The 288,358-nt window shown below is 40.0% G+C and overlaps 11 protein-coding genes across 15 annotated transcripts; 6 read left to right on the forward strand and 5 right to left on the reverse strand.

The window, feature by feature from the left end:
• The first annotated feature begins 1,834 nt into the window (after window positions 1-1,834).
• Window positions 1,835-6,843, forward strand: syt1b (synaptotagmin Ib). Its single transcript, XM_084734479.1, has 8 exons — window positions 1,835-2,057; window positions 3,426-3,607; window positions 4,042-4,155; window positions 4,287-4,454; window positions 4,998-5,165; window positions 5,641-5,758; window positions 6,108-6,241; window positions 6,336-6,843. The coding sequence occupies exons 1-8, from the start codon at window positions 1,910-1,912 to the stop codon at window positions 6,540-6,542; spliced, it is 1,239 nt and encodes a 412-aa protein (XP_084590605.1). The 5' UTR covers window positions 1,835-1,909; the 3' UTR covers window positions 6,543-6,843.
• A 1,000-nt stretch (window positions 6,844-7,843) lies between these two features.
• On the forward strand, window positions 7,844-42,731 carry otogl (otogelin-like). The gene is made up of 57 exons (XM_084734477.1): window positions 7,844-8,035; window positions 8,955-8,997; window positions 9,332-9,377; window positions 9,627-9,705; window positions 9,818-9,910; window positions 11,504-11,658; window positions 13,738-13,859; window positions 14,023-14,228; window positions 14,740-14,864; window positions 15,305-15,411; window positions 15,530-15,636; window positions 15,797-15,922; window positions 16,015-16,123; window positions 16,211-16,257; window positions 16,340-16,485; window positions 16,593-16,719; window positions 16,864-17,041; window positions 17,114-17,238; window positions 17,763-17,972; window positions 18,185-18,353; window positions 18,499-18,573; window positions 18,793-18,836; window positions 19,068-19,233; window positions 20,154-20,261; window positions 20,917-21,055; window positions 21,823-21,957; window positions 22,092-22,238; window positions 23,785-23,904; window positions 24,121-24,237; window positions 27,053-27,209; window positions 27,396-27,422; window positions 27,535-27,714; window positions 28,290-28,568; window positions 28,665-28,782; window positions 28,879-28,958; window positions 29,349-30,331; window positions 31,115-31,292; window positions 32,044-32,186; window positions 32,265-32,288; window positions 32,399-32,491; window positions 32,587-32,776; window positions 33,064-33,281; window positions 34,328-34,469; window positions 34,564-34,749; window positions 34,887-35,099; window positions 36,102-36,206; window positions 36,328-36,435; window positions 36,589-36,690; window positions 36,792-36,896; window positions 37,936-37,976; window positions 38,084-38,147; window positions 38,367-38,545; window positions 38,695-38,799; window positions 38,875-38,994; window positions 39,636-39,681; window positions 41,775-41,854; window positions 41,956-42,731. Exons 1-57 carry the CDS (start codon window positions 7,963-7,965, stop codon window positions 42,154-42,156), a joined length of 7,911 nt encoding a protein of 2,636 aa, XP_084590603.1. The 5' UTR covers window positions 7,844-7,962; the 3' UTR covers window positions 42,157-42,731.
• Window positions 42,732-44,833: 2,102 nt separating this feature from the next.
• On the forward strand, window positions 44,834-100,333 carry ptprq (protein tyrosine phosphatase receptor type Q). The gene is made up of 63 exons (XM_084734113.1): window positions 44,834-44,878; window positions 44,996-45,121; window positions 45,716-45,860; window positions 45,992-46,276; window positions 46,380-46,597; window positions 48,688-48,868; window positions 49,117-49,491; window positions 49,582-49,893; window positions 50,873-51,166; window positions 51,689-51,988; window positions 53,311-53,441; window positions 53,839-53,968; window positions 54,073-54,226; window positions 55,014-55,120; window positions 55,838-55,935; window positions 56,388-56,556; window positions 57,619-57,879; window positions 58,019-58,179; window positions 61,281-61,392; window positions 61,965-62,073; window positions 63,000-63,114; window positions 64,911-64,980; window positions 65,076-65,275; window positions 65,445-65,673; window positions 65,787-65,915; window positions 66,016-66,162; window positions 66,402-66,565; window positions 67,447-67,945; window positions 68,060-68,221; window positions 68,765-68,944; window positions 69,037-69,144; window positions 70,010-70,291; window positions 70,392-70,673; window positions 71,092-71,212; window positions 71,296-71,450; window positions 71,581-71,726; window positions 72,582-72,753; window positions 74,662-74,982; window positions 76,256-76,531; window positions 77,226-77,377; window positions 77,676-77,817; window positions 79,367-79,642; window positions 79,955-80,326; window positions 80,598-80,707; window positions 81,306-81,492; window positions 81,592-81,830; window positions 82,973-83,042; window positions 83,413-83,571; window positions 83,803-84,094; window positions 84,183-84,256; window positions 84,369-84,468; window positions 84,908-85,036; window positions 86,172-86,216; window positions 87,841-87,867; window positions 88,048-88,129; window positions 89,720-89,810; window positions 89,956-90,032; window positions 91,909-92,043; window positions 92,218-92,343; window positions 93,394-93,539; window positions 93,849-93,984; window positions 98,050-98,173; window positions 98,261-100,333. Exons 1-63 carry the CDS (start codon window positions 44,834-44,836, stop codon window positions 98,296-98,298), a joined length of 10,800 nt encoding a protein of 3,599 aa, XP_084590239.1. The 3' UTR covers window positions 98,299-100,333.
• Window positions 100,334-100,347: 14 nt separating this feature from the next.
• iqsec3b (IQ motif and Sec7 domain ArfGEF 3b) lies at window positions 100,348-148,216 on the reverse strand. 2 transcript variants are annotated; one of them, XM_084735004.1, is made up of 15 exons: window positions 147,438-148,216; window positions 138,468-138,542; window positions 129,064-129,181; window positions 127,691-128,092; window positions 125,845-126,572; window positions 124,276-124,437; window positions 121,081-121,203; window positions 113,436-113,602; window positions 109,748-109,887; window positions 109,448-109,579; window positions 109,247-109,346; window positions 107,597-107,755; window positions 107,406-107,498; window positions 106,316-106,362; window positions 100,348-104,176 (listed from the first exon to the last, which is right to left on the reverse strand). In XM_084735004.1, the coding sequence occupies exons 1-15, from the start codon at window positions 147,956-147,958 to the stop codon at window positions 103,757-103,759; spliced, it is 3,387 nt and encodes a 1,128-aa protein (XP_084591130.1). In that variant the 5' UTR covers window positions 147,959-148,216; the 3' UTR covers window positions 100,348-103,756. The 2 variants fall into 2 exon arrangements, with proteins under 2 accessions (XP_084591130.1, XP_084591131.1); XM_084735005.1 differs by having other exon boundaries at window positions 103,988-104,159; window positions 147,438-148,104.
• Window positions 148,217-148,984: 768 nt separating this feature from the next.
• Window positions 148,985-158,894, forward strand: washc1 (WASH complex subunit 1). Of its 2 annotated transcripts, none has more exons than XM_084734948.1 (11): window positions 148,985-149,104; window positions 149,678-149,818; window positions 151,381-151,492; window positions 151,633-151,779; window positions 154,217-154,353; window positions 154,449-154,584; window positions 155,451-155,646; window positions 155,944-156,114; window positions 156,349-156,507; window positions 158,067-158,138; window positions 158,404-158,894. In XM_084734948.1, exons 1-11 carry the CDS (start codon window positions 149,097-149,099, stop codon window positions 158,544-158,546), a joined length of 1,422 nt encoding a protein of 473 aa, XP_084591074.1. In that variant the 5' UTR covers window positions 148,985-149,096; the 3' UTR covers window positions 158,547-158,894. The 2 variants fall into 2 exon arrangements, with proteins under 2 accessions (XP_084591074.1, XP_084591075.1); XM_084734949.1 differs by having other exon boundaries at window positions 158,070-158,138.
• On the reverse strand, window positions 158,746-170,144 carry ddx11 (DEAD/H (Asp-Glu-Ala-Asp/His) box helicase 11). The gene is made up of 27 exons (XM_084734951.1): window positions 169,907-170,144; window positions 168,724-168,866; window positions 168,426-168,641; window positions 168,253-168,339; window positions 168,002-168,138; window positions 167,841-167,898; window positions 167,617-167,724; window positions 166,579-166,666; window positions 166,236-166,438; window positions 165,980-166,054; window positions 165,063-165,140; window positions 164,928-164,974; window positions 164,748-164,827; window positions 164,578-164,619; window positions 164,425-164,492; window positions 164,282-164,320; window positions 164,034-164,172; window positions 163,139-163,273; window positions 162,943-163,055; window positions 162,790-162,862; window positions 161,453-161,556; window positions 161,222-161,371; window positions 160,954-161,022; window positions 160,666-160,851; window positions 160,466-160,541; window positions 160,215-160,369; window positions 158,746-159,459 (listed from the first exon to the last, which is right to left on the reverse strand). Exons 2-27 carry the CDS (start codon window positions 168,850-168,852, stop codon window positions 159,427-159,429), a joined length of 2,688 nt encoding a protein of 895 aa, XP_084591077.1. The 5' UTR covers window positions 168,853-168,866; window positions 169,907-170,144; the 3' UTR covers window positions 158,746-159,426.
• A 146-nt stretch (window positions 170,145-170,290) lies between these two features.
• fkbp4 (FKBP prolyl isomerase 4) lies at window positions 170,291-178,671 on the forward strand. Its single transcript, XM_084734950.1, has 11 exons — window positions 170,291-170,523; window positions 171,091-171,235; window positions 171,322-171,464; window positions 171,552-171,672; window positions 173,760-173,916; window positions 174,301-174,391; window positions 174,493-174,576; window positions 175,445-175,630; window positions 175,819-175,962; window positions 177,179-177,274; window positions 177,405-178,671. The coding sequence occupies exons 1-11, from the start codon at window positions 170,422-170,424 to the stop codon at window positions 177,504-177,506; spliced, it is 1,371 nt and encodes a 456-aa protein (XP_084591076.1). The 5' UTR covers window positions 170,291-170,421; the 3' UTR covers window positions 177,507-178,671.
• Window positions 178,672-182,810: 4,139 nt separating this feature from the next.
• On the forward strand, window positions 182,811-211,110 carry b4galnt3b (beta-1,4-N-acetyl-galactosaminyl transferase 3b). 2 transcript variants are annotated; one of them, XM_084734242.1, is made up of 21 exons: window positions 182,811-183,295; window positions 191,199-191,257; window positions 191,393-191,476; window positions 195,878-195,973; window positions 198,077-198,167; window positions 198,272-198,372; window positions 198,470-198,537; window positions 201,585-201,663; window positions 201,811-201,877; window positions 202,096-202,233; window positions 202,321-202,430; window positions 203,451-203,551; window positions 203,776-203,843; window positions 203,942-204,474; window positions 204,517-205,130; window positions 206,038-206,297; window positions 207,269-207,422; window positions 207,506-207,578; window positions 207,663-207,816; window positions 208,604-208,730; window positions 210,162-211,110. In XM_084734242.1, exons 1-21 carry the CDS (start codon window positions 183,160-183,162, stop codon window positions 210,271-210,273), a joined length of 3,225 nt encoding a protein of 1,074 aa, XP_084590368.1. In that variant the 5' UTR covers window positions 182,811-183,159; the 3' UTR covers window positions 210,274-211,110. The 2 variants fall into 2 exon arrangements, with proteins under 2 accessions (XP_084590368.1, XP_084590367.1); XM_084734241.1 differs by having other exon boundaries at window positions 203,942-205,130.
• A 4,858-nt stretch (window positions 211,111-215,968) lies between these two features.
• Window positions 215,969-218,708, reverse strand: tnni1c (troponin I, skeletal, slow c). The gene is given in 8 exon segments (XM_084733790.1): window positions 215,969-216,378; window positions 216,380-216,456; window positions 216,548-216,730; window positions 216,845-216,934; window positions 217,272-217,403; window positions 217,528-217,569; window positions 218,532-218,570; window positions 218,690-218,708. Coding segments are annotated over 7 exon segments (570 nt in total). The 5' UTR covers window positions 218,556-218,570; window positions 218,690-218,708; the 3' UTR covers window positions 215,969-216,356.
• Window positions 218,709-226,507: 7,799 nt separating this feature from the next.
• Window positions 226,508-240,684, reverse strand: LOC146316772 (ceramide kinase-like). 2 transcript variants are annotated; one of them, XM_084734835.1, is made up of 13 exons: window positions 240,345-240,684; window positions 237,578-237,616; window positions 234,824-234,964; window positions 234,033-234,155; window positions 233,643-233,934; window positions 233,236-233,381; window positions 231,763-231,837; window positions 229,842-229,994; window positions 229,363-229,468; window positions 229,004-229,068; window positions 228,373-228,578; window positions 227,977-228,203; window positions 226,508-227,585 (listed from the first exon to the last, which is right to left on the reverse strand). In XM_084734835.1, exons 1-13 carry the CDS (start codon window positions 240,478-240,480, stop codon window positions 227,498-227,500), a joined length of 1,797 nt encoding a protein of 598 aa, XP_084590961.1. In that variant the 5' UTR covers window positions 240,481-240,684; the 3' UTR covers window positions 226,508-227,497. The 2 variants fall into 2 exon arrangements, with proteins under 2 accessions (XP_084590961.1, XP_084590962.1); XM_084734836.1 differs by lacking the exon at window positions 237,578-237,616 and having other exon boundaries at window positions 240,345-240,683.
• A 5,925-nt stretch (window positions 240,685-246,609) lies between these two features.
• On the reverse strand, window positions 246,610-251,574 carry LOC146316773 (zona pellucida sperm-binding protein 3-like). Its single transcript, XM_084733791.1, is given in 9 exon segments — window positions 246,610-246,683; window positions 247,358-247,446; window positions 247,998-248,080; window positions 248,224-248,341; window positions 248,717-248,894; window positions 249,140-249,243; window positions 249,340-249,458; window positions 250,221-250,528; window positions 251,331-251,574. Coding segments are annotated over 9 exon segments (1,233 nt in total). The 5' UTR covers window positions 251,491-251,574.
• Between the last annotated feature and the right edge of the window lie 36,784 nt (window positions 251,575-288,358).

Raw genomic sequence — 288,358 nt, forward strand, 5'->3', positions numbered from 1 at the left:
GCCTCTCTGGTCCTGTCATCTCTTTTCCTCTTCCTCCACCTTGCTGTAAGGAATAAGACTACCTGTGAGTCTGAACACTGCTGCTGGGACAACTGAGTACAGGTATGTCTCCGGGTCCTTTTGTGTGTCTCTTTGTTCCATTGATCAAAGACACTTTGATTTATTTCTCTCTTTTTTGTGCTAAGTGAACAGTCACATGCATAAATGATAAATAATATTAATCACGTCTGTGCAGGTCAGTCTGTTGTTTGCTGGATACAGGCTGTGGTGCAAGATGCATGGGTGATTTATTTGTTTATAACTCCAGATTCAGTGATTTTCTTTCGCTTCTTCTGAAGGTTGAGAAAATTTCCCAGATCAAGCTAGAACTCAGGCTGTTTTTTGTCCTGAACTTGTAATTTTTGAGTATCATCTTGCAGTGACATTTCATTATTCTGTAATGAATCCTCCACCTTGTTAGACCAGGCGTAAAAGAGTTTGAGCTGCATTAACAACTGAGGTTGGGGGGTCCATATGGTGTGAATACTGAGTCAATCATTATCACCTCTGCAGTGACAATTAGAAAAGGACAACATTTTATACATTTACTCAGCTATACTCTCACAAAAGCACACCAAAATCAGACTATATGGTAATAAATATGAACATGATTAGTATCAGAGAACTGTAACATATGTGGCATACTGTTCTGTTTGCCATCACTATCATTTCCTTTGTTTGTACCTTGAATTCTTCTGTTTGCAGCTGTTAGTGTATCAGTGGTGGCTTCTTTTTGTTTGGGAAAAACTGGTCAATAATCCTGAATATGGCTGCAACTAAATTATTTTCACTGTCAATTTATCTGCCAGTTATTTACTTGATTAATTGACTAGCTGTTTGGTCCATAAAATTACAGAGCCAAACAAAGCCAAAAGTGATGTCCTGAATTGTATTGTTTTGCATACAAACAAAAAGATATTCCATCATAAAGGAGAAAAGAAAGCAGAAAATATTCACATTTAAGAATGTGGAATTAGAGAATTTTGACTTTTGTTAAAAAACTATACAAATTAATTGATCATCAAAATAATGATGTAATGATGCAATGACATAATGCTTAAAATACAGTGTAATATATTATATTTGCAGCATACAGTAATAAAAATGAATATGATTAAAGTCAGAGAACTAAAACATATGGGACGTACTGGTCTGCTTGTCATCACCACTGGTCCCTTTGTTTGTATCTTGAATTCTTCTGTTTACAGCTGTTTGTCTTTTCAGGAAAAACTCGTGAATAATCCTGAGAAAAACATACATAAACTGAGATCAATGTTCGCTTGGGTGTGAGATTGCATCTGCTGACTCAACTCCAGACACTCAATACCCGTGATGTCTGCAGAATAGAAAATAACATATCAAAACATTTTCGCACTCGGGAGTCAAGTCCTGGCGGTGGGACCTTTCTCTCATATATGCTGTGATAACCTGCACTGAGCGTGACCTTGGCACATGATTCTCACCTCTGGCAGCTCGCTGTGGAACAGCAGTGCTCCACGCGTGAAGCCTCAACTTCACTGGTCCCCCTTCCTCTCCTTCACCCTTCTCCCACCTTCATGTCAGCAGGTTTGGCAAAGACAGCAGCAGCTTGCATATCCTGTGTTCAAATGTTAGTGCCAGGCCAGCAGAAACAGGAGAAGTCATTTGACACTGATGGTCATACACTGACTATAAGCATATTATTATAGCTTTAAATTCATCTGATCAATACCATTATGGAAACTCTGCTGTGTGTTTATATGGTTTGTTTTCGCACTTTCTGTGATTGCTTCTGTTTTGTTGAAGTGTAATGTTCTGTTAGGGCCAAGCCATCTTTTTCTGTATCTCTGTTTTGTCTGCCAGTTTTTACTCTGCTGTCATTCCCCAAATAATGACTGGGAACCGCCGAGCTGCCCCGTCTGCACCGGGCACCCACTCTACCCCAACCCACTTGCCAAATGCGACAACCACCCCAGACCAGAAACAATCCGGAGGCCACAATCCCAAAAAGTTCATGAGTGAACTACGCAGCCTTCACAGTGAGTTAGATACCCAAAGAAATGTGGGTCGATTATCCAAGTAGAGATGACAGTATGAAAATATCATATCACAAGTTTGTTTTAAACTGAAAACCTCTTAACCATTGACAATGGCATCATGTTCTTCACGGTGTCAATGTTTTCATGGATGCAAAACAAACCAAAGTTTCAAGCTGCGCCTGTGTTAAGCAGACAGTTGGTAACTTTGGTTGATGCTGGACAATATTTAGCTTGAGTTTTTCAAATCCCAGTAGTCAAACACAGTCATTACAATAATTAAAATTTCAAATGGTAACAATAATCATCAGGAATATTGTCACGGTTTATTACGAAACCAATTATTGTCTCATTCCTGTATCCAGGCACGTGTGTCAGGTGTAACCCTTGAGATTTTTGTGAAGCATCTGAGGCATCAAAGTATTATCATGTTTAAAGAATGAATATGAGATCAAAGTTTTTGACTACAACTACAGTAAAATGCAAAGAGACTTGAATTCAAATCTCTAAAGATGATTTGAACAAAAGATATAAAGTAATAATACCATGGTGGAAACAATGGGATTAAGGTAGTCAAGTGAATGTAGTGCGTGCATGAACCAAAACCTAAAACTTTTTGAAGATTTACAGCACGACTGCAGAGTATTATCTGTACTTTCTTTATCTTATCCCATTTTAATTGGAGCACTGGGTCTTTTACAAGGAAGTAAAAGGTGCTGACTGCCGAGAGTATAGAGTACATTTTCAGGAATGTGTGACTGAATGATGGTCACACTGCGTATGAAAAGGCTATATGAGAAAGACTTACAACATTTGGTAGGTTACGTTTAAAAGGGACGGGGCAGTTATCTCTCTGGCAGATGTGCATTATCTTGAAGTGGCTACCTGCTTTGTGGAAGAAAAGTTCGTTTTCATTACTTCAGATGTTCCAGACTTGTATATGCATACTGCTTGTAATGCTATGTGCATATATCAGTGAATCAAAATTGCAAGTCATATGGCATCCTGTGACTTGATATCAGAGTCATATATCACTTAAATGATGCTTTAGAACAAGCGGAACACATAGGAGACGGACAAATGATAGCACCTACAATATACTGTAATCCAGTACAATGTCACCACAAAATATGGCCCAAAAAATGACCACAGATTTGAATCATCACCTTTCTGACAATAGCATTTATTACAGGTGCATTGGATTGGATTGCATTGCACTCATATTTTATTCACTCCCTACATGATATGGGAAAAAAAGTTTAATCTCAAAGGTAAATGAAAAAGTGTATTCAAGTGTCTAACTGAGAGTGTATGTAAATTAATTATGCATCATCTACTGTATGTGTGTGTGTGTTTCATGCGGTTTTGCAGTGCCATCATGGGCTGTTGCAGCCCTCTGCATCGTGGGTTTGTGCCTGGTCCTGTCGTGTGCTCTGTGTGTGTGGAAGAAGTGCCTGAAAAAGAAGGACAAGGACAAAGAAAAGGACAAGAAAAAGGGAAAAGAGAAGAGCAAGGGAGACTTTGACACCGAAATGGATGGAGGTTACCATAAGGTACACACACAAGACACAAGGCTACACACACACACAGCCTGCAGACGTCCTTGCAATGTATCAGAGTTGTGACATCGCGGTCACCCAGGTGTAGTAAAACTGTCAGTGTCTGTTAAGACTAATGGATGTTCTGCACATTGCTTGTGTTGTATTAAAGCTTTGAGGTCTGAGATGAGTTGTTTCACTGACTTCAACGATTCAGGTCACATTTAAACACACCAACGGTGTAAAATTTCCCCTTTAAACAATAAATAAACGTTAGATTGTAACATCATCTTTGTTTAATCACTTCTGGCTGTGTAATCCTATACAATAAACTGCAGGAACACAGCAAAAGCTGCTCCACAGGTTGACAGAAGGTGCTCACTCATTACTTGTGAAGCTATATCTTTCACCTGCGTGTGATGTGTGTGTGTGTCTGTGTGTGTATACAGCCGCTGAAAGATGAAGGCAACAAAGAAACACAGCTGTCAGATAATGAACCCAAGGAGGAGGAGAAGCTGGGCAGGCTGCATTTCACATTAGACTACAACTTCACAGATAATACGGTGAGATGCTGACATGTTTTTGCCCACCATCTGCCAACTCTAAAATGTCACATTTTAATACATTTCTTCTCTCTGTCAATTAGCCAGATTCTCATCTCTTCTTATTACCTTCCCTCGCTATCACATTCTAGCTGGTAGTCGGCATCTTGCAGGCTGCTGAGCTTCCTGCGATGGATGTGGGAGGCAGTTCTGACCCCTACGTTAAACTCTACCTTCTCCCAGATAAAAAGAAAAAGTTTGAAACCAAAGTTCACAGGAAAACGCTCGAACCAAACTTCAATGAGACTTTTACATTTAAGGTAAATTAAGACTCCAAGATAAATAGAAATGTTATGAGTTATTTTTCCAGACTCTGTATTAACTATTAACACTTGGCACATGAGTTATTATATTTTGGTATTTTTCATTTGTTCTTTATTTATTTATTTGTTTGTTTTCAACTCTGTTTCTTTCCAGTTAGTTTCCAGAGTGTGTTTACTTGTTTCAGTCTAGTTTTTGTTTGAAAAGTTTTAGTTTTAGTTGAGTTTTTATTAGTTTCTGTATTATTTTCATTATAATATGAGGAGGAATTTGTCAGGGTCAAACATTTAGCAGTTCAGAATAGGTATTACAATGCAAACACAACACCTTGTCAAGGAAGTTGACTCACAGTCATGTAGACAAATGACTGAAATTGACAAATGTCTTAAAGCCATTTCATGTATGGTTTTGTTTTAGTTTTAGTTTTGTAAGAAGACAATACAATTTGTTAGCTTTTGTTACTTTCTAAGGTCTAGTTCTTATTTTAGGTGACTAAAATGTCTTTGTACACCTAGCTTTGTTTTCACGACCATGTTCTGCAGGTACTATACACTGAGTTGGGTGGGAAGACGCTGGTGATGACTGTGTACGACTTTGACCGTTTCTCAAAACACGACGCCATTGGGGCTGTGAAGATACCGATGAGCAGCGTGGACTTCAGCCAGTCTCTGCAGGAGTGGAGGGATCTGCAGAAGGCAGAGAAAGAGGAGGTGGGAGCACTGTGAGAGGGGGAGAAGAGTTAAACTTGGCAAAAAGGGACGAACAAGTTGAAAAGGATAAAGCAAATCTTGGTTTTAGGTTTTCCAAAATTGTTATTCAATGGGAGACAATTTTAAAATGTTTTGTTGTGTTTAGGGAACAAGGTTAAATACTTTCCCCTTTGATATTTTCTCTTTATTTCAAAGCCTGGAATACTGCACATTATAATATATCTGTCTCTGAGGAGGACTGTAACCTTCTGTGATATATTTATCTATTTTTATCTATTATTATTTTGTCCATTGGCCAAATGGCTACTGCAGATTTTACCAGCCATTCAATATGTAGAATAGCTCACTATTGTTTATTTGGCTGGTGATTGTAACAAATCTACCAGCAACCTTTCTGCCCTGAATGTAATTAAGCCATGCTTAATTTATTAGACAATTTCCCAGCAGCATACTCTCTTATTTTCCTTTGTGGTAGAGTGAGAAGCTGGGAGACATATGCTTGTCCTTGAGGTATGTGCCTACTGCAGGGAAGTTGACAGTGGTGGTTTTGGAGGCCAAAAACCTGAAGAAAATGGATGTGGGTGGATTATCAGGTGAGTCAAGCTGCAAAAAAACAAGGAGGCTGGAGTTTTTACACAATAAAGTAAAACTTTTTTCTAAACATTTTAAACTTCAAGTGATAAGAAATCTAAACATGGCTCAGCACATTTTATAATACGACTACCTGTGCCCTAAATAGCCAAGGGTTGTTAACTGTGGCTAAGCATTGGGGCCTTATGACTACTTTTTAAGTGGTGTGTCCACTTTCAAGCCGTTTCTATTTGGGGAAAACTACCAGGAGCCACAACAATAGATGTTGTGTTTCACTGATGGAACTACTGCATCACTGCCAGGCCGCTGGTCTGTTCCTCTGCCATAAAACCTCTCTGTTCTCTCCTTCAGACCCTTATGTGAAGATCCACTTAATGCAGAATGGGAAAAGACTCAAGAAAAAGAAAACAACGATAAAGAAGAACACTTTGAACCCTTACTACAACGAGTCTTTCAGTTTCGAAGTGCCTTGTGAACAGATAGAGGTACTATATTTGTACACAAACACATACACACACGGATGCAATTCATAAGAAATTATCATTCATTTTCTTTGTGTATGTGTGTTTCTAATTACAGAAGGTGCAGATAGCAGTAACTGTGCTGGACTATGATAAGATTGGGAAGAACGACGCCATTGGGAAATTGCTGCTGGGCGGCAACAGCACTGGCACTGAGCAATGTCACTGGGCAGACATGCTGGCGAACCCACGGAGGCCAATAGCCCAGTGGCATAGCCTCCGATCAGAGGATGAAGTCAACGCACTAATATCCAACAAGAAATGAAACCTTGACCCCAGCGGCCTATGAAACCTTATGAAGCATTTACCTCAACTACTTCTAATTTATGTTCCTACCTTTCCCCTAATTCCCCTTAAAAACATTTTAAGCTACTTAACAAAGTAAATCTACCCAAAAATACCCTCTTTTAACCTTGATACTATCCAAGTTACTCTTAGGGACTTCTTAGCCCTCTTCCTTCACTCATTCCCTCCTCCTGCTTCTACTGAAACTGCTTCAAAGAGTTTTAATCGAAGATGTATCACTATGTACTATTAAACTGGATGAGATTTTTAAAAAACCTTTGTACGTTTTTCTTCTATTCTGTGCTGTTCAACACGTAGGCTGCGCCTGACATAAGCATGATTAACCTGCAGAGGGAGACAACCCAATGGATAATGAAATGAGATCCTCATATGAATTCTATTATGTCTCTTTTTTCATAATATTCACTGCTGTGTTTTGTAAGTGGTTGTTATCAATTTCTTGGGCTGTAGGCACTTTACACACTGTCAATTTCCATTTTATCCCACTGCAACACTTTACTATAGATATTACACAACGCAAAGGCTCAGAGTAAACTGATTGTGGTGTTGGAGCACAGCCTGGAAGGAGAGAAATGCCAAGATAAGTGTCTTGGCATCATTATCTATAGACACATCTCACAACATCACAGCCAAAAAGGCAGAACAGACCAGAATGTGATCTCCGCTTTGGTATTTGGTACAGAAGAATAAACACAAAAACGACAAAAACTGCCATTACTAATACAAGCTATTAATCATTACAGTGCGACAGAGAGACACAAGGCACAAGACCAGGACCCTGAAAGTTACATATAAAGTTTAGTTACAGTAAGTTATGACATAAGTTTCCTTTGCTGCTGTCTGGATTGACTTTATTTCTTGTGGGTAAAATAAAAAACTATTGACGGGTGGTTTCTTCCCAACTCAACACAGGCGCTATTTGCGCTCTGAAGTTATCTGCTCTCCGTTTCGCTCAGTGCCACAGTCGGTTTCTTCCGCTTGTGTCTCCGTCAAAACTGTCCCCACCCAGGTCATTTTATCAGCCAGAAAATTTAACGGTAACTTTAGAGGCGAAACCTCCGTGATGGAGCGACAAACCTACGGGCTCACAGCCACAAACACACACACACACACACACACAGAAGCGAGTAGCTGGCTGAGGATGTTGGAGTGACAGAGGGCAGTGCACGGCTGAAGGCTTACCTGCCCACACACACAGGTGTACTGTAGGCTGACTCGTCATCCGCTCAGGGGGGCTGTCGCTGCAGCCACCAGGTACGTTTTACAAGGTACGACCGAGCATCGTCCCCGGTGCCACCAAACACCCTTAAATCCTTTCCTCCCGGGACCACTGAGATGCACCGTTAACGTTTCGGCGGAACTTCCTTTCGGACTCTGAGATGAACTTAAAGTGGACAGTGAAACGATTTCTTCTTATGTCGTTTTCAATCTCCCACTTGCTGTTACTTGAGGGTGAGTCTGACAGTTTTACCTCCCCAAAATATTATTTAACAGCCTTGTGATGAAGTTTATTAACTTTAAATGAATGACATCAATGTGAGCTACATTTAATAAAATAGAGGGATACTAATAGATCTACCTTATGTTTATGGTTGTCTTATTTAAATAGGGACAGTACACATTAATTAATGAGTCCATCAGATTTATCCATACAGGTTCATTTTCATCATCAGTCCCTGGCAGAGAAGAACATAAACTACTATAGATGAGATTATTTATTTTTTTTTATTATTATTAATTCACAAATTCTTTTAGACTATTGGAGTACCCTATATTTAAGGTTATCTATAGTATTTGTCAGATAATTCACTTTTACAATTTTTACATTTTTGAAGCATGCATTGTATAAAACTGCTCCTCCTTACTGCCTTTTCATATTGTTGTGTCCTAACATGGCATCTAACTGCTAAATCAGTACAAACAAGATGTAAATTACTAACTTTTTTCTGATTACCTCCTTGGCTACATTATAAAGATGATAGTGAAATAACCGATTAGGCTGAAACTAATGATTATTTTAATGGTTAATTATTCTGTTGGTTATATTCTCGATTAGTTGATTAGTTGTTTGGTCCATGAAGTGTCTGAAAATGGTCAAAACTGTCAGTAAGTGTTTCCTACAGCCCAAGATGATGTCCTCAAATGGCTTCTTTTGCCCACAATCCGGAGATAATCAGTTTAATGTCACAGAAGAGTCAAGAAATCAGAAAACCATCAAATTAAATAAGCTGGAATCAGAGAGTTATGATTCATTTTTCTAAAAATAATTACTTGGCAATCAATTTAATAGTTGACAACTAATCTGTTGATCATTGCAGCTCTATAAATGATACCTATTTTAACCATGTTTATTGTATGACTTTGTATTTAGGAGCTCAGAGCCGACTTTCAGTGGCAGAAGGAAGACTACAGAGGTAAGTCAAAGGAAGAAATTGATGACCTTCTGTCATTAATAGTGTGGCCAAAATGTAACTAATATTATGGAAATAAAAATGTATCCCTTTGGTTTTCCACGGGTGATTTTTATGCAGTTTAATAAGTTGACGCTGATGATAGCATTTGCACTTTCTGTTTCTGTCACTAGTGTGTGTGACAAAGACAGCAGATGAGTGTGTGTTCATGCACTTGTGTGTGTGTGAGGGTTCAGTAAAGAGTAGTGTGGAGCTTGAATTCAAGTGGTGTAAAGTGCACTTAAGTCTCCCCTCTGACTGTTTCTTCCCACTAATGTGCATGTTTGTGTGTGTGCAGAAGGGCTAATGCACTTCGGAGGAAACGGGATCTCCTCGGGGAGGAGGTTGGTACACTACACCTAAGAGAACCAGAGGAGGTCAGGGCACCCACATGCGCACAACACGCTAACCAGCACAAAGCTGTCTTTGTAAAGAATAAGACACACTCGCAAACACATACACTTTCTCCCACTCAATCTGACACAAATTTTCAACTTATAGAAGCAGGTACGCCGGCACCGTGTCACTTCTGCCGTTAAAGCTTGAGATTTATATAAGGAACTACTCTAAGTGTTTGTTTATTGTTTTCCAAGACGTACAGACCACTGCTGTCGGAGGGTACTCTGTCACGCAGCATTTTACACAACTACACAGCCAGAGATGCTTCCTCAGGTAAATACACCTCTTATGAAACCACCCTGAATGCATTTACAGAAGCTTAAAAAAAATCATCTCCCACAAAGAGCGGGGTAAGTGAACTTTAGTTTGTTCATGTCTTTCCCAGAATATTGTGGCTGCCTCAATGGTGGCTGGTGTCAGGAGGGCGGTGTGTGTGACTGTGCTCAGTTCCAGGCACTGGGAGACCGCTGCCAGATCAGTGAGTAATACACCCAAACACACCTACATGTCTTGCTTTGGTGTCAGCTCAGATTCATCACAATCTCCTTCGCATGGCAACCACAATGCATTATTGACTGACAAGCACCATTCCTGGTATGCAACAGACTAACTCATTTGCATGCTTACAACTTTTTAATAGCAGTATACAGTTACACACTCCATTATACATGGTTTGTGTGCGCGCATGACTCTCAAATCATTCAACAAATGTTAATTATAGTTCCTGCACACACTCCAGTATTAATTATGAAAATTCCCAGATCTCTCTCTCTCCCTCTATCTCTCTTTTTTAATACAAATCCACCATCATCCAGTAAATTCACCCACCTACACACACACACACACACACACACACACACACACACACACACACACAAACATGCACACACAGATTTAACCCCCACAGCAGCAGACATGAAATCACTTGCAGTAAGGTAATAGAGTAAGAGCTGAGTGATGGAGTTTCTGGTTTCTATATTCTGAACAGGCTCCTTATACAGTATATCAGGAGATCTGAGGTCACAATTATTGTAAAGACATTTTTTCATTTCAACAAACTAATTTAGTGCTGACATACATGTGGGAAACACTATAGTTCCTGAGGGACCCGTACCTAAATTGAGGCTTGAAATCAACTTCTGAAATAGACTACTTACAAGACGATTTATACAAAAATCAAGTAAAATAGCAAAGCTGCACAGTATGGTAAAGAAAAATCAGATTGTGATTATTGTGACAGATACTGTGATTGAAACATGTTTCACGATTAGTGGGAATGGTCATTTTGGCATCACAGTTTTTATTTTCACTGAAAAAAGCTATTAAAATCATGATGATGTGTCAAGAATCATAGGACATGGCATCTCTGCAGCACTACAGTACTTCATTATAGTGCTGTTTTCTCACACAGATTGTCTAGCTCCTGCCATTTGGATACTATACTTGGCCATATTGCAATTTCAATAATAATTTGATTAATTGTGCAGCCCTAAAAGACAGCATGAAAGTGGGCCATGAGAGGATTTTGTTTTAAAAAAAATCATAAAATCTTAATTCAGATAAATTATCAAGCCTCCCAGCTGTAATTCAAATTTTAAAGATCAGGGTAACAGAGCTGGTGCCACAGAGCAAATGTCTTAAGAAAATTAAATAAGATTGGGTAATTTTGTTAATTGAAACATGAGTATCTTGTAATTAATTCATGTATAGCATCATTTACAAGATGTACTCACTCACTCACTGATAAATTTAGAAGATGTGACTCACTGTCATCAGCTCTCACCCCCTCAGATTGTGGGGAGGGTCTTAGGCAACATCTTGGCTCAGCCATCTGTGGGGAATTCCTATAACAAAGGGCTTTTTAGAAAATGTCGGTATTCATTTTCCGCTGATAAGTTCACTGAAATAAAAGATATAAAGATGATAAAAGAGACAGGACGAATGGCTTGCCCTCTTGGTTTAGTAAAGTGTCAATGTCTGCTTAAATTAAATTGTGTCACCAACACATGAAACTGACCCACTTGATCATTACAAGAATCTTGTCTGAGTGAATTGCCGATTTCCCTCTCAGTACCTAACCAGGGCCAGGATAGAGACAGCATCTGCAGGTCATGGGGTCAACACCACTACGAAACATTTGATGGAATCTATTTCTACTTCCCTGGAACCTGCTCTTATATTCTGGCCCAGGATTGCCACTCAGCTACACCACAGTACACCGTGTGGGTAAGAGCATACAGATTGAAATTATCTACTGAAATATTTTACCATTGTTCAAAAGCGATAGTTCACTCAATAAGGAAAATTTCACTCAATATCTACTCACCCGAGTGCTGATGTGAGGATCTGTGAAGGTCTCCAGTTCACAAAACACTCCCGGAGCTTCAGTGGAAAACAGCACTGCAGCCAAATCCAGTACAATTGAAGTGAACGGTGACCAGTTTTAAAATGTAAAAAAAAAAGAACACAAAAAAACACAAAATGTCTCCGTACTGCTTGCATGGTGTAATCCAAGTGTCCGTAACCCAAGACATTAAAATTTAACCCAAAAAGATACCATTTACACCATGTTTTTAGCCTAAATGTCAACTGTGGCCTCTCAGACCTGATCCATGTGCGCACACCTGAACAGGTACATAAGCTCTCGCCTAAGCGGCGCCGCTGCAGCAAAGAAAATATGTTCCTCTTCTATGTCGAAGTCCTCGGACATGTTCTTCTTTGTTGAAAGTTTGCGAAGGCAACTGTGCGCGTAACATGTCACTATTTCTGAGCAGATTTCTCTCTGTTGTCTGAGTCGCTTCCGGGTAGCATGTAAACACAGGTGTGAAAGTATCGCGAGATCCCGTATATCTCGTGTCGCGCCGGTCGGTGGAAGCTTCAGGCGTGCGCAAGTGGATAAAGTCTGAGAGGCTACAGTTGACATTTAGGCTAAAGACATGGTGTAAATGGCGTCTTTGTGGGTTAAATTTTAATGTCGCGGCTTACAGACACTTGGATTACACCACACGTGCAGTATGGAGACATTTTGTGGGGGTTTTTTGTGTTCTTTTTATTTTTTTATACATGTCAAAACTGGTCACCGTTCACTGCAATTGTACTGGATTTGGCTGCAACGCTGTTTTCCGCTGAAGCTCCGGGAGTGTTTTGTGAACTGGAGATCTTCATACATCCTCACATCAGCACCGGGGTGAGTAGATATTGACTGAAATTTTATTTCTTTGTGAACTATCGCTAACATCTACCGGGTAGTTTGGCTATTAACACCATGTTTACAGTCACGCTCTACCAAGTTAAGAAGCTAAGATGTTTTGAGTACTAGCTAATACCAACCAAAATACTTTAATAAACAGAAGTTAGATAAGGGTTATCAATAGATTGCACACTTATTAGCAGTTATCGTCAACCCTGTATTCGCTGTAATTGTCATATTCCTTTGGCTAGTTAGATTGTCTGTGTTTGGTAATGTTCCTCTTGACTTAATAAAAAACTCTGAAGTTGAAATGTGTGAACAGAAAAGTTAGATCCTTTTGAGCTCACTCAGCTTTCTCATGTAACATTTAAAACTCTTATTAAACAGCTGATTTTTTCCAGACTACGTTTATGGTTAAGTTTGATGATATATTCTATTTTTTATTGCCCAGAAGTCCCACGAAAATACCAAAGCAACAGTAAGTTTTTTTTTTTTACAAACAAGTGCTGCCCATTTAGCCAAAGTCTGATATAGCTCATTCTTCTGTGCAAGACTTCCACAGAGTACCACAAACTTTTGAATACACATCGGTAAGCCACACTGTTGCATTGGGTGAAATGTTTATTTAATGCCATGAAAATGTGAAATGCACAATTTGTGCCCATTTCAGTAATGTTTGTCAATAAAGACAATGTCCAGGAAATTATTTAGCTCTTTATACAGGTTTATCTGTATGTTGTTGTGACCTGTCTTTATAAAGTAGGAACAGTTGAGGCTGGGGAAAGTTTTAAGAGATTCTCAGTTGTGGTATTTTTATTTCGTTTGTTGACGTTCACAAACATATCACCAGACTTATCGTTAAAGCTGACAAATAATGCTGACTTCCTGCTTCCTGAAGTAAATTGAGTTGCTGCAGCTATTCAGAGGTCATACCACAACATAACAACCTTTTGTGGTCGTTGTTGGCAGCATCATTAACAGACAAGTGACTGTAGTTATTAGAGTACTAGCTAAAGTTACAGTCAGTGGCTAATCCTTGTTAATAAATGTTCATGCTTTCCTCCTCTGTAAGTTTTTTTTTTAATTTTCTTCCGCTTTTTTTTTCATCTTCTCAGGTCCACAACAGCAGAGTGTGTGACGGGAATGTGTATTCATGCCCAAGAGCTCTCAGCCTGTTCTTCCCAAATGAGGAGGAGATTCACATCTCTGGATATCAGGTCCACCAGGGAGGCCGCAGGTGTGTATGTGTTATCAATTTTGAGTGTTCAATAAAAACATCTCTTCAAAGCTGCAAGAACAGAAAAACAACTCACCACTGTAAAGTCACGGTAAAGTATCATTAGAATGATTTCCTCACTTTCTCTGTCACTGTCTTGATGCGTCTGTCTCTGAAATGTCAGGTTAAGTCTGCCTCAGACTGTCGGCGGTGTGTTTATTGAGCGTCTGGCCGATTACTTGCTGGTGAAGAGTGTGTTTGGCTTCTCTTTGGCCTGGGATGGAGGCTCGGGCGTCTACCTGAAGATGAGCGAGGAGCACCAGGGTGCCCCCTGTGGCCTGTGTGGGAACTTCAACCACCTTGCTGGCGATGACCTCACCACTACCCGTGGTAAGACCGGCCCGACCGGCCCCTCATCCTCTTATCCCTTCTCTCAGCACCCACTCACCTCAATTATTATTATTATACACTCAACACTGATTCTGACCAATTATAGTAGCGGTGGGACCAGAGTGGAAGGATAGGGGAGGATAGTTTATAGTTTGAATGGCTGATAGGAGCAAGTCCTTCCTCAGATGACTGGTAATATGAACTGCGGTTCCCTACTTGTTTGTCCAGTAGAATCAGGATGAGCACAGAGAATGAGAGTAAACAAGTGGAAAGGCTCTGGCTATAAAGCTGCTGTTGACATGGGGCATTTACACACACAATTTCAATCAGACTTCCTCTTAAAGCCCGATTTTATTTTTATCAGGCTTGAATTTTGTGTTTCATGTGAATATGTTTGATGGCAGTAGGTCCATGTCCATGTCTGAATGGTACATCAACTGTATAGTACATTTCCTATCTCAGCTTCTGTGCTGGGTATACATGGCGTATGTGTCTTTGCTGTGTGTTTTAGGCATTCGGACAGATGAGCCTGCCCTGTTTGCTAACAGCTGGGCTGTGGACCTGCCTCATGAGAGAGCCTGTCCCTCAGTAGATCTGGACTTCAATGGACCCTGCCAGTCTGAGTCAGACATGGATGTAAGAACCACAGGAACAGTCGGTCTGCTGAGTAACACTAATTAGCACTACAGTCCAAATAGTGAGCTGAAGCCATAGACGGTATTAAATAGGTTGAAATCCTATTTCATATAAGATCTGTGGTTGAAATCCCTTCCTCAAAGACTCAAGGAAGCTCAAAGGAGGTCACTGCGGCTGTAGCATTGTTGTCAGAGAAGCAAGTATTATATCTTAGCCTGTGTCCTCGATGTCTATATCATGGTCATTTTATGATTTATTGCAGTGAGTATATAACAAATTTCTACTTTTGAGATTGAAAAACTAGCATCTATGTTGATTTTTTTTTAACTCTGATAGTAATGGTGTGTTAAATGACTGCAGCAGTGTTTGTTTTGCTGTGCCTCTCTGTTATTACATCATGTGAATTATATTCACTCTGCATTTACTGTGAATGCATGCAGGACGCCATCGAGAAATGCAGTGCACTTCTCTTCTTCCCATTTCTGTCCTGTCATGAAAACATTGACCCAAATCCCTTCGTGGCCAGCTGTGTGTCTGACCTCTGTGTGTAAGTCAAAACACTTACATTGATTATTGATAAAATTTAACCCTTGACCCCTTTTTCTCTGCGTTGTTATTAGCGTAAGTCCAGTTACAGGACAAACCATTTATTTATTTTTTTCCAGATCTGATGATGAGGAAACATTTTGTCGAGCTCTGGTTGAGTACACCCGAGCCTGCTCACACGTTGGCTATCCAGTAAGAGAGTGGAGAGACAGCTTTCCTTCTTGTAGTAAGTTACCACTGCAGCTCCACATTCTCAGTGCAAACAAATGACATGGCATGACCCGGTAATCATTTACTTTATACTAGGCCAACATTTGTTCGATGCTCATGCTCTGTTGTCTGCCTTTGTGTGAAATTCAGGCATGTGTATGTGTACCTTAATGTAGATGATGGCTGTGAGGAGAGCTTTGTCTACAGAGACTGTATCAGTTGCTGTCCACCCACCTGCACATTTGAGAAAGAGTGTCTGGGAACCAACCTACATTGTCTGGATGGCTGCTACTGCCCTGATGGTATTGAATTATCCTCCTAATTTCTTTTAAATTATATTTAGTTGAACTTTAAGTTAAGCTTGCTCTAAACTTTGCAATTCTCCGTCCCAAAGGTCTTATCCTACAAAATGGAACATGCATTGCTGTTTCTCAGTGCCCATGTGTTTACCATGGTACATCATATGTACAAGGACATGTGCTTCAACAAGGATGTAGTGTTTGGTGAGTGTGGGCATGTAATCACTGGTAAACATTGTACTGTAGCTTTGCCATTGTGCAGTCAACCTACTTAATGTTCTGTTTTTTTAGCGTTTGCATGGGAGGAGTGTGGAACTGCACAGAGAACAACTGCACAGGTGAGTTTACATTTTCAAAAGAGTTAGTCAAGGGGAAACTGTGAATGCATATTCATTAGGAATACCTCTTTTCTCTTCTTAGCGGAGTGTTCAGTGGTAGGTGACGTGTTTGTGACGACATTTGACGGCAGGATGTTTCTCCAGCCGGGGGCGTGTCAGTACGTTTTGGCAAAGAGCCGCAGCAGCAGCAGATTCACCGTCACACTGCAGTACACTACCTGTGCAGAGGTAGTGTACATGATTACTTACATGCACACTCAACCAACCCCTCAGTATTCTTTCTACATACAGCTGTAGAAGTAATCAGCCCATGTGTGTGGTCTGTTTGTCTTCAGCAGCAGGTGTGTATTCAGTCAGTGACAGTGGTGTTGGATGAAGATGTGAGTCGTCAGGTCACTTTGACCAGAGAGGGGGAGGTGATTCTTGGTGTCAACCCAGCGCCTGCCCTGCCCTACGTTGATGGTAGGAGCTCTTTGTCACACCAGAGGTTTACATTAAGAAATGCAGAAATGCTGAAATAATTCCTCTTATCAAAAATGATTATTAAAACTTACAGTTTACATGATTTTTTATCATTGGTTTTGATGTTTGTCTCTGGGTATATAGATACAGTTGAGGTGCGGAAGCTGACCTCTGTGTTTACACAGCTGAGGGCAGGGATTGGTCTGAGGCTGCATTACGATGGTCGAGGGGGGCGGGTCTACCTGCAGCTGGACAGCCAGTGGCGTGGACAGACTCTGGGCCTCTGTGGAACCTTTAACGGAAATCTACGAGACGACTTCCTGTGAGCAAGTATTTCTCACTTACAGATCACTGTTGGGAATGTCACTTAACCTGACTGGGTTTGTGTGTGTAGGTCTCCAGCTGGGATGATAGAAGGCACTCCTCAGCTTCATGCCAATGCTTGGAAGGTTTCATCTGCTTGTGTTGCTCCAGTCAACCTGCCCATTGTAGACCCATGTGAGATGAACCAGCACAATGGTAATAACAGATTCATCTTTTTAAATTTTTTGGGGGTACTTGTATTTTTACTTTTATTTAGTGTTTGCAAAATGGAAGGGCTGATTGTGATTATTTTGACTGATATAGCAATTGTGATATTAGAGGGAATGATAATCTTCAGATCATTAATGTAATTTTCTTTTAAAAAACATATTAAAATGATTATGGTGTGAGTTTTGCAACAGATCTGTCCCAAGCAGAGATTCTTTAGTCTTTAGTACATTTTACCTTTAACAAATATCACACCTCCTGCACAGGCCATATTGAATTGCAATAAAATTTGGATTAACCGATCAGTCCTACTACAGAGTGCTTCATCTAAAGAAGATAAACTTCATGGGCTTAAATGCCAACAGCTCCACAGACTGCATTGTACATCCTGACAGCCTAAACAGTATTGATCACTGGGTGGCACTGTGAGTTGTACAGGTTTTGGTTGCAGCGTAGCTTAGTTTGTCCAGATGTGTCATACAGGGTTTTGTGTGTGTGTGTTTATGCTCTAGCATACTATGCATCCCACTGTGAGGTGCTTGTGGGGAGCATGTTTGCCCCGTGTCATGGCTACATCAGTCCAAACATCTACCAGCAGCAGTGCCGCTACCAGGCCTGTCGTTGTGGGAGCAGCTGTTTGTGCACAGCACTGGCTCACTACGCTTACCTCTGCTCCAAACACGGAGTCGACATTGATTTCAGATCACAAGTCTCTGAATGTGGTGAGTGTTTGACTTCTGGGTTGCTTCTATCCGCAATGTGTTAAAACACTTTTAGATGTATGAACCAAAATGGTCACAGGATAAAAGTGTGCCATATTTATGAATTGGGTGTTACCGTTTAAGACATACATAGACAAAGCTTGAGAAATATGCTGTATGTATGTATGCTGTATTTAAAATGCGTATTACTTTGTGTGTGTATATGAACACAGGAGTGGTGTGTCTTGGAGGCATGCTGTACCACGCTTGCGTGTCGTCTTGTGGGCGGTCCTGTCGTGGTCTGTCTAGCACAGAGACGTGTAACCCCGACGACTGTGCCGAGGGGTGTGGCTGTCCAGACGGCAGTTACTATGATGATGTGCGCCAGCGCTGTGTGCAACTGTAAGACCTCATGTATCATCCTAATGATGGTCATCAATTGCTATTTGGCAGAAACACACACACACACACACACACACACACACACACAGAGAAAGCATCATCATCAGTTAATCTAATTAAAATAATGTTGTGAGTTTCTCCTAAGGTCTCAGTGTCACTGTTACTCCATGGGTGGTGTGTCACAGCCAGGGGAGGTGACCTTCAGTGCCTCTGGCCCCTGGTGAGTCACAGCTGGCCTTGACCCCCACTGAAAAGTGAAAACTCACTTTGGCTGCTCTCCTAACTGCACACAGTGTCTGATACATTCGAGAAAGCAATAAAAGCTTGAGTGATTGTCAAATGAGACGTAGAGCACTTAAACTAACCCTGTGTTTGATAACATTACTCTTGTTCGCAAACACTCACCCCTTTTTCTCTCCCTTCCTGTCTACTCCATCAGCCTGTGCAGAAATGGGAAGATGGAGTGTGTGCCAGAGGAAAAAGGTAACCTCTCTGCTCTCCCCCCTCCCTCCAGTTCCTGCTCTCGTTCGTTCCAACAACAAAGTACCGTTTCAGGCTGTGTCCCTCTTGCTGAAATCAAGAGCCTTATGTCTGTGATTGTAGCTTGTTTCCCATGACTGGCTGTTGCGGTTGATTTTGAAGGCGGCTGAGGCATTGATTTTCTTGAGTGTGTGTGTGCGCGTGTGTGTATGTGTGCGTGCGTGGACACTGTAGAGCCAGACAGCGTAGAGGTCGGGGAGTGTCCAGAGGGGAAAGTGTACCACAGCTGCAATGAGCAGAGAGGAGGCGTGGCCTGTGCACCGACCTGCCGTAACCTGATGTTGAACCTCACCTGCCCTCCCAACACACCGTGCATCCCTGGCTGCGTCTGTCCTCCTGGGTAAAGTAACCTTCACCTTAAATAACCTTCTGCCTTCCAATGCTGCTGTGTATTTGTGGTTTTAAAAGACCAGAAAAGTCTTTTTCCAGTTAACTTGGCAAAACGTGTAATACACTTTTGAGTGATTTCCCACGTTTGAGGTCACTTCTCTCTGTTCATGTAGAATGATGTAAAAATCTACTTGCAATTCTGTAAAGAATGGTTAAGATTAGAGCTACATTAATTGAATAGTCATGTACTTGTCAACTAAATTAATCGCCAGCTATTTTGACAGCTGATTAATTGGTTTGAGTATTTTCTTTTATGAAAAAAGTCAAAATTCTCTGATTCTAGCTTCTTAAACATGAATATTTTCTGTTTTCTATAATTCTCCGTGACACTTCACTGAATTTCTTTGGTTTGTGGACAAAGCAAGACATTTGAGGATGTCATCTTAGGCTTTTGATATGACATTTTATAGACCAAACAACTAATCAACGATGAAAATAACTGTTATTTGCAATCCATGCTCAAGATCAGTGCTTCATTAGAGCTTCTTGTCTTTGCCTGAGTTACCATGAAATGATAATGTAACTTTAAAAAAAAATTATAGGGCAAATTGTTAATGCATGGTGGATGATGGATTAGCAAAATCAAGTCTCTGCAAGATGATTTTCAAACTGTAATAAAACAGTGGCTGCCTAGAAGCTAGTGTTAGTCAGTAGTCATCTGTAATAAGTGGGCAGAACCACAGGAAGAATTTAAAGGTGTATTTATTCAAGGAGGACTGTCAGATTTTTCTTACTTGCTTAAACTTAAATGTATCCATCCTCCGCACCTCAGGTTACTTATAGGCTTTATTCACAGGGAAGTTGACTTACTGCAGTGTTGGTTTGCATGTTCTGTACCTCCTACTTGAATTTCGCTTTCTATCCGTGAAGGTTGGTGCTGCACCATGGCGAGTGTTACTATCCAGAGAACTGCCCCTGTGCCTGGCTGGGCCTTGAATACCTGCCTGGAGAAACTGTGGAAACACCATGTTACAAGTGGTAAATGTCTTTGTATTATCCCATAGATAAAAATGAAACACCAGAATGAGCAGTGATACAATTACATTATTCACAAATTATTGTTTTACTTACTTAATTGTATCAGGACAAGGGCTACTACTATCTTATATTTCTGATATCATTATATCATGTTGTCTTTTCCTGATTTTAAAGGCTGCATTACAGCAGAAAATATAATTTAATTTACTTACCAGACTGTTCTAGGTGTTCTACTATTTGCCTTTACTCATTTAGTCATTATATTCACATTACAGATGATTGGCCATCAAAAATCTCATTGTGTTAATATTTTGTAAAAGCACCAATAGTCATCCCTACAGTATTGTCACACCTACTGTTGAGTCTTTTGATCTAAAGCAATGCATCATATAAGATCATATACGATACAAGATGTATAAGATCATCATATGTTTGCACTATTTGAGAATTTATGGTATTGTATGAATGTGTATATAGAGATATATATTACATTTTGCAGCATAGCCTAAAAATATCAAGATATTTATAAGCCACATCTCTCAGACCTAATCAGAACACAAAATTGTATAATATATATGATGAGTTTTTCCATGTTTGTCCCACCTCTGTTTCCTCTTTACTGTTCTCATGTGCATCCACCTGTCCGTCTCCTCAGTGTGTGTCACCGTGGCTACTTCAACTGCAGCTACTCGCCATGTCCAGCTGTGTGTACTATCTACAGCGACAGACACTACCACACCTTCGATGGCCTTGAGTATGACTACCACTCTGACTGTCAGGTCTACCTGCTTAAAGTGAGTAGACTGCGTGTGTGTGGATCTCACGTGCAAATAAACGCGTTAAATGACGTCATTCACTTATGGATTCAGCGTCAGTACTGAAGTGCTAATCAGGTGGTATCAGAGTGCTTGTATGAGACTGTGTCAGAGAAGTGTGTGTGAGATGGAGGAGCATCCTCCACATTTCCTGGCCAAGACTGATTTGGATCTGAGAAAGAAGATCCAAGCTCGTTTCTAATCTTGGAAGAGAGAGTGGTTTTTAATTAGAGCAGATTAAGGTGTGTATGTGTGTGTTTGTGTGTGTGTGTGCGCTGGTGGGTTTGCATGGTGGTAATGCTAGCAGACGTTGTGCAAAGCTGTAGCAACACAAAGAGACCAGTGTTCACTTCAAACCCCAGGGCTCCTGCGCTCCCAGGGATATAGAATTAGAATTAGCAGAACAGACATTCCAATTCAGACCCAACAGACCGCCAGCGACCGCACAGACCTGAAAAGAATGGGGAAGCAGTTTAGAGCTGAGTGTTAATAGCCTAGAGTTGCTTCCTCTTCTTGTCACCTCTCATGTATCCAGCATGACACCGTTTCCTCAACAGGGAGAATCACATTCCAACTTTGAATCTGCCATGTGGTTTTCAGATACTGTGTTCCTGCATGCTGTGGCTATGGTAAAGGGGAAATTGTAAACAAGCAAATTTTGTGTTTTGTTCGTATGACCAAGACTAGAGGTTCTGACAAGACTTCCTTCCCTCACCAGAGTAATATTTTCCTTCCCCTCTCACCAGAGTGCAGGAGAAACCGAGGTGTCCATTGTTGCCCAAAACAAGGACTGCTATGAGAGCGGCATTGTGTGCATGAAAATACTGGTCATTCATGTGGGACTTACCAAGATCTACTTCACCGACAACTCTGGCAACCCTGTACAGACTATGCACACACAATCACACTCTCTTTTTACCAGTCAAGCTGTGCCTCTTGTTATAGAAGTGAAATACATCAATAAAAATGCAACGAGTTCTGCTAATCCCAACCTACTTTGTTTGTTCTGCCTTAGAGCCCGTCTACTGTGGTAGGTCGAGGGTCAGAGTTTGAGCTTTGGAAAGCAGGCTACTACACTGTGGTCCACTTCTCCAGTCAGGACCTCACCATCCTCTGGGACCGGAAGACAACTGTGCACATCAGAGCTGGACCTCAGTGGAAGGTCTGGACTGGGAGTACATTTTGCAAATTAAATGTTAAGATGTCGTGATGACAGAAATTTAGTAGTCAATGCCAGTGCCAGTGAAATTCCAAAGCAACACCACAGTAAAAAAAACAAAAACAATGACGAAATTCAGCCATTGTTATCTTTCTTTGCCACCTGAAATAAAAACTCTTGAGCTTCTAGGACAAATCTTCTAGGCAAATTACCATCAGGGCAGAGCATGTTTTCCATGTCTGGAAAGTAATGGTGTGCAAAATCAATTTCTGCTGCTCAACTTTGAATATAAGTTGAAACCAGAGTAGTTTAAATTTACTGAGATAGTGACAGACAAAACATCAACATTATATTTGGATGCCAGATGGCACTGAACGGTAAGGAGTCAGGATGGTAGCCTACTGTTACAGTCTATGGTTACATTAGCCTTAGTACGGTAACTTTCAGCATTTAGCCATCGCAAATGGTGCGTTTTCAGAGTAAGGGTAACAAGGAAAACATTTTAACCTTGTTATTGTAACATTAATGTGAGCTGAAACTTACTCTACTCACACTAAGTTGAAAGTATTTACTCATTTTGTCTGAAAACTTTGATGGAATTATTTGCATACTGTTATTTACAAATTAATTATTAATCCCTGATGAACTGCTTTGAATGCAAAGCAATTCCATACACGTCAAGGCAGTGCTGTCACTGCCGTTGCACTTCTTACCATCTCGACGTGTTGTTCCTTGTCTTCCATCTTCTGTAAGGCGTTTGTTCTTTTTCCTTTGGCATTTAACTTCAGACTAGAACCCAGAGTTGCATCCCCTGTATCAGGGAAAGAATTTCATGGAGGCCATGAACGCCCTGGCCGCTGTGCCCCCACAGTTTGGCCTTATGCCCCTCAAAATATTATATGCCCTGAGGCAGTGGTTCCCAAATGGGAAACAGTTTGATTAGTGATCAGATGAGACAAGAAACTCAATATATAATGTTACACTTTGTGCGTGTATCACTATGTTGACTTAGCTGATCCAGTAACTTAAGTGTTACAAGCCTAACAAATTCTAATATAAATGTTAACAGAGGTAACATTAGTCCCCCAGACTCCCTGTCCCATCTTCAAATGACTCCAGTGACTCTGATTACTTCAGGGTTAAACATTTATGAACTTCTGACTCAGGAGTTTGTGTAAATATTGATAATTTTTAAATAATAAAAAAATATGTAGCAAAACAAACTTTTTATTTTTTTAGTTATCTAGGCCTATTTAAAAAAAATCTGTTTCATTTATCCATTTCAAATAAAATCATTCTTAACCCTTAAATTAAAGTTATTTCTGTACTTTAAGTCGTTGTTTTATTTGATGGCCTTGCTAACCGAGGAAATTGATGCCCTCTAAAAATTGAGAACGCCAAAAGCCAACTGGTCTTTCCCCTAAAATTCTGAGATTCCAGGCCTGCCCTGTACCAGTGGTACTGTAGAAAAACAAGTACCGTCACATTGGTTCTCATGAAATCCCTAATTTGTCAACTTAACTCCATCTATGCTTTTTTTTCCCTTCAGGGCCTTCTCAGTGGGCTATGTGGAAACTTTGACAGTGTGACAGTGAACGATATGACCACCTCCAGCCATATGGAAGTCAATAATGCACAGACCTTTGGAGATAGCTGGGCCCTGGGACAGGTATGAGTCAGCGCAGCGCCTCTCCGCCATCAATTCTGCCTCTACCCTCTTTCCTCTTTCTGTCTTTGTCTATCTCACTCTTTCAATTCTCTCCAGCTCTCTGTTGCTCCTGTAATTTATGTGCACTTTTCTCCCTCGAGTCCTCTGTGATATTTAAGAGTAATCAGACACTTGATCACCTTTTGTGTGTGTGTGTGTGCGTTTTGTGTGTTTTAGTGTGAAAGTGACTATGTAGTTGAGCGGCCATGTGAAGGAGACTTGGGCAGACAGCCGTACGCCAAGAGGGAGTGTGCTCTCCTCTACAGCGATGTCTTTGCACCCTGTCACAACGTGGTGAGTGTCATTGAACTGACACACACCTACACAGACACACATACACACACAGAAACGTCTGTACAGAATGAATGCAGCTGTGGAAAGGTTATCTTGCTTGCACCAGGGGAGTAGGGGTTGGTGTGGGGTTATGGGAACGACTCCTTAGTGATCTCAGCGAATACACTGTTCCTCAGAGACAAACACCAAATACCACGACAGATGCAAGACGCACAGATGCACACACGGACGTAGACCCAAACGTTTAATTACAGTGTAGTATTTCTTTATGTGGCCAGCAGATGGAGCCATGTATATACATGCACAGAGGCCACTTCATTAAAACTAGAGACATACATAACACTGCAAACCAGTTCACTTACTTGACCTTATTAATAACATGTAAATAACACTTTTAAGATAAGCAACAACAGATATGCGTGAACTAATTCTTGCATATGTGTTTATACATAATTTGATTATTTGTGGTGTATCGGTCATTTTCCTTGTTATTTAAGGGCTGTGATGGCATTCTCAGTGGGATATAGACACATTGCACATGAAAACATTGTTTATTTGCACCTTGTTGAACAGAGTAGGAGTGAATCCTGTTGTTTCTTTGCATTCAGTTTTTATGACCTAGCTGAGAGACCAATCCCTGCTAATTTGTCACGTTCTGCTTAGAGAGCAACTGAAGTGCCAGACATCCAGTCAGTCCAGATGTTGTGTTTCTTAATAGGGGTGGACAATATGTCCATAAATCAGTGGGCAACGTCCCACTAGTGGGCTGCAAAAGTACTACAGGTGGGCTGTGAGAAGTCATTAAAAATAAATAAATCGTATACTTTTAAGTTTCAGTTTGGGAAGTTTGAAATTACTCCAAAATATTTCTGATTATGATTTTAAAAATTAATTCTTGCACTTCTTGGTCTGTTGTACATTTGATATTTTATAACCAAACCACTTCTGAATTTGCTCCCCTTTTTGGAACAGTCTCCTCCACCTTTGAGCCGGTAACAGTATTATTTTCGCCTTCACCATGCTTGTTGTTGGTGTGTGTAACTGCATGATGTTATTACATCAACAAGTCATAATACTGCCATCATTACCATCCGATTTTTTTTTATATCATATTAAAAATTATAAAGATATCATCATGAATGATATGATATGGCACAACCCTATTTCTCTACTCTCATCTGATTGTTTGTTCCTCCAATATATTCTTTCTGTGTTCCTTTTATCAGGCTGAAAAAGTTCCAGGAGCAAAATGTTCACGACATATTGTATGTGTGTGTGTTATCTGGCACTCTAACTTTATTTGTATTGGTACATGTATTTATAGTGTAGTGACAAAAACATAACCATGTACTTCAGTTATGTTTTTGAGAGGTCTGGCTCTTTACCAGATAAAGTTTGGGTCTTTGTTTGGATCACTGTATAAAAGACAGTTCAGCTTATTTGATGAAGTTGATGTACTTGCATGGCTATTGCAATCTTGGGTTGTATTCATACGGTTGTATGCAATTATTTTGAGTCACTTTGGATAAAAGCATAAATAAATAAATAAATAAATATAATGTACATAATGTAAAAGACACTTTCATGCAAATAAATGGATCCAAAGAGTAATAGTTGTTCTGAAGCTTTAATTTATAAGGTCATAGTTAGAGGACGCATTAAGAGTTTTTCCTCTTGTTTTCAGACAAGAGAAGAGGCTGCTGCATTCACTCTAGCTGTTGAGATTTCTTTTCAAAGACAGAAAAGTAAAGGAAGTACTGTAAGATTTAATAATGCAGTGAAGTTAGCCAAACATCCATATTATTGTGACTTTACTGGAGTTTTCTTCCGTACTAATTGGAGAGAAAAGCACCCATCTGAGGAGGTCAGATAGAATCCAGCTCTGCATTTACACTCCTAAAGCTCGGCTTTGTTGAGAAAAAATAACTCGGTGTCTCAGTTTCAGAATGTCCTTGGTCTGCAAAGACACATTCAGTGTGTTTGACGTTTTTTGTACAATCTGCATGATGGCTCTGCTTTGGATGTCAGTGTCTTTATTCAAACATAGGAAAGAGGTAGATTTCATGGCGTGACAGAAAATGTGTAGTGTAGTACAGAGCACAATTCAGCCATCCTGTTGTAAAAGTACTTGTTTTTTACTGGCAGTTGACAAATGTTGGCATAAAAGTGGTCCACTTAGAGTAACCATCTCTGTTTAGAATAAAATTTGTATTGAGGATAAAATAGGATTCATTTAACTTCTATGATACTGCCCACATTTTGCAGATTTTATTAACACAGATTTTGAATTATTGGGTAGTTTATTACCAATATTAAAAAAATAAGAAAATATCTGCATTGAGTGCCTTTTCAGAAGCATGACTGTATTTAACTACAAGCCTGCCGTCAGGATATTCAGACCACTACCTAATCAATATTTGTGTGTCTTCTATCTAAAATGATAATAATGCCGATTAAAGTTTTGCTGAGATGAAGTGTGCTGTTCATGTGCATGACAGCAGCCAGTGTCAAAAACCCAGAGGCCCAGTTCACCTTTGGACAGACCAACTCATCGCTGATACATTTTGTCTGTCTGTCATCGAGCTCATCTGATCCCCTCTGGACCAGAGGTTGACCCACATTCCTTTGTCCTGATGTCTCATCACTCCTTCCCCGTCTGAATTATTGAAAACTACTCACCCTCTAAACAAGACCTCCCCTAGTTTCCCCCAGCGAGATTTGGCCTGGTTCACTTTGTGATTGTTAGTGTGTGTGTGTGTGCACAGCACATATGTATGTGTGTGACCAATCATATATGTTGTGTGTACTCCCCCAGGTGGATGTGGCCTGGTTCTATAGGAACTGCCTGACAGACACTTGCAATTGTAACCGTGGGGGTGACTGTGAGTGTCTCTGTACGTCCATTGCTGCATATGCACACAAATGCTGTCAACAGGGGGTCACAATACACTGGAGATCACCCTCTACCTGTCGTGAGTACACACACACACACACACACACACACACACATACACATGCTCCTAGTATGTTAGTCTACACTGTGTTAGTCAGCGATGTAACCCCTCTTTGCATTAAGGATTATTCTATTTTTCTTCTCAGTTACATATTACCTCCAAGTTATTGAAATGATTTATAACTTCTGAACTGCTCTCTTTCAGCCTATGATTGTGAATATTATAATCAAGGTACGTATGAGTGAAGGTTAGTCATTTTCAGAGAGCTATTTTGTTGATTGTCTTTTGTCTGATTCCCTCTAAGTTTCTCAGCACATTAATCTCCTCTCTTTCTCCCCCACAGAGTTAGGTGATGGCCCATTTTCCTTGGTGAGTGCAGTTCATAATGACACCATGTTTGGTGTGAATCGCACCAGCAGCTCAGTGTTTCCACTGGTGAGGGAGAGACCGGGGCAGATGCCCGCCCCGGGCCTACTGTTCAACTTCATGATCACAGCAGGCCTGCAGAAGGACAGAACATCACGTAAGCATCCAGATTCACTCAAGTACACACAGGGTTCTTACAGGTTCTGAAAATCCTTGAAAACACTTGAATTTTAAAGCAACTACAAGGAAATTTCATATTTTGTTGATTTTGGATGCCTGTGTGGACACAAGCAGTGTTTCCACTTCAATCACCACAAAATATAAACTTAAAAATAAAGCAGAATCTGCTTTTTAGATAAGAAGTGCTGAATTGATTTTGCCTTTTGTACAAAGTTAAGATGACTCCGCTCAAACCTCTCTCGTGACTCTGTGCATGCAGCTTCACTTACTGTGAGATCTTTCAGGGTTTTTTTTTGATATGCGCCGTCTGATGGAACAGTGAGTGGTGGGATAATTGACGGCAGCATGGCAGGAGGTTGCTGTTTCAATGAAAATGAAAGACAAACTTGATATTTTGTATTTTACCGCAGCTATAAAGTGCTGGAAAAGCTTGAAAATGCACCTTGAAAATGCTTGAAAAGTACTTGAATTGAGTTGGAAAAGGTGTAGCAGCAACTGCTGCTTGTTTTTTGAGGGGGCTAAATTAACTTCTATTTGTTTGTTTTTTTCTAGGTGTCCCTGTGGTTTCACTAGAGTCTGCAGAGAGACCAAATTATTTCCTTGTTGTGTCAGGGCGCAGCCGTCTCCAGATGGAGCGCTGGACTCGAGGGGCGGAGTTTAGTCGGAGGGCAACCTTTATCCAGCACCAGGGGCTGTTTCTGCCAGGTCACACCTCGTTCGAGCTTGTCGGTCAACCTGGAATCTTTTTGACACTGACACGCACTGCTGCTCGAGCTCAGAGATACGACACCTCAGAAGGATTCAAGGGCAGCAGCAGCTTCACACTGGAGGGTCAGAAACGCACGCATGCACACACGTGTGCTTTTAGATAGACACAAAAACTAACTAATCGGGTGTTTTCTCTCTCTCTCTTTTCTCCTCTGGCAGAGAGCAGTTTTGTGATACCATATCGCATGATGTGTGAGTGGCGCTACCAGGCCTGTGCAAGTCCTTGTGTCCACACATGCAGTGACCCAGATGCCACACGCTGCCAGTTCCTGCCTCCGTAAGAGGCTTGGGTCATTAAAAGTATTCATTTTACATAACGACCAACATGATATATGCATAGCTCAAGTGCTGAAATAGTTTCTGTGTGTTACAGTGTGGAGGGCTGCTTCCCACGCTGCCCCAAGAACATGGTCCTTGATGAAGTCACTAGAAGATGTGTCTACACAGAGGACTGTGAGTACAACAAACCAGACTGGTCTTAAATTTGTCTTCATACACAATATTATATTATTGTATATTTTTACTTTTCAATACATGCTTTATTTGATAAGTGTGTAATTTTATTCTTATTTATTGTTTTTTGGTAATTCCAGTCAGAGTATTTATGTATTTTATTTTATTTGTTTATTGGACAGGAACAATATGCAGCTCCTTAGTTCTACCAAAGTTAGCTATAAACTAATTTTCCGATGTCAAATGAGGCACAATTACTGCCATTTCTAGACTATCAATTAATGATTGATTAATAAATTTTTGCCATTAATGGCGATTAAGGATTAATCATGACCATGCCTTGTGTCCCGTGTGAACATGTGTACTTATGATATGAATCGTCTCCACTAGGTGTGTCTCTTCCACCAACTCCAACACCCTTTGCATATGTAACGCGGTCCAACAGAACAACCACAGCACCAACAACAACTCCAACTACAACCACAACAACCACTACAACCACTACTACCACTACTACTACTACCCCAAGACCTACAACCACAACTACAACCACAACCACAAGCCCAACTACGACCACAGCCACTACGACCACCACCACAACCACCAGAGCAACAACTACCTCCACCACTACTGCCAGACCCACAACAACCACTACCACTCCCAGTACGACAACCACTACCACTCCCAGTACGACAACCACTATCACTCCCAGTACAACAACCACTACCACTCCCAGTACACCAACCACTGAACGTGTCACCATCCTACTCACTCCATCTACACCTGCTCCTCCAACCACTACTGTTTCTACCACTCTCACTCCCTCAACCCCACCTGAGACAACCACTCTCAGCACAATTGAAACTACAGTAACCACAGGGGTCACTACAACGGTCGCCACAGCAACACCCTCCACTGAAGCGACTACAGTCCCCTCAACTTCTTCACCTCCATCACCTACTACTCTTGCGTCTACCACCTTGCCCTCCACTCCTACTACCACCACCATTACCACACCGCCAACACCGCCTCCGACATCTCCAGTTACTTCCCCCCCACTTCCTCCGACCTCCCCCTCCACGCAGCCACCACCCACCACAGTCGTCACAACTTCCCCCACCTCCACCACACCTGTCCCTGAAACCACCACTGAAACCACAACCACTCCTCAACCTACACCGGTGGATACAACCATCCGCACGGAGACCACCACCCCTACAGTTGCTGTGACAACCACAGCACCGCCTCCCACAACCATTGAGCCTACTACTGAGCCGGTAACCACGGAAATGATCACGAGCCCTGGCACCTCTCCTGTCACAGAGGAAGCATCAACCACACATCCTTTCCTCTTGCCCACTACTCCCTGCACAGTAAGTGTCGCTGTTGTAGTTGAAGTTCAGTGCACAGCTGCAAACACACTGTTCATAAACATGCACACAAACACCTTGAAGATAAATGTGTGTGTAATGAACTTGATAAATTGGGACAGTTATGCTAGGTTTATTATGTAATTGATTACTTGCTTAAATGAATTTACTTACAGTGGTTGCAAGCATTCATTCAGTGACCTTTTCCACAGCAGACATTGTAATTTGTCTTCATATAAAAAGCAGCCATTGCTTGTTTTATTTTTAAAACCTGTGCTTTTTGTCTGAAAATGTCTTATTTTGCCCACAACCCAAAGATATTCAGTTTACTCTTAAAAAGGACTAAAGAAACCAGAAAATATTTGCATTTCAGAAGGAGGAATCAGAAAATTTTGACTTTGTTTTCTTAAAAAGTAACTCCAATTGATTAATCAATTATCAAAATAGTTGGCTGTTAATCTGATAATTGTTTGATAATTGATGATTTGGTTAATGGTTGCAACTCTAGCTACATGTAGAAATATTTGTATAAACATTATATACCAATATGTAATTCTAAACAATCCACATGCATATTATTTGTTTACATATGAATCCATAATCAATCGTTATCTGTTTATACAGGCAGGCATTAGGTGATAATGGACAGAGACTAGAAACATACAGATAATACAAATAGATTAATGTATAGAAATGCAAATCTTTGGGTTTACTGGTGCTAAAAAGGCAGTAGTTAAGGAATCCTGTAACATGCAAGCATGAAAAACAAAATGTGTTTCTCCACAGCCTCCATACTCCTACCGTATCGACGAGTGTGCTGAGTTGATCTGTTTCAATGGAGAGCTGCTGCTTCACAACTCCTCTCTACACTGTCGCTACAACACCACCCAGCCTCAGTGCAGTCTGCTGGGCCTCCCCATTCTCATCAACACAGACCCCTGCTGTCCACAGTGGCAGTGCCCCTGTAAGTTAACTTGGTTGAAGATCCCCTCCACTCGTAAATATGTTTTTGTTATATATCTGTCTCCTTGACAATGCTGACTTGTATCTGTGCAAAGTTTATCACGAGAGAGAAGTTTCACATTCCTCTACTGAAGGGGAAGATGTCTGTACACTTACTAAAATTAATGAGACTCAAACAAACCCAGGGCGAGCTAGATTTGGCACGTTATATATTTGGGTAGCTGTAATGCAGGCAAAGAAATCTGAAACCTTCAGCGCAGAGTGGACTCAGTACAGAGAGTGAGACCCATCACTAGCTTTGTCAGCCACTGCCAGCTGCAAGCTAACGAGCTAACAACACAAACAAATAAAAGATGCTAACTACACTTACCGTTCTGACACATCTGGTGGACAATTTTGGTGCACAACAGCCTCCTCATCTGACTCTTAGTCTGACTTGATGTTTCCTCTAACGCTGAAGCCAGCCATCTTGATTTGCACTGCTCTTTTACCCAACAACCCCCAAGCAGCTGTGGCGGGCAGAATTCAGAATTTTTAATTAGAGAGTAGATGTGAGTAGATGTGCTTTCACAGTTTCTTTTAAGTTTTTACATGTGAAAACCATGCACAACAAAATATTAACCTCAGCAGAGTATTTTCACATACTAAAATATTTTTACATCTGAAACCTAATGTTGTCAGTTGTAAGCAGGACTAATGATTAAAATGTGGCATCTGTGTTTGGTTTTATTGATACATGATGTTTTTTCCAGGTCGATGCACTGTGATGTCAGACCTGCGTGTTATCACCTTTGATGGAAACAACGTGGCCCTGTATGATAATGGCTCCTACATCCTGGTTAACCTACCCAGAGAGACTATCATTGGCACTGTGGAGAAATGTCCGACCAGCCAGGTATCATACAAATAATGAAATATGAACTGTATCGTAAGTCACGAGAACATTTTTGTAATTTTTTTGTTTTCTCTGTAGAGCGTAAACTCCATCAGACGAACTGTGAGTACAGTCTAATCTCATCCTTATCATGCTCTACAATCACGTTTGCCTTTTTCATTTGGTAAATATTATCTTGTATCATTACATTTTCCAATTTCACTCCCCTCCAGAGTCCTACAGGTGGAACATCTGGTCTGTGTTTTAAGAAGCTGAACATCACTACCTCCTCCTACAGAATCATTATCAACCGACTGGATCGAAAGGTGAATCTCTTTACCAAACTTACTGTCAAAAGTTCAAGTTATCCCACACAAAAATAACGTGGTTCTTGTGCGCCTGTGTGTCCATCTGTCTCCAGGTGACAGTAAACTACAGACCTGCCAGACTGCCATTCTCCCGTCACTCGCTGTATGTGGAAGACACAGGCAGCATGTACCTGATCCACACACCTGGCGGGGTCAGCATACAGTGGTATCACAGCACAGGCATCATGGTGCTGCAGTACAGCGCCACTTATAATGCATCTGTGCCCACTCGAGGCCTCTGTGGTGAGTGCACACGCATGTACGCACCAGCTCTGACTGCATCAGCACCAGCCTCATTTATCTAAGTGCCAGCTATCAGCACCTAAAGGCTTAGTGTCTAAACAGCAGCATCACTTTGACTTGACTCATTATGGGATATGACAATTTGAGATGTCGAGAGCCATTTGGTTTAATTAGGTGGTTTCACACACACATTACTTGACTTAACATTTATATTGCTCACTGTCAATGCAGCAATATAACTCACACATCCACACGTACACCAAACGTCTGTCTGCCCGTCATGTCAGGTTGTTGTGATGGGAATCCGGAGGATGACCTGAAGCTGCCCAATGGCACCGTGATCAGAGAGGTGGGAGATATGATGCTCTTCCTGCAGGCCTGGAGAGTCCACACCACCGATGAAACCGAACACACACGCAGGGTCGGAGACAACTGCACCACCGGGGACTGCTCCACCTGTCTGTCCATGCTCCGCCAGAGAGCGTTCACACCATGCCACAGCAAGGTAGCTGCAGTATTCATACAGCATTATCGTAAAGCAGTTCAGTTACATTGTTATGACTTCAGTTCTGAATAGAAAAGTTGATTTATTGATGAGTCCATTAATCATCCATTAACCATTTCTATTGCATTGCTATGATGTTACCTTCAGGGTATGTCTATCACTGAATATTTTCTTTTGTCCTTTCCATGTAAAGATAAGCATTGCAGGGCATGCCAGCTTGTGCCTCACATTAAGCTTGTGCAGACGTCTTTTCACCAGGATAAATGTGTTTCTTTTCCCGACCAGCCCTCCTGTCAGATCCTCAAAGAAACATGGCTTACAATCCTCCCATTTGATTCCATGTTTTTCTTTAGCCACCTATAGCACCTCGTCTCGAACCAATGCCCATAGGAAGTGCATCAATATGGTCCTGGGAGGCTGATTCAGGTTTAGCTTGGGGGTGAGAGAGTGATGGGTGCACTTGATTTCAAAGATGATCCATTCCACATGCTGAATCACTTTGCCTGTGGTTCTCAGGTGTCTCTGTCGGTGAGGTACTTCCTGGCTGTGTGTTGCCTCTTGTTCCTGCACCTTTGAAAAGGTTTGCTCTGGTACTGCTTGAGCGGGAAGCTTCAAACTGTCAGTTGAATTTTTTACAGTAATACTTAACTTTAGTAGAGGACCTTACTATTATTGCTAATAGTGAAATGTATGTTTTCCAAGTTTATATAATTAGCTTATAGTTGTCAGCAGCTCTCCTAGTGTGTGGCATCCTCCTCGGCTGTCCAGCACGACTCCAGGGCATGTCCATCAAGTAAATTTACGACATGCATATGTCTCTCCCGCCCCTGAAAATAATGGATTTAGAAGCACTTCTCTCCTTATGAGAGTAACAACAACTGTCTTACCAGTCAGAATTTGGTTGGACAAGAGCATATATTGACCAACCGACCAGAGAGTGTCTGCCCTAGTCTTTTGATCTTAAAAAAAACTTTAGAAGATGAATCTTAAATGAAAATAATCATTAGTTGAAACCCTACATGACTTTGGCCTGGTCATGTTTGCAGGTCACTCCAGAGCAGTTCTGTGACATCATGTGGGCGGGGGACTTGCACTACAAAGATCACCAGTGTGACTTCCTGGCGGCGTATGTGGCGGTCTGCTACACACATCAAGTCTGCATCAGCTGGAGACGACACAACTTCTGCCGTAAGGAGACAAAGAAATGACACACATGTACGCAGAGGTACTCACTCGTGTTTCTCGTTTGCTCATGCATTGCTAAACGCCTGTCATCCTGTAGCATTGCGATGTCCCCCTGGTAAGGAGTATCAGCCGTGTGTGAGCACCTGCACCAGCCGCACCTGTCTGAACAGAGAGTACTACGAGGAGACCACCTGCTCCTTCATCAGAGAGGAGTGTGTGTGTCGCAGTGGAACTATCCTCCACCGTGCTGACTCCCCTTACTGTGTAACTGAGGATCGCTGTGGTGAGTGACAGCATAATTACATGCCTTTGTGATGAAAACTACACTGTCAGGGAGTCTGGAAAAGTTTTGGACTGTGCTTTATATTACTCACAAACAACCGTATCATGAGTGCATTTCCTTTGCTCTGATGTATCCAGTGTGCACAGATAATGAGGGTAACCCCAGGGCCCCGGGCGAGGTGTGGAATGGCTCTACTCGCAGCTGCTGTCTGTATAAGTGCATGGAGAATGGCTCTGTGGTGGCTGTCGAGCCAGACTGCAGCGCCGTCCCCACACCGCTCTGTGAGAGGGAGGGCGAGTATGTACTGGATGTGGTGGAAGAAGGAGCCTGCTGCCCAAAGAAGATCTGTGGTGAGTTTAAAGATGAAGTCCAGGATTTTGTGAGTCCCTAAAAAGGCTTAAGAAGTCTAAAATCCAATAATCTGAATTTTTAGTCCTTTAAAAACTCAACATGTCTTAAATAAAATTTTGACGGGTCTTAAAAATTGATAGGATTATGAAGTTAATATTACTTTTATAAAGTTGCAATAATCATTTTCGCTTTTAAATGTGCTTTTGAGAAAAAAATGTATTGATCACACTGTAACAGCTACAAAATGAAACAGACATGATGATGCAAACTCTGCAGCCCAATCAGGTGTCTCCTCTCATTAAAAATGCTACTTCCTGAAGTAATAAGTACAATTTAATAACAACAATTTGTATGGATGTTACTTTCATCTTATATGGGTAAGTGCATTGTTCAGCAAGATGTGGCAGTATTTAGTAGTTGGTTGAAAATTTGAAGGCTGCTGAAGCTTTTGCAAGAAAATGTCCAAATCCAAGACATGTTATGTCAGAAAGACATAAAGTGGTCATAAAAAGCTACCAGCAAACTCCTGCTATCACCAACATTGTTCTGTGTTCATTTCAGGAAAATCACTATGTGACTTAGAAGTCCATGGGTAAATTCTTTTATGTTGAAAGTAATTCAAGGACTGTGATTTCCTTTATATCCTTTTTTGCAGTATGGATGTGAAATACATCTTAGATTGCATTCATAATGGTCTTCAAAAGGTCTTGAAAGATCTTACACTGAACTTGTTGAATCCTGCAGAAACCCTGGATAAAAACATCCAGGGTTTGCCAAGCAAAACATCTGATCAAAAGACAAACTTCTAGAGACTGCATTTGAGAGATGATGGTTTAATCTTTTCTAATCTTCTAATCTTCTGCCTTTAAATTAATATTATATTGGTGATGACGGTTCACCAATTCTGTAGCTAACCAGTATTTCCAAATTCTTCTAACTTCAGAGATTAAAAATCATAACATTTAAGTGAACATAAGATCCATGAAATGATCTTTCCTCAGAGTGCAACATGACCATCTGTGACAGCGATGCTCCACCTTGTGATAATGGGAACAGGCTGGTGATCGGTTACAGCGCTCTGTCCTGCTGTCCAGAGTACAGATGTGGTGAGAACAGACTTTCGCTTTCCCCTGCAAACTTTTTAGACACGTTGTAAACTCTTTAATGTGATATTTGGCCTGAACTTTTACTTGCATTAAACACTTTGCTCTGACTGGTCTTTTTCAGAGTGTGACCCCATGGCCTGCCCTCCTGTGTCTACCCCAAGCTGCAGAGAAGATCAGTTCCTAGTGGAGGTCAGGGGTGAAAAAACATGCTGCTACTCTTACCTGTGTGGTGAGTTTTTAATTGGTAGTCACAGGCCAGTCTGAAACTGAAATCAGAAGTTTTTTGTGTGAGGTTAGCCATCTGCTATGTCTCTATTTTTGACACCTCGATCAATTACAGCCACAAAACTGAATTTGTTGTTTGTGTTTTCTGCGTGAGCAGTGTGTGAGTCGTGTATTGAACCCATTCCAACGTGTTCACATGGAGAGATTCTGGCTGTGGATCTTAACACCACCAACAGCTGCTGTCCTCAGTACCATTGTGGTAAGTTTGGGAAAATGGCATGTTTTATTTGAGAGTATGTGTGTGTGTTTTTGTGTCTGTGTCTTTAGAGTTATGTTTGTACTTACTCCCATGTGTTGCAGTTTGTGATGTCAACCTGTGCCCTGAATCATCTGTGAGCTGTGCACCTGGTCTCTCTTTGATTCGAACTACTGTCCCTGGGCATTGCTGTCCACAGCACCACTGTGGTACACACTCAAAAACACATTCACACACACAGGGCCTGGCCAGACCTGGTATTAACATGTGTCCTGCAATGCAATCAAAAGTGGACAGTGACTAATGACACTCAGGACACATTCGTAGGTGGTCTGGGCTGCATGAGACTGCATTCTTCTAGCAGTGTGAGTGTGCAAATGTGTCCTGAGCAACACTGAAGGACTGCCTGCTCAACTGATGTCCTGTATGTGCAATATTTGTTTCATTGTGATGCAATGCTCTCTTACCTGCAGAAGATGTTTATGAATACACCACAGACACCCTTAAAAAATCATGCTATTTTGAGAGTTGTTTTCTGAAACTTTATGAGAAACTTTATAAACTTTGTGAAACACTGTCTACAACAAATTCTTAATTATAAATAAAATGTTTTTTTAAATAGTGCTGCTGAGAAGAGCAGACAGGATGCACACTTCTTCTCTCCAACTCTGTCATTAATGACTTTCGTACTTTTGTCAGTCATCATCTGTGATGTTAAAACATCGGATTTCCACACAGTTAGAAAAAGTAAAAGTGTGCTTCATGTTCATAGTTCAGGTATAAAACCCAGTGGAGCACAGAGCGTTTCTCTTGTCCAGCTGCTGACAGTGCAGGTAAAACATGAGGCTCATGAATTCTGATATAGGAGTTTAGTGCGGCATTGAACCAAAAAAAAAGGAATGAATAGCGTAATCTGCATAATGAAAGGCCAAATAAACAGTAATGGACATTCAACTGTTTGCATATAGAGCAGCAGGGAGGTGAGATCAAGCGGAGGCATCTATTAATGCCAGGTGTGAACTCATGTACTTAGAGCTGACTACTTGTGATTGGATCACCCATGAAGCATGTTAATTCCAGGTGTAAACAGGCTCATAACCACAAACACACATAGTGTAGATCCTATTTGTTACTGGTTTGTTTGCTGAGTTGATGATTGGAATAATCTCAGAGGTTGTTATGCCTGTCACGTATTTGCATAAACTTCACGCCACCCTTCTCTTTAACTTTCTTTCTTTACCCTCTCAGAATGCCAATGTGAGGACAGCTCTCTCCCCATCTGTCAGGTGGTAAGTCAGCAAAAAACTGCATCACAAGTCACTGTCTAATCAGGTTTGTGCTCGAAGGAAGAAAAAGTGAGCAAATTCAGTTAAGTCAGCACTCTGTTTTCTCTCAGGGGGAGATGCTGGTCGAGGTTCCAGACAGCAGCATCGACTGTGGGTGTCCTCAGCAAACATGCCGTATGTGAAACAAAACACAACTGACACTGGTGTGACAATAGTAGACAACAGGCCTCATGCAAGAACATTTTCACATTCTTATCTCAACTTTCTCTCACTTTTTATTTCATATGCTTGGCTTGTACGAACATGTAACATCAGATTGAACAAATGAAAAAAAATAGATTTGTAACTTACAGTATAATTATTTGTCCTTTGTTTGTGTGTGTATGTTTATAGAAAAGGCAGAGGTGTGTCTTTTCCAAGGCGTAACAGTGCTGGGTCCAGGCCAGTCTCTGATTCAGTACCTTGAAGGAGAGCTGTGTTACACCGTTCACTGCCTGCATCACAGAGATCCAGACTCCGGCTTCTACGCCATGGAAATTTCCTCTGTCAACTGCTCCCAGAAATGTGGACCAGTATGTATCCAACACATCTAACACCTTTTGATAGATCACAGTCACTGAGAGAAGTGTTTTCTGATTTCATCTCTTCAGTTGTAGCTTTTACACCCCGCCTCATTCAGTTATCTTCACTTTTGCGTTCGCCTCATCTTTTTTTTTTTTAGCACCAGGTGTATGTACCATCCACGGACCCTCAGGTGTGCTGTGGCTCCTGTAAAAATGTCTCCTGCACCTTCACCAACGAAAATGGGACAACAGAGCTTTTCGCTGTAAGACCAGACACGTCCACATGTGCTCAGTGCTTGTCTTTTTTAAGCAGTGCTGATTCTGATTTGTGTGTGCAGGCAGGGAGTTCCTGGGTGGAGAACTGTACTCGCTACGACTGTATGGAAACAACAGTGGGAGCAGTAATACTTGCTTCTGGGGTGGTTTGCCCGCCTTTCAATGACACAGAATGTATTCAGGTCAGGACCTCTAAGTGTACTACAATATATATCTGAATTTAAGGTTAAACCATTTATTGTTTACATTCATAAGCCTTTATATATGCTAAATAAAATGTTTTATATTTGGAGTGTTTTCATGGCACATCATCAATCCAGAGGTCAACCATGTTGGAGGCACTGAGCGTAAACAAAGCATCCAAACTCACAACTGTCCTTGTTCCAAAGCTTAATAACATTTAAGGTCTTTGGCTGTGTATGAACTTAGCCTTAAAAATGGCATAGTTCATTATGTTTGGATAGGAAATAGATGGCAGAATTGTCAGGCTGTCATTTCAAGAAGAAGAAGCCATCTTTTATGGATCTTCACTACCTATTAACCTTTGTTTCTCAAAATATCATGCCCTTTCTTGCTGACCAAGTTCTTCTTTGTAAACTTTAGCAGCTTCCACAGGTGACCCTAAACTTTTCCGTGGTTTAGACTTCCTAAAGTCAGCTTAAATTGAACATTCAGCATGTAATCGATTCTGTTATTGTACCTCCAACGTGGCCACACATCTGCATTACTGACCAAACTGTGACGTAGGTGCACAGACACTATGGATTTGCTTCAGTGGTGTTTTCCATTAACTTTATTTTCTCCTCCTGTTTTCTTCCTGCAGAATGGTGGTGTTGTTCAGAGCTATGTGGACGGTTGCTGCAGGACATGTGAGTCTCCAAATTTATTGGGTGCTTCTGGTAATGCTTTGAGCTGTCAATCGGCGGGGTGAGCGCCTTGTTGCCTGGCAGTGGATGGGCTTATTGGCTGAATGGTTGAGGGGGCGGCCTGTTGTAGAGGGTGGAGATAAAGCCTGTTGTTGGCCTATCACTACATTTCCCACAATCACTGGCTTTATCAGTTTGTCCTTAAATCTTCTGTTGACATTTTCAGGAGCCAGCACAGCTGAAGCAGAAGAAATATTTGGTAGAAAACTGAAAGAAATATTTAGAAATAAACAGATTGATATACTATGAAGACACTTAACATGTAGTAGTCATTACCAAGTCAATATGTAACCACCTGAACTTGTGCTTTCAGGATGATGACCTGTGAGGTGTTCTTCATGTGTACTTTACAAAATAAGACACGATATTTTCATGTTGTGTGGATTAAATGACTAATAATGATGCAGTGGTGACATTTTGTCTCTGGGGATTCGGCATTGCAGCCTTGCCCGCTTGCCTGCTTGAGCAGTGACCTTGCAGTTTGCCCAATCAGGGTGCTCCACGGTGAGCATTTGACCAATGAGGATGCGAGATGTTTCAGGGGTTAGAGTTTGCCCTGCTGAGCTTCTCTTTGTAGTACATCAAATGGCTGCGTTCCTTGGCTGGCTGCCCAGAGTGACCCAAAAAAAGAAGTGAAATCCATGTGCATGCCAGCTGCACTGATTCCATCCTTCCTCTGTGTGTTTGTGTGTGACGCTGAACTGTGTTTTCTGAACCAAACGTAACCTTGTCTATGTCCTCATGACGTCCTTTGAACCGGACGGCTGCGGTCCTGACGACGCTCCCAGGTTCTGGAGTGGGTGTTTTACCATTTACCGTTAATCCCGTAACCCCCACTGGTAGTACTAACTGTGACACAGGTACCACCACCTTGCACTGTTCCCACTTACAATGATTCTCTGGCATCCTGACACACAGTGACTCATTCACTTGCACTTTCAAGCTTGTGTGTGAATGTGTGAGTCTATTTTTGTGTTTATGTCATGTCTTTTAATTTTTTTCCTCTCACTGGTTAAACCTCAAAACACAGTATAACACATAACCTTGCAGAATGTCCATCTGGCAATATGCACTGATAAATATTGTAACAAATCAAGGTGTTAACGCCAGTTGTGAGATGAAATAAGCTGAAATTTTACACAGTCATCCATTAAGAAGTAACTGGAGATCATCTACTCTTTTCATACATTCCAGCCCTACACAGAATCCTTTTGACCAGCTTTGATTGGCTTAAAAGTAAGGTTAAATTTAGGTCAGTAGCCAATAGGAGAGCCGGATCTCCGCTGTGAGAACTGTGCCCCCCATCATCCAACTGTCAATCAAAGCAAGCTCCTACTGCTGGGCAACAAAGAGCCCTGCTCAATAGGCCTTTCAGGGCTGTCTGAGTGGCAGGTCTCCTCTGTAAAATGATCAAAGAGTGTGTGAGCATGTTTGTGTGTGCATTTCTTTGTGTATATTTGAACTTGTATCTTCATTTTTTTCTGCTGTAAAAAGGATAGTTCACATTATTTGAAGTGGGGTTATATGAGGTACTTATCCATAGTCAGTGTATTATCTACAGTAGATGGCGGTCGACATGCCCCTTGTTTGGAGAAGCAGAGACGGCACCAGCATGGAAGCTAAGCCATGTACTGGTTAGTTTGTTTTAGTTATTGCGTGACTGAGGTGTCTTTAAATATTATAATATTTTCTATATTATATTCTAAACTCATGAAGTGATATAGATTTTTTTTCTGTTGACCTTTTGTAAGTCGCTAAAATGCATTTTGTTGCTGACCCCGTCCACAGCAGTACATTTTTAGCTTCCATGTCGGTGCCCCTCTCTGCTTCTCCAAACCGGGGATGTGCCAGCTGACATTTGCCGTAGCTAATACACTAACTATTGATAATTACCTCATACAATCCCGTTTTGAATAATCCGAATGATCCCTTTTAAAGGTATGTTGTGTTAGGGATGTGTTTCTCTGAAAGTGCTGTGTGTCTGGAGTTACTTCTGAGTATGTATGCATCTTACTCCTGTGTGAAAATGTGTGTAGGTAAAGAGGATGGTAAGACATGCAAACGCGTGGCCATTCGGACAACTATTAGAAAAGACGACTGCAGGAGCAATGCACCGGTGAGAGAAGAAAGGCACATTAAAAGATAACAAAATTAAAAAACCCTACAATTACACCTCATGCCTCCTCCTGTCATCATCCTATCTCCCTCCTCTTGCAGGTAACAGTATATTCTTGCGATGGGAAATGTCCGTCTGCCACCATATTCAACTTTAACATCAACAGTCACGCCCGGTTCTGTAAGTGCTGCCGCGAGAGTGGACTACAAACCCGCTCCATCACACTCTACTGTTCTCGCAACGCCACAGTCGTGGAGTACAACTTCCAAGAGCCTCTGGACTGTTCCTGCCAGTGGAACTAAAACCAGGAGTCCAGCCAGAAAAATGAAAGAGAGCATAACAGAGAAGAGAATGTATAAATAGAGGGATGACTGGAGGGGTGGGGGTCAGACTTGTTGAACACCAGCCATGTTTCATTTTGTTTGTCACTATAGTTCACTTTACAACACTGACTTTGAGTCGTAGTTGTAACTAAAAAATATTGAAAATGACGTGATGTAAGTGGGAGATTGTTTTCAAGTAGTTTTGTCCGCACATTAGTCTGTATTTTTTTTGCTGTGCCAACCCAGTCAGCTTGTCAGCTTTTTTTTAGAGCTTTCATGTTATAGTAAGATGCCATTAGCTTATCATCTTCTATAATGTATATTAACAACTGATATCATGTTGACACAGCAGTTGCTGCATTTTTTATATATCCGCTGTTGGGTTCAAACACTGTATATGCATTTTGGTTTGTCTTTAGGAGATAAATTTAGCCTTTGTACAAATGAAAGTGTTATGCAATAGCTTGTTTCTTTAGAAAAGTTTAATGAGTTGCTAAAATGTGATCTTTGCCCTCTTTGTAGTTTATTTTGAAATAAAGTAGGTGAATAAAAGATTTAACAGTGTTTTTGTCTGAATTATTCCAAGACTGACCTGCAGTGTGTCCTTTTCAGACAACCTCTTTGTTTTTTATTTTCAAACCCTCATTACACACATACTCGTCCTGATTCAGCGTTCGCAGTGCTGACATGTGTTTGCGTTTCACCTCTGAGCGGTTATTGCAGTGTGGGAGTCACCTCTTCATAACAGAACCCCTCAGTGGACTCAGCTTTCTGTCTGTCAATCATTTCTCCCTCTTACATTCCTCTCATTCCACATGGGCCAGCACTTCCACCACACCCCACGTCCATGCCAAACCATCCTCACCACTGCACTGTTAGGAACAATTTGCAACACATGCTTATTTTAGAGGTTATAAGAACTCATGAAAACAAAATCTTAGACATAGCTGCTTGGACTGTTGGTCATCCAGAGGCATGAAGCTGATGACTTTGCCCAGGGACATTTCGAGGGGAAAAAAAGTGGGACTAGCCCAGGGCCTTGGTGGGGGAAGGGCCCTTGAAAAGTTTGTTTTTGTTTGCAGTTTTTTTTCTAAGTAATAAACTGTCTCAGTTGAGCCATTTCTTTTTACCAAGAAAGGGAAATCTGGGAAAGAGAGGAAAGAAAAATAAAGAAAACTGAAGGAAACCCTCCCAGACCCTTTTTTAGTCCATTCAAATGACAGTTGGACAAGCTTGATACCTCAGTCGACTTTCTCCTTTTCCTGTTATTTGTATTTAAATATGCCATGTGCTAGGCAAGGCTATGTTGAAAAGAACACCAAAATTTGAAGACGGTTAAAAGACATTGCTGGGGGAACTGTAAAAGTGACATATATTCACATCTTAATATACACTCAGTCTATACTGAGAATTGCTCACCTGGCTCATAAGACAAAATAGCTTTTTAGCTTCCTGGTTAACTTCCTGGTTATATGGCCCAGTGAATATGTGCTGCAGTGTTTCCCCCTTGATGCTGCCTGTGGGATAAGACTTAAATTATGATGATGTCACAGAGTTTTAAATAGCTTTTCTTGGCTTCAGTCCGGTTTTACAATTATAAACTCCTCATAGAAAGTGTCATAACTAACCTTGTTTGCAGTTCGAGGTGTCCAGTCAATGGCTGAACAGATACTGCAGCAATGTTACTGGAGCACAGTACAAAAAAGGGACGGGATTTAGAAATGGTCAGTTAATACAACTCATAAAATGGCTTAAAAAAAGATATCAGATGGTGCAGATTTAAGCAGATATCATAGATTATTATTACTTGGTGAGATGTGGTCTTTTAACAGTTAATTAGTGACTACCAAAACAAGCACCACTGACTCATTTGCACACTTTCTGGCACAATTACTTGTTATTATTATGTGCAACACCGCTGAATTTTCCCACTGAGCACATCTCAATTTCCCACATCGCTCATCTCTCTCCTCTTCCCCTCAGCACGCCCCACATCCGCAGCCTCCCCGCCTCTCCTCTCCTCAGGAGCCCGGCTCTGGAGTGGCCATGTGCCCGTGGTTGCCATGGTGAGCTGCTCTTATCCCCACAAAGACCCAGAACAAATTGGGTTGAACTCAAACATACACAATCTCTCTCTCTCTCTCTCTCTCTCTCTCTCTCTCTCTCTCTCTCTCTCTCTCTCTCTCTCTCTCTCTCTATCTCCCTCTCTCTCTCTCTCTCTCTCTCTGAAGACAGTCTCCTCCCTCACATAAGTAAGGGTTTACTGCAAGAGGGACACGGCCATTGCACGCTGACGCGGTCCGCGAGTGCGCGCTAAATTCAAAGTCCAGGCTCTGCGTGAAACTGGAGTACAAACAAGAGGAGATTTCCCCAGGATTAAAGAAAGCGAGGTAGTTATAAATTTACTTGCATACACTTTTAAAGTCCTAAAAAAAGTAGTTAAAAAGTTAACTTTTTGCCGCTCAGCTGTGCGTCAGTGACCCAAATAGTTAGGGACTTTCCACAACCGATGTTTACGCACATCTGTCTCGGCTTTACTTATGAGCCTGCCAATGGCTGAAAGCACAGCCAGGATCCGCTGTTTCTCGCGCTGAAAGTGACTGTATGAGTCCAGGTGGATCAGGAACTGCTTTATGAGATGGAGTGACATTTCCCAATGGGTCCAGCAGCGCGTCTGTTGTTACTTGCTGGTTTCTGTCAGGTAAGATAAGGATATACAAAACTTTAAAACCGTTTATGTTTAATATTCTTAATGCTTATTCATCTCCCCATGTAAGTTTTGGCTTGTGTGACAGCACTTTACTTTTCTCTTCCTCAGGTGATCTTGGTTACCTGTGAGCAGCATTTAAACCCTGTTGAGGTTGAACTTGTGTTTCATCCCTTTCCTTCAACTAAAGATGCAGACACCTACACAGTCACCTGCAGGACTGCAGGTAACCGTCTGGTAAGAACACCTGCTCAGGTGATAATGGCAGATATACTCTGATGTAGTTGCATTAAGAAAAGGTTTCAACTTCATTGATCCTGAAAGAAATTCTTGTGCTAGATATTACTCAGAAATTACAGTGAGATAAGAATAAAAACAGGAGCATAATACATTTAAGTGTATAAGTAATAAATGCTTAAAAACAGCACCTAATAGAATAACACAAAAGTAATGTAGTTAAAGTAAAATAAGTAAACTAAACTAAAATAAACAGAAAAAAGGAGTTGTTGCAATGTTGTTGTAAGTAATATTGCACATGATATTAAACAGTAATACTGCAAAATATATGAAAGTAATATTGTACATGATAATAATGAAAAGTAATACTGTGCATGAGATTAAAAGCTGATAAGTCAAAGTAATATTATACATGATATTGAAAATAATATTACACATGATGTGAAAAGTATAATTGCACATAATATGGATGTTATTGTTCTCAGTGATTTCTCAGCTGTCTTTCCTGCAGAGGGGGGATCAGTTGAAGGTGCTTTGATATTAGTGTGTTTACTTAGTTTGGAAACTAAATTATTTGTTCCAATGTCTCTGCAGGTGTATGTGGAGCCCATTGATCATTCAGCATGCTCTCCTGACTGCAAAATGTCACTGCGATTGGTTGAGGACCCAAGAGGATACAGCATCACACTGAGAGCCAACAGAAATGATGTTGCCCTTGAGGCAAAGACTTTTCGCTTAAGTGAGTGTCTGTGAACATGAATACAACAGTCCTGTTGGAGGAAAATGACACACTTGTTTATTAATCGATGCTTATTGATGTTACCATCTTTCATCTTGTCTCATCTCCTTCCTCTCTGCATTTATGTCCAGTTCCAGTCTCCCTGTCCTCCCTTAATGTGCACAGCACGATGACAACTCTTCTCCTGACGTGGAAACTTCACAGACAACAAAGCCTATCCACCTTGAGTCTCTACAACACTCACACACAGTCTGTCACGCACGTCTTCAACATTAACTCATCAGAGGCAAAATCTCAGTACACAGTGAAAAGTCTCCCACCTGGCACACGCTTCAAGGCCAAAGTTGTGGTGATGACAGTCCTCAAACACCTCCATCTGACCTTGAAGCAGAGACTGGACATTGGCATGGAAACAGGTACTGTGCACATTTGCTTTACTGCAAAACACACAATCACAACTATTAACCTGTAAACTGGAATCTGCCAGTATTAGTTGATAATGATGATTTCTGTCTCCAGCTCAGTGCCCGCCTGGCTGGCTGGCCAATGGGAGAAGCTGCTACACTGTAAGGAGGGCAGGCTTGACCTGGAATGATGCCCAGCACAGCTGCAGAGCCCTGGCAGCTGGAAGTCATCTGGCTGACCTGAAGACCCTGGATGATCTCCTCTTCATATCCTCTCACCTGCTGAGCCACAACAACCTGCTGCTACTGTGGACAGGACTCAATGACCAGCAGGTAGTCTCATTACAGAAACACATTTTAATATGAGATACAAAGGAGAAAATCCTTATTTTCCTTTCATCCTGTCAGTTAGAGTCATATTAAATAGTAGCTGTATTGTCACTTTGATTATTTTTTCATTTATATTGTCAGAATAGGTAATGTTTCTTTGAGAATGTGCATATTTATATATTATTTAAAAACTTTTTCTCACATCACATTTGAGGGTTGTCATAAAAACTTATTATTTAGTAATTTAAAGAGGGATTTGTCAAGAAAACCTTTTGATTAAGTATTTACGAAACACTGCATACTTTCTTGGAGTTAAGTAGTTTTCTTCTGTGCTACAAATCATGCAGAATTTGTTCCCGTAGGATATAGAGGAACACAGTATGTGGGAAGCGAAGTGCAGGACAGTAGATTTAAAAATATCCTACTGTATAATTAACTTTCCTGCACAACATTGTCATTTCAAATCCAGCAGGACACTTTCAAGGAGAAGAAACATTTTTCCACACTGTAGTTTTAGCGTAAAGGAATTTATACAAAGGGAATGACAAAGGTTTTGCCTATAGAGAATTAATATGAATCTGATGTGTTTTAAGAAAATGACCAAAATAGTTTTGTATTTGAAGTGAATATGCTAAGCACATTATGTATAAAATATTAATACTCTTTGTAGGATTACAGATCTTGTAGATACAAATTGTTCTAACATTTCAAAACCAACCTTTAAAGTGCCTGCGCAGCCACAGATTACACACTGAAAGACTCGGGAAGAGTTTCCTCCCACAGGCTCTCAGAGTCTTGAACAATGAACAAAAAACTCTTGAAGGACAATATAACCCAGGACTCTTATCTAGACATTATACGATCCCTTGCACTATAGGCAGGTCAAGGCAAGTTTATATATAGCATCATTCAGACACAAGGCAATTCAAAGCGATTTACAGGAGCATAGAAATACATTAAAATAAAACAATACAAGAATGTTAGAATTGCATTTAAGAGATCATAAAATGAGAGGGAAAAAAAAGCCAATAAATAGTGTAAACATTGCAGAAATTGCATTTAAAAGACATAAAAAACAAACTCAAAGTAAACTAATATGAAAATAGCTACAAATTACTTTAACAAGAAGTTATGTATGTATCTATTTCACTAGAAAGCTGCAGTAAACAATAATGTTTTCAGCCCTGATTTAAATGAGCTCACACCTTGCTTGGTTTGGGAACACAGAGTAAACCTCTTCCAGATGATCTGCGGGGTCTGGGTGCATCGTAACGTGTAAGTAAATCAGAGATGCCTGAGACCATTTAGTGCTTTATCAACTGGTAACAGGATTTTAAGATTTATCCTGTGACACACGGGGAGCCAGTGCAGTGATTTAAGCACCAGTGTAAAGTGATGCAGTTTCTTGCTGTTAGTGAGGACTCTGGCAGCAGCAGTCTGGACAAGCTGCGACTGTCTGATTGAATTTTGCTCAGACCTGCAAAGACACCATTACAATAGTCCAGTCTGCTGAAAATGAAAGCGTTCTGTGTCTTGTTTGGACAGAAATCCTTTAATTCTTGCTATGTTTATTGTCCTTAGCCATTTAAATACTGTTGCTACTTTTTTGGCACCGTTCACATTTAACTGTAGTAAACTTATTTGGTTATATTTTTTATCTGGGATGTTGTTTATAGCTTTTATAATTTCTTTTACTTGTATTGTGCTTTACCCTGGAGTTTGGCACAACAGTATCTCACTATATGTACTTATATATGTATGTGACCAATAAAATCTCTTGAATCTTGACTCAAACAGCCATTCTTGTTTTAAAGTGCCTTGACCAAATGTGAATTGAGGTCCGTTAAAAATACATATACCAACAAGACCACAAAGATATTTAGACTTGATTTTATGCAGCCTGAAAGTAAGATTTAAAGATGGCAATGAAGTTCTGATGAGCAGGGCATGACTGGAACGTGATTTTCTGGCAGAGTAGTTTACTTTCTAAACAGGCGTGTGTCAGCAGTTACTCCTTAAAGAGGAGTTTTGTTTTTGATGTGTTCACTTTAATGACAGTGAACTGGTGATTTCTCTCTTCTGTCATTTCACAGGAGGAGGGACAACCTCTCTGGTCTGACGGCTCAGCCCACAATCACACAAACACACTGATGTCATCGCTGCCAGCCAATCAGACAGACTGTTTTGCCCTTCAAAGGAATGCCACAGGACCAGGACATTTTCTTACTCCATTCTTCTGTAACATCCCCTTACCCTTCATCTGCCAGTACCAGTGTAAATAATTTGTGTAATACACCTTAATTAACCATAGCATTTACTATGCATACATTAGGTGTATGTGTTATGTGATCAATGCATTTTTATAAATATTTCTATGTCCTAATTTTGAATGATTTTGCCCAATCTCTGAGTAAATAACCAATGCAAAACACTTAATAGTTAACCTAAACCATATAATTTGTGAGCACTTCTTTCCGTTTCTTCATCGTCAGTTTGCTTCTCTTATTCTCCCTCATTCACAGCTCCTCCAGTCCCTTCCTCATTCTCCTTTGACCTGGCTCAGGTGACAGAGCGACAGGTAGAGCTTCATTGGAGTGACCTCTCACCCTTGAACTCACTTAATCTTTCATCTTTTGAAATATGCCTCCAGTACCAAGAGGAGACAAATGGAGAGTCAGGTCAAGGCGAAGAGGACAGAAGCAGGAAGCCAGAGGACAAAAGGGGGACATGGAGCCAGAGCATTGCTAAAAAGATTGTCAGGGTCCCCATTTCCCTCTCCTCCAGAGGGGTGACTGTGGCAGGCTTGTCTCCAGGGAGCGTCTATTCTTTCACCCTTCGAGCTGCTCACCCTGCTGGCTCCACCTGGAGTTTGGGACAAACTCGAACTGCATACACAAGTGAGTCAGCTGATAACCTGTGACAGACATGGAAGCAACATCTGATGTTCACAGGTGTATCTTCAAATATTTATGTTCTCATTCTTGCAGGACCTCTTCCTCCTCAAAATATCACTTTTGGCCCTGTTACTGTCAGTCAGATTAGTGTCCACTGGATGCTCACAGATGCGCAAATAAAGGTTGGATGGACATTTGTTGTGTGCTATGAAGACATGTCTACAACACAAGAGAGGATAGTGGGAATGACCAACATCTCCACATTATCTGAGGCCGGTGGGGCGCGGTCGTACACTGCTGTGATTGGAGGACTGGAGTCTCACAGGAAATACAGTGTTGAAGTTTACACAGTCACCCAGCACGGGATAGAGAGCTGCGGACAGACGTCTGTGACTGTGCAGACTGGTAAGCATGTAACAGGCCTTTTTCACTTAGAACATTAATTTTGGCTCTATTATATTGAAGTGACCCAGTTAGTCATGAGCCAACATGCACAATACCATTTATAATTTTATTATATAGTTCCATAAATCACAAAAAAACTATTTGCAAAGTATTATTTTGTCAGATGTTGGATACTAGAGCAAAAGTTTTTTTTTTATTTAGAAAAGTACATATACCTATATATATTTTGTTGGGGTGGCATACTTAACTTATTATTTATTTTGTGATGAAGCGCCAAATAAATAGCTTAATATATTTAGAAGAAATCTGGATATTGGACCATTTCAGATTGGCATTCTGATTACCATAGCAACCATATTTTGCAAAAAATACATTTTATTACAATGTAAGACAAAACTTGATAAAAGAAAATGGAACAAAATCTTATTTACTCAGACAGCACAATGTCTACTGATATTTGACTGGACTTTAGTTGTGAAGATGAAGTCATTTTGTTGTTAATCTGACTGGTGTCTTCAGTTCTGGGAGGAAGCGCCACCTCATCACAAGGTGCTAAAAGCGCGGTGGCATCCTCTCAAGATAAATGCAGCATGAAGAAGTAATTTGGATAAGCCGCTTAACATCTTAAACTTCATACCAACGGTCCAGTCACTGGGTTCAGTAGAATTGTTTGTGACTTAATAAACTGTTATTAAATCGGCTTGTTTGGTATTCCAGGTGTGTTTGCATGATCTTTGCTTTAAAGGGCATTTTTCAAGATACATTTGACCAAAATCATTAATTACACAGTTAGTTATATCTTTGTTATTAAGATGATAAATAATACAGTCTGTATACATGAAAAATTGCTGATCTATCTCAGTAAGCAAAGAAGATAAATTGGAGATGTTTTAAAACATACAGTATGAACTTTGACCTGAATTTGCTTTGACTCATGTTGGCTGAAAAGTAAAGAAGATTCTCCTTTTGTGTCTCCTAGCGGTGAGGGCTCCTGGTGGTCTGATGGTTTTGAGCACGACAGGAAATCTGACAGTCTGTTGGAAAAGTCCACCTGACGACCCACCAGATGGTTATTATATCACATCCCACCCGCTCATTTACCCCACTCCATCTTCACTGTGGATAAACCAGTCCAGTCCCGGTGCATACTGGGTCAATGAGTCCCTGTGTGTTAATCTGGGCACATGTACTCCAGGTCAAACTTATGAGGTCGGAGTGGTCTCACTGAGGGGAAAGGACACGAGCAAGAAAACCAGCGCCGTACACACCACAGGTAAGAGAAACAAGGATACTGATTTAAAATGTTTGCAATTTTGTTTAGCTTGTCTTAAATTATCAGTTATTTTTTTGTTCATACCGCCAGTACAAGATGGCCGTGCAAATCTTTTTTTTTTATGTAAGCGTTGGGGGAAGAAATCCACAGTCCTCATTTCGTGCACAAATGCATTCAGATGTTTGTCTGAAGCTTATATGAGGCTTTAGCCGTCTGAGACAGCCTGAAGCTGTAGCTCTGGAAGATTTCCTCTTGATCTGACTAATTTGGAGAGCGAAAACCTCATATTGGCTTGAGATAAACTTTTGAATACACATTTGATAGAAGGAGAACTGTGGATTCTGTCCCTCATGGCCAGTATGAATCATTACAGGAAGAGAAACATGTTTCAGTGTTCAAACTGACCATTCATATAGTGAAAGACAGACTTAAAAAATTGTGAACCTATCTTTTAACAATGTTAGTTTCTTGTGCTGATCTTTTAAATTGTCACTATCTCTTTTTCTCCCTCTGCATGTGTAGATCCTATGCCAGTTCAGGTAGCAGTCCCTCTGTCAGTGGGAACACACTCTGCTCAACTGTACATCCAGCGTCCACACCGAGGTCTGATTGATGGGCTGAAAGTGTGTGTATGTCCAGGAGTGTGTGACAGCGTGTGTGCAGGATCATGTCAGTACACATGTGACCGGTACTCCCTCCCTGCTGGTGTTAATATCATAACTCTTAGCAACCTCAGTCCAGGTTCAGAGTACCAGCTCGGTGTGCACAGCACCAGTCGAGAGCATTTGGGACCACCTTACTACACCCGCCCCATTAGAACAGGTGAGTTACCTCTGATGATGCATGCACATACTAATGCACATACTAGTCAGATTTCCAATGTCAGCAAAATATTTTAAATGTTTCTATCCTGAAGGTGTCAACAAAAACATAAAGGGTCATATCCTCTTTCATTTCACAACATAGTGGGCCCATTAACCCTCCATCCGGTCCACCAGTTTTCTCTTTTGCACAACTAATTGCATAAATCTTAGACATACACAATCTACTTTTTTCAGCTCTGATCCAGTTCCTGAATTTGGATAGCTGCCATCTGCATATGCGCCATGACAGATTGTGGTTGATCATCAAGTATGATAAAACTAGCCACGTCTCTGCACTCTTTCTAGCCGTTGTGTTGTCTGCTGGAATTTTAACGTGCCTGTAGATCGCATCAGTGAGTGTTTGCTGGCTGGAGTTGTATTTTTGGTAATTGGCTAGCATCAACTACCGGTGTTCTATCATGTAAAACTTTTGCAGATACTTAATTAATTTGTTCATATTGTCCAGTGAAGCACAGAAACGTCCACCCCTCAGACAAATACATTTGTCTCCAAATCTTGTATACCTATGTTAGTTTTCCCCAAGTACAATACTTCAAATTTAAGTGGAAATTTTACAAGCAGTATCTTCTCTTTACATGCCATAGCTCCTACCAGTAAGCACTAATAGAGGGGCAGCCCCAGAAATCATGAAAGTGATTTATTTGCTAAGGTACTGTTTTTCTCATCATCATCTTGTGCAGATTGCAGCAATTAATCCTTTCTAATGTAGTCACCACTTTACTGGATACCTTTTTGGTATTCATGTTGAAGGTTTTTGGGGATAGCATGATATTTACTGAACACATCAGACTGAAAGAGAGATATCATATTGTTTATTAGATGTTGTATCTTGTCATGAGCCAGTGTGCTTTTTAAGGCCAACAGATCCCTTTGTGGCCAACCCACCATCAAGGCCTAGCACTGATGTGGCAGAGCTTTTTTTCTGCCTGTGGTACTAAATCAAAGTAAGACAGAAGGCCCAGAGGGCTTGGATTTACAAATTAACATCATCCTTAAATCTGTTTTTAAAACAAAATTATGACTTTTATGTGGCTTTTTTTTGTCCTGTCTCTGTATGATGATTTATTATTACTTTGTAACACTGGTAAACAAATTAATTTCATTACTGCTGTAATGATTCAGCTCTTTTATTTCTAATAAATGAACCATCATCACATCCCTGGGTTTTTAAACATGTTCCCAACTGAAGGTAATTAGTATTTTCAGTGCGTTAGAGGAATAATTACAGGATGAGTTGTGGGATGTGGTTTGTGATTTTAGGTCTGGCTCCTCCAAACAGAGTGAGGGAGGGTGTGGTGACGGATTCATCCATAGAGCTGCTTTGGGATCCAGCACAAGGACAGGCTCACAGCTACGAGGTCGTGTGCCTCAACCGTGACCATTCACACATGGTAAACAAACAAAAAAAGAATACTTTCCTCTGTATTAAATTTAAGGAGCAGGTTTGCTTAGGCTAATGTTAGATTTACTAGAGTACCTGTCAAGGTGTGATTGAAGACAGAAACTGACTAATAAAATGCCTTGAGTAAGACACTAATCAGCAGTTTCTATAACTATATTGGTCTATATCAGCATCAGCACATACAGTATCTTGTCTGATTTGCGGTGATATGTTGGGATATGTTAGAATAATATATTCTGTATAAAGGATATTGGCCAATATATCAAAATCTGTACCAAAAGTCAAGCATCAGTCAGACTCTAAAAAGTAACCCCCCTCTACCTAATGCTGTTATTGTAAGAATTGAAATAAGGCTCTTATTTGGTTATATCATGTGTGTGCCCCAGGTGCAGAAGGTTGTCAGTCAGAGTGCAGTGTTTTCTAGTGTGACTCCAGGCAGACTTTACCACTTTGCAGTACGAACAGAGAAGGAGTCCTTCACAGACAGCTCTCCCGTCACCATCAACATCACTGCAGGTAAACACACACACACACACACACACAAGCACACACACAAACACACTCTGATCAATCTTTCCTTTCTAACCTCTGTCTACGTGTTGTGTTTTTTCATGTGCCAGCTCCCAGCCCGGTGGAGGTATCGCTCGTCAATAAAACCACATCATCCATATGCATTTGTTGGAGTATGGCCAGGGGAGTGGTGAGCGGATTCATCCTGTCAATCAGAAACAGAACATCCAATCAAGAGCTGATTATTTCTCATCAGGAGCTCAGGTCAGTCTCACTCTCGCCAGCCAGTACACAAATTATTATGAGACTGGAATTACAATCACCACAAAACTTATCGGCATATTGGGGCCATTGTAGGTAAAAATTATAATAATAATATTTGGTTGTAACCCTCTTAATCACAAACATTTGATTTAGTAACTATTATTTAATTACATTTTTTTCTCAGTAATAGTAACAGATTACAAATAGATTTATTTTGTAATTTAATTACACGTAACTAGTTACTCTCCAGCACTGCTAGTTTTCTTAGATAGATTAGATATTTGTGTGACATTTTGTCAGAGTTGGTACATAAATTCTTGAGTTGAATTGAAAAAAAACATGTTTTGTGAGGTTACAGTAATCTTTGAACTCAAAGTGGATGTTTGTGCCAAATCTGAGGAAATTCCCTCCAAGCTTTCCTGAGGTTTTATGTTCACAAGAGTGGGATGGATGTGAACTGTCACTGACCTTTGACCTTTTACATTTGTGACTTTAATCGTAGAGAATTTCTGAGTTTATTCTTGCAAATTTTTTGAGATATTTTGTCTCAGACATTTGTGGCTTTGATATGAAATTCAGATATTTTTCTCCAAATATTAATCTTCTCCCCCATCTCAGTTTTCAGGCCCTAATACACTGTCGTACAACAACTGATTGCAACATGGATTACTCAAAGCTTTAGCTTAAAAACACTAACTGCCAGCTGTGTGTGTGTGTGTGTGTGTGTGTGTGTGTGTGTGTGTGTGTGTGTGTGTGTGTGTGTGTGTGTGTGTGTGTGTGTTGACAGATCTTTCTGCTTTGAAGGCCTCGCTCCCGGAAGCCAGTATACAATTGAAGTGATGAGCACCAGCAGGGACAAAAAAAGTAAACCTGCTACAATGATCCTCTATACTAGTAAGTGTAAAACATATGCAGTCTTTTTGTGTGTGTGTGTGCCCACATGTGCATATGTGTGGGAGAGAGAATGAAAGAAAATTGTTTGGATTACAAAATTAATGTAGCAGGAAATAAATAGTCACAGGAGAGCAGAAACATGCAAATGCAACTTGAAAAAGCATTATCACATAGAGTATTAGAAAGACAGAATTTAGAGATTTCTCTAAGGAGTGCAGGTTCCTGGGTAAACCATGAGAGACAAAAAGGAAATTATTTTTGTCTCGACTCAGTTTCAGGCTTAGTTCCCCTCACTGATAACATTTTATTACATTATTGTGTCAGAGTTGGATGGTGTTTTGAAATAAATCATTGTCACAATAGAAATTAGAGCATAAGATTTGAGCCATAGAAGGACCAGCTGAAAAGGAAATTATGCATGTGTGTTTTAGTCTTCAGTATTTGATTTTAATGCTGTTCAACAGTGCTTTTACATAACACATTATGAATAATTATCATAATGCTGATTATTTTTTAATAAAATTATTTTAGAAATGGTTCACATTAAAGTCAAGGTACAAATTTATGTTTTGATCTCAGTACTTCTTCGCCTCCCAGAATAGAAGTAATTAAAAAGTTCACTTTACACCTGTGTTCACATGTGTAAGACTCAGCATGACGGATGATGATTAAGTGTCAGCACATGGTGTCACACACTAATGGGAATCTTGTCTCCAGTCCCAGTGGTGCCGCAGGAAGTGGCTCTTTCAGAGCAGGTAGTGACGTCTGTCTTTGTTACCTGGGGACCACCACCAGGAGAGGTGGAGGGGTACAAGGTAAGACTTGTATACTGCTGTGCCTGTCCAGTTCCGAGTGTAACTTCCAGACAGATGTGCATAATGGTGTATGTCTTTGCCATTTGTGTTACACATGCATTGCTCAAAATTATGTTTTTTGTCAAGGGTAAATGAGGCCACTTGCGTCAGATTCCACACTCACCTGTTGGTTACTTAGCAACCGTTGCCAGCACACCACAGATTCAGTTACCGACTGTTAAAAGATGTATGACCTCCGTAAAGCCATGTCCAGGAAGAATGACCATGCACATTACATCCACGCCCAGTACAAACCCACATTAATGGAAATAAATGAGAGACACCGGTAGATAAATAGATAGATAGACAGGATTGATGAAGCAAAAAATGTGCGCAGTCAGTTTTCAAAGCTTAAGCTGGGTTTTGCAAAACCCCTGAAAAGAACTCTAAAATTTTCTTTTTGTTTTTCTCAGCTTGTTTTTGGCCTGCTGTCCGTGAACAGGAAATCGTGGATTGAGGTGCTTGTCCGGGGCACAAGTTATGAGATCAAGGATTTGATCCCGGGGGCAGACTACAGTGTCAGCATTCGGAGTGTGCTGGGCTCAGACACCAGTCAGGCAGTCCACAGAGAGTTCAGCACACGTAAGAGACAATCACACACACACAAAAACACACAAGCTTAAACTCTGTACAGTCTGTCAGAATACAAAAACCTGTTGGTGATTCTTTAGTTAGGTCATTATACCCTCATCACGTTCTTTAATGCATTATTACATACTTGTAATGTGTTATAAACTGCTTAAAGCACTGTATGATCATAGTTAGAAGCACTGATAGTTTCTCAATTCCTGGAGCCTTCGGGATCATCATTATAATATTTAATCTCACAGACACATCGCAGTCTAGCCAAGAAAGCCTAATAATGCTGTTTGACATAACCTCAGACAATGCCACATACATAAAAAAAAAAAGTCAGCCCAAAGGCATTTATTAGTTTCTGACTCCGGGAAAGTAGGAAAAACAACACAAATCCCTCAATGTTATGGTATCTGAACTATCTCTTTAATCAAATCACACACACACACGGGTTATTCTAACTGAGCTCCTTATGATAACTGCCCACCTCCCACTTTGAAAACCTCTGCATTATAACAATAATCATGGCACATTATAATGCATTTTATAATGTCATAAGGTCAAGTATCATAATAACTCGAAATTCTACAGCTATAATTACACAATGCTATAAGTATGTTTATAATGCATTATAGATATGGCCATTTGGGCTTGGCTATATGGATTATAAATAATATTGAATTATTTTTAGGCTACTCCACATTATGCAATATATATCTTGATGTACACATAAATTAACATACCACAGATTCTCAAATAGTGCAAAAATGTGACAGTGTTATAGAATATGATGCAATGCTGTAGATTAAAACACCCAACAGTGTGTTAAGTAGTTAGGGCTCGGTGATATGGACATTGGCGCTTTGACTAAATATTAACACAATGAGATTTCTGATAAATAACGATTAGTAATGCGGGTAAAGGCAAATAATAGAACAGCTAGAACAGTCTGGTACATTCAACAAATTACTTTACTGTAATGCAGCCTTTAAAACCAGAAAAAGACAACACTTATGGCCTAAATAATACAAACTATAGGGTGTAAAATTGTAAAAATTTGTTTTCCAGGTCCAGCAGGTTTATGCGCCCTTCGTTTAGCCAACATGAACTCATCCTCTGTCTCTGTGAGCTGGGACGGTGCATTTGGAGAGTTTGACTTCCACAGAGTCACTGTGGCCAACGCCTCAGTCACCAACACACTCACCATACCCAAGGATGAGCGGGTTGTCGTGGTTACAGGGTTGACGGATGGCTGCAGCTACAATGTGAGTGCTGAGAGAGTGAGAGGGGTGACAGCAGGGAGCGCCGCCTTTCTGACTGTAACCACAGGTAGACGATAGCTCGAGGGCCGCGGCCGGTCAACACCCCATTATTATCACCTGCCCCGATCACCTCGTCATTAATTTACTGAAACTTTCTCCACCTCCACCTCTCTGACTCTGTTTCTTCCTTCCCTGTCCTTCATGAGTGCCCGCCCGTGTACGAGGAGTGCGTGTCGTGAATGTGTCGGCACGTGCGTTCGCGCTGCGTTGGGAGCAGGCGGCGGGGTGTGTGGATCGTTACCAGGTGAACCTGCAACCAAACCAGGGAGTAGTCACAGTGCAGCCTGCACGTGATGGATACATTCAGGTACACACACATGCTGAATGAAACACACACTGCTTATGTAGTATCAGGGGTGCTCTGAGTTTACACTTTTTTCATCTAATAATCTCACTGTAGATGTTTTGACAACAAGACAGCGCAGTTCACCTGAATACATTACATGCAGTGTTATTATGAGCATTAGACTTTAAGCTGAGTTATGATATTGAGAGGCTCTGTCTTCCTCCCATCGCTCATAGTGCATAGCTGTCATTGTTATTTTCTGACTGATGTAGTTGTCCTTTTTACGCCCAGTGCTCTTAAGTAGTAAATGTAGTTGTGTCCATTGGTGTGTTGGTTTTAAAATGTCTTGTGGTCAGATGCATTGAGGCAAGAGAAAGCAGTTATGCCTTTGACCAGTGAAAAAACTTGGTCTAAAGTCAATGGAGCAGTATTTCTGTGCTATTTAAAGGACACATTATTCACATAGTGAGAGGCGCCTACACAACAGGAATCAGTACGTCACACACAGTCGAAGTTCATTCAGTAACATTTAGGGTAAAGCAGCTGTATAGATCCTTACTTCCATTCGAACTATCTAACAAGTCATTTCCTCTGGAGACTTTACTCTGCCCTGTCAAGCTTATAACTACAGTTTTTAGTTTTACCACTTGAATATTAATGATATTTGCTACATCTCTTACTGTGTTGTATTGGTCTGAGTGTTTTCTTAATGATTTTCTTTCAGTAATTTGAAACATTTCCTTATGTTCAGTAATGTCACAGCTGTCATGTTGCTGTTCCTTGTGCCTAAATGCCCACACTTTCTCTCTTAATGGGAGAGGTGCTTTACAATATTTCACCAGCTTGCAACCCATCTGCTATCAATCGTAAGGGTAATTTTTATGACCCGTGAATTAACCGCAGTGTCTGTGGTTTCAACTGCAGTACGTGCATCTGGTTAGCTTCTCAAACTTGCCAAATACGCCATTTAAACGACAATGGGCCAGGAATGGAAGATTAAGCTCTGATTGGTTTAATTCATGTTTTGCACAAAACACACCTATGATTGATTAAAAGACTACATACAACCTTGTTGTGCCTTGCGCCTTACTTTGCACCCAAATTATGCGCCATTTAAAAGTGGAGTTGGAGACCCTAAATGCACTTTAGACTATAGATCATCTAAATAGTGCCCTGAACGTACATTCTACCCACATACACAAACATAAATGTCTTTATCTCTCCTCCTATTCAACAAAGTCCCACCCCATACCGGCTCTTCCCGACTGCCAGGTGTCAGATACCCCCCAAAATGTAACCTTACACACCACACACACACACACACACAGCACACAGAGCACAGAGTTGAGTAATAGATCTCATTATTTATTGAGTTGGCCTCATGAGCTCAACCCTGAATCATTCATTTGCTTAAGCAGCTCTCCCTAGAGAGAGAGAGAGAGAGAGAGAGACCAGAGGGAGAATGTTAGCCTCGTGCTAATGAAAGGACCCACTGCCCTCTGTGGATAGCCGCTAAAAATTTGGAGTACCTCAAGATCAAGACCTGTTAATATCCAAAGCCTGGACAACTAAACCCTGTGACCTTTACTCATGCTACTAACCAGCTTCTAGACCTGGAATTATTCCTGCTCAGCTCAGTGGATTACCTGTAGACCACAGCTAACGATTGTGCACTAACACTGGATGCAGCTCTGCCGGTGAGGCCTCTAACCTGCAGGGTCTAAACTAAAGCTAACTCTGTTACCCAGCATGGCCTTCTACTCACTCATCCTGCTGCTCACACTCTACTTGGGACAGGTACACTCACAGGTAAGAAGTCAGCACTCGATATCTGGCATTGCTGCGTGCATAGAGGATTAATATAACACTCACAGACTATTAGACTGTTCTTGTATCTACGTATTTGCAGCTGCATAAAATCCAACAGTAAGAAGGACATGCGCACATATGCGGGAAAAAAAAAGTTTGGCATATTTCTGGGAGGGAACATAAGGTATTATTGTCACACATTGCCATCCAGCATATTGATGTCACAGGTGCGACACACACCGAAGCAAAATTACTGCAACACAGGCAGCACTGTTTTTCTGTCACACAGACACAAACTAACATATTAAGATACAAACAAGTGCGAGCAGAATCTGAAACAAGCTGTCATCCTTTCACAACCACCCACCTTCATATTGATACAGATGGCTGAGAGCCAGGAGGTTATTATAGATTTTTACAAAGTAATTTAGACGTATTCTTGTTTCAATTTGCAGAGATATTTAAGAGGAATTCTGTATTTTTCTAATGTAGATACGAAAGATTATGGAGTAGGCCAGCTAACTTGAAAGTAATTTATTGAAATTATTTTTCACCTTTCCTAAAATTATTTAGTTCCATCTTCACAGTTATGCTGCTTTTCTTTGTCTTATGTGATAGTAAACAGAATATCTGTGGGTGTTGGTCTGCAGTAAAAAATGACATTTGACAAAACAAGCAATGGAAAGATGTCAACTTTGCCTTTGGTAAATTGACATTTTCTCCATCTTCTTACACCTTTCATATATTTATCATGACAGTAACCAACAAGCCACAAAAAACTGACTTTACAGGTCACATCCCCGCTTTTTTCGTATATCAAACGTATTTTAACATTATTAAAATTTGTTTAACAAAAACCTTCGGAACATAAGAAGTGCTGCTGAGGTACTTCAGCTGTAAGGTACAACTACGTGTCGCAGGTGCAGATGCCCACCTAAATATTTTGAACATTAGCATTTGTACCCCCCAATAAAAAGATGAAAGTAGTAGAGGACTTTTATTTTGATGAGCCACTTGCCTGAGCCTCACAGCATTATAGTCCATGATATTTTTGATTGTCACCTGGTCCCTCAATTTTCTGTTTTCATGTATAGAACAATTTTCACAATAACTTGAGTCAGTGAAGGCATAAGTTGGTGCATTAATCACCAGAATGCAGGAAATTCTATGTTTTTTGCTCAGGAATTCCTGAGGGAGGACCCCTGCTTATTATGTGTCCCCCCAAAACACAAAAACTAAGTGCATTACAATACATTACTGATGATGTTATGTGCGTGTCGTGACAAGGTGTCTGTGTTTTGCTGTTTTCACAGGCCGATGTGGTGAATGTCAGTCCGGGGACACAGTACACTGTAACAGTCACAGCTGCTTCCTCCTCCAACATCAGCCCTGGAGTCAGCCGCATGATCAATACTAATGAGAGCGGTGAGACGTTCGCGCACTGTTTGTTGATGTTTGGATGTTTTGATGGTTTTGTTTTCGGGTGTTAAAGTGCAGCCAGGTTCTCGTCTGCCCTCTGCTGTTTAATTAAGTCCCTGTGTAGCACATGTACACACATTCACACTGAGGGAAAGGAATTAGTACAGTAGGTGTGTGTGTGTGTTTCTGTGTGTGTGTAGTGGGGTATACTCCCTTCCCTGTTTAATTCCTCTTAGGTAACTTAAGCCCGAGCTTTTGAACCGCAGGATGAATGGGTCTGCAGTGAATGTCAGTGAAATGCCACTGCTGTGTGAGGCCTTATTCATCAGAGTTCAGCCTAAAACACACTCACGCAGGCTCACACACACACTTGGAGGATCATTCCCCCACAGACAACAACGCTATTCTTCAGATGACTCTGGTACTGTGTTCCTTTGAGTTCTGATAAAGAGACGTTATTTATCAAAATATTGATGTTAGACTTTCTACTGTATCGATGGTACTGAACGCACAGCAGATAGAGGACAGACTCTTTCCTTCTCTTCTCTCATTCACACACTTCCCTTCTTATCCTTCAGTTGCTGGTCCACCTTTAGCTCTAGAAGGAGAGGCTGTGGGTTCGAATGGTATTCTGCTCTCCTGGGTCATGCCACCCGATGCCAACAACATTGACGGATACGTCATCAGGTAATTCTTGTCATCCTGGAAAACTGTGATTCAGGATTTATTTTGGTCTACTTGTGTGGGTCCACACAGGTTATGGGTCTCAAGTTACACTTCAGTTGAACTTTACTGTCTTAAAAGACAACAAAGTTGCAGTTACAAGTTGCTGAGTCATTGTGAGATCATGGAAATATCAAAAATATAAAAGACCAAATGTACAACTGTCAAATGTTGCACACACTGAGGCGTGTATTTCTCAGTCTATGAGAATGACTCCATGGATGTACAATTCTCAGAGGTGGATAAAGTATTCAGATCCCTTACCTGAGTAAAAGTGGTAATACTGCAAATTAAAAATACTTCATTACAAGTTTAAATCCTGTGTCCAAAATTTTACTTAAGTGAAGATATTTAAGTATTATCAGCAAAATGTATATATTCTTACAGAGACAAAGTCCTGAAAACCTAATTTTGGACAGTAAAGTAAGATTTTTTAAACTTGTTTTTAATTTGAATTAACTTTAAAAAAGTTATACGAATGAGTTTCTGTTTCATAAAACAAGAAAGAATAAAGCATGTTAGAAAAAGGATTTTAGAAAACAAAACAAGTTGACATATTCCTTCCTACTCCAGTTCTTACAGATTAGGAAATTAATACCTTAAAGGCTTAATTCTAATCTAAAATGACCTTATAAGATTTCTGTCACTGGACAATGGCATCAGGTTTAGGCAGCTAACTCTTTGTTTTGCATGAAGTAGGGGTAGAGGTATCATAAAATGAAAATAGTCAAATAAACTACAAGTGGCTCAATTAAAACTACAGTACTTGAGTAAAGTGTTGAATAGAAAGTAAATCTTTTTGTTGAGTCCTTCATCCAGCCCCATACTGTCCATAAACTTATAATGTGAGTTGGGAGATGACGATCTTAAAGACTGATTTCCTCCTGTAGGTACAAGGAGGTGTGTCCCTACCCCGACCCCGCCTTCACACAGGTGACCAAGTACCTGGACATACCAGAGACCCTGCTCACTGACTTCACCTCAGGTTCGACATACCACATTGAGGTAGGATACATACTTGAAGATTAAAAACAGAAAAAAATCATCATTACAGTGTGGCTGATACAGGTTTGCTTTGGTGAACTCAAAAACATAACTAACTTAGCCAAACAATTAAACTTTTATGCATCAAAAAAGCTTTACTAAAGGGGTGATTCACATACAGGACCAAATTCCATGGATTTTAACATTGAATATTGTGAATTAATTATTTATTCTTATTAAATGCACATCCAAGCACCAGTTGTCTTTACAACAGACATCATGTATGGTCATGTGGATGTGGCTACCTAACACAGATCCCACAGGTCCAGACTATTCTCCTGATCTGGCTGTATGCTGGAAATTGATCCTGATTGCATTATTAATCAGGTAAACAGATCTATGGATCAGGCTTGGCTCTTTCCACTGTCTGTTGTCACTGAGCTTGAATGTGATCGTGCTTATTAGTTTTCAGAATTCATTAACCCGCAATGACCTTCATACAAATGGACTCTGAGAGACCGACACACATCGTGTTCGTACCCGCACAAACTGTACTGTACGTGTGTGTGTGTGTGTGTGTGTAAGCATGTCTGTGCATGTATCATATTACTACATCCCACCTGTGAGTGTGTTGGCCCACTAAGCTGAGCTCATGAGCAACTTCTTTCTCCTGCTTTGGCCCATATGTCTGGCAAGCTAAGAAAGTAGAAAGTTATCATACCTCTTGTAAGCTGCAACAAGTCTTTTTGTCTTTTATTTACTCCTTACAGGTTTTATCTGTTTTTGTTAAAAGCAAAAACATCTCCCATGTTCTGTCTTGCCTGAAGATAGTGAAAATTATGGAAGAAATTATGGAAGAAAAATTAAGCTGTAAACAAGTGGAATTAACTTCTTATCCCATTGCCAGATTTGCTTCTTGTTTTAGGTATAGGCAGCTAAATATGAGACTAGGACTGCAACCAATGATTATTTGTTGTTTGGTCCATAAAATAGCAGAAAACTATGAAAAAAATCTTCCCAAAGCCCATGGTGACATCTTCAAATATCTTGTTTTTTTCTCCATAACTCAAAGATATTCACTTTACTGAAGAAACCAGAAAATATTCACACTTGAGAAGCTGAGATCAAAGACTTTGGATATTTTTCTTAAAAAAGAATTCCAAACAATTAATTGATAATCGGAGTAGTTAGTGGTTCATTTAATAGTTCACAACTAATCGATTAATTAGCTAATCAAACTGTCATTTGATTTTCTAAAAGTATTGGCATTTAGAAATATCTTTAAAGCCAGATAGAAAAAAAATGAAAATGCTTGGTGGCTATGCTAAAAGAAAGTTTTTTCCTCTTAATTGATAGGCTGACATTTTTGTGAAATATTTAGTGTCTTTCACAGAGCTTCAGTATGATGTAAAATGCTTTAAGATAAATTTTTTGAGGCGGCATTCATTATTGTCCTTCTAGATAAATTCCCCATTAGCCTGATTATCAGACTTAGGCTGTCATTTCATTTCCATAACTTATTTTTCATTCATTTTAATTTATTCTCTATGATTCTTTGAGCAAATCAAACATGCAGGCAGCAATGCAGAGGCTGAGATGTGTTTACATACTGTTTACATACGTGATGTATAATGTTATGTCATTGCTGTTCATGTTGTTGTTTCTGGGATCACTGAATCACCTCTAACAGAGTGTCGTTCCAGTTGTGATCATTGCGTGAGATTAGCGTCTAATCGGGATCTGATGACTGACCTATTGACAGGAACATGAATTAATCATTGTAAGTACCAAACCTACCTCTCTCTCTGTGCCTTTAGGTAGCAGCAATATCTCCAGCTGGAATAGGAGCCTTCAGTAAATCTTTATACATAAAGACTGCTGAGTCACGTGAGTATTCAGGCACATACACTAACACTAATTGTGTATGTACAGTATTGTATGTATGGATGTATGTACATATATTTGTGTTGTATTCCCTGCAGCCCCTGGCCTTGTGACCAACTTAACGGCGTTTGCTCAGAACCACACCTTCGTCGTGGTTACCTGGTTCCTGCCACACCGCATCAACGGCCTCATCACAAAGTTTGCTGTCAAGGCAAAGCACGCTCGTACGGGACAAACAGTCCGCATGCTGGAGGTCAACGCAGAGGACATCATGACCATAGCGCTGCCTCACTGCAATGTACTGCATTGTTCCACCTTTTGTCTTCTTAACTTGACTGTTATTGCGAGATGTTCTTTTTCTGTCAGGATTATAGATACTACCAGGACATAAGGCCGAGCATCTGCACGGCATAAAGTTTGAACATTTTTTTTAATACTTTATGTCCTTTATGATTTTGTATGTATAGGATGCAGCGGATATCCTGTCCCGTGCAACCCTTAGTCCCTTGGAGATAACAGCATCGTCTCCACCCATCACCCTCTCTGCCGTGCCCCCTGCAGCCTCCTGGAGTGTGCCCATATCAGTAGGAGTCGATCAACTACGACCTTACACCGCCTATCTGTTCGAAGTGTCTGCCTTCACCTCTGATGGAGAAGGACAGATAGCCTCCACTATGGTCCGTATGCCAGAATCAGGTGTGTAAAAAAGAAGCAGATGCCATAGTTTTTTGGTTTTTTTTTGTTTTTTGTTTTTTTTAGATCATACAGTCTTTACTGCAAGTTTGAAGACAATTATTTCTGTGTTTCAGCCCCAGAGGACCCGCCACAAAACTTCTCTATAATAAACACAACGTCTCGGTCAATCTCAGTGTCCTGGAATTCTCCCGACATAATCACGGGAAAGTTCACCTATGTCCTCTACCTTTATGGACCTACAGGTTATTAACTATTAACTCTTGAACACCCTCACATGCATGTCACAGGCTCAGACCCTTAAGCTGATATAAAGCCATACATTTTTTTTTGTCCTCCTGTCAGGATATTTGTACGAGAACAGCACAGGAGACATGCGATTTGCTTTCACTGGTTTGACCCCCTACACGAGGTACACAGTGGCCGTCCGAGCCAAAGCTGCTGGAGAAGTGGGTCCAGCAGCAGAGGATGATGTAATCACACTAGCTGAAGGTGAGGAGAGCAGCAGTCATCTCTTCTTGCATTTAGATGAATATAAGGGCTGCAACTGATAAATACTTTATCATTTTGCCTGTTAAAGATCAGAAAATAATGAAAGGCTATTTGGCGCTTTGCTGATTATTTACTCTAGAAATGCTGTCACTTTAATTTTAAAGCTACTGTGACTACATGTGAATGTGTGTTTGCTTCTTTATATGTCTGTGTGTCTATTTGTGTGTTTGCACGAGTAGCACCTAGTGCAGTGCAGGATTTGGTAGCAGTAGCTGAGGATTCAGTTTCAATCCTTGTGAGCTGGAAAAGCCCCGCCCAGCCCAACGGCATGATCACCCAGTACAGACTGCAGGTTCTGGTTGATGAGGTTCTGCTGCAGGACATCACTCTCACTTCAGAGGTGGTAAGACAGATGTTGCTCCTCTGTATAGCCGCTGTAAATGTATTGAAGAGAAGTGGTTCCATGGCCTGGTGAAGACAACTTTTTACAGTGTAAACTCTTTACAGTGTCATGGGAGGGACATAATATCATGAACACCGGTACAATCTATTAGAATCGCCCTTTGAGAAAACCTGTGTGAAGCCACAAAACTATTTTACAGAGGCATTGATTATACTCCTCTTAATTTTAATTCTGTTTCATCAGGGTTTTCAATATGATGCAATCCAATACAAAGAATTTGAAGGACGGTTAAGGTGCGCGAGAGACAACGAGTTATCCTGTGCAAGTTATTATTATGCGCTCAAGAGAGGTTCAAGGTGCACAAGAGAGAGAATAAGTTAAATGAGACAGGGTTTTTTTCATGTGTGCAAGAGTTGAAGAACTGTTAAGTTCTTGTGAAGGGTATTGCAGCTGAACCTGAGCCATGATGAAGTGCTTCTGTTTACTCATTCTAATTCTAGGCCTATTTTACAAGTTGTATTGCAATGATTGCAGCAGTATTTCACTGAAATTAAAACCTGTGTACGGTGGTTGAAACAAAATTTAATAGAGAGCTAGAAAACTAGCAGCTCATGAATGGAGATCAGCGGCAGTAACCTGGATGTAATCTGCCTTATACCATGACTGAATCGCTCTCTTCTTGCAGCAGATGATATGTAGAAAATTAACTTTTTTTATGAGGTCCCATGCCAGGAAATGTTCTACCATGTAAAATATGCAAACCTAAATAACAAGTGAAAAAATACAAATAATAACCTGTATTACTTTGCACTTTATTTAGTTCAATCTTGTAATTCTGTAACTAGTGCGAGAGGAATCCTAACATTTTTTTCTTCCTTCAGAATTCAACAGATTTGGACGAAGATGAGACTCTTCCCCCTGATGTCCATAACAATCGACGTAAGAGAACCGCTGAGCTCAGTCTGGTCACGTCACCGTCAACTTTCACAGCCACTATTTCAGATCGCACACTGCCCACTAGTATGACTGCTTTCAGCCCCACTCACTCCACTGACCAAATCACAAACACCGATGCTCAAGCACCTGCTGACTCCACGGTCACTGACGAGCCCAGCATCAGTTACGCTCCGGCTTCACACTCTAACAGCACAAGCGCTCAGTCTACTGACTCCGCAGTCTCTGGGACCTCTGCCTTTTCTCCTACCTCTGTGCCACCTGCCACGCTTCCACCCTGGCTGACAAAGCAATCAGATGCGCGGGATATGACCTCAAATTCCTCTCCCTTGGCCATGACCCCAGGCCAGCTACGCCTGTCCACACATGATGCGTCAATTACAGGACAGTTTTCGACACGCAGTGCTACCGCTTCTGGTACCACAGGTGGGAGAGTATAACCATAGATGCCCCTTCAAAGATTTTTATCTGTTCCAGTGCTTAAATCCTGTGTGTGTATGCAGTCGTGTGTATCCATCTGTGTCTGCATGCGTGTTGCAGGTGTAACAGTGAGAGAGGAGGTGGTGGATGTTTTGTCTGAGGAGTTGTCTTACCTGGTGTCTGATCTGAATCCCTTCACCGATTACACGTTCAGGGTCACTGCTTCCACAACTGTGGGAGAGGGTCCTGCAACAGATATCACTGAGAAGACCAGGGAGCAGGGTGGGTGTTCACATGTGATTTAAAATAATCATTAGTGGTGTTGTATGAAGCACTTATTGGTGTATGAGCTACAGTAGATGACGATCATCATGCCCCCAATTTTGAGAAGCAGAGAGGGGCAGCAGAATGCAAACAAGTGACTGGATCATGGTAGTGGTATTCCAGCAACTTCCATGTTCTGTGAGGTAAAATTGCTGATTTTCCTTGGAGAGAGCGATGATTAGGATTATACGTAAAACAGTGGTTTCTGATTTCCCATCAGAAAAGGCTGTCTGACAGCAAGGTAAAGCTGTGAAAATATTCTAAATAGAGCATAAACATAAACCGATGCTGACTTTTTTAAAGGTGCTAAAATACATTGTTAGTGACCATGGCCACAGCAGGTCATTTCTACACTTCCATGCTGGTACTGCTGTCTGCTTCTCCAAATTGCTGACCCTTGAACACCAGAAACCAAAGAAAAAAGTTATGATAAAGCCTTTCAAAGATGCAACATATTTAAAAATGTCCCAAATGACATCTTGTACTATCTGTGTTATGCAGTGCCCAGCTCAGTGCTCGAAGTGTCCTATCAAAACATAAGTTCCACCTCCATACTAGTGAACTGGGTCCCACCACTCAACCCCAATGGACGGATTACACATTATACTGTCTATGGTCTCAAACTACACAGTAATCAGGCCCTGAAGTGGGTTACTAACGACACCAACATATTAATAACAGGTAGAGTAATTATCTTTTCTATGCAGCTCTATGCAGTTATTATAATCATTATATTACAGGTCTGTTGATAAATATCCTCCTCTACTGTATAGATCTGGACAAATACACTGGTTATAAGCTGCGTGTAGCTGCGTCTACAGCTGTGGGAGAGAGCTCTCTGTCCGAGGAAGATGACATCTTTGTTATCACCTTGGAGGATGGTACGTGCTGAATACAAACTGTATACAAAAAAAAGATAATGACCGTTTGACTAAATGAAATACAAAGCATGTACTGTTGTTTCACCTTGTTGAGGGATCAGTTTTCTTTAAATTTGGATCCTGTTTCCCAATGATTTGTGTCTAAATTACTAGTGGAGACAACAATTTTTGAAATTGGCAGCCTCGGGTTATGATTATAATTATTAAGTGTCTGACAACATTATGGAAATAATCTTATTTAAAGTGTAAGATATGTTTTAGTTCACCAGAAACAGCCGTTTCACTGCTCTGTAAACAGCTGTAATTTTAACATTGCCACCTTGATTCAGATTCGACAGAAACAAAATAAAACTCACCAAAAACATCTTGGATCCTCTCTCCACTGCTCCAGCAACCAACAGTTCTGGCTTGGTTGAAATTAACTTTTTATTCATTCAAGAGAGGAGCGAGACATCAGAGAAATAACAGGGAGAGACGGCATGTACAACCATAATATTTTCATATCCACCTTGTTAAAAGAAGTTTTTTTTGACCAACCAACCAAGTTGTTTGTGGTGAGTTTTATTTTGTTTCTGTTGAGTGTGAATGACGATGATGATGTAAAAATTACAGGTTTGCAAACAGAGTCTGGTTTGGCAAGAACAAACAGCTTTTTTCAGTTAAACAAAACTCATCTTAGTCTTTAACAAAAGATATATCTCTGTATCAGTCCTCTCCATAATCCTATCAGACACATTTAATAACAATCTGGGCCTGCCAGTGTTATAAATTACAGTTTTAAATATGAAACAGTTTTTGCTAATTTATCAAATTTACTCTGTTTATTCACACTGGGATTTATTTTTCTTGTCCATCCCATCCACAGAGCCTGATTCACCTCCTGTGAACCTCGCTGTGGATGACACCAGCCCCTCCACCGTCACGTTGACCTGGTCTGCACCAGAGAAAGCCAATGGGGTGATCCAGCGCTACGAGGTCCTGTATGAGAACGAATCCTTCTCTGCAGTGATGAACACATCCTCTAACAGAGTTACTCTGATCAACCTGAAGCCCTTCACCTACTACAACGTGTCTGTGAGGGCGTACACACGTTACGGCTATGGCAACCAAACGTCAGACACTTTATACCTGCTGTCTGGAGAGGATGGTGTGTTCATGAATGCACACACATATGAAATCCTGTACTAACAACAACAGCAGCTGCTCATATTTCAGTAAAAGTGCATTATCTTGTGTTCTCTCTCCAGTCCCAGGCAGTCCTCCGTATGGCGTCGCTTTTGAGTCGGTCAGCCCCAGCGAGGTGAACGTGACCTGGCAGCCTCCTCTGTTGCCTAACGGCATCATTACCCACTACAGCCTCGAGCTCTGGAACTCCACTCACAACCTGAACCTCACCACCCCCACCAACTACCTCCACATCACACATCTGAGGAAGTATGCACAGTACCGCGTCATGGTGCAAGCGCACACTCGTGTCGGGCCCGGAAACTACAGCAGCGAGCCGCTCAACATCACCACGCTGGAGGATGGTGAGAGGGAGGGGCGGGGGAGAAAGAGGAAAGGGGGAGGGTTTGTTTTTTGTTCCAGCACCATTACATCATGACTGAGTTCGAAGGGCATCTGATTAAATCTGACCTTCCTCTCGTCTTTTCCTCCTCAGTTACATCTCTCTGTTTCAGCTCATGCTAATGATGTTACATCACAGGTATTTGATGCCACGTGATGCTCATCAGGACTGAGAAGCACAAGCAGTCATTACAACTAACCAGTTTTTCATTTCAGGCAGCATTCTGTTCCTCGTGGCATGTTCCTGTGGGGTCATTTGAGGCTCTTATTTGGCTGGTGTAAATATATTTTTAAAGAATTCTCATCAGTTCAGGTTCTGTATCAACAGGCCATACTTCTGTTTGTGTGATGTTACTGGAAAGTCTTTCTCCTGCATCTCAGCTCCAGACACACCTCCTCAGTTCCTCCACGCCAGGAAGTTGTCAGACTATGAGGTAGAGTTGTCATGGCAACCGCCACTTGAAGCCAATTCAGACATACTCTACTACACTGTTAGAGTTTGGTGAGTTTCTTAATTCTCTCTGTCGGTCTGTTTGACTGTCTGTTAAAAAAAGTTGCAACACAACTGGTTTCTCTGTGCGTCAGGAATGAAACGACTGAGCTGTGGCAGAATGTAACAGGGACGTCGGTGGTCATTAATGTCGACTCAGAGAGTCGCTACAATGCCTCTGTCTCCAGCTGGACCAGACTGGGAGATGGAGGAGTGCTGATCTACATCAGCTTTACCACCACTGATGCAGGTGCTGGATAATTGTTAAAGATTTTTTTTGACACATAACTTTATGATTGTCACATACAAAATATTTCTTTACCATGGATTTGTATGAAGATTGTGTAAATATCCTTCTTATCTTTGCTCCCTGACTTCAGAACCATTTGACCCCCCGCAGAATGTGACTTTTGTGAATGTGACTGCCTCCTCTGTCACCTTGCTGTGGCACCCACCCACTGAACCCAATGGAATAATCGTACACTACACTGTTTACTACTCCGATAACAACACTGTGACCAAGCAGGTGAGACACACTGTATATATGAGATACACACAGATTATACATTAAAGCTGCACTAATCAATATTTTAATGTCAAAGTTGGGTCAAACGACTATGTGTGATGTGAAAGGTGTCACTTGCAGTGACAAACCCCCAGAGAACTCTGCAGTTCTTCTCAGATTGACCAAACATTTTAGCATCTTTCAGCTCATTGTTTTTGGTTTTCTTGCCCACAACTTTCCTGCCTGTTTTGCTGCTGCTCTCATTAGCCTCGTTCTTTGAGAGAGACAAGTCTGCAAGGAGACAGTGGCAAAAATTTCACCTCTTGTTCCCAGATTCATTTAGCCTTCTGTTTTTTTTTTTTTTTTCTTACTGCAAAGTTGCACTATGTCAATCTCCGTTTTGTTTACATCGGCTTCCCTGTGAGATTATGTGAGATTTCTGCTCCCTCTGGCGTGATATCTTGTAGTGTGTGATGCATCATTATTTTCAAATCTTGTAGTGTGTGCATGTTTGAGACAAGTGGGAGGAAAATCTGTTAAGTATGTGTTATACAAACCAATTAAAAAATTGGTGAAGACTTTAAAACTCCTGTAGTCTAACACATTCGCCATATCAACTATATGATGTGATATTATGTTACAGTTGTGTTCAGCTTGCTCTGCTGCACCCAGGTGGCCAAATAATCAACACTGCTTTAATGAAAAAAAACTGAAAGAATGAGTGGAGGAACATAAAAAATGCAGAAGTTTGGTGGACCAAGACATTTAAAGTTGGCTTTTCTTTTCACTTTTCATTTTATGGGTGACAAACGACATTGTTCTTGTAGAGATGCTTGTTTCAGTGTGTAAAAGTAGAATTTTGTTTTTCCTCCATAGAATGTTCCCGTTTCAGACCTACCTGCCCCTGCCTCTCCTGATTCATTCCTGTCCTACACCCTGACTCGGCTGATTGGAGGCACAAACTACACCCTGTGGATGACCTCCAGCACTGTGCAGGGGGACGGAGGGGTCCAGAGCGAACCAATAACGCTGTTCTTACCGGAGGACGGTCAGTCAGACACACACACTAACATAATCTCACATATATCATTATAAACTAATGAAAGAGAATAGACATAAACATAAAAAGCTACGCATGACAGCAGATAATTATTACATGTGATCATTCAGTGTCTCACTGGAGGTGTAGAAGTCTGCACACTTTTTCCAGTGCTCTTCAACTTCAAAATAAAATTACATAAAAACTCTGCAATTGAAGATGTAACTTTCAGCCTGTTCGTTAAAGGAGACAACAGTTGATCTGGCAAACTGGCTCTATTTCTGTCCGCCTGTGATACTGTGTCTTATTGAAGACAGCCAGTTTGTGCTTCCTTTTACTAAGCACGACGAAAGTTGTTAGGGATTAAAAAACTGACAGAGAGTTCAGAACCGTTTACGATATGATGACACGGAGAAAAAAGACAAATCCTGACGTGCTTTGAGAAAGTTCATGCTGTGCTCGTGCTACAATTGCACTGTTGCCATGGAAACCAACATTTGCATACAGTTTATAGCTATACTTTGTCTTTGTGATATCCTGAAGACAGTAAAGTGTACATAAAGCTGGATCTCTTTGTTTTTATGTGATTTTGGGAAAAATGGTGCAGACTTTGTCACACACGCAGTGCAGATTTGTATGTTTTTTCTTGTCAACATTTTTGCTTGTGAAGTATTCTCTGTCTCTGGATGATTACTGCTCATACTGACTCTGTATCTCTCGCCTGTGCTCTAGCCGCTCCACTCTCAGCACAAGCACCGGACCTCCAGGGCACCTTGTCTCTCCTGTACAGCCAAGCCCAGCAGGGGCTCACTCCCCTGGGCTCAGACCCCCACACATACCTGGCCCCTCACATCCACTCATTCATCTTATGGATTTCTCAAGTTTTTATCTCCCCTTTCCCCTTCATCTCCCCCTTTTTTCTGCTCTGTGTACCATGAGTTATTTTCAGATGGGCTAAAACGATGAACAGGATGAGTATTTTCTCCTCAACTCCCCTTTTTCCCTTCAGTGTGCCAGTTTATCTCCTAAATGCCCCCGTATGTCTCTGAATAATTTTATAGGATGTTGTTTCTGTGTCTTGTCTGTTTTACTTTGCTGTGTTTCTGTGTTGCTAAAGTCATGTTCTGCCATATTGTTCTACTTGATGTGCTGCTGTTGATTTTGTCAATTACAACAATGCCGCCAATGATTATGACAGTGCTTGTGACAGATGATGATAATGATTATGATGACTGCTGCGCTGTTCATTTTCCCTCAAGCGTCAGAGTGTATGTGGTTGATTGATGCCCTAATTTACTGCCTCATAGTATAGTAAACTCACATCAAAAGGCTTACGGTTCTCAACCACAGCTGTCACTGGTAGTTAATAGGGACTCACCCAAATCTGAATATTTTATTCAGGAAAGCACAAATAATGGGATGGAAATGGATACTTCTTCTACCCAAAGTTGCTCATTATTATTAGTAGGCGAAAACATCAGCTTCATGGTTACCTCAGCATAGTTAAAAAAAAGTTGCATCTACCTTAATCAATCCCGGATTTAATGCACCACATGCCGATTATTATAAATATTGTATTCTGGTGGAGTTAAGACAGTTTATAAAAAAAATAGTTAAAAAATAAAAAAGGAGAGCGTTAGATGAAAAGAAATATATGGATGCAATATACTTCATTATATGTCCATATTAAATCATTTTGATGCTCTGTAGGCCCAACAATTACAGTGCCAATGAATATTAGGTTAGAAAATACAACACTGACTGATTTAATGTGACCGCTGGTATAAACCACTCCCACCTCTAGTCTTTTATCTGACTACAGATACAGAGACAGGTTAATTTTGTTGCTCGAACACATGCAGATACAGATAAAATGAATAGCAATAGTGACATTATTCTTTTTGTCTCCCTCTTCAGTGCCAAGTGACTCGGTCCGAAACCTGACCGCTCAGATCTTCAGCTCCACAGCCATCATCATCAGCTGGGACCCTCCCCTGGAACCAAACGGACGTCCCTTCTACCTGCTCACCTTACAGGAGGCTGGCGTCCCCTCAAACATGTCCAGCCACGGGACTCCAGCTGTGAACAAGACCATCAAGCATACCACAACTGACAATGTCTTCCTGTTCACCAAACTCAAGAAGTACTTCCCTTATGTGTTGACTGTTACCCCGGCAACCGGTGCCGGTCCTGCCTACAACCATACCAGCACAATGTACCTGAGAACGGATGATGATAGTGAGTTTATCTACACTGGACTCCCTAAAAACTCACTTGGAGGTGGTGCCTTACCTCCTGAGTCACATAGTGTGCCTGATGCATGTTCTCATTGCCTTGTGTTGGATCGTGCTTTACAAAGACATGAGAAATAATATATTGCATCAAGTAGAATTGATATTGTTAAAATGACAAGTGAGGAATGAATTACTAAAAGACAACAAAAACAAGTAAAGTAAGAACAGAAGAATAACCCATTCAAGAGAAAGCAATTCTGTAGAAGAGTGTTTTAAAGAGAGATTTAAAGGAATAAACAGAGCAAGCCTGCCTGTTCTCCTCTGACAGGTTGTTAAAGTGTCGTGGGGCCCCGACTCCTAAAGCTCTGTCTCCACTGGCTTTTTTGGCTTTGACCTTGGAATTACTAGCAGAACTCTGCTGCAGGATCCTTAGCTGCATTTAGGCTCATAAGGGGTTAGTAAATCAATGATATAATCAGGGGCCGATCCCAAAAGTGCTTTAAAAGTAATCATTAAAAGTTTTAAATCAATTCTACAACATCGAGGTAACCAGTATAGATATACTAAAATAGGAGCTACGTGGACTATTCCACTGGATCTTGTAAGTAGTCTTGCAGCAGCAGCATTTTGGATTAGTTGATGTTTGGAGAGGTTGTATTGAATAGACAGGAAAACAGCGAGTTACAGTAATCAATGTAGCATGGATGACAGCTTCCACAACTGACTTCACCTTTTGATTAAAATGAAATTTATCATCAGAGATAAATGACGTTCACCTGACTGTTGATAAATTCTCAAACTGACCATCAAAATGTTCTACTGGGAATATATACAACTAAATAGTGCTCCTATGGCAGTACTAACTAAAAGTACATTGATATTTATATAGTCTAAATTATGTCCAACAACAAAAATCTACTCAGATGAGGGATCTGTGTTCTGATATCAATGTAAGCTAGTATGTCGCATCAACAGATGCTTTGTCCAAACAGGCTCACAGCGCAGACTGTCAGGTTTGCATAAATGTGAGATTAAATACAAATTAAAGGAAAAAAATGAACAGTATATTCTTATGTATTAATTTTTGACGTGCATTAAATAAACCAAGCTCGTATTTTATGGGTGTACTCTGAGCGCGGGCTGAGATGGACTGCTGAAGCATGCACTGCCACATCCTGCTAAACCACGCTATCTGAGTGAAGTTTTTAGAGAGTCCCTTACACATATATTCACTTATGGAGATTATTACTGACGTGTGTTTGTGTATTTCTCTTTAGTTCCTAGTTCTGCTCCACTGCTGGTGTCCACCAGGAATCTGTCATCGTCCTCTATCGCAGTGGTCTGGCAGCGCCCTCTCGAGGCTAACGGGGAGATAACAGAGTATACCCTCTCTCTGTTCGGCCCAGGGGGCTCCAACACAATGCAAACTCCCAACAATTCATTCATCCTCACCAACCTACTTCCATACACAGCTTACAACCTCACTGTAACGGCTGCAACACGCAAAGGCTCTGGGCCTTATCTGCTGCTGCAGCTGCACACTGATGAAGGAGGTTCGTTTGAATGCCGTTTAACCTTTTCTACTCCATCCCTCTCTACCATACACTTATTTTTTTCATTTTAGAGGGTCTTTAGGGGAAGATAGCAAGTCAACAGTATATCCCACTTAGAAGTGGAATACATCGCAACAGTTTTTCAGAAAATGAAATCAGGCATTTTCAGATGCAACAATTCCGAAAAAGGTCTGCAAGATCCTGAAGTGCAAGTTAAAACACCACGACCTTGAGGACTTGGCATCAGAAACTTTTGACATTTTGGATATTTCTGCACGAATTTTTGTCCAAAACTGCATGAGGTTAACATAAAGTGGGCATGTCTGTAAAGGGGAGAATCTTGGGTCCCAATACAACCCATTTTCATTCAGACATCTCGAGGTGAAAAGTCAAAGGACTCATTTCAAAACTGCCAAATTTTGCCATAATTCAGCCAGAATTTGAAGTGCTATTTAGCCAACTTTCAGAAAAACTAGCATGATGTGGATGATACCAGTGGTTTCCTTAGATCTTTTAGTTTCATATGATGCTAGTGTTCACTCTAGCTTTAAATCTGGACGTCCCCCTAGAGCTGAGGAGGTCAAATTTTCTCTATGATCATAACGAGATGGTATTTGTTTGTGAAACTCTGGGCGTATATGTACTGTCTGTTTCAGTCTATCCTCCTCTCTATCCGTCTCACTGTGTGTTTCAGGCCCCATGTCGCCTCCCCGTAACCTGACGATATACAACCACACCGCTGTCTCCGTATGGCTGAGCTGGGAGCCTCCTCTGGAGCCAAATGGAGTGGTGATACAGTACGGTTTCAGGATCCGGGACCTCATCACACACACCGTCACACACAGGGTACCGTTAATTTCACACACCATGAGCTGTTCCACAATAACAACAGCACACACACACACACACACACACACACACACACACACACACACACACACACACAATATACACACTGTCACACAGACCATAGCTCTAATTTCACACTCCAGATCCCACTCAGTGGTTACATTATATCTTCACACACATGCACATATGTGTGCTGATACAATAAGATCCACTCCAATAATCCAGATTGGATAATTTTATCTCTATCTATGTGTCAGTTATGTGTGTGTGTTTGTTTGTGTGTGCACAAATACAGAATTCCTCTGGTCCATCAACCACTGAGTATCTATCAGGCTTCAGGCCTCACAGCTCCTATGAGATCAGTGTTTACAGTTTCACCAGAGTGGGCCATGGGAATCAGTTCAGCACCCCTGTGACCTTCACCACTAACGAGTCAGGTAAAGCACACACACACACACACACACACACACCGTCTACGCAAGGGATGCAAAACAGACTTAGGTTACGATGAACCTGCTTTCAAGGAAAGCATACAACATAAAAACATGCAAGAATCACTCAAACATTATAAATAAATGAACAAACTAGAAGGTCACTCAGAGAAAGTGCAGACCTCCACCAAGGCCAATAATCTAGTCTTCTATGAAATGCAAATCTGTAAGCACAAATTTCACAGTCAGTTATTGCTTGTTCTTGTTAAAGGAGAAATTTGTAATGTATTTTCTGTACTAAATCATAAAATGACCATGATATGTCATCAGAGATTAAGGAACATGTTAAAATAAAGTACTGGCTTTGCCAACAACAATGCCACCATGTTGTCCTCGGAAATTTCCATTGTGGGCTGGAATAACTGTTCTTATTTGCCCGTTTTTATGTTCATTAGAGTTCAAATTAATGCAGAATGGTCACAGAGCGAGTATGTTGTGAGTGAGTGAGTTGTAATGAGTCATAAGAAATCATCCATAGTCTTTTAGAAGGAGTAGGTGTTTATAACAGTTAAATTGAGCAATATGTTAATGGATCTGTCAGGCACTAAGGCAGACGCTCCAGAGACTGTATTTTCATAGCAGTTGGCTTTTGTTTTCAGGATAACAGGTTTAGCTTGACGCTGAAAGACAAATTACAGTTCTAGACAGCTGATCAACTTACAATGTAGGACTCGTTATCACTTGTTATTGTCCAATTATAGCATTGGGCTCCTTTTGCTGTCCTGTTTAGTGTCCCTGCAGCTTGTAGCAACCTGTCTGAGCTGCAAGTCTGGGGAGGAGGGGTTGGGGGGAAACGACTTGCTGCAAGTATAGTTTGAATATTAAATAGGGATTCAACCTATTTAATATGCCACTTATGGTTCCAACTTGCTATGTGGACTGCAGTACTAATTTTTGTAGGCTTGGCACTTATCCATTTTTCCTTTAAGCATTGAGTTTGAAATTTATTCTTTAATATCTGTGGTGGAGTTTACTGGATTTTAAGATGTATGACATTTATTCCAAGAAGGCCGATGCCCTACCTCACAATGTCAACAAAAGTGAAAAATAATTTGTGCATCCACCCCACGATTCGGATCTGTTCTTCATGATACAATGCGACGCCCTTTGACTTAGTATGATGAAGGTAGTAGTTTTTCTGACCTACCAACAAATGGAAAAACAAGCAACACTAAAAATGTCCTTTGCGGATGTAATAAAAGTGGTCAGGATTGTTAGGGAAATTTCAGTAAAGCTGATTTGTTTTGCTTCCACAATAAATATGTAGCAGGATTTCTGTTTCTATACATTTGCACATTGTAGTTAGAGTTCTGTGTAAAGACTATGAGTGTAGCAACCTTTTTCTGGCATATGTGATAAAATAAATTGAAAAATGATGAAAGGTAAATACTGAAATTGAATTTGGTTCTTTCCTCTCAGAGCAGACAGTGAGGAATGCTAAATAAAGTAAATGTGAGTGTAACAACATCTCTGTCTGACGTCTCTGTCTCTGCAGTGTCCGACGCTGTGGCGAACCTGTCTTGCTCAGGCGTGAGCTGGGACTCAGTTCAGCTTTCCTGGGAGCTTCCAGCCAACCCTAATGGGCAGATCATTTTTTATGAGATAATATTGGAGGTTGACTCGCAGTCCTACGCACATCAGGCTCACACACCAGAGTACACAGTGACTGGGCTGTCACCAGACCAGGAGTATGCACTCACTGTGGCCGCAGTGAACTCTGCGGGACCCGGAGACAGAGTGAACTGTACTGCTTCAACTCTCTCTGAATCAGGTAGTCAGTCTTATTGTAGAGTAGCAGTCTGGCTGCTAATATACAGTGAAGCAGAACTAACAGTACACTAATAAGATGTAACAAGTCATACTTTGTGTCAAATTGCACAAAAACTAGAAATGTTCATTATAAGACAGTATAAGACCCTTTATTTGACCCTTATTAGAAGGTTATTCAGGACACATTGCAATAGAACAAGTTATTTCTAGTTTTTTGTGAAATTTAATACATAGTACAGCTTGTCTTATTAGTGTACTGTAAAATAAAGTGTCTCTGAATATTTACTTATATCTTCTTTGTCTCCTTTAACAGTCCCAGCTGCCCCTCGCTTCCTCACAATCTCTCAGGTCACACCTAGCAATGTGACACTTCAGTGGGCTCCGCCGCTCTCCATCCCAGGCCTGCTGAAAGAGTACCACATCATTGCACAGCTGCTTTCCACTGTTTGTGAACCAAACATACTGACTACTGCGCAGCCAGCCCCAGAGGACAAACCGACCTCGGGCTGCGTGGACTCTAATGCCACAGCGTCGGTGAACGCTTCGGACAGCGCGGGAGAGAACTACAGCATCACGCTCCAATCCCTGGCTAAATACAGATACTACCGATTCAAAGTGGCTGCTGTGACCAACGCTGGAGTCGGAGAATATACACACTGGAGCTATGCACGCACGCTGGCTGGAAGTACGAACATCACAGTAATGATATGACCTTTTTGTGTTGCCAGGGGAGCTGGCAGTTAGTGTATCTGACCTCCTCCTGGTGGTACTAATGCATGAAGAGAAGTTTTCAATATATTCATTCTGTTTATGGAAGAAAAATGAGAGAGGAACATTATTTTTAAAGTCAAATTAAATCTTATTATCTTTGATAAATAAGTTTTAAATTGGAACTATTTATTTAGTATGAGTACCACAACATAAGCTGTCTGTGTATCTATCGTCCCCTCCCTCAGACCCCGACGCTCCTCCCCGTGATCTGAATGTGACCCCCACCTCCACCGGCCTTCGCATTGAATGGGACGCTCCAGCTGTTCTCTCTGGACCGACTTCGTATTTAGTGGAGGCAAGGGCCACTTCACTGACTTTCATTTTTAACGGCCTTTCACACTTTAAGGTTGTAAAAAGTCCTCTTTAAAAATAGATATTATTTTGTATGAAGAGTTTACATAAATAGTAAGGTTTTGTACAGAGAGGGAAAAAAAGCCGCACAACCACACTGAGAGGTGAAAGACAGAAAGATACAGCGATGCCTCTGAGCAACAGTTAAATAAGAACATAAGAAATAATGAGAAAATTTAAAATAGCAACAGTGTTTCAGTGTCAAGTACACAATAATGGCAATAACAAGGTGGAATTAATAACCATGTTGCTTTAGAAAAGCTGTTCTTAAAACCTCAAAATAGAAATGGAAGGCAAGTTTCTAGCACTGTTCTATCTGTGATCCATTATTGAAAGACAGAAGAAAGACATCAATATAACAGGTGATTATGAACTATTCACTGGTTTTGTAGGTGTTCTCAGAGTGGGTCAACATGGTGTTAATGTTGGTCACGGTTTTCAAAATTGCAGTAGCAGAACAGGTGGTAAAATGCAAACAATATGAAGTTGCTCCAACTCTGCTCATCCATTAAATCTCTCCCTGAACCCTGTTGTCACACCAGGTGTATGGTCCTGATTTGAACAGCACAACAGTCCGAGCTCCGGGAGAGTTGACAACAGTCGTTGTGACAAACTTGACTGCTTTCACTCGTTACTTTGTGACCATCACTGCCTTCACTGGTCCGTTGGAGGATGCTGCCATTGAAGGAAAAGCCATTGGGCCTATTGAATTTCAAACACTGGAGGAGGGTACGTGGAAATATGCATCCGCAAGTCAGCTTCTGCCCAACAGTAAACATGAACAAATGTAATTTTTTTTCTCTTGTATCATTTCTGCTCTGTCCGCAGAACCCAAAGACCCTCCCAAGAATGTGATCGTATCAGTTATCCCAGAGGAGGTGAACCGCGTGAAGGTGACGTTCACCCCTCCAGAGGAGCCCAATGGAAACATAACTGCTTACTTTGTGTACATCTATGAAAAGGATCAGCTGGTCAAGAATGTCAGCCTTAATATCACCCGCGGAGACCACAACATGATGACCGCTGTCATAGAGGGCCTAAAGGGAGGACACAGCTACAGTATACAGGTGATGAACACATATTACGCACACACACACGCACATTCAGACACACACCTGGAGTCATGGTCCGGGAAATTTAAAGTGTGTTCATGTTGTTCCCCACCTTCACCGTCTATGCCAAACTCTTAAAGCAAAATCTTATCCTAAAATTTTTTTTTTTTCCTAAATTCAGGTAGGAAACGTGTTTCTTTAATACCAAAAATCCTAAATGTCACCATAAACTGAGATAAGATTTAGATACGGTTTTCAGGCATTGGAGGTTTCTGTAATTAGGACCCTGGGGCAGCATTACAGAAACTTAATATCTTAAGTCTTAAGATAAGATAGGAAGAGTCTAAGGTAGGATTTTCCCAATTTGGTATTACAGAAGCAGATTGTAACTAACTTTAGTGACCTTATCATATCTTACTTCATCCTATCTTATCTCAGGAAATCTCTTAGGAGATCCTAAATACTCAATCCAACATTGCTTATCAACATTAATGTCCTATTACCTAACAACCAGTGCTACTTTTTCATCTCACCATGCTTAACAACTTTGTCACTATTGTTTTTTCTCAATGAAATATACTGAAACATTCAAAGAAATGGAGCAATGATGGACACTTAACTTCAAGACAGATGAATTAGAGGTTTTGGTAACATCTGTAGATAAAGATAATAAAGATGGTCTGTGAAATTTACACCAGCACTAACTCAGGAGATAAAAGAAGGAGAGTGGGCTAAGATAGCAGACACAGTCTGCTAGATTAAATAAGTTAGCTAACTCTACCTAATGGAAAAGTGAAAGTTAGTCCAACTTAAAAGATATCCTAAAATTCAGAGTTTATTTAAGATTTTGGGAAGTTAGAATGCTTGTGTAATACACTTTTCCTCTCTTATATTAGGATATTAATCCAGGAACTGTTTATCTGCAATGGCTTTTTTCCTAAATCAGTTCTAAATCACCCTAATGATGATGGTGACCAAACAGTTAAGATATGATCTGCAACTTAAGATGTTTCTGTAATTAGGCCTCTTGGAGCTGTAACTCCACATCAGTTAAAGAATAGTTGTTAGTTAAACAAAAGTTCTTTTCTTTGACTCCTTTCTGTGCTTGTCCCTCTTTCTGCTGTCTTCCTTCCTTTCTTCTATCTGTCTGTTTGTAGATTTCAGCCAAGAACGGGGCTGGTAGGAGCCCACCCAGCCCACATGTCCAGATAACTACAGGGATCAAAGGTACGAGTCTCTCGTCTTTGTGTGTGCTCTGCACTGCGCCGCAGAGTTTCTCTCTTTCTTGTTGCAGCAGTGCAGCATAGATTGGAGGCAGAGAATCGCCACCGCACAGTATCATCGCTCAGTACAAACAGCATGCAGGCCGACTCTGACACAGCAAATGTAACTCAGCAATATTCAGTTAGATGTGTATGGATGATGCAGAGGTGCAGTTTTACTCTCACTATTCAGAGCAGCAGCCTGTTTGTCATGTTTTATATGTAAATGAAACTTCTTCACACGCAATGTATTCAAACAGCAACCTGCGTGTGTGTTTGTGTGTTTCTGTATGTGTGTGTGTGCTCCTCCGTGTTCACACGTGCGTGTGTTTCAGCCCCAGCCAAGCCAACCCAAAGACCCCAGGCAGTGCTGGGCCATGGAGGGGTTGCCATGGTAACCCACAGGAGTATCACCATCCACATGCCTGCCTGTTTCTATAGTGACGACAATGGACCAATCACAAAAATTCAGGTCATCGTGGCCGAGTCAGGGGGTATGACTCTTCAGAAACATTGACAGCCATCACTTTTTAGTTGAATACACTTGGGTGTCGGTCTTTGTTTGTGCTTTAAGCTGCGAGTAGAATCTTGTTTTACAGTACGTCACTCTGTACTAAGCTCTCAAAAGACAAAATGTAAGCAAAAGCCAAAGGGCTTAACGTCAGCTGGAATTTGACTCAGTCCCTCTGAGATTCATTTCCGCTCTAACTTTCCCCCTGTCACAGTGAAGGACGTCCAGAACCTGACCAGCTGGAAGAATGCGTTTTTTGATCATCCTGCCCCTTACCTGACTGACAAGGGGTTCCCCAACCCACCGTGTTATTCAGGGGACGTGTCGTCACGCACGGCTGCGCACGTCAGAGGTGGTCGCAGTGTGTCTGGAGATGGCCGGCCCCCGGTGAAGAATAATCACACTATGGCAGGAACGTACGTGATCGGAGAGGACGATGACTGCATGAAGGAGAACAACACTGATCATTTCTGCAATGGACCCCTGAAGCCCAACACAGTCTATGTGTGAGTGCACAACACATGCAACAACTTAAAAACTGATATAAGTTCATGTTTTTTAATATAATGCTGACACTGGACTGCTGTTTACCAGGTTTAAGTTCAGAGCCACGAACATCAAGGGCCAGTCCACAGACTCTGAGTACTCAGAGCACGTCAAAACTGCAGGTATTTATATTCTGTTTTACTCGACATCAAAAAGTGAAAACATAACCTGTACAACCCGCTTTGTTGTTTTGTGTGATTTTGTTCAGTCTGTCTAATCTCCCTCTCTCTGTAGTGGACGGCCTGTTGACCAGAGAAGAGCAGATCATTCTGGGAGTTCTCCTGTCCTTCTTCTTGGCCGTGTTACTCATCATCATCATCTGTGGCTCAGTCAAGTAAGACGGCATCAGACATTCACTCATTTGCCAAAACACTTCTCTGACTGCAGTTTGGTATTCAAGGGATCGTTTGGATAATTTGAAGCGGGGTTGTAAGAGATACTTATCAATAGTCGGTTTATTACCTACAGTAGATGGTGGTTGTTTTTTGAGATGGCTAAAAATGTTTTGCTCCCTGTACACAGCGGTTCATTGCCTAGCTTCTGTGGTGGTACTTCTCTCTGCTTCTCCAAACTGGAGGTCTGTCAATCTACTGTAGTTAGACTATTGATAAGTCAATCACAGTACCTCAACTGCATTTCAAATAATCCAAACTAACCCTTTAATGCATAAAATACACAATGTGCAAATTCTTATATAATGGCTAATTAATAACTTTTCAACCTTTGCAATAAATCTGTTTCATTTTTAATTCTGTGTTTGATTGACATGTCAGGATACATCAGCGCAAGAAGGAGGGTGGAACATATTCACCCAGAGAGGCAGAGATCATAGAGACCAAGTGTAAACTGGATCAGCTGATCGCTGTGGCAGATCTTGAGCTGAAACAAGAAAAACTCAACCGGTTAGTCTGCACGTTTAGTTTTAATCTAAAAGTATCACTTCACCAAATATAACACACCTTTTTGAAGCTGGGCGCACACTACATGACTTCAGGCTTGATTTAGCTGCTCCAGACAAGACTTTAAATCTGAGTCAACAAGACAAAGATCTCTCTGCTGCAGCCAACTTGATGTGCTGTCAGCACGCAGACTTCTAGTGTGGTAGAGTTTGTGCAGAAAATAGAAGCAGCAGCGATACCTACGAAACAACACAGCGTCGTTGTGGCTTCAAAGTTTACCTTCAGTTCTCTGCAGAACAGACGAGTCATCCTGTCTGCATCTCGCCAACCACCCTCTCATACAAATTCAGAGTCTAGCCTTTCTGCTTTTTTGGCACAAACGAGTGCACAGACAATAAGTGCTGCAATCTGGTGAGAAATAAAGTCAAATTCCGCGTTAGTTTTGATGTATCAAGGTCAGTGATGGCCGAGATGAGGTGAGAAACTACAGGAAAGAATAGCTTCCAAAATTAGTAGTGATTTATTTTTATTTGCCAATAGAGACAGACATTAGCATTGGAACAACCAATAAACATACATATGAAGAACACACACATAAAGACAAAATTTAAAAAGAAACCATAAATAGAGTGGTCCATGTAGGTGTAAAATGTGGCTGTTATCAAGAGGATTTGAACAGGAACATTAAGAACATAAAACCAACATGAGAGAATGAGTTATATAACCGCCCTGCTTGAGCAAATATTTGCCTGCCTTATTAAACATCCAATATGACATTTTTTCATATGCAGTGACTCTTCGTTGATAGACCTGAAAAAGGAGGCAGTTCCTGAGGATGATTTGCTGTCAGCTCTTTTCATCTGTTTTACACTCTTCTAAGAGCAAAAATTGTTGGTTTTTGACAGCTGCATGTTGTGCTCTCCGTGACGCTGCTCCAGCTGTCTTGTGTCTCTCTGCTTTGTTGTGACCAGAAACCGTTCATGGCTGAGATCTGTACGAACAGCACCTTTCCAGACACAGTTTTTGTTAAAATAACACACTTTTCCTTGTTGCTTGTCACAAAAATGGCACAAATAACATGCACACAGACACTTGCATTGCTTTGTTTTTCTCTCACTAAGCGCTTTTCTCTCACCAGGTATTCTTCCTTCTTCTTTAGACGGAAAGAGATTTATGTGATCCAGTAAGTTGGGCTTTTGACATGTGTGAGTGTGACAGTTTGTTGTGTCTGCTTTGTTTGCATGTTCTACTCCACCTTTCAGACTCAGATTTTATTTACTCACACACATGGTACATTATGGAGTACAAACATAAAACAAAACAGCAGTATAATGGTAAACAACAAGAATAAATCTTTAGTACAAACTATTTTATTTCTTCCATCTTCTCCTGTTCTTCTGTTCTGCTACTCTCATTGCAACTTTCAACAGGCATGTATGACACACTGTAAAACTTTAAGTTTTGGATGCTGCTCACAGTTTGATCTTGTGGCAAATCAGAAAGGCTGACCAGCAGTAGAAGTGTACTACTGTTAGCCAGCTACTAGATCATAGACACCTATGTGTCGGTGCGCTCTCCATAGAACACTTATAACTATTCCATTATTAGAGATTCGGCCACTATTAGGACTGTACATCACATTTGTATCTGGCCCCTGGCAATTTTTCATTTGGCCCCCATGAAAAATAATTGCCCACCTCTCATTTACAAAGTATTTTGGTAGGTGCTTGTTTCTATTCTCAACAGTATTTTTACATTCAAACAAAACATGTCACTCATCCACCAAGCATTTGTCATTACATTCATTAGAAAACCTATTATGCCCTCCCATACCTTGTTATTTTCCTCATATTTTTGAACTTCTGCCATTGAAGGCTTGAAAATTACAAAAGGCCTGGGCAGGCATGCTGTGTTTTCACACTTCACACTTTCACACTGTTCAGGGTGGGAAATTAACTTTTTCAAATGTTAACACCTACCAGCCACTGGCTGATAATGTTACAAGTTCAAATTCAACAGCCACTCAATAGTAAATCATCATTTTGTGTCTGAAATCTAACTGCCACTATATTTTGACAGCATTTTACTGGTGACTGGTGCTAATTTCCCACCCTGCTTAGAGTCCTCTTTAAATTAGTGTAGATCACGTGATGACACTCTGGAGCTCATAGTGCCACTTCTGCAAGGACTGATCCTTTAACTTTACTCATGACTATGTGTGTGTATCATCATGTTACCCATTAAAGCTTGCATTAAATAATCCATTTGTCTTGTGTCTTAAACCTTTTGTGGAGAGGCACAGTCGAATTAATTAGTGACGTCAACATTTTGTCTCCAGCCCTCTCCTCTTCCTCCGTCACTGGCAGGGATTGCAGAGCTGTGCTGACACTCCACTGCTTGATACCATTTTAATTTGTTTACCCACTCACTATCTCGAAAGTGCTTGGAAGGCTTAGTGGTCGTAGAGGGCACAAATGATAAGCTTTATCGATAACTGAGGATCTGAGTAACTACAAGTACTCGGCAATGCAAAGAAACGTCAGGCAGAGAGGAAAAACACATGCTTCATTCAAGTTTACTGACGTTCACATATTCCTTTAGAATTAAACATCAAAGTCTGTGTTTAATCAAAGTGGGTTTAATTAAAAAAAATGGTTGAACCTCCTTTGCTTTAAACACACAATGACATGTACTCTCTGCAGTGTGGATCAGCTCAGCTGTCAGGGGCAGAAATATCACAGTGTGGGTTGTGATTATTGAGTTAATTTGTTTATTTTGGTTGATGTTTGCTGTCTATTTTTGTGCAGGCTGCTCAGCTACAGGAAATCACTCAAGTAAGTCATCCTGCATAAATAATGTGAATATTCACTCAGTAGCTGCAGCAAACATCAGCATGTTCTGCTCAGTATTTCATGTTGTAACCTAGAATAAATTTACAGAAAATAGCATATTGTTGTAGAGTTTTGGTACATTTCTCACATTCATTGTTATTTTTCTCCTTACCTCTTTGCCAGGCCTGTCAACAAGAAGTCTTTCCTGCAGCACGTAGAGGATCTGTGTGCCAGTGACAATGCCAAGTTCCAGGAAGAGTTTGCTGTAAGTGTTGCCTTAGAAGCTGGACCGGTGTTTATCAAACTTTTAAGAATATATAAATATATGAAAAGGGATGAAATACCAGAAAATTGCCTGCAATTTTAAAAAAAACTAACTGGTGCATGAAGACAAGTCTGGTACATCACAGAAAATAAATCGCAAGGAAGGAATTAAGTGCAGACAGTGAGGATGCATTGAGAGAAATGAAAAACAAAATCAATGCCAGCTTTATTCTTGCTTTTCCACTCCTCTCACAAATACAAAAAACATCCTATCAAATAAGCACTGAGACATGAAATCTTACAAATAGCAGCAAATCCAAATATTAAGCCAAAACAACCCTAGTCAAAATTATAGGTTACATACTGCTATATTTATTATCAATCATTACAAAACCTGTGTCAGAAAATGTGTGCTCATCATTGTTTGTGCAGCCATCTAAGACCCCAACAGGTTATTCTTATTCAGTTTAGAGACCTCTGGCACTCACTGAATTTAATGCTATGGGTAATAGACCTGTTTTTTTTCCCTTTATCTTATGCATTTGGTATAAATGTTCATTGCATAATGTAATGGCTATAGAATAATGACACCATTGGCGTTTAGATTTGCTCCCTATTGGTGTCCTCGTTTTCACAACGCAATTCACGACCTCCTTGGAAAATCAAGACTCAATCACATACTTCAGAATTTCTACCTGCATTCATGACTAAATGAATGAATAAATTCATGCTTTTTGTCCTAATGTTTTCTTCTAAAATTACCCCCTCCTCCACCATGACACCAACTCCTACTTTAATTACTTGTTTTCAGGAAGCGGTACTCAAACCATGTTATTACTCCATGTAATATTATGGCAATTTCACTTTACCTCTTCACTGACCACATTTCTTTCTTCTCTGTTATTTCCAAAATGGTCTTGATTGTTTCTTCATGGAAATTTGGAAATAAACGCAGCGTTTCATATGTTGGTAGTGGCTTGGATCTGAGGAAAAAAGAATCTGGTTGTCTTTGCGACATCGGCACCGACAATAATACCACTAAGAAATGCTAGAGGGGACAGGGAGTTTAAAAGGTTTCCACTTTAAGACCGGATTTAGTTTTGAAAGTAAAGGAGAACAGTCTTTACTTTTATCTTTTACTCAAAGCTACTACAAAGAACTTTCGTGTTCTGTAGGTTTTGGCCTCTGTGAACAAATGCTACAGTAATAAGCACAGAATATAACATCAGAAATAAAATCATCAAAACTTTACCAGGAAAAATGTAAGCACAGGCTTTTTTTAAATCTGATTTCAAGGACAATAATTAAAAAATAATTATATAGACATAACCAGTCTTCTCATTTAGGATCAGAGCTGGAATATTCATGTTTAACAAAGTTTATTGATACACTATAAAAGGCGGTAGGACTTGACAAGTATTCACTTCTTTCTATGTCTTTTATTGGACATGAATTATTTACTGTGAATTTGCTGAGCATTTGCTATTAAGTTAATTTGTTATTCATGTTTTGTTTCATTTTTCTTTTCTCTTACTTATTTTTATTTTTTTTCCATTTCTGAAATTAATCTACTCTCTAATCATTACCCTAGGAGCTTCCAAAACTGCTGCAGGACCTGGCTACCACAGACGCTGACCTGCCCTGGAATAAATCAAAAAACCGCTTCCCCAACATCAAACCTTGTAAGTGGCCAGGGTGAAATTAGCTTTCCAGAGTTATTATACCTCCGGTATACCAAAATTACCTCGCTGTATTAGCTCTAACTGATGGATTTCACTACCACTTGTGCACATGTTTCCACCTCACTCTTCTCACTCAACTGTCTAGACAATAATAATCGAGTGAAACTGCTGTCAGAACCGGGCACCGCGGGATCTGACTACATCAACGCCAGCTTTGTGTCGGTGAGTTCTGGCTATCAACTGCTAAAAGCCCAGCGGTCAACCTGCAGGGTCGCTTCCACTTCAGTCATTATCAGGTTATGAAAGTTGTTGTGCAGGCATGAGACACATTTGTTGCAGTTCAAGGAGTCTGTCTGTTACATACCCTTGCTAAGAAAGACAGTAAAACAAAAACCAAGGAGTTAATAGAGGTGGCAAAATTAAGAGGGTTTTATTTACATCATTTTTTTTTTATATTCGCAGACACAAGGTTTTCAAAATGTAGGGGAGATGTGACAAAGTGGTTGTGCGAAATAAACGAAAGAAATATAGCAAAACTAGGCCTGACTCGCCTCAGCAGGCAGGCTCAGAGCAGCAGAGAGAGAGACTTATCCTTCTTATTGACTGCTCTGACTCCAGATTGGACAGCTCCAGGCTTAGAGGACCAATGAGGAGCCTGTACATGTCTTCACAGGTGAATCCCCATGAAGCCATTATCACCTGGAGACAAAAGAGGGGAGGGGGAGAGAAAAGACAGGCAGGAGGGAAAACAACAAAACAGGCTGTTATCCTGCTTGGCACGTAACACCGTCCAAGAAATTTCCCTGTCTCTTTCTGATTCTGCCAGATAGAAACTCCTTACATCCTAATCCACAGGGTAAACCACCTGATACTGTATTAGAGTGGAACTCTATCTTTCAGGTAGAACCTTGTCAGTCGTGTACTTCAGCTCTGCCATGTGGTGTCCCCCAGGGATCAGTTTTGGGGCCCATTTTGTTTTACATTTTCATGCTGCCACTTGGATAGATCATCAGTAATTTACTTCAGTATTTTTCAGTAATTAAACAACTGTTTAATCGCTATTAAGAACTGGCAATGGCGGAATATTGGATGGCAAAATATTTTCTGCAGTTAAATGCAGATAGAAGTGAAGTTCTGATTATTGTCCCTTCAAACAGTAATCAGACAGAGCCTTGGTACTCTATCCTCATCCTGTCAGTCCAGCCTGCTTAATCTTGGTGTAGTCTTTGATCATAAGCTTCGACGCTTACATCAGAACACTGACTCGATCATGCTTCTTTTATCTAAGGACCAAACTTCTGTCTTCATGTAAAGAAATGAAATGGGGATCCTAATTCAGTATTCACCTCGTCACGATAAGACTACTGCCATTCTCTTTTCACCGGCCTCAATCAATCCTCTTTACACCGTCTTCAGACCATCCAAAATCCTGCTGCTGCCAGGCTCCTGACTCAATCCAGCTGACGGTCACATATTACACTGATCTTAACCTCTTTGCACCGGCTTCCTGTTAATTTTAGAATTAATTTTAAAATCTTGGTGCTCACTTATAGAGCATTACATGGCCAGGCTCCTCAGTACATAATTGACCTTCTACACCTCCACTCAGGGTTTTCTAAGTGTTCCTTGAAAACATTTTGAGGCGTAGGGAGATCACTCTTTCCAATTGATTTTGGAATAGTCTCCTAATAAACTTGAGATCTCTAAATGCCATTGACTCTTTTCAAAAGCAGCTAAAGACTTGTTCAGACAGGCATCTAGGTAGCATGAGGTATGATGTTTTAGTTTTGTGCTTTTATCTGCTTTCCCTGTATATTTTATCTGGTGTTTTATCTCTTTGTCTCTATTTGATTTAATTTTTATTTCTCTGACTATGAAGCACTTTGTGACTGGTATCTGTGAAAGGTGCCATATGAATAAACTTTGCTTGCTTGCTTACATTTATGAGAGAAAATTAAACAATGTGCATCAGTTCCAAACATAGTTATAACCTTCAAGCTCATTTAATTTTTTTAACAGTGAATCCTGTTGATTTATAATTTTACTAGGTCTGTATGTTGTAAATGCAAACATCTCTCTCTTTCTGTCTCTTTTTTAGGGCTACCTTTGTCCCAATGAGTTCATAGCCACCCAGGGTCCTCTGCCTGGCACGGTGGCTGACTTTTGGAGGATGATCTGGGAAACAGGAACCCGCACCATCGCCATGCTCACACAGTGTTACGAGAAAGGCAGAGTATGTCATCAGAGATTTGTCACTGTTATGATATAGCATTCAGAGGACACGCTGGCCTCTGTTCTGGGCTCCGTTACAACTCTGTCACCAGGAGGGTTATATCTGCTATGAGGATCTGATGAATGTGTGTGTGTGTGTGTGTGTGTGTGTGTGTGTGCGCGCGTGACATTTCAGATTCGGTGTCACAAGTACTGGCCAGAGGACAATAAGCCCATGTCTGTGTTTAGTGACATTCTCATCTCAAAAGTGTCAGAGGAAGTCCTTCCAGACTGGACTGTCAGAACCCTCAAAGTAGAAAAGGTAACCAAGCTAATAACCCTCCCACACACACACACACACACACACACACACACACACACACACACAGACACACACATAGGTTATTTCTGGGAACATTACATTGAGTTGTATTCATTTCCTGGTGACTTAACCTTAACCCTACTTAAACTTTACCCTAACCTTCACAACTGACCCCAAAAATCTTTTTTTTCCTTCTGGGAACATGACTTTTGTCCCCACTTGCACCAGCTGCTCCCAATTAACAGGTCTCAAGTCATAACCACACACAAGCACACACACAAAGAGCACACACAGCACATGTACTGTACGTGTGTACACTATAAACTGTGAAAAACCAGAAAGGCAAACAGCAGCAACTTCATTATTTACTAATTTACCAAATTTCCCTCTAACTAAATAATGTAAACCAACTGAAATGTGATTTACTGCATATCCCTTTTGTTCTAAAGGTAAATGGGCTATTAGATGTTTTACAGGCAAACCACTTAGGCTAATAGTTCAACATTTTGGGAAATTCACTTATACGCTCTCTTTCATAGAATAAGATGAGAGGATTGATACCACTATCGTGTCTGTTTGGTAAATATGAAGCTGTTTACAGTATTTATGCTAAGCTAAGCTAATGGTCTCTTGGCTCCAGCTTTGAAAACAGATACGAGAGTGGTATTGATCTTCTCATCTAACTCACTGTTTCCCAAGATGTCTAACCATGCCTTTAAGAACCACTGAGTCTGTTCATGTTTATTTCATGCACGAAGGGACAATGTATGCACATCATGGGCACTTATGTCCGTCCAGATTCAGCCACGGCCAGGCTAAAACAAAAGCTTATATAATGAGTTGTTTGTTGTTATTTTAGTACAATATCTCCAAATTCTGTTGTGTGTTAATGTATTTAGTATGTAAACATAATGTAATCACAGTTACAGTTGTGACTGCATATTTAGTTTCATTATCATAAGTTAAACACTGGAGTTTGCATAATAATGAAGTAAACTGACACGAAATTTATCTCACTGTCCTTTTTCTTGTATAAATTCATCTCTGCAGCACGGACACTACATTCTGGTTCGTCACTTTAACTACACATCGTGGCCTGAGCACGGGGTCCCAGAGTCCTGCAGCACCCTCATTAAGTTTGTCAAAGCTGTCCGAGCCCACAGGCATGACAACACCACTATAGTGGTCCACTGCAGGTACTGTAGCACATCAGTGTCAGTGTAATGACACTGAAAAAATTATAGTAGAGTCCTTTGGGAATTAATGCTTTTGGTGATTTAATGGAGACCAAAGCCGATCCATAAATAGCATTATTGTCAATTGTATATTTTTCTGTAAAATTAAAGTTTTGCAGGCAAAGGTAACATTATGATCGTGTTGACAGGAAATAAACAGAGCTCATAAAACTGATATACACGACACAATATATTGCAGCTAGAGAACAGGGTATAAGCATCTAATTTAAATGTAAATGTACATTGATGTGTTCTCTCACTGTTCCTCAGTGCTGGTGTGGGCAGAACAGGTGTGTTTATTGCTCTGGACCACCTCATTCAGCACGTACGAGACCACGACTTTGTGGACATTTATGGCTTGGTGGCTGAACTGCGCAGCGAGAGGATGTGCATGGTACAGAATCTGGTGAGTTCACGTCAAATTAAAATAGTCTGTTTTCTTCCTGTGGTTGATTTTCACAACCCAGAGAGAATAAACAAAAGACAAAAAATGGTATCATACTGTATTTTGTCTTAAGTTGTTCCAGTGGCAGCGTAGTTGTCCTACTTTTTACTTCATGCCCTGCTGTGATCCCATCCCCATGAGGAAATGTTTGGAAAATTCTCGTCTTGACAAAGACAGTGATCTGGCAGTGGATTAAAGGCATATGCTGAGCAGGATTCCCCCTCTTAAAAACACCATGAACCTATCCTAAAATTCAGTCATTTCTTCAGTGTCTCAGTGTCTGCAGGGACCTTCTGCCTGGTGCCTTTGTTTCCTCTCAGTATCATTGTTTCATTATTTCTAGATGTTTTGTACGATTCTTTGTGGCCACATTTTGGCAGTGAGGTATGAGCCGGCGATGACTGCAGCTACAAGAGCCGGTGAGGGCATGATTCTTTGAGACAGCACTGTGCAGTGTGCCAGACAGCTAGCTATTAGCATAGTAGTCCAGTCATGTTATATAAACTCACAAATGTCACTGCCGAGATATTGAAACACAGTGCCTTTACAGACAGCTGTAACAAGCCCACAGTATAGCCCTATTATTTGAAATAAAGGCAGATGTTTAAGTTATTGTAAACGTCCATCAGATGGTTCTCATGGGTGCTGGAAATATAGTTGAATTTTGATGTGGTGTTTTCAAGTTTTTTGAAAAGGGATTTGGTTTTGGAAGTGCTTGAAATAGTAATTGTATTACTCTTACTATCTGACTGAATAGTTTGCTTTTTAATTAAAAAAAATAAGAGAGAAAACCTAATTGCTTTCACCTTTTGCACAAATTGACAATTGACTTTGTTTGCCACTCTGAGTCTGTGCATGTGTGTAGTGTGATTTGTCAGTCTTTTTTGTGTGTGATCGTGAGCTATGACAGATGATATCAGGAGGTTTCAATGAGCATTGGGTTGAGAATAAAAAATACAAATAACAACAGTTGAGGGCCGAATCCTTGAGCAGCCTCCTATAAAGCCTGAACAGAGAACGTGCAGCTTTTAAACGTGGGAGAGTTGCTTTTGTACCACTTGAAGGGTAAGCTGCAGAAGGGAATTTTTCAATTAGGCTAACATTACACTTAAGTGGGCTTTTTAACTTTGTTTAGCTGGAAAATTTGCAGGCTTAACGACAGTCGATTTTCAGGGGGATTAAGGTTGATACAATACGGTTGTACTATTATTGAATGTCAGTTGTGTCACCTTTAATGCCAATGCATAGCTAGCCAGAAAGTGGCTTACTTTGGCTCCACTTTACAGATAGTTTGGAAACCTAAACTACAGACCCGACGTCATTTTCCCTCTTTCTTGTCTTTCTTAAAAATCTTGAAAAGGCACATTGAAAATGCTTGAAAAGTGCACTTTCCAAAAGTTTTGATTTTGGAAAAGGTATAGGAATTCTGAGATCTATTGCATTTTCCATTGTGCTACCATGTTTTTACAACAAAATGGCAAAGAATTTGAAAAACAATTATAACATAGCATTTCAGGTGTGTTCCCTTATGTTTTTACTTTTAAAGAAATTTCCTAGATAATTGAATTGAATGAAGGATTTATTAAAAACTGTCAAGAAACCTGACTCCCGCGACCCTTCGGGAATAAGCGGTTACATCTACAGATAACAACAGTAAACTGACATGAATGAACCAATATTAGATAAAATTATGAAGTAAAGAGGCAGCCAGTGTCTCTCGCTCAGGTCCTCCTCACGCTTCAACAGCTGCCAGTGCACTGGGCTTGACGTCAGTTTCAGTTCATTTAAGTTCACAAATAGACACAGACGGAAACTAAACCGAAATCCTTCAGGGATGAAGGTTATCTTCCATTGTCCATCACAGTTCCAGTTGCTCTGTGCTCTGTGCTTTCATCTGAAACACGCCACTCTCAAGCGTCCATATCTCTCCACTCAGCCAGAGAAGGACACTAATGAGCATGAACTATGGGGCAAAATCACAAAAGCCTGAGGAAGCCTGAAAAAAATATCTTGAAACATGGTAACTGTTTCTCTGACTGTAATACATCCATGGCTGCAGCATTAAGACAAAGTAATTTGTAAAGGGGGGGTTAATGAATTATCAGATTTTTTTAGTCGTACTTTCATTTTTTGAAGTTTGAAATTTTACTCTTAATTGAGTATGCAATACACTACGTAAACTACTTCATTATAGAATTCATAATTCACTACTGAGTAGGACTGTAAATTAAAATTAATATCCAGACCTTTCATCTGCTTTTTTGTAGCCAATAAGGCTAAACGGGTTAATGACATACAGACGAAAAAAATCCTCTGCAGCAGACATAGGTTTGAAGAGGTGACTGTGAGTACTGAGCAGAACAGAGCAGGAGCTGGGAGTAATTTAGACTGAAGATTTGAAGAAACAGAAACAACAACATTTCAACTTAACGCCTGTTACTGATAATGCATTAAACATCAACAGTTAAAAATAGACCTTTTCCTTTTGGTGTAGCAGAGCCTTTCTAGTGAGCCGACAGGCACAATAGCAGCACCCTGACTCTGTTTCACTTGAATGTCACAGAACCTTAATTAGTATCATTGGTAACACTTGTTTACTTCACTACTTCATGTCAAAAAGGCTGCTGTGGAAAAAAGGTCTATACTCTGAATAGCTTTGGAGAAAAATACTTTAACACCACACACACTTTTTTTTACTCGAGAAGTGTTGAGTGAGAAATGACCTGAGAAATGTTTCAGTGATGGACATATTACCTTTACATTATACTACAGCTTTTCAGTACTCTTTCCATCACTGGTAATTGCACGTATCACAGCTTAGCCAAGGTTTAAATCTTGAAATGTTACTTTTGTTTAAGTAAGTTGGAAATAATATGTACTATACTGTCCACAAGTCCTTTAAAATAATCTGAATTTGAATTCTGAAAATGTCTTAAAGATTGATTGGATTATGAAGTTGATATTTTTATTAAGTTGCATTGACTTCACTCTTCCTTTTAAATGTGTTTTTGATAGAAATTTGTATTGATCATGCTGCAACAACTACAAAACAAAATCATGGAACCAATAAACACTAATGCAAACTGTGCAGTCCGGTCAGAAGTAGTGCTGTCACAAATCGAATTCAACGTGACTGTGATTGCAGGGTCACAGTTAGATATTAATTTCAACATTTTCTTTTCAGTTAGGGCTGATGGTCATGCCATTGTTAGCCTATTGAGATTTGATCTGTGAAAATCATCAAATCCTTGGTTTTATGTTCTGACAACTGTCATTTACATTTTCAATTTTTTCTTTAAAAGGATTGATATAGGAAAGTCTATATGGTATCAAATGTTTTACAACATGCAGTAAACTATGCTGTTGATTGTTGAATGTCATTTTCAGGTCCTCAATTACTCACGTTTTGGGGATAAGACTCAACTAACTTGTGATTGGCCAAAGTCTCACGTCATTGGCTAGGAGGAGCAAAAGTCTAATATTATCACAGACTGAATTACATTATGTATATACAGTATATTACCATTATATAAGGTTATTATGGAAATTTTTCTAAATGGTGCCTCTACCAGCTTTAATGTAGTGACGCCTGCAAGCTGGTTGAGGCAGTCAACTGAAGCTGCACTGCTATATACATGTGACATGGCTTACTTTCCATATTATACCTAACATACTCTATTTAAACTGCAAAAGTTTCCCATCTTTATCTGCTTGTCAGTGCCACTGCTGCATTGCATCATATCACTAGCTGTTCCTTTAGCCCCACCACTACCCCAGCATCCACCTGCAGTCTCCGGCAGGGAAGTTTTAGATATTTACTCATCACTTCTCAATATCTTTTTGTAAACATAGTCTGCCAGGAGTGATGATGTTGGAGCCTGGACACTATGTCCTGCTGCTGTAACAAACATTTTAACTGAGATTTGTCTGTGTCTGTGTGTGTGTGTGTGTGTGTGTGTGTGTGTGTGTGTGTGTGTGTGTGTGTGTGTGTGTGTGTGTATGTGTGTGTGTGTGTGTGTGTGTCAGGCCCAGTACATCTTCCTGCATCAAAGTACGCTGGAACTTCTAAATAATAAAGGCAACAGCCAATCGATCTGGTTTGTCAGCTACTCTGCTCTGGAGAAGATGGATTCCCTGGATGCCATGGAAGGTAAACAACAACATGTAAGCACACTCAAATAAACCTCAAATAAACCACGGCACGGTGCTCACTCCACACATCTGTATTGGTCTGCAGGTGACGTTGAGCTGGAATGGGAAGAGACCACCATGTAAAGACTGACCACGGGACACGTTTGCCACATTTGTGAAAGTGACACTTTTTGAGGTCACGGGGACGCTGACCGTGAACTGGACCGCCTCCACCACACAAGGTTAGACGGAGGAGAAACAGGAGGCGAACAGCACAGTCTGAACTGAACGGCCTGTCAGTCGAGTAAGACTTTGTTGCCCCTCTTCAAACTCAACTTCTCAGCACAGTCCTCCCTTTAAATGAACCTCCTGTCCACTTGTTTTCAAAGAGAGTGAGAGAAACAAAAGAGAGACGGGGACAGAGAATTTCAGAAATGACAGGGAGAAACAGTGAGCTGACTGCAGGAGCTCTATCACATCTGTAAGCCTTCAGGTACTTTGCACAAATTGATTTCACTGTGTATTATAATTACTGTATTATGTTGATATCATCTATGTTTTTGTAAGATAATTTATTCAGCCAAAATGGTTTTGATGGGTTTTTTTTCAATCTCTTTGTAATTCTGCCTGTGTCGAAGTGTTTCCATTTTGTTTATCCTTTCTCAAGAGTGATTTGCAAAAATAAAAGCTACTTGTATTTTTTCTGGCCTTGACGGTTAACGCTGAAACACCTGAGGACTTTCCCGTGAGACTCCCTCGCATCAAATTTAGCCATTTTGGCATTGCAATATGAAATTACAAATTGCATTTTTATTGTTTAGAGGATAGACTCAGTACACATGGAAAATGATGTATTCTAAACTATGCACACACACACAGGTGTAGACTCACTGCAGCGCACAACTTGACATTCCACAGGTACAAGTCAGATTCAATATTGCTTTGGGGCCAACTTCATCCAGTAATGAATGAGTTCAGAGCCAGTTTGTTTGAGGGACACAGGAACACCGCTGTAGACTGATTTCCCATAAGCTTCTTCATTCCAGCACCCTCCTTGCACACCTGGTGCAGATTCATTCATTAGAGAGGCCAAGTGGAGACGACTCTGACGTCAACACACAAAGACAGACGGACAGTCCTCGAGAGTAAAAACTACTTTATTCTTTCATTCTCTTCGAACAGAAAAAATTAGAAATATTCCATTAGTAAACATGTTGATCTTTAAGAAATCTCCTTTTTAGAAATATTGTGAGGGTGCAAAGATTAATGACAGTGCTCCACAGTGAGGATGCAGATCGGTGCATCTCCATGACAACCACGGAGAAGGCAGGGAGGGAGGAGGGGGGGGGTTAGGGGGGAAGGGGGGGTGGGTATAAAGGAGGGAGGAAGTAGAGAGAGAGAGAGAGGGGGAGAAAATGACATCAATCAACTCAACATGCCCTGACAATAATGATACAAACATATAATCAAACTCCCCCGCGTACTGTAAATGAAAAACAAAAACAAAAGATATCATGCTGTACAGTACAAGTCAGTCAGAGTTTACAGTAAACAAAGTGGGGTTTCTGACTTGAGAAATCAAGCAGTTTCTAAAGTGAATCTAAGCTGGATTTGTTGTTGCTTTGGCAGCTATGTGCATGTTTGTGTACGTCAGTGTGCATGGTTGTGTATGCACTTATATATATAAATATACACTCAACAAAAACATAATTGCAATGCTTTTGTCTTTGCTCTCATCTTTCATAAGCTTAACTAAAAAAATCTAAGACTTCTTATGTGCATACAAAATGTTAATTTCTCTCAAATTTCATTTATAAGTTTGTTAAAATCTGTGTTAGTGCCAAGATAATCCACCTGACAAGTGTAGCGTGTAGAGATTCTGATTAAATAGCATGATTACTGCACAGGTGCCAGGGACTGGTCACTATACAAGCCCATTCTGAAATGTGCAGTTTTATTTTGGTTGGTCAGGTTTAGGCATGAGGAGTGATTGGTTAGGTTTAGGTTAAGACTATCAGGGTAAGCCAATCACAGGCAGGGTCGGGTGCAGCTGAATCAGGTGCTTCTCATCTTGAGCAATTTCCAGGCAACTGAAGGGGACTGAAGCACACTGATTAATTGTGTCCACGAACTAACAGACTTATTTGAGTTAATCAGTGTGCTCTAGTCCCCTTCAGTTGCCTGGAAATTTGTTCTCTGGTAGGGCAGGTCATGACTTTGCCCTCCTGGGAATAAAATTTGGTACATAATAGTAATAAACTTAATTCATATAGCACTTTCCATAACAAGATTAGAGAGTGCTTCACAAACAAACAACAATAAAAATCAGCAGGTAAGACAGCACAGATAAAAATAAGACCAACAGATAAAGAGGGACCAAATAAAAACAACACAAGGACCATAAAACACTGAGGGATAGAAAGCTAACAAATAATTGGCAGTAGCAGAGTGATAAAAGCCAGTGACATCTATTTAAAAATTCATAAACACCTTCCTATAAAAGAAGATAGAATTTAAAGATGTTAGCAATATAGCCTGCCTGATTTTAAAAGGGAAACTGTTCTACAGTCTACGGGCTCTAACAGAAAAGGTCTGGTCACCTTTGGTCACGAGCAGGATCTGGGAACAAGCAGCAGAGCGGCATTCACTGCTCTCATTGACCGGCCAGGCACATATGGAGTCAATAGGTCTTTTATATCATCTGAGGCGAGGCCATTTAGAGCTTTAAAAGTTAACAGTAAAATTTTAAAATCAATAGGGAATAAAAGAGGCAGCCAGTGTAAGTTGGCTAACACGGGCTCGTATTTTTTGGTGCCTGTTAAGACTCGAGCGGCAGAATTCTGCACCAGTTGGAGTCGGTGGAGGGAGCTCTGGTTATGTGAAATAGCCACAGTTCAGTGCCTAATAAATATATTTTTTTCAAGATCAAACTCTGCATTTTACAGTGTCCTTTTATTGCGACCAGTCCAAGGCACACCTGTGCAGTAATCATGCTGTTTAATCAGCATGTCTGTATGCCACACCTGTCAGATGGATGGATCATCCTGGCAAAGGAGAAGTGCTCATTTGAGAGAAATACACATTACATTTTTTACTGCAACTCATGAGAAATGGGAGCAAAAACAAAAATGTTGCTTTTATATTTCTGTGGAGTATACATGTACCTCAGTGTGTGTGTGTGTGTGTGTGTGTGTGTGTGTGTGTGATCTGTCTGTGATTTACTGTACGTATTCACCAATACAGCATAGCCCTTTACACACCTTTAACAGGTGACACAGCCATCTCTTAATAATCCTATAATAATATGATATGGTATTTTAATGATGGATGTAGATCTGTAATAATATCAGTGTGTGTTACCATGGTAACTGGAGTGTATTCTATAAAAGCTGCCTGTTTCCTGTCTCTCGTAGCAGTAGGATTTAGGACACCCCCTGATATTACATGTGAATAATAATAATAATAATAATAACTATAATAACTATAATATCCTTTTTTTTCTTTTAAACTAGATCTTCTCTGTACAAATACATACGTAGATACACACACTGGGCAAACCAATCACTTTTTCAGAATAAATCTATATTATCTATTTACAATATATCCAATATATTCTGTGGTGCAAAAGGTACAAGACGTGTTCAGTGTGTCTCAGTCGGATGATTTGTGATCTGCTGTACAAACTGGCTCAAGCTCGAACCATCGACGCTGGACAGACGACACAGTGATGAAATCAATAAGTATTCCATGGACATCTTCGGTATTCCCCTTGATTAACATTCAGTAAAGGAATGCATCTCTGCTTTTAAAATATCTTCAGTGTGCAAGGAAAAATATAATATGTGAGAGAGGGGAGTGATGTTTTTAGGAGGTGACCTTGGTCTACCCTGCAAGGAGCAATTTTTATTCATTTTTTTTAAACTAAAGCTAAAAGTTTTCTGGGAAGAGATATTGCCTAAATCTAAAGGTAACAACAATATTCACACTAGGTAACTCATTAGGAGTAAATACAGAAGAGGAGAAAGGCTTCAGCTGGCTGTTTTAGCCTTGTTTTGGATGAATTACCAGCCCTACTCTCTGCTGCCCATGAGTAAGCAGATTGAACACACAGTACACACACAAGCACGCCGCTCTCAGTACAACTCAGAGGTGCAGAAATTACATGTTACGGTGCAGCAAATCCTTTCCTGAGCTCTGTGAGAGGAAAATGCTACAGAATCAGGGCAGTCACTCACGACTGTGACTATATCTGCTCACACAAATTTAGCAAAACACACAACAATGAAGAACAGGGAAACATGATTGTCGTCGGGACATGGTTTCGTGTTAGTGGCTTAAAACACTACACTGCACATGACAGGGTAGAGATGTTTTGTCCTTTTACCCTTTCGTCATCTTCTTCTTCACAAATACTCACTATTTGTTCTCTCGATAATAATAAAAGGAAACAAATAAGCTCTTGTTTCTTCACATTATGCAGAGATGATAAAATGCAGAAATAATTCATCTCTGAGTTTGGTATCTTAATACTGAAAACCTGAACCAAACAAACTTAACATAGAGACTTTTGTCCTTCCAAGTGCGCAGATCTCATTACAAACTTGGGGGGGGGGGGGGCTCTTAATTACAAACTTGTTACAACTCGTCACAAACTCTCGTCTTGACTGATGGCCTCAGTACATGGGGCGCACTGTCTACCAACCAACCAGCTAGAGGGGGCACCCCTGAAACATACTTTTTCACAGTGAAAACTTTAGTTACTCCAATACTAAGACTCTTCTCTGATTTACTTCGATCTACAGGCACAAACAGCACACGCCATTTCACTCAGTAACATCATTAACTTTAACTGTTTGCCACAGCTGTGCACATACTGACTGGCCCAGCACTACAGCACTTGTGTGACTGGCCCGGCACCATAGCACTTTTTTCCACTAGTTGTAAGTGACGTATGCGGTTCATACCATTTAGCAGGATAGATAGGGGGAACATAAACAAAATCTTCTATGAAATATACTTTCAAATACATAATTTATTTTGAAAGAATTTATTTGGGGGGAGTGCACAACTTTATGTTTTTTATCATGTTTTTCTTTTATGAATGCATCCCCTCTACACCCCCTCCTCCAATCTGCGCCCAATTATCCTTCATATTTAAAACGATCCCTTGTCCTTTCAGGGCAGTCAGAGTTTGCTTTTCTGCCAGTTTTTGCCCCTCGGTTTCATGGTCATAGCTCACAAACACATTTGTTGGACAGGTGACATTTAAATATGCAAAGTCACAAGATCTCTTTAAGAGTGTGAAATCTAGACAGACAACACCATCAGCTACCGGGTGACATGTTGGAGACAAAAGAAAGAAGAAGAGTCTTTCAAAAATGCCATCAAAAGTACTCCACGTTCGAGAACACCATTCAGTCAAGACGATGAAGAGATTCTCGTTGGTTTCCTTCTCCTTCGTCCCTTCATTTAACTCCTGCAGTATATTCCTTGCAATCTTACCATTCGGAGTGAGTCAACAAGTGCTCCACCACGTGTGTGTTGTTGTGTGACTGCAAGGGTCATGTCTGGGACCCCCAGGGTTCATAGAGTAGCTGACGACTCAGACGATGCTGCGGGAACCACTGGAGTTGCGCCTGCGGGTGAGAGGCATGGTATGGTGCAGGGGCATGGGTGAGTCAGGAGGGCAGAACTGGTGGGGGTGATTGTAAGGTGGAGGGGGAGGCGGCAGAGGGGGCTGAGGGCCGTCCCCCTCACGAACGCGTACAGGTGTGGACATGGCCGACTGGATGAGCTGATGGGTAGCTGGGCCTTGGCTGAGGAAGGCCTCCATCCGCCCTCGCCCGCTCTGGTCCACAACAATCACCTTGACGATCTGCTGGCACTGGATGAGTGTTTCTGGGCGGAGCTCTCCGGGCTGGACAGGGCTGAGCAGGGCGGGAGGCGCAGCCAGGGCCAGAGGCGTGGACTCAATGCTGGGCTGGCTCAGTTGATAGGTCTGCAGCCTGTTGTGAATTGACACCTAGTTTAGGAACAGTCAGAGAACGCATGAGGAGTTACCAGCCTGAACGCAGCCTCTACGCAGCCCTCTGGTGTGTTACGCACATGGGCATGCAGGCATGCAGGGAAGTCATATGCAGAGCGAGCGCATGCAAAGTACACAAACTCTCTCTCGTTTTCCCTCAATCATGTTTCTACATGATTTACACTTTCTCTCAATTATGTCTTTTACACACACCAGCCCAGAAAGAGGAAAGTTTGCAGGGTGAGAGGAGATTTCGGTCACGGATCATGACGGGAACGTTTTGGATTTCATGTGTGTGTGTGTGCGGACATGAAGGGTGTCACAATTTTAGTCTAAATGAGCTTTCAATTTCAATAATCGAAGTCAAAGACACAATCAACAGTTCTCACAGTATTTTTTTCTATCCACCTCCATTTACTTGCAGCATCCGGTGTATGTCTAAGGAAACAAACAACACTTCAACGATGACACAGCATATCACACTTGATACCATCTACACTCTTAGAAATAAAGGTGCTAATTAGAACCATAAAGGGTTTTTCAGTAATCGATGTAACCATAGGAGAACCCTTTCTGGTAGAACCTATTCTAAAGGTTCCACTTGGAACCCTTTCAGAGAGTTCTACCTGGGACTATCTGTTTCATCCAGAGCCCCCAATGAAAGGTTTTACAAAGAACCTTTCTACGGTGTAATGGTTCCACGTATAGCCCTCCCTTAGATCTTTTCAACCAATATAGAACCAGCTGTGCTCTGGTCCGAGCATCTAATTTGGAAGCTTCTGAGTACATCCACAAAAAATAAACTGGTTCAGCACCTGAAAGATTGGTTCCCACCTGGAACCAACAAAAAAAAAAATCATTTTTTTCTGTTTAAACCAAAGTGGGCTTGTCTTATTCTACAGGCTGCAAGGTTTCAAGGATCCAGTTCAAGAACCAGAGCTTATTTGATGGAAAAGGACCTCCTGAGGATTCTATCAAGAACTTTTCCACCTTTTAAGGGTGCCACCAAGAACCCACCCAGAGGGTTTTATAGAAAACCTTTTTATATTCCAATGGTTTTATCTAGAAGCCTTGTGGGGAACCCTCTTTCAAAAAGGTTTCTTTGGATGAAAAAGTCTTTAATGGAACCTTAAGTCTTACAAAGAACACTTGATTTCTTCAAAAAAAAAAGGAGGGCTCTTCAGAAGCGTATGGTTCTGTGTAGAACCTCAGCCATTCAAGCATATGCTTTTTAGAACTTTTGTCTCAAAAATTTAACAGTTGTCAGGGCATAAAACCAATGACCTGTTGATCTTTACAAATCAAGACTAGTCTAACAATAGCAAAGACATCAGCGCAAAAAAAAAAAAAGTTCAAATCAAAAAATCAAATCAAATCTTGACCTTAAAATTGAAAGTCAAATGGAATCGTGGATTTGGAGAATTGTGACACCCCTAGCGGACATGGTGAATGAGTGGCAGAATGAGAGGCTAAAAGATAAAAGGAGTGTCAGGAGAGGAGAGAGGTGACACCGAGGGCGTGGTGTCTCCCTAACACACTCATTTACAAGTCTAAAGGACCGACTGAGAGGCAGGAGAGAGAGAGGAGAGAATGGGCAGAGGAATCAAACAGAGAGAAAACTGGAGAGGGAAAACAGCTTCTATCACTATGTTTTAGTTAAAAGAAGGGCTGGTTTTTACAGACACACACACCCACCCACACACTCGACAGACTGTTAACGGTATCAAGCTTATCTGGCTTTGTAGATGGTATTCTAGGAGCCAGCCAGGCTTATGGTGGCTTGCAAAGGCTTATACAGTAAGGCTGGCAAGCAGCAGCTGATGAAAGAAGGGATGCTGTATAGCGAGTAGAGTGGCTGCTGATCCACTCATGAGGCACAGAGAGAGACTGTTTGCAGCGCCACTACAGCAGACTCCTCTCAGCGGCCTTTGTATCCCAGGCTGCATAGTGGGGATGTGCCTCGGGCGGTGCTCTTTTAAAGCAAAGCATAAAGCAGACTTTCTTTTCAGGATGAGGCACAGTCCTTGTCTAACCGCACACATACACACAAACACACACTCACGTATGAAACCACACCCACGGAGCTGGAGATGCAGGCACTTACCTGAGGGAGACAAGTTTGGCTTTAGCGCTTACCTCTACTGTGTTGTTGTTGCCGGTTTTATCGTATGGATCCTGCTGGCCTGTGGAGAGAAACAGGTCTGTTTGTTGGTCAACAGGCAGATTTCAGCTTCACATACAGTGTGTTTAAAAACCGAGAAACAGTTAGTAATACAGGTAACAGTCATTTGTTTAAAGGAGTAATTCAGCATTTTGGAGAACACACTTATTTTGTTTATTACTGAGCGTGAGATGATGAAATTGATACCACTCTGACTCTGTGCTGCACCAACAATGATACCAATACCAATTAAATCCAATTAAATCATGGTTTAATTTTAACTTGCGCCAAACTTTAAAACTAGCTTAAAATTGAGAAAAATTAAATTGAAACCTTTCTTTAAACCACAGTTTAGTTTTTACTCTAAACCTAGATTAGATTTCATTCTGGTGCACCAAAAGTTTAAACTCTTTCAAAGCTTGGAACTTATACTTGAGGAGGTTTAACTTTTAAAATGGTGATGTTTTGATAAGGCTTGAAAGATGACAAACTCTTCACCAGGAGCAGGTTGCCATGGATAAATGGTTTAGGCACAGAACTTAAACCCAGAAGACTGGGATTTGACTCCCATGTGAAATTCATTGTTGATTTATTATTTTTAGGCTTAGTCTACTTATTATTTTCAGCCAAAGTACTTGCTTAGTTTTAGGCAACAAAGGTTCTTGGTTAAGTTTAGGAAAAGTTCATGGTTTGGGTTAAAATAAACTTAACATGAAGCCCTGAAGGCTAACTTCTCCTATGTGCCCTACCGGCATCTCAAAAACTAAACTGCTCAATTCATTATAGCTTGTTTGTTTAATCCATATAAATTGTGATTTTAGGGGAAGTTACTTGCTTATCTATTTCTTCCTTTAATAAAAAGTGACAGTGACAATGACAGTGAAACTTTAAGCCCTCTGATCATCATCTACATCTCTTTTTTTCTGTTTTCAGTGTGGTGGGCTTTTTCATACCACTCTTCCATGAAGTTGTCCTATTTTCTGCTTTGCCTTGAGTAATGTATGCATTGTTATGTGTAATGTATTCTGTGTTGTGAATTTCATGCTGCGCGAGCAAAACCAGCACCTGAGGGAGAGCCGTGTCCTGTGTGTGTGTCCACTTGCCCGCCATTAGTGTGTATGCCATGTGGCTGGATGCCTTGTTGTCTCTCCAGTTCCCCTACAACACAAGGAAGAGAAACTGTAACCAGCCGCATACATCACAGAGCAGTACATGTTTGTTTGCATGTTGAGGTTTACGTTTGCGTCCTTCCTTACACTGGATGTGTATCTGCTCCATCTCGTTGACCTCTGTGATCGCCTCTCTGAGCTCCTCTGCAAACTTCCTGAGCTCTTCTCCGCTCGGGGAGCAGAAACTCACCAGCTGCTTCTTCTCTGAGGTAAATGGGCTCAGCATGGTGATGCCATGGGCGTAGTCTGATGAGAAACCACGAGTGTCAGAGAGAAAAGAAAAGCGCTTTCACCATAACTTTGATTCTAAAAAAAGGACGCAGGATTTAAGGAGCTTTTAAAAACACTTCAGTGTGGCAGTTTTTACTTCAGTTGCAACTTCACAAAACGTTGCTGCTAAGAATACTTGCAAAAACTTGTGCTTTGAGGTTAATGACCAAATGTGTTTCTGTTGGCAGCTGTTGGCTTGTTGAACACTGTGACTAAAGGTTTGGAGAAATTTTAGGAAGCTCAGACGATCTGAAGATCAATAGTTTTCTATTTTTTCTTTTCACACAAACTGTTTTAGCTTTGCTGGCATCGTGGCTCAGCGAATGTCTGAAACACATTAAATTTAGTACAGACATTCATATTCCCCACAGCCTGAATTCTAATAACTTTGGTGATCTCCTGACTTTTCATCTTGCACCATCATCATGTCAATTTTTTAAGTGTCAAATACTTCAATTTATGACCAACATAACTTATGACATTCCCTTCAGCCTCAGCTGTACTAGGTCCTGAATATTAGCATGCTAATATGATAAACTCAGATGGTAAACGTGATTGACATTATTCCTTCTCAACAATGTTAGCATTGTCACAGTGAGCATGCTAAGTATCCCAGTGAGAACCAACAGTGTCTGTGTTGTTTTCTAGATGAAAAAAGGGAGTTAAATTTGGTCTGAATGTCTAAGATCATTGTGTCACAAAACACGGTGAAAGCTGCTCTACACAAAGACATAATTTCAACACATGAATGTTTCATATAAAATACGGACTACATAGTCCATGCTGCCAAAAAGAAGATTCCAGGTCACGACATTGTAATGGAAGCAGTTCTTAATGTAAAATAAAGAAATTGCTCTTCTTGCTGGGAGTTAACATACATGTACAAGTACTCATACATGTGCCTAACCAATATCAACTCTGGGCACTGTAGCATTTGTAGTATTAAGAGTGACAAAGAATGTTTAAGCAAATTGCAGCAAGGTGAGTTAAACACAGAACTTCAATCCAAAACTAAAAACTAAGATGGTGGTAGATGGTAGATGGTAGATGGTAAACATAGTCAATCTTATACCTGCATCAACGCCACATGAGCGCTGTCATTGTGAGCATGCTAGTATTGTGATGTTTGCATTTAGTTGAAACCACTACTGTGGTTGAGCAGTTTTACAGAGCTACTTCTGTTGAAAGTGAAGTGAAAACTCATGTGTTCTTGCAGCAAACTGACCCAAAGTGTACATAAAGATATACAAGATACTCCGCGTTCATAAACTCTCTTGATTTCTATATTATAGTTTAATCTCAGCATCTTAATTTTGTTTTACTGGTGATCTCTTGGCAATCCATTCAAAGTCTGGGTCTTGACCCCGACTTGACAGACAGCTCTGATTCTTCGCTCAGCATTTTTCAAGCACCAGTGCGGAACAATACTGCGAATAAAATGCTGCAGAGGAAAAAAAAACATCTTACATTCATTGCTGAAGAGGTGAAACTGCATTCCCAGGAGACCCATAGCTTTACAGAAGGTGTATGAGGCAGAGCTTTTCTTCTTAGGACACAGTTTCAGGATCTACAGTTTAGACACATAACACACAACGTGGCTGAAATAACATATATCTGATTACATCTGGCTGTCGTGGTCTCAGGTGTCAGTAAAGAGTGGTCCCTTACCAGCAGCAGGTCATTGAAGAGGAAGACCTCTCTCTGGAGCTGGGATAGTTTCTGTTTATGAGGCTTGTTGGCGTCAGGCACCTCAAACAGACGACAGCAGCACACGAGACGTCTGTGGGGCACGGCGAGTATCTGCGGGGGCGAGGTTAAAGAGATGGAGATGACAGATAGTACAGAGGACAGACTGCAGTGAAATAATACATGACACAAGAGAGAGGAGATAGTACAAACAAGTGCAGACAGCTCAGTGAAATGAGAAGAAAGGGAAAGAGGAAAGACTTGCACACAAATATCACTCACAGTCTTCAAGCCCAGGATGGACTGCTCCACTCGGCTCACATAGGTGACGTGGTCCTCGTTGGACCGCAGCTCTCTTTGTTGGATCCTTTCATAAATGCCTGCGACCATGTCTCTGGGGATGTCTGCTCCATCATCCACACCTGAGGGAACAATAGGCCATAAAATGTAAGAGCGATCACTCTAGAGGTAAAAAGTAGTCGACAGATCGTAAAAGCCATCAGCCCTGACATGCCGGACGTCCAACTATTTTTTGAGTCCCGTTCAAGCACTGTACTAAAGTACAGTTTTGAGACACTTCCACTTAAGTTGAGTATTTCCAATTCATGCGACTTTGTACTTCTACTCCACTAAAGTTGAGAGGGACATATTGTACGTTTCATTGCATCACAATTTTTTGCCAGCAATAGTTACCAATTCAATTTTTACAGTAAGATTTTACATGAAAAATATCATATTTTAAAAGAAATATGTACTAAGCTTATAAAATACAACATCTTGTTACAGACTAAACATCCTTTTTAGATGTACTGCAGTAATCATTTTACGACCCCTCAGACTCCAAACCCTACATTGAGAACCACTGGACTAAACTATCTAATTGAATATAAAGTAGTCAAAACTAACTCCACCTCAAGCAGCCACAGGAGTAAAATGCTGCTTACAAGGGCTGGGTATTGTTTAAAAAATGAAAATACCAGTACCAGTATCCTTAAACTGATACCGATGGAGTACTTCATTAGATACCTCTTTTCAAATCTTCTTCTTTATGAAGAACAATGGCTGCAAAACCATACAAATAGTCATTTGCTTCTAGATCTGAGCACCAAAAGGATTGAATGCAGATGGGGTGGCTCAGTTGGGAGAGCATCCGCCCCATGTATGGAGGCTGTTAGTCTTTTGTGGTGGCCGAAACTATCTTCCCAAACTGTGATTGGCCAAAGTCTCATGTTACAGACTAGATTTTTTAGTCTACAAAACAGAACCAAGAGGAGGGGGAGAAGTCTAGTTTTCTCTCAGACCACTTGAATTACATTATGCTTAAAGTTTATTGTAAAACTTTTGCCCAGTGATGCCAAAAATAAAGTTATCATTAACATTATCTACAGGAGTTGGATGAAAATGTCGTCTCTGGCTGAGTTTTTAATGTTTCCAGCTGAATTTTTTAAAAGTTAGTTTTAAGTTGGATAATAAACAGATATTCACTCTGGATCCAGTGGCATCTGTTTACTCAGCAGAAAATTTTGATTAAAAAATTATCCTAAATTGGTTTCATGTGGCCACTTATTTTGGTGTCTAATGTGTAATTCATTTACTTCATAAAGAAAATAGTGGGAGTTTTTTCAGCAACTTCCATGTAATGTGACCCAGTGACTCCAAATCAACACCAAAAAATTCAAATAAAATATCTAATTAACATTTATTTTATGAATGTTGTGATTATTCACAGATGTTCATTGTGAATTAACTCATTTCACTGTGCAGATCCCTGTGAAGATTTGCAGCAAACACAGTGGAAATTCACAGGGATCCAAACATTTAATAATCACCGAATTTGAGACTGGCTGCGTGGGCTCATATTTTTTTTTTTTTTCGGAAATATTACAGCCAAATTATTTTCATTTCATTGTAGCGTTGGCAGCTGTGAATAAGAAAATGTGCTTTTATCCCAGTGTGTGTGCTGTCATTGTGTCCTGGTAGCTGTTCCATTCTCACTATGGAGCAGCACAATGACATCGTCACCACAGTCTGTCACCTGTCATGCTGCTGGAGAAACTTGCGCTGCTCACATATTAAACCTTAGTTGTGCAATACTGTATGAAAAAATATTGAGATTTGTAACCCCAATTCCCCAAAACTGGGATGTTGTTTTGACCAAAAACAAAATGCAATGATTTGAAAATCATTTTCAATTTGTATTCAATTGAATACAGTACAAAGATAAGATATTTAACGTTCAAACTGGTAAACTTAATTGTTGTTTTGTGAATATACACTCTGAATTTGATGCTTGCAGCACATTTGAAAAAAGTTGGGACAGGGGAAACTGGGAAAGTTGTGGAAAGGTCAAGCATGGATGGGACGAGGTTCACCACTGTCTAAAAAACTGTGCAGGCAAAAATCCAGCACTTTAAGAACAATGTTTCTCAACACAAAACTGCAAGGAATTTTGGGATTTATTATCTGCTCATAATATCATAACAGATTCCAAGAATCCGGAGAAATCTCTGCACATACGGGGGATATTACATGGACTCAGGAACACCTTGGAAAGCCGTTGTCAGTGAACACAGTTGGTCACTGCATCTGTAGATGCAAGTTAAGACTCTACCATGCAGAGAGAAGGCTGTACATCAACAACATCCAGAAACTCTCCAGACTTCGCTGGGCCCAAGCTCAACTGAGATGGACTGACACAAAGTGGAAAAGTGTGCTGTGGTGCTGACTGTCACATCTGTGAAGGCCTTATTAGTGCTGAAAGGTACATACAGGTTTTGGAGCAACATAGACTGCCATCCAGATAATGTCTTTTCATTTTATCAAGAAAATGCCAGGACACATTCTACATTTTACAACAGTGTGGTTTTGTAGTAAAATAGTTTGGGTACTAGACTGGCCTGCCTACCTGCAGCCCAGACCTGTCACCCATTGAAAACTTGCATTGCAAGAAGAAGCACAAAATACCACACAATACCAGAAAGAATTTCACTTTTAAAACTTCAACAATTAATGTCCTCAGTTCCCATGAATGTTGTTAAAAGAAATGCCCCTGTCCCAGTTTTTTTAAAACATGTTGCAGGCATCAAATTCAGAATTAATGTATATTTTGAAAAAAAAAGGCAAAATTAACATTAATTAACTGACAAAATTAAAACATAATGGAACATTAAATATCTCATCTTTGTATTGTATTCAGTTAAATATAGGTCGAAAAGATGTTTCTGTTCATATGCACATTTTACACAATGTCCAAACTTATTTGGAATCAGTGTTGTATTATATGGTGGATTTTTCTGTTAATGTCAGGTACAAATAAAAGTCAAACTGCTGTTCTTTAAGCTGGTTGCAATAAACGTTCAGCCACTGGATGGGGAATGTGCTGAGAGCCTCAGGGTGTGCAGGTGACGAGATGCTTCCGGAAACCGGAGCTCATATCCTTAAATCTAACGCTAAGTGAGCCTCAATTAAATGGGTTGGCGCCACAGTCTCTGGGGCAGAGCCCTGACTCAAGGATATCAGAAATCTCCTCCTGCACAGCTGATGGTTTTCTTGATGCTAGCGAGCAGAGGCACCTGCCTCTTTGAGTAATTTATTTCACTTCAAGAAGCTGTCACTCAAATTGCTGATAGTGAGGTGGATAAGAGAGTGCTTGTTGTAAAACTTCCCCTGCCCTCTGCTCTCTTTTTCGTCTTCCTTATCATTCCTCCTGACATATCTCTCCCGTGAATCTCCGCATCATGATCAGCAGTAAAAGGTTTGAAATGTGCATGTATGTGTGCATGTGTGGCTACTAAATATAACCTATGTTCAAACCCTCTGCTCATAAAACTACTCTCATAAATGTTAAAACATGTCTGCAACTCATTATACCAGCTATGTCCACAGGGTCTGTGACACATACTGTACATACAGCCACTATATAAACACACACTCTTATATACATGCAAATACTGTAGCGGTACACACTGACCTCTTAGGTTGCGTATAAAGTCATCAAGACCCATTTTGCGCTGTGGTTTGATGTTGGGCGAGTACATGTCAGTGTTGAGGAGGACCACAGCAAAGGCCAGGATGAAGATGGTGTCTGGGTTGTGAAACTGCTGCACCACATCTGGATTACACATACAGTACCTCTGGCTGTCAAGGAAAAACAGGAAAAGAGTCATACGTCTGGTCAAAAAAATTCTCTGTCACATCTTAGCAGCAACATTGTTCTGGATTCTTGATTGTTACACCGCTACTGTTATGTAAAAAAAAAAGAGATGTGTAGGTACCATAAGCAGCATTGTGCAACAACATATGTGGCCTACTGGCTGACACATCTGGTGTTACAAAGAAATAACAGCACAAACAAAATAAGACTGTGAAGTGGTGTGTAATACCAAACAAGCATTGATAATCCTTTTAATGGTAGATTCATGGATTTAATGTATTCTGGACAAATCACTTTGTTTGGCTTTTTACCTACACTCTGTACTATGTAACAGCATTCATTATACTGTTACTAAATCATGCAACCAGCAACCAGCAACCAGTCCAAGCAGATTCTGTTATTAACAACATCTTAACCAGAGATATATTAATGATTACTGAATTATAGCTCGATAATGAATTCATGGAAATACATAATGAATATATAGGAGGGACATACAATATATTAAATCATTGTTCTCTCCGACAATACGCTGCACACATTGTCTTTCATTTGTGCATTGTTCATTGCATGAATCTTTCTGGGGTTTATTCTGTTCAGAATGTAAGTTACTTTTGAAATTGGTGTCAGTGTAGAATATGTAATATTGAAATACAATGTAAATTTCCAAATTTAAAGCCATTTAAGAGACTAGTTCAGGGGAAATATCAGGTTTTGAGGGGTTAATCATTGTAATAGTAGGTCAAATAATCTACTCAGTATGTGCAGACATGGGTGGGACTTAATAGCAACAGAAAAACAAAATGAATTAAGGGAAAACTCACTGTATATAGTGATGTAAATAGTGTTAAGGAAGAACTTCATGCTATTTCAGCTTGGATTTCAAGTCAGGGGGTGTGCTAGGTGAGTATATTTTTTCACCTAACACTATGTTTTGGCCTACAGAGTAATGTCTTTAGGATGAGTTGGCGATACACAACTAAATGGTCGTGGGCGTCAGAAGCTTGCGTGCAGTGCATCCTATTATAAATATGCACTGCGGCACGGCTCTGCAAGCAGGAGAGCTCAGTTCTCTCAATTTAGCAAACACAAGGGAATTTATTTTTTCAAGTTATTACATCTACCATCAACACAGACTAACATCCACATGATAAGTGCCAAACTTTCACACTCAGTTACCAGTTTATTAGGTACGCCTTGCTAATACCACAGTCCCACAATAAACCACATTTTCATGCAGGTTTTAAAACTGAAATATTAATAAATTTTAGAGATGCGTGGAGTCAACTTTGTGGTCATTTTGGAGGATGTAGTGTGTGCAGCTGTTAAATTAAATTGCTTTAGAGGAGGTGTTTAAAATATTTTGTCCAACTAATTTATACTCAATGAGAGAAGACTGAATATTAGAAACACCTCTTATCACCCCTTCATCATCAGGCTCACAGACCCAATCTACAAAAGCTTAATGATGCACACAGTGACCTTGTTATTGTGCCCAAATCGCAAGATTTCCTCTCAGTGCGAAACCGAGTTGAATTCAAAATATCAACAGTGAGCTCGGAGGAAATCTTGGAATCTGGGGGGTGTAGTTGGGCATCATTACAAGAGATGAGTACAAATTATTAAATTTTAATGGCTATACAGTTGAAGGCCTTTAAAACGTAGCATGTTCATGCTGTGAGAGGGAGGCTTTCATTTTGAGGCTGATATGTCAGCATACAAGCTGCATTAGTTGTATAATCTGACTGTTTCACTCAAAGACTGACTGATTGTAACTTCTACTTAAATGTGTGGGGCAGCCACTCCACCGTAAATGAGACTGACAGGACACAGGAGACATTTGACAGTCCAAAATGGTTGTGCCCTAGGTGAGGTTGCACTGCCCAGTCTGCTCTGGAACCAGTGATGCTGCATTTGGACGTTGCTGCTCTCCGCTGCTGCCCACAGGCTTCACAAACTCTCACTTCCACCCTTCCTTCCCCCCACATCTCCTTTTCTTACTGTCACTTACACTTACACAGTGGGCTGTTTCATTGGTGGGAGGCTTTTATCTCTGCAGCCAGGCAGGATGCAGACATGGAGAGGGCTGCTCTGCTCCAGAGGACAACGTAGTTGTCAGAGTGTATGCAAGCGAGGCCACATCTGAGACCTGCACAACCAGAAATCCTTTCCCCAGACCCCACACGAGATCTAAGGCCAGGGAACTCACAGGGTATCAATCGACAGCAGCCCAGTTCAGTGCCGTTGCCTTTGTTTGAGGGAGAATAGATCCTGCTCGGCACAACCGCCGCTACAGATATAATATGCACATGCATAGACACACAGAGGCACAAATGAGCTCCCTGATTTGCCAACTTGATGTAACTCTGCGGCAAATTCATCAAAGACGGAATGCAAGCCAGGATCTACTGCATGTGAGTGTGTGTCTGCAGATGGACATGTGCATGGATGACTGAGTGCATATATGTTTATGCACTGAGCGAGCAAACAGTTGAGTGGATAAATAAGGCATTAAGTGTGTGTGCGTGTGTGCGTGTGTGCGTGTGTGTGTGTGCATGTGTGTTTGTGCTTCATTCATTCATTCACACATTTTCAACCACGGATCTCCTTCTTATGTAACCAGTTTATTTAAACACTAGCTCCCGATCTCTTATCTTCATATCTGCATATGAAAGTTGCATGCCAGCTGGCACAAATACCACTTCATATAAAAGGAACTACTCACGACAAGAGTAGAACACGCTTCAAACAGATGACATAACAACTGTTACGTAACAGACATGGCATCGGATGTCTGGCTGTCCCGATAAAGCCAGCTCCTTTCTGACCTACACTCACAGCTCCAGCTACAGACAGACAGTGTGGTCTCAGATCGCTGATGAATTTGTAATCTGCACCCAGGGGCTCAGCACGTATGATTGAGTGTGATGTGATTAACTGATGACCGCGGTGGGTGTTCTGATTGGCCCTCAAATCAGAAGTAGAGAGGAAGTGTCAGGACTGCTCCTTCTCTTCTCTTCCCTCATCATTTACTGCTGGGAGTAAGAACTCATTCTCCTATAATGGATAGGATTGCCGATAGTCTATATTTTCTTACACGGTTCTCAAATCCAATAAAAAGACCAGAATCAACTGAATTAATCCCTCCAACAAGTACATCCAAAGCCTGCTATGGCCATTAAAACACATCAATGAGCCACATCTCTGCACTGAATGATATATTTCCTTATTGTGATGGATACAGAGTGACTGATATATTGGCCAGCTGATATCATTGGCCTGATGTAGGCCTATCACAGCCATATTGCTCTATATCAGTATATGCATGTATGGTATGTTGTCCGATATACATCTTTTTTTATGCAGAGCATGATGCAGATCGTTTATATATATTTTTTTATATTATAGGCAGCATAATGTATATCTGGTCCACTTTTCTTAATTGGAGTCGTTTTTAAATATAGTTCAGTTTGTGTTTTTTTTAATTCTAGTTACTTATAATTATTAAAAATTCCACTGAAAGTTTACTGGTGACTGATTACTGTATACTGTTACTTTAAAAAATGCCTTTTTTAAATGTCTTTGTCTCAGGTGAAACGGATCATAATGAAAACTTTGTGTTTATGTATATATATTTTTTATTCTATATAGAGAACATCATCTAGCATTCATCTATGTCAGTTTTGGAATTTTTTTTGCTCCCTAATATTGAGATTGTCTTAAAAATCCAGAATCAGTTGGGCCCTGTTCTGTTTTGAATCAGTCCTGCATATATGCTGTCCTACTGCTACAAATACTCATTGGAGCACCAAAAGTGAATTAATCCATGGCTGAAAATAGTCCCCAACATATGTGCTATTTAGCTGTGTCAGAGTAATATTTGCTAAAAACTACAGTGCCCAGCTGTTTTAGGATATTTTAAAATATTTATCAGCCTGGTGGCTGAGGGTCGTTGTACCACTTTGGTCAAGATTTAAATGTCACATTAGCTACTGGCCATGAACTTTAGTTCTGACATCATGTCTCCCTCAGGATTAATTGTGATAACTTTGGTGGTCCTCTGACTTTTCATCTAATTCCATAACCTGGTCAAAATTTTCGTCAGCTGAATCAATGCACTTTTCTTTTTTTGCTGTGTCATTGTACACAAAGCAGTGTAGGAGCAACAGCATAGCAGGTTGGAAACTTTAGAAACCAAGTCTCAGAATGACCGCAAACCACTAAACTAATGGTGATGGAAGTGAGTAAGAGTGATAGAAAAAGAGTGCAGCGAGATGGCGGAAATCGTGAGGCAGGGCAGCGCTGCTTCAGTCTCTTGGCTGCTCTGACGCTCTCTGCTCCGGTGATAACTGTCAGGGAAGTTGGCTAAGCCACTTTTGAACCAGACGGTGGTAAAACCTCCTCTACTGCCATTCACTGTGATTGACTTTGGCTGACAGCACTGTCAGCAGACTGGCAGGAGAGATGCTCTGTGGTGCGCTGGGATTTTATAACTCCACTATGAGCAGACAACACTTTTACTTGGGATGGGCAGATCGATTGTACAGGAGTGGTACATCAGTTTTCACAAGCTACTCATTTTGTATTGATTTCTTTAAAAAAACAACAACAATGTTATATAGATACAAAACATGGATGGATGCATCACCTTAAAACATTTTCAGTACCTTTGTACGATGTTTGTGCCAATAAACAGCCCTGACGTTTTTATTTATCTGGCCCGTGTCACATTATTGTGGAAACCTATGAGAACTGAGGACGCAGCTGCGGGCAGTCACACATTTCTGCATTAAACTTGTGAAAGTTCATCAGCCTGAGCTGTACTTTGTGCTAAACTAGTAAATGCATGATAATTATTAACAGAACATGCAAGGGAGGCCAAAAGCCGACAAAGCTTATCGTGGTCTAATCTAAGTATTTAGTTTCAAAACCTAAAGTCATTGTTCTATAATAGAAGCGGTGATGAACATTATAAACATATCTGATAACATCACCGCATTAACACTTTCCTTGTGAGCATACTGCATTTAGCTCAAAGCAACACCATGCCTATGTACAGCGTAAAGCCTCACGGAGCTGCTAGCATGTCTGTAGACTCTTAGTCTTGTTAAAGGTCTCGTCTTCAATAGGAACCAGGGGGCTGAATGCCACAGACATGGGAAGAAAGTTGGAAAGTATTAAAAAATGGGTCAACATATTGCTGGATTTGTTATTTTGTTTTTTTGAAAAAAAAAATTAAAGCCAGTAGCTCAGATAAACAAGGGTCACACATTATAGATACAGAGAGGGGTATCTCTCTGTTGGAAGACAATTAATATGCAACACATTTTCTATGGTGATTACACTCCCCTAACATTGAATTATACTAGCAATTTAATGTAATTCAGAAGGACATCTTGGTTAATGGCTTGAAAGGGACAGTTGCTCAGCTCTACAGTGCTGGTGCTGACATTGTTGGCAATCCTGAGGGAAAGAGCAGTGCATCAGCAGAGGGAGATTAAATGTACACGGCAACGCAACCAATTACTCTGAAATAGAAAACAATGATGGCAATTTTTATTGCGTTTTTTGTCCTGGGAGCAATCTTCTTGATATAACCAGGACATTTCGAGGACAGTGCCTGCCAGAGGGTAAAGCACCAGTTGCAGTTTCTGCCTGGTTTTACCTCAAAGAATCAGTCAGCAGGTAAAATAGCATAAAAAAAAAAACACTTTCTGTCCAGGAGTTTGTTCGAGGCAAAGCTAGACAGTCCGCTCAAAGGCACAAAGGGAGTGTTCAAGCTACAGTGGGTCTCTCAAGGCCCTCTTGGTATTTAAATGAATCTTCTTCAGCAGATATACTCATGAATTTTAGTGACTGAAGGGCAGGAGTGAGTACTGACAAAAAGAGCAGAAAGCCAACTCCGGCTAAAACCTTATGAGTACCAAACATGTACTTTTACATATTCATGCGCAATTTTGGATGGAAATGGACATGCAACATACAAACAACCCACTAAGCCTGAAGATCTGTGTGATTGTGTATCATCCAGGGCAGAAAGTTGTGAAATAGAGCATCTATTTTTGTCCTGATGGAACGCACACTGATTGCCTGCAGCTCAGATCTCCGCTATGATTGGCTGACAATCAAACACTGCTGAGTTTAGTCAAAGGTTACAGGCAATCAGTGTAATTTGTTAATGATACAAGGCTTTGGTTCCATCACAGCCTGCCGCAGTGAGCTAGCAGAACCAGTTAAAGACTCTGTCTATAAAGTCAGCCAATTAGTATGCCATTCAGGACGCGTCTGTGACCCCAAAGGCTGCGAGATGAGATCAGAAAATGCTTTTTCTGCTTCTGTTTTATTGCAAAATATATGAGGTTATGTGCATGTCATAGGGCCTCATGCAGGAAGCAATATACAAACTCTTTTTGTAAACTGACATAACTGTACTGTGATAAAATCTTATCAAACAAGTCAAAAATCTAATTAAATACAGTAATACAAACCACTGTTGGTTAAACAGGAGTCACTTCTAAAGTTGGCTAAACTTAGCAGAATATTAGCCACCTAGATATATAGCAATATAGTAAGTTGAGTTTGCCATTTGGTAGTGCTGTCTGAATGTATAGTGAGATATCTTATACCCTATATGTTGAACTCAGAGTATCCCACAATGCATAGCTGTCGTAGTGCACAAGCGATGGTCAATAACCAGGAACTATATCCCATAATACATTGCACTGAAAGAAATACAGTGGCAATGAACTAATTAATGGCGCAGAGAGTAGTGTTACATTTTTACTATATAGTGAGCTCACTATATAGCTAGTCCTCTACATAGAAATCCCTCAATAGTGAGTAGGGAGTAGCGAATGAATAAATGATTTTGGACACAACCAGTTTTAGCTATATCATACTACTTCAAGTCGTTAGCTGGCTAGTTAGCTGGTGTTTTGCGAACATTAGCTAACTCAAGATTTGACTATATGCGAGTCGCTTTTGCAGATCCCACAGCAACATCTTTTAATCATTTTCAAAGTCTAGCACATAGCATATCACAGTATAGGAAACAGGGAAGAAGTTTTATCAAGGTACCCAAGCTTACTCAACAGTTATTGGAGCACAGAGCAAAAAGGTTTGGGACACAGGAATGATACATTTATGACAAAGTGGGATTCAGCACACGTGGATGAGAGCAGATTTGGATGGTTATTAAGTTTGGTGCATCTGGAGTTGATTTCCCTTATTCTTTTAACATAAGACAAAATATATGAGGAATCTAAGAGAATGTTGCTGCATGAGGCCCATTGTTTTGTTTTGTATAGGCAGGCAAAAACAGGCAAAAAGGTCTATTCATTTTAAAAAGCTCCCTCAGAGTGCCCTCACCAGCCCTGCTCAGCCATGTGATGGACTGTTGTTGTGTTGAATTGTATTAAAACGTGAAGGCAGAGCCTGTTAGTCAGCGAGTTGACAGTCTCACCTAAAGGCTTCGATGAGTCTCTCCACTTTTTGTGCTTCTCCCTGAACACGTACATGAGCCTGGAACTTTCTCAGGGCTTCGTCGAGCTCCATGCCTGAGAAATCCATCTCATCCACGACACAGCTATAAAGGGACAGACAGACAGAGCAAGAAAAAGAGAAACGAGATTGGGTTTAGTTTTGGTGTGTCACTGTAATGAGAAGGTGAGTGAGTGTGCGTTTGTGCGTCAAACTATGAGTACCCAAGTGCTGATGGCAAATCTTCCTCTTAGAGTCATACTTCCATTAAAGAACCACTGACCTGGAAGATCTGACAACATAGAGACAACATGTTTGAACACGCACACACACTTTTGTGTGAACGTCAATGGAGAAGACAGGGTCTGACAACACTGGGCGATAAGAGGGAAGGAAAGAGAAGGATGAGAGGACGAAATAATGATATTGTAAGAGCAAGAGGGGGCATGAGGGAGGTACATGAAAGGCTGAGGACAGGCTGTGGCAATGGAATAAGGACATACACAAGATTGCGCATATACGTTTATGTGCATGTGTCTATGTGTCTGAATGAAAGAAAGTAAGGGTGTGTGCTTGTGTGTGTGTGTGTGTGCTTGTGTGTGTGTGTGTGTGTGTGTTCAGTGCAGTGACCTATTTCTACAGTCTCTGCAACAACCTCAGCAAAAAGCCTCTATATCCTGGATCTCAGTCTCCACTGGCTGGATGCAAAAAGGGTGAGTGTGAAAGCATTAAGTAAATGCATGTTTTCACGGATGTGTTGCATTTATGCATGCAAGTGCTGCATGACAAGTATATGTGCACGTGGGTGTGTTGTCATGTGTATATGTCAGGTTCAGCTCCAATGGCTTGTTCTATTTTAGATATTTTAAAATACCTGAATACATTAAAGTCAGAGTTCAGAAAATCTCTTATTTAATCTTTTATGTCCTCTTTTTTTTAGTAGTAAAGAGCAACATAGATGGATACACAACAGATACAACCAAAAGCTCCAGAATCACTACTAAATGGACCTTCAGGTGGGAGTGTTTCCAACGTCACGAAGGAACTTTAATTAACTTAAAAGTCAGCATGGAGGAGGAGAAGTTCTACTTGAGCTTCTACAGTTTAGTGGAAATTAAGCAAACTCTGGTCTGGTGATGAGGACCATGCAATACGGCAGAAATCTCCAGAGCAGCTACTAAATGCATCTTAAAGGAATAGTTTTTGGATTATCTGAAGTGAGGTACTTATCGATTGTCAGTGTATTACCTTCAGAGGATGCCAACTGACATGACATGTCCCCCATCTGGATAAGCAGAGAGGAGTACCAGTGTAGAAAGCTTGTCAACTTACTGCTAGCCACTTAAAAAAGACCCACCTAAAAAAAAATATTAGTTTAAGTGTATGCTATAACTTAGGATATTCTTACTGCTTTCACTTGCCACTAGACAGCATTTTCTAATGGGAAAGTTCTACTCTGTAAGCCAAGTATTGTTCTCTCCCTTTACCAGACTCCATCTGCAAAATCTGTAATTTTACCTCACAGAACACCAGCACTGCTTCAGTCTGTTAGTTTGTGTTTTTGCGTGATTTTGGTGTTTTAAAAGGTTCTCCGAGTCACTGAAGTCACACAGTAACACAGACAAACAGATTGAGGCAGTGCAACTTCCATTCTCTGCAAAGAAAAATGACTGATTTTGTCAATACGGTGTGGTTGGTTTGGAGAGAGGGATATTTGGCTTATAAAATGAAGCTTCTCTGTCAGATGGCAAAGTAATTAGGTGAAAATATTCTAAATATAGCGTACATATTAACTGATATTGATTTTTTAAGGTGGACCTTATTTAATTAGATAATTTTACCTTTTGTTCCTGACCCTGTCCACAGCAGTACGTTGCTTAATTTCCGACACTGGTCCCCTACTGCTTCTACAAACTGGGGGATTACCAACTGGCATTTACTGTAGATAATACACTGATTATGGATGAGTGCCTCATATAACCCCACTTCGAATAATAGAAACTAACCATCTAAGTGGCAAATAATCAAATCAAGTCTGCAGTTAGAAATGTTAATAAGATGTAAATAAACTGATTTTGGTCTAGATGCTCTGTAGCCCTTTTCCAGGGACTTTAATGATGAACTAAAGGGTTTGACAAAAGATGAAGCAAGTGTTATACAGAAGAAGGAATTTTTCATGACATGGTAACTTAAAAGTGGATCTTATTAAATTGGCACTTCAGTAATTTTACACATTGAGGTTGTGTTATGTATCATTCAGACTACCACTCAGCTGTGTGAGAATGTCTTGTATAATGTCTTCTGTGGCTCCAGGGGAGCTTTCTATCACCTGAGAAAATAACCCTGATGATACAATCAGAGTCCTGTCGGCTTCAGCTTGAAAGCTGGAAACTTATTACGGAAAACCTGCACTTTAAAGTGGAAGTATGAAGTTGGTAGATATGTGACTTTTGCTAAATACTGTGTGTGGTTTAGGCCTCTCACTGCAGGTGAATGCAGAGGGAGGATTCATCCATATTTATAACTGGTTTTGCGTTGATATCAATACTAACTGAGTCTCAAAATTAACTGTGATGAAAGCGGAGAAACGGGGTGAAGCGTGACTCCAGTCTGCCTGCAGGAGAGACACTTCATGGTGTGCAAGGGTTTTGCAACATTTGTGTTCAAACGTACAGGTAATGTCTAGTGCAGTGTATGTGTGAAAGGGGCTTAAGAGACACCATTGAGTTTGAAGCTCTGGAAAAGGGGTGCAGTTTGGGTAGATTGGATCCTGACCCATAGCAGGGACTAAGATATCTCTGCCTCTGCAGCTTTGACCAGATGTTATTGAAATACAATGCTAAATCACTAGAGAACTTCATTAATGGCTTATAACATATCTATAAATTCTTAGTAAATCATTTATTATGTAAATAAAGCCATTAGGCTATAAGTTACTATAAACCTTTACAAAATCTCTGTGTGTCTCATTAGAAAGTGGCATCAAGTTATTATCAAGTTAAAAAAGCTAAACTGTAAGTGAACTTTGAGTTAAGACTTTTATTGACTGATTTAGATTCAATGAGATATTCAAAGGTATTTGAATTCAATAACTGCATTCATTACATCAAAACCAAACCATATGTACTGTTTATGTGTGATGTGTTCATGTTGTCACATATAAATAATGATGACTCACTCTAGGACATCTCTGTTGAACTGCAGCTTGCTGTTGCCCAAGAACTCTCCAATCATCTGTCTGCTCAGGCCCTTCCTCTGCAGCAGGAAGTGAGCCACTCCGATGGCCGTGTCCGGGACGAAGCCACGCGTGATCAAGAAGTGGATGCCTCTCTCTGGGTTCCTGCCCGTGGTTAGCCAACAGCAGAAAAGCAGATAGTGTTAAGAGTTTGTGCGTTCAAGCGGATAGGTGTGTGGGCCTGAGTGAGAAAGAAAATGTGTAACACTGTATTTAAGAGAAAGAGTGCTTAATGTGTGTGTGAATGTGTGTGCGTAAGAGGAAGCACAAAGAGAAAGAGGGAAAGAAAATGTGCATTCATGCGCAAAAGCTGTTAGCTCTGGACTTCAGGATGAGACCCACTGTCACTGATGCATATGAGTTAATTTACTTTAATTTGTATTAACTAATAATAAGTGCAGGCCAACCGTGGACTCTATTTTTAGATATTGAGAGGCTCTCACATTGTTCACGACCTCCTTGACTGCCTCTTCTCTTCAACTGCATTTTCCCTCTTTTATATCTCTCTCGCTCTCCCTCCCTTCGTCCCCCGCCCTCCTCTCTATCTCTTTCTCTCTTTTTTCATTGACATTACGACATCACAAGATGGCACTGAACAGGCAGCTCCTCCCAACTATTACAAACACTAATGAGTAGCTGCTTAGAGCACTTTTGCTGGGCTGTTGGAGATTTGTTAGACACAAACAGTAATAAGTGTACTCTGAACCCTGAGCCACAGGGTGCAGAAATATCTTGCAATTTTCTGTGTCACTGTAAAAAAAAAAGTTAAGAAAAATCATAGTTTTGACTCAAAGGAGCATTATGTAGCATTGAGTACCAAAAATGGAGCCATAGACAGTATATAAAATAGGTTGGATCGCTATAATATACAGTCTATGGCTGAAGTGAGATGTTTCGCCCCCCCTAGACTCGAGGAAGCTCAGGCAGGCTGCAGGAACACTGCAGGAGCATAAGACAAGCGCAACATTGTAGTTTGACAATAACAAGCAACAGTGACTCCTATAAGTTGATCAATTGTTTTTAACTGTCAGTTGTTTGTCAATGTAAAATGAAACCCGTCATCATGAAAACAAAAGCCCACCGCTCTGAAAAAACACACTCTGGAGTTGGAGTTCGGTGACTGCCTGCCAGACTCCATTAATATATGGCTCAGTTTAGCCATGTGTTCATAAAAAGACACTAACTCATTCTGTGAACATTCAGCATTAATTTTAACTCTAATTAATGTGAAATGGACAAACTAAAACAGTTATCCCAGCCCTTAATAGAAATTTCAAAGGTGTATTTCAATTTAGCACATTTCCTTAATCTCTGATGGCATATAATGGTCATTTTATGATAAACTGAAGTAAATATATTACAGATTTCACTTTCAAACTTGTTGGCCAACTTGAGTTGGGCTCAAAACTCAAAAATCTATTCAAGTAAGTTGCCTTGAAATTTTGAGTTTTCTCAACTTTTTCATTGTTACAGTGCAGTGTGACATTGTGTGTGTGTTGCCAGCCCACTCACACATTGAAGAGGTTGAGTCCTATACGGTAGAGGCGTTTGCGGTGTGTGTCTGTGGACAGCGTTGGAGAGCGGCAGGAGGCTGGATCTTGGCAGCGGTCCCTGGGCAGAGAGACCACAAGGGCCTGTAGGGCCTCAGGGCTCGGCCCGCCGGGGATCTGCTGAGGATGAGTGTAGTGGTACTGCTGGTACTGGGTGTAAATCTGAGCAGGCTGCTGGTTAGACTGGGCTGAAGTGGAGATAGAGGTGGACGTAGAGGTAGAAGTGGAGGTGGACCCCAGTCTGTCTGAGCTGCTCTCCCCCTCTGTCCCTCCTCCTCCACCTGGAGCTGGAACCGCTGAACCCCTCCTGGAGCTGAGATCGGCCATTTCCAGCTCTTCACTGGGCGGAGGTGCAGGAAACTCTGGCTCCTCCGCTGACATGCCATCTCCTCCTCCGGCCATCCCACTCACAGAAGTTTTCCTGCTGCCCGGCTCTCCCCCGCCCGCGTTACCCAGAGAGGTGGTGGTTGTGGTGGTGGCGGAGGAGATGGTGTAGGAGCTATTGCTGTCGATGTGAACGGTGACATCCCTGAAGGCCATGAGCAGCGAGCTGGCACTGCGGGGCAGGCAAGCACTCTCGGCAGCTGCACGAAGAGCTCCGGGGTCCATCAGTAGTCCTTTCCCCTCTCCACCCTCTGACAAGCTCCAACCACGAAGGGCCTCATCAATCGACTGGGCCAATGAATGAAGCTGCAAGATGATGATGAAAAAATTACACTTCAATACCAAAGGTTTAATCAGGTCAAGAGACATGATTCATGTGAGAAAATGTTTCTGATACCAGATGGGCTGTTAATTGGTGGCTGTGTGTAAGACTAGTGGAACTAGATGAACAGAGATGCTGGTTGGCTACTGAGCAGAGCATGGCATTCAGATAAAACTGACTATGAAGCCAGTAGTAATGTAGTAGCCCATGTAGTTCAGTCTAAGCAGATAAAATGTAGATGTCAGGCTGAGTATTTATGACACGATACTTGACTTGAAAGGACTTGACTATTTTATTAAACATGCATTTTTCTAGATATTGAGAAGTTAAGTTTTGTTCTTAAATATGATTACATGATTTCTAGTGCAGACCAGCAGAGGTTAATGCACTAGGCAGCAATCAAGGAGGGGGTTCAAAAATAATAAAATTTGACTTGACTTGTGACCTGCTTGACTTATAGCAGGGACTTGACTTGCTCGATTCTCACTACGGTAGCTTGGGACTTGCTTGATGCTTGAAGGTTAAGACTTGAGAACTGCTTGTGACTTGAATATGTGTAACTTACTCCCATCTCTGCACCAAAGTCATTAGGATTCCTTGTCTGTGGAAAGAAAATGTTATGCCAATCCATTGAGAAGATGTTGAGATATTTCAGAGCTGAAGTGAAAACTTTGACCTGCTGCTGGCACTAGAGGAAAAGACAAGGAATCACTAAATTCGGTGAGATTTATCCTCTGAGCACCATAACGTCTGTGCAAAATATCATAGCAAGTTGCTGAAATAATGTGGAAACAAGGTTCAAATCTGCCAGCAGTATGCAGCTGAATCTGGTGATAAAAATCCAGGTTGTAACAAGGGGCTTCTTAGTTTGCAGACAGCAAACTTTTTTTTTCTTTTTTGAGGTGTTGAGATATTTCAGTGTGGATCAAAATACTTGGCTAACTGGCCAGCATTACCATTCCTACAGCTATACTGCTAGGTAATGACCAAAAACTATATCAAGTTAATGAAACTTTATTTATTTATTTATTTTTTGCTGAGCCATTTTGCATCCCTACTTAAATTAAGCCCATGGGAGCTGTAATGTGAAAAAAACACCCACTTGTTCTGAGAAGCAATCCTCCAGCTGTGTGAGTGTTTGTGCAGGGGTCTGAGGTGGAGCTGGGCCCGGGACAGGAGCGGGAGCAGCTGTAGGTGCAGACGCAGGAGACGGGGGTAGGGAGGTGGAGCGACACGGGGGTGGAGGAGGCGTTTTGGAGCGTAAGGGTATCTGTCCTCCTCCTGGATGCAGGCTGTAACTGTGTCTCTGGGTTGCATTGCGGTTTCGGCCTGAAGGGCTGGGATGGCGCAGGGAGATCCGGCGGGGCAACTTGCTCTCAGACAGAGAGTTCCGGATCTTCTGGAAGTTTTTGCTCAGCTGGTACTGCCGGAAAGCCGTCTGGATACGTCGGGCTGCCCGCCTTGCTATGAGATGTCCTCCATACTTCTGCTCCAACTCTTCTATCTGGGGAGGGGGAGAGAGTGAGGGAGAGTGAGTGAGTTTAAATATCAAACATGTTTACAAGGCTTGGAAGCTCACTGATGACACTGCAAGAGTGATATTGCAAAGCACATAGCAGCAGCCACTGAAAAATATTTATTCATCCACCAGCAGGCAAACATCATGTTGCCATTTTGTGCCCATGTCTACAAAAGATCAAAAGAATTTGCGTCACAACATGCACACTCGCACCCTTCTTAGTAGAAGTATCCTTCTTACTTATCTGTCCACTCCTTTAAAACCAGTGAGGGTTTATAGTATTAGAGCCAAAGTAAACATCATCTATCATCATTCAACTGCTAATACTGGCTGAAGGACCATGGGAAGGAGGATGGATGGGCTGTGACAAAGGTAAGTAAACACCCGCACATGCCTATTTCTGTGCCGCTTGTTGGCAGAGCAGCTCAGCCCAAAATCTTAGCTTCCTCCAGAATTTTGTGCCCTCCTATATTTCCAGCAAAGAGGGAGACGAAGGAGGGGGAGTGGGAGGCAAGGGAAGAAGATGGAGAAAAAGGAGGACAGCCACACATGTGCCTGGGTGTGTGTGCACGCCCACAAAAAGTGCACGTACACACACTCACATATACACACACTCGCACTGCAGCAGCAATAACAGTAGCAACAGCAGACCCTTCAGCAGTTTGGTATGAGAAATAAAGACATCTCCAGCCGCCAGAAGCAGTTATTAGCTGTTACCATGACAACCTAGCATCTTTCGTGTTCCTGTCGCTGTGGCAGCGGAATCGCTGGTGTTCTTTTTCATGTCAACACGGACAGAAATAGACCTCAATGGGAATCTTTTTTGTCACGCAAGGCAAGGCACAATGTCAGATGATCATCCTGCGCACACCTCCTCATGCTGGAACAGGTAGAGGAGTCAACATCCACTCTGTCCCACACATACACTCACGCACACTTGAAAAAACAAAACCTACCTGTTTGTTTTTATTCTCCAGGGAGATCTCATACTCGCTAGGTCCCTCTCTCTTGGTCCCCTCCACTTCCTGTCCACCACCAGAGGACGTTCCATCCTCCAGGCTCAGTATCTGTCCGCTGCCACGTAAATAAGAACAGAAAGATATCAGTCAGTCCTCCACATACCGACCTTCAAAACTCTGCTCTGTTATCGCAGTGGCAGGTCATCAACTGTGTGGGGTGTGAGGATTTTCATGAAGGAAGCAGCAGGTGGAGAGTGATGTGTGGCCGTGGTGGCTTGGGGCAAGGATGACTGAATTTATGTGTCCACTCATATCTGGTCACATTTATGACTCCACAGCAGGTTGCAGGAGTGAAACTCTGGACATGTGACCAGGATGAAAATGTGTGTGCCTGTGTCCAAAATCATTACCTTTTCTCACTCCTTCCTTCACTTATTAACCTATATATTAAAACAAACTACTTTACTTTATGGGATGCCTGCAAATCATAAAAGATTATTAATTAGGTTGTAAACACTTTCTACACAATTAAAAGTACTTATAAACAAGTTATAACACTGTTTTCATACAATTACAAATTAATCTTCCTACCATTTGTAGCTGGCAAAAGAAAGCCTTACTGTAAAGTGTGTAAAACAGTGCATGCTGAACAATAATCTCAAAACTTTAGTACATGAATGATGAATAATATGTTAAATTGATGCAAAATGAAACTTTTTGAATATTAAGATATGCTGACGATGATTAAATGTGAGTAACTTATTAACAAATATGTGATGAAGCTGACAGGTATAAATAGTGCTGATGGAGAGGACAAACTATAAGCTAAAATGAAGAGATCTCAGGCTTAACAGGACAGATAAATGCGTATGGGCTGTGCTTTAACTCATTATTAATGATTTATAAAGTGTTTGGAACTTAATTAATAACCTAATTATAAACCATCTATTAATCATTTATGAGGGTATTCTTATAAAGTGGTACTGATATTTTCATTACCAATTAATCTGGCAAAAATGTCTGTCATCAATCTATCTGTCCCTAAATTACACGTCCCAGAATGCATCCCAATTTTGTTATCTGCATACTAAAGGCATCTATATATATTCTTTTCCAGCAGTGGCACTCTGACCAAATGGTTGTGGTTAGTAACGCTAATAGTAGCAGCAAACAAAAATGCCATCATTCCATTTTTAAGCAAATATACATTTTGTATTTGAAGCCTTGCTTTCAGGCTAAACAAACTGAAAAAACCCTTATTGGTATTAATAATTTAATGCAGAGGCAATTACATAATATGATAACAAGTATACCATTATATAGGCCTAGTCTTGCATGTATAAACTGGCTCTTTGAGGGCAACCATAATGCTGATGTGCCTTGGATGAATTTGAGTGTGACACCAGTGCCTTCATACAAAACAGTATCTCATTGTGACCCTTCGTCACAGGTTGTTTCACTCCTATCAGATTCATTTAATAGAAATCCAGACCCCCAGGTTAGAAACCAATAAACTAATGTATTTATCGACTAATTGTTTCAGCACCACTTTATTGTGAGCAGTAAATTAAGATTTCAGACTCTTATAATAGATCACCATTTTGTGCCTCACTGACTGAAGACTAGTGTTGCATAAATAAAGTCTTGCAGTAGTTCAAGCAGGCAAGGAAATCATTTTATCACTTTATAGTCACACGTTCAATACTCCCTCCAATCATATGTCCAAGATCCATCTCTCACGGTCCATTAAACATTTGGAGACCATTCTAGTGTGCGTCCAAAATTGCTGAGCTTTGCATCCTCAATGTTATACTGCAGCCTGTATTATCATTTAGCTGTGTGGGAAATTTGAATGTTTTTTTTTTTTTTGACGGGTTAGTGTTAAATAAATGTTGTGTGTTTCAGACTTTGGCAGTAAGATTTGTGAGCTCAGAGACAGTCTGTGTCAAGTTTGCTCAGATTTGCTCCACAGAACCACATGCGCAGAGCTGCAGACTTAAGTGCATATTGTTGCAATAATTCAAACTTTGATGTGAGTGTCCTGACTGAGCCGTGATTTAAGGTAAGGCTTTATGAGATTTCAAGTTAAAAGGACCAGTGTTTGCTCCATTGTGGGAATTTTCTAGGGCACTTTATGGTGCAGACATTTCTCTCCTAACAAATTTAATCTGGGGAGCAGTTTTTTGCTGCAAAAGAAATATTCTTTAGGTGTCGTCATATTCACATCTCCAAAGCAGAACAAACAATATTTATACAAATATATTCAACATTTAGGTGGTTGCAATCTGCATAATCAGGAATTTATCTCCTCCCAGACTAGAATCAAATCATTGCTCAATAACACTTTTTGATCCTTAATTAAAATGGTAGAGAGTAGAATTAATTCACTATATGTTAAATTGAAATGGGAACTGGAATTGAACATTAAACTGTCAAAGATTGATGGAAACACAGCAAACTTCTACTAAAGATGGAGGGAAATTAGAAGAGTTTAATCTAAACCTAAACTTTTTTTTTTATTACACCCCAAATAAAAAAATAAACAACTGGATATACAGCAGCAATGTTGGAGATAATGTGAGCAGATAAATGCCAGTCACTCAAATACAGTCATTCTGGGACAGATTATTGAGATATTTATGTTACAAGATTCTCATGGATACCTGGATTGTGTTCTTGGGATTAATAAAGCGTTACATAATTCACAAGGACATCTATTTCTTAAAAGTCTTGATACTTATGTGTAAAAAGGTCTTCACAGAGAGCTGGTTGAAACTGAAGAAGTTTTTTTTTTTTTTTTTTAAGAGTGCACTAGGCAGCAGACGGAGTCATTTTTTACACAGCTATCAAGTTGAATTAATGCTCATTCACAACTGGATCTGCACTTCTGAATGGTCAGTATCGTTGTTCTGCCACATTTTGCCATGAAGACCAGATTTTGTCTAAGAGACTCCAAAAGCTGATTTGTTTCCATGGCAATGACAGCATTTGGATGAACCTTTTAGGGGCAGATGTGATGAAAAGTAGAAACTTTCTGAGTCTCCCACATAGAGATGAAATTACTATTCTATATACTGCAGCATTTTTTTCAAGCTTGTGTAGGATAAGAGGAGAATAAGTCAGTGAGTTCAAGTGTTCAGAAAGAGTGCCAGCAATGCAAGACAATAACAGGCGGGCTATCACATCCTCAAAGTCAAATATGACTTGCAGAAAAAGTGATGGAGAATAGGAAACAACTATGTCTGACTCCACAAATATTTAATAAACATTCATCCCTGTAATGCAGCAGCAGCTGGAAGCAAACAAAAGTAAACAAAAATATATTGAATCCGGCCTGAATCTGACTTGACAGAGTCGACCACGGAGGCTGTCTCCCTGTCCCACCCTCCTCACATAATCCCAGGTCCTCCTCTTCACAGATGGAACAATGTTCTTTTACATGACAGCATTATCGAAATTCTGTGACAGCCATGTAAGGCTTACAGAGGAAAGCCACTGCCATGACACAACAGAAAGTGTCCTTTTTACCCAAGTTCTGGTGTGGACAACTCACGCTTTGTTTTTTAGTAAAATCTAGAACAGGCTTACATGGAAGCATCAGGAAGCTGTTTTTCACCTCTAAAAACTAATGCAAGGCAACATACTGTGGTGAAGAAAGGCTTAAATTGTGGACTGGTTTGCCATCAGAAATGATACATTTAACAAGTTTTTAAAAGGACTTTAAAGAAATATCTAATGGCACAGAGGACCAGCCCCTTTCCAAACAGGACATGTCAACATAATATATGACTAATTATCAATAAATGAGGAACTGTCTCAGCCATGTGTAATTTTATCGTAAGAAAAGAAGGTCACACCTGCACTCTTACTCCACACAACCAAAGTTTAATGACAACTTTTCAATTCCACCGGGATCTTCCTCAGGTCAAAATGTTTGAACAATGGAAACTACACCCATATTTATACATCATGCACCCCTGATGAGCTGTGTGACAGCAAGAGTGGGTAACCATTCAAAAGGTAGGGTGATAATCATTAAGAAACCATTAAGAATTCAATAAATTACATAGACATTACACAGACAGAAACAGTTTGCAAACAATGAACAATGAAAATCAATCGAAAATATGTTTCTCTCTGTGTGTTTTTTCAATGTAATTTCTGTAGTTTTCTAATTTTGTAGTTTCTGTAATTTGTAATAATTCTGATAGCCTTATTTTCTCAGTCACTGTATACATTGTTTTCAGTGGTAGTACTTTTGAGAAATCAAATGATATATTTTTAGATATTATACTGTAGGCACTTGTTGTTATTTGTAGTTGTTTTAATTTGTTGTTATTTGTTTTTGGTTCTTGCCTTTCTGACTCCTTTCACCTTGGTTTTTTGATAGCTCTACATTATGAGGTAATGTTGACTTGTATGGGCTCCAGGAAGAGTAAAGCTGCTACCTCAGTAGTGGCTAATGGGTATCCAACCAAAAAGATAAAAGAAACTGAGGAAAAAGTGTTGTGGCTAATGTCTTCAGTATCACACCAGCTCTAAAAAGATACAAAACCCTGACAATCAGCAGCTTTTATAATGGCCATACTGGACTGATGTAAGCATAGAGGTATGATCACACCGTAAGAGCTTTCATAATGGTGTGCAATTATGAGCGTGTGTGCAGTCTTTCTTTCCACCCAGATAATGCTTACTCTAATAATTTTTACACGAGGGGGACTAGAGCAAAACAGGACTTGGGGGAGACTAAAAAGCCTGCTCATGGTTAAATAATGAGTGCATCACTAAAGTTCCTCTTTGTTTTCTTTGATTGCTGTGAAAGCAAATATTCTGCGTCCCCAGCTAAAAGTCCAAGATAGGGCAAGAGACGCTCGGTCATATCTTTAACTGAGATTAAAGACAGAGAATGGAAACAGAGGAAGATAGAAACAGAGAGAGGAAACCGGAGATATCGAGAAAATGTGTTGGTGTGTGTGCATGCTGGAGGCTGTCTCTATCGACCCTCTATTAAAACACTGCCATGCCCCTGCGCTGCATCAGAATACATTAGAGTACATTAGAATACATTAGAGGATTTAAAAGCAAAGAGTTGAGCTATTAATGCATCTGGACAGCAAAAGCCTCCATAATGATATGGGCGCTATATACTCTCTCTAGCTCTGTCTCTATCTCACACACCCCCACACACATGCTCACATACGTAGTGGCAACAAACACACCAGGCACGCGCTGCTGCTATGCCTGCTGGTGTGACGTCATGGAGGAGGAGAAATGAGCATCTGTCATACGGCATCTCTCACCATCCCTCAGAGACTTACAGTACTGCACAGTCAGTGGAGAAACATACACACAAACACACGCACACAGTCACACTAAGGGCTGCACAATTAATTGAAATATAATCAAAATTCATTATGCATTATAATGAAGTGCTGTAGCGCTGCAGAGATGTCCTGGCCAACAAATCTTGTTCTCCACACTTGTTCTCCAACAAAACATGCTTGTTTAGTACAGACCCCAACAAACGTCACATCATCAGAACGATCATCATACTGGACTTTTGGGTCTGATGTCAATACTGACATTAGGGGGTGTCGATTTGTACTTGGGTACAAATCGACACACAGCAGCCATTCAGCTTTTCACACCTGACCCTCTTATTTTAGCTCTAAAGAGCAAGAAATTATTGCTAATAATAGGCTGCAGTGGTTGGATTGATTAAGTGCAAGGCTTTATGGGAGACTGAGGTTCAAATCCTGCCCTGAGAGACTATGATTTGTCAGTAGTGTGAAATTACATGTCAGTGGTATCTGTTAGTTAGCTAGTTTTTTCATTTTTATTTTCAGTTTTCAGCCACACTTTGGTTAATTTATGTCACCAAAACTACATGGTTAGGTTTCGGGACTGACCATGGTTTGTCTCTGCCATGACGATTAGGCTACTATTTACACCCTGGGTGCAAATAACAGCCACCATTGTTGGCTGTGGACACTTGGGTTCTTGTCTCTGCCATGCTAGGCTGCATACACCTGGGTGTAAATAGCCACATTGGCTGTTCCAACCCCAGTGCAAATTTCATGTCCGCTTAAAAAAAATTCAATTAGATTTTTTTTTTTTTTTAATTTCTAGGAGTGAGGAATGCCCACCAACAGAGGAGAGGTGTAGACCATGAGAAGGCACAGACTGTGGGAGAAAATACACACACTTGTATGATGCAAAAGACAATATTCTATATTTTATCGGTTTCGAAACAGGTTTCTTCAGGGTATATCAATATACCAATATCAATACCCTGTTATGTTGAAACATTGATAGTCTTTTGTATCGAGTTTTTCCCACAAATGCTATTTTGTAACTAAATCTGCTGTCCTAACACACAAACACACAAAAAGGCTGAGTAGAGGAGAGAAAAGCCACGGCAGGTTAGGCTCGAGGCAGCTTTCATGATCTGTCTGAGGAGGTTTGTGTGCTCCGACGGATTCAGTGGCTGACAGTCAGTGAATAGAGGTGGTGCAGGTTTGCAGCCACTAGGCAGGCTCACACACACAACTTCATGTGAAGATAATAATGAGCTACGGTGTTACAAGGCTCCTCTACATCTCATCATCATCTCGGGTGGCTGTCCACCGCTGCTGTGCCATTAGCTCCTCCAATCAGGGCTATGTGGGTGTAGATGTAAAGTCATCATGATCAGAGAGAAGAGAGGGATTCCAGACAGGCAGATGGTGATATTAATAAAAACAGAATGAGAGAGAGGAGAAAGACTTGACAGGGAGGGATGTGATAGAAATAATTGTGGAGAGATCATTAGAAAAGACAAGGTCTTCCAACCGACAGATAAATAATGAGTAGAGACGCATGCAGAAATAAACAGCACCAGGAGGAAAGACATCAGATGAAGTGGAAGAAAAAGTAGACGTGACTGGGAAAGACTGGATTCAGACATGGAGGATTAAAAGAAACTGTGGAGGAGGGAGGGCGAACAGTAATCATTGAGAAACATGACAAAATCAGCTTTCCAAAGTTTTACAACAGAGCTCTGCTCATTCACCCGAACTGAAACGTCATGCTTTCACACGCCCCCGTGTACACAAGGAAAAAAAAAAAAAAGAACAAACTCATACAACAAACAGCCAAGCTGCCCACGCAGAGACAGACGGCGAAAGTGGCTCCAGTACAGTAGATCCTCAAAGTTATATTCTGCGGTTACTATGGTAGTGGTGGCCGTTCACAGCGTCATTACTGCGTTGCCATGCCCTCCTCCTCTCTGTCTCTCTGTGACAGGCAGAGATGGGCAGTGTTCCAATTAGATATATTTAATATGTATTTAATTACTTTTGAGTATTTGTGGGCAGAAAAAACATTTTTTTTCTTAAATAAGATACTTTTTTTTTATCCCTGTAGGCCAAAAATTACATCAACAGACCTTTTTCACAGCAGCCATATTGATAGGAAATAAACACAGATGTTACCAATGACACTAATTAAGTTCCCATAGCATTTAGTGTAGCAGAGCCTTTCCAGTGAGCCGACACGCACAATAGCAGCACCCTGACTCTGTCTGATTTCAATGGAACAGAAGAACCTTAATTAGTATCATTGGTAACACCTGTTTACACAACTATTTCATGTCAAAATGGCTGCCATGAAAAGGGTCTATTAGCCTAATCACAGCTAAATGGTAAGAAAATTGCATGATATCTCCTGTTATTTGTGTTGACTAAGTAGTTTGAGGAAAGAAGCTGCATTGGTGTTTGGTGCAAATTTCCCAAAGACAAAGGAATATAATCAAAATATGATCAGATATTAGATATTTTTGCACCAGGTTCTGAATCCAATTTGACATAGACGACAAATTGTGTAATCATACCCCACATGATGCACAGTCACCCAGAAAGACTTTGTCCCATAGATTCACTGTCTTACTTACTTACTTACTGACCATACTTACTTACCACTAAAGTGTCGAAATTTTGAAGCAACTGCAGCAAAATGGCTTGTTTCACTGCCAATATTTGATCCATTTAGTCAAACTACATTTGGAAAGTTATTAAGTATTTTATTAGTACTTTTATCCTTATTCAAGTTATGAAAGGTCCTGTTAGGAAAGGTCTAAAATGGACGTTAGTCTGCTCAGCTGACAGAAATCCTCTGCTGCACATAAAGCATGCACTTTTTTGAATTTATGTTCCACTGAATAAAGTTCAGCTCCAACGCTCTATCCAGTTCTCCTTACCCCTTGTCTAGACCAGACGTGTCACAACAGAATCATGCTGGCATGAAGCGTCTGTCCATATAAGTTCTGTTTTGTCGGTGCATTTCAACCTTCTGTTCTTTCCTTCAATATGTGTGAATATTCCTGATCTATATTTGACTGTGGCATAAGCACAGCAAAGTGTGTGTGTGTGTGTGTTTGTGCAAAGTGCATGTAGTTGAGCGAGAGAGAGAGAGGAGAATAAAGAGAGAGAGTGCTGGTGGCTGTGCTCAGAGCAGACAGGTGTTGGTGATCGGAGCAGAGGGATTAAAGTTTAGCAGCAAAGTTGTTTAGTGACAGTAAACGTACAGTTTGCTAAAATAAACACTGCAGAAATGTTCAAGAAGTGTCTTGCTTCCCAGCTGCTGGGTCAAGTGAACGGAGAGTCTCTGGAATTTAACTGGAGCAGAGTGAGCTGCTCTTTGGCTGGGAGCACACTCTGCTCTGCTTGGGTTACAAAATATAGATAAATATGTTGAATTCAGTGCTTTTTTACTGGGTACTAACTTTGCATTTATACGAGTATTGTTTTTTTAAAAAAGGGGTGAAAAAAGACTAAATAAATCCTTCGGTTTGCATTGATGCAGGTAAGACACAGTTGAGAAGTGAGATGCATGGAGCTGGTGCAGACAGCTGCACAGACTGTGAGTGTATGGCTTGCTGACAGTTCAGACAGGGGGTTATATATTGATGATGTAGGGGCATTAAGGTCAGACCCCTATAGCAGGTTCTAAATGCCTAAAATGGTCTATTATATTTTTGTATTTTCAAATTCCAAATTAGTTTCATTAAATACACTTTCTATACCAGTATGCTGTGTTTTTTGGTAAATCTGATGAGCAAGTATTTGTGATTTGTAACAAGATTCTTTTGGTTGTATTTATGCCTGTCTCTGGCTACAGGTTTGTTTCGGAGTGTCTGCAGGCTTCACACATTCATAAATACACCAACTCACATTCACATACAAGCACTGTGCACACACTAACAAGCATGATTAAATTAAATTAAGCCAGGGTGTGGACATGATTCACTCAGATGACACATACGTACAGACAGAAACAGTGCATTTTCAATGGTTGAAAGAGCACACACTGTAGGTGCAAAAACTGCAGAGAAAATAAAAGTGCCTGTGATTGGTCGCTCTTACCCGGATGAACCAGTGGTGTCGGCCTCTGGATGTTCAGGGGCGGGGCAGCAGAACTGATGCAGCACGGTCTCACTCCTGTGGAAGGGCATACGAGAGAGGAAGAGAGGTAAGCAAAGGGTGGAGGAAAAAGGAGAGGCGGACACACAATTTGGAAGGACAGCATGTCATTCAGTTGTTATTGGCTGCTGCTGGTTGTTTGCCTTGTTTCCATATTCCTCCTTATGTTCATTCTTAGTCCAACATCCCAAAGGATCCCAAAGAGGCTCTCATTAGACTCTTCTGGATTATTTCCACGGGTTCTGTTTACAATTTGGCACTGATCCCGGTGTAAATACCCTATGTAGGTCAATTCACGGCTGAGAACGCTTAGAAGGAGTGTGAGTGAGTATTTATATGTTTGTGTGTCCGGATGTGCCTGTTTATGCCTCCTCCCCTCCAATTCATCAGATCTGTGGTGATTTAGCAGAATTCCCTAAACCCAATCTGGACAGATGGTTACTCAAGCTCTGTTTCCTGCTCCGTCTCTTTTTAAGTTTCCTTCTCTCGTTTCTTGCTCATACATTTTACATTTGCATTCATATTTTAGCCATTTTGCTGATGCTCTTATCTAGAGCAATTTGAGTGAAAAGAATTTTAAAAACACGTCACAACGCATCATGTTTAAGCTGTTGCATGGATCGACCCTTTGACCTTCTGGATGCAGGACTCCCTCCACCAGCCAGAGACATTAAAATGAGCATAATCGTGACTTTAAAAAATATCTGCGAGCTCTGTTTTGTTAAACGAGGAGTGGGCGCGACTGCAGGTCACACTGGGTCCTTCAACAATGAGCTGAAAGCATTCAGTTGACAGGGAATTTCTTGGCTACGCTACAGTAAGTCTTCTGACCTGGGCTCAGCATATTGCTTGTGACACAGACCCACAGTGACAGGCAGTCAGAGTCAGTGCAAGACTCGGTGTGACAGTCCGAGCTATAAAAAGATACTTTTTCACAGCAACTTCCGCAGACTTAAAGGGACAATGATGTTTTTTAATATCTGTGATCAACACTCCTTTCAGTTGGTCTCTATGAATAATACTCTGCCATCTGTTAAAACACCTACCTCACCACTTACACCTCTCATACAGACACACACGCAAACATACTGTACATATAATGAATAATTTGTTCTCCATTTAGCAGCACTTCTGCAGAGGTTCTTGCAGTCTTTAAAATTAAAGATGTCCCGGGGACAATAAAAATAGCACCAAGGACACAGATATGGTGTCAGGGACAGTAGAGAAGCATGTAATTACAAAAATGCTATACAACAAATTTGCAAAGAGGCATATTTGTTAATCTAAATAGTTACTTTCTCACCTGAAAAAATATCAAAACTTAATTAAGGAACATATTAACAGTCCTAAATCCCCACATGTTGCACCCTTGGTAAGCAGAGCAATATGTAAGATTTTGATCTGTAAAGTGAAAGTGTGTATGAAAGTGAAGAAATAATAATTTCACTGTTAAAGTACACATTATTGTGTTCAGCTTATTCAGCTGAAAGTAGAATTCGGGACACCAAAAAAAAAAAAAAAAAAAAAAAAAAAAAAAAAGAAGCTAATTTTAAGCCCCGCATTCTTGAGTACCCACACTGCCTTTATAGACTTAATTTATTTATGTAATATATCAAGAATGATTTTCTTGATATGTTTTGTTTTTGCTGTAATCCTCTCAGCAGACAAGCAATTGCCTTCTTTTAACAGCTCCCTGGGGGTTCAAAAATCTCTAAAACAATTATGTCTCAATCACAATATTCATTTTTTAACACACAGATTTTCTTTGTTGTGCTTTACTCCCCAGTGTTTCAAACTCTAGAGAACAGCCAGATAACAAATACACCATCTTTAATCGACTTCTTTAATCAGTATCAGTCAGCCAGACTGTCATGCATCCCACTGACTGATACATTTTTTTCCCTCGAGTCCACCTGCAGGTTAAAATAATTCCATATTTTACGGCTTAATTGCATTTTCAATTTTACCTTTTAGTTGTATGAAATCATCATTTAATCATCATTTAAACTATTTGGAATTAGGAATATTTATTGACATATAAAATATATGTTCTTTCAAAGTTAATGTACCCCTCTGATCTCATCTCCTTTTTAGAATATATAAAACCAATAAAAAAAAAAATCCATAAATCTGTGCAGTACAAAAGTGAATGAGCTCACCTTCTATGTATTGTAGGTTCTGAGGGTCTGAAGGTCAACAGATGTGTAGGAAAACAAAATCATGTGGAAGAAAAGGTTGAATTTCGACACACTATCAGCAATTTATTAGAGACATCCACTTCGCAGTGTGAAACCACGGGCTGTAACAAACCCATTAAAAGAAGAGTCAAATCTCAAACACCTGAGGAAATTGCCCCATCTATAATAAATACTATCACTGAAGGAATAGTTTGACCTTTTGGGAAATGCACTTCTTCATTTTTCTTGCTGAGATTTAAACAAGAAGATTGATACCAGTCTAATGTTTGTACATTAAATATGAAGCTACTGCCAGCAGCTGGTTATCTTAGCTTAGCATATAGACTGGGAGAACCAAGTGCACAAACGAGTATTTGTCCCACTGCAGTTTCCAGGCAGGCAGCACAGACTCCAGGCATTGGTCCACGCCAAGAATACTCAGGCACACAACCACCCATGAAAACGCAATTTGTCTTTTTTTTACGCTTTGGTTTTTGTACAGATTAAACAAACAAGATATAATGTGTTAATGAGTGAGCTTTAGATGTTTTCGTTTGTGGATTTTGTGTCCTTTGGACAAATTGAGATTTACAGTCTTTGTGCTAAATTAAGCTAACAAGGGCTGGCTGTAACTTCATAATTAACAGACAGATAATGAAAGTGGTATCTGTCTTCTCATCTAACTCGTGGCAACAGAACAAATAAACATATTTCCCAAAATGCTGAACCATTACTTAAAGGGGTCTTAAATATTTTTCAGGCCCTGGACCTCTTAGCTGATAGAGAGACGGCCCAGGGACCCCCTGCTACAGTGAATATTTCTGGCTCTTGTGCTTACCCACAGTGGCCATGTCAGCAGCAGTTTTAGCATGGTTAATGTTAGCATTTCCACTGGTGGTTTCTGAGGTGGAGGGTGTGTCAGAGTCTCTTGATTTGAACTACAGGGGAGGAAGAGGGAGCTTGACTCTTCTTAAAGACATGAGCTCCCCTGAAAACATGATGTGTGAACTTTTAACGTGATGCTATTTTTACCATGGATTTATATTTTTTGTACCTTTATCATCATTGATTATTTGTAAAATTAGGCTATTACTGATGTATGATTCATGCACGAGGTGATTCATTAATAATTTAATTTAACAGAGATATCAACATGGAATATCATAAACTTTAGTAAATTAAAAAAAAAAAACTTTCTTAGTCTCACTCAGCCTGTGCACCAAATCTCCATTATTCATTTCTATGTTTTGTAGTGAGCATACAGATTATGACATGTCAAAAAGAAAACAAGGAAACTTTTAGGTTACCTTTACTTGTTAATGTTTCACCTTAAAGATGTTGATACAGATAGATATCTTCACTTTGCATCAATGTATTGGATCGCTGAATATTTTATCAATATATCGACCTAGATCAATGTATCTTTACACCTCTACAAGCTAGTCCAAAAGCCATAGTATTCTTCACAGACTGGTTGAAAAACTGTTTGTTTGTTTTATACAATTGGGCTGATGTAGCTTTTCCAAAGATATGTTGGATTCATTTGAATTTTTGAAAAAAGAAACAAGTTATCAAACATTAATTTGGCATCACCCTGCAGTAACTCTTAGGACCTCCTTGGGGTCACATACCCCCTGTTGAAGACCCTGGCTTTATAATGAGACAAACAAAATCCTTAGCATATGAATGAAGAAAGAAAATTGGAAGTCAGAAAAATGTTCTAAAAATTTAGACGGGCAAGACAAAATTGGCTTTTTAAAGTTGAAAACAGAGCTCTGCTCATTCAAATATCCATCAAAAAAGAGAACAAACTCATAAAAATTAAAGTTTAAATAGGCGTTAGAGGAGGGAGATCAGACAATAAACTTTAAGCCAAAATGTAAAAGCTCTGAACTTGCAAAGTCTGCTCACCGTCGGCATAAGAAATAAATTATTTTGCCAGGCTGATACAAAACAGTTCAGCCCAGAGGAACAGGCCAGGCTGCTCAGGTCCCTGCATACGCACACACAAACGCACACACACACACACACACACACACACACACACACACACACACACACACACACACACACACACACACACACACACACTCTCTCTCTCTCAGCAGGTCCATCCATCTGTCTGTACAAGACACACACATAACGGCCATTCGCCTCCAACAACGCTTACAAAGAGAACAGGTGAATATTTTAACAGTACATTCCTCCTGCTGTCGGCCCGTGTTCTCTGTCTCCTCGTGCCCCGTCCTCCCTCACACACCACCCCTCTCCTCTGTCCTGTTTTGTAAGACTACTTTAAATGCAATGCTTTTCGTCAGTATCCAGTAGAGAGTGTTGACATGCAACAAGAGAAGCTCCATTTGGACTCAAAACGTTGCCAGTACATTGTGTGCACCTCTTCCACTGCCGCTACAGGATGCCACAGCCTGTCCCTCTGTTGTCCAACCTTTCTATTTGTCCGCCAGCAAGATAGATAAGCTGAGGAGACAGCAGCTACCCCAAATGCACCCTGTTTTTTCATCTCTCTTCTCTCTGTTTTGGTTTGTACCTGTCTCACTCTCTGTGTACTGAAGCCCCCACCTCTCCTATTCATCACCACTTTCTGAGTTTTTTTTTTTTCCCTGCATCTCTCTCATCCTCCTTCCCTTTCACTGGTCCACTCCAGTGTCAGCCTCAAGCTCCTTCCTCTAGACACCTCCAAGGGCTCCATCAAAGACAACGACTGAGCGTGCATCTCTCCCTTTTTTCTCTTTCTATCTCTCTGCCTTTTTTCTCTCCTGAGAATGGCTGATTACCGTTCGCTCCATGGGCTAAGTGGGGCAGATAGGAGGCTCAGCTGGAGAGAGAGACAGGGAACAAGCGGAGGAGAGGATCCTGTCTCTCCCCCCAAAGGCCCATCCACGTGCATCGGCAACGCTGGCAACAATGCAAAGCGCACAAACACACACACTCACAGCCAACCCTACGCAGCCCACATGTCATTTATCTGCAGGGAAAAGACAACTGGGTTCTTCAAAGTGAGATAAACATTCAGATAAATGCACACAGGAAGGAATCAATTATCACAATATTTTTGATCAAATACCTCAACATTGATATTGCGACAATATTGTGGGGGTGACTATTGGTGCTTTCAAAATATTAACAGAATGAGATTTTTGATAAATACTCATCAGTTATGTGGATATAATGACTAAACAGGCTTGGGGAATAACAAATGTACATGTACATCTAACAGGATTACATAATCTGGATACAAAAAAAGGTAACTATTACATTACACTCACAGAAAAAAGACGTTTTTCTCATGATTTAGTTTGGCAGTAAATGGTGGTAACGGTAGTTCGTTGCATCCCATTTGACATCGAGGCTGCAACGAACAATTACTTTAATTGTTGATTAATCTGTTGATTATTTTCTTTAATGAAAGGGTTGTTTGGCTGATAAAATGTCAGAAAATGGTGCAAAATGTTGATCACTATTTCACAAAGCCCAAGATCGTGTCCTCAGATGTCTTGTTTCGCCCACAACCCAAAGATAATCAGTTTACTGTAGAGGTGGCAAAAGTACATACATTCGGTATGTGAGTAAAAGTACACATACGTGAGTGAAAAAGACTAATATGTTGCTTTAAAAGAAATTAAATGAACAGTATGTAAGTTCTCCTGCAAATGGCGTCTCTGATTAAAACAATAACAAAATATGTAGTTTGATATGAAGCGATGTGGGATCATGGGAGTTGTTGTCTTCATTGTTAAACAGGTGTTTGCTGGTGAAATTCTATCTGACATGACTCGGGCAGAAATCATGTTCATGGGGGATAATATTAATTTTTTATCAACTGTAAGTCATCGTCCTTCCTCACTCTTTGACTTATTCAACAGATCCAATGAATCTGTGTTATTTTTTCCCCATGACTGTTTCACCCAGCCTCGCCTTACTGTGCTGTGATTGGCTGTGAGCACGAGTGTTGATGTTGGCAGATGGGAGAAGTTTAAAAAGAGGCTGTAGTTGATGAATGGATCAAACACACCCAGGAGTCTCGGGTCTGTGTCCCCGAAGCTAAATGTCACTGCTAACTTATTCTAGACTTAATTTCTGTAATATTGTTAGAGTTTTTTCTTTAATTATCTTCTGTTTTCAATCAGTTTGATCAGGTTTAGAAACAAAAATACTTGGTTTAAAAGATCATGGTTTATGGTTAAAATATATAGGTCTAGTCATTTTTAGATAGTTTTATGCGGATATGTTACATATAACTTGAATCTGATAAAAAGTTGTCATTTTCTATCCTATTAGTTATTAATAATTAATTCATTACTGATTTTTGACACGTTCAACTATCAGTAAAGGAGAATGCATAAAATTTGCAACCCTAGTATTGATATAATAAGGATAGTCCTTTGTGAAAGAAATAAAATTTGCTAATATACACCTGCACATATATATATACTGCATGCCCAAAAACACCCACACGCTTAAAATGTTTAACACAAAAGCATGCTGACACACAAAAGTCACTGATGACAGGAAAAGCAGAGGGCAGATCTGGTCTCCACTGCAGACAAGATGCAGCAGCCAATGACAGAAAGGTGAATCCTCTAAAAATGCAAGTGAAAGCCCGATCACCTGCCCCCACCTGCGTGCACCAACGGAGGCAAAACTAGAAATTAGGTGTTAAGCAACTAGTCTTATCCAGAGCGACTTAAAATCAATGGGCAGTTGGCGATTTAAGGTTGCATTCAAGGGCACGTCATCAGCACCTGCAGGAACCAGTGGCCCAGTCTGCTGCTGCCGCCTCATCAACTAGTGGACGGCAGTGCTGCTTTCTGCCTGCAGCTTCTATAATAACAATTAAATTATTATAATTCCCTCCTCTCCAGTAAAACTAATTCAAATTAAGAACCAGTGGTGTTACACTGATTCCTGTCAAATAATAACAAATAGTTGCCGCAGGGTACAGCTCAGGTTTCAGACGCGGTTTTAGAAGACAGCAACAGGCACTGTCACACACTCACTCCTGCAAACACAGACACACACAAGTGACGCACAGGAAATGTACATGGCAGGTGAATCATTTGCTGTACGATTAATACCAACAACTTTTTTTTTTTTTTTTTAATATACATGGATCCCCTTCTGCACTCGTCTGCTCCTATCAACTCCTCCTCTGTTCTGTGCTGCTCCCCTCAGTGGGGGTGGAGTCCCAGAGAGACCAATCAGGACTCCTGCCGGGATACAACTTATGAACACACACACATCCATACACACACACAGAAGGAGAAACAGAGAGAGAAAGATGGATTTTCTCTCATTACTGTAGGTGATGTGCTATGAGGCTCTGGTGCCAAGCAGGGGGATGTGGTGTGTGTCTGTGTGTGTATGTGAGTGTGTGTGTGTGTGTGTGTATGTGACTGCTTGCACATGTGTCTCATCTAACACAGCAACATCAGAGGCCCACAGGTCCCATGAGAGTTCCCATGATCCCGTGCAGTAATTAATAGAAGAAATCAGCAGCCACACCACAGCGGACAGTCATCGCACGTGAAGCTGCTCCTGTCTTGAGCTGACGTTGACCGTTGCTCTGCTGTTTGTTGTGCGCGCGCACGCAGACACACACACACACACATATAGAGGCCTACAGCTGTTTGTTATGTAATGATCCAGTGATCGTGATCCAGTTTCTCATTTAAATAATCCACCTCTCCCTCTTCTGGCACAGTCTTTAGCCAACACACACACAGCTGAAAATTGGAAATTTGCTGGTGCCTTCTTCATTAATTAAACACCTCTCAATCTGCAGGACACGCACATGCGCACACACACACACCCCTAATTATACAGTTTTAGATGGGGGCTACAGACACATTGGTAAAAATTCAAAACTAAAACCGAGGTAGGAAATACATTTAGTAGAGCCTGACCAAAATATTAGTTGGATGGTATTATCGACCCAATTTTGGCCTGGCACAGCTATATTGGTCTGTATTGGTATTGGCATATATGTTGTCCAACATGCACCAATCTCAAAACTTAAAAAAAAAAAAAAAAACAGAACATGGAGCAAATTGTTTAATTTTACTTTACAATTAAAAATATAAGTGAATTGTATTGTACATATATATAACTCATATGTGTGTCTGTGTCTGTGTGTGTGTGTGTGTGTGTGTGTATAGGGGAATTTTTTTTTATAAACGAACACACTTCATATTGTTTTTATTTGGCCCTTTTCTCTTAATTCAAGTTTAATATATCAATAATTTTTAATTATTTAGATATTTAATTATGATTATTTTTTAATTATCAGTACAAGTAAACGTTTAATATTTCAGTGCCCTTTTGTCCTTTTGGGCAATGAAGTTTATTGTTAAAGCATAAAATATCCTGCTTCCATTACATATCTTTATCACACTTGTCTGATAACCACATTTGGGGGATTGTGGCAAAACATTTGTGTTTTTTTATTTATGTATTCTGTACAAACAGTATTGGCCGATATATAGGATTTTCTCTTACTCCCAAGTATCTGTATTAGTATCAGCCACAGAAATCCACCATCAGTCAGGCCCTGTAGTATTTAGACTTATAGGTCGATGCTGCAGACAATTCAGTAACATATAGGAGATTTAAAAATGTAAATGCCATAGAAATCCTGTGAGTAGCGTACCATACATATTCTCTATTGGACTATTTTAAGACATACTCATATGCAAACAGCCATTTAAGCTCTACTCACTCAGATTTCCTCGCCACAGCCAGGGACCGACACAGGGTTGTGGGGGTCATCGGAACTAAAGAGCGGCAGCTGGTGCAACTCCCCCCGTTTTCTGGGTCACTTTCAATCGGGGAAACCGTGGACGGGTCGGCCGGGACTAGCTGCATGTCCCCCGGGTCCATAGTTTGGGTAGACGATGGTTGGACCGCCGGAGCTGCCTCCACCGGCGCTGGTGCAGCCGCATGTTCTGGCAGAGACCCCGCACTGGTCTTGATCTGGGGGTCCTGAGGGGGGTGGTGGTGATGTAGGCAGCTGGGGTCGGGGTGATGGTGATGGTGGTGGTGGTAAGGATGATGCTGCTGTACCCTGATGTCCCGCAGGTGCCTGTTCTCGCCGATGAGCTCGTCCACCCGCCGGTCCAGCTCCTCTATCCGGGAGCGCTGCGTCTGGATGAGGCTCTGCTGGTTCTGGACGATGGTGGTGAGCTCCCGCAGGTACAGAATCGCCTGCACCGGGTTTTCCAGCAGGCTGGAGCTCATCATACTCAAGACGAGAGGAGGGAAGAGACGGAGAAGAAAAACAGAAGCTGGACTGACTGGATGGAGGACAGGGGAGGTGCAGTATATCCGTGAGATGGTCTGCCGCGCTCCTTTCCTCGGTTCTGCTCGGTTCTTGTGGATGAGGCTGCACCGACCAACCGAGCTGAAGCCTCCGCTTCTCCGGTCGTTTCCCTCCCTCCCTCTGTCACTCTCTCTCTTACTGCGCTGAGTGGTGCTGATGAGAGGAGCCAGATCCAGATGTGACAGGAGGGAGGAGGGGAGGAGGAGAGGCACTGGAGGATGGATGCGTCATTACGCACATGCACGAGAAGACTACAGAGTAAGTACGCACCCTATAGGCTGTTCAAGGAGGTTCAGCATCTGAGCAACTGTGTTCCTGGTTTATCGCACAGTGATTATATTTTAAAAAGATCTGAAAACTGATTTTCGTTCTAGTAATTTCGAAATGGTAATAGTCTTTCTTTTTTCTAGTTTTGTAAAAATAATTAAAAATATATCAGCAGCAACAACAACTAGAACAACAGTAATAATAATAATAATAGTAATAACAATAATAATGATAATGATAAGTTTGTGATATATAGTATTTTATCGTATATTTTATACATGATTTAGCTTTTATTTTATGTGTAAACTTTTTTACACATAACTTTTTTTTTCACTTTTTTCTGCTGTTACGAGTGAATTTCCCCATTGGAATAAAGTTCAGGGTTGTGTCAGTGGTTTTTAAACAGGGGTCGTTGAGTAGGTTGTAGGGGGACAGAAGCAAAAAGGGACATGGAAAAGTCCTGTCTTTATTATTATTATTATTATTATTATTATTATTATTATTATTATTATTATTATTATTATTATTATTGTACTAATAGTAGTAGTAGTAGTGTTATTATTAACTTTAATGCTAGTCAAATCGCCACTTTATTTAAGTGTCTCAGACGCGTTCAAGTCGAAAATCAGAAATTTCTGACAGAGCCTGAAGGCAACATATTTCCGGCGACGTGGTCACATGACACGGCGATGCGGAAGTAATGAACCGTTGTTTTGCTAATCAACTCGGATGTTAGCATCGATAGCTTAGCTACTTTTTATTCCTGTAACCGTGAACAAATAAACAACACCCATGGTCAGGTAAAGTTAATATTTTTTTAAGCGACTAGGTTTCGCAGTTTAACGTATCTGTAAACGGATATTGTTCGATTTTAGGCTCACGGTGATGCTGCCTTTAGCATAGACAGGGTGCCAGTTTATAGATTATTTCCTTCTTTTGAATGTATTGGCGAGTAAACATCCGTGTTAGCTATTGATATTGCCATACTATTACAGCTCACGTTACAGGGATCAACTTGAGCCAATTTACGCAACAAGACAGAAAAAAGTCCTTATAGCATCATAGTTATCAGGTAGAGCGTTTGCAGTTTGTCATGTGAGAGTCAGATGAGGTCGAGAAGTCTGGTGTGGTAAAGAGCTCAGGGTTTAGTTAACCATACTGTCTGTAGATAACATTACGACAATTTTTGGTGCTGAATCTAACAACAATCACTGTGAAAGATTCTTTGATCAAAACTATACACTTTACCTGCAAGTTGTTCATCATCTCTGATAGGCCAAAGTTTGATTTATTGTAATGATATATTGAGTCTGACTATGTGACACAGAGCCTTGTTCTTGATTATAAGCTATGTCCTGTGTTGTTGTCTTTAGGATGACACAGAAGCGCTGCCTGGAGGGCCAGGTGTACTCAGTGCCTCTCATCCAGCCAGACCTGAGGAGAGAGGAGGCTGTCCATCAGATAACAGATGCATTACTCTACCTGGAGACCATCTCTACGGATATTTTCAAAAGGCAAGTCCAGAAACACATACACACACGCACACGCACACACACACACACACACACACGCACACACACAAGAGCAAAGATAGAGACTTAAAGTCACAGTGAAAACGAAGGATTTGCTTTGGACAATTTGTCATTTATGGCATGCGATAGTAAGTTAATTGCATGCTTAACATGGTATTCATCACACATAAGAAGTGATAAAAGGATTTACCAGATGTAGAGTTTAAACTAATGATTATTTTCGTTGTTGATTAATGTGGCGATTATTTTCTCCATTAAGACCATAAAGACCTTTCTGGTCTTTAAAATGTCAGAAAAATGTCCATCAGTGTCCCAAAGCCCAAGATAACGTCCTAAAATGTCTAGTTTTGTCCACAACCCAAAGATATTCCATTTCCTGTCGTAGAGGATGTTTATACTCAAACTAATGAATTGAATATCAAAAAAAATTGTTGTGATAACCAGCTAAATATTTTTTATTATTTTACAAGTTAAAAAATATTTTTAGTGGTTAAATCTAACGATTAGATTTGCTTGCATTTCTTTGTGTTGTTGACTGACTGTGACTATTAATTCATTTTATTGTGAAATGAAGTAAAAAATGTCAAATGTTTTCAAGTGACTGAAGATTCTTTGACATGAGGTAGTTCTTTAACAAGGCCAGTTAACAAAAACTTTTTAAAATAAGACATAATAGCAAACTCGTAAAAGGTTGTTGATATCACAGCATCTGCAAGAAGTATTTCTGGATAGAAAGAAATATTTTCTCATATTTAGGGCTGCACAATTAATCAAAATATTATCAAAATCACAGTATGCCCAATTGTAATATCCAAATTGCAGACTTTATGATAAAGGTAAAACGTGTGACAAATGTGTGACATAACAGCATTACAATGAAGCACCGTAGCCCTGTGGAGATGCCCTGGCCTGCAAATCTTGTTCTTCTGATGATTCTAATGATTTTTTTTTTCTTCTTTTTTGTGAAAATGATGATAAATCCCACTAATTATGAACCATATCGCCATCACAATATTTGTCAAAATGATGACAATATGATTTGTTTACAGTATCGTGCAGCCCTAATCATATTTAATGAATTATACAGTCTAATACAAATGGAATCCTTATTCTAAGCCACATTTTATGCCACTTATTTTCAAACAGATGGTCCCATCTGGTACCCTAAAAATAGAAGACACGTCTCCTGTAACTACATGACAAGTGACATTTATTAACAGAGTTGTTTTGTCAATATAACCTTTGAAAGATGAAGTGTTTTTAATTAAATGATGGATATCATTGCCTAAACAACTGTGTAATGCTTCTACTTCATCTTTGTTAAATGCAAAAAGTTAACAGCTACTTCATTAATTCATGCTTGGGATTCAGCACCCTGCAGAGTGTATATATATGTATACACACACACATATATGTACACACCCACATACATGTATATGTGTATGTATATTGGATTGTGCAGTATGGTCTCTGTCATGTTTTCCTCTGTGTGGATGTTTGTGTATGTCCATATTGATGTTGATATGTGTGTGTGTTGCCTCCAGAGTGTCTGACAGTGTAGAGAAGAACCGCCGCCAGCTGCAGAGCGTCACTGACCGGATCAGACTAGCTCAGGCCCGCGTCGACAAGATCAAAGGCAGCAAGAAAGCCACCAAGGTAACGCGGCACCTTCACTCTGGGAGGCAGCTTTTACATATTTGCACCTATGACGCACAATAGAGGCACAAGAAGGTTACAAGAAAACAATTATCATCTCTGAGTCTGTCAGTTATGTCAGCTTTTTTCTGTCTTTATAGGTTTTCTCCAGTGCCAAGTACCCAGCTCCAGATCGACTTCAGGATTACTCCTCTATCTTCACTGAGGCTACAGATCCCTCCTCACAAAGCCGCCCTCGACACAGGATACAGAATAAACTTCGACCCTTTGATGAGAAGGCCTTGCAGGTAAGATAAAAGCATTAAAATGCTGATTACACAGGGATTTTTGACACGCAATGCCTCCAATTATGCAACAACAAAAACTGGGACTTGTTAAGAGCCGTGGTTTCACAAAGTGTTCTACAAGTAATGTCTCGAAGCCCACAAGCCATGGTGCTATAACTAAGATAAAACAGAAGAAAGTATGTACTAGCCTGATGGTGTTTGGGCCTCTTTATACAGCTGACTCTGCTAAAACTGTGGGTACAAAACAGGGATAAAAAGAGGCATGATTAATTTTCCATTTACATGGCTTTTATCTTCCTGCTGAGAATTATGACACAGCTCTGGCTCCGGTCATCAAAGGACATGAGGGGCTCAGAACTGATGTCGCGATTCCTTATATTCATGTAAACTAGAGGGGGAAACTCCCATGACCCCACCAGTATTTATGGAGCAGTTAAGAGACACTGCCCCATGGGCTGGATGGAGTCCACCTTGTTCCTCCAGAATCCAAGGTCTTTTCTCCAGCCCTCTAATGTGATTTTCTGGGTTGGAGCATCTGATGTCTCCCGCATGTCTCTCTGAGGAGGTATTATATATCCTGTCTGACCTGAAATCGCCTCAGGGTCCTTCAGGAAGAGTGGGCGCCGGTCAAGGAAGGACATCTGGGCTGCTTTGCTTAGCCTTACATGACTCAGATCTGGATCAGCAGCCAAAGATGGATGGCTCTTTTTTTAAAATCTTTTTAACCAGTTTTTTTAGGGATATACTGAAATAACAATTTGGCCAATAGCTGATGCTGATGGGTCTTTTTTTTTTATGGTTGTTTATGTTTTTTTGTGGTTGTCATTTAGTCGCCTTATGTGCAAGAGAAATGGAAGAAATCTCAATTTAAAAAAGACACATTACACTGGTTGTCCTCATATATCACACCAAAAGTTACATCCAGCTAGTGGCTTCTTCTTCAAAACAGTAGCTGGATACTGTTGTCTGAGTTTGACCCCAAATACCAAGCACAGCTGTTAGTGAGAGCAAAATTGATGCTTATTGATTCCTTCAGAAATTTAACTCACGTTAGTTTCAAATTAAACTGTGTTCTGCAAACACCTGCCATATTGTGAACCTAGCTATCTGTGTGCACCTACAGACATGTGAGCCGTATGCATGCACGTCTTCCTGCCCTCTAATTCGTCTGTCTTTGTAAATCATGAGGGTAGAATTATTCTCATTTAATGTACTCAGGCATTGCTCAGTTGCTTGACTAGTAAGTGAATAGCACAAATTGTGTGAGTCTTGTAATAATCACCTCAATTTAGCAAATGTTATGCTGCTAAACGCTTTACAAGGACGGGATGCTCCTCTGTCATCACAGTACAATATTAAAAACACTGCCTCCAGGTACAGCCTCCTCATTGGAACGCAGATCGACAAAAACTAAAAAGCATTTTAAAAAACTATTTGAGCTGGTCTGCAGAACTATACTTCTTACTTTTAGATTTTTAGTGGAATAATATGACACAATATAAAAGGGTTGGGATGCCCTAAAAACTTGGTATTTCACCTGGGGGCACTGCCTTGTGTCTATAGGGTTATATAGTGTCATGTTTGTGTTACCATCTGCACAGTGCTGTCAAATTTTCTGCTATTTTGTTGTAATGCAAACTAATCATCTTTTTTCATAAACAGCTGTTTTCTCATGATTAGCAGCACGCGTGTTTATTTATCACTGAAGCGGCACTGATAAGCTTTCATCCCTGTCAGTCTCAATTTTTCACACCTCTGAGTTAAAAAAAACAACTGCCTTCCACTTAATGAAATATTATTGGCAATAATGGACACCATGGCATTTGCATTAAATTTCCTGGCCTTTTTGATAGAATATTCATCAGGCTGGGGCAGGTCATTTTACAGGTTTAAAGATGTGGCAGAGGAGAGCAGAGCAGCCCAATTTGATATTGTCTTGTTAATTTTTGCTCCTAAATTGATACTTGATTAGGAGGTGAGGAAATGAAAACAACAGACATGTAGTGCAATGTGTGATAGTGTTTTTTTTTTTTTTGCCTAAGTGTGTGTGTGTGTCTCAGCACAAGCTGCTGCATTATTTATAGAGAACACCACAGTTTTTCCGTTACCATCTTAGGAAACTTTACGAAAACCAGCATATTTTCTGCTGTGTGTGCTTGGTCTTGCTTTTTGTGTGTGTGTGTGTATCTCTGTGTATTTGTCAGAGGGAGAAAAATGAAAACACTGCTGGCAATTTTCTCTGGTGCAGGAATGCATTATTCAATATCCCCCAGAAGCAATGTCCCCGACCATATAATTCGTTATTGCAGTATTTGTGTGCGTGCATGCATCTGTGTGCAGGAGCACTTTGGTGGCATTTGTGATCTGTGTTATTCAAGATTTAGTTGACATTTTCCAGATCTCCCTCTCACTCTGCGTCTGCTTGTCTTCCTTTCAGGAGAAATTGATGTATTTCCCAGTGTGTGTAAGCAATAAGAAGAAGTCTGAGGATGAGACAGAGGAGGGGCTGGGCAGTCTGCCACGAAACATCTCATCTGTCAGCTCCCTGTTGCTCTTTAATACTACAGAGAACCTGTGAGTCCACACACAAATAGACACAGATGCTAGCTGTACACACAGATTACACCAAAATCTCTCCTTCATGTCTTTGGATTTGTGTGTTTTTAAAGATATAAGAAGTATGTGTTTCTTGATCCTCTGGCGGGAGCAGTGACAAAAACACACACAACACTAGAGACAGAAAAAGAAGAGAAGCCGTTTGACGCACCGTTGTCCATTACGAAGAGAGAGCAGCTGGAGAGACAGGTGCCTCAAACACTCATTTCCAAACATAACTACATAACATAACTAAGCTTAAAGGGATTCGGAGAAGCAGAGAGGGTCTCCAGCACAGAAGCCGAGCAATGTGCTGCTTTGGACAGGGTCAGCTACCAGATGGATTCTAATCACTGAAAAATGTCCACCTAAAAAAAAAAAAATCAATATCAGTATAAGTGTATGCTATATTTAGAATATTTTCACTGCTTTACTTTGCTGTCAGAGAGCCTTTTCTGATGGGAAACTGTTGTTACATAAGCTGAATATCACTCTCTCCAAACAAACTTAACTCCATAAGCAAAATCTGTCACTTTAGCCCATAGAATGGGAGTTGCTGGTTTACTGCTGCCTTGATGTGTTAGTTTGTTTGTGTTCTTCTCTACTTTGGTGTTATTTAAAGGATAGCTGAGAGTCACCAAAGCCACACAATTACTTAAACTAACTAACGGATCGAGGCAGCGGTCGACCAGTAACTCCCATGTTCTGCAAAATAAAATTACTGATTTTGCTTAAGGAGTGTGGGTGGTTGGCAAAGAGCAGAATTTGGCTAGTATATTGGTGGTTTCCCATCTGAAAAGGCTATCTGATGGCAAAGTAATTTGGTTAAAGTATTATAAATAATTTTTTAGGTAGACCTTTTGTTTAGCGTCTGTGCTCGTACTCTTGCTGTTTCTCCAAACTGGAAGCCTACTTACCAGCATCTGTTGTAGCTAATACACTGATCATCAATAAGTAGCTCATACGAAGCCACTTCATATAATCCAAACTATCCCTTGACTTTGACTTTTTTTATATGTAGGATTATTAATGACACATTTAATAAGTAATGTTGATAATCTTTTCTCTCTTAACAGACAGCAGAGTCTTATTTCTATGTGCCAGACCTGGGCCAGGTGCCCGAGATAGATGTGCCATCCTACCTGCCTGACCTGCCAGGCATTGCAGACGACCTGTCCTACAGCGCGGACCTCGGGCCCGGCTTTGCCCCGTCAGGACCCACACACAACATGCCTGAGCTGCCCTCCTTCTCTGAGGAGAGCAGCGCACCTGGTACACACCCACACACTTTCCACTGCATCGCTGACTACATTTACAAGCACACTAAGCATGTTCTGTTTGGATGTTCTGAATATAGCATTGTGATATAATGAAATAATTATTTTCATATTTTCATAGTCAATCAATCAGTCGATTATCTTCTTGATTAATCAATGTATCACATCAAAAAAAGTCCAAGAAATACAGAAACTAAAAAAAAAACTGCCTCAAAGTGATTTACTGATTATCAAAACACCATTGAATCATTTAAACCGTCGACTGATGCGCTTTTGCACATCTTTGTTTCAGGTCCTCAGCTCCAACCTAATGCTCCACCGCCTCCACCACCTCCCCCACCTCCTCCTCCTCCTGAGCCTGCCCTCACTCCTGCCGTGCCTGCAGGAGCCCCCCCTCCTCCGCCCCCTCCGCCTCCTCCTCCTGTTGACGGCCCCACAGAAGTCTCTAGAACGCCAAGTTCAGGTTTGTCACATTCATGCAATTCAGAAATCTTGTAGTGGAGAGACACTACTCACTGAGAGGAATGTGATTGAGCCTGACTGTGTATTAAAGTGTATTAAAAATGAAAAGCTGCTCTTCTCTCTCTCTCATTCACAACACTGTAGTTCACTCGCTTAAATCAGATCGACCTAACTGACTTTAGTAGGTGTAAACCCAAATCAAACTGCCACCCCTGACCGTCTCCTCTGACTGCAGGCCCCGTGTCCGGTGCTCCCAGCGAGGTTGTTCAGCCGTCAGACAGTCGTGCCAGTCTGCTGGAGTCGATCCGCAACGCTGGAGGCATCGGCAAAGCCAAGTTACGCAACGTTAAAGAGCGCAAGATGGAGAAGAAGAAGCAGAAGGAGCAAGAGCAAGGTGTCAGATTGTTTGAGTGGGGATGTGGTTCTGCTCATCTTTTATTAATTGTTACACGATGCAGCTTTAACAATGATGGGGAAAGTCATGCGATCAAAGCAGCGCGTGACCAATCCCTGGTTAGCATTCACCCGTGAGTGTGTCACACTGCATGTCAGGATGTGAGCGTTTGTACACAGTATATCTTTATATATTTACAAGGTTCCTACACATGTTGCCTGCTTTTCCAGACTCAAATTTCCAGACTTCTCAGTAGATTTTTTTTTAATCTGAGCACAAATATGTAGATGTTTATTAGGTAAATAAACAAAGATTATAGCTGCAGCAAATACAAATCAGTTAACACCAAACCCAGTCTGTGCTGCCTTTTATGCCAGTTATTCACTGTGTCCATGGAAACAATGAACTCATCCATAAATGTAGTTTACTTGTTGCTGCAAAGCTCATAAGACCGGCTTATATTTGGCTATTTGTGATGCTATGTATCTATGCAGTTCAAAGATATTACCACATTTTCTTTCAAACAAATTTGTTTGTGGATGTCTGGATTTGGTAAAGTTGTACTGTATAGCCCAGATTCTCAAACTGTGGTACGCAAGCTTCCTCTAGTGGTATGTGGAGGAATGTCAAAAAAATACTTTTTAAAAATGAAATTAATCTCTGTTAACAAACATATACTACCAAAGTACTACAAAATTTAATCAAAATACATAAAATATGAGATCACAGGATGGAATTTAAAATACTTTTAGTCTTTCCTGTGTTTTTTTTTGTGGAGAGGTCAATATATTCTGAGGTGGGATGCAATGTAAACAGGTTGAGAATACCTGCTGTTCGGCACTTGTGGCAGAGCTGTTTAGCAGGCTGTGATGTATGGGTGTAGAGATAGCTCTGCGCAGTAGTGTGCATTAAGTCTCATGCCATATTTATTTCCTTGCTTTTGATGACATCAAGCTCGCTCTGACCTGTGCTCACACACATGGTGGTAAACAGGGTTCTCTATACAGTTTCTTGCAAAACACAGAGGTAAACATTTTGGCTGCACTTACTGCCTACTCCAGACACCTTGAGAAAAAAAAATGTATGGTGAATTTAATTTTTAGAAATTTTGAATTTTAAATTTAGAAAACAATATAAGGGGCAATAGTCTAGAAATGCAACTATTTTTCTTTGTTCCTTACTTATCCAGACTTGAAATCATACTTTACTATACTGTTTAGGAACCCTGTATATATGATGTTTATCATGTTTTTTGTGACCTTGATTTTATAAATGTCAACCTCATTGAAAGGTTGACTTGATTACAGTCCTCTTAAATGGTTTTACAGCATATCTTTGCCTTCATTTCTGGTTCTCTGGCCAGGTCATGACCTAACATTTCATTTTAAGAGGAAGCTCCTGATACTAACTAGATAAAAAGTCTTGTTGGAAAGCTGTGCTCCACTTTGAAGACCAGCACTGGGAAATGAGTGAAACTGTTTCACTGCTCCAATTAATAATTCAAAGAAAACTATACTGATTGCATGATTATTTAGTAACCGTCTGTCTTTGTCTCTCAGCAGTGGGAGCGGCAGCAAGCGGTGGAGACTTTATGTCTGATCTCTTCAATAAACTTGCCATGCGAAGGAAAGGTGAGGATCCCTGTTATGTCCACTGTGATTTAAAAGAAAAGACCTCCACTGCTTGGAGGACTTGTATGTGGATGGGTTATTTGCTATTTTCAACCAATTCAGACTTTTTCAAATATTTCCAATGCCTTGTGTCCTATTTGTCTATTCAAGTGTAACATACTGCTGCTTCTCCTAAAATTGAAGCTTAAAAAGACGTGATTGAAATGTACTTATGCAGGTGGTTGGAACTGCAGGCAGTAAATAACGTGTCCTGTCCCCTCTGCAGGTATATCTGGTAAAGGTCCAGCGGGTGGGGATTCAGGGGACACTCCTGCTGGTACTGGTGGTGCATTTGCCAGGATGTCAGATGTTATCCCGCCACTTCCTGCCCCACATTCAACAACGGATGATGACGACTGGGAGGCATAACATGATGGACGATGAACACTTGAAGCGCAGAAAGCATTTGATAGTGTTGGATAATTTTGTGTACAAAGAACTTCGCATCACTCAATAATATTATAAAAAGTTCTGTCGCTAACACAAAGTGTAAAATGGCCAATAATTGGCTTCATAATGATAAGTGCATTGGTTTGTCTACCCAGTAAAACAAAACATCACTAAAATTCAAATAACAAAACAATTTATTGATAACTGTAATCATTGTAAACATATTTTCATAAAATTAAACAAGAAGATATTAGAACACTCACTGAAATCATTTCACTAACAACTTTCCATTAAATAAAAGTAACTTTTGCATTACGTAACACTTTACATTGACTGCTTTAAATATTTAATATCTTCTGCAAGTGTAAATCAGTCACATGGAGGCCCTGAGCCAGCGCCGCTTCAGAATTTATTATTCATTTTTGCCTCTTAATATGTTCCAGACTGTATTAGAGACATTGCAGGACTGATACAACTGAGTCAATCTAATAAATACCCCCACTGGCCTTTGCCTTCATGTGCAATCAAATACGTATTAATTATTTTCTAATTTATCTTCTCTTCTCTAAACCAGAGGTGTCAGCAAGCCAAATCTGAACACAACAGACAAAATATAAACGTGGAAAGATGCACTGAAAACAGAAAACTGCCTGCCATGTTGATCCTTGAACTCCAGTCAGGTCTGCAGGCTTCAAAATGTTCAAGAATGTAAACATACAGCAGCATAAAAGAGCTGCAGCAATCGTGTGATAAAGACTGGAATGCGTTCAGTTTCTTTGGTTGCTAAAATTGCAGAGTGACCTTAAGTGGGTTTTGCTGAAATTTGTCCTCATCTCAACTTTAGAAATGTCAGTTGAAACTACATCTGCTTCTGCTTCTTCTCCTGGAAGAACTAGGAAAGAAAGTATAAAGACAACATGTGAATAAGTTGTAAAACTTAATTTAAAGGAGTGAAACAATTCATCAATCTGGATTTATATGGTGATTGGATGTTCAATGATCCAGTATGATCAAGGTAAAGTGAAAATGCCGACCTCTATCGTCATCTTTAAAATTGAAATTCCCACGGCATGTCTGGGTCACACATCAGTCATGAAATTGTTGCTTCTCGTGAGCTGACATAAATGTAACTGAATGTGTTAAATGGATATAATGATCAAACTGAAATTCAGTCTTTTCCAAACAATCAATATAATATGGTATTGTGATGAAACTTGTGACTTACACTCCTAGTATAAGACTGTCATTATGCTGTCATAACACCTGTCATGAACGCAAAGGAGTCTTTATGAACAGTTTGACATTATCAGACTGAAAGAAACTATTTATGTTTTAACATGACTGAACACTGTTATTTGTGATTGGTTTTGGCACTGGCTGTCATGAGACCTTATAAGTGTGTCATGAACATTTCCAATGACCTCAACCAAAGTGTTACTATTTGGACATGTTGTTAAATGTTATACGGCCAATTTGTCACAGAATGACACTTAATGACAAGAGTCAAACATTCGTAAAGACTCTTTCATGTTCATGACAGGTATCATGACGTGGTTATGACAGTGTAACAGTCTCATGCACACCCCTTCAAATAAGTTGTAGTTTTGATGCAGTGGGTTTAATTCTGAAAGTGTACTTTCTTCTCACCTTTCGTAAGGCAGCAAAAGCAGGGCCAAAAGATGCGTGCGTGCTGGTGCGATCTTTGATCCACGCGGGGAGTTTGGAGAGCGTTGCAGGTCGAGAGTAACGTCTGTCACACAGTACCATGGAGGAGTAGTCGCCACGGTGACGGATAGCTCTTCCTTTGGGTACATGAAGTCAAATACTGTGAATACTGATCACTACCACCTATGGAATATTAATGTAAAGTATAAATGGCTGTTGTCATGAATTATTACCTATAGATTGATTGACAGCCTTCATGCAGAGGTTTTCTATTAGTGCTTGGCCAGGGCTCCTCCCTCCACTGTGAGGCTGAAGAACAAATAAAACTGTGATGATGACCTTCACCTCTTCATCTCAGCACTCCTATGACCTTGTACTTACTTTGCCAGGTTTGTGAAGGAGTGAAGACTATAATGACAGTATAGAGTCTCACCAGGTGTTTGTCCAGATACGCCATCTTTTCCTGCAGTTCTGGGGATTTGATGTTGGGATACGGCATTCCCACCATCACCACACATCTGCCCAGGTCATCAGAGAAATTGATGCCCTCGCTCATCTTTCCTCCGACCACAGAGAACAGCAACGCTCCTGTGAGTCCTACGCTGTCCACGGCACACCTCTAACAAAAGAAAGAGACAATCAGTAACATAATGTAATCATAAATAATGTATTATCAATGCTGAGCGATGAGGGCTGATGTTTTAAGCAGTGACAGTTTCACCTGGATACAGCGGGAGAACTCGCTCAACACCTGCTCGACCTGGTTGGCTTTCTTTGGCTCCTGGAAGATCTGAGAAAGTAATTGTGATAGTTTAAACTCTGTCTTTTTTCTCTTTAAATAATTTTTTTTGGAAGGGGGGTTGTATAATGTTCCTTTAAGAACAGTTTCTCAAAAATACTATGCCATTGTTCAGCTAAGGCATGATAAAGAATGTTTTTCTTTTCTTTATAAAGGTCATTTAATAAACAAAATTATATAGCTGATGAACCTTCTTCTTGTTAGCCAGACGGGTCAGCGCACCACTGGCCTCCCAGTGAGCAATGATCCGCCTCGAGTACTCGTAAGACGGGAAGAAGCACACGACCCCGCCTGGGACCACGTTACAAATGTTGGAGAGAATGCGTCCTGTCTCATCCATCTGTCAACAAACAGGCACATATTTCCTGTATTGCCTTTGTAAACAATGCAGCATTTAAAGTATTACGTGTGTGTCTGTTACCATGCGTGGAGAGTCTCTGTTTTGAAAAGTAAAATCCAGCTCCTGACCAGATGGGCCACTGCACAGGACAAGAGGAAGAATGTTCTCGGGAGGAATTACATGACCTAAAGACAAAGGTACCAGGCAAAAGTTTACGTTATTTATTTAAATATAACATTATAAAGATGTAAAATAATATTACATGATTGAATAAAAACATTAGACCCAAACAATACAGCTCTGTCAGCACAAAACATGTATGAGGTACAAGAGTTTTCACATATGAACTCAAGACCTGAGAATCAGGTCTGGACACTGTGTGGCACCTGGGCAGAGCGTGCAAGAGGAAGAGGGCTCCTGCAGAATTATCACTTGAGACCCTGACTCGACTCGCATTTTGTCACTCAAGTGTTTTTGTTTTTTAGTTGCATTGCTGAACACAGAGCAATACAGGAGCAACAGCAGCAGGCTGTAAACTTTACAAATCGAGTCTCAGCCTGGCAGGAAAGATGTTCCGTGTTGCTTTGGGATTTTACAACCAAACAAGAGCAGAATACAAGAGAATACTTTCACTTTCTCTAACTTTGTGGAAATCTAACAGAAGCAATAAATAAATAAAAGCAATACAGGCAAGCAAAAAAGAATACAAAGCAGTTACACACCATGAAACTTGGTCAACATGCCCACACTTGCTTTGAATTCTCCAGACCCGCTCTGTTCACACAGACTTTGTACTGGGGAGCTGGCAGGGTGAAGTCTGTTTAATGTCTGGTCCAACTGATTCAGATATTTGTGTTCTGATATACAGCTCCTCTGGGTAATGTCCAGATAAGTACAGGGCTGCAGTGCATCTGTGATTTCGGCTTAAAACTCTCATGTCTGTGCTTATAAGTAGTGAACTAAGACATTTTGAGTTATGCTCAAATTTCACACAGCACTTGTGAGTCTGAGGATATAATGATAGTACAGGTCTTTAATTTTGTATGCCAGTGCCATGGGAGCACGAGTGTTATTGGCTGATGATACAACAATCCTCATAATTCAATATGCAACCTGTGTGATGATCAGTTCATCTCTTCCTGGTCAGTTATGATGTAATATAATCTGTCACCTCCATCACATGAACCAAAGTCATAACATGATTCTTGTATCTATTCAATCTGAGTGCATAACCAATGGAAATTAGTATTCATACTAGAAATCAGTCATTATTTGAGTTTCTGTCAAGCATTATATTATTCATCAGAAAATTCCACAAACAGAAATATTGATAAATGCATTGCTAAGAGAGTGCATTATGAAAACACAAAAAGAGAAACTCCACAAAGTACTGCGGTGTTATAAAATGGGCCACCCACCACAGGAAAACTCAGTGATGCGCTCCTCTCCCACTCCGGCAGAAAACAGTAGCTCCTGTTTGAAGTCTGAAACCTACATATAACATCTTTTAGAATTATAAAACGTACACAGCAAAGACTTGGTTTATTTTGCGTGGATTTAAAATAACTTACAGGCTGCATAGTTCCTCCTGCAATGATGACTGCTCTGCACTCCTTCAGCACCTGAGCAAAGTGGACCGCTGGATTCAGCAGCAGGAACTTAACACTGCTCTCTGACAAAGTGCCTGCACACAAAACAAACTTGGTATTTATAAAAGTTTGATTTCATCACTTTCCTTTATTCTGCATTGTGTTTTTAAAATGGTACCTTGTCTGTGCACCACCACTCTGCCATCAGTGTTGCTGTTTGTGAGAGCCATGAAGAATCCCTCCACCTGCATCATGGGAGACGCAGACAGCTCTTTGTCTGCCTCTACAGACCCCTGCTGGTCTGCTGAAGACACTGCACACAAGGGAGCAGCCAGACAGTGCAGATAAATCACCAGGAACAGCATTCAGAGGAATGCTACAAAGTTTAATGTTGATGGCTAAATAATGAGTCTGAGAAATGGCTGGATGTCATGTTCATGGACAGAGAATTGGTACTGAAAATTGATAAGCTCCTGATCAAACAATTTTGCTATCTGCATTTACATGAAGTTACATAAACAGTTAACAGGGCCACACATTCAAAAGTGTGGCCTTACTTCACTAAATTTGCAAAAGTGCTCTTTTAAGTTGTTTTAAATGTGAATTCTGGGGAAAGTGAATTTCAGTGCATCTCATAAAAGTGTGCCATGTCATATGTATAACATTAAGTATACTACATTTCTTCAAATATGCACTTTTCTTTTGTTACATATATGTTTCAATTTGAGGACAATGAAATGTTACACTTGTACATTACATCTGTGTGCATCTAACTTCCCATCACACAAAGAGAAGTTTTGACTGGATCTCTTCTCAACTCATCCCTACCAAACATTTTCGTGTTTATTTGAAGAAGAAAATGTCAATATATGCCATTGTTTGTGTCATCATAAATTAATTTTTATCTAGTTATTGTCTCTATTCATCATCAGTGAAAAAACACTGATGAAAGCTATGATGAAAATTATTTGTAAATGTAATTAATTTTGCTGAAAAGGATCCCATTTCTTTCAATAAATAACGCACATGTCAGTAATAAAGACTCCATTACTGACGTGTGTCAGCCCTCTGACCTGGCACAGTGCTCTGGTTGTTCTGCAGCATTTGAAGGTAGCGGTTCAAGCCCTCAGTGCGTCGGTTCTCCTTGTTGGAGCTGCTCTGAGTGTGCAGACTAACACCTGATCCAGCGTACTTCTCTGCAAATCCACCCAGCTGCAAGGAGAGGACGCATGTGGAATTCATTTGATTTTACAGTAGAACTAGAGAGCAGTTACATACATATTTATAGAAATCTATGCATATGCAGATCTTGAACACTTACTTTTCTGCTGATCATGCTCTTCTCAAAGTATCTCTGTAACTACGGTAACAATGACATTGAAAGAATCAGTTTACAGTTTGGATGATGTTTAGAGGCCATGATTGTGATCTTTAACAGCACTGTAACACATTTTTGTTAAATACCTTAAATAAGTTGATGTTGTCAATCTGAGCCTTGAAGAGGAAGTTGTTGATGGTGAGCATTTCAGTTCCTAAAAGATACAACAAACATGACTGGTTATCAATGTCTGCTGAGATGTGTATTAGTGTGTGTTTACATGTGCATCATTCACTGACCTGTTTGTGTAGTCTGGCTCTGTGGATTCTGCCCCACCTTACCTGTAAGGATAACATTTACATGATAAGTGGAGATGTCACGTGCGCCCCGTGAGCAATACCCCCTCCTACCCATGATGCAAACTAGCAATAATCCATAATCAAAACTTTTTCAGCCCAAACACACTCACCTCCCAGCACCCGGACGAGCCCCTCGATCACGAACAGGATCTGTTTGATGTACATCAGGTTCTTTGCCTTCAGTCTGCTCCTGATGTTGTAGAAACATAAACATCAGGAATCATGAAGGTAATGAAATATTTAATTTGTGAATGAGGGCAGCATGTGAGGCTGTGTGTGTGTATACTCACTTGTAGCGCTCTGCATACTGGCTGAGCTGAGAGTGGGCACGGCAGAGCTGTAGAAGACTCACATGTTAGCATATAACAGGTAACGGGTATCATTTAAAACTACATTTAGTATGTGATGTGTTTGAACGTGTTTACCTGTGCTCCAGTGAGCTCTGCACTGTGTATACAGGACAGTGTGTCACTGAGATTGTGGGCTTCATCTATGATCACAACCTATAAAGCAAATATTTCTATCAGTAATATGTTATCAATCAGTTCCGCTTCAATCAATATCCACTGATCTAATATCCATTAAAGACAGTGGCAAACTCACAGGGCTGGCCTGGTGTTAATTTGGACTTCAATATTCAAATAACAGGCCTTCACAGTGACACCAGCTCTGACAGAAGCAGCTGGAATTTATTAAACCGGCCAATTAACATGTTGTTGTTTTGTTTTATGATTACCATTGATATAATATATAGCAAAAAAACATTTGGCGCTTTCTTGGAGGCCCTCTGGTGACTGCAGGGGTCATAAGCAGGTATTTAGTTTGCTTACGCCTCAGGCCAGCTCAAAACTGCAACTTAAGAAAGCACATCATTTGGAAAAAAAAAAACACTGCACAGAGTAAAAACCACAACCAAATATAGAAAGGAGGCAAATAGTTCAAACAGCAATGGAAAATGTTTCCAGGGGAAAGAAAAGAAAATGGCTGGGACACGTTTGTTGTCCCACTACAAAAAAGGGAAATTTCAGTTCATCATCTGTCACCACTTACAGATAGCCAACCAGAATAACTTCATCTATTACAAAATAATGGCAACAACAAATATGTTCCAGTTGGAAACTTTTTCTGTTTCTCTTCTGTGCTACTTGCAGGTTTTCTGTAGATGCATTTTCTGAATTTGGTTGTGTTTTCTGTTTTTGCAGGTCTCTATTTTCAAAACGTGTTCTCTTAAGTTGCAGTGTTTTGAGTATAAAATTGCTGAAAGCAAGGCAGAATGTTCAGGTACTCAAATAGTCTCAAATACCCCAGAGGGTAAAACTCTGCGTGTAACATCTACTCCTACCTGTCCCTTCAGTTGGACTCCTGCTGCCTTTCTTGTAGCTTCATGAAGCAACATCTGATAGGGCAACACCACCAACTGTGCAGACACAGTAAACATAGACCAGATTAACACTGAAACTTGCATAAAAAAAGAGAAACTAAATAAATTTTAGACATTTAAAAAAACATAGGAAAGAGCAATCCTAGCAGCAAAGCAAGCAAGCAGTGTCTGAGGTAATGCAACACCTGAACAGATAAACAAAAGAGGACTATGTCACCTGTGCAGGGGGGATAGCGAGGCGTGTGGAGTAGTAAGGACACGAGTGTGTTTCTTTGCCCAGCTTCAGGAGCTGCTCGATGTCGTGGACTGAACCCAGAATGTCATCCCTCATCAGCTGCAGGGCTGAAGCTTTATAATACGGACACACACTCTTTGCTGGGCCGCGCTTACGTTTCACATCTTCTTCACGATTCTGCTTCTCTGCAAAGTGGAAGAACAGCGTTATCAGCCTCATGTTGTTTGCCTGCACCTCATCATTATTGCTACCTATCTTGGCCAAGACACTCTTGAAAAAGAGATAATTAATCTCAACAGAGCTTTCCTGGTTCCTGGACTCTTACCGTGTTTGTTTTTCTGCATCTCCAAGCAGCGGTCGTTGATGCGCTGGATGCTGCCCAGGCGACGCACCTCCTCATTGATACACAGATTCTGGAAAGTACATAGTTTTATGTTTGTGTTAGATGATAATCATGTTTTACTGACTGAATACAAGTAATAGTTCCTGATGAATGCCAAGCATGCTTCTTGTGTGTTGGGAACAGAAAAGGTCATGTACTATACTGTTTTACGTACATACTGTGACAATTATCCCTGCCGCAACTAACAATAATTTTATCGATTAATCTACTGATCATCATGTTGATTAAACAATGAAACCTTTGGTAGATAAAATGCCAGAAAACAGTGGGAAAGCGCCCTCACCACTTCAAAAGTACAAGTTAACCTCTGAAAGTGTCTCGTTTTGTCTGTTCAACAGTCCACAACCCAATAATGTTACGTTTACAATCAAGGAGAACTAAGAAACCAGTAAATGTTCACATCTGAGAAGTCAGAACCACCTATTTTTGGCACCTTTGCTTAATAAAATGTTGATCAACAAATAAACAAATAAACGAGTCAAATAATTATTTCAGCTTTATAACTGTTCTCAAATACAATGCAATGCTTTATTTCCCTAACATTTTCAGTCATCTTGCATTCATCAGGATGGACTCAGTGTGGTTACAAACATGCAGTTTGAAAGCTCAAGATAGAATATGAACTAAAATCCAGACCTGATTGTTTTTTGGTGTTGCTCTTACCTACTTACTGAGACTCCTCATTGAGATACTGTTTATGTCAGTTAAAGGCAGAGAGGAGTCGAGCCATCAGTTACTCTGAATGAAAGTCTCTCACAGGGAAATAGCCTGAGAGCTCTCAAGTATTCTGGCTAACACGAAAAAAAAAACATCTAAACATCACAAAGAGAACTCCAGTTCTCTGAACGATGACTCGTACAAGTAATCGGGATGAAGCATCTTTTATTTACACGTACTGCTTGAAGTGTGTGTGTGTGTGTGTGTGTGTGTGTGTGTGTGTGTGTGTGTGTGTATACATACCTGCCGTGAGCCCAGTGTGACCACACTGATGTCCTTGCTGAAGGGGCTCTTTTGAACCTCATGCACAAACTGGGCCAGCTGGGAGTGAGTGCGACTGCAGTAGTAAATCTGAGAACATGCACATGTATATAGTCTCACTTCAGGGTAATGTGTCACACTCATTATGTTTTATACCAGTGTGACATTCATTCTTAGTTATAATCTGAAATATGTCTCTCACATACCTTAGTGACATGTTCTTCAACCAGTTCCTCATCTGAGTCATCATCAGCAGCACAGAATCTGAGCATGAGAGCAAACACACCATGCCGTCACTGTCCGTTCATTTAAACGTCTCACTGTGATGTAAGATTTGTTATGATTGTAACCCGATGGTTCCCCTCACCTGCTCCTGCTCTTTGACTCGTCATCGCTCTCATATTCTGCAACGATGAGCTCCTCGTCCTCTTGATGTCCTTGTGTCTCTGTTTGTTCCTCTTTACTGAGCTGCAGCAACTTCAGTGCCTCGTCATCTTCACTACTCTATACACACACACACACAGAAATTCATTCATTGAGACTTAACAGTGATTTTAATTTGGATGTACAGTTTTGATGCCTGGGATCTTCAAAATGCCGCTGTGCAAGATCACTTACTTTCCTCTTCATTGCATACTTTAGTTGAACGTTGTTTCTGATCATTTCCAGTCGTTCTTCCCTCTTCTTCCTTTTCAATTCTTCCTCCTGATACACAGAAACATAATATCCAAGAGCCAAAACTCCCAGAGATCCACACCAAGTTCACATCTGAAATACAATGACACTCTTACCTTCAACTTTGACACCAAATCACGTTCTGCCTTTTTTTGAACAAAATCAGTGATCCAGTCAGGCTCTGCTGAGGAGCTGCTGGTGGAGGGCAGAGTTGTAGAGGTGGACAGAGCTGCTTCTTCTTCCTGCAGCAGAGCAGCTGCCTCCTGTTTCCTCTTCTCCTCATAGTCTGTGAGCCAGCTCAGCGCTCCACATATCAGACTCAGAGACTTGCCCTAGGTTAAAAAAAATAAATCATTTAATAAAGTTTAATGTCTTATGACGCAGTCTTTCCTATATACATACACACATACACACCGTTCCAGTTGGACTTTCAAAGATGCCAACTTTGCCCTGGTCAAGTGCACTATACAGTGCTTGCATGAACTGCTCCTGGATCATATAGGGCTGGTAGGGAAATGGAAATTGGGCCCGGCCATTCTCCATGCTTGTCAACTTCCCTGGAAGATGACAGAAGGGTTAACTCGATAAAACATGTCAGCTCAGATGTGAGCATCATGAAATAAAAACATGGCTGTACAATTAACCAAGGCCAATATTTCAAAGCCTTTAATATAGTCTGCAATTATCTAGACAGGATTAAATCTCAAAATTGGATATTTAAAAAACAGGAGACGTGATCCCTATCATATAGATTTGTTTCTCTTATTAAATTAATTGCCAACTAAATTTGACAATTGATCAATCAACTGACCAATTTTTAAAGAAAAAAAATCTCCAAATCTCTGATTTCAGCTTCTCAAATTTGAATATTTTCTGGTTTCTTTAGTCCTCTCTCACAATAAACTGAATATCTTTGTGTTGCGGACAAAACAGGACATCTAATCCTTGTTGACGTCATCTTCGACTTTGGGAAAAAGTGATCAACATTTTTCACCATTTTCTGAAATTGTATGGACCAAACAATTTATGGATTAAACAAGGAAATGATCGACAGATTAATCGATAGTGAAAAACTGGATGCAGCCCTATCTGGGAGAGAAAGATCTGGATAATTCTGATCTAGATGAAAGGTTTTGTAATACCTGCCCCTGAAAACCACACGGTGTGTTTAGACTGGTCTGTATTAGTTACAAGCCACAACTTCTGATTAGTGATGTTATGTCTAGTTAAGTGAAGCGCCAAATTCTGATATTTCTTTTGCACGGAGCAATAAATCAAGTCCTGTCGAATTACTTTGAATTTCAGTTTGAATAATTTTACCACAATACATCAATTTACCACAACGACGTAAATAAGTATTTTGTTAAAAACCTAGCTTTCTAATTGGCCTACATGTTATATCAAGCAGTTTACGTTTACATTTACATTTTAAAGGCTGTCACTGCGAGCTGTTTTAAGCTGTCTTGAAACTTAAACGCTATCAAGTTGTCTTCCTAGCTACAGTGTTAGCTAGGTAACACACGACCCCTTATTAGCTTAAGTCTTATATTTAAGTTACTACTAATCACAGTCGGACTGAAATTATTGATATACTTACCCGCAGCTATCCTTAAAAAGAAGCAGAATTTACTTTGCGTTAATGTTTTCGACTCCCGGGTATTCAACAACCGCGCCAACAGAGAGCAGTGGGCACTGAATCTGACCAATCGGGAGCAAGCTACAACACTGTGCGCTTGTTTTACTACACTACAATGCGTACGTGGACGGGGCTATACACCACTCTGTCTACATTTGTCCATTAATACGGGACTATACCGCTATTACAGAATACTTAAAGCGAGTACACTTTTAATTATTCATGTCACAGCACAATATGTCCATAAATTATGCATTTGCTCTGTTTTTCGTGTGTGCACTTCCTCTCCAGCAGATGCGTGTGTAATGTAAGGAACGCCTCTCTCGCCTGGTTCCTCCTTGAATGTCTGGAAAATTCTCTGCCCTTCTTTAAGCGCTTGTCAGACGCTTGGCTGCAAGACAACGTGGACTTGAAACAACCTGGAAGCATATCCTGCTCGGATACAAGTGTGACTGGTGCACCACGAAAGCTACTTCATGACTATAATGACTGCAGAGGAGCAGACAAGTGAAGGACAACACGCCATCCCAATGGAGGGAGAGGACATTACACCAAAGAAAGACGGGGGTGTTTTAAAGGTGAATTGATGGGTTTTGGTTAGCTAGCTGAGGGATTAGCTTACCGCTTGTTGTTTACTCATTCGGCTAGGCTAATGCTAGCGGTTGTTAGCTAGGCTATCGCATGCGCTGTCAATAAAACAGTTAATGCTAATGTGAGCTAGCTATAACGCTGACAACACCATAACGGAAATAAGATAAACAGATTGTGTTTCCTAACATGGGTTTCATAGCTAACTTATCACCTAAATGTCAACAACATGGGCAGTTAGCCATCTCAACGGTCCACGTTTCTAGAAGGATCTGTAGTCTTTGAGAAAGAGTAAATGCAAAAGATATTAATGCTGATTTAGTATTCAAATACACTCACATACATACAGGGATTATTTGAATGAGACGTTACAGCTCACGTTCATTCACACTGAAGGATTTGGCAGCTTTGCCTCTTATGATGCAAAGCACCAGACTGCAGGGTGGGTGTGCAGGGCACAAATGTGTGGAGCTGGCTTCCCGTGTATTTTTTTGCAAAGATGATTTTGTGTTATAAATCCTCTAATAACACTCTCTTCTTGCTGTATGTTTTCCCAGCTGGTGAAAAGGGAAGGCACAGGCACAGAGTTGCCCATGACCGGTGACAAAGTGTTTGTACATTATGTGGGCACACTTCTAGATGGCACTCATTTTGACTCCAGCAGAGATAGAGGAGAGAGGTTTTCCTTTGAGTTGGGCAAAGGTTGGTTTCATATCAAGCACAGGCATGACCATTCACCTGCCATAGTTGCTCAGCCAGTGTTGGTAATCAGTTTTCTCTGTGTTTAGGCCAAGTAATAAAGGCATGGGACATCGGTGTAGCCACAATGAAAGTGGGGGAGTTGAGCCAGCTCATCTGTAAGCCAGAGTATGCTTATGGCTCTGCAGGCAGCCCACCCAAGATACCCCCCAATGCCACTCTTATTTTTGAGGTAAGATTCAATTATATCCATAGTGTCCGTTGATCCTTAATTTGCTTGAACATTAAGATACTAATTTACATGTCTGCATGCCTTTAGGTGGAACTGTTTGAGTTTCACGGCGAAGACATAACTGAAGATGAGGATGGAGGAATCATCCGTCGCATCATCACTAAAGGGCAGGGATATTCCAAGCCGAATGAAGGAGCTGCTGTTGAAGGTAACACATCCAGACACAAACACTTCTTTGCTACCATTGAGAAAATTGACCTGCTTATAAGGGGATGCAATTTTTCATTTACTGTCCTCTCAAGGGTCAAAAATAGCAAGAGCAACATCACCAGAAATGACTAATATGAAATATAATAATGATTGATGCACATTTTAAGTTTGATTTATCCCTACTCTTGGAAAACCCAGTGTTTCAGGATGTATTTACATAAGACATTTTTGTTTCTTCAAATCACTGACTGGATTTTTAAGCCATTTAAAGACAACAAAGCTGAACTTGTGGAATTGGATTGATTAAAGTGTTGAACTGAGTCTGAGCAATACCTGAAGTGATGTACTCCAAATCTGTCTTCAGACTATCAAACACTCACATACTGTGGGCTTGAAAGGTAGTTGTACCACATTTTTAGTTTCATCCTTCATGGAGAGCAGAGGCTGCCCTCAGCTTGAATTTATTTTGGTTACATTAATTGTGACAAAGACATTGTGCCATCTCTACTCTTCACCTTACGTGCATTGAGACAGAAGAGTTATGACCTATTTATTTGAATTATTTAAGTAGCTAATTATTTGTTTATTTAAAAAATAATTACCTCAAGTTTTTATTATGCAAACTCATCTTTAGCATCACTTTAAAGAGACAGTTATGAATAGATAACATTGCATTTACCGCTTTTATTTTGACCTTTTTCAATAAAAAACACAATCAATTAATTATATTGCACTTGCACTTAAACTCCTACTGTTCCTACACCTCCACCATCATTTAACCAACCCAAAACCCTGCTCACTCTGATCCTTGTTAACTACACTCCCAAATTCTGGTAGGTTCCTCCTTCCCAACCTACGTAAAAGATGCAGCTTGCACAGGACAACTGCTATAGGGGTGTGTCCTTGTGGCACATATTGTCTGACATGGGAGGTAAGGATACACCAACCAGAGTGACTGGTGACAGACTGGACACCGCTCATTGAAGCAGGAACAGCCACAAAGAGCTGCTAGTCAGAACAAATCAGACATGAGCAGCTGCTAACAGACTCACAGTGTCCGTGCTGGAAACAGAGAGTCTGCAAGAGCTTTGACCGTTATGGGAAGCACATTTATGGCCCTTTGAAAAAAAAATGTGTGGTGCCTGTGTTGTAGCTAGCTGAGCTAACTCTAGAAGCCAAGAGAGGCTCAGAGGTTTGCCAGTGTGTGTGTCTGTGCGGAAATATTATAATGGAACCCTGCTGTTTATCATGTTAATGTTACAGACTACACTTGGCTTTATATTTTAGCCAGGATCTTTTGGCTCCTGAATCATTTGGGTGCCAACTGTCTTGCAAAAATACAGACCTCTTTTTTATGTCTCTCTCCTCATCTGCATGTTGTCTTTTTAACATTGAGAGCATGTTGCCACAATTCTAATGGCATGTAAAATAGATGTTTCCTATGGCAATAACATACACAGACATTGTAGGCAAAGTTCCACTTAGTATAACATTCAGCTCCTTTGATTTGAGTCACTGTCACGATAGGTACGGTGAACAGTGAGAGATGTATTCGTCTCAGCTAGCATGTGTAAGAAACCGCAGCGATGTAAACCTGGTCCTGTGCTATTATTGGCGGGTGTTAATTTTGGACCCTGTCTACAGTACTTGTAGCAACACAGCACAACAACACAGCTTATTTTCTTTGCTTTGGGCAATGGGTTGGGCGCTGCAGAAGTGGATGATTTGACGGCTTAAAAGTTTTGCTTCATTTTTCCTCGCCATGACAACTGGCACCTACTGGAGTCTGATGTCACTGGTGTCTTTCAACCTGAAGTTTCACAAATGTTGAGAGGTTGATACTTAAATGTGCATATCCACATAATAAAAATGCTGTTGTGCTGACTTATAAAATATCCTGAAATTTAAAAAATAAGAACTCCACATTTAAATTTAATGCTTCTGTTATTGACAGAAATCGCACCACTTGCTTTTTAGTTGCCACTTTCCCACAGCTGTCAGTCTGCTGCCTGTTCACAAGTTTGTGGCTAAATCAAGAGTCTGATTGTAGCTCAAGATAACTTTTTTTTTTTTTGCTCCTTTCAGTAACTGTGGAGGGTTCCTGCGAGGGACGTGTATTTGATGAGCGGGAATTAAAGTTTGAGATCGGCGATGGAGAGAGTCTTGGGTTGCCAGCTGGAGTGGAGAAAGCTATCATGGCTATGGAGCAGGGAGAGGAGGCACTCTTCAATATGAAGCCCAAGTATGATCACACATGTACTCAGACAAGTGCTTATTGTTGTGCTGTAGTGGTGTGTCTTTTTGTTTTGTCGGATCACTTAAGTGTTTGTCTACATCCCTCAAACTGAACTGTTATTTACAGACAATTTCCTCACTTTAATTGGAGTTTTTAATTGAGTTTAATTGGACTATAAAGCAGTTGTAGTGTTTAGACTAATGGATCACAAGACTGAAATTTGGCAAACACAATCAATTACAAGAGTTCAAAACTGTGACATGACAAAAAAAAATATTATTCTTAAACAGTACACTGCATTTAAATGCTGCTTTAAGTTTAGCTGCAACAGTTAATACATATTTATAGATTCCATTTGAGAGAACTTATGCGAAGTGTATTTTATTTCAGGTATGGTTTTGGGAATGCAGGAAATGCGAAGTATAACATTCCTGGCGGAGCAACACTGCAATACAAAATTAAGCTGACAGCCTTTGAGAAGGTAAACAGATGTTGATTTTAATTGGCCAATTGCATGACATTTGTTTACAGCAACATTTTCCCCTCTAAGAAGTGATTTAATGCCTGTTTTGCTGTCTTTAGGCAAAGGAATCATGGGAGATGAACACGGTAGAGAAGCTGGAACAGAGCAGCATTGTCAAAGAGAAAGGAACACAGTATTTTAAGGTATGCATGGGGTGTACTTAGAAAGCACCAGGGCTGCCCCCTGATAGATGAAGATTTGATTCATTATTCAAAGACTCGACTGAGCTTCTTCCAGTTGAGCATTGTTTTTTTTCCCCTTCTGTCAGTCAGACCAAATTACAGTAACAGGGTAAAACGGATAGAAGCTTACAGAAATACACAGGGAAAACATGTCAGTGAGGAATTATAAATAATGGGGATCATAAATATAGTTTTATATTAGCTGGCGCCCTTATTAATAAAACCCTCGTGACAAAGTGCTGGTGATTAATTGGTGAGATAAGGCAAAATGAGTGGTTGGTAAACAAGTTTCAGCTCTTATTTTTTAGCTGCATCATTGTACACAGAGCAATGCAACAGCTTGTCAAACTAATCTTTACAAATGAATTACAAAAACCACAGAGCTTACTGTGATGAAAGCAGCCATTTCACCAGAGTGCACTGGTAAAGGGCACAGGGTAGGTGATTTTTGCCAGTGCTTGTTTTTGTCACTGACAGAAACTTGACAGAAAAAAAAACAAAACTTACCAAAAACATTTTACTTCAGTTCCAACACTCAACAACTCTGCTTTGGTTGAAAGTGGATGACAGTGCTGTCACCAGAGGAGAGAGGCTGATTTGTATTTGTGCTGATTTTGTACCCAGACTAAAGGAGGATGTACACTTTTACTTCTGACTGTGTGAAAGAAGGGGGCGGGGGATTGTCCAATATTCCCATTGTACAGCCAAATCTGATTCGACTGAAAAAAGTCTTAGTTGGGGACAGCCCTGCAAAGCACACAGCTGTGAGAAAAATTAAGAGAGTAATACTTTTTCGTGTTTTCTTATGCATTGATTCTGTATGCTTTAGGAGGGAAAATACAAGCAGGCGTCAGTGCAGTACAAAAGGATTGTGTCATGGCTGGAACATGAATCTGGTTTGTCAGAGGAGGATGAGAAGAAAGCGAAAGCTTTGCGGCTGGCTGCACATCTGAACTTGGCCATGTGCTTCCTTAAACTACAGGAGCCAAACCAAGCCCTAGAAAGCTGTGACAAGGTAATCATCTTTAAGGTGGACACACATTTGACAATTTGTCAATGATTCATTCAGTAGTTGGAGACTTGTTGCTGTTACAGTGAGAAGTGCCTTAATTCCTGTTATATGGCTGGAGTGCTTTACTAACTGCTGATTATTCATGTGGTTAAATGCTGCAAATATTTAATCATACCTGTTCATGATAATAGGCTCTGGACTTGGATGCATCCAATGAGAAGGCTTTGTTCCGGAGGGGAGAGGCGCTGTTCGGTATGAAGGAGTTTGACAGAGCAAGAGATGACTTCCAGCAAGTTGTTCAACTGTATCCTGCCAACAAAGCTGCCAAGAGCCAGGTATGTCGTGAAGGGTAAAAAAAAACCAAACAAGAGTCAACGTGGTTCTTATTTTCTTAGATTTTGCCATCGTGATGATTGAGTTGGTTACAAATTCATTGCTCTGAGGTTTTGGCTGCATTTATTGTGCTACGATCCAAAATGAAACACCACATGAGGCTTTGTTAGATGTCTTACTATATCTGGCATGAGCTCATTTGGCAAATAAAAATAATGTTGCTGCTGCACTCATTTACTGGTTTTGGAAACCACGCATCAGTTGTAATTACTGAGTGGGTTGGGCTATTAGTGTACATTCTGCGTAGTGTAGTGTAGTGTACGCCAAAACTATTCCTGAATGTAGTTGAAGTCAAATTGATGTTAGAATCAGGGCTGTACAAATAATTGCAATATTATTAAAATCACTATATGACAAAGTGCAAAATCCACATTGCAGAAGCAGAACCAAATCATGTGAGACAAGAGCATTACAATAAGGTACTATAGTGCTGCATAGAGAAAATACTTTTTGTTTTTTGGTGCAGACCCAAGCAAATATCACTTCATCACGATTTTAATAGTTTTTGTTTCTCTGTAAAAATGAAAATTGTGATTCATAAATTAACATTCTCACTAATCCTATCATAATTTCAGTCAGAATAATTGTAATAAGGCTTTTTTTTGTGCAGCCCTAGTTTGAATAATGACATATCTGATTAAACTGCAATAAAAATCTAATGGTATTCATTGTATTTGATTGTATTGTATCTTTTCTTGGGTGTCTACATGTATCAGCAAATTATATATAAGATATTTTAAGACTTTAAATGCTACAGGTTAATTAAAGACCAATTTTGCAATAAAGCTAGACATCAGATCTGAAAATATAGGCGTACTCTTCCGAGTAAATGCATATATTGTTGGTTCAAAATCATAAGTAAAGCAAAATGGTGGAGTGTGGCCTACACAGACTGTTATCATAATGAATCTAGTCAACTTCCTGGTGCAGATTGGACTGATGATAGCTGCATTTTTACAGCTCGTCTTTTGTTGATTACACCATTCAAACTAAAATATTTAAGAACTTCCCAAGCCGAATGCAAGACTAATACTTTTCAACACTGTCTTTTTTTGGTACATGTAAATTTAAGACTTTTTAAAGGACATGTACTCGCTGTTGCCTGTATCATATCTGAAAATATGATTTTCTGACCTCTCCTTCATTTGATCCTGCCAGGTGGTTCTTTGTCAGAAACGTATCAAAGAGCAGCACGAGAAAGACAAACGCATCTACGCCAACATGTTCCAGAAATTTGCAGAGAGGGATTCAAAGGTGAAGGGTTTGTTTTTGTTTTTTTACAACCGCCACCAGAGGGAGGGATAAGCATGTTTTTCAAAGAGACTGGATTACTGAAAAGTGACAAAATGCTGATTTGGTTTGGCTTTTGTCTCTTTGTGAACAGAAAGAAGCAGAGAGAGCGAAGAGTGAGACCAAGGAGAACGGTGATGACAAGATGGAGATTGAGAACGGAGAAAAGGAGGTTGCGAGCGAAGCAAAGGCGTAGATGAAGATGTGACTATTCTGGTTCATCTGTTCTTCAGACTTTTGTAACTTCAGCCATTTGTGTTTAAGGTGTGACTGTGTGTGTATATGAAATGTGTGTGTGTGTGCGCGCGCCAAAGAGCGTGTCAACGAGAGCACTGATTTTAGGCGCGTCTTCTCTGGCTTTCTCTGTGTCCGGGCTTTTTTGCTGTGGCTGCTAGCGGAGCGGGTGGGGCTTCCCCTGCTGATGGCACGGTGGGACGTGGTTTTAATAAATGAATTGTGTGCCACAACCCCACCCCTGAACCCTCTCAACCCACGGCTTTGAACTGTGCATGTGTTTTCACAGCGTTCTGGGTAGGAAAAAAAAAGTGCATCCAAGTGTTAAAGCGCAGAATTTTCAAACCCTCACCCGTCAAGGGCTAGACCATTCACCTTGCACTACCCTTCTGTCCTCTACCCCTCCTCACGTTTTATGCTCTCCATCCAACCCTCCTTTCATGGGCCTACTGATCAATTCCTGGAGTTGTGATGGTTGTGTGCATAGATCCGATGTGTCTGAATGTTAGAGTGCTTGTGTCCCAAAGTACGTATGTAGCAGCACTGTGGATAGGTGGAGTAATAAGACGTCAAACCTGGAATAGCTGTCGGAGTTCAAGCTTCTCTCTCAATCTAAATATGGAGCTCCCCTATAGCCCCCAGGCTACAGGACTGTTCACCTTTTTCTTTGAAAATACTGACTTTGTACTTCTTTTTTTTTTTTCCAGTGTTGTGCTTGTGATTTCTGTATTGTTCTCAAAATGATGAATTCAAACAATTACTTAACTGGAATATGTGCATTTTAAACCAGCTAGAAAGGACATTAATCAGCTTCTCCTGGACACACTCAAGTAATAAACAGTTAAGTCTTTAGTCTTAATTTACTGTAAAAAAGTACATGTATGAACATGTGCATATATGGCTCATCAGATTCAGGCTGTTAAAGACGGTACGGCACAAGAAGATGAGAGCCCAGTTTGTTCATTTTAGTCAACAGCACCTGTAGAGAGTGGGGCAGAAACTGAACTAGGGGGCTAATTTAAAACGGAGCTGTGGGGTCGTGTGCTGAGTTTATCTTGTTCTGTTGGAAGGGTCACTGTCTGGTCTGCCCTGACAGAAGGATACAATAAACAATAGCTTCAACTTGATGTTGTGTGTGTGTGATGGTCTTGACTGTTTCATCCGTTCCTCACAGAAACTATGCTGCACTTATTTTTTCGTCCTGATTTGTATTTATAAATTACTGATCTGAAGAAGTGTGGGAAGTTGTATAAAGTGATGATGGTTTACCTCAATATAAAATAAGATGAGATTGTTTCTCAGTTAATGGATTAATTAATTGTGTGGTCCATGCAATGTCAGAAAATGTTGATCAGTGTTTCCCAAAACTTAAGATGATGTCTTCAAATATTTTGTCCATAACTCAGAAGTATTCAGTTTACTGTCAAACCAGAAAATATTCACATCTGAGAGGCAGAAATCAGAATTTGGATATTTTTTCTGTGTATTTCTCCACTGTGCATGATAGATTTATCTGTAACTGGTTTTTAATAATGGAGATAATTGGTCAATGTGTTTCAGTAATATGTAGCTAACCTGTAAATTAAATGTCCTAGGTTTTGTTGTCTTTTACAAAAAGGCCAATTTATATTTGCTGATAATATGTTGCATTCATATCAGTGTGTTTGTTGAGACATTTTAATTTTTGGAAAGAAAAAAAAAACGTAAAAAATTTCAATCATTTGGTGGCCCTGCCGCAGTAACTCTGAGGACCCCTTGGGGTCATGAACCACCTGTTGGAGATCCACGCTTTTGATATTAATTTATAGCATAATCTCAACCTGAAGTTGTAATGTTTTGCACACTTGGGCTTAAAATAGGAACAAATTTGCATGGGTAATTTTAGCCATTTTGGAGATGTCTGAAATCATTGGTTCTCAACCACCACTAGGGGTCGCCAAAGCTTCACAGTGAGTCCTTGAGTTTAAGGGATTTTAGAAAATGTATTTTAAATATATATACTTGGCCTATATTTCAGGATTGTGTTCATTTTCTGAAGAAAACTAAATGAAGTTTTTAAAGTATTTGGACAGAGAACTGTATAAATAGTTCATAAAATTCTCAGGAATACTCATCTTTCATACTATATTCACAGGGAATATTCTGCTCAATATTCATCCAATTACTTGTTTCTTCCTGCAGTTATTACATTCACTATCTGGATTACTTGTACAGTTTATTAGTTGTTCTGTACTGTTATTGTTATGCATTGAATATGCAATGAAATATCCACAGAACATGTCACTTAGTCAGGGTTTGTCACTTTATACAGTGATAGATAAGCAGTCCTTGAAGGAAAAGGTCTGGGAGCCACTCGCTTCAATAATTTTCATAGTGAAATATTTCTAAGAAGACTGCCAAGGTGAAGATTGTTTTTCTGCTTTTCTTAGTTTTCCATGAATTGAAAACTGAATATCTTTGGGTTTTGCGTTGGACAAAGTAAACATTTGTAATGTAGCGGTTAACTGTGGGTAAGTCTAATGGACTTGTAATTAATTTTTCATTATTTTCTGATATTTTATTGAACACACAATAGATTGAGGCAGATTGATAAAGGATATAATCACAGAGGAACCCCTCAACTGGTTTACTTTCCATCTGCACAGGAGGAATTTCTAACATTTATATTTGGGGGCTTTTGTGTATTTTGAATGATACAAATATGTCTTTTTCTTTCTTTCTCTTTTTTTTGCACTATGTATTAATTTTGTGAGTTTCTTAATACAGCGTTGGACCTAGTCTGTACCTACTAGTCAGGAGGTCACAGTCTTCTTTTCCCGAGGACAAACAGGATCTGATCTGATCCTCCAGCTCTCTCACAGGGACACCGGTGTCAGTTTACGGATGTGATCTGTCTCCGCTGTGATTATGTCCCAGCACTGCTTGTTCTCTACAGGTGGATGATAAAACACAGTTGAAGAGCTTTTAAATTATTTATTCACAGATTAACTAGAAGTTTGCTTTGACTTGAGAGGGTTTTTTTTGTTGTTTTGGTTCTTTGTTTTCTTTTGTGACATTGACACTATTAAGTCAGATTATATAAGAAGGGAGGTGTAGGAACAATGCTGACCTGGGATGGTCTGTGTTATTTTATTCTCCACAGCAGCAGGAACCATGATCTCTTTGTTCTTTGTTTGCTTGTGTGACAGTAGACAAATAAACCTCAAGAGAGCGGACTCACAATGGACATATAATCCATATAAGGTGCATCAACAATGGCATTTTTGTATTGCATGCATGTTTACATTATTAACAATGAAACAATATAACAAATGATTTCTGCAGATACCCCATAGCAGAGCTACTCCGCCTACGGCCTGCTGATTATTTTCTACTTCATAATAAAAATAAATGGATTCACAGTGGGATTTTTTTTGTCTGTTGATATCAGTTTGTTCATTTCAACACTTTAAAAGACCTTAAATATACTGATCATCCTGTCCCAGGAGGAGCAGTTTATGTTTATGGATCCACCTTTATTTAATGTCATATAAATCTTTCAAATGTAAACCAAGCATTTACAACTAAAGTGCACGTGCAGCTATTAAATGCAGAAAAATATCTACCATATGGTGTCAACCCTTGTGCCAAGTTATTGCATTAATCATTTATTTACAGTATTTTATTTATTCCAAGCTAACTTAGTTGTGGGTCAAGTAGGTTAAATTTCCAAGAAAGATGAGTCATGAGCCTTTAAATTTTTGTTTATTGTAATCTGACAATTATTATTAATAATTAACTAGAACCGGTTTCTTGCCGTTTTGCAAAAAAAGTGTCCCCCAGGCCAAGCAAGTTCAGTGTCTCAGCAGGTTTACAGGTTTAAACAATGAATTCACTCCCAACAAATTATCATTATATTATCATTTAGTTTATCTGTAGGCTAATTGTCCTGTAATTCCCTAATAATTAAACATGTTTAATTAACCTGTATTTTTTAAACTACTATTGCTTCATGGTATCAAATGACATAAAGATGGATATAGGTTACTATGTTTGGATTAGCATGTTTTTAATGACACAGTAACCTGACTTGAACAAATTATAGCCCCAAGCTACATTGTAAAAGATCATTTAGGAATATAGTGGAATAAACAAATCTATTTTCACTAACTTAAGATAAATACACAAGTGTTATTTAAGTTAAGCCTAATTACACTTATTTTTTGTATATTATTTTCAGAACACTTCAAAACATATAAACATGAACTCCTATGTTGAGTTGAATTAATATACTGGACAAGTTTCTAAAGTAACATGATCAGCATATTAGCAGATTTCCCAGCATGCACTGTTAGAGAGTCAAAACTCTCCGAAGACCCTTCTTTTTTATAGTTTGAAGAAAACAAAATGGAAACTTGCTGTGTGTCATGACAGCTTGTTTTCACAATAATGAAAACACTGTGAACCACGATGAACAAAGAAGCTCCAACGGGAGCAGCTGAAGTGAAAGTTCTTTATGTGAAATGAACTGACTTTTCAAACTGAGAAAAATGTAAAAGGAATTAAATTTTTGTGAAGAGTTGTTCATTCAGTCAACACTGTTTTTTTACACAGTGTAATCATTTATCAGAAATGTGTATTGGATCATGTTTGGTCCAAAGTAGTAACACCAATATTTGTAGTCATATGATTTTTTTTGTTACTGCAAATGTCATGAAGCATACAGACCTACGTTTTTCCATGTTGTCGACCTTTATTGTTACCTTACTTTACCTTTATTGTAATAAAGCCGACATAGTGCTCTCTTTTGGAGGCGTTCCTCGGTATGGGCGGTGGCAAAAGTCTGTCAAGGAAATAAATCACTATAAATGAAGTATTTGTAAATGTGGCTGGTACCTGTTACAGGTAAATCCCGAGGTATAGGTTGACGGGTACTGCCCATGCCTACTCCTCCCTCCAATCTCAGAGCGAGTACTGTCAAGCTAGCTACAAACAGAAAAGTGTTTCCGGTAACAGATTTCAAAATAAAGTACCAAGTGAAGACTAGACTGACATATATGCAACGAATCAATACACACAATGTGGATTTTTAACGGCAATATGCAGCAAATTTACGAAATGTAATCATGGCTATGGGAGCGTTGTGTATTTTTTGTCACTGTAACGCTTAGGCTTTTAATTTGAAGGTAAGGCTGTCCCTGTTCCGCTCTGTTTCTGTAGTTTTCAGTGTGTCTTCATGAAGTTGTGTGGAGTAAAAACTGGTGTGAGATTACACCGCTCACTCTGTTGTTTGTGCCGCTTCGTGTGCGCTCCGTGAAAGACTAGCGGGAGGAGCAGAGGTCAGGAGCAGCACTGCGCCATAAGGAGCAACAGGAAACCTTCTTTAAACTTTTAGATGATCGTGATTGCTCAGTGTAGAGTACCGGCTGTCCCAGGTCATGGTGGGATTTTCCGTGGGATGAGAGCCACCAGGGGCCGTGCGCGCTGGGGATATCCAGGGCGCCGGTAGTGCGCTGCGCACCCACTGGGAGCAGCGGTGGGTGGCAGGCTCACGGTGGGGTCGGTCCCCTCCTGATGACAAAGCGGGTGACCCGACCGATGAATTACTCGGTAGGAGGTTTCGCCCGAGAGACAAGATGATCTCCGCATTTTTCCCCTTGAAGAAGCTGCGGCGGAACGGCAGATATCTTCTGTTCGGGGCGATCCTGCTGGTCGGTGCCCTGGCCGTGTACCATGAGATGGTTGCTGCGAAAGCATGGAGCAGTGAGACCAGTAAGTTTGTGATTGTCAGTCCCCGGACACTGTTACGACAGGGCTTACTCAACAAGTGTTTGTCCTTTAAACTTGCCATAAAGTAATGCATCATATCGAGTGCGCTTAGATCTAACAAACAACCTGCCACTGGTGCAACAGGCTGATAATGAAAAGGGAGCACGCAAAAAAGGAAGACATTAACTTGCAGAAGGAATAGGCTGAAGTAACATATAAAGGAAATGTACAACATCCAAAGAAACCTCACATAGATAGACCACAAAAGCAGAAATGGGGGTGTAACAATAAGGTAACTTCCTCACTTCAGTCTTCATTATGACATTGTTAATGCATTATTTTCATACTTATTTTGTCCACTTCAATAATGAATTAATAGATGAGTTGTCAGCTATTAAATTAATGGCTAACTATTTTGATAATCAATTAATCGGTTTGAGTAATTAAAAATAGGCAAAACTATCTGTATTATCCATTCTATCCATTTTTAAATGTGAATACCTTTTGGATTATTTACTTCTCTGTGACTGTAAACTGAATATCTTTGGATTGTGGACAAATCAAGACAATTGAGGATGTCATCATGGGCTTTGGGAACGGTGATCTACATTCTCCATCATTTTCTTACATTTTAAGATCCAAACAGCAAATCGATTAATCAAGAAAGTAATCGACAGATTAATCGGCAATGAGCAACATTGTTAGTTGCAGCCCTAACTAATGTTTAGTTTCAGCTCGGTTTAGGTTTATTTGATGGCCACAACTTATTTTCTTTATTGATTAATCATTTATCTATAAAATAAAAAAAATGTCTGCACAATTTCTCAGCTCAAGGTGACATCTTAAAATTGCTTATTCTGTCCAACCAGCAGTCCAAAACACAAAAATACTTCATTTACTCTCATAAATGACAAAGAACAGCACATTTACATTTTTGAAGGTGGAACTCGCAAATGTTTGACACTTTTGCTTGAAAAATGATTGATGACATGATTAGACCAACCATCCATCAAAATAGTTGTTGACTAATTATCATTGCAGCTCTAGTTTATTCACAAAACAGTTAAAAATTCAGGTACAATCATATAAAAAAACATGTGAAATGTGAAATATGTTTACCAAATATGTGTGTAGGTTTAAAAAATGGCATGTATATTCAGCAACAGTTACAACCTACAAACCACCTAAGACAACCTAACCTAAACCTAAAAAACTACTTTATGGTCCCAAGATATTTTTGTTCATCGGTCTAAACACTGGATAAATGCGTAAGATACAACAAATAGAGATATATGGTAAGTGGAAAAGAACTACAGTTTAAAGGGATTTCAGAGTAGAGTAAGTGGTTTAGAAATGAGCGCACAAGAAAAAAGCAAGAAATAAACTTTCAGAAGGAGCAGACTGCAGTAACATTTAATAAGACACATAGCTGTAAGTAAATAATTTGCAACATCCCAAGAGGCCGTGCAAGAAGTTACCACAAAAGCAGAAGTGGTGTAACAATAAGGTAGCTGCCTTGAATCGTCACTGTTGAGTGAGCAATGGTGTTGAATAGGACTGCAGTATTTTCAAAGTTGTTTTGTCCACTTCATTCATAAATATGGTGTGGTGCAAACTTGAAAAACATCTTATGACAAAGTGCAGCTTCAATTACCATAATCAACACGAAGCTTAATTGCCATCTCTCTGCCACAGTATCATCATCATCTTTATGGTCCAGACATTTTACCCAAAAGTGTGGGTCAACCTCACACAAATTGCAACATAAACAAACACGGCGGTTTTTGTGTCTGCAATATGTTCTGAATGAGAGAAAAAAAAAGTCTTAAGGAATCCTATGAAGGGAAAGTTTTGAAAATTGTCTGAAAAGGATCCTACCAAAAATATTTTGTTTAAAGGATTTTGTTAGAAAAAAGGGATGAACCTCACATACATTACAACAGAAAACCAGAAGAATGATTATTACTCAGAAAAGTCACTTCTATAACATAAAAAAAATTCAGATCCAAGTTGTGGTTCAAAAGTATTTCTTAAACCTGGTGGCACTTCCATGCCTTCTAAAACAATAATTTGAATAAACATGATTATGTTACTATATTTGCATGCAAAGCAACACACATGACACTTATCCTTACAAATGAGGGATTAATTTATATATTTATAGCAAAAATATTTACATATCATTTAAAATATTTACCAAAGTGAATCCATATGGATATGATGAACAAGAACTTAATCATATCATATTTCAAGAAAACAAACCCACCAAGTTATTTTGACCCTACTTATGCATCTAAGGGTTAAAAATGTCCTTTTGCATGTTCACTGTACTGCATCCAACTCCATGTCTTGTGTAAACACAGGGTGTGACAAACAGTTTCTGGTTGATTGTGAACAGCACGGAACCCTTTGTGTGGACATCAGACATGCATAAATCATTTTTTAACATGGACAGACATGGAAAATTGCATGACATCTCTGGTTTCAGTAGTTTTCAGTACTTGCCCCTTACTTGACTTTCTTAAGATTTTTGATGTTTTACATATTTGCAGGATTATGATAGTTCAAAGAGTTCCTGTTGCAGTTTGTGTGGGGTCCTGCTGTAAACGCCTATACTATTAATGCTGTGTCATGAAGCCATGATGTGGACAAATAAGCTCAAACTAACCCAGCAAACTATTCAAAATGACACAAAAACTATTTATTGCAGGAATGTTGTCTTGGATTATGAAAAGTAGAGTTTGATCTTTGTAGATAACTGTCAGGTCCCACAGATAATCTGTCTCTAAGTGAGCATTGACGGGAATATGTTGACGTCTACTTTTGCTTTTACTTCTCATGACTGATGCTGGATGCATTTGCACGGGAAATGTGAGCCCGCAGCAGGTGAAACAACAGGTCAGCTAAAAGAGATGGAGTAGTGTGTGTGTGTTGTAGAGCACGAGAAAAGAGGGGGGAAGGGGAGGTCAGACTGCAGGTTTGCACTCTTGGAGGAAGTCTCGACTCACACTGGGTAACCAAACTTCCTGCCCTTTACTTTATTTACACCTCAGTTTGCCATCTGTTGCAGTGCACTCACACCCAAGTATAACACCAGGGTGTCACCACACTGGCACACTGGCTTTTGGAGATGAAAACAGAGAAAATAGTCAGGTTGGTGTCTGCCCACAAGAGAGAAACAACAAAACATGACAGAGGCACTTTGAACAAAGCCTGACGTGTAAACACATGCCTGAGACTGACATTAAAGGGTTCGCTGGCCTATCTACACATTCCTGGGCTGTAGCCCCCTTGTCACAGTGGGACTTCTCTCAAGGGAAGGACTCCACATACATAACCTTCAAAATGAGCTGAAAGAGCAAAGTCCAAAAGTGCATTAGTGTCATAATTATTTTGTTTTATTACACTGAGTCAATCAGCAGACACAAGCTTTTTTCATGTGATATGAAATCATAAATCATTTGAAAATCATAACCAAATTATTGCACCACTGTGAAACTGGAATTCCACTTTTATGATATAGATAAACACGTCAGTCACACAAATTAACCAATTAAAGGTAACCACAATTATTTGTTTAAATCATTATTATCCAATCACGGAGGAGATAAAGATAAAATCACTGACAATAATCAAGGTTTGACACAGCTGAAATGTAGGTTTTTAGATTTTTTAAAAGGGCTACAACTCGATACAGTAAAGTTGTGCCCAGTGTTGGGCCCCTATTACGGACAATGATGCAGATTTTTGGTGGTTTCTACAGCTTAACAAAATTTAAATGACTCAAGTACATCACATGGACCAATTCTGCGTACTAGAATCTTTATTATCTAAGCTTGTTTGTAACATCCATTCATCTTCATATTCTTAGATAGTTTCAGATTTTTCCCCTTAGGAGGTGGTGGAGGCCAAAAACAGAGCTAAAAGGAGAATGGATATTAGACATACATTCTTCAGGTGTGCAGAAACATGACTCTAAACAAATGCTAATGCAGCTTGTGTTGAATGTGCAAATATGCAACTGTTTGTAAAGACATTCACCAACTTTATACGTAGACAATTTGTCCCTGTCTTGTAAATGTTTTGAGCTTTTAATAAATACTATAGATAAAAATGAAGTGCTTAAATCTATCTTGGTTATAAGCCATTTTATTTATGAATACTGTCACATTTTAACTACAGTAAGCATAAAGAAAGAATACAAAAAAGCAAACAAATATGAGGTGGGATGCTCTATAAATCAAGGCAAATTTACCTGCTTTAAAATAGAATATCCCACATTATGAATTCAATAATTATAAAATATTTGTCTCAGATAAAGCAGCAGCTTTAAAATATTTCTCACTTAACAACCTCACATACAAACAAGAAACAGGTGGCTGGGTGACATATGGCGAGGCAGTCAGCTGATCTTTCTCACAGCGATCAGTGACATCCTTATTCACAGGCTTTGATTAAATATTGACTCTTCATAACACTCAAACTATTTACCCCTGGTCAACATGCTTAAACCATAAAGTCAAAGACCTGATTCCTCTACTTCCTTTTGATGCTATGAATGCAATAAATGGAATAAGAATAAATTACTAAGAGTACAAAATAGAATTGCAATAAAGTGAAACTAAAGCACAAGTGGTACAATAAAGTATAAGCGGTTGCAAGAAGAGTGAAGTTCACTGTCGTAATATAAACCTGTGTCCAAACTAAAAACCTAGAAGCCGTCTCACTGCAGTTGGTTATTGTTGTGGTTTCCTCTTGTGCAGCTGCAGGAACACGTTCATCACTTATAAACTTTAGAGAAGAGACTGAATGACTAAAACTGTCGACACCAGTCACCACAGGAGCACTCTTACATTCAGCCCTGCACTACGGGTCTTTAAGGGATGGCTTGTTTTTCCCAAATGTAGGTCACATGGGCACTTAAGAACATAGATAACGTATGAAGTACTGCAGTTAATAAATGTCCCGATGGAGAAAAGGCTGCCTGTGTGTGGGTGGCTGATTGTTATGCAATGATAATCTGTCCTGGGTGCCTATTCCACATTTTTAGCTGCGACCAGCAGCTCTGTAGATCGCACTGTCCGTCAGCTGGTCGGTCGGTCGGTTGGTCGATTCACCAAAATTTCCTCACAGTTTGGCAGCTGCGGTTTTTTTTGCCGTTGGAGGCTAAAATTTGACATGGAGGTCAAGTGTATGGGTGTGAATGTTTGCGCGTTTGTGTTCATATCGATTGTGTAAAAGGGGGGTGTGACTGTGAGAGTGTCCTATAACAAAGAGATGCATAAATTTCAAATAGATTCACAAACTTAAACAAGATTTTGTGGAAAGTTTGCTCACGAGCTCAGACAGTAGAATAAGTAGACAGGGCCACTGTTTGTTTGTGGAAAACAGTTTTGAAGTTTTGGTTTTTGGGACCAGAGCAGTACTGACGAGAGCGTGGAGCTGCTGGTGACATTTTGTGATTTGTGAGTGTTTAGTTTTGAACTCATTTTAACTTGAGAATAACCTGTTAATCACATGGCAGCCCCACCCCATGCCTTGCTTTATTGTCTATATTACTCTGAATGGGACCATCATTTTTTAGTTATCATGCTGTATTGAAGAAGATGTGAACTTAACGATTGAGACCATGAACTCATTAGGAAACATACTGAGGTATTAAATCAAATGAGAAGTGGGGTCATTTGGCAATAAGACTTCTTTTTGTGTACTGGCAAGAGTTTAGTGATACAATATGTATCAAGATACAGAGGCTATGATTCAGTACATTGTGATATACTGCAATACTGTAAGCAAGGTGATGTATTGCTATTTTTCTAAATCTTATTTAGAAAAACTGTCATGGTTTAAAGGAAACACAATTATGCACACATATGAGTACTTTATGCAATCCAAACAGTGAAGATAGATAAGAATACTGCTATGCAGCAGTTGGTGATTAAAATGCAACCCAAAATGATCACGATATCACAATATAATGATAGTGTTTTTGAGAACTGATAAAAAATCATATCACAAAACATGATGTGATACTCAAGTGTATCTGTATTTTCTTATACTTTAAATCATTACAGATGCGAAAGCTCAATCTACTTATTCAACTGTCTGTGGTCATGAGTCAAGGACAGCTGATCAAATGATCATGTCAACTGGCAAAAAGGGGGTGACATGTCCAAACTTTGTAGAAAGACACACGCACACAGATAGACGAACATACACACAAACAAATGTGTCACTTTCTATTTGCCACGGAGGTCATTTGTGAGGTTTCGTGTGTGTGAGTGCATCAATGCACGTGCAAACATGTTTGAACAATTCAAAGTTTTGGTTGATAAGATGATGATAATAACGCTTCCTGAGACAAACCCTCTGGCATTACGCTGCCTGCAATGTGCTGCTTCCCTATTTACTATATCTTCAACAATATTTGACTGTCTGTATCATATTTTATGTAGCCTCTCCCCTTAAATCCACATACACATGAAACAGTGTTTGTCCACAGTCCCATTATAACAAGGTAATCAGAGAAACATTTCTGGTCTTTGTCAGGAGAGAAACCTGGAACAGATGTACAAAATAGAACAGCCCAAAATGTCACATTAATACTATAAGCACATTAAAGACCTCCAGGCTTTTTGTTGTTTAGATGTCATTTTTGTGCCCTGCGTGAAGGCTGAAAGCCTGCAAAGCCCTGCAGCAATTTTCTTTTATATTAACTGAACCATTTCGACTTTGAGTCATTGACTTTCACCAAACAAAGCACTGACATTCATTTTGAAAAGATTGGAACCAAATGCATCATCAGCGCCGTGCTGAATATTGTGACAAAAAAGGCAACAGAAGAAGGAAGAAGAAGAAGAAGGAGCAGTAGTAGGAAGACTGAATGAGTGCGGATGGTGATAAAAATATTCCTCTCTTTCTTTTCTGAACCACCTCTCTAGAATTACTCATGCTGCCAAAATTGGCCCCCATGTCTCAAGGGTGTGTGTGTTTGGAGATCTCCACCCTGGTGATAATGACAGACTGTGAGTTGACAAGCGCTGTAACCCCAATTCACTAAATGACACCACAAGCTCATAAAAAAACTAAACAGCGAGGTCCCCTGTTTAAAATTCACTCAGCCCTATAATTTACAAGATGACGGAAGAGGTTAGAAAAGAGGAATAATAATTCTGCTCTGCCGGAGATTTTTGCAGACACAGGAGCGCTGTGGCAACTCATTGACTGAGAGCAGTTACATTCAGTGGTCATCAGCATTGAATTGGAACAGGGAGTGGGTGGGACTCCGCTGGGACACTGTGCACCATTGTTCATGCAACATAAGCCCACAAGAAATGGAATGAAAAAGCATCTTGCGCATGGAGGCCTGAAAATCTGGCAACACCTGTATTATATAACCTAGTGTACTGCCAAGCATCACCAAACGCACAGGGAGATCAAACATGTTGTTTTGGCTTGAAATTTGTCCCAGTGTCCTTCCTGTCACTAGACATCGTCTTTTGATGATTTGTCAGATTCTCCAAGGTTAAACAACTTGCAACCAGGAAAACAGCAATATGACATTCAAGCTTCTCAACCTGAGTGTGACGTCAGGGGAAATTGAATTGCGCCGTGTTTTCGGCAGCATTGAGATTCAACTTATCTATTACAGGAGTGTGTTTACATATGTGCTTCTCCTAAATCTTAGAGTTATCTGATTTTCCTGTGCCACCAACCATAAGACGTATATCAAGCCAGACAGGATTTGGGGATTAGAATATATTTTGCTTGGATGCAAAGTCAGTCTCCTGGGGGAAAATCACAAATCTCTTTCAAATCAGAAGAGGAGACCATGTGACAGTGTTGTTACATATTTGCCTGTCGGCCCTGCATCTGCTGCTCTGATTGTTTTCACCCGCCTCCTCAGGTATGAATCCTGACGCCGACAGCAGCAGCTGGAGGAGGAGAGCCATGTTTGACGACAGGGTAAGCACAGTGCATGGAAAAAGATGTGGTCATAGAAAATATAGTGGTGCGGGTGTGTATTTGTGCAGGGAGGGGTGGAGGAAAACAAGCTAAAGTTAGTGGTTTTATGTGTGTGTGTGTCTGTGTGTTTTCCAGGTCAGAAGGGACCATCAGCCAGACTCTTTGGAGGATTCAGCTGCCTGGAGATCCAGCTACTCTCCGCAAACCTGGAAACCAGAGGTGCATGTGTGTGTGTTTGTGTGTGTCCACAGTGGGCTCGTGTTTAAACACTCACCTCTTCTGAACTCTGAATAACCTGCCCAGGCCTGCCCAATTCCCTCCCACCTCAGTGCATTTGCCTATGTGAAGCCTACACTATATTTCCTGCAGCCGAGGCTGCTTCAGCAGCTTCCATTGCCCTCTATTAGGGTCATCATGTTTCCACTATATTAAGCAGCGCTGTGCTTTGGCCAGTTGCTTCACCTCATATTTCATGTTTGGGTGAAGCTGTTGCAGTGTCTGGCTCTTCAGACCAGTGTAACCAAATTTTAAATAAGAATTGCAATCGCCCCAGTGATTGTGTATGTGTGGGTAGATGTTGATTATATTATTGCCAAACCTGTGATTAACAAACTGTCAAAGCACCACACCCAACATTTATTAACTGTCTCTAATTTTTTAAACACAGTTTACTGCCAGGGTAGTGATATCTCCCACAATTTGAATATACTTACTTTTTTGCACCTTTTTAAAAACATTTTCTCAATTAATTGATCATTTGTCTGGTCTGTAAAATATCAAAAATACCCATTCATCATTTGGGAGGCCACATATTAAGAGGAGGTCCTCCCCCAGGAAATTTTGAGCACCAAACACTTAATTTGGTGTTTAGTTTTTTGTGCAACAGTTTGTGCATCAGTTTATTTTGGGAATGTCTTCAAGGAAAACACAAAATATAACGGAATATATGCAGTAAGGCTTCCAGGCAAGGAGACTCGGGGTGAGGCAAATAAACTTAAGATTGCTTGTTTTATTCAACTTTCTCTCCAAAACCCCCAAAATATGCAATTTTCACGTCACATTAGAAAATCTGAAACTCTTAGCAATAGTGAAGCTGTAACTTGGGGATGTTGACACTTTTGTTATCTTAAACAATTGATAAAATATGTGATAAAAAATTATATTTTAATAGTTTAATGGATACAAGAAGTGGTCGTTTTTATTTGAGAACGTAGTATCTTTAAAGAGGTGTATATTTCATACTATGACACGAAAGTAATTGTGTTTTCAATCATGTGTGCTCACACTTCATTTGGTGCTCAAATGTTTCAAGTGAAGTAGAAGGCACAGCCGGAGAGGAGTCTAACCATCAAGTTACACAAACAGATAAATAGACTTAATTCCTCAGGAGAGAGTAGGTGTGTATGTGTTTGTGTTTTTTCTCAGACTGAGGACTAAGATTCAGGGGTTGGCCAGATGCAGCTAATAATGTAGTAACCAGTCAATAATGTGATAACTTCTTATAGAAAGTGCAAAATTATTACATTATTGTAATATAGCGTCTTTGAAGCTTTTGACAAACTGCTGAAAACAGTCCCATTGCTGAGAGGCAGCAACAGCAGAAGTCCCCATGCAGGACACCGCTGTCTTCCGCTGCTGGCACAGGTGCTTGGAAACACTGAAGGGAGGCAGAAGAACAAAGGACTTGGTTGGTTGGAGGACTCACTTGTAACTCCCCAAAATTCCCTTTTTCCTTCCAAACCCCGTCCTTTTTGAGGATATTCCTCTAAAAAGGCTGCTGTGCGTCATGTGAAAGGTGCTGCGTCTTCTCACCCATCAATCAGTCTCCTGTCCCAACTTTTAATGAGGAGAAACAGAAATGTCAAGGATGTCACATCAGATTTTATCCAGATAAAACAGGTTGTAGGTGTGTGAAACGTTGCTGAAATAGAGCCAGGGCAAGTGATTTTTCAAGCAAGCAGTTTGTCACTCAGCCTGCCGTTGACACACAGAACAGGTTAGGACATCCTCATTTAGGAAAACTGAGGCAATCAGCTGTTCACTCACTCATATCGCCTCCAGCTAGGAAGTGGTGTGCGCCTTGACAGGTGTGCTCTTTAATGTTGCCATGGCTACAAGTTGGATAGCAAATGGATTTTAAACAGCGATTTAATGGTTTTAATGCACATCTGCCGGCCAATCAGTCAAGAGTATTCACCCAGACCATGGTTAATTATTATATTACTGGCTGCTGCTGGCTGCTGTTGAATTGAAAACAGAACATATACATTTATTCAGTGAAAGTTAAGCTGAATTCTTAGAGTATGTTGAGATTATAGAAGTCCATTATAGAAGAAGAAGACAAAAGAAAGAGGAAAAAGTGCAGCGTGCAGAGGCATGGCTGAAATAAAATAAGACTGAATTTGACTCTCAGTCAAATGGCCTTTGGTCACAGACATGGAAAGCAAAAGGAAATGAGTTTGTTAAATGATTAAAAGCAAAACAGTTCCTGTGAAATGCTCAGTCATTATTTTATAACCTCAGAGCCTCGGGTCATGCTAGCATTTAACTAACTGTGCTGATGACAGCAGAGTGTTTAGCTTGATCGCTAATGAAATCTGATGATGAACCACTGGGCTGGCAGTACCGAGCGAGGCTTTGGCTCTCACCTGCGTTATTCAGCACACACAGATCAGATAACATGGCCTGTTTGGAAGATCACACAGGTGTATGTTTACGGGACATCTGGGCCTCTGCTGAAACTCGATGGCTTCCTCATTTATGTGTGTGTGTTTGTGTGTGTGTGTGTGTGTGGCTCAGTGTTTCCTCCAGACTTTCGTTGAAGTGATTAGAGAAAAGGAGGAGAAATTTGACTGTGGTTTCCATTGTCACCCAATTCCTGTGACCCACCCATCCACCTGTGTATAAATATATCTTACTTCAAGGATCACCTTTCCAAATAACAAATAAAACATATCAGCTCGCTTAACTAGCAGCGTCCAGCCATCTAGATTGCCGTTCAGATTTGCAGATACCTGACTTTTGCCTCCACCCTAATTCAGCGGGAGTTAATATTTGTTGTGGTGTCTGACACATAAAAAGCTCACTTGAAAAATTAAATATTAACAAGTTTTTCAGGGAGAGTGCACCAGTTAATGCTCAATAATTAACAGAAAACACGGTCAACAATATTTATAGGGACTGTGGTTCAGAAGAAAACTCCTTATAATCAAATTATGAGTAATATGTTTCCATAAAGATAAGTTGTATTTGTCATGTACTGTTTCAGTGTTTTGACCATTACAAACACAATTCTATTTACCTTCACTGAATTAGAGTGAAGGCTGTATCTTAAAGCCTCTGGAAACTCAAATCCACAGTCTCAGAGTCCAGGGTCTCATAAACATATTAGTTGGCATCTAAAAAGTACTAGAAATTAGTTTTTTTATCCAGCTTCATGTTATCATCTAAGTTTTTGTACACTTTCCTGTGCAGTTAATTGTAATATTATCAAAACTGCAATATAGCAAAGTACAATATCCAAGTTGCACAACCAGAAACAAATTTCAAGTTTTTGAAAAAAGAAAAAAAAAGTGTAACAAACAGCAGTAAAATGAAGCACTGGCCTGCAGATCTGTGTTTGGTACAGGCCCCAGTAACTGTCACATCATTCTGATTTTAGCACATTCTTTTTTTTTGTTTGTTTGTTTGTTTTCCAGTAAAAAGAAAATTGTATTGCAAAAATGACCATTCCATTCCCTCTAATTGTATCACATTTCACAATTTTAGTTCAAACAATCAAAATAAGACTTTTTTATCATATCATGCAGCGCTACTTTTCTGTATTAGGTTTAAATTGCATGTCTTTGTGCTTGGCCATTTCCGCAATTAATTCCACAAATCAGTCACTTAAAATATCCAGGTCATTTGCTGAGTTGTCCCACTCAAACGAGTGGCTTAATTTCCCTCTGAAACAAACAGTAATTTCAGCTCACAGGGCACGGGAGTTGATGGCCGACTGTTGCCTCAATCTGTGGCAAGTAGCACTATTTCGGATCCAAACTAGCGTGCTAAAACACCAAAGTCACAAACTAACTAACCAATCAAGGTGGTAGTAGTCCAGCAACTCTTGTGTCCTGTGAGGTAAAATTACCATTTTTGTCAAACACGTTCTGACGGCTTTGAAGAGAATCTAAATATAGCATACGCTTAAACTGATTTTTAATTTTCTTTTAAATGTGTTCTCTTTTTGAAGTGGTTAAAATATATTTTATGTTTTGTTGGGACACATAATATATAACTAAACTTTAATTTCATATAGGCATTTTTACTATTTAAGGCCATGTTTTCACAGGCTTTACAACCCAAACAAATAAAGCCAAAACTATCTGCATGGCTACATATCATCATAGGTGATGTGTTATTTAAGACTGAGTGTGTGTACACAGGAAGAGTGGTGATGGATGATAGGAATCAGGTGACAGTTAAGACCTGTCCTGTCATTGTATTGTCAAGTGGTATCTAAGGAAGTCTGTATTTGTTGGCTTAGTTTGCTGAGCTGTGAGACCAGATGGTTAATTGTCCCTCTGCTGACTGACTGCAGCACAAACATCACCCTCGCTCTCTCTTTTCTTGCCGCAGTATAAGGGACAAGCTAATCTGCACGTCTTTGAGGACTGGTGTGGCAGTTCTACAGCTGATCTCTACAAGAACATGCACTACCCGCTGTATCCTCATGTAAGTTCAAACCTTGTCTTCTGCATACCTGCATACTTGCAACACTTCCATGTTCCCCAAATTTCTTTTGAATATTCCAAAGCTAGCGCTGTCCCATTTTTTTGTTTCTCCCAAGAAACTCCCCTCCTCCTCCTCAAATTTTACTGTGAGTAATCACCATACATGGATCCATAAGTTTTGTTTGTTTGTCTGACATCACGCAAGTTGCCAGGTTGTCAATGAAATACAAACAACACACACAATCCACACACAATATACAATTTCAGCCCATTTGTCACCGCAGCCTGGCAACCTACCACCTGATTAAAGGGGTTTTAAAGTTAACTGTGCACAGGCAGAGGGGTCAGTTAAAGTTAACTTTACATTGTCAGAATGTCAGGGCAGGACAGCGATCCACCTAAAAAAATTTATTTGAAATTTATGAAGCGCTGGACTGGGACCTGGGGTGTGGGTACATTTACATCTGCTAGTCACCAGGATGGTGACCATGCTTTTTGTAAAGCCCGTAGGGCTGATTTTAATACAGGGCACTATGGAAAAAATGATGTGGGTCGACATATCAGCTTTCAACAGAACAAACACGCCATTGAGGCACAGAAGGGTTTGTTTATTTCCTTATGTGTTTGCTATCTCTGACTTCACTACTAGTGAAGTGTATGGATGCATTGTTATGACATTTGGTGCACACACTGGAGTGTGTATCTTTTATGTCAGAGGCTCTCAAACTTTTTTCTGGCATGCCTTGCTTCAACAAAAAACATTCACACCCCACACCCAGCATGTTTTCAATGAATCATTAACAATGTTAGGTGAGGCAAGAGATAAAACAGGATCCAAGTTGAATTTTAGTGAAATAAAAGTCAGCATGATAGCATCTGCAAATACTTGTTTGTTTATTTTCCCTTCATAAATCATATTCATTAAACTTAGTTTCACTTCTTCCCCTGGTCATCCGTGCCCCACCTGCAGAGGCACTATGCAATCGTGGAAAGCTGCTTCCAATTAAACTTCACAAATGGACATGAAAATGTTTTTCCTAAGATTTAATACTTATTTTTTTTTGGTTTTCCAGGATTTTTCTGGAGCTGTTTCACCACAAAAAACAATTTATTTTGGGTTTATTAAACTTTGAGTATCTCCTAAGATGGAAGGAAGAATAGTTTGCATCAACAGTATACTCATAAATCAACCACAATTATTAGGCACGCTCTCTGTCATTATAAAAAGTAAGACGACCTACCCTGAGATGATTTATGATGTGACGCTATATTGACTGGAAAAATACCAAACAAAAGTATACTTAAAGCAGGTCTTTGCTTTAAGTATACTTTTGTTTGGTATTTTTCCAGTCTCTAAACACGACATACTAGTAGAGGTTGATTTGGGGCACGGCGACTGTGAGGATGCCGGCGTGCCGGCATGACATTAGTATTAAGTTCAAAGCACTTCTTTGCAAATTTACAGCCTCACAAAACTGCTTGTGGGCGGCAGACTCTTTGTCTTATTAGTTCTCCAAGTTCCTTCACAACGCTTCACAATATGTGTTGGTTTTTCATCACTTTGTTTTGTTTTCTACATGTAACGCATGGGCTAATATTTAGAAATATTAGAAAAACTCTATGAATCGTAGCATCATAGGGTAGAAGAGAATACATACACACTATATACAAAAAACACACTTTGTGAACAAGTACTATGAATTATAGAATTAGAAATTACACCCTGAGCTAGATTTAGGTGATGGATATCTGATTCATGGTGTTTTCTTTTCTAGTTTTGCACCAGAGGACAACATTATCGACATTATTTTTGCACTTACAATTATCTTTGAGCACCTTCTCTTATGTGTTGTTTTTGAGGGATAGTGCTGTATTTGTTCAGCTGACCGAAATGCAGCTGAGTGTTTCATGTAGCAAAGACATTCCTGCACACACTCTGACACAAGTGTAGGCAAACACACATACACACAGACACACACACGCTCGGTTTTCACTCAGAGGTGCATTCTACATCCATGTGCTAGATCCCCATGTCCCTGCACTCAAAGATGTAGTCTCACGTTGAGTAAACATCATGGCTGATCCTCTTTTCTCGCTCTTTCAGTCCAGGACTACAGTGAAGAAGTTGGCCGTCTCTCCTCAGTGGACCAACTACGGGCTCAGGATATTTGGTTATCTACATCCATACAGTGACGGTACAGCATACAGTCATCTACTTCCTGTCTGTCACCACACTTTGTGCATGCATGCATTACATCTCCCTCGATCTGTCTCTTTATCTTTTTTCTCCATCTCTTAGGAGAGTTTGTGTTTGCTGTGAGCTCTGACGACAGCTCTGAATTCTGGCTCAGCACAGACAACTCTCCCCTCAACGTGCAATTGCTTGCGTGGGTTGGAAAGGTACGCATGTCATCTGTGTTAGAGGGCCATTTCCTCATATTACTCATAATATTCCTCATATAATAATATCTGTAATGTTTGTGTTTTTTTTTCCTAGACTGGCATAGAGTGGACCGCCCCGGGCGAATTTGAGAAGTATTCCAGCCAGACCTCCAAACCAGTTTGGTGAGTTTACACCACCACTACATTTTATTTGTCAGCTAACCATCAACAACGTGACTAGAAAAACAAACAGTACACTACTGTGTTCTGTGTGCAGTATTTAACCCTGCTTAGATATGTCTCTTTTCCTGACTTGCAAAACTCAACTGTTGGAGCCCCTGAAAACTTCTTATCTTAAATATCTGAAAGTAATCTTCATCGGGACTGTGTGGGTATGGTTTAATAAGATTTAATTTACAGTGGCATCTCCGTCTTTCAACATAAACCACCAACCCGACAACTGTCGTCAGATCCTCATTCAAGTGTTGAAATTCTGGGTGACACAGACATATTGGATATCAGGTTTCAGGTCACTTCTACTTCAAATGCACAAGAAGAGCACAAATAGTAGACAATTACACAGACAGAAAATATGTTTTCAGGATCTTTAACTGTGCACAAATGTCGTATCATTATCAATTAAAGGGAAAATTCACCACTTTTCATGCAGATGTCCAGTCAGTGTTGATGGTAAATGTAGTAAATTGAAGCAATAAATTCCTGTGTGTGCTATGTTGACAGAGAAAGCTTAGTTCTCCTGCTGTAAAATCTGTTGTTCTGTCTGCATACAGTGATGTCGCAGTCGCAGTGATGTCATTGATGTTAAGGAAGAACTGGAGGCTATTTCAGCTAGGACTTTCCCCTGAAGGTGGAAGACTCAAATCATCAGTCAGAGACCCCTCAGTCGACTGAAATTCCTCAAGTCAAGCAGATTTTTTTTTCTATTTGCCAGTCAGTGTGCATTTCTGTAACAGGATAAAACACAGAGAAGAACATTTCAGTGAGTAATTATAAATACTAGGAGTCGTAAATACAGTTTTATATTAGCTGGCGCACATATTAAAAAAATACATGTGGCAACATGAGCTGGTAGTTAACTGATGACAGACAGTGAAACCAGTAGTTAGTAAACAAGTTTAAGCTCTTCGTTTTTTTTAGCTACATCATTATTACATCATTACAGAGCAATGTAACAGTATGACTGGTGGAAAACTTTACAAACTGAGTCTCAGTTTCAACAAACCACAAAACTAAGTGTCATGGAGGCAGAGAATAGTGATAGAAATGCAAAGAAGGTGACACACTGCAGTGGCTGGCATGCTGCCTGCAGCCCAGGAGAAATGCTCTGTGGTACACTGGGATTTTATACCCGGCTATGCGCACAGGAGGATGCACACTTCTGCTTTCTCTGACTGTGTGGAAAACTGATGTTTTCACATCACAGATGACAAAGAAAGACATTAAAATGAGAGTCTCACAGGTAAAACATCAACTTGACTGACAATATTCTGATTTGAGTGCAACCCTAATTTCAGTTTGGATTTCTGGTCTCCACCTTAGGAGGCCCAAACACTCTTCTAGCTCACCCTCTGACTACCCTAACACTATGTTTTGGCCAACATTGTAAAAGCTGTAGGCTAGGGTGGTGATACACAGCAACCTGGGCATCAGAAGCTACCATGCAATGCATCGTGGAACGTGTAGGCACTGAGGAATTTATTGGCTCAAATGACTATGTTTATCATCAACAGGGGCACCCCTCAATATAATATAAATCAATGCCTCAATATAAGTGCTTATAATCTAATCGGCAATTGTATGTGAAAATGTATATGCCCTTCTGGGAATCCAACCCAGAATTGTTGATGTGGTAAAAACTCAGTCTTACTGTTAAAATGTGCATAGGGGCTGGAAAAAAATTAGACCACCACTCAAGTGATGTCACTGCTTTTTTACATCCTGGAAAGCTTTGTCACACTGTGTGGGTGTGGTTTACTGTAACTGAGCAGGAAGTTTTGTACGCTACACAATGTATACGAGTTTGGTGAGTCAGCACTTCAGAGGACATTGTATTCATTTCTTAGAGAGCTACCCTAAGTCTTCTCATAACCACGACTTGCATAACCCAAACCCTTACCCTAACAAGTTTTCACCCTGAAATTTATGATTTACATTATGGGGACTTGCAATCTGTCCCAGTAAGGAATATAAATCCCCACAAGAGACTGTGTAAACAGGTTTATATCCCCACAGCATGAGGAATACGTCCACATCAAATCAGACAAATGCATCAGCAAAAGTAAACAAAAGGAACACAAAAGAATTCAAATTGAACAATACTTTTAAGGGACAAATAAATTTGTATGTTTTAAAGTTTGTGCAGTACCTAAAATCGGTTTCATAGAGGACCGTAATGACGCTCTGACACTTTTTTCCTTCAAGTGGGGAAGAAATAATTGAATTTTGCATAATCCATTTTTGATGATGCACCCGGGGCACCTCAGGTAAAGTTGTCATATTGACATTTAATTGATGAGAACAATGTGATTCAAACCGCAGTCGCAGCAGAGAGAGTTCATCCGGACTGACTGCCTTGTCAACTTATTCATAAGTCAGTCCAACATATGATTATCGTTGACTAATATATGCAAATATGCCACCATAGGAACAGCGGTTATATGACCTAAAACAAGCCACAATGTGAAGGGAAAACTTGTAATATATTTACTTATTATAAATCATGAAAAGAACATGATATGTCATCAGAGATTAAGGAAACAGCCAAGTTAAGACTTTCCCCTCTGACAACAACCATCAGCCACTGTGGTTTCCTTTTCTATTCCGGCCTGTAACTTATGTTATTGTTTGCCCGTTTCATGTAAATTAGAGTTAACATCAATGCACTGAATATGTAAGTCTCCATTTTTAAGTCATAAGAAACAATTTGTAATCTTTTAGAAAGAGTAGATGTTTCTAATGGTTAAATCGAGCAATATTTTAATGGAGTTGGGTGGAGTGTGTGTGCATACATGGTTGTGCCTGACTTACTTAAACAAATGGCACTACTCCTCACAAGAGGAAAAAGACTGATACACAGATGTTTATCTGAGCTTCTACATCCTTTATGTGAAGCCAAGCAGGAACTACACAGCTGCATGACTGTAATTCTTTGAAGTTTAGTGTCTGTGTCTAATGTGAGGGTAACGTAGAACTGCTTTACTGTCTGACAGGTTGTCTGCCCAGAGGAGGTACTTTTTTGAGATTATCCACAAGCAAAACGACAGAGGGACTGACCATGTGGAGGTGGCAGTAAGTAGCTGCACTCTGCAGTCATAATCGTTCACAGTCTCATTTCAGTGGTTCCAGCTCTCACGTCAGCTCTGTGCTCATTTTCATGTGCAGCGTGAGTAATAAAGTGGAAGAGACATGCCGCTCTTTGTGTTTGTTTTCACACAGTGGCAGCTCCTGGACCAAGGCTTTAGGTTCATGGTTATTGAATCCAATCACATCTCCCTCTATGTTAGTAAGTACACAAAACCCCACACATCATTCTTGCTGCCTCAGTGAATCTTTATTAGTCTAGAGCTCAGGGAAAATCTCCATCACACGGTGTCTCATAATCCTGTTTGCCTTGATTATTCTGCAAGAACGCTCAAACCTGTAAATCAACTCAGCGGTTTTGTTTCACAGTAAATACAGCGCACTTGTCTTATTCTTACGCCCTGTGGCTTCATCCCACAGATGAGTCTGCCTTGTTGCTGAGTGAAGTTGCCCACATACCACAGACGGCTGCAAGCCACCAGCGCACCCCCACAAAACAGCAGAGCAGTGCTGCAGCAGACATGCTGAATGAAGATCCGCGAGACACTCTCTACCAAGGTGAGAGACGGCTCTCTGTTCTCTGCTCTCACTGTCCCAGTGAATGCACAAATCAATCTCAACTCAAATCTTTGTGTTTGTTTGCAGTGCCTATGATAAACAGCAAGTACCTACAGGGTGTTCTGCCTGACTGCTCATACAAACCCAGCTACACAATCAAAGACTTCCCTCTGCTCCGTTACCAAGGACTGCAGTTTGTATGTATTTATGTAGTTTGTTTATTTTACTTAGATTGCTACTGGTCAAGCTCCAGATCACTTTACTCGCCACATAAAAGGGTCCTAAATACAGTGTTTGACTTAACAAACTATGATAAACATAACTGGAAACTACCCAGGAAGCAATTTCTTTTGTTTATGTTGCCCCACAGTGATACAGAAAGCTTTTTTCCATCTTTCGTGGCCCTTCCTTATTTTCTTTTTAAATTTGTTCCTCTTAAGCCAAGCACTGTTTTCTATATGAGAAATATAAATCATGCCAGCACACGTACACAATGTCTTCTGAGGGCTGATTTGAAGAGGGTCATGCTGCACCCATTATAAAAAAAAACATCTAGTAGCAAAGCTCTTCATTTCTCTCAGATGATACTACCACCGATGCTATTCAGCAGGCTCATTATTAGCCATTTTGCTGTGGCTTCCTGGAGTCTCTGCTGGTTGCTTGGCAACCCAATTGTGACAGCAAGACCCAAGGATATCTCTGCTCGGCCAAGAAATAGTCTTGCACATGACCACAACATGTCATTTTTTTACATTTTGTTTTTTGTAAGATTAATCAAACAAGACATAACGTGTTAGTCAGTTAGCTTTAGATGTGCTGGTAGGCTGATGTTTTTTTGTTTTTTTTAAATTAAAGCTCTCAGTTTAATACTGATGCATCTATATGACCTACATAAGAAAACCAGAACATCCGCAAGAGGACTGGCTGCATCTGTACAGTTGTTCTCCTTGAAATCAAATGAAATGAGCCCGTGTTTATACCGAGAAAGGAAATATTAATATATTCTTTAAATTAAGGCAAATTTAAATATTATTCTTACTTCACATAAATTATGAAATCTGATATACATCCAAAAGCCTACATGCAGAATGTTCTGTTCTTATCTCAACTCTGCACTCACCTGTTTGTTTAGATAATCTTCATTATGCAAGATCTGCTGATCTCGTCAGTAAGCTCTAACAGCTTTAACAGCACGTCATTTCATCTCATCTCCCTAGGTTCACATGTCCTATGTGTACCCAAATGACTACACCCGACTCACACACATGGAGTCAGAGAACAGCTGCTTCTACCCTGAGAACCCCTACTACATGAAGATGTGAGACCTCACAGTTGATACACACAGTAGGACAGAACAGAATTAGAAGTAGGTTTACACCATGGCCAACAGAGGGTGCTGGATCCTTCAATCTACTGAGAATGTTTTACACAGCAGAAGAAGAAAATAGTCTGTTTTGAGATCACCTAATCTTAATATAACATTAAACAACAAACTTCTGCTAAATCTTTGTATAATTTTGTGTTTTTTCCTCTTATCTTCAGGTTTGGTTTCTCCAGATACATGAGACTAGACCGTCCTGAGGGGCAGGAATATGGAAACAAAGTCAGAGGTATTTTGTGGTTCCATTTTCATTAAAACTAATTAAATTACCTGTATTGTCAGTCTGTTACACTCTCTTTTTCTGTCTCTTCTCCTGGTGAATCCTAGATTTTGGTTTCCAGAGGAGGAATCCAGTACGAGATAAGGAGGACGAGTTTCACAATGAAGCCTATCAAAGAGAAAAGGAAGGCAGGCTGGACCAGAAGATAAATAACGCACTTTTTCCAGACTATGGCGATGATTATGATGATTATGCTCAGAAACGCAGGCGCAAGCTCTTCTCCATAGTCACACAAGAAACTAACAACACGCTTAAGAACACGTCTGACACAAAGCTGCACATAGATGCGTTTGAGAAGAGGCCTCATTCACAGCCTCAGTCAGAGTCACAGAAACGAGTCGAGCCTCTGCAGTTAGCAACAACACAAGCTTCAAAACATCACCTGCACCTGCAGCAGAACCGGACAGAGTTAAACATACAGGGCAGAGTGAAAAAAGCAGAACAGATAAAACCAAAAGGAAAGTTGAGACAAGCAAAAAGACAAAAGCTCAAATCAGTAGAGACAGTTGTGAGACCAGGACAGATAAATCCAGCTTTACCAAGGGACAAAGAGCAGCTTAAAGTGAAGGATCGATCAGTTGTCCCCTCAGAGCAGCTTAATTCTAAACAGCATCATATCCAGAAGTCAAAAGACACAAAGCTCCAGCATTTAGAGAGGGACCCTCCTCTGCCTCAAAAGCCCACAGTGGCCAAGCAGCGAAGGTTTGAAACCATAGAAAAACATCTTGTCACTCCAAAGAGAGACCGCCCTTTAGTGAGGCTAAATCAGAGGGACACAGATACGAGAAAACACCTCAGGGATAAGGAGATAGAGTTAAATATGCCTTTGCAGCAGGATTTGGAAAATAGCATCCACAGGGCGAAGATGCTCGCTAGAGGAAGAATTCAAAAGCGATCAGATGTGAAACAAGAGGAGGACCGAGCAGGGGAGGAGGACGAGGTTCACAACAGGGATTTGGACAGGAGAGACGCCAGGGAGGGTGAGAGAGACTCCCTATGGGGACCAGGAGAAGAGTTTGAAGTTCCGGACGACGAGGACCTCACCCCTGCGCCGGTGTTTGACGCTGAGGTCAACTGGAGCCAGACCTTCCAGGTCAACCACATGGACCTTCAGGCACAAAGAATAGATTGGATCGAACTGCGATGCAACATCTCAGGCAACCTGCTGCTGCACTCCAGTGATGCTCTGCCCATCGTCACGGCCTTCATGGACCAACTCAACAAAAAGCACCCTGGGTAAGTACTGTATTTGTATATGCTTCTTACCTGAATCATGAAATACATTTTTCTATTATAGGAGATCTTAAAGGGATAATTTCCAGGATTTGTCAGTTATTTTTTGCAAACACACCATTCAAAGTTGGCCCCTTCTCCTTGACTCAATGAGCAAGAAGGCAGTGATGGTTGAGTGAAGACAGGTGAAGACAGGTGACTAGAGTGAAGACAGGTATCAGTGTTGGCAAGAAAAAACAGTGAATCAGAGAAATGAAATGTTTTTTTTTACCTGATTGTTTTATGATGCCTGCATTCTAAAGCACAAATAAACAGAGCCACACCTCTGCATACCTCTGCACAATCCTGTGGGAGGGTGGCGAAGTTTGTGTGAATGCAGCTATAGTGTGTGCTTCATCCTGTGTGTGTGTGTGTGTGTGTGTGTGTGTGTATCTCAGCCACGCTTTTGGTCAAACAGACCTGACTAGACCGGACAGACCTGTAGCTCTTAATACACCCATGACATAGACAGAGAACAGAGGAGAGAGACAGAATAAGAACTTGATTCTCCCCATAGGTTCCTGTTAAAATTACTTCTTAAAGTCAAGCTATATCTACCTGCAACTCTTCTATCAGGTTGCACATATATTTAGAGCAGCAATGATAAATCAATTAATTGATTAGGTGATTTACAAAAATAATGGATGGGCTGGATGGGATGGGATTTTTGTTTTTTCAATGCTACTACAAGTGATGAGACTAAACAAACAACATCAATCATTTTTTTTGTTTTTATTTTCTTTGAATAGGAATATCATACCTTGGAATCAACCACACTCCTAATATAATTAAATATCAAGTACAATCATTTGCAGTAATTGCATACACAGCAGCACATTTCACGTTTCTTTTTATCTCTCTGTACTTTTAGACAGTTCACCTTGGTGCGTGTGGTTAACGTGGTGAAGCGCGTGGACGGGGTCCAGGGCAGCCGTTATCTCCTGGAGCTTGAGCTGAAAGATGTGAACGGCCAGCTGCTGCGCCTGTCGCACTACATCTACGCTCTGATTCGCCACAGCAGGCAACGCGGCAAGGACCTCAGTTTCCAACGGACACAACCTCAGCTGGTGCTGTGTAACCCGGTGGGCTTCCGCTGGAATCCGGTCGCTATGGTCCACTTCATAGTACCGGGTAGGTTCACCTTGACCATGCCCAGTTTTTCCTTGTCCATTGCTGTACTTTTTTGTGTGTTGGCTTCTGTTTCGACTTTTACTATTCACAAGAACATTCATCATTAAAGCACTCAGATGACACATGAAATTTAACATGATATAATTAATAACAATTTTAGAACACAACCACGTGAGAACCATTTTTAAAGGACATAAGATTAACTGTTTGCAATCACTAAAGTCACACAATAACACAAACTAACTAACCAATCAAGGTAGCGCCAGTGGCTTCCTGTCAGGAAAAAAATGTCTGTTAGCAAAATAAAGCGGTGAGAATATTCTAAAAATAGCTTACGCTTAAAGTAATATTGATTTCTTTAGGTGGACCTTTTTTAAGTTGCTAAAATACATTTTGCTGACCCAGTCCACGCCAGTTCGTTGCTTAGTTTCCATGCTGGTGGTTCCCTCTGCTTCCCCAAACTGGGGCCGAGTCAACCAGAATCCACTGTAGGTAATACAGCATCTCATAAAACATCACATTAAATAATACAAACTATCTGCATGAGAATCCTTGCCAATATTCACTTAATCGAAGAAAGAAAGGTCTCTGTTAGGTGTTTTTGTGCTTTTATTTAGCCATCAGTGTCAGATTTGAAGTTGTATAAACACTCAGTCTCAGTGGAGCTTTTGAAAAACTCTTTATGGCAGTGATCCAAAGCTTCCAGCCTCTGAAATGTGCAGGAATGAGGATCTCTGGGATGAGAGCTTACAAGTAAAATGTTAAAAAGGAATGCCTACTGGTTGGCACCCTGCAGTGTCTACCATTTGATTGCACCACTGCTGAAGTCAATTCTAGTATAATATAAAAGGTGAACTGAGGTGAACTGACTGTGGCTGCAGCTATTTTAAGTACATAAGCCTCATTTTATACCTTTTGTCTTTTTATGCACTACATGATTAACTGATCATTTGTGTGTACATCTCTCTCAGTGAAGAACCAGGCTCGCTGGGTGCTGCAGCTGATCGCTGACATGGAACAACTGTTCAGAGAAACTCGAGATGCCAACTTCAATCTCATCATCACTGATTACAACAGCACTGACATGGACGTGAGGAAGGCTCTGCAGAAATCCTCACTCCCCAGGTTTGTGTTTCACTTTTACACCGAATCCAAACGTGTGAAGCTAATTATACACTTACGATAACCATGCCTGTTGAATCGATCAGGTACGAGTATGTGAAGCTGAGCGGAAACTTCGAGCGCTCTGCTGGTCTGCAAGCAGGTATCAACCTTATAAATGTGAGTCACTCAGGAGTAAACAATTGATTGATTAAAGATGATAGATGTGTGAATAGGCAGTAATAATATCTTTTATTCTATCAGGATAACCACAGCATCGTGTTCCTTTGTGATCTCCACATCCGCTTCCCTCCCTCCATCATCGACACCATCAGGAAGCACTGTGTGGAGGGATACATGGCATTTGCTCCAATAGTCCTGAGACTGGACTGTGGAGCCACACCATTTGAGGCCAAAGGTAGACACAGATACCCCCTTACTGAATTCTTGTAGTCCAAATATTATTGCAGTAAAACTTTACCACCCGAGTCATCATTATCAGAAGTCTTTTAGTCGAGTGTTCACATAGCAGTAGGTTTCAAATGATTGGGAAGATCAGAAGAAGAAAAGTCACCATGTCTTACCGAGAACAGTGTTTTAATTTACTCAGAACTATCTAGCTCTTTAAAGAGATAGCTTGCATTATTTGAAGTGGGGTTGTATGACATAAAGTAGATGGCGCTCTACATTGCCCTAAATTTTGCCACGTTTGCCAAGTTTTTTGAAGTTTTTCTTTCAGTTTAACTTTACATATTCTCGCATTACTTCCGCATAATGGCTCCACTCCTTTTTTCTTGGTGTCACTATTGAGCCATTTTAAGAAGCCCTAAAGCCCTGCTCTTATGCTGCTTCCCTGTTAATTACTGGATTCAGTCTGAGGCGAGCAAATGTGTGACTTCAGAGTTGGAGGGGAATTTACACAGAAGTCTCCAAGTTCATGTCTTCAACTGTTAATCTTGTGTTGACATGTTGGACAAATAGCTTGATGCCTACAGGCAAAAACAGAAATAATCTCTGCTGGCTACACCTGTTTAAGTGAAGTGTGGTATACAGCCATGCCATGTTGTAACACGTGGAAGGTGTAGGTCAATAAAAAAAATAGACATTGGAAAGGTCTGTAAACCAAAATGCTGATTTTTTTGCATTTGCATTTGCAGAAGAGCTCTGAATAGATTTTAACGTAAACGTGACCATCTGTTTTGCAGGTTACTGGGAGGTCAATGGGTTTGGTCTGCTGGGGATCTATAAGTCAGATCTGGATGCAGTTGGAGGAATGAACACGAAGGAGTTCACAGACCGCTGGGGAGGAGAGGACTGGGAGCTCCTCGACAGGTGTGTTTCTCTCTAAAAGTCACTTAAGTTCGTTACTCATAGTTTTTTTAGTCTATTTCATGTTTGTTTTCACTGGATTTTATTTTGAACTCTACTGTGAAATTGCTGTTTTTGCTTCTACTATAACAATGAATTATACATTTCATTATACAAATGTCTGCACCAACAGTGATGGATACATGTTCAATGAGAGTCTTGTATGGGGACTGATGTTAGATAAGATTCCTGTGATAATATAGTTTCTCAATTTGCATGTTCTGAGTGTAACAAGTTCATGCATGCTGCTTTCTAGAGTTGTTTAAATTAATTCTAGGAAGACTGCCTGAACACTGGCTGTAACAGATGGAAATAAAGGAGTAGAGATATTTAAAAAATAAAAGCTGGAAGGCATTGAACATAGGAGATTGACAATTCAGTAATAGTGCAAGAGTGTACTTGTTGTTTTTCCCTGACGCAGTGGATCCCAAAGTCAACTTTTCACCTCATGAAAAAAACAAGGCAACATTTACAAACTCCTCTATTTTTATATTGCACTTCCAAACATATCAAAGCTGAAAAATAAGTCAAATTAAGCTGTGAAATATGGTGCAACTGTAAGACTAGTGATTACAGCCCCCAGTTGCCCTCTGGCAACACATGTTGCTGCACACTATTTTTCCAAGTTCATTCAGGAATAACGAAGAATAGCTGCTGCTCAAGCCCCTATATGAGAGAGTGAAATGAAGAACAGATGCAATGCATGATGTTATAATCAACACTTTTTTAAAACTTGACTTTATGGAGCTTTATGGCTCAGCGTTTAACTTTCTGGCCTGCAACTGTAACAGTTTTTGTTCGCTCTCAACAATTGCATAGTGTCATTTTTAGCTGAATCAGGCAGCTATTTTTAACAAAAATGCTCTAATAAGCCCACTGCACACAACCTGCTCAACACCAAAGCTGGACCGACACAACCATCTGGTGAACATGCAGTAGTGGAGCATTTAGTATCTAGGAACTTCTTTCCAGAAATTTCCTTGAGGATTTGATAGAGACCGAAAAACAGCACTTAAAGAGAGTGAATACTGCAGTTACAGAAACACGACTCGAGTTGAATGATAATGTTCCTCTGTAATTGCTTGATATGTAAATGAGCAACTGTTTGCTGACAACTTCACCATATCAACTGAAGTTGTGAAGATGAAGATATGTCAGTGTCGTGTCCACACCTCGTTTCCACTGAGCCAGCTGCTGTACATATCTTGCAACTGATCTTTATCAAACTTTGTAAACGGTTAGTGAATTCCGTGTAGTGCATCTATAAACTTTATTTGTATGGTCATTATAAAGTTGCAACTGATGTTTATTACACTTTATAGTTGCTTAATAAGTGGTTTATAAAAAATATATGGTCACAAAATGTGAGTGAGCAAACTCTGTTGTCTGCTCCAGGATCCTCCAGGGAGGTCTGGAAGTGGAGAGGATCTACTTGAGGAACTTCTTCCACCACTATCACTCCAAACGTGGCATGTGGAACCGGCGGATTTCGCCCAGCCACAGGTGACCTCGTCACTTGCCGCTGCGCCACGACCACGGTCGCCATGGAAACAGCCATGGCAACCAGAGCACTTTAAGGCCGGAGCTTGATTCCTGCTTCACAATGGTAACACCTGCTGCTGACCGACAGAGAGGCTGACACAGGATGCTGACATAGGATTGGACACAGTCCTCAGTCACATAAGCTCTGTGAAGTGGCAGCAGCGAAGGACGTTGCTAAGGCGATACTACTGATATGCTCAGACTTAATTTCACTGGATGTACTGTTGACTACTAAGAGGGTACTGGTCGACGAGTGCCACTGTGTAATACTACATATGAAGATACTGCAGTGCATGATGGGGAGCTGTACTACCAAAAGCAAGGAACTGACCTGATCCAAAGACAAAATCACACTCCAAGGATGTCTACACACACAAGTGTCCTAAAGTCTTGCACGTGAGTCTTAAATGGGGAAAAAAAGTCTTTTGTTTTTTGGTGTAAACATTTATTTGTCTGCAGATTGTTTATATGGTAAACACCGCCTTGTTTGTCATGTTGTAAATTATGGAAAATTTTATATTTATTATATCGATGTTTGTAGGATTTTTATTTTAATTTGAGTTTAATGTAAGTTTTAGAAATGGACAATTACATTTCAGACAAGTGTACCTCAGTTTAGTGCTCTCCCCTCTTTATCCTCATTAATATTAATTGTGCCTTCTGACTGTTATTCAGGTACTGGGGCCATATAGGGCAGTTTTTACAGAGAAATCAGGAAAAGCCTTAAAGGGATTGTTTGGATTACTTAAAGTGTGGTTGTATGAGGTATTTATTGATAGTCAGTGTGTTACCTGCTGTAGATGGTGGTCAACACAGCCCACTTTGGAGAAGCATCAGGAAGAAACTAAGCAATGTAGTGCTGTGGATGGGGCCACCGACAAAAGGTACTTTAATCACTTAAACAAGGTCGACCTAAAAAAATCAATATCAGTTTTAGTGTACGCTGTATTTAGAATATTTTCACTGTTTTACCTTGGTGTCAGTCAGAGTTTTCTATCAGGAAGCCAAACATGGCTCTCTTCCCAAAGCAACCAGACTCCATTGGCAAAATCAGTCATTTTGTCTTGCATAATACTGGAATTGACGGTCTACCACGGCTTCCATGTTATTGCTCTTCTTTTACAAACTAGGGGCATATCAACCACTGTCTGCTGTAGTTAATGCACCGACCATGGATATGTACCTCATGCAACCCCACTTTAAATAATCCAAACCATCCCTTTAAACTGGAATAATAATTGTATATTTAAGTGACTTTCTTGACTGTAGCATTTCGTTTTATCAGAGGACAGTTAGTTAAAAAAAAAGTGACTTGGATTTATACAGGTATGTCTGCATTACTCAGAGCATCACAGACACATGTATATCAAATGTCAGAAAACTGTGCATTATTGTGATCATTTTGAATATGTTACCCATTTATGTCTCATCTCCCTACACTGCCGCTTACCAAAGATAATAACTGAACGTTAAGTAGAGGGACCTCTACTCACTTACTACTATTGAAAATGTCTGTGTAAATATAGCATTAAGGGTCATTTCAGTCAATAACCGGTTTTACTGTAATTTGTGTCCATGTTATTTTTTATTGATCTACCTGCTGAATTTAATGGCTTTTCAAAAGAATAATTGTTTTGATGAATCTGTGTTTTAGGATGTTTTGCCTCAGTCTGTGAAGTTTCCCGTTCTAACAGTGGGAACTGCTGTTCTCACGGTGAATACAGACAGGAGCTGTAGCGTGTGAAAAAGTGATCTCGTGTGTTTATCATACTGTTGTTTTGTTATTTAAGACAAGACTAATGGCAGCATTTTCTGATTGTTCACATTCCGCCTTTAGCAAACTTGTGCCTTTGGTAGTCTTTTCAAATGGATGAACTGAACCATTTCACTTGTCATAGTGGGCGATAAAAACACAATGTTCTGATGCTGGGCTTGGCTGGTGGTTTTGGTTTGTAACACTGCCAACAGTTGTGTGATGTCTTTCTTGTCCTTTTTCCCTTTAACTAAAGGATTAGACAGTTTTGAATTGAGGTTTCTGGTTTGGCCACAATGTTAGATGTTTTCTCCTGTCACCTTTTACTCCTCTATCTCTTACTTTGTTGTTTTTTAGATATACCTCATCCCTCTCTTTGTGCTGGGACTTAACTTCTGCCTTATTGTGCGGTCTCTTCTCTCAGGGACAGTTTTTTTTTTTCCATTTTACACTGCCTTGACAAATCTGAGGAATAAATTTCTATTGTCTTTATTTTCATTGCATTATGTGTACTTCATCAATCATCTTAAGTAGCCATAATTCATCATGCATTAACCATGTGACATAACAAAACAGGTCATGCATTAAACTTTATATTATAGATTTACCCTTAATAGTGAAAATAATCAAGGAATCAAGCGTATTTATTATCATTATACAACACAGGGTTGTACAACAAAATTAGAGTTGTAGTTCCTTCATGGTACACTCAAAACACAATACAGATGATTAATTATATTCAGAGTGGAATAGGATAAAAAAATATATAAAACAAAATAAATACATATATACATACTCAGAGGCTTACCCCTTTGCAGCATGTATTTACCCCCTCTGTCTCCCCCATTTCCTGACTATGTACAAGCTGTCCTGTCCAATAAAGGCTAAAAGCCCCAAAAAATTATAAAAAAAAAATGATTGGTGTGAATATGAACAGTGAATTCTGTCAGGTTTGACCTGTTTTGTTATGTCGTGTGGTTGATGAATCATGGATACTGGTTGGTGACTCAGTTTGTACTACAAGCAATCTGAGGGCGAGACTGGAGCTCCAAACATTATGCAAATAAATGCTTCAAACTGGAGCTCTTGTGTGTGTGTTATCTTGAGACAACAGAAGTATTTTTTTTTAGATAATGGGTTAATTTATCTTGACAAAACAAAAAGTCGATTTCTCAAGATCACAGGATAATTATGCAGAACTTGGAAATAACAGTCTGGGTTATTTGATCAAACCTGATTTCAGCCTTCAAAAGCACTGGACAGAACTGTCAGGGAGGGCAATGAAATTTCTTAGACCTTGACTGATGAATAGGAGGAAACATCCTTTTGTTTACTGACATAATGAAATAATTGGTGATCTCGAGATAATGGCATTTAAAAAATATTGAGCATGACTGTTCTTGGCATCTGTGGGATGTTTGAAACATCTAAAGCTATTTGGATAATTTTGACAGCATTGTAATGCAGACACATAATACAAAAATGAGACCAAAACAGAGCATAGCCCTGTGAAAACTACGGCTCATATTTTAACCACTGAGTTTCACAGTGTTTTGTAGCTTTTAACTGCAGTGTTCACAGTTAGTTGTTGCTGAAGTCAGCAGGTCCATGACCTGGAACAAAGTCAGGCTCATGGATATAAAGGTTAAAGAATTCTGTCACCGGGTATTATCTTAAAGTTCATGCAGATGTTGTTCTTTTAACATTGTTGGATAAAGGCGTAGTATTTAACAGATTTTGACATGTGGGAGGCACTTTACTTCACAATCCTTCTAATCCCTTACACACCTTTAGCATACACCATATACACACATTACTGGTTCACAGGACAATCTCCCTGGGTTTGGGTTCCTGATTAATGGATCTTAACTGAATTAATTTTCATTTCACCTGAAGGGTAGTGAAAGCACAAATTCTCTATTACTAAATATTTCCAAAAATGAGTTACTTTTTTGATCTCATAGTTGTGACTTTTTAAAATCTCATAATTGATTTTTTCCTCATAATGATTTTTTTAAATTTCATAATCCTGACTATTTTTCTCATAATAATGACTTTTTATCTCCCAAGTGTCTTCGTGGCAATGTTTAAGCTTTGTAACATACTCTCTTCAGTGTGTTTTCCAATCTTTGCTTACAGAGGGGATCAGAGGTGTCAAATAACTCATATATCTGCTGACAACAAAAAGATAGATAATAATGAAAGGAGTTGGGCAAATTCCCTCAAAGGTGTTCCCCAGAAGGTGTTCTTGCGTTATTGTGTTCACGAGAATGGGATGACCTGATAACATAATGCCTCTGCCTATGAAAACATAAAGTAAAAAAACACCTTTAAAGGTTTTTCAAGAATCCTGAGTCTCACAGAGGTCTTTCAGCATACAGTCATGAATGTGCAGAAAAAAATTAGGCTGATCAGTCCAGTAGTATCAAAAAAATGCATACTCATGCATGCATGCACTCACACGCACACACGGAAGCAATTGCACTAGGCTTAGGCCTGACAGGGATAATAAATGTGACAATAAAACATATGCAAAAGTAAATAGATATGAGTCAATATAGTTGATTAAATAAACAAATAGGACAATAAGGACATTTTTTCTTGGACCACTCTTTATTTCAGGGTACTTTTTTTTTTTTTTTTATAATTCCACTTAATTTCTGGAGACTTTCATTTCCTAATGCCCCGCTCTTTTTAGTTTCAGTTATTATTTTGCAAATGAAGGAGGTGTGGTTATGGTAGTCCTACGACTAGAAGAAGAAGCTGCATCTCCTCTGATGTGTGAATCCAGACTTCAGATGATCTCAGAGGATTTTTAGCCAACAACGCTCTTATCTCAGTAAGACAATTCAGGAGAAACACAAGTGTGAAGAGGTGCATGATGACTATTTTAAGCTTTCATGATGGTGATGTAAATGCTCCACACACCAAGAATAACAGTTTGACTGTACACTGACATTCGCACAGGCACATACTGTATTTGCACAGATGCTCATGGGCACTCATAAATTCCTCGGAGGCTGCAGACTCCGTCCCGTCACCCTCCATCACTCAACTTTCATCTTACCAACACTCTCTGATGTCAGTCCAAGGACAGCCACTCAAGTGTGTGATGATGTTTACTGTTTATTACTGGAGAGGAATTCATTCCAGTCAAGAGGATAAGGCTAAGTATATCCTGGCTCTGACAGAAAATATCTCTGGTGCTTTGTCACTATAAGTCAGTGGCATAGCTTAGCAGAGACACTGTACATTAAAACAGTTATATATAGGACAATGTCAAGTCTGTTGTTTCTATTACAAATTATATTCAATACTGCATCTGAAGGATTCTTTGCAATATTTTAGTCCATGTAGTTTAAATCCCCAAAATAGGAGAAATGTCATATGCTGGAGTTTACTGTAAAAATAACCTTTTTTGCTTTAAAAAGTTAGTGTATGGGCTGCCTTAATGTTTTTTTTTTTAAGTTGGCTGAATTTGAAAAGGTAAAATTATTAGGGGCACACAGCAAGTTTTCTTGGAACAGCAAATAAAGGTCTCAGGAGAGTTTTAACTCTCGAACAATGCATGCTGGGAAGTCTGCTAATATGCTGACCGTGTTTCTTCAGAAACTAAATTCAATGAGATGACTGATCTCTGCACAGTACATTCGTTCATCTCATCATTTCAAGTCAAGAACTCAAGTTAGAATTTCAAGTACTAGAATTTTTAAGCTGAATTAACTTGAATAAATAAAACTTATAGTAATGTTAAGTAAATGAGAAAAGATTAGATGATTCCACAAAATTCTTGTATGTTTTTGTACAGTGTGTGCTGGAATATTAGAGTAGAGGCTGCATTTAATTACTGTATTTAAATTACATAGAAATCTATTGTGAATGTGTGTAACTGAAACAAAAGGAGAGGCAATATGTACAAATTTATTGTAGTCTTTTACCTAACAGCATAATCAGGTAGTAATATACTTTGTAATCACAATGATATTTTACAAATGGTCTACTTGAGAACAGAATAAAGACAACAGTGACTTGAAAGTCATGTGTATTATTAGACTTGTGTTAAAATAGCTGCTGCGTCTTCATGCAGGAAAGACAAACAATGACAAAGGCTAATTTTAGTGCAGGAAATACTGCTGTGAGGCAAATTTACAGCCATCAGTGCACTCTTTATATTTCACTACTGCACTTTATCAAGCATGAGTCTTTGACTTTCATCTTTTCTTTTTCATTTTTTTTTAAAATCACAGCTTTTATGTTATTCATTTTTACTTACTATTCCAATTTCATCTGAGTTCTTACTCCCTAACATCATGCATCAAACATCTTCTTCCTGCCCTCCATACCAGACATGGCCTCCACATTCTTACGCCAGTCACCCACCTCCATAGTCATCTCCTAAAACACACATACATATAAAAAACATGAGATTTTCACAGTTTTTTAAAAAGATTTCAGACACCTGTACATCTGCTAGCCCTAACCGTACCTTCTCTTGTTTGAGTTCCTCTTTCTTTACAGACTTGAGGTTTGCCCTCAGGTCCATGGAGCCCTTGGTTTTGGACCCAAAGAGAGCTTTCAACATCTCATCTGCCGACACTCTCACCTTCCTCAGAGCTGGCTTCTTGAACTTCCCTCCGAGGTCCTGCACCTTTAGATTCAGTTCATGGATCTAGAGATAGTGAAAGGTTTAGCTGTTGACCTTTCGTTAATAAAAGTCTCATTTTCTTTATGTACTTACATTTAATTTTTACTTAAATCTGATGTGTCATGGTGCGTGACGTACATCTCTGTTGTTCTTGATGACTTTGGCCTCACAGTCGTACCGCTCCTCATCCACCACATCAATCTTTTCCTGGATCTGCTTACATAGTTTCTACAAAACAACAGCAAACACAAATATCCATACTATATGTAAAGCTACAACAAGGATCTTCCATATTGCATTGATTTTGAAATCCCCTGTGGCCAAAGGCAATAGTGATTCCACACAATAACAACAAAATATAACATCAAAAATAAAATTATCTTAATAAAATCTCTTCCTGCTTCTTGTAAATGGGCTAATGCACTACTCACTATAACTAGCACAACAACAAACAAACAAACTCTGAGGTCTTTAGAGTGAATGCTTTAGAGTTTTTTGTTGATTCCTCTGTGGTTAGTCTTAGGGCTATACTTGACCCCCTCTGAGAGTTTTCTGTGACTCTCACCTGCAGGCCCTCCACGTTTAAACCAGTGAGCTGCAGCGGTGGAAGCTTCTCTCCCAGGTAGCGAACCTTCTCTTCCTCTCTTGCCGCCTTCTCTGCCTCCAGCTCTTCCATTGCACGAGCCAGCAAGAGGATCTGGAGTCAAAGTTAACATGGAGAGAAATTTGTGAAACTTTGGTGTACAAGCAGTGCTTAATTTTCCTATTAATAGATTTGAATATCTGTAAGGTAACACATGGATTTTACATGAAGTGTTTACCTTCAGTGAGAGCTTGCGGGAGGCTGAAATCTTGCATTTGGGCTGAAAATAATACAAAATACAATAATACAAAATATAGCATATTAACTATAATGATGAAATTTTAAATTTTCACTTTGTAAAATAAAGGAGGACAAATACAGAGCTGAACTTTAACATCCAAATTCTAATAATTTCATACTTTAGTACAACTGGACGTTTGTGCCAAGTTTGAGGAAATTTCATTCAGGTGTTCCAGAGATATCATATTTTTGAGTCCAAGTGGAAATTCTGTTGAGGCGATCTTAAGATATCAAGTTCACAAGAATGGGATGGACGTACAGACATTTGGACGGTCTACCTGAAAGCATAATGCTGATGCAGAGGCATAAACATGTCTCCTTACCCTGCATAAATAGATTTGTGCATTTGATACTAAACAAAACAGCTCAGCAAATTGAAGCTAATATTACAATTCATGGAGCAAGAGAGTTGCTCAGTGCATGCTTGAGAAGTTTAAAGGTAGAATCAATATGATCTGTCCACTTGTAAACACACCAGAATGACAGCTGATTGTTGAGTCATTCCCAGGATGTTTTAGGATAGTAAGACATCCTCAGCACAGAAAAATGAAGAGAGGAAATACAGGCAGAGGGCAGTGTCTCTGCAGATGACTGATGGGGATTATGAAATCTATGCATTTTTTTAAAAAAGATAAATGTTGTATATTTTACCTGTAATTGTTTGTATAATTGTTTCTTTGTATTTGTCACACTGATCTTTGTAAAAAGTAAAAGTAAAAAAAAAAAAAAAAAAGAAATTGTGATTTATGAGACAGCATCAATTAGATTTAGTGCCTTTCACTCTAGTTTATATGACCCATTTTCACTGTAACATTGTTTTCTTCCAGTGAAGCTGTTAAGCTCAGTGAAAAGATCCAGTCATTCAAAATGCAAACACATAACTGCTTGAGAGGTTAGCACAACGGGACTATTCATAAACACACTGTCAGTTCAAATGACTACCTTTGCATCAGCCTTGGGGGCCATGGGTGCTGGTGTGTACTGAGGAGAAAGGAATAAAGACAAGGAATTTAAGCCACATTAAACATCCAGATCTAATTGTTTTTTTCCCCAGTTATTTAGGTTAAATAGTGTGGTAACACATGCAGGCTGTTACTTACATCACTGTGACGAACCACGTGTGGAAATTGTGGAACCAGAGAAATCAGAGACACAAAAGCAAACAAGACACTGTTAGGCTATTATTCTGCATAAAAATGCTTCATAGGACAATAAACATTTTGGAAAAATAAGTTTTTAAACTGTAGTGACAGAACTTACTCAGACATGGTTGAACCCTTGATAAAGACACAGTCAGGATGCTGTTTAATTTGTAAAAAAGGGGGGAAAAAATAGTCCAGTGATAAACAGAGAATGACACAGTATCAGCACCTACACAAGAGTAAGAAAAATCAGCATGGCATTTAGCAGGTTTGCTTTTATATGTCAGACTTGTGCACCAAAGATGCTCTATTGAGACGATGAGTCACCCCACTTAAGCTCCAGTCGCTTTGCAGCAGCTCTTATGAACCCAACATTCATTTTCAGATCTCCAACTTTTTCTTCAAAATACAAAGCCAACCCTTCATATATGTCTACAATCAATAGTTTTGCCATCCTGAGTTTCCATACTGTAATTTTACTATGTTGGTCTATTCTGTATAAATAATATGTATTAGATGTCTGTTGATTCTGGATCCCTCCTCTGTTGCTCTTCCTGAGGTTTCTTCTATTTTTGCAGGCTTTTTTGGCTCGTGTTTTTGTCATCTGAATCAGGTTTTTAAGGATGGAGAATATGAAGCCCCTTGAGGCAGTGTTGTTAATTACTGGGCTACATGACTAACAATTTGATTTATTTGCCACTTCACTGACACACAACTAAAGCACAGTCACATTCTGCTAACTGAAAAATCTGGTTTTGATAAAATGATCAGAAATTCCTGTTCATCACAAAATTACAACTTCTGAATATTAATGTTTGTTATTTGTTGCAACCAATTTGATCCAGATAAATCTCAAATGTTTCCACATGCAGAGTCTCATATTGGTGTCAAGAGCAGACTGTAGTCAGCAGCAGTTATCCTGTCAGGTTAGCATTTGTGGTACCTTGATGTAGCGACATAGTGAGATGTCTTCTCTTTCTCCATCTGCTGTAATAGCTGGATTTGTGACACCTGCCACCTCTCAGTCAGAAATTATTGGTCAGTCACTGGGATTAAGAGGAAAGCTCCTCTTGATACCACAACAACTCTTCACTGACTGATGAGATTATCGCCTCGGTTGGAAAGGATGATCTATTAACAATTAAAATGGATCCCAGTATGAAACTATGGTCATTCAAATCTTTCAAATCTTAGACTGTGTCATCTGAGATAAATAAGAGGAAAATATTATACAATATTCATCCCAGTCTAGATTGTGTACTTGTGGTCACGTTTGTACGTTTCAGTTTACACAGAGATGAATCCCTGTTCCTCTAAATGTTAATATGTAGAGACTTTTGTGCACGTCTGCAGCAAAGACAAAAGACGTGACTGTTCTTTCTGGTACTGTTGCTCCACAGCAGATGTCATGTTGCTATATTCAATAACCTTTCTGGTGCTATGCCTGTCATCCACACAATGCGGTGCACCCACTGTCACCACTGAACACATGGTCGGATTAACCTGTTAGGGGCCCTGAGTACAAGTACAAAACATACAAAGACTTTCCTTAAGACAACACACCATGTGGATACAATATAAGACAAAATACAGTAAATTAGTTAGTAAAACTTTATTTTTTCAAAATAAAGTTTTAGAAACTCATACAGCATTGGATTAATAAACCTTTTAGCTCCTTGAAATTTAATCACTGAGACTAAAGGTTCCAGGTTTGGGATGGAAACATGGCTAATGTGTGTAGCATTTTTCATGGCAGTTCCTTCAGTAGTTGTTGAGTGATTTCACTAAAGAACACAATTGTTCACCACATGGTGGAGCAAGAGAGGAGAAGTCAGTAGATCACTAAAGTCAGTAGGATCTGGGAATCATGAATGTCTGTAGAAAATATTGTGCAAAACCATCCAGTACATGTTGAGATATTTTATAGGATAAATATAACCATGTGGAATAATGATGAAAAAACTGGTGCTAATAGAAAAAAACTGTCCCATGTGTCAAAGTTTAGATCATCCACAAATAAAACATGATACTTAAATAAAAGTATTACACATTTTAATGCTTGCATTTATGTCAAGGTGTTATTATTTTAAAATATGTGTGTATCTGAAAAAGAATGAGCTCAAATTCTGACCAAGAATACCAGAGATAACAAGTGATTTTTGTGAAGAGCACGGATCAGTCGTCCAAATTTCTTAAAAGCTCTGCAAGATCGCTGCACAGACTTGAACAACAACATCAAAGGTTCAACCTGGAACATTCACCCATCCTTTACACCTGTATATTGTTTTCCAGAGGTGACTACAAAACTAATATTTCTATTCTTTCTAACAGGATGTTTACAGGTTTATGAGGGATTACCGGGAAAGTTGTTATTGTCTGTTCTGTCATCACCTTCAAGATGGATATTTTTGTACCCTTCTCTCTTCTGTTCAAATTGAAAACAAAAAAACCTTTGAATGGGATTAAATCTCTTTTGTGTGTTAGTGTGTGCTTTGTGATAAGATTCAAATGTTTATATTATAATACATAGAGTAAATATTGGTTGGGCGTTCATTGTATCTAGCTGTTAACATCCTGTAAAGGCTGGAAAGTATTGACCTTGATGGTGTCACCCTCCACTGACATGCTTCATTTCTGTGACAGCGGTGATATGTTTTGTGGGCTCACAAAAACAAAAGCATGTTGTGTTTTTTATATAGACGGGTTCAGTGTAGTCCCCTACTGCACGACAAAGCATGCAACACAACTTTCACACTGTATTTTGGGATTCACCCGCTTGTCACTCTTCTGTCCCTCTGTAATTATTCCACATATTGAAATGAACAGGGGGTTAGTCATGCAAGGAACAATGTAACCTTTAAAACGGGTCCAGGTGAGAAGAGGTTATTGTATTAACACATATAGATACATGTGTAACCTAATCTTGAGTGATGACCCTCTATTCATGATTCCAGGGATGGCGCAGACATTTGTCTTCATAGATACATACAGACCAAAAATACCAACCTATGGACTGAATTTCCCCACAGGACAGAGGTGACAAGCTGTGATTTAATTCAGACAAATCCACCTGACACAGGGCTCAGCATTTTGTGACAAACGGGCCTCAGCCAGCACCTCTTCAAAAAGAACTGTAACAATAGAGCAAGTGACATTGTGGTAGTTTTTGACAATAAGAAAAATGTAGGAAATCCAAACTCTTATCCATTTCTGTATCAATGTCAGTGGTGGCAGAAGCATGGACATCTGTTACTTAAATAAAAATGACAATGCTGCAGTGTAGAAACACTCTGTTACAAGTAAAAGCTCTAATATTATTTGTCTGCTGAATTGAAAATTCTTCTACCTGATGGCTCACCTTGGTCCACAATGTCTGCAGCATTCATCACTGTCCCAGACCTACCAGACTATCACACGTGTCTCATGCTTCACACCAGATGTTTACAGTAGCTGTCAAATTTCTTTCAAACTTGACCATAAAGTAGCCTTGTCATAAACATTTTTACTTTGTGTTAATTGGCTTACTGACATTAATGTTACAACAGTTCTCCTGACATGAACTAATAAGAAGGATAAACAGGCTCAATAACCAGCAAAACCAGGTAAGTTGAGCAAATTTAACAGGACATGTCAGCAACCCATTAAGTTTTTAATGTATCATATTAATATGAAATGAAAGACAAACTAACAGATCAAACTCTGAAATTATATTTTATCACTTAGTCAACAAGGATTTACAAAACGATACTAAATGCATATGCATTGTCACTTTGATTATTTGCCGTGATTATTTTTATGCTGTTGGTCTGGTGGTTCATTTTTATGAAACGTGCAACAGCGTGGGGGAATGACCTGTAAAATCTCAGTCAGATAATTGTCAGATTAACTCTGGCTGGAACCATAAAAACAATGATGAAAAATGCAGACAATCAGTGCGTCTTAGTGACTTTGCAAAAGTGGAAGTAATGAATGACAACTACTCAAACTACCATGATCTAAACCTCTTTTCATAGATGAGGCCTCATTCAACAGTTTTTCCTACAATTTGAAATGTAGTTACCCGCATCCATCTTTTTAGACATGTTTTTTTATATTATTCCAGGCTACAGACCTGCAAAAATCAACTCAGAGCTTCAAACATACAGCAGAAAAAAACACTGAGAGGTGTGATATGAATAAAATCAACACTGAGTACACAAAAGAGTTGAATATGTTTTTAATTCCTGGTAATGAAACAGCTACAGCAGAAGGTAAAGATCAGTTACAGCTCAGATTACAGCTAGAGGTCGACTGATTCACTATGTCAAACTAGTTTTCAGCATCAGATTAAACTACAATTTTGAAAATAAAAATATTCCCTGTTTGATGGAAAGCTACAAACTGCGAGAAACAAATGCTTCACAGAACTAAAAGTTATTTCTTCAGTAAAAACTGAAATGTCTGAAGAATCACTTTGGACTTTGAGAAAAAGAGGTGGACATTTGAGCTCAGTTTGACATTTTAAAGTTAACTAATCAGAAGGTTAATTAAGACAAATTAATACTGAAAATAATTATTACTGTAATCCTGCCTCCAAGTGGACTGTGGTGACATCTTATGGACTGCGGTTAAATCCTGTCAATCCTCCTTCTCCCGCTGATGCAGTCAGTTGTCAGTTTCTGGTTTGAAATGGAACTAAATGCATAAATGCACAAACACATTTAATTAATAGTTACAGATTGCTTAATGTAAATAAATATTTGATCCTCTAATTAAAACTTCACTTCAGTCATCCGTCATCAGTCGACCTCTGTGTGCACGTGTTTAACATTTGGTTTGTTGTTGTTTGGGGGTTTTACAGCAAACATTCAGACTCTGATTGTACATCAACACAATGTTAAGAGATAAATCAACATGGGACAGACGGCTGAGCTAAATGTCTTCACAGGTCCACTAGGTTCCTACTAATTGAGGTTTGACCTGAGGCCCAAGTCGGGCCGGGTTCACATTATTATCAGTCTAATGAGGTCTGTAAGGTCTCCAAGAGTCTGGACCTGTGAAGACCTCTAGGCTGAGCTACAGCTGTCACAGACACAGACAGACAAACAGACAGCTACATCATTAAACCCTGGCTGGTATTTGGTCAGATTATGATCTGGAGAAAGCTGACAGCTGATTGGTTGGCGTTTTGGAGCACCACGAGCTGCTACTGGTTCCCTCCTCTGTCAGTTTGAGTCCCGCTCGTCATCAGCAGAGAGGAAACAGGACCGCTGGACAACAAACAACAAACACACAAACATCTACAGTCTGACAGTCTGGCAGTCCAGTGCTGATAATAAACTCCCTGTCTGGCTCACACAGTGAGCAGTGGCTACAGAGACAGTTAACATCATGCTACAACGTGCTCAGAGTCACTGTAAACTTTTAAATTTCGAAGCCTTCAATGACTGAAAAATGAAAAAGACTATACTGTGTATTTATGTGTGAGCAGATAGGTGATTATCAGCACTGGACTTTACACTGCAGCTTCCTTCAACAAAACCAGAATTAACAAAACTTCAAATCAATTATATGAACCTTCCACTAATGCAATAAAACTCTTAACTGGGTTTTGTTCCCAACAAGGAAAATAATCTGACCTTTTCACATTGAGATGGATTCATTTATACACAAACAGTTTTCTTTTTGGATTCAATGGAGGAAATTTGCCGTTGTTAAAGCATTTATGGATAAACATGTAAAAGCTCTTTGGCCAAAAGAACCTGAAGAGCCCTGTCCCACCTTTTGTTGCAGTGATTCCTTCTTTTTTGGCTTGTGACCCCCTAATACAAGGATATGTGTACGACCTCTCATCACATGTTGCATATGTCTACGTAGTGTAATCATTACTTCGGAACTTCTCACAATCAATAAACAATTAGCAATATGTAACGCTGTGCTAGCATACAGTGGTGCTTTGAGCTCAATGCTAACAGTGACAGTGCTAACATGCTAATGTTTAGCCCCAAGATGTTCACCATCTTAGTGTAGTGTGTTAGCATGCTACAGATGAGGCTGTCATAGGAAATGTCAGTTTTACTCTGTATTTGACAAACTGTCCCTTGAGTCCCACCCCTTTTTGCTCTGTGCTCCAATAAAAGCTGAGAAAGCTTGGTACACGGTGTTGACTTAATTGGTCAACATTAACATCCCTAAGGTGACATCACAAGGACAGATAAGATTTTTTTTCCCTTCCCCCAGGTTGAGAACACAGCATTAGTGTTCTTTTCATCTTTTCGTGTACGAATCTTATTTGATTCGTGGAAGGTTCAGATGATTACCTTGAGGCTTTACAAAACAAAATTAACTCGACACACAAGTTCAGAAGATCATGTCACATTGATGAAGTTACAGCTACAACTTCAGCTCATTTTAAAGTCAGAATATCTGCACAGTTTGTGTGAAACGTTGCTGTTCATGAAGTACTTCTTCAGATGACTTTCTGTTCCGTTCTGCATTTGTGCTGACTGAGTTCATTTGCATATTGAGCAGAAATGGAAGATTAAAAACATTCAGGGTTGTGCTGCTCACCTTGCTCAGCCACGACCAGCTTGACTGACCTTTTTTTTGAGGAAAATTAAAATTTGAGATTTGTCATAGTTTTTTTCTAGATTGCTAAGATTGACAAATGTAAAAATACTATTTCTTGGTTACGATTTAACTCAGGTCTTCCTGAGAAACTACAGAGACATGGAGAATTGGAGATAACTTCTAAAGGACCAGTTTGAAAAGCAAAATGTAACATAAACCTTCACACAGCAGAAGGTTAAATAGTGGAAAACAAATCTCCTGTCAACATTTTTTTCCTAACACATACTGACCATGTGCAGGGGATTGATTTTCTACCTCTCATGAATGTGAATTAATCCCTGACCCCTAATGATCTCATGACCCAAGGAACGACTGGCAGGTGTCTGGCATCCTTACAACATGTAACAGATCATTCCAAATCCAAGATAAGCTTTGAGTATTTAAAGTGATCAAAGTTAATGAAAAAGTGTAAATAAACTATCATTTATGCAACAATTTCTGATCTACTTAAAAGCTCTCAGAGTCAAAACACCCACGAGTCAGAGACAAGTCCGAGATAACAGACTGGGTGAAAACAAAAGTCTGTAACAGGTAAGAATGGTGGTCAACAAAAAAGCGAGTCAAAACATCCTTAACACGGTAACAAGTCAAAGTGCAATTGCCGATAACACAAAGACAAGTCCAAGTCATGACAAATCCAGATGAAAAAAAAAAAAAAAAAAACAAGAAGAGGGAGGAAGTCCAAGTCCAGGCCAAGAGAAGTCCAAGTCAAAACTCTCATCTGCCCTAACTCGTTGGTGAAACAGCTGCTGGTGTTACTTTCATAAGGAGAAAACTGCTTTTTGATCCAGAGACATATACAGACTTGATGTATTTTATTACTGAGTTTAGGCCATTTACTGAGCATTTACTCAAGTACAAACTAACTGACACCATGTCAAAGTACCAGCGCAAACTGTTATATCAGCACACTGCTTCAGTAGACAGAGGAACTGAGTGGATAAAAAGTTATATTTGATGGCAACGTGAGTGTGATTTTTATTCTTTACTTTGTAGATTATCCTACAACAATGATACTTGATTTTCACTGACTGTCCTTTGCTGGTTTTATTTGTCCTATTTGTTGTAATTGCTTTGATTTTTACCAACAGTCGCTTTTTGCTGGTTTTATGTGTTTTATTCACTTCTGTTTTATTGATTTGCTTCATTTTTTTTTTCATAATCTGCTTGTTATGAAGTAAGCACTTTGTAACATTTGTTTTGAAAAGCACTCTGGTAATAATAATACTAAAAGTCTTAATCTACAGACAGAATGTACTCAATTCACTGTGGCTGATTTAGATAACATAAAGATAATGAGCATGGATTTTTTCAGCATTAATCAATCGACTGGTTGTAGAGCGAGTAGAATTGACCAAGACAAATCCACCAGACACCAACGAGGGAGAGACAAGTCAGAGTCATAACAAGTCCAAGTCAAAACTCCCACAAGACCCAAACAAATCCACCTGTGGGCACCTAACAAGACCAAGACACGTCAGTCAGAAAAAATCCAGGTCACAACACCAACAAGTCAGATTTGTGACGAGTCCATTCTACAGAAAGTGACACATGCAGCAACATTCTGGACAACTCAGAAACGTAACAGTCCACGTTGCTTTGACCTTTTCCACCTACAGCAGCTTTTGTCCGTTTAAACAGGCAGCATCTGTGACCTCAAAGTAACCAGATCATCAAGACATGACCTGATGATTATGAGTGGAAAATCAAACAGGGCAGGTCTCACTTTCAGGGCTAGAGTTCAATATTAAAAATAAATCAGGTGCCAGACACCCAGCAACCATTCAGCAACAGAGGCGCCCAGAATAAATCTGTGGGTGAATCTTTACTCTCTGGGTCAATAGTTTCTTAACTATTTCCTAAAAACACCTGCTAGTTTCCAGGGAAACAGCTCAGGACGTCTAGTATGCATCACTTCCTTTCTGCGAGGAAATCATTTTGGATTTGGACCCAGAGAGCAAAGTTTTGTTTCTCTCTGTACTGATGATTTGTAGAGTGTTAAAGCTCAACTTGTTGCCAAGTTGGTAAATCCTGTCAAGTCTCCTGGTGAAGGATGTGATGAGGGTCACATGATGGCAGCAGCAGCAGTGACGTAGACAGAGGCTGGAAACAGAGTAATGACTCCAGTGTCTGACAGGGAATAATGGGGGCGTGGGTCTATATTGCACAGGGGTTGGTGAGATCCTCGAACACAGTTGGTTCTTCGATCCCTCGTGCAAACAGCTTGATCAACTGGCAGTGCGCTCTGGGGGAAAAAAACAAAAGGGAGCATTTGTCATAGAGAAATGTAACCTCTGTTAAAATATTTAACAATACAAAGTAATGAACTCAGAGGTGCTGTACCTAAGTAAAGTTTTCGGGTACCTGTATTTTAATTGAGCATTTATACTTGCAAATATCTGAATATCTAAACATCTCACAGTTTCATAACAGGCTTATTACTTTAGTTTTAATGCATTTGAGGGAAATTATTAATTATTTTAATTTTCACATCATACTTTTATACTTTGAGTACATTTCAGACTCTTTACTTTTTCACTTTTACTTGAGTAACAAAGATAAATCAGTATCAGAGTCTTTTTTTACAGAAGTATCTGAACTTAAGTAAACAATGTGTGCACTTTTGCCACCTCTACCTGACATCGATGGCTGTGTGGGTCAGAATCTCGCCGTCGCAGTTCCAGCTGCTGTAGGCGGGGGTACAGCCGCAAGCCGGATGGTCTCGGCAGATCTGGCTGAAGATCTGGCGTTTGCCATGCTCTCGCAGGTCCAGCTCCAGCTCCAGGTCCGAGTCGCTCTGGCAGTGACGTGGTGTGAAGCGGAAACGCCGCACCCGGTGGACTTCAACGAAGGTCAGGTCAAACTGGTCAAGGCAGAACAAAGAAGGAAGGACAGAGTGAGGGAGATCTGGAGGACCAAATCAATGTTTAGTTTGTCAACAAGAACTGAAGCTTTCTTCTTTGGGAAATTACTGAGAAAACCAGACGTTTCAGTCTTTTACTTATGATTATGCAACCATGCTTATTCATTACCTGGTCATCTTTGCTGGTGTGTCGGAGGAGGTGTCTGAGGAAGTCAAAGCGGGAACATTTTCGGACCAGGATGAGGTCGGTGGTGCCGTCAGCCAGGTGAGCAGCAGGTGAGAGGCCTTTAGGGCTGCGAGGACAAGCACAGCTCATACTGGCAGCGTTTATAGCCAGGAATTTCCCTCGGATCGTCCTCCACTCGCCATCACTCTCTGGAACCCAAGCCCGCAAAATACAGATTTGACCTTTCTTGCTGTTGCTACTAGGGCTACACAATTAATCAAAATATAATTAAAACTGCAATATGGCCAGGAGTTCAGCCAATGTCACAGTGAATACATTCAGTAGCATCTAAAATCACACAACATACAGAATAACTTGCAAAAGTTGAGGCAAAAAGTTTTTTCTTGACCTCGGAACTGTGATCGAAACCCCCAGAACAGCTACTGAATAGACTCTGAGATTTCATCTGGTGTTTTATTTACATGATTCTATTTCTCTGACTGAAGCACTGGTGACTGGTGTCTGTTTGCTTAATTGGACTTTTCAGTAAAAATCAAGTACATTTTTACATTAAATTTACATTTTTTAAACTGTTTTAAAAAAAAAGCCTCAAATGAGGTTTTGTTGGACTCACCAGTATCTGCTTTATCCATCTTGTACATCTCAGCTCTCTGCCCGTTGTGCTGACAAATCATACAGCTGGAAATGTACAGACACACCATTGTTCTTTTAAAAACAGGCATAAAACAATAATCATGTCACATAACCAGAACCCAACTGTTAAATCACTTAAACCAAATCATTAGCCAACATTTGCTAAATTCAAATGGTTTAACTGCCAAACTGAATGGCTAGCCAACTTGAAACTGTTTTAGCTGCTTTACACAACTGTTGATAGCTAAATGTACTGAATGCTACCCATTTGGCCACTTTTCACCTTTATTTCTCATTTAAATTAAACCATATTTCACTTCCATATAGCATCTTACTCACCCGGATCGACACCTGGTGGCATCTCGTGGCGTTCCTACAATGTCTCTAGCCGGCAGGTAGGACACTGTTCCTTCATAGTAATGATGAGTCAGGAACATCTTCACACCTGCAGGAGCCGGAGCGTCAGCATGAAAAGTAAATACATGAGACAGACCAAAGATCACTGTCATCATCATCAGTTCACTGTCTGTTCACACACATATGGCAGTACCTCACCTGCTAATCACATCTTGTTACTCTAATACTCTTCACCATTCATATCTGCTGTCTTCTATACAAGTACTTGTATTGCTGTACTGGTCCTGCACCATGTTCCTATTCTGTATTCTTGTATGTACTTGTTTATTCTTTCTCATGATGGAAACATTGTCTGTTTTTGAGGGTTTTTTTGTACGTTTAGTCTTCGAAAAGCACTAATGAACAACAGCAGCTGGTTCAAATTTCCCCTGAAAACATCTCGACACACATTGCATTTGTACCTGAGAGATCGTATCTGACCGGTCCCATCCATCTCTTCCTCTCACTGTCAGTTAGCACGTCGCCATAGAAACCATATCCCAGCAGGGAGACGGAGTATCGCAGGAACGTGTTGTTGTGGTGAACCGAGCACACGTCCATCGGCTGAGAGTCTCCTGAACACACATAAACACACACAGTCATACATACTAACCTGTCCTGGAACCAACGGCGTCTAAACATCCAGCAAAATTCAGAACTACACCGACCCAAGGTAATCGGGAAGCTCAGAGCATTGCCAAATAAAGGTGAAACTAGGTGGTCTGTCATCTCTGCCAACCTTACAGGGGTGTGGTGACTCACAATTTTCTTTGTTTTACACTAACTGCTGCTTCCTCACTCCTCTTAACCTGTTGGTTGGGCCTGCAAGTGATAAACGACTGCTTCAGTTTGTAATTTTGTTTCCTCTTGGGCCATTTTACGACAGAAAAAGGTATTTCAGCCAGTTCCAGCTCAAAAACTGACATCCTTTGAAAGGTTTGGTCTCATTTTGAACCAGATCATCTGTAGATTAATCCCATACCCATTATATATATTATAATCCACTTAAGTTAGACACAATACAAGATGAATAAATCCCTGTTTCTGCTAACTTCGCTGCCATCTTGACTGTGGGAGGGACAATCGAGCGAGATTCGTCTCTTTTTGTGACAGAGGGCAAAAGGAGGTTGGGAGGGGGTTTTATTTTGTGTAGTGTGTTGGAACATTGGACACTGTGTTCAAGGTTTGTCTCCATATAGCCTTTTTACTAAGGTTACACCTTGATAATGTAACCTGAATATGTATATGAACACAGGCTGGACAAACAGCCTGCCCTGGACTCCCTGTTCCCCACCCACATGCCCCCAAACACACCTGGCAGAGATCTGTACTCTGCTGAGTGCACTCTTCTCGTTTGTACATTTCAACATGTTCAGAGGCCTCACAGTAAATCAAAGTGCTTATTCAGAGTCTGTTTTCTGAAAGAACACTAGATGGCAGCATGAGACTGTGTAAAGTAAAATGAGCATTTTGTAACTATGTGTTGGAAGGTGCTATACAAGCAGCATCAGCCCCCATTAGAGAGTGCCACAGCACAAGTGTGCCACTATAACATGATTTGCAGGTGAGGTTAGGTTCAGGACTTTGATTAATGCATATTTTCGAGCGTTGGGTTGTGTAGATTGGGTTGCATAATGGGCCGAGTGGGTGCAGGTCTCAAAAAATCCTGCCATGTGCATCACTACTAGTTCAGAAAATTGTGAAAATGTCCATCCGTTTCCTAGAGTCCAAAGTGATGCCCTTTTATTCAACTCACAGCTCAAAATTCAAAAACATTCTGTTTGCTACTTACGCCAAACCAACATTTTTTTTTCTTGAAAACTGACAAACTATTCCTGGATTTCTAATTGCAACTTCTGGAGACATTTTGGACATTTGCTTGTGTTTGAACACCACCTTGTGGTATATTTCAGTATTACAGTTCATTTCTTTTGATAATTTCTACCCATACTACAGTTCATGTCGATGCTAGTTTGTAGAGGAAAGCCTAATTGTATGAGCATATTTAAATATCGTACCTGTAATTCACGTCCCATGTAATTCAACTATTGTAATTTAATCTCTGGATCACTGTGTATTCTTTCTGATCAAAGAAGAATCAGGTTTTGAATGATTCGAACGTCCCACTAAACCCCATTTATAAATCTAGCAGATAAAGAGTTGCTCGATAGTGTATATGAAAAAAAAGGAACAGTCAAATATTAATTTTGAAAAAAAAAAAAAAACAGGTGAAATTCTGAGTCGGGTACGTCCCCAGTCTTTTGTATATCATGTTAAGTAACCTGTTTGGTGCTGAAATGATTCATGTCACAGCTGTATGTGTGGTGAGACCATGTGACTGACCCACAATGATGTGCAGCGCAGAGGTGACGGGGTCATTTGTGCCCACAGTGGCAAAGCAGATACAGTCTGTTGAACCTGAAACAAACAAACACATTGTCTGTCAGAGGAAACAATGTCAACGTTTCCATGCCTAGTTGCCGTCACTGAAATCTTCCTTTTATTCACACACTCCAGTGAGGTGAAGAACAGCACTGAAGGTACTGAAAACATCAACTATTCTGATTGTTTCCACTGACGTTGTCTGATTCAACAGAAACTTTTTTTAAGTGCAGATTTTACAACAACAACACTGCTGCACAAACACAAGCACACACCTGCACCAACCACAGCAGCCATTAATTAAGCAGGTGAGCTGCTTCTCCTCCACTGTTGAGAATTAATGTCTCCATGGTGATGGTGCGTCTGTGTGAGTGTTTGGTTATTTATAACATACTTACGCAGAACAACAGACAACCAAAAGGACATAAACAAACAGAACTGAACAAACTGAGAAAGAACACCACAGTCAGTGCCTGCATTTATACCCTGGTAACAGAGAATCCTGCTCTCTGATTGGCTGCCAGCTGTCTATTAAAATAACATCAATGTTCGCCTCAAACACGGTTCACTTCAACAGTTTAACGTCTGTTCTAAATATGAGCTCAAGCTATGTTTGTCTTTTGTGTATTCATCTATTCATAGCATGTTTTATTAATAGTAACAACTTTATTTATACATCACGGCGAGACGAGCTTTCACACAGCATCTCATTTATGTCTGTAAAACATAAAACATTTTTTGAAAGAAAACAAGATGGAATAAAATCACTTTACATGTAAACAGACTTGATGAAAGTTTTATTTCATTACATTTTCCTGCTGTAGTTGTATGTATAGTATTATTAAGTATTAGACTTCATTTAAAAAAAAATTGTACATTATTTTGAAAAGCATTTATCTTATTTTGAAATACGCTGTATTTTATGTCTGCGTCTGCCAGTGGGCAATCAGAGCAAGACTGGGCAGAACAATATCTTAATTTACTACAAGAGAGACTTGATGTTCCCTATTAGGTGGAAAAATATGTGCATATCTCAGTTTTGTTTATTAGAAAATAAACCTGGATTGCAACAGGACTGATGCTAAAGGCGACATTATGTCACTCAAGGATCCTTGCAGCCTCCTTCAGGTACCTCTACAACCTCTTCAAGGGCCCCCTGAGCTTCCTCGAGGACTGACAGAACCAGCTCAAGGACCTCTTCAACCTTGCAACACATTGCTTCTACTCTGAAGGACAGAGGCAACGTTGCCAACATTTTAACCAACCAAATCACCCAAAAATCAAAACAAAAGAACAGTATTTTAGATTGATCAAATCAACCATAATAAAAAATAAATAAAGGCAATATTATAACAATTGAATCAAACAAAAATCAAAGAATACAAGCAGCATTTTAGGCTCCCATCCAGCAGGAGTCATGTCAGTGTTTCTGACCTGCGGGGATGATTCCGATGCGAAGCGAACAAGGAAGCAGAGTTTCTTCTGGACAGTTTGGATCTACGCTGCTGTCAATTTGTGTCCTCCAGATCAGCCCATGGATGATCTCACTGAACATGCCGTCCCCTCCGACACACACCACCCTGAGACGGGGTCAAACTGACATGTTAGCAAGTGAAACAAAGCTAATCGTGTGTGATTTGTCCTTCAATAGGAAATAATGGCTTTATATTGTTGCACTGTTGCACTGATCAATTAATTTAATATCACTCAAAGTGCAAAATGTCTGAAGTAAAACAAAAGCCAGCAGACTGATGAATGAGATCTCTGTGGTGCTTTTATTTTGGCAGTTCATCTATCTTGCTTTGTGGTCCATGATGTTGTAATGATGTAATGATGCTCACCCATCATATTTCTTCAGCTCTGCCCCCATCTTCAGGTGATCCCTTGCATGATTGGCGTACTCCGTCACTATGACAACAAATATACAGACATAACATGCTTTAGATGTACAGTAAAATCCCTGATACAGGAATCCAAAAAACAGGAAGTGAGGGCTATGAGATGTACCGATGACATGTGTAGATACGCCTGCCTGGGCGAACAGCGGGGCCACCTTCTGCTCGTAGATGTGTTTGCCCTGTCGCTTCCCGCCGTACGGGTTGATGTAGACCAGCAGATGTTTGGGTCTGCTTGCTGCAGAAAACAACAACAATGTAACCAACAGTTTCTGGCATCAGACACGTGTGTTACTCCATATGTATTAGTCCATGTGTGTTGGTGTAAAGTCGTACTGATAGCGGCGAGCTGCTCTCTGATGCTGCTGACCCAGTGCTGACACAGCGCCTCGTCTGAACATGTGAAGGTGACCTCAGCACACCGCCAGCGGTGCTTCTGACACCTCTCCACATATGACACTAAAACACAACAGACGCACAGACAAGACAAAATTGATCATCTGATAATTGACCATTTAATGATTCATGAGGAAAAAAAATACCTGTTAGTGCAGTGCGTTCATTGGCTGTGTATTAAATGCTATTTAAATGACGTTTAAGTTGAGTTTTGAGTTGAGTATTAATGGATCAGTGCATAAACACTTGAACCTGCAGATACTGATAGTGGCACCAGCATTTTAGGTAACATCTGATTCATTTTCTGATACTGATATTGGAACAACCCTTTCTAGGTGTGGTGACTGGGTTTCCAGCTGTTTCCAGCTGGGTTTCCAGCTATGTTTCATGGTGTGTTAACTGCGTTTCTTGGTAAGTTTTCCTTATGTTTTATTTTAGATATCTGAAAAGGGGTAATGTACATTAATCAACATAATTGCACCTGAGTTAGCTAAAGGCTAGTTTTCATCAGTAGACCCATCAAGTGAATCAGTGTTGATATTCTGAGTTCTCAATTACACCTAAATACGTGATATGATGGGGACTCTCTCACTGATTGAGGAAATTATGTTTCCACATTTGTTTATTGTGCTTCCAGGAGTGTTTCCAGCTGTGTTTTTACATATGTTTCCAGGTGTGTGTACAGATGTGTTTACGGATGTTTTTTTAACCATGTTTCCAGCTGTGTTTACCTGTGAAGGCCTGCCTGCAGTCCTTCCCTTCTCTTTCTTTGATCTTCTTCCAGCTGCCATCGTCTCTTCGTCTGCTGCTCTTCTCCTCCTCCTCCTCTCTGACACAGATGATCTCTGACACTGGCACACTGTGGCACACACCTGACCACACACACAGACACACACAGTTTGTTAGGTGTACATCGGATATTTCACAGCCTGTCTGCAGCACATAAACGCGCCATCAAATATCTGAATTATCATCTTGAGCTTTATTGAGAACAGGAGTTAAACCAGAACTTCCAGGTTCTGTTCCAGACGTAAGGAAACCTCATCCGAAGCCAGACCGACATCTGTAGTAACTGCATGGCTCTGATTCACTCACACAGATGCAAGGTACTGAGTGGCCTATCAAGAACAACACAGGGTCAGTGTCCTCCTCAATGACACTTTAACTTGACAAGTGAACACAGAAGAGCCCTCGTGTGACTTTGGAGCCCTGTGCTATAACTCTCATGCATCCTGTTGTAAACATTTGCCTTCATTTCCTCAGTCAGCAACATCTTTTCTGAATGTGAGCACATTTCTCCAGCCTAATAATCTAAAACCGTTACTAGCCAACGTTAAATATAGAATAATGCAGCTGAATGATGTTTCTGTACATACTGTACCCCGCTCTCCGTTAAATACCAGTCCTGCTCTGATTCTACAGGATAATCCAATACTTTTTTCAGATTTCATTCAAGAAAACAAATTTCATTTAAAGCAACATGTTACTGGCCAGAAAACCATTCATATTCAGATTGTAATGTGCATGGAATGACTGAATTATACATTTTTACACTGGGATTTTACGTTTTAATGCTTTTACACGATATATATCAGCCATCGGCCGCCATGCTCTCTAAATATCGCCACTGACCATTGAAAAACTCTATCAGTTAGGGATGGTTTGATACTGAAATTGCAACCTTGAGTATCTAACGATACCAATCCGATACAGTCTTTTTCACTTTCTTAAAGAACTAAGCTGTTAATAACAAATTTGAATGGATGTACTTTGCCTAACTTAGCCATCAATGTTCAAACTGTGAAACAAATATTTAACTCCCTTGAAACAAGAAATATACAGCCCACAGCATGAGTCATCGGTGATGCCATACTGCTGTTTCTTCTTATTCAAACCGTTCCACACTCAGAACTTTAAGCAGCATTATTGATTGATCAGCACCATTGAAACAATCAAATTTAAAATATGTATTTCTTGTGACACTTCTTCTCTCTATAGCATGTTGCTCAAAGGTTAGCAAAGCAGTTACGTGACAGTTTAGGCTGATGGATCTTATCAAATTGTATTTTGTCCCCGCCATCCACTTCCAACCCAGTGATTCTGGACAGTATGGGACCAATATTGATAATACTACTGATAAGTATTGGATTGGCAAATCCTCAATATCAGTCAGTGACTTGATTGAACCTGTGTGCTTTTGTTTGCTTTTTTAGAAAGCGTGCGGAAAAGAGGAAGAAGGAGAAGGAAACTCCCACTCAGCTGTTAGAAAGAGGCAGTGATGTAAGTTAGGAGTGCATGATGTGTCATCATGTGGACAGAAACCTACATCAGGTCACGTAGGATTTTTTTTTAGAAGGGCTTTGGAAAATAGCAGTTTGAAGCTAAAAAAAAATATGTAATTTAATTTGAATATCCTGCAGGATTCAAAGTTAATGGTTTTGCACAGTCAGGCAGGTGCATCAGAAATTTATCTAGGGATGCAACTTCTATACAATGTCAGAAAACAGTGAAAAATGTCCACCCCAGGCTCTCAAAGTCCAAGGTGTGTCTTTAAATATCTTGCTTTGTAACTCCAAAACACAAAGAAATTCAGTTTGATATGATAACAAATTAAGAAAAGCAGGAAATCCCCACAAATGAGAGGCTGAGAACAGCATTTTCTGCCTCTGTTGCATGAAAAATTACTTTAACAATTTATCAATATAAGTTGTATGTAGTTGTATAAATTGACATAAGTATACAGTTTAAATGTTCAATTCTTTTTTTGCCACTTGGCAGTTCAGTTGCTAGATTTTCTTGCCTGACAAGCCTCTGTTTTGACTACATAAGGAACACTACTGGGACGCTGCAGTATTATATTAAAACCTCAGAAAAACAACCCTCAAATAATAATGCACTGGTCTTTGACACACAGACATGAGATTTACATCCACCTGAACATCTCACTATTACAAAAAAAACAAATATTAGTGTTGAACTATTCCTTTAAAAGCATCTGATTAAACAGGATGTTTCTGAAAGCAGCAGCACATTAATTTAAAAACTGAACAAACTACAGCAAATCAGCAGAGTTTAGGAAACTACTCAGCCAAACTACACATGAAACACTGAACCAGGAGCAGCGAGGAGGACAGCATGTTTCTGCAGGATTTGATGTTGATGGAAAACGCCACTAAAACTGACACTATCTACCTCTGAAAACATGAGTTTTATTCCAAAATGTGATTTTTGATGAATCTTTACTTGAATTAATGAAATAAAAACGAATGGTAGTTAGTCTGGAATTTGGACAGTTAGTCCAGTGTCCTGTTTTAATTTGCATCATTTTGGAACAGAACTGCAGGTTCAGTTTGGGAACACACAAACAGAGTTCAGAGCTCAGCCATCAAACACAGAAACATGTTCTAACAGCAGCACCACAGTCACTAAACCTGCAGTCGGCAGGGGGAGATGGCCCACTGCACCGCGGGAGCAAAATCTCCTACCTGAGTCTGGTCGATGAGGGAACGAAGGAATACAAAACCCTGCAGGAGAACCACACAGTTACCATACACTCCACAGAGCAGGGTTAAAAAAAAAAAAGGGTGGAGTCTGGTTGAGTGAGAAGGACAATATTTGGCTTATATAACAGCAGTTTCCCATCAGAAAAGGCTGTCTGACCGCAAGGTAAATTCTATTCTAAACATGGTGTACACTTAAACTGATAGATTTTTTAGGTGGCTACAATACATTTTGCTGCTGACTCTGTCCATAGCAGTACATTCTACAATGGTACTCCTCTCTGCCTCTCCAAACTAGGAGCATGTCGACCGCCATTTCCTGTAGGTAATACACTGACAATGGACAGTGGATAAGTGCATCACACAAACCCACCTCAGACACATATGGACTTTCCCTTTAATTCAATGTTTCCCTGCAGAGAGACAACTGTGGTGGAGCTCCGCAGTCTGGAGCCAAAACTAACAAGACAGAGTAACAGGACATCAGACCAGTAAAAATAATATAGTTAGATAACTGGTGTAAAGAGAAAAATAACTTACATTTTTCTTTAACCTTTAATGAGTTCATAAAATTAATTTTACTACTAATTTTACTTTATAGCCCAGCATATTTCTTCTATTTTTCTATTTCATCCCTGACAAATCAGGTATTATTTTCACTGAAGCCCTCTCAGAAACAGCTGGGGATTCTCAAAACACTGTATTGTGATGTTATGATACATGCAAAGATTCGTGGCAGTGGTTGACTCTGTATCGTGTTTAAACCCCCAGCTGTTAGACAGCAGTGTAGTTATCCATTTGCACTGTTCTGACTGCATAAGAAAAATAATCTTAACTCAGATTTTAAGCACAGTGACAGTTTTCCTTAAATTAGACTAATGAAACAATGACATATGATCTAACATACAGTATTGCAACATATCTAAATATATTAAATCGTAAGTCCTGCCGTGACTCGTATTCTAACGCCACATTCTTATCCATACACGGCTCTAGAAACAGTGCTGGGCCGTGAGGTGATTTTGTTGAAGTGGCTCCTCTGAGTATTAAAGTATCACATGAGGTACACTGGTCTTTTCCTCACACACATTCCAATTACAATATGACTCATGATTTTAGTGGGAGTGATAACTTTTGCATTTTATTTTAACTAAAAAAATATATATAAAAAATATGATGATGTCTTTTTTTTGCTTGGGTCTGTACCAAACAAACATGTTCCCTTACGAGAATATGATTTATATACTAGGTGGAGGTATCTCTGTACCACAACAATGCTTCATTCACAATGTTATGTTTTGACACATTTTACCTTTATCAAAAAGAATTGTAGCTCCTTGGATTAGAGCTTTAAAATTGGTTTCAATTAATTTTTTTTAACACAAAAAGTCAAGTTTCCAGCTTCTTAAAAGTAAATGTTTTTCACACAGTCCAAAGAGACACTGACATAAAGAAAGCAGAAAATAAGACACCTGAGGACATCATCTAAACCTTGAGGAAACACTGATCAGAATTTTTCACTATTTCCCGACATTTTATTGTCCAAACAACAATTAATTGAGAAAATAACTGCCAGAGTAATCAACAATGAATTTGAATAGCTTCTTTTGTCCAACCAACAGTCAAAAACTCAAAGATCATCATTTACTATCAAAAATAACAAAGCAGCAAATCTTCACATTTAAGAAGCTGGAAGCAGCAAATGTTTGTCATTTGTGGTTAAAAAAGGACTGAAACAATTAATTGCTTATCAAAATAGTTAGCAGTAAATTTGTCTTTGATTAATTAACTAATAATTGCAGCTAGACTACAACTGTTCAGTCCTTGCATGAAGCAGCCTCAGTCTGATCTGAAACCTTCCTGCTTATTTGAATACTCAAATTGTCTGTTCCCTGAACGCACCTCACATTTGTTTGGCTGCAGGCATAAAAGGGAAGGTCTACTGATGAAGATGATGTTGATCGATGAGGGAGGCTTAATGTAAATAAACATTATAATTATTATTATTAAGCTATTCATATATATATATATATATATATATATATATATATATATATATATATATATATATATATATATACACACATATACATATATACATATATATACACATATATAAAGTATGATTAGTTGAAAAAGCAGCCAATATCTCCAAAACTCGTCAATTCCATAACAGTCTGCATGGATAAAGACCACAAAATTCCGGAGGAAAAATATGTATTTGTGATTCAGGGGTGAAGTGTCCCTTTAAATGTAAAAATACTGCTGTACAGCAAAATGTCCAGAAAGTAGTTCGTGCCAGAGAAACAGATGAAACAATGAAATTGTATTGAAGTTTAGCTGGTCTACCAGAATTTATCCCCAGTATTTCCCTGTGTTTAGAAAGCTATAAAAAATGAATGAGGTTTGGTTTACATTGTTCCTCCAATTGCCTGCAGCCTCACTGTGACCTCCATATATTGTGTGTCAGCCTGGATGTTGTGTGTTATGTAACGGGATATATCATGTCTCACACATTAGTACAGGCAGGACTACAGTGTGTTCAGTAGATTAACATGTATGTTGTCTAACTTTACAGGTCTAAACATTGTCTTCTGAGCGTCAAACATGTCCTCTCTACGTCCTTTTACGTCCTTTGTTTATCACAGGATGTCGCGGTGTGTTAAAGGCCGACGCACAGGCAGACAGACAGGGAGACAGACACAGCAGTAAAGACATTCAGTCACAGACAGACATGTTTTGCGAGTCTTACTGGGTCTAAACGGGTGGTACACCGGGCTGGAGACCCGTCTCTTCCAGGTGAGCAGGGTTCGGCTCAGGCTCACATCGTACGCGGCGTTTCTGACGCGCAGCTCGGACAGAAGCAGCTGCCTGCCCGGCCTCTCCATCTGCGTCTGTCCTTCAGCGGGCTGAGGAGGCAGAAGCAGCCCCGAGACGGTTACCTCCGGCCGGACATGTTCTCTCTCTGTGACCGCAGAGGCTCCAAACCACGGAAATAAAGGACTATCACGCAGCCGCGGTGTCTTCAAAAGTGTGCCCGTGTAGCGGATTCCAGCTCGGGATGTTTTTCTGACAGATAGCGGTTTCCTAGCGGAAGTGGGAGGGGCTAACTTCAGGTGCTGCATTCCAGTGCTGCCAGGAAAGTCGGATCATTGAGTTTGGTAATTCCTGTGAATGCTTATTATTAGAGACTGCAATTTAAATTAATTAATTTTGCTCATTGCGCATTATTTCGCTTATTACATGGTTACTTAATCAAAAAAAGGCATTTATTTCAAAATTATTTTAAAACTTTATTCGGTAGTAGGGACTTGCTCACTGTACATTATCCTGCTTTGTTGCCTGGTTACATGCCAAAAAAATCAAATCATTTGACACAAAATATTAATTTTAAAATAATTTTAATGGCTTAACAATGATTTTATTGTTCTTCCAGAGTCTATGATCAGAACCGTGTCCATAGAAATGTTCTATTTTTTTCTAACAATGGTTTGTTATGCAGAAATAACAGAAATAAAAGTGAAATATGTATAATAAGTGAAATAAAAAGAAAAGAATAATAAACATTATAACAGTATTTTAACAATATTAACAATATATGAACCCAAAATGTTTGCAGCTTTCATGGTGATAGTATATTCTTCCAGAAGATACTTCATTTTCGTTTGATCATAGCATGTATAAAAATCTTTGAGTTTCCATTTAACTTTTGTGAGGACCTTTGTCCTCATATCTTCATATTTGCAACATAGCCACAGAAAATGTTGCTGTGTTTCTGTGGACACAGTTGTCACAGCCAGGTCTGTCTGTGTCAATCAGTCTCTACATCTAGGCTGTGATCACTGAGTCTGTACATAGTTAAAGTCTGATCGGTTTCTGATCAGTCACCGGGGTCAGATGGTTTGCCACTGTGTACTGCCTGTTTAGAGCCAAATAGCACAGAATTTTGTTTTGAGTTTTTGTGGTAGATGTCCCATAAGTAATGTAATTTTCTTTTTGTTTAGCCAAAATTTGTTTTGCCCAGATTGTGTGAGGGCTGTCCTGAGGCCTTGTGCTGTTAGAGGAGCTGAGCCTAAGGACCAGCTGGCCGAGGGGACTCTACTCTAGAGAGAGAGAGAGGGAGCTTTGAAGAGATCATTCACAGCCAGGTTCTGTAGATTTAATATCAAGTCCCCAATATGTGTAGCTGTGTGCGTGTTCTATGTCACTGGAGCTGACACTTCACACAGCATTTGAAAGCATCACAAATCTGTTGCGTCTCTCGTCAGTCACGTCATCACGTCCTGGGACTTATCCTGTGCTGGATGGAGAACAAAAGTGCTCTCTGCTGGAAGCTAAAAACACTTCGTTTATGTGTATTTCTTTGATTTCTTCAAAGTTTCTCCTGCAATGAATCCTGTGGTTTACTTTTACACAGGAGCAACAGTTAGATTTCATTTCCCATACACAGTACATGTAGTACCATCATGTATATATCATGATCATGTATATAGTAATGTGTGTACTGTGAGCCTTTTTCAGGACTTCTTGTCTGTTCTGACTCAAAAGTAAATTTTGATTATGTCTTAAGACATCTTGCACACAGCGATAATTTGTTTTACAGGAAGAAACAACATCTTTTCTGTGATATTGATGTAAAAATACAATAAGAATTTGATTTTTTGTTGATTTGTTTGTTTTGTTTGACATATATTGTTAAATGGGTGCACAATATGACCAGTAAATATTAGCTAGCCTTATATAACATAGTGTTTTGTGTGATTGCAAAAAAAAAAAAAAAAAAAAAAAAAAAATCAAGCTCTTTTGGACTAAGCAGAGGCTTAGTAAGTGTAAACCTTGGGCTTGCTCTGAAGAAGACTAATCCCAGAGTTTTACAATAATAGACTTAAGTAGTTAGAGAGGTGGAACTAGTTTGAACTACTTTATGTACAGTTTGGTAGATTAATACAGTGGTTCACAGTGTGGTCGTGAGATGATTACTGGCATGAGGGAAGGCGTTTCAAACTTTTCTATAACCTTTTCTTTAATGTAAGAATTTCATCTCATAAGGGCCTCGATAAAGGCTCTTTAGTCTCTTTAGTGGAACTGCTAACAACTGATAATCACTTTTAAAGGACAGGTTCACATTTTTTTTCAAATCTGTTTTAATCTGTTCTTCACAATAACTTAATTAACTCTTTTAAGCTAAGAGTTATGAGTCACTAATTGTTCCTGTTGTTCTCAGTGGCTGCTAAGAGATCACTTTCTAAACAAATTCAGTGTCAGTGATAGGGGACAAATCCACAGTCCTCTTTCTATTCAAAAGTGAAGTCTAACTAATCAAGTAAAACTGATAGCTGCTGTGGTTAGCATTAGCTGAAGATGCTGAGATGTGCTGCCATTCAGATGATGTCTTTTTCAGAGATGCCTCTGTTTACTTCAGCAAGACAATGCCAACACACATTCTGCATGTGTTACAACATCATGGTTTTATAGTAAAAGTTCAGGTACTAGTGCATTATGAAGCACAAAATAAAAATATCAAGCAAAATGGGAAAGAATGTCACTGTCAAAACTTCAACATTTAGTGTCTTCAAAAGTTTCCAAAAACTTACTGAGTGTTGTTTAAAAAAGGTGATGAGTCACAGGAGCAAACATGCCCCTGCCCTAACTTTGAATGAGTGTACACTTACATGTACTTGTGGGTTTTATCCCCCATCATTTACATTAAAATGGCCTTAGAAAGGGATCTCTCTGTGGCTAGTACTGAGTGGAGGAATGCTTACGGCAACCGTTAACCTTTTCATGTACATACATTATGGACATGTTAATAGTTTTTAAATACTAATGTGTATATAAAATGTGAATTCATTTTTTTGCCTTTATCTGTAAAGCATATTCAAAGGTTCATATTATTCACCCATAAAAAATAACTCTGTGGTCTATATTTATTGGGTGCAGTGGTGTTTTATACAGTAATTGAATACTTTCCATTAAGTTTTGTATGGAAACACAAACATCTCCGTGACTTTTGGTGACTGATGTCACCTCAGTGTTTGCAAAAACATTTCCATTCTTTTTCCAGGACTGGAAAGACAGATCCAGGTTATCCAGGGTGTTTTCCAGCTCCTCAGTCCAGCTTCATTTAAGTGAAGTTTTCTTCAGAGGCAGCAGGGGGAGCTGCTGCTGCACACACAGCTCTGTGTGAGGCATCTCTGTGCGAAACTGTTTTCTGTTTCAGATTTTATTCATTTTTTTTGTTTAATTTGATTCAATATAATTTCAAAGTGTCATCACAGCATTGCAGTTTTAACCCTCAGCTGAATAACTCAATAAAATCAGATTTATTGTATTTTCAAGGTTGGATTTACCTGCAAACCTGTTTTACTATACTCCACTCAGTCTGCTGGGCTCAAGTTAGATTTCACCCATGTTACATTTAATTAAGTTTTACTCTCCAGTCCAGGAGGCAGGGAAAACATTGAATAAAGGTTTTTATGATGCCCTAGGTTTCAGCAGCTTGATATTGTTTTTATTTTAAAGCTGCTGTTGATTATTAGTGTGGTGTCAGCAGCAGAATATTAAAACTGGATTTTCTCTGAATGGGATAAATTTAAGCTCTGACTCTCAGGAGACTCTTTGTATCCCTGCATTATTAGAAATTTAATTTTCTGTCTTCAGTGAGCCACTGACAAATAAAACTCTTGAAATTCAGTCTGTTTGTCTGTCCGTCATTGTCCTGATGAATCTCTGATGGACCCTGAAGCTGATCAGGTCTGTGCAGAAGAGTTCTTTGTTCTTTGTGGATCTACCAAGGTGAAACCACACTGGTGCATTCAGTGGTGCAGTGGTACCTGGAGAACTGGATATACTCTTAATTTATACCCCAATATTTTTTTAAGTAGCCCATTCAAGAAACCTGCATGAACATTGACATATAAGACTACTCTTGCATATTTGATTCACTGCAAATATTACTGGTCACAGGTCTAATGCATTAAAATGAGATATATTCAAGATAAGGCAAACATAGAGCCAGTTTCACAGGCAAGGCTTAAGACTAGTCCCAGACTAAAACGCCTGTTAATGCTGTCTTAACTCAAAGCAACTTGCACAGACTTATCTGTAAGCAGGTTTTAATGGTGTTAAAGCAGGATGCAAAAAAGACATTTTTTGCATTCTGCAGACAGTTCATAAAGTACTGCAATGACGTGAAAAAGTGTAATCTTTAACACTTAAGCATAATAAAATTCTCTGCTGCTCATCAGTGCATCATGGTGATTTTGTGAAATAATAAGTTACATCAAACTCTTATAGTCTGAGGAGAAGAGAGAGAATTTCTTCCAATCAGAAACTAGGTAGAGTGGTGACACTCATATGCTCAATGCAAAACAAAAAAATATTCTGAAGTATGAAAGTTGCATTTTGGATGTGCAGTATTTGTCTTCTGCTTTTTAAAGTTTAGATGACATCGAATTTAAACTTACATACGTTTTATCTCTAGGTTATTGGCTAAAAATAAACATGAACAAACTATGCTAATATAGGCTAGGTGTTGCTAGCTTGCATACAAGACTATATCTCGGATGAAAGAGCTGCATGGCCCAATGCAAGCGCTTGATAGAAAGTTAAAATGAAGCAGATTTTTATTTAGATCATTTTTATTTTTGACATTATGTTTTGTGGTTATTACGGTGGAAAAACTACCACTTTTGCCAACAGGTGCCTCCAAAATCAACAAAATATTTAAGTTCTTTGTAGTCGCTATAATAACCTTGATCACAGCATGACAGAAAGACAAAGTTCATCACTGAGTTTCCATTGAAGAATGTTGAAAGACTTTTATTCTGAAGTTTTTGTTGTCTGACCCTGTGACCTCTCAGTTTTAGGTCACAGAGCCAGCAGTGGTCCTGTCCTCCCCCGAGATATGGAGAGCGTAGATGGATGAGTCCGACAGGGAGCTCCCCTCCGGCCCGTGATGGATGCTGCTGCCTCAGACGCTCAGGCCGCGGCGAGGAAACAAGGCGGCCGGATGGCAAGGAGGAGGAGGAGGAGGGTGTAGGTCAGGGTTATATATAGAAAATAGATGATGAGCCCTTTGCCCCACCCTCTCTGTGATGCATGATGACAGTCTTTCCAGCTGCGTCCACTCAGGTGATGTCATCTAAAATGGACGATGGGCGAAGTGGCAGAACAGCTGTCCCAGCACAACAAGACGCCACCAATCAACCCAGTAAAATAAACTCTGCTCAGCACAGCATGACGAGGAGGCTCAGACATCAGACATGCTAGACTGAAGGTCAAAGGTCAGATCACATTAACACTAGAAGCCATGGAGCCATGGAAGTACTTTGACCATTTCAAAATTTACATGTGCAACTTTGTTGAATTAAATAATACAATGCTGGTGGTACCTGACCTTTCCTAAAAATTTTCATTTTAAACAGTTTATATATATACATGGGAAATTACCACTGTTAAGTTACTTTTTGCACAGGTGGAGATGCATCTTGGTTGCAACTATCATCGTCTCCGCCAGACTTTACAAGTGGTCTCCATTTCCAGATAATTAATTGCTCAAATATGTAAATTATATATATTTAACTAAATTAAATATAAATATTAATACGTATAAATATGTAGGGGAGGCTGGGGATGGTTGCAACACTGTCTCAGGACCTGCAACTCACTGAATTTCTGTGTTAGAGCTCTGAAATATTTAAACAAAGCACCCTTATTTATTGCAAATAGCAATGGTCCTCATTCCCCAACATTTTCATACATTTTGTCTTAAAGTTGTTAAGAACAGTCATAAGAAAAGTCTTACTCAGATTCATGGTGTTCTTGACACTGTGGGAGAGGACCCACACCCTCTGTAGATATAAATAGCTCATTCTAAAAGGTATTTTAAAACAATTCTTCTTTTCAGGTGATTATACTTTGACAAAAACATACTGAACACATACTTTCTTATTTAATATTAAGAACAAACTACACATAGTCACATAAGGGGATATGAGCTTAAATCCATGTCATTTTTAGTTCTCTCACTGTAGAGGTCTCTCCTTCACTGTGATTGGTCCAACAGCTGTTTCCTGTTCCCACTGAACACCTGCAACACAGAAACGGGACACCAAGCCTTTATTGTTTATAGATTATAGGAGGTACCCCCTCAACGTGTACCTATGTTCAAGAAAAAAAAAAAAAATGAAACCCCTAGCATGGAGTATGGAGTGTGCAGGGAAGGTGATGCACTGCAGTTGACACACACTTTTACTTATTCTGTGTTTAAAAAAAATCTGCTGTGTTCAAATACCCATACTATTTAGTGTGCCAGATAAAGATTTAGTATGTCCCTATACATAGTATGTCAAACGCAATACACCAAAAATACCAGGATGTCTGACGGCAGCCAATCACATTTTGCAGTATGCAAGCCAGCATGCTGACCTACGATCCTCTGTGATGAGTGTATGAGCAAGAGAGTCAAATATTCAAGGCACAAATGTTACGAAGTAGTATGTCTCAATTGTATGCATACTGCATGCAACAGTATGTACTTTGTACTGGCGGCTGGAGTAAGTACTAAAAGTTAAAAAGTATGCAATTTGGAACACAAGGCTGATGTTTTCATATCGCAGATGAAGAATGGCATTAAAAATGTGAATCTTAACATAGGTATATTACAATACTCACACATATGTACTTCAGATATTGTAAAAAATTTTCTACATCATGTTATTCTATTTCCTCCACTATACTGGTTTTGACAGAGCACCCACGTACCTGTTTCAGTCAGGTGACTCTGGCTTCCTCTCCCACAGTCTGTATCACAGCAGGAACAGACTGAATGGCTGCCACTGGCCTCCCTCCACCTGTCAATCAAAACCTCCACCTCTTAGAAAAGATAAAATCTCAAAGAAAAGGTTTTGTATTCTTTCACTTGTCACGTCTGGAGATTTATCAATCTGTCAGCTTGATATTCCCTGTAGTGGGTGCCAAGCACTTAAATTTTAAGTTTTAACTTTTTATTACCATCACTCCTCGTAATATCAAAGTTGGTGCCTAATTAAACTGTTAACTCCAATAATCCATGTAAAGAAATTCTGACAAACAAACTGTTTATTTCTGAGAGCTATTTTTTGTGACTGCCACAGATGTTGGATCAGTGTGGCTCTCTCAATCCACCATGTGTGAACTAAAATGACATGAGTGGTATATTAAGTTGTTCTCCTCAATATTTATATTATAGAACACCTCCGACTGTGTCAGTTAAGTTTGACACCAAGCACACACAATTTTAGAGAAATCCATTTGTCTTGCTTTGTAGTATTTCATTACCAATTGACAAGAGGATTTCAAATTTCAAATCATTTGAACTCACTGAGAAATGATAGTGTTTGTAATGTTTGCAGTGGTTTCTCACCCGTTGGCGAATGAACATGCTTTGTTGGTAGCATCGACAGCTGCAGCAGCTGTTGTGGCTCTCAGACTGCAGGTGATGTAGATCTAAAGAGACAAAGACGGTGTGCATTTCAGTTTGTCGTCATAGAAGTGAAACTGACAGCTGTCTGAAAGAAGAAAGCCAATTAGGAAACTGTAATGCCAGTTAATTTCCAATCAGCAGGAAGTAAACAGGAAAAGTGTCTCACCACGCCGCTGGTGTCCTGCTGGAACCTGAACGCCTCCACTTGAAATTGAAGTCTGTCATCCTGAGTGCGAGGCAGGAACTGAGAGTCGGAGCCTGTCAGCTGACTGTCAAACAGACACCTAAAGGCAACACAGAGGACCATCGCACAAGACTCCTGAATGCAATACAGATAACCATCAAACATACTAGAGGTTTGAAGGCAACACAGTGGACCATCAGACAGACAAGACACCTGAAAGCAACACAGAGGACCGTCAGGCAGACTAGACATTTGAATGCAATACAGGATGAGAGAGACATGATGCCTGAACACAACACAGAGGATTTACCTAGTTAAAAATTCTTGATCAATAATTCAAAATTCCACAACTCACTTATGCAAATGGGGACCGTTGGCTTCCCAACTAGTCGTGATGTCATGAATCATACTCATATGTACTTGTGTTAAACTGAGATCTATGTGGGATGACCTTAAAAAAAAACAGTAAACTGACCCATTGTTTCCCAGGAAGGCATATCGGGGGACTGTGTCAATGTTTGGGACCAGGGTGGCCACGCAGTTGTCCACCGTCACTCTGAGGGGGGTGTGGTGAAACTGTTTGACTGAAGCTTCAAACTTCATCATGTCCCCCAGCAGGAACTGAGCAGATGGACGAGCGAACTGCCAATCATCTGAGAGAGACGGGACAAAAAGAAGAAGACAGGACGATTCAGCACGGAGCAAATCTGTTAAAATACTTCCTCTAACTCTGCTGATTTGGAAATTAAGGCAGATGGACCTGACATTAACATTACAAGGAACAAACGTTTTGGTTATTAAAAGAACTGTGACATGGACATGTACCACCTGGACACCATGACAAAGTGATTTATTTTAAACCAACTATAATTATTGCAAAGTTGGAACAAACACCCACCGGTCATGAGCCTGAGGGAGAAGTAGAGATTTTCCTCTGAAGCTTTGACATCATTGAATGGAGTCCAGGTTGGCTTCAACAACCCGCTGCTCACATCATGCTTCCTAAAAACATTGAGGAAAATCTAAAATCGCTTTTGCCTTTAGAAAACATGAGTGACGAGAAACAAAAACAAAAAGTTGAGTTGCATAAAATCAGACCTCTGGTAGTGACACTGGATGCTGACTGTGACGTCTCTTGTTCGGATGATTTGACTGTCTCCCAGAGGACTGGGAGTATAGACAAGCGTGAAAGCATAAATGAAGGAGTCCTCCGACATCTGAAACACAGTTTATGGAGTGTGAAGCGTAAAGACAGTGAAGGAAGTTCCATTAATCTATAAATTAGAATGTGAGCTGGTGCAGAATCGAACTGGGCTGATGGCAACACAGCTCTCTCAGGTCTAAGCCAGGCTAGTTTAACTCTTACCTCAGCTCCGTTACTTTCTGGCTGAGTGACTGTTTCAAGAGCCACTGCCAAATCTAATCCACACGCCTCTTTTTCCAGCATTAATGAGTTCACATCTGTCATTTACGTATGTGTCAATTTCACTGTCTGACTAATGTTTGTTAGGATGTAGCTTTAGCATTGATATAGCATGTATGAGCCATTAATTAACTTACATGTTTTAGACCCATTTACAGGGGTCTCTGTGTATCAGCTGTACACAGACATATCACATGACTGAAAGAGTTTATGCATTAGCATTAGCCCATATTAGTCAGTTACACCACTTCTTCTGAAATCTGCTGCTGAGGGTCATCATTTTAGCCAACAAAATCCAGTCATCCGCAAGAAATATGACTTCTGTTTGAAACCCAACCAACAGACTTGATGTTTCTAAAATTTGTTCCAATTTCAACGTTAAATCTTCTACTTTATTAGAGTAAAGTGCAAGAATGGAAAGCTTGACAGACGTAGCAACAGTAACTAAGGAGGGTGGGGCTCAGCGAAGGATCAAGTCAAACGGAAATCAAAAAATTATCCTAGTTCTGGTTTTATCATCATGTTGACAGACAGCTTGAGTGGGGTGACTACTCACCAGTAGCTCGCTGCCACATCCATGCAGCTCCGACTCAAAGACCAGGACCTGAGCTTCGGTATCTTCCCCTGTGGCAGGACATCCTCCCAGCGTTATGTCTGCAGCCTGGACAGGTTTACCGATCCCCAGCAGGTCTTTCTTGGCCTCCACCCGGACGGAGTTCTCCCCGCAGACGGCGGTGACGCTGTTGGCTGCTTTTGGAACCTTCAGCTCAAACTCCGGAGGGAACCGAGGCTCCTCCTCAGCTGGTGGATCAGGAAACCTCCAGGTCAACGGTTCATGGAAAGACTGCTTCTGCTGGAGGACATCTGGGAGGGAGGGGTGAGATTATCCATCAGTTTCACTTGTTTTTTCGAATATGGAGGCATTAAATAAAGTTGCTAATCATTACCAGGACAATAATAAGTGAGGTCTTTTCTTTTAAAATTGAATCATACAGTTTAAAACACAGTGATACACAAGGTACCCTTCAGGATTTGTACTTGACACTGCCAGAAAGCCTTTTTATTACGTATCATAAAATGTAATGTTGTGAATGTTGCAGAAAGAGATATTTGACTTCTATAACAGTGGTTTCCCATTGGAAAAGGCTGTCTGACGGCAAAGTTAAGTGGTGAAAATATTCTAAATATAGTGTATAATCAAACTCATGATATGTTTTGCTGAAGACCCTGTGCACAGCAATAAATTGCTTAACCTCCTAGACTTCTTTTCCAAACAGAGGGCATGTCAAGCACCACCTACTGTAGGTAACACACTGAATTTTGATAAGTATCTCATACAACCCCACTTCAAATAATCTGAGCCACTGGAGATGCATTTGATTTAATTGTCACTCCCACTGGTTTTCTGTGAATGAAATGAACATTTGATGCGTAACTATTGTTTAAAGATGAACATTCACTCCATCTAATAATAACAATCAAATAATAGTTTTCAGTGTTGACTTACAGTGAGTATCATCACTGAACCTGGGACATAATAACTAAATATCAGGTGAATGTCAATATTTCTACCAATCAAAACTTCTTTGATCAGTGTTAAATCAACTGTTTTAATAAAACAATGCAGCACTTTTCGTAATGATCTCTGGGTGTGAATCAGCTCTACCTGCTGGTTCCTGGACTTCAGGCTGGTCTGATGCCTGGTCTCCAAACCTACCAGCTGCAGGCTGAATATTCCAGTTGAACCCCTGAGCTGCTGCTGCAGCTGCACACAGCAGACAGAAAAAGATTCTGACAGACAAATTCTTCATCTTTATCAGTTTCATCTATGTTTCTCCTGTTAGAAACAGACTCAACTGTGCACCAGGAGGTTTTCTAAGAGCTGAGGTTTGGCTCCGCCCACTGCCTGATTGACCTGATTGTTCTCCAGCTGCATCTCGTTCACCTCCACCAACCTGCTGAGACTCACCTGAGCTTCACTCAAACATACACAACTTTATTTAAAATTCCAGTTTACGAAGAACAAAAACTGAGAAATTGAAATGATGCAGCAGAAATGTAGAATATTTCTGTTTGATGGAGTGGCATAACCATAAAAGTCAGTTCAGTCTTTATTGTTCTGCCTGAAATTTAGTTTGCAGCTATGACAGTGTTCAGTGCCTTTTTCTATACTGGCACTATGTGCAGGTTTTTACTCAAGAAAAAAGAAAAATAATCCTATATTGCGCCCCTCGCATTTATGTGTTCTTTTTGCTGTGGCAAAGAAAGAGAAATAGAGTATTATTATAATATAAGTATTAAACTATTGCTGTGTCTGTATATACAGCATTTTTACAGTGTAAACAATAGTTTACACACAATTTTACTGCCTCTTAGAATAATATTGCACCTAAGTTCATAATTCCGTTTTATATGCTTTTTTAAATGACTTTATTATCTTAGAAAGTGTTGTTGCATGTAAAAAATAATGACAAAGCTGAACTGAATTGAATTAAAAAAAAATAATTTACATAAATTTATTTAATCTCAAATGCAAATTGGTGTCTTGTTGTTGTTGTTGTTGTTGTTGTTGTTGTTGTTGTTGTTGTTCTTCTTCTTCTTCTTCTTCTTACTGCAGTCAGTTGTGCAGTAGTCAGCTCCTTGTCAGCTCGGCTCACCACAGCCATCATGAAATGCTCTCAGACAGGAGGGAGGCAGATCAAAGCTGTGGCACCGACGCTCCATCCAGATTTATCCTGGATCAGCTCAGCTCAGAATCTAAGACTGTTGCTCTGGGTAAAGTCCAAATCTTGTGTTTTTACCCCTTTCTCTGTTTGTTTGTGTTTATTTGTCTATTAAGTGTTTTCTTTTTCTGGTTTTAAAGGCTGCGTTACAGGGAAGTGATGTAATTTTATGAACTTATCGGACTGTTCTAGCTGTTCTATTATTTGACTTTACCCACACACAAACTCACACAGTTCAATGTCTTGCTTGAGGACACTTGAGGACATGTGGATCAAACCACAGCCCTCTCTAACCTGAGCCGCAGTTGCCCTTTAGTCTCCTTATGTATTTCCAAACTTCCACTACAATTGACAATAAAGTTGTTTGTTACAGATTTTTATGATTGCTTAAGCAAAATTTTGAAAACAATTTGTCAAAACACTACACACAATTCATAAAACCACACACCCAGGTAGCAGAACACTTCTGGAAAATGAAAAACTTCCTTCAAAACTATACAATAATTTGCAGAAACCTAATTTGTCACCGTATGGTGCACACAAGGTTCATACAATCGGATTCTGTCTGAACCGGTTACACACCGCTGTGCTCAGTCTAAACAACTTTGAACATTTCTGCTTTTCTAATGATAACGTTTGGGTTTGATGTTTTTCTGAGATATTGTTAGAGTAAATTAGATGACTATATTGACCAAACATAACATAGAAGACCAGTGCTGCACACTGATGAGAGTAATTATTTCTCTACATATTGTAAAGTCAGTCAATACAGCCATGCAACGGTTGCATTTTGCACTGAAAATCAGAGTGGAACATATTCTAAATAGCATAAAGGCTACATACAAACAGAAAAAAACACTTGTGGAGGGGAAAAAAGAAAGCACACATTACAAAAACCCCTCCAGCCACAGGACTTCATCCACATCGCAGGCTGGAGACCAACTAAAATATACAAAATATCACAGGACAGTGTACAGGACATTGCTGAGTGTCTGTACATCCTACAGCTGTGTTTGATCAATTTGTCATGTGATTGGTATTTTGAAAGACAAGTGCTTTGAAAGATCAAATAATTATTATCATGTTAGATTTCTGTGTCTAATGTAGAGAAGTGTGTGTCGTGTTTTGCAAAACACAGTGTGCAGTATTTTGCAAAAAGTGTGAGGCTGAAAAGATGCGTATAGTTGCGCACATCGGAGCTGAGGATTTGCTCCCTGAGTGATTTTGCTGATTAATTGAATAGTTTTAATCATTTGTCACAGTCGTCTTCAGTGGACAGACTTCCACAGGTGCCAACATGTGACCTAAACCCAAGATGCTCTCTAGTGTCAGATGTGAAATACAATTTACATAGAGCCATATAAGAGATTTTTGTTTGTTGTGTATGTGTGTGTGTGTGTGTGTGTGACCGACTAATTAAGGTCCTGATGGAGTTCATCCTCTTAAAATTGTTTATGAATCATTACAGGCAGAAAAATGTGCTTTCCCCCTGTGTCCTCCATGTAAATAATTAGTCCAACCAAGGTCACACTATCACTAATACTAACACTAATACACACACACACGCACACGCACACACACACACTCACACACACACACACACACACACACACACACACACACACACACACACACACACACACACACACGCTCTGGTTTCCTGATGATGGAGGTCTTGTGAGGAACAGAGAGGGCAGACAAAAATGAAGATGAGGAAGAAGAAAGTGAAGAGAGGAAACATGCACAAAAATCTAACAGGAGAGAGGACTAGAACCCTCACAGTACTATACAGTATGAGTCATTATACCAAATATGTTGTTGATTTAGTTTTCTTTTTCATTTGCTAACAAACATCTCTCAGTATTGAAGCCACCTTTTCAAAATATTTCATACAGTCTGCATTACCAACACACATCTAGGCCAAACAATTGATCTCACCTTCACAACTCACTCAGACCACCAAAACACTTCATACACGTCTCAAAATAAGCTCATTCAGCCATAACACAACAACACTTCTCAAGCAGAAGGCATATGCAGTCACTCATAATGATACAGTGATCTACAGAACACTAACAACAGGGAGCATTATGTAAATGATGAACTTTTATTGAATGATTTTCTTTTTACATTTTTTAAATCAGTATTTTATTATAGAATAAACTTTTCACTTCATTTACTGTATTAAAGTATTTGTAAGAGGAATGAATTCAAAATTGATCATTTGCTTTAATATCCTTTACTGTATTTTTTCAACATCTTTGAATATAGTACGTGTTATTTTGCTTATATACTAACCATGAATGCTCAGACAAAAGCATCGAAACCTTAAAGTTTTGGTGCCTTAAAGCTTAGAAAAGAAGGTGAGCTGGACTGTTTTAATTCTGTTTAATTATTATTAAACATTATTCTAATGTCTGTTTCTTCGGTTTCATACAGAAGAAGTTTTTCTCAGTGATTTATGAATTTTGTTGCAGACAATAGTGTGTGCGTGTGTTAGCATTAGTGTTAGCTCTGGTCGTCTCCCTCCATTTATTTCCTGTTTAAACTGCAGCAGCCTCCTGGGGCTGTTAGCTGCTCACCTTCACTGATATTAATGAGCTCTCTCTGCTCATTTCCTTTATTTATTAACCGCTAACAGCCAGAGGAAAGAGGTGTGTGTGTGTGTGTGTGTGTGTGTGTGTGCGTGTGTGTAAAGGGTTCAGTCGTTTAAGTTTAATGTCGTGTTATTTTTACGCAGACGTGGCTGTTTTTTTGTTTTTTTTGTTTGTTTCTCGAAAACGAAGCACTTTGTTAATGTTGATGAGAGTAGCAAGTTTTTGGGACGACCTTGATGAAGGAGCGGAGAGTTCTTAGACAACAAAACTCTGCTGTGATGGTACTGGTCACAGGCAAAGGAAAAAAGATATAATAATAATAATAATGATAATAATAATAATGATAATAATAATAATAATAATAATAATAATAATAATAATAATAAGAAGAAGAAGAAGAAGAAGAAGAAGAAGAAGAAGAAGAAGAAGAAGAATGATTGGAAAAAATAAACATTAAAAACAAAACAGCAAAACTTTGTAGAAGTGTAAAATTTACAGCTAATAAAAAAATAAAATGCTTGTCTACAATAACATAAATGGCAGCATGTTGAGTGTTTTCTTTTTTCATTGTGTTATTTCAAAATTACATGTTTTATGCTTTCACTAACATTTGGTTGCAGAGCTCATTTACATGCTGGGCCACTGACAAAAGAAAATGACAGCTTTAGTTTTTGCACAAAACTAGAGGTTATGCTATAAACAGACGTTGAAAATAAGGTTTTATTTCTCTAACTCAACAACTTTCTCACTACCACCGCTCTTCTCATTCAGTCTTTTCAACCAGTGCTGTGCTCTCCCTATCTCAAAGAAAACAACACAAGAGAAAAGGAAGCTTCTTCGTGTCACTATGCAGCAAAAACTGCAGCCAGACCAGGATTTTGAAACTGGGTACACAAAATAAACCAAGCGAGGACACATCTGGGAGGGTATCATCGTTTGATCCACTCCGCCTGGATAGCCCCCACTTTCACAGATATTTCAGGCTGAGCTAATCCGACCGGCGTTGTTGGGTGGTTTATCAAAGACACTAGCAAAGCAACGCAGTACATAAAGTAAGCACAGCAGAAAGTTGAAAAACTGTATTTCACTATATAACCTGAAAGTAGAAAAAGTTTGCTGATTTTTCATATCTCTGCAATGCAAATCAAGTGACAGTTTTCTACCTGGAGGTGACTGTTGTTGTTGTTGTGTCATGTCACGGTGATAAATGACAGTTGTTACTGTGGGGGTGAGATAAAATCTAGTTTAGGTCAAGCAAGTTTTATTTTAATCGCTGTAAGCAATGTGCACATTGTACGTGAATAGCATAAGAGTATTAAAATATGTACACATATCAACCCATGGCATCAAATATTGATCTGTATGAGATGCTGCCAGAAAGCCTTTTTATCACATGGTTAACACTGTGAAAAGGCTGCAGATTGTTTAGGTTTGAGCAACAAAATTATTAGGAAAGGTTTAGGAAAATGAGGCCAGGTTGCATACATATTTCTGTATGTAAAAGTATGTTTAAGTGCATAAGTATATAAATATAATCAAATCAAATTAATCTTGACCTGGAGTTCACAGACACAGACACATTTTTCTATTTTAATTTTTCTGCTTTGTATTGCATGTTTGTGTGTGGAGGTAGCTGCTTGGACAGTCGAGGTCAGAGGTCATCAGAAGACAAGCGAGCTCTGTTGTGGAATCTGCTGAACTGTTTGACCTCCGACCTTGAACCGTCCACCCCATGATCACAGCCCAGCTCCGTGTTCTTTTGCCGTCTGATTCCTACAGTCACAACGAATCAGAAACACGCTGTCATTGTCTGTCAGGGATTATGAATAATGAACCATTTGCTTTCAGCTGTTGTAACCCTCCAAAACAAAAGGGAAAGAGAAAAAACAGCTGTCAACACGTTAAAATAAAGTGAAATAAAGTTGTCCTGTCTGAGTGACAAAGACACATAATCTGTACCCTGCATGAGCATGTTCTGGGTCGTGCCAAACACATCAGAATTCTGTTGTTATCGCAAAAAATTTAACATTAGTTGGTCGAATTAAACACACTGTTCAGAAGACTGTTTGTTTTGCAATAACTGCAGTATATTTGAATGTGAGCGAAAGATTTTAAAGAGTGTGAATAAATATTTCAAGATAAGTATGACTGCTTACATTATAGCACTTTAATGGAGATAATCTTTTATAAAATTAAAAAGGGGTAAAAAGTGTTATTTCGTGATTGTGTATGAAGGGCAATGTTAGTTTATTTTCTAATTTACACCTTACAATAAAGTACAAGATATCTGAGTTGTCATGGAATATTATTGGAATATTGTAAGACTTATAAAGAGAAGATGTAAGGTAATGATATTTTCCATCAGGATGTTAAAGCTCTTACGATGTGTTCACAGCATGTTTTAAAGCTACAGTGTCATAAATGAAGCTTTTGTGAACTGTCAGCTGGAGAGTAAGAGCATCGTTTAGCAGTGATGCTACAATTTCAACTCCAGGTTTCCTCAGGACGACCATGAACACACCCAGCTAACAACAGTTTAGAATTGATCTCGCATTCAAAAGCTAAACAGTTATTTTCTCGTCTGCCAAATCTCTTGCTGAACATCTGCACAACTCCCATCATCATCATCATCATCATCATCTTGATGTTTCATCAAACCAGAAACCCCATGAGCTGTTTCTCTAGAAACCTCCTGCTGACAGACGGACAGACGTTTTTTATGTCTTAAAGCTTTCTAACATTAGATCCTTGCTGTAAGATCCTCACTGCTGCAACGCTGCTGAAAGCGGAGCAGAGCACAGGCTGCCTGACATGTCTGGGAGAAACTGGAGAGCAGCTCAGGACGAGCAGATGGAAGGAGACAGGAAGTCCAGGAGGAGCACCAGAAGAAGAGCGGGATGTTTAGCCTCTGTCGACTCGGTGGCCCTCAGCTCTTTACTTTCAGACATCGACTCTGAGAGCTGGAAGGACCTCTGAGGAGTCAAAACATGCTTCAACTCAACTTTATTATTCATGCCTGGAACAAACAGGACTGACACCGAGAGAAAAAGAGTGAACCAGTGCAGTGTTCAGAGGACAGGTGAAGATTTACAATGAAATTTAAAGTACCCTAAGTAGAGATGGGAAGTAAATGTAGCAGATTATACCTATAAGGTAAATGAAGGATTCCCTTTCATTAGAAAGTGTTTTTTTTTCCCTGGGTGTTGTCTGCCAGGCTTCACCCGTCTCTCACACTGTTAAATGAAGCGTTTCAGTCATGTTATGTAAATACCCTCATGGAATAATACGTATTAACCTGCATTTATATTCATGTATGTGTTGGTGATATGATTCTGTTCACCTGCAGCTGGCAGAGCGATAACTGCAGATAATGACAGTGATAATCACACCACTGTGGAGATAGACAGCTGGGCTTTTACTTTCAGTTTGAGCAGAGTGAAGATGGATTTATGTTGCATGCAGTAAACAGGTCCTTTATTCTCAAGTTCCCTGTTATATTTGATTGTATTTTTGTAAAAAAGTAATATGTTTCTGCTGTCTTATCTGACCTCTGTCATCATCAGCCAGTTTGAGGTTCTTGTTGGATTCCAGGGTTCTGGTCTGTAATGGTTTTTGTGTCTGAGCCTTCAGACTGTTTGAATCCAGATTTGGAGGTTTTAGTCAGGATCTGGACTCAGACCAGCGTCTTTGTCTGTCTGATCTTCTTGGCATCTTCGCTGCGTGCTGGAAGATGATCTGACAGAGCCGATCTCAGTCTGCTGAATCTGGCCTGTTTGGAAAAGGCTGCAGAGGGATTGTGGGTTGGGTTTATGGGCCGGTCAGTGAGGAAGCTGCTGATTTAACTGAAACAGAGGTTTTCAGAGGAGACAGAGGGGCTCCTCTGCCTGTGAGAGCACTTTTCTGCTGTTGGTTTAGTCACATCAAAAACAAAGATTGTTAATTTTCTCTCAAACAAATAAACGATTAATCAACTAATCATTTCAACCCTTAGAAAATCACCATATCACTTGTTTTTAAGACTGTTTAGAGATTTTGATTTGATAGCACTTGAGGAAGCTATTAGTCAACTTCATGTAGAAAATCTTGACTTGTTTTGGAGGTGTTTCACTAATCTGAGCACAATAAGTGTTCTCTCTGTGAAACTTTTATTTCTTCAGGCAATTCTTTAAACTTTAATAATTTCTCATCCTGCAGGCTGAGGTCTCCCGTCTCTTTCTCTCTCTGTGTGTCTCTGAATGAAATAAAATGAGGATAACCATCAATTATATAATGAAACATGCTGTAATTGAGGGCGTAGCTCATTATGCCACATTAGTCTGGTATAAATAGTGAGCTATTAGCACTAATTTATTAGAAATCTGCCTCTTATTAAAGAGCTTGAACCCTCATTATCTGCCATGGCATCTGCCATGGCTCCTAAGTCCCCAAACTGCTGAGAAACAATCAGAAATTCATATTAAGACACCTGTTTGTTAGAACTTCTGACTGGTTTGTTCACTGAAGTGTTGAGCAGTAATATATGAGGAGGATGAAGGACAGCAGGTGGAAGTATTGTCATTACTTTGAGTTTGTTTGACTCCTCAAGAGAGAAAATCAACAGTTCAGTTTTGAGCACAAGGCCTCCAACAAGGTACAAAAGTAATATAGTACTATAACTGGTGATGTAACTAATTATTTTTGACAGCACCGATAAGCAAGAAAGTGTTTCTTTGGACACAAAGTAAGCTCACGCCATCAAGCACAGGATGAGTCATCAGCAGTTTTTAATTGTTTTCCAGGAAAGGGCAAACTCTGAAATACCATTTAAAATACCATTTGTGCTGCAGGCAGTTTTCAGTGCTCTATTAATTTTGGCTGAAAATCTAATTTTATTATTTTCTTATGGAACTGGCTTGATGTTACTGTGCAAGGCAGCTGGATTCCCAAGACCACGAGATCACAAGATCATGAGACGAGAGGTGAGATGTGAGCCAATCACCGTCCTCGGAGGAACTACTCATATTAAAAAAGCAAATAAAAATGGCAATAATTTGTAATATACTTAAGAATCGTGGTATATATTGAATTGGCACCCAAGTATCATGACATTGAATCAGAAGATAAGTGTATTTTCCCAGCCCCATAGCCTTTACTCTTATTCACCCATTCACACACACACACACACACACACACACACACACACACACACACACACACACACACACACACACACACACACACACGGCAGTGACCTCAGTGCACTCTGTCTTTGTCCAGTTTATACTGGAAGTTTATTTTCACTTAACCAGGATTTCACCCACAATGTCTCAAAACAAAGACGCAGTCCAGCTTTTGTTTCTTAAATTGTAGACATCTTCTTTTAGAACCAAACTTCAAAAGTTCTCATGGAGTTGAGAAAACAGAAATCAAGGTTTCTGAGTTTGCTGCCATCAGCTGTCAAACTCTGAGCTGGAGACAATAAATTTTAAAGTGGAAAAGAAACTCCTTGATCCAATAAATCACAGTGCGGATGAACCCGAAGTGTTTGTCGTTTCTTGAGTTTTGAATGAGCGGCGCAGTGCTGCAATCACAGCCAAGGCCTTGAAGAAACGCTTAGAGGGTGGAGGCGTTTTATTGCACGTGGAGGACGCGGCGTGTCCAGGCAGCTCTGGCGCTACCGTGAGCAGACCTGTGATGGAAATGTCAACGTTCGTCTCCACCTTCAATCTGTGTCCGGACACCATGCCGCTGTCACGGCCTCGCCTTGGCTGTCCATCACACCTGGCAGGGATATTATTGTTCTGACGCAGGTGGAGCGTGGCGGCCCTGATGACAGATGAAGTGTCCTGCTCAGAGAGGACCATGGGAGAAAAATCCAGTCCTGGAGAAATGAAAAACCTGAGCGTGGATGTCAGAGATGAACAGCTGTCTGCTGTCAGACAACATGAAACACCATCATCATCAACAACAGAGAAACTGCCTGACATGAAATCTGACTTCTCTGCAGAGGGTCAAAGGACGAGCCAGGGGAGTAACGGATTATAGGACACAAATACATGAAATACAGGTTAAAATAAAGAACTATACCATATGCAGTGTGCACTCTGGTCTCCAGTGAAACCATAGCTAATCTTAAAGTTGTTAGCTGTAAAAATGCTGCCATCATCCAACGACTTAACTAATTTAAAGGTAGAATAAGTAGAATTTGTACAAGCTGTTCCGAAATGCACCAGGACATCAAATACCAACGTTTTGGGTTGTTGAAACGTCCTGAGCACACCAAATCAATGAGAAAAAAAGGAAATACAGGCAGAGTGCAGGGTCTCTGAAGATACAGACCAAGAATTGCTTTATATATAAAGGTGTACCAATGTAAGAGCTTGCGTGTGGCCAGAGCAGGCCATCCTACCCAAGAGTATAACTCACAGAGGTGGATCAGACTTTTGCAATTTGTAATGAACCTCAAGGACACACTGCATTGACCATAGGAGGACACTGAGCAGAGGGGGACATATATAAAAGACCACCGTAGTCCAACACAAGTAAAAAAATAAAAGTTGCAGCAACAAGATAGTTTTTAAAAGAAAGACAACTTGTTTTGAAAATAAGAACCCAGTTTTAGCCTCAGCTGTTTCACTCTACATTTTAAACCAAGCCCACTGCAGTTTATGCATACACACGGCCAAATGCATGATTCCCTCCAGGCACGATAAACAGTATTTATACTTCACCAATTACCAGTCTCTGTAGCTGCTTGGGCCTTGAGGATGATAGTCTATTTCAAGTTGTGTCTTGGCCACTCAGAATGTGAAGTGTGAAAATTCTTTTTTAGTTCTTGATGAAAAATGTTCACCTGTTGGACACTGAATATGTGAAATAACATATATTACATGTGAAAGCATGAATTTCACATATTTTTTTTGTCAAGAGATACCAGGTTTATCTCAGAGTCTGATGTGTAAACCGACATCAGTCTCAACTGACAGATAAATAAATGTTTGAACACAGTTTAGTGATGTCACTCCTGTTGCAGGCTGCACACAAACCTCCAAAACCCCAAACCATCTGTCAGAGTCCATTACTGAAACTGATTTTTCCCATGATGCTCCCTTGTGATTGTCAAAACACAAGGATGAGTTCAGCGGCTTCTAGCACACACAAACAAAACTAACACAAAACTACAATTTGACTTTTCAGATAAATAGAGAGCCAACAAGGTGCGGAAGTTTTCTGTATCAAGAATATTTCATCTGTGTGAAATCAGAATATTAAAAGGCCTCACACAATATTGAGATGATAAACATTCAGATCACCTATCTGTCCTTCATTAGAGTTCATAAGTTGCAAGTTTTTCAATTTGTGTGTGTTCTCAAAGTTAGAAGTCAGTCAGTCAGACAGACAGACAGACAGACAGACAGGGATTTGGTGTCTCACTTTGCTGCAGTTATGAGTTCATTCCAGGTGACGACTCACCTACAGATTTTGAGCAGAATTGTATATTATAATAAATATTGATTCATCCACTGAGAAAACTCAAACTCTTTATGTCAACTCAAAGTTGAACTTTTCAAAAACACTGTGACGCTCAGTTACACAGAGACAATCTGAAGTTTTTAGAATATTTCCTGAGATTTCCTGTTACATTGATCAGGGCATGTGGAGATAATTTTGAGTTCTGTTTTCCAGTAACAATCAACAGCAGGCAGATGGGTATTCTGGAAAAACTCTTTTAAACCTAATCTAACCTGGTCTAAATCCAGTCTAACCTTGTCTAAACCCATTCTTACCTAGCTTGAACTGGGTCAAATCAGACCTAAATGTAACATAAACCAGTTCAACCCCAGTTTAACTGGGTTTTAAGTGTGTCCGATCTAACCTAAACCCAGTCTAACCTGGTCCAATCCCTATCTAACCTCATGTAAATCAAATATAACATTACTTAAACTGAGTCAAATCTGCCCTAAACCCAGTCTTACCTGGTCCAAACCGAGCATCATCTGTACCTAAGTACAGCCTCACAGAGCTGTTAGCATGACTGTAGACTTTTCCTTGTTTGGTGAATCAGCTCCATGCAGTGTCTTCAGTCAGCCTCGATCATCCTTACAGGTTTATATTCAGACATGCTGGGAGAAGTCATGAAAACAGAGATATGATGAGAAAAGTGGCTCCTGTAAATCAATACGCAGACCCATCAGTGATCTTCTTCCATCACACTATGACTTATCGATCAGCGCTGCAGTCAGACCCTGCAGACATCTGCGGCTGTAATTGAGCTCGGGAGGGTTCATGAGAGCCTCTGCATCGCATCCTCAGAGGGCCTTCACCAATCTGATCCAAATCACCTCTCACAGTCACTGAATAACACACAGATGTTCACCCGAGTCACAGGTTTGTCAGTTTTATAGCAGCTGATCTTTAACGACAGAAATCAGAAGATATATTTTAAAAAGTGACTACTATCTGCATTGGTAAAAGTGGAGTTTAAAACATTTTATTTTAATATTTTACAGATCAAACTAACATAACATTAATTAGTGAGCTTTAGAGCAGATTTCTTTTTGTTTCTAACTGATTCCACTCTCCTGTGTTTCAAAACAATCTCTCATCATCCTGTTTTGTTGTTTCTCCTCTAATTTGCATGACCCTCAGACTTTATTTTGAATAATTATCCTACAAGGATCCATAACTTTTGTGTTTGTCTGATGTCAGACACCCACACAAATCTTGAATACACAGTACACAAGGCATAATCAACACACTGCGTACAATTTCAACCCATCTGTTACCACAACCTGGCAACCCAAAACCGGATTCAGGGGGCGTGTACGCTCTCTGTGTGGGCAGACAGGCCAGCTATCTTATCATTTAATGGTTCCTCTGGGTCTTCACGGTGCTCCTGATGACATTTGTCAGAATCCATGGTGCCTGAACAACCAATCAGAACCATTTCCAGCCCAAAACACTAATGACCTGTGAATGAGCCTCAGCTGAAATCCAAAGCATCAGTATTTGACAACCTGGGAATCAGTTTGCCAAATATAGACAAATAATACAAACAAACTGACCTCGACATGACAAGACAACTTTGATGCCCTCTCGTACAGTGAGGTTTTACAGTCTGCTGGTGAACATCTTATGCAGGTTTTTACACCATGGTGCGTTTTAGTGCCTGCTGGGATGAACGGCCACTGCAGGATGGACACATAAATCCCTGACTAACAGTCGTATTGATGCCCCCTTCATAAAAATGATGTGTTTCCTGCTCCTGACTGGATGACGAGGATCATAAACATCAACAGCTGCTGTCAGGCTGATCACTTTATCCAAGGCGCCATCAGCGGAGAATGAGGAGGACACGCCTGCACACACACAACAAAGTACAGTACAAACTACAGTCTGGATATCAGATTTACTGCTGTTTATTTTATTTATTTATTAATGAAGGCTGCAGTAAAATACTTCATCTCCTCCAGGGAGTTCTGGTCACATAAAAGACAATTTCACAGGTTAGAAAACATACAGTAGATTAAAAAAAAGGGAAACAGTAAAATGCACAGGCCATACCAGCAATATTCATATCACATTTCGCCACAGGTCAATGATTTTATAAAGCAGCCATATGTTTCCTTCACAGTAGTTTGTACAAGACCTTTAAAGGTATTCAAAGATGGGAGTGCTTCTAAATAAATGGTATTTTGCAACTCATTTCATGCCCAGAGTGCATTAAAAAGCAGTTTTTACCAAGCTCAGAGTGCAGCTTGCATGGGGACAGTTAAAGTCTGTGTAAAGGAAAAAGGGAGTTTTTCTTCTTAACACATCATACATGTTAGAAAAAACTAGCTGAAGACGTTGAAAACACTGAGAACTATTTATTGAATTATGAAGTTAGAACTATAGACTGTTGTTCAGGATTTCTGTGTTCAAGATTTTTTGGTTGGACCTGAAACATGGCTTGGTGACTTGGTGACATGAATGACACCGCCTCCCCTTCCCCTCATCCTCCCTAATGGTCAGTTAGAAACATACTTTCAGTGACTCTCTCAGTCCAGATCAGCCCAGCAGCTAACCTCAGTTCCAGCAACCTGAAACAGATGAAAAAAAAAACAAAAAAAAACTGTCACTGTCCTCCGTCTCTGGTGACACTGTGACATTGGGGCAGACATGCCTCCAACATTTCAGAGCAGAGAAAAATGCTCATTTTGCATGATTTTGAGACCAAATTTTCTATACTTTTTTTAATCATTCAGTTTTGGCTGGGTGGTTAATAACATGTTAGTTAGATATTGTTCCTCTGGTCTGATAAACTCAGAACACATATTTAATGTTGCTTTACATGACCTTTAAAAGAATCCAGTTTGTATGTCTGGTGCTATAGTTGCTGGTCACTTGACACTATGCCTAATAAAAAATAGAAAACTTTTAGTGTAGGGGCATGTTTGGCGCTGTCGTGTCTCGTGTGGCGTATCAGTGCAGGGCTGAGTGACGCTTAGGCCAGCAGCTGTGAAGCACAATGCTGCCAAGCCTGATGTGACACTCAGAAAAGCTGTATATATCCAGACAGAGAGACAAGAGATTGACTGTTCTGCACACCGTGTGTCATTATTGCAAGTTTATATTGCTTTCATTGTGTAATGTAGGAGTATATAGCTGAACTGTAGTGAATGTTATGTTAACTAGCCAGTTAATGTAATAATAATGTAATCTAATGTTATGCATAAAAATGATAGTAGTAGTTTGCTGTAGACGTGCTGCAACTGTAACATAGTTAAAAAGGTTCATTTTAAATTAATGGTTAAATCCCGCTAAATGGGACAACAGTGCCATCTGCTGTTTTTAATTGGTACCTGCATTCTGTAGTAGTAGCAAGGGATTATGGGTAACACTGGTGCGCATGCTTTTTGATAAGTGGCTCTTACACATTTCATAGGCCAGGCATGCGTGTGTGTTTGTGCACGTTTGCATGATTGTGCAAGGTGAGTAGAGTTTGTACAAAAATGTTGCACTTGGGCGATTGTGACTAGCCAACACGCTGTCCAAATTAGGTGATTAAAAACTTTGCGAGTCTGTGGCCTTCAGGCTCTAGAAACAACACAAAGAAGAATTTTCTGAGCTGTAGCCCACATCAGCAGGACGACATCAATTTGTCAGTGCCTTTATTTATTCAGGAGGTCTTTTGAGACCTTTGTGAAGGATACGACAGGAACCTTGAAAGAACATTGATCAGATTAATGTTAAACATGTTCTCAGACTTGGATGTAGAAACAAACAGATGAGGACTTTCACTACGGTTCTGATTCAGATTCTAATAAAATACTTGGGTCATTTATTTTGTATTAGCTCTGGTATTAATAGGTAATTAATTAATAAGTTCTAATGATCTTTTTCTGTCATTGAAAGACAATCAGCTCTGTGTTTCTCTCACAGTGGCTTTTGATTCAGCCAATCAGATCACTGCAGCTGTCTCAGCTGTGATGTCATCATCATGTCCGCCCCTCTTCGCCGCAGTGTTGTCGTCCTCTGGTCATGGCTTTGCCTGAGGCAACTCCACGTCTATGTGATCATGCTGATGTCACACACTGTGGCGGTGACACTTCTTGCTGTCTGACAACATGACGACAGCTGATGACCTGTCAGCAGGACGTCTGTGGTTGGCTGCAGACGTTAACCTTTCAGCAGGCGTTGACTCACTCGCATGTTTACAACGAGACGCTGCCACAGCGTAGACACAGGATGTCATGTTATGTTGGTGTCAGATGTACGTTACAACGTTTTTAATTGCACCTTTCAATCAAACATCACCTGAGTGACTGGTGACGAGTTGAGACACCGTCAACACGTCATCGTCCAATCACCTCCCACAGAGTAGTGAACGCTCCATTTCCCTTCCCATCATCTTTTGTGTCTCATCATTGTTTGATGTGACATTAACAGGCATAAACACAGAAGGCGACATGACAAACACATCATCTCCCCTGAGGGCGTCGGGTTTCCCCAGCGACTGAACGAATATGAGCCACCGCCACCGACCTCACATTTCACTTTCTGTCTGCCTGCAGAGCGTGAATCAAACAGCAGATGATGAAATGTTGATTCCTGCAACAACAGAAGTTAATATTTGTGTTCACTCCCAACATCTTAACATGTGAATCTTAAAACCAGCTGCTCTTAAACTTTTTAATTCACCTGCGTGATTTAAAGTCCACATGAAACAGAGCAGAGTGCTATTTATTTCTGCATATTTACAAGTTTCCTGTAAAAAACAGGCAGCTAGAGAGGGACTTGTCACAGTAGCCAGTAGCACTGAATGAGCATTAAGGCAACGACCTCCCACCAGCCATACAGCCACAGCAGTCCATTAAGCTGACTGTACGGGGACTGGAAGCTCCCAGTGAACACCAAGAGACTTGGACCGAACATCGCCTCTGAGACTGACGGATGTTTGATGTAAATGGCCTCTTCCCTGTTGGTCTCAGAGGGAAAACCAGGAAGCATTTTCTCCATAAAATATGATCCAGAATCACCCAGTTCAGTGAATTAAGTCATGTTGTGTTTTTGTACAAGTTATAAAGAAATAATGTTGAGGCCCAAAGACACACTGTTGTATTTGTTCTCTTTTTACTGGCCGACTGTATGACCAATAATCGAATAACACTTCGATCACATGCCTATTGTTTATAATTGCTGGACCGTTTGAGTTTTGCCTTTGTGAACACAAACTGGACCAGTTGGAACACTGAAAACTGGACCATGATGTATGAACCTGCCCCAACTCCTCGATCTTCCACATGGCTTCATGCCCCATCAACAGCTTTACAACAGCGGAGCGTTTTGCTTGCCTGATTATGTTGACTTGCTCAGATTTTGTTGATTTGGTAATTTTTCCTTGATTTTTGTGCTTCTGCCATGGGTAGACTAAATAATTCATTACTTTTTTTTTTGATTGTTTTAATGATCGCAAGTCTGCACAGTGTCTTTTATTCTGAAAACTGACCAGATTCTCTGTGCCATTCCTTTGTCTGACTTGATTCAGCATCTTGGACAAATATTTTCTTATCTGTTTCAACTGCACTTTGTTGCATTTTGTTTATGTGGATTCACCATCTTTAACATCTCTGCCAAGCATTAAATTTTTTACAGATTTTCAAGCATTTTCACTTCACTTTTTCAAAAAAGATTATTTTAGTTGATAGGAACAACTGACAACATGACAGGAAAGAAGGTAGAGAGAGATGATGACATGCAGCAAATGTGCCACGGTGGCTGTTGGAGAGGACTGATAGCCTCAGTACATATGTCACACGCTCGACCAGCTGAGTTACAGGGGAACCTTTTCACTCTGTTTTTTAAATTGAAAGTGCAAATAAAAACTACTGGATGGAAACAGAAAAAATACTTGAAAATTGACAAATTTGGCCTCATGCAAGAACATTTTTGTATTCTTGTCTTAAATTTCGCTTACTTTTTTCAGTATGAAGGGCTTGTACGAATGCCACGTCAGATTCAACGAGCGCTTGTGTCTTCAGAAAACCGGGTAAATTATCCACCTGTGCGTGTTTGAGTGCATGTGCATGAGACTAAATTAACATAATTAACACCCTAATAATACCAAATAACGCTCCGCTTCCTGCTCCATATGTCAGGAAGCATTCATTCATGAAAATGGCATAGAGTTTGACGTTCTGCTGTCACAGATCCATGAAGGAAAATCTGTCATTTTAACAGTGTCAGCAGTGGAATTAAAAGACCTGCTACAGCAAAGAAACTAGAAAAGTGAGTTCTAGTACTGCAGTGTTACTGGGGGATCAGACTGTCACTGAAAAAAAGAAGAAATGTCTTGATAGGAAAATGACATAAAAGAAAAAAAGCGACTCGCCACAGCTACAGTAAGGGGTTCTCGATAACTAGCAAGAGAAGAGGGCTGAGGGGAAGCTTTCATCACGGAAAAAGAGGACAGAATAAGTGAGAATGTTCACCTGGATGGAGATAAACCTGCATGTGAAGCTATAATACACCTGACAGCAGATTAATAAAAGATCACTGAATGAATGATGATAAACTCATATTTTGAAATATATTTTGATAGGCTTCATATTTGAAATGTAGTTAAACGGGATAATGTTGACTTAATTATGATGTGTAATTCATTTTTCAAACTCAAAATGTCGTCAAAGTAATAATATATACAGTCATTGGTTTGGATAACAGCAGACTGGCTGCATGTGACTCTACAACAGGTCTGGACTTGTAAATTATTTGTGTGTGAAAGAACTTACAAGATACGAAAAAACTGGTGAATGCCACAAGTTCTCTCAAATCACTTGTTTGTATGATTCTTGCATGAGGCCCATTGTGTCAGATCCCTGGAGAGGAGCAGCTCCCCGTTGGACACGTTACATCAAAGCAGGATGACAGCAAGTCACACTGTAGAAGAAGGCTGCAGCACCGCAGCTGAATCCACAGGATAAACTGCTAAAATCTCACAATGTCCTGCTGTAACCTTCATGGTTGAAACCCTGTGATAAAAGACAGAGCAGCTGAGTTTGAACACTGTGCTGCTGCTGAGCGACTGTGTGGTCTGAAACATATTGATCTAATATCAGAGGAAACCACAGCTGACAAGAGGAAACACCGGGTCCTGATCAATAATTCAGAGGTTTGTTGAGTTTGTACAGGCTGTTAGCAGAGTTGACTCAGGCAGATCGGCAGATTACACAGGAAGAGTCTGAATTTATGCATCAAACAGGAGCCGCTGTATCGTCAGAGTGTGATAAATGATGAATGACGGCGTGGTTAATTACACACAGTAAACCTCACAGAGTGAAGAGATAATCCTGTGTGAGGAGAATATTTACTGTAATCATGAATTAAATGTGCAAATGTTATTCAGAGAGTTCTGCGGGTTTATAGTTCTCGCTGTCAAAACATTGAAACAGGTACAAACTTGTCCATGACTTCTACTTAAAGGCATAGGTGGATTAATAGTTGGCTGTACCAGGGACAGGCTGAGTGGAAGAAGTGCTCAGGGCAAATCTGCAAACAAGAAACAACAAAGAGATGCAAAGAGACATATAAAACTACTACAAAAACATGCAAAATGGTGACAAAGAGATGCAGAAATACCATAGAGAGACAAAATGACCAGAAAGAGACCAAATACAAGCATAAAGAGATGCACTACAAAGAAATATAGAAAAACTACAAAGGCTACAAAGGGATGCAAAACCACAGGGTCCAAAATATTACAACATAAAACAACTACAAAGAGATTTAAATAGATAGATACCTGAAAGTACAAGGAGACACGGAGAGAAACTAAACCTCAGACCTCATAGATTCAGTTAGATGCCACAAAAGTACTGAGAGCTGAACACACCGAGACTTTTAAAAAAGCCTTCCTCTCTGCTCACCTGCACAGACACAAGTTAAGTCTCGGCTTTCTGGTGTACTGGCAAAAAGAGTGGTAAAAGAGTCAATCAACTATTTTTGGCAGGGTTAAACACATTTAAAACACTTGCAGATACACGCGCATTTTGGTGTAAAGAACGGTACAAAAGACAAAATAGCTCAACTGTCATTTCTATGTTTTTAACTTAAAAAAATTGTTGACGGTTGGTAGAGGACATGAAACAAACAGGTTCACCTATCCTCCATAAAAGGTTTTGAGGCTCCATAATGTCCCCACACTGCGTCCACACTGTGACTTAGAAGAAAGTTCAGACTCAAACTGCTGATAATGACAAAACAGGACCTGGACCTGAACACACTGACCCACCCCCCACCAAGTCCTCTCCTCTCTCCTTCAGGCTGTAATCTTCTTGATAAAGTTGTTTTTTCTCTCAGTGGATTTTTATCTCCTGATGCGGCTGATGTTGCTCTGATAGACCTCATCATTATTCTCAGCATCATCCTGCCAGCAAAGCGTTACCGGGGAAACGGTGACCTTGCCAACGGGACTCCTATAAGAAGCACTAATGAGGATGAGTTTGGGAGAAATAAAAAAAAAAAAAAAGCTGCTTAGTCTGAGACTGAGATGAAATGTCCACTTCACTGCCATCAGCATGTGAATGGGAGAATGAGAAGAAAATTGTAAAGCACTTTTCCATTAAGGTAGAAAACGGAAAGAATATAATGATGCCTGTAACTGTTGATGAGGATCTGAGTTTACAGACTCAAAAACTCTTGAAGTCTAGTCATGTATCAGCTCAGTGGTGGAAGAAGCATTCAGATCCTACATGGCTGATTAGGACCATGGTTTTTGGCTCTGGGGGTGTTTGTTGAATGTGCCTGCCAGGGAAATGACCAGGATTGTAGAAAAACTGAGGTTGTGGTGGTCTGAAGTTGAGAAAATCTTTTAGTTTAAAAAAAAATTATAGTGTAAAATCAATGCATTTTAATGCATGTTTGTAGTAACAGTAATTACTTAGGAAACAGGGCAATGTCAGTGCCAACACATGAACATTGGACTAGAATCCAACACAAGATAAATCGCAAATTTGGCTGATTTTAAAATGATTCTTTTCAGTTCAGTTTCCTTTCACTGTTGTACAAATTGAGCAGTTCATCCAAACACTCAGCCATAAACTAAAAGCTGCGATGCCAACCTTTGCTTACAACACACCACAACACAGCTAAGTAGTTTTAGCAATCTAACAGCGACCCAAAAGATATATAGGAGATGACCTCGATGTCCTCAGTGGTAGCTACGGGCTTAATTTGTCTCCAGAAGCAGTCAGCTATTTGTCTGTGTTTTCTCTCCATCTGTGTTTTTTAAGGCTGATCACATCTACAGTGATCAATATTCCGACATTAATCTGACAAACTGACACTAGTGATCAGTTCCTGATCCCATTACCCTCTGACCTTTGAGTGTCTGACCTGGAACTGTTGAAGTTTGCTGGTGCCAGAGAACAATACAGGCCCTCAGTGAGGACAAAATGAACTGAAGAAGTCTGGATCCATACAGAGGTCAAGAGGTCAAGCGCTGCAAATGAAGAGTCAGAGAGAGGAGCATGAGGAGGGAGAAAGATATTGATCAATTTGGCAGGAGGAAGAACAGTTGGCGTGTTTTTGTGTGTGTTGGGGGGAAAAAGGAACACTGGGTAAAGCTAAGGATAAAAAGCAGAGAAAATCAAAACCAAGGCTATAACATCAGAGGATATTGAACAAGTACAGTGCTAAAACACCATAGAATATTGGACAAAACCATGGCTAAAACACTAGACATAATAGACAAAAACAGGGCTAAAAAAGAGAGAACGCTAAACAAATACAGGGCTAAAACACCAGAGAATATCAGACAAATTCAGGGATGAAACTTTCGACAAAATCAGACAGATCTAGAAAGGTTGTATTGATGAAAGCAAAATGTGACAAAGTGCAAGTGGAAACAGACTGTGAATAAATCATGATATACATGAAGGATGTAACTTAAATGTCCACTGACGCCCTTTTCTAACTGCTCAGACAAGCTCAGACTCTTCCATCACAGCGGCGGGTTAAACACCAGAGTTTAACATGCTGACTTCTTCTCTTTGTTTGTGAAGTAAAGATATTTTTCAGTCTCCCGAGAGTCGTCCGCCTCCCGCTGAGGATCTCCTCTCAAACTGCTGCTTCTTCCTCTCTGACAGAAAAGCTGCTCTTTAAGACATCAGTGAGTCTTCTTCCACACTTCATATTCACGCTGAGCTGCGTTCGTGTGTGGAGGAAGCACTCAGCAGACTTCAGTTAACACAGAGGAGAGCTGCTCGTCCCTAACAGCAGCGATTCACCGACAGTCTGCCTGAAGCTGTTTGAACGACGCGACAGGAAGCTGATGGAGGAAAGATTCTTGTTCACATCAAACCCAGAAGCCGAGGACATAAAATAAACACACTGTGAGGACATGAAACACAAGGATGAACCTAAAACACCTCTACCAAGGATGCACCTGAATCTGAATACCTTATCCAGAAAAACACAAATCACACGTTATTCTGAAAAAATCAGCTCCATGATTACTTCCTCAGTGGACTTAAAAAAGGTTGCATCTACCCTCAGCTGAAGGATATTTTTATACACTTGCACATCATTAGATTGGAATCACAATTTCTAACGCAAAACAGAATCTTTTCATTTATAAAAGTTTTGTTTCTGATTTTTCTATATTACCCAGTTAAATGGGAGGTGGTGGTGGCTTCAGACACTTCATAAAACTTAGTTTAGCTAAAAATAAAAACAGCTAGATAGATGAAAAACGTGGAAATATATGTCAGTATTAAATCATTTGATTTAAGACAAAATAAAATGTAGAAATACAGTATGTACAATATATTATTTACATATATACATACATGTATGCACCAAGGAAATTATTCTGTATTGCATCTTTTGAATTTGCATCAGGTCAAAAGTACACAGCAGCAACAAGATGATGATAATAACAGAGTCGATGTCTTCACATACTAGAAAGTTGGACATCTTGGAAACATTGTCCATCAGCTTTAACTGTGTTTGAGCATGAGGCATCGAGTTCTCCTCCCCTCGTGTTGTTGGAGTCTTCGGTGTTTTGTCCTGTCAGCTCAAAACTGGTCCACGCATGGAGTGCAACACCTTGATCCAGCATGTTGTGGAGCAGGTCTGTGTAAGATGTGGCACAACAGTCAATGGTTTCCTGTTGCTCTGCCAGCCCAAGTCCAGGTTTGTTTTCTTTCATTTTTCTGACTGGACATTAGCCAGGAGCAGCTTTAAATGCAAGCTGGGTTTGCATGACTCTCGTTCCTGCTCTCCTCCACTCCTCCTGGGGTGGTCCATGGTGTTGCATTCGCCTGATCTGTCTGGGTGTTGAAAGATGCTGTGTGCATTGTTGATCAGCTTAAGGTGCGGTGCTCCAATGCCTGCGAGTGTATTTCCTTCATAGGTGAGACGTGTTTCAGTAAGCAAGCTAAGAAAATAACAGATTAAGTTAAATAGTGAAATTGCGCTGCTGTTGCCATAGCTACTTTCAGTCTGTGTGTTCCTGTGTAATATGCATTTGCACAGCAGATAAAAAGTACAAAACAAAATAACAGAAAAACAAAAAGATTTTTGGTTTGGTTGTTTTGTTCATACGATTACTCATCTTCCTTTTTTGGTGGCCATAAAAACATTCAATTCTGACACATTTTTCATTTACCAGATTGAATACAGATCGGATAATACAGACCCACAGGCTGCCTTGAACAAGTTTCCTTATTCAGCAGCTAATTACAGTCTGAACAACATGATGTGAACAGTGTTAACCACCAGAATATTTCAGAGCAGACTGAAGACACAAATATGAAACAAAGGGGAAAAAACTATAGCATAAGTGCTGAGGAAGTGGGCTGATGATAAAACCAAATAAAACCCATTTTAGATTATCATCACTTTTGTTCTTTGGCAGGTCAACATCTTTTTAACCCAGTGACTTTATCTGTCTGCAGCCGTAATAACACAATATTGAAAACTGTCTCCTTCCTTCAACAGACGGAGGAAAGCAAAGAAAGAATTGACTCAAATAAAAAGGCTGTTTCAAAGAAACAGAATTGGATTTTTCCCCCCAGCCTTTTCTCTCTGTTAGCTTGCTGTGTTTTGTCCACTTACTGAAGAAATCGACATCTTTAGAGGCAGAAAAACTGATGGACTCATGAATAAAACATGTGTTTGGTTTTCTGAGGACACCAAATCATCAGATTCATATCAGCTGCTCAGAGAAATGCTCAGGATCCCACACAGAAACCTACTGCAGTTATAGATTTTAAAGAAATCTGTGGAGGAAACAAATTAACTCAGAGGTTAATAGTGTGAACTCTCCAAAAACAGGAAGAGAGAGAAAGAAAATAGATCTAACACAGGCCTGGTTAGATGGCGGCTGGCACGTGGCAAGTAAATTACAGACACCTGAAAAATCTGCCGAAGTACAGTAGCAACATATTTGTTGTAACTTCCCACCTCTGCATATTAAAAAGCAACAAATACAACGTGTTATATAGAAATCCACAATAAAAACAATTCATATCCTTCAGTGTATAAATGTATGTAAGGGTTGTAAGGGTTCAGAGGTAGGCTGGAAATTTAGCTAATATTGCTTTACGGATAAAAATATACCAGTGCTATTTTCTTGGAGTGGTCAATGACATCCAGCCAACCAAATCATACAGGATGCAGAGGTGAACAAGAGACTTTGTATTTGTAATGAAGCATGGAGATGCACTGAATCAAGGCTGCATAAAAGGTAGGCTGCATGCATGTACATTGTGTCATCATTATCAATCACAGACAGAAAAGTGCCTTCCACAAGCTTTTTCTTTGCACTGAAAGCAAGATTTATTTCTAAAATAAGCTTCTTAACTTATATGTACATTAAATTAAATTCTTGTCATCTAGTCATATATCCAACTACTTGTATGAGGACACTCTTTCAGTGGCTTTACTGTGGGATGTGAAAATGTCAAAATCATCAAGCAACTGTGAATGATTTTTTAATGACCGAAATGCAGTTTGAAGTTCTTGCACTGCCTGTACTATGGAGGGAGCATGCATGTAAAACACTGTGTCATCAGCATATGCATGTAATTTTGCTTGAATGTCTTTCCTCAAATCCTTTATGAAAACAGAAAAAAAAAAATCGTCCCAAAATGGAACCCTGGGGGATGCCTCTACTTAAATTTCCCAATTTTGCCTGGTTGGTTTGGAGAAAGTGATATTACGTACAGTTAACAGTTTATGGTCAGAAAAAGCTGTCTAATGACAAGGTAAAGCAGCCAAAATATTTTAAATATAGTGTGCATTTATACTGCAGTTTAACTGAACTTTTTTAGGTAGGTCTTTTTTAGGTGGCTAAAATATGTTTTTCTGCTGACCTCATCCACAGCAGTGCATTACTTAGTTTCTGACACCAGAAATCCTGCTGCTTCTCCAAACTGGAAGCTTTTTGACCTGATTTTGTTCCTCATTTCCTCTGTACAGTCGTTTAAGTTCAACAGCTGAGTCTGCTTATATTGTATAGACAGTTCCTATTTTTATATTTCTACATCATTCCTATTTTTATATCTCCTCTGTTTAAGTTGTTTGTATTTTTTATACTTCCTCTTGCTTATATTTTTATTGATGCTTCTTCATATTTTTACAATCCACTTTCCTACTGTAACCCTGAAAATGTTCCCACTGTGGGACTAATAAGGGAATATCTCATCTTATCTTATTCAAAACACACTTTAATTAATCCTCACTATCCCTTCAAGTATGAAAAACATCGATTAATGCTGCTTTAAAAGACTTTAATTTCCTTTAATTGAAGGGTGATGGCTGTTTAACAAAATGGGTGTAAAGTCAGATTTCTCAAGGATAACCTCTGCCTGTAGCTCCATCTTCTACTTCTTGTAGTCTGTCTCACACAGACAGACGAGTTCAAAGGTCAGTGCTTTTAAAAGGATTACATCTATGTATCCAGTAGCAGGATGTCATTTGTGACCTCCAACAGAGACGAGCACACAGATTTTTTTTTCCTCTCTGACCTGAAAAACTGTCTCAGAGCTCTTTCCCAATGCCTGACCTTGAGGACAAAAACCTTCCACTTCTGCCGCCGCCTGGAGAAAAGGCCGCCGCTCGCCCACAGAGAGCTTTCAGCGATGGTGGTAATTGGATCCTGGTCTTCCTCTGGCCCCCCGTCGCTCCTCTCTGTTCTCTCTGCTGGAGGTGTCATCATCAGCGCCCTAATAAGGCGAAGGCCACGAGCGCCTTCAGCGAGTCATTATTCACAGTAATGACTTCTCACTCAGCTCTGAACACACTCAGCTCCTCACTTACAGGACAAGTTGTATCTGTGCACGTCGACCTGGACTGCAGTTTAAAGACTCAGGTCATCAGATACCAAAACAGAAACACACTAAAACACTTTTATAAATGTGTTTTCAGCCCTTTAAAGACAAATTTCATATATTAACTGCTAGAAATGAGAAGTATTTTAATTAATTCTGTTTAAAATACCTATTTAATTATGTTTGTGCTAAGTCTGAACAACTCCAAGCACTGGTCTCTGTATTATAAGTTTTCATGTCAGTGCATACCCATATTGGCTCGATATGGACCCGAGTGTGTGGGGAGAAGCAGAGGGACTCAGCTGCTGCTCACCCGTGGACAGCTACTGAGCTCTGGGGAGCTTTGAGGGAGAGAGAGCCAGGGGCGGAGCAGAGCTTCTGGAGGAGTCATATCAGGTTCTGCTAGTCCTTCGTTTTATTTGCTGAAGAAATTGTCAGCAGATTTCTGTCGTAGATTTTCTCATCATAAATGATTTTTAATGGAGTGATCAGCTCATTTTCATCAGTGAACAAATGTTGACCAAAACTATGACAAAAGTTACACTGATTCAGCCTGAAATGTCTCAACAACTATTTGATGGATTTCCTTGAAACTGGGATCAGACATTCATGATTCCCAGAGAATGAATCCTACTGACTTAGGTGATCCACTGACTCCTCTGGAGCCACCACCAGATTAACACTGTAGGATTACAGTGAAATATCTCATCAGTTATTTGATGGATTGTCATGAAATTAGATTCATTCGTTTGTGCTTCCCTCAGGATGAACTGAAACAGCTTTGATGATCCCTTAATCTTTTAATCTAGCTCTATTATCCGGCCAAAAGGCCCTTTAATTTGTACTTTTACCTTAGTTCTTCTTATTTCATGTGAAATACTAAACAGTTTCACCTCATCGCGGCTGATAAAATCCTTCAAATGGAACAATCTCAAATTTAAAAGTCACTCTTTGTTTAAGCTCTTCACAGTTCATGTCCTCACTGAGGCCATATGATGAGGGGTCACAAGACTAAAAGGCTGGGAACTAATATATAAGTACTGAGATATTTTACTGTAGGAAAGGTAACAACACTACAATACAAACATACTGTATTACAAGTAAAAGTCAAGTATCCAAAATTTTACTGAAGTAAACGTATGTAATTATTATTGGCAAAACTTAGAATATCAAAAGTAGGAGTATTCATTATTCAAAATAGCTTTATAAAATTGCCCTCAACTCCACAGGGACATCCATGTCCATGCACATACAACAAAATGTCAAACTATTTCTTTAAAATAATTTATGGTTTTTGAGAATATAATCTCGCTGATGTTGTTGGTGTTTCTGTTTCAGTGTTTCCGTCAGATGTTAGCGGAGGAAATCATTCTGTGACAGCAGCTTTGAGCTGAACATATTATCCGGATCAGTGTAGAGCAGCAGTAACAGAGATGTATACACACACAACACACACACACACACACACACACACACACACACACACACACACAGACACACACACACGCAGTCCAGCTCCTTCATTTTTGATGAGTGTTCAATTTTTTAACATTGTTAGTTCTCAGGAAACAGGATCATCCAGCAACTTCAGCGCTCCACTTCCCAAAAACAAACCCATTCTTCATTTCATTTCAAGGAAACACAGAGAATTTAAAATTTCTTCAGGTCTGATCGGAGGAGGAGCGACATTCAGCGGTGTCTGGCTGGTTTAAAGGGACAGATTTCCTCTAAACCACGAGGCCAGTCGGTCCATCCAGATCATTTCACTCAGTTTATCAGCTTTAAGTTAATGTCTTTCAGTTGGTGTTGCTTAAAGTAACACAAATTACCATTTTAATAAGTTAACAGCTGTGTCTCTTTCCCAATAAGAACAAAAAGCCAACTTCTTCTACAATAAGTACCTCTTATATTCAGAATACCTGTCCCTATCACCTCACTCAGTATGCTTGCCTTATTTCTCTTCATCTTCACCCCCATTAACTCACCCCGTCCCTTTTGAAAACCTCTGATAAGATGACTTGTATTTAAAAAAAAAACAACTAATACTACTGGGCAGTAGGAGGGATGGAAACCTGGTCTTCATACGTGAGAATAAAGGAACAAGTCCTCTTCATCTCTGGCTGTTTAGTTTAGAATAAACAGGGCGAAGAAGAAGAAAACCAGATTATTCACTTTGTATGAGTGAGTTTGTTCCACTGCAGCATCTTTCAGAGTAATTTCATTTCAAAATGAACGTTGTGTCTTGGAGGAAGAAGAGGAAAGAGAGGGTGGTGTGTGGTATTGATGTATCAGTGAACAGTTCACCACACTGAGGTCAATAAACTGGAAGGAGGAGAACTGTATGTGTGTGTGTGTGTGTGTGTGTGTGTGTGTGTGTGTGTGTGTGTGTGTGTATGTGTGTGTGTGTGTGTGTGTGTGTGTGTGTGTTTGTGTGTGTTTGTGTGTGTGTGTGTGTGTGTGTGTGTGTGTGTGTGTGTGTGTGTGTCTGACCGTTTGCAGCTTTGATGATTTTATTTATGGCATTTTTAAGGCAAGGATAGAACATGAAAATCAATAGATCAAAGGTGCGTGTGTGTGTACTGCAGTCGTTTATAATTTATACTTTCCAGAGACTGTTCCCAGCTCTGAACACACACACTCACATACAGGTGATGTGAACAAAGTAAAACTAAAATTATTCTGGCACAGTCCACTGAAAAATATGTTTCTCTGTATTTGGTGATTTGTAGATTTTCAGGTTCAGTCATCTCATATGTCTTAACATGAAATAGGGTATTTTGTTTTATTTAAAATTCCCATGAAGTCAAAATTGATGTTTAAGTGTTTTTATCACATATGTTATGCACAAGATGTAACTTATATGCCAGTATAGCCCAATTATGTTTTGTAGGTATTCTGAGGTATTTTCAGTTGTATTTTGTGGTTTTCTGAGTTTTTCTGGAAGATGATTTTAAAGAGTGGATGACTCATTCTGCACTCGGGGGCATTAGTAAATTTCTGTCCAATGAAACACTGTCTTGCTTATGATGCTGCTGGAGCATGGAGCATGCTTCCCCTCTGATGTTATCCAGCTGCTCAGTGTTAGAGTCATGAAATGCAGGTTTGGACTCACAGATAGGCAAAAAAAAGGCTGAGTAGTGCATTAAATGATTTAATGATGAAAATCAGGGTTACAATGAAATGAAGCAAGCAGGTAGCAAGAATCCAGGGACACAGATGAACTGACAGGAAACAAAGGATGTGGTCTGGTGAATGTAGTGGGTGGCTGATGAGGGAATGAGGTGCAGATGAGATGGTAGAAGGAAAAAGGTGGGAGTGGCGTGGTCTGGACATAAGTCTGAGGACATCTGGTGGAACGTGGGGGAACAGAGTGATCCAAGGGGCAGATTGTGACACACAGCTTCAACTCCCTGTGTGATTTAATTAGCTTTCCTGAGCTTTCCTGATGGACAGATGGCTGTAGCTTCCTTGCTGCTAAAGTAGCTAATAGTATCTGTTAGCCATTAGCTCCTGCAGCAGGACCCTTTTCTACCAAATTACCTCTGGTTATTGAACTAGTTCTGTTCAAGATTCGTGAAACTTTGGTGCTATCCAGTGAACCAGCCAGCAAGTTTTGAACAGATTCACTGTTTCTGGTTTCTGAACTAATTTATTATTGGTGCTGAGAACAGTTCAAAATCAGATGCTTGAACCACAATGTGGCTGGTTCCATGTTTGGGGGAAAAGGCCAACCAGTGAACGCTACTATAAACGCCAACTAGTGTCTGCACCAAGTCCTTGTCTGGCTGTTTTACAGGACAAAGGTAAGCAATAAGCACTCTACTGGTCACTACATAGGAACTTTAAGAACAAATAATGAGTAATTATTAATTTATTTATTCATTTTACAAGGACATTTTCTATCTTTGCACAGATGAGAAATGTAGTGTTCTTGTGTAGGTGTGAGACATGGTGTCCAATCATCTTCATCACAGACTGACAGAGTGTAATTACTGCATATTATGAGTTGACAATAACATATCACCGTAAAAAACGCCCCATATTTAATCCTTCATGACTCCTATCACTGATAAATGTGAACACAGTTGAAATGCCTCCTTTGTTAACCTACAGCTCCTGATCTAAGCTCTCTGTGACTGATTAGCATTTATTAACTCAGTATCCATTCAAAACAACTTTATGAATAAATCAATAAGAGCAGAGTTCAGCCTCATAAATAAACTGCGTATTAAACGGTTGGTGACAGAGCTGCATGTGTTTGGCAGCATTATGTTAATAGTTCCCTCATTAATCTTGTAAACAGAATCACAATCATCACTTTAAGAGTCAACCGCAGTGATTAAATCTTTATTCATACATCAGCTGTTGACAGACGAGTTACAGATGATTCATAACAGCAGGAACAAAAGACTGAGTGACAGTCAGCTGATTAAACAGAAGTGAGATCAGATGTAAACGTGAAGAATTAAGTTATTGCAGTAAAGTTTGGTCTCTGCATACTGTTGTAAGTATGTGGTAATATCACATCTGGGCAACATGTAAATTACACCTTCAAAAAGCAATGACATAATGTCAGTAAAGAAGATGCAATTCAATTTACTACTTATTCCAATAGGCAATTTGTGCCACAGCAACTGTAAAGCACACATAGGAAAATGTTACAAAGCAGTTGACATAAACACAAATACAGGGAGACACCTACACATAATGAGTCATTCAGTCTCCTCAGGAGCAGGTTAATAAATGCCGACCATAACGCCTCACAGGACCCATAATTGTGTAATGAACAGTAAAATATTATTACTCACTCAATTTGAATCATGACAGTGCAGAAATACGTTGCCTCAGAACACACAGTAATAGCAGTATTACAAGAACCATGTCGCTGTCAGTCTAACCATTATGGCAAACATATGCAACATTACTGTAAAATATAAAAAAAGATGAAACAATTCCTTAACAAAAACAACTTTTTAAGATTGCAAATAACTTTATTATTGGATATTTAAAAATTGTTTTTCAAAATGTATGACTGAGGCAGAGAAGGTAGAGGAAAAAGGAATTGATGCGCAGCAGCCCAAAGTGAACAAGGTGATAAAGTTGCGCTTTAATTATCAGTTTTCTTTATGGCAGCCATATTGTAGGGTAAACACAGGTGTTACCAATGACACAAATTAAGGTTCCAATTAGTGTTGCAGAGTCTTTCCAGTAAGCCAACATACATACAATAAGTAGCATCCTGACTCTGGTTGACTTGAATGGAACAGACCTCTAATCAGTGTCATTAGTGAAATTTTAAAATGAAATTGAAATTTGTGGAAAAACAAAGAGAAGCAGACACCAATGAGAAAAAACCCCATCAGCAGTGGTTCTCTGGTTTGGCTAAATCCGCACATGTTGAAAAGTATCATATCTAATGTCTGCATCTGCCAGTGGGCCATCACGATAAGTATAGGCATAATGATGTGTTAATTGCACCACTGGAGAGACCTGATGTTCTCTGCAATTAGGTGGACAAAAAAATATGCCCATATATTGTCATTGGCGACTGGCCAGAATGAGGTGGAAAATACTGGCTAATGGCAAAAACCCAATATCGTGCATCCCTGAGATGAAAAATGAAATTAATAGGCTTACAGCCCTGCATAAGAAGGCAGCTCAGATAAGCAAACAAATCCAGAGAGGGAAAACAGGTAGGCGAGCCAAACACATGTAGCAAGTGTCAGGAAAACAGTTACAGTTGGCTGCACCCCAAATGCACAATGTTCGTAAAAGGAAAGAGCTGGAGAGCTGCTTTTATGCATAGACATGCATAGATTTTATTAGATGTTATATTCGAGGGTCTATGAGCCACCTGAACTGGTGAGCAGGTGGATGTGGGAGTCAGGTGACCAGGATTTGTGAGAAAGGTGAGGACATCTGGTGGACAGGTGGAGAATGAAAGCTCTGGAAGTGAGAGATGACTAGAAGCAGGTACAGGGGGCAGAGTGAGCAAAAACGTGAGGCGTATAGTTGCATAGGTGTATATAAAGTCTGCACTTTTAAAGTGGATGTCTTGTCAGTTTTGATGGTAAATGTAGTCAAGTGAAATGAGCTTTTGCATTCTGGTGTGACGCTTATAAAATTCTTCATCAGCACATGTATGTTAAAGGCCTGCAAAATGTCACCGTGTGCATGTATAGCTGTGAGATGGGTCAGTCTTTTCTGAGTCACTGTGATATGCTTCCATGTTTTCAGATACTGCAGCAACATCTCTCTGATGATGCCACTGATATAAGATGACAGAGGCAGAGCTTTACAGGGTTTTCTACTTCTCTGAACAAACTTCTATTTTGTGGATGCAGCTTGGCAAGACATTAGGTCCCTTCTGGGACCGCGCTGCATGGAGAATCCTTGCTTATGTCTCCCAGCATCCTGAGTCAGAGCTGCAGGCGGCCCGCGTCCAGCTGCTTGGGAAGATGAAAGGTTGTTTTCTCTGCATAGAGCTGCCTGCTGCGGCTACAGCTTTATAAAACCAAGGAGACCTGCAGGTTCAAGTGATAAGTCTCTGTAGGATCACTACAAGCGACACCTTTCACATTGTCACAATATATGGATTTCCATCCAATGTTTTTATGCACATTTGTGTATAAAACAACCATGTGAAAAAGTTGCAGTTTATATCCATGTTTTTCCAGACCCATATACTTTTATATATGTATTGAAGTCTTCAAAGGAATTTAATGAAATGTATTAAGTGTATTTTTTGGTGACTATATTGACATTAGAGCTACAGCTAACGATTATTTTCATTGTTGAATATTTTGAATTATTTTCTCGATTAATTAATTAGATGTTTTATCTATAAAATGTCAGAAAATGATCAAAAATGCTGATCAGTGTTTCCTAAAGTACAAGATGACATCCTCAGATTTCTTGTTTTGTCCCAAACCCAAAGATATTCAGTTCTCTGTCATAGAGGAGTAAAGAAACAATAAAATATTCATATTTAAGAAGCTGAAGGTCTAATTAACATGTATGATTCCAAGTGAATAATTTACAGTGAGAAACATGCTGTCTTCTCTTGGAGACTATTTTTACAGAGGAGTACAGAGGACTGATATTGAGCTGAACACTATGATGTCACAATGAGGTTGACCTTTGACCTTTTGGATATAAAATGTCATTACTTTATCATGGATGTTTGCTTGAATGCTTGCTTGATGTTTGTTTGAACTTTGACCTCCAAAATATACTCAGCTCAACTGTGGATCCAAATGGACCTTCGTACCAAATTTGAAGAGATTTGCGTTCTTGAGATATTGCATTAAGAACGGGACAGACGGACGGATGAATGGATGGATAGGCAGATGGACAATCCAAAAAACATAAAGTGGCTGTTGCTGGTGAGGAGACATAAACAGTTTTTACGCCTAGCTGAGGTGAAGTTGGCGTATCGGTAAAGTACAATGAAAACAGACTTAGTGAATAAATCATGAGGTACACAAAATGTAATATAAAGGTGTAATCTGCAACATTTTGCTAAAAAAAAAAAGTGCATAGACACAAAAACATAATCCCTTTCAATCATCGCTTATGATTCACTAAAAGTGCTTTGTGGTGGCTGTATCAGCAGAGATCCTGTCCTCTACCTGTATTTCCTCCTTTTTTCTCAATGTCTAGCTGTACTCAGCACATTTCACCAATCTAAAACATTGGTGTTTGATCTACTGATGCACAAATCTACTAGACATATTTTTATACATTGTTATGTAAAAGATAATATACAGTAAGCAGGTCATTATTGTGAATTAAACCCTGACAGGGTGACTGTTTCCACAGTAATGGTCTGCTTTACAGAAATAACACACCTTAGAATGCTGTAATCGACCAATCAGAACTGAGTATTTAAAAAAGCTGTGCAATATTATAAAAAATATTGTTCAGATTTTCACCACTGTGTTGTTAAATCTGAAAATGTATTTTTCAACAGTGAGCAGCAGTGAGAATCTATATCTGATTCCAGCAGGTGTTTTGAAGGTAACTGGCCTTTTCTGGAGTATCAGGGGAGATGTCGTCCTTCCTACAGCTTAACATGTCTTCAATGTAAAGTTCTCTGAGGCGTTCAAAGGTCAGAAACCTGCTGCCATCTGTGTCATTGTTGGTTATCTTCACCTCCCGCTTCTCCACCTCTCTGACATTTCCATAAACCTCTCAGGAGGGTTTTTGACCTCAGCTTTGCAGTCTCTCCTCTTTGTACTTTTCAGTTTTCAGCATATATGAAATCAAACTGAACCTCAAAGCTGAAAAAATATTTCAGTCAAATAATCTTTCATTCACTTGTACTTGCGCCTTTTGACTCCACCAAGCCCAAAAATTAAAAAGTTTATTAAAAATGTCTTCCAGAAATCAAATTCTTAGCAAGTTGACACTTAATCCCCCAGATCTACTTTTATTTGAACAAATCCGACAGCATCCAATAAGAACAGAACCATGAAGAACTAATGTTACATTGCTGAGTGCCAGATGGAAAAAATGATACCAAAGATAATTTCTTTAGCACACAAACACTACGAGATGGTCAACAAGAAACAAACTGCAGTATGCAAAATGTGGGGATCAAAAACAACAGACAGAGACACAATAACTTCGAACTTCGTTTGACATTTGAAGTTGCACAACAAACTGTGAGTTGAAGCTAATGGACAAAAGACACTAAAACATACTAAAATTAGACAGGACAGTAAACGAGATAACAGCAATAAAAACAAGAAAAATAAATAAAAATAAATGAGATGGCATCACACTCTGTCATCGCGTCAATATAAATAAATAAAAGGAATAAAACTGACATATGGTGACATCACATAGCGACTATAAACAAATACAAAGACAACATTAAATAATGACTTGGGACTTGCCAAACTGAACTTAAATGCAAAAACTTGTGACACAAACTAATGACTTCTTGAAACGTTGTCTCATGAAGTTCAAATTTGTACTTACTTGTTCAGAAGGTTTCATACTTTTAACTTAGATCCTTTCTGTTGATCTCATACTGAATTCAGATTTTCTCATTATCAAGATTACCTCATTATGTTGACCTTTTTAAAAAAAATCATAATTAATGTTTTTTAAATGGAGATTTAAATTTTGTTTCCTAACTTTTCATGTTTTCTTTTTTGCACAGCAGTGGATATGGCAGTGATACTGAACTCACTTTTATAAAGTGAATACTGTGTGTGTGTGTGTGTGTGTGTGTGTGTGTGTGTGTGTGTGTGTGTGTGTGGTTGTTTGACAGTCCTGTACATCATTTCCAGCTCGCTCGCCTTCTTGAAACTGAGAGACGTTTGTCTCTCTTTACTTTAATTAAAAGTCAGACTGATTGTTTGTTTGTGGTCAGAGAGCGCCACTCCTTCTTGCTCTCCTGCCAGCATTTCATTTTTCACCAAACTGTTGGCCAGGAGGTAGCAGGGAGGAGGAATGTTTTGCCGGTGAGCGTGACGAATCCATTTTCCTGGGCCTGCTGCAGCAGCGGTGGCGGCGGTGCGAGCGACAGTGGCGGGGGGAGATTAGGAGCTGATATCCTGCCTCCTCATCCTGATAACACACAGCAGGATAATGGCTCTGCTATTTCTGCTGCTGCTGCTGAGACGATGACGGTTGTTATCTGACTGCTGGAAGCTGCTGTTTAGAGCTCCAGGAGGCGACACGGCGGACCGATCAGTCAGTATCAGTGATGGATTCATGGAGCTCCTGCTGGTGTCGGTGCAGCTGCAGTCCAACCATCAAACTGTTGATACACACCAACATCTGTCAGGTCTACAGCAAATTAGTTAATATAGGAAATTACACATGCTGCCGTCTTTTATTCCACACTCTTAGAGATAAAGGTGCCAACTACAACCATAAAGGGTTCTTCAGCCTTTTGGTTCCTGATACATCCTCTTTTAGAATTTCTACCTGTCAGAAGGTTCTACCTAGAACCTAGCGTAAAGGGTTAGAACTCCATATGAGTGGTTCTAAAGGAGGACCCATCTATAGTACAGTGGTTCCACCCAAAACCCTCTCTGGGGGTTCTACCAAGGACCCTTCTACACTGTAAGGGTGCTAACAAGAATCCATCCAAGGAATTCTACCACAAACCCTTTTATATATCTAAGCCACCCATGGGGTTCTAGAGAGAACCCTGTTATGATACAAAGAACCCTTGACAAAAGAGCTTTTCAAGGATTTCAAAAAAATTCTTTATAACTCTTTCTTCCAGAAAGTGTTCTTTGGATATTTTCCAAGAGTTTCATTTAGAGCTCACCCAGGGGGTTCTATACTGAGAACCCTATTATGGTACAAAGAACCTTTCTCCAGTGAAGAGTAAAGTGAAGATTGGATTTGGAACAATCCTCGAAAAAGTGTTTCTTTCAAAAAGGGTTCTTTGGATAAAAGGAGTTCTTAATCTAACCCTTAGTCTTACAAGGAACCCTCAATGAACCATTTCTTAAAAAGGGTTCCTCAGAAGCAAAAGGTTCTGGGTAGAACCTTTAGGAGGAACCCTTTTGGAACCCTTATAGTGTAACACACATTAAATGACAAATTAAAGGCAAGACGCTACAGGTGAATGGGGTAAAAAACAAAAATTAATTAGATATCACCATGAAACTTTCTTCAGTTGATTAGCTTGATTAGTTTTGAAGCTCTCAATTTTTTTTAACATTTAAATATGCAAATGATGCACAATCTAATTAAATATATGCTAATTTGCATTTTCATTTCCTAAACAAAAATCTGAACATTAAAGTCAGGCTCAAAATTGTTGTTTCATTTTGTTGACATATTAGAGTTAAATGTTTTAACAGAGGGATAATTAATCCCTTAGTGAATCAGAAAATACAGCCATTAAAATCAATTTGTCATTTTAGGAATGAAATGTTACATAAATCAGGCTATGTGAGATATGAAAAAACCCCTCTCTAAAAAACCTTTAGAATATGGATAGGAATAAAAATGTCTGGAGCATCTAAGTGTTTCTGAAGGAGAGATTTATCAACTTGTCATTAACACTCATTTTAAATATGTTACTTGTACTTTGAGGTCGAGAAAGCTGCCAAATTCAGTGTGCTTGAGTTGGGTTCATTTAAACAAACCAAGTGCTGAGATGTTATGCTTTTTTCAGTGGTGAAATTTAACTAAGTACATTACTCTTGTACTTAAGTATCCCACAAATTAGTCCACACCCCTGTCACCTGTCCATCCTGACAGCCAATCACTTACCGTTTTTCGAGTAGGCTCCTGTGTCCGGCAGCTGGGGGGCGTGGCCCAGCGTGGAATTTTGCCGTCTTGCTGCGAAGCAGGAAATTGCTATGCGTTCCCCAGCTCAGTCGGCGCTTCCTGTGTCCCGCTGGCGTCTGACAGGCGCCCGACCTTGCAGCAACAAGAATTGACTGAATTTACCGGGACACTTGACTGCCGTTTGGTTCAAGCACTGAAAACAGATCCCGGTTTAAGGTGTACTTGCAGCCGTTTGTGGCTGCCTATTTGTCCCACCCCCCCTCCACTGTGACTGGAGAGCTGGGTAAAAAGTGACAGTGATGAGTGCAGTGTTTT

Source organism: Lutjanus erythropterus, chromosome 13 (genome assembly GCF_056507025.1).
Source record: "Lutjanus erythropterus isolate fLutEry1 chromosome 13, fLutEry1.hap2, whole genome shotgun sequence".
Taxonomy (NCBI): domain Eukaryota; kingdom Metazoa; phylum Chordata; class Actinopteri; order Lutjaniformes; family Lutjanidae; genus Lutjanus; species Lutjanus erythropterus.

What these genes read in the sequence shown, in the direction of transcription:
- fkbp4 (XM_084734950.1), top strand. Translation starts at nt 170,422, where the DNA reads ATGACTATAATGACTGCAGAGGAGCAGACAAGTGAAGGACAACACGCC. An exon ending in CCCTAGAAAGCTGTGACAAG is followed by an intron (nt 175,631 to 175,818) that starts GTAATCATCTTT and finishes TCATGATAATAG; the next exon opens with GCTCTGGACTTGGATGCATC. An exon ending in TTGCAGAGAGGGATTCAAAG is followed by an intron (nt 177,275 to 177,404) that starts GTGAAGGGTTTG and finishes CTTTGTGAACAG; the next exon opens with AAAGAAGCAGAGAGAGCGAA.
- ptprq (XM_084734113.1), top strand. Translation starts at nt 44,834, where the DNA reads ATGGGTCCAGCAGCGCGTCTGTTGTTACTTGCTGGTTTCTGTCAG. An exon ending in CCTGAGAACGGATGATGATA is followed by an intron (nt 74,983 to 76,255) that starts GTGAGTTTATCT and finishes ATTTCTCTTTAG; the next exon opens with TTCCTAGTTCTGCTCCACTG. An exon ending in AGTGTTACGAGAAAGGCAGA is followed by an intron (nt 92,044 to 92,217) that starts GTATGTCATCAG and finishes GTGACATTTCAG; the next exon opens with ATTCGGTGTCACAAGTACTG.
- b4galnt3b (XM_084734241.1), top strand. Translation starts at nt 183,160, where the DNA reads ATGATCTCCGCATTTTTCCCCTTGAAGAAGCTGCGGCGGAACGGCAGA. An exon ending in GAGCCATGTTTGACGACAGG is followed by an intron (nt 191,258 to 191,392) that starts GTAAGCACAGTG and finishes TGTGTTTTCCAG; the next exon opens with GTCAGAAGGGACCATCAGCC. An exon ending in TGCTTGCGTGGGTTGGAAAG is followed by an intron (nt 198,373 to 198,469) that starts GTACGCATGTCA and finishes TTTTTTTCCTAG; the next exon opens with ACTGGCATAGAGTGGACCGC.
- syt1b (XM_084734479.1), top strand. Translation starts at nt 1,910, where the DNA reads ATGACTGGGAACCGCCGAGCTGCCCCGTCTGCACCGGGCACCCACTCT. An exon ending in TGGATGGAGGTTACCATAAG is followed by an intron (nt 3,608 to 4,041) that starts GTACACACACAA and finishes GTGTGTATACAG; the next exon opens with CCGCTGAAAGATGAAGGCAA. An exon ending in TGCCTTGTGAACAGATAGAG is followed by an intron (nt 6,242 to 6,335) that starts GTACTATATTTG and finishes TTCTAATTACAG; the next exon opens with AAGGTGCAGATAGCAGTAAC.
- LOC146316772 (XM_084734835.1), bottom strand. Translation starts at nt 240,480, where the DNA reads ATGGAGAGGCCGGGCAGGCAGCTGCTTCTGTCCGAGCTGCGCGTCAGA. An exon ending in CCCTCATCGACCAGACTCAG is followed by an intron (nt 234,965 to 237,577) that starts GTAGGAGATTTT and finishes GTGTGTGGTCAG; the next exon opens with GTGTGTGCCACAGTGTGCCA. An exon ending in TGCGCTGCACATCATTGTGG is followed by an intron (nt 229,995 to 231,762) that starts GTCAGTCACATG and finishes ATGTGTGTTCAG; the next exon opens with GAGACTCTCAGCCGATGGAC.
- washc1 (XM_084734948.1), top strand. An exon ending in GCAGCAAGAAAGCCACCAAG is followed by an intron (nt 151,493 to 151,632) that starts GTAACGCGGCAC and finishes CTGTCTTTATAG; the next exon opens with GTTTTCTCCAGTGCCAAGTA. An exon ending in TTGATGAGAAGGCCTTGCAG is followed by an intron (nt 151,780 to 154,216) that starts GTAAGATAAAAG and finishes TCTTCCTTTCAG; the next exon opens with GAGAAATTGATGTATTTCCC.
- iqsec3b (XM_084735004.1), bottom strand. Translation starts at nt 147,958, where the DNA reads ATGATGAGCTCCAGCCTGCTGGAAAACCCGGTGCAGGCGATTCTGTAC. An exon ending in AGGATTGCTTCTCAGAACAA is followed by an intron (nt 126,573 to 127,690) that starts GTGGGTGTTTTT and finishes ATCATCTTGCAG; the next exon opens with CTTCATTCATTGGCCCAGTC. An exon ending in GCAACAACAACACAGTAGAG is followed by an intron (nt 104,177 to 106,315) that starts GTAAGCGCTAAA and finishes TTCCTAAACTAG; the next exon opens with GTGTCAATTCACAACAGGCT.
- ddx11 (XM_084734951.1), bottom strand. Translation starts at nt 168,852, where the DNA reads ATGGAGAATGGCCGGGCCCAATTTCCATTTCCCTACCAGCCCTATATG. An exon ending in TCACACTGGGCTCACGGCAG is followed by an intron (nt 166,667 to 167,616) that starts GTATGTATACAC and finishes TGTACTTTCCAG; the next exon opens with AATCTGTGTATCAATGAGGA. An exon ending in AGAGCATGATCAGCAGAAAA is followed by an intron (nt 164,173 to 164,281) that starts GTAAGTGTTCAA and finishes CTCTCCTTGCAG; the next exon opens with CTGGGTGGATTTGCAGAGAA.
- otogl (XM_084734477.1), top strand. Translation starts at nt 7,963, where the DNA reads ATGAACTTAAAGTGGACAGTGAAACGATTTCTTCTTATGTCGTTTTCA. An exon ending in AGTCTGAGTCAGACATGGAT is followed by an intron (nt 14,865 to 15,304) that starts GTAAGAACCACA and finishes GAATGCATGCAG; the next exon opens with GACGCCATCGAGAAATGCAG. An exon ending in GCAGAAGGACAGAACATCAC is followed by an intron (nt 27,715 to 28,289) that starts GTAAGCATCCAG and finishes GTTTTTTTCTAG; the next exon opens with GTGTCCCTGTGGTTTCACTA.